Source organism: Anopheles marshallii, chromosome X (genome assembly GCF_943734725.1).
Source record: "Anopheles marshallii chromosome X, idAnoMarsDA_429_01, whole genome shotgun sequence".
In the NCBI taxonomy this organism is placed as follows: Eukaryota; Metazoa; Arthropoda; class Insecta; order Diptera; family Culicidae; genus Anopheles; species Anopheles marshallii.
In genome coordinates this window covers 9,821,973-10,033,978 of record NC_071325.1, presented here as the reverse complement: position 1 = coordinate 10,033,978, position 212,006 = coordinate 9,821,973, and the positions used below count along the sequence as shown (strand labels likewise).

At 45.3% G+C, this 212,006-nt stretch overlaps 16 protein-coding genes across 16 annotated transcripts; 10 read left to right on the top strand and 6 right to left on the bottom strand.

The window, feature by feature from the left end:
• Window positions 1-17,183: 17,183 nt before the first annotated feature.
• Window positions 17,184-19,908, top strand: LOC128708651 (atrophin-1). The gene is made up of 2 exons (XM_053803633.1): window positions 17,184-17,293; window positions 17,364-19,908. The coding sequence occupies exons 1-2, from the start codon at window positions 17,184-17,186 to the stop codon at window positions 19,906-19,908; spliced, it is 2,655 nt and encodes an 884-aa protein (XP_053659608.1).
• A 773-nt stretch (window positions 19,909-20,681) lies between these two features.
• LOC128711821 (ionotropic receptor 93a) lies at window positions 20,682-24,873 on the bottom strand. The gene is given in 18 exon segments (XM_053806744.1): window positions 20,682-21,200; window positions 21,282-21,442; window positions 21,508-21,567; window positions 21,637-21,799; window positions 21,867-21,912; window positions 22,282-22,391; window positions 22,463-22,534; window positions 22,598-22,768; window positions 22,844-22,992; window positions 23,056-23,155; window positions 23,220-23,387; window positions 23,466-23,621; window positions 23,698-23,759; window positions 23,831-23,989; window positions 24,066-24,186; window positions 24,249-24,385; window positions 24,457-24,678; window positions 24,717-24,873. Coding segments are annotated over 18 exon segments (2,733 nt in total).
• A 1,819-nt stretch (window positions 24,874-26,692) lies between these two features.
• Window positions 26,693-28,122, bottom strand: LOC128708260 (beta-1,3-galactosyltransferase 5-like). Its single transcript, XM_053803224.1, has 2 exons — window positions 27,045-28,122; window positions 26,693-26,964 (listed from the first exon to the last, which is right to left on the bottom strand). The coding sequence occupies exons 1-2, from the start codon at window positions 28,120-28,122 to the stop codon at window positions 26,693-26,695; spliced, it is 1,350 nt and encodes a 449-aa protein (XP_053659199.1).
• Window positions 28,123-30,206: 2,084 nt separating this feature from the next.
• LOC128719186 (protein stunted-like) lies at window positions 30,207-31,300 on the top strand. Its single transcript, XM_053812812.1, has 3 exons — window positions 30,207-30,235; window positions 30,328-30,458; window positions 31,284-31,300. The coding sequence occupies exons 1-3, from the start codon at window positions 30,207-30,209 to the stop codon at window positions 31,298-31,300; spliced, it is 177 nt and encodes a 58-aa protein (XP_053668787.1).
• A 1,136-nt stretch (window positions 31,301-32,436) lies between these two features.
• LOC128719164 (putative leucine-rich repeat-containing protein DDB_G0290503) lies at window positions 32,437-39,709 on the bottom strand. Its single transcript, XM_053812790.1, has 7 exons — window positions 39,647-39,709; window positions 35,695-39,525; window positions 34,604-34,687; window positions 34,352-34,523; window positions 34,067-34,287; window positions 33,622-33,951; window positions 32,437-33,297 (listed from the first exon to the last, which is right to left on the bottom strand). The coding sequence occupies exons 1-7, from the start codon at window positions 39,707-39,709 to the stop codon at window positions 32,437-32,439; spliced, it is 5,562 nt and encodes a 1,853-aa protein (XP_053668765.1).
• Window positions 39,710-40,730: 1,021 nt separating this feature from the next.
• Window positions 40,731-41,936, bottom strand: LOC128709185 (sin3 histone deacetylase corepressor complex component SDS3-like). Its single transcript, XM_053804172.1, has 3 exons — window positions 41,843-41,936; window positions 41,063-41,772; window positions 40,731-40,997 (listed from the first exon to the last, which is right to left on the bottom strand). The coding sequence occupies exons 1-3, from the start codon at window positions 41,934-41,936 to the stop codon at window positions 40,731-40,733; spliced, it is 1,071 nt and encodes a 356-aa protein (XP_053660147.1).
• A 1,816-nt stretch (window positions 41,937-43,752) lies between these two features.
• Window positions 43,753-45,921, top strand: LOC128709087 (protein deltex). Its single transcript, XM_053804074.1, has 3 exons — window positions 43,753-45,330; window positions 45,411-45,553; window positions 45,621-45,921. The coding sequence occupies exons 1-3, from the start codon at window positions 43,753-43,755 to the stop codon at window positions 45,919-45,921; spliced, it is 2,022 nt and encodes a 673-aa protein (XP_053660049.1).
• Window positions 45,922-55,793: 9,872 nt separating this feature from the next.
• LOC128719153 (uncharacterized) lies at window positions 55,794-89,910 on the top strand. Its single transcript, XM_053812779.1, has 9 exons — window positions 55,794-55,859; window positions 67,853-68,103; window positions 68,197-68,653; window positions 68,705-74,546; window positions 74,638-74,795; window positions 83,068-83,211; window positions 83,366-83,441; window positions 85,562-86,256; window positions 86,323-89,910. Exons 1-9 carry the CDS (start codon window positions 55,794-55,796, stop codon window positions 89,908-89,910), a joined length of 11,277 nt encoding a protein of 3,758 aa, XP_053668754.1.
• A 10,838-nt stretch (window positions 89,911-100,748) lies between these two features.
• LOC128708414 (uncharacterized) lies at window positions 100,749-102,585 on the top strand. Its single transcript, XM_053803396.1, has 2 exons — window positions 100,749-101,320; window positions 101,490-102,585. Exons 1-2 carry the CDS (start codon window positions 100,749-100,751, stop codon window positions 102,583-102,585), a joined length of 1,668 nt encoding a protein of 555 aa, XP_053659371.1.
• Window positions 102,586-103,945: 1,360 nt separating this feature from the next.
• LOC128709420 (dynactin subunit 4) lies at window positions 103,946-105,990 on the bottom strand. The gene is made up of 3 exons (XM_053804418.1): window positions 105,862-105,990; window positions 104,508-105,763; window positions 103,946-104,222 (listed from the first exon to the last, which is right to left on the bottom strand). The coding sequence occupies exons 1-3, from the start codon at window positions 105,988-105,990 to the stop codon at window positions 103,946-103,948; spliced, it is 1,662 nt and encodes a 553-aa protein (XP_053660393.1).
• A 1,049-nt stretch (window positions 105,991-107,039) lies between these two features.
• On the top strand, window positions 107,040-109,821 carry LOC128719007 (endoplasmic reticulum resident protein 44). Its single transcript, XM_053812664.1, has 7 exons — window positions 107,040-107,081; window positions 107,556-107,631; window positions 108,079-108,170; window positions 108,448-108,841; window positions 109,046-109,312; window positions 109,397-109,595; window positions 109,674-109,821. The coding sequence occupies exons 1-7, from the start codon at window positions 107,040-107,042 to the stop codon at window positions 109,819-109,821; spliced, it is 1,218 nt and encodes a 405-aa protein (XP_053668639.1).
• Window positions 109,822-111,761: 1,940 nt separating this feature from the next.
• On the top strand, window positions 111,762-112,842 carry LOC128719121 (uncharacterized). The gene is made up of 2 exons (XM_053812746.1): window positions 111,762-111,805; window positions 111,876-112,842. The coding sequence occupies exons 1-2, from the start codon at window positions 111,762-111,764 to the stop codon at window positions 112,840-112,842; spliced, it is 1,011 nt and encodes a 336-aa protein (XP_053668721.1).
• An 831-nt stretch (window positions 112,843-113,673) lies between these two features.
• Window positions 113,674-117,231, top strand: LOC128709802 (sorting nexin-25). Its single transcript, XM_053804824.1, has 3 exons — window positions 113,674-113,794; window positions 113,871-113,979; window positions 114,075-117,231. The coding sequence occupies exons 1-3, from the start codon at window positions 113,674-113,676 to the stop codon at window positions 117,229-117,231; spliced, it is 3,387 nt and encodes a 1,128-aa protein (XP_053660799.1).
• Window positions 117,232-119,819: 2,588 nt separating this feature from the next.
• On the top strand, window positions 119,820-122,112 carry LOC128707379 (protein GPR107). The gene is made up of 8 exons (XM_053802335.1): window positions 119,820-119,921; window positions 119,990-120,100; window positions 120,168-120,313; window positions 120,393-120,669; window positions 120,742-121,130; window positions 121,248-121,638; window positions 121,715-121,881; window positions 121,956-122,112. The coding sequence occupies exons 1-8, from the start codon at window positions 119,820-119,822 to the stop codon at window positions 122,110-122,112; spliced, it is 1,740 nt and encodes a 579-aa protein (XP_053658310.1).
• Window positions 122,113-124,908: 2,796 nt separating this feature from the next.
• On the bottom strand, window positions 124,909-200,771 carry LOC128708706 (ras guanine nucleotide exchange factor L). Its single transcript, XM_053803689.1, has 4 exons — window positions 200,666-200,771; window positions 169,441-170,031; window positions 133,464-133,551; window positions 124,909-125,107 (listed from the first exon to the last, which is right to left on the bottom strand). The coding sequence occupies exons 1-4, from the start codon at window positions 200,769-200,771 to the stop codon at window positions 124,909-124,911; spliced, it is 984 nt and encodes a 327-aa protein (XP_053659664.1).
• Window positions 200,772-210,560: 9,789 nt separating this feature from the next.
• On the top strand, window positions 210,561-211,565 carry LOC128719077 (uncharacterized). The gene is made up of 3 exons (XM_053812701.1): window positions 210,561-210,585; window positions 210,648-211,475; window positions 211,543-211,565. The coding sequence occupies exons 1-3, from the start codon at window positions 210,561-210,563 to the stop codon at window positions 211,563-211,565; spliced, it is 876 nt and encodes a 291-aa protein (XP_053668676.1).
• The last annotated feature ends 441 nt before the right edge of the window (window positions 211,566-212,006 follow it).

Here is a 212,006-nt window from a genome sequence, read left to right as displayed (position 1 = left end):
TGACGTTTCGATCATTGACGCATATGGGGAAAGCAGAACAAATAACATCACAGTTGAAGCATTATCCATACAAACCTTCAATGCTATCTCTACCAGCGTGTAACTTACTTAAAGCATTTCATGCCATGTGGCAATGCGAATGTTTGAGCATGCAAATAAGCTATTATTTTTTAATGTCGAAACAAATTTATCAACATCGTGGTACAGTGCAGCTACACAGCTAAACGTAAACAGCTGTCAGTTCAGGTAGAGTCACTTCACATCGCCATGCGTGCTTTGACGATTCTGGGAAAACGTCAATAAAATGTAAACAACTCCTGACAGTGGGTTGTTTTGATACGGGTTTGATACGTGCGTTGGAGTAACTCGAACAGTGTCGTATATTGTAGAGCCGCCGGAGCAAAATGCATAACGTACAGTGCTGCTTTCTCAACCATAGTTTTAACTTACTCATATCAAGGATTGAATATACTGCTAGGTGATACATGTAAGTTCAAGATCGGTGGCATCATGACTAAGAAGAAATGGTACATAACCTTACGGATACTTTATTTGCCCGTTCCTGCATATCCGGTAACTTGTTAAAATCGTTAGCGATTGCATCTTTAAGCTAATTAATTTCTTTATCTCATTACAGCACGTTTGACTGGAATACGAAACATGGGTTTCCTTTTGAGTAAGTAAATTTTAACACATTCGCGCCTTTATAATACTCACTATTATATTTTTTCAGAATTCAGCTATTACCTGAGTTTTTCAAAAAACGGTATGTTATTTGAATCGTTAAAATGTGTTTTAAGTTATGTTTAGAACACTCAGTTGGACTGGTGAAAATTGAGGACACATAGAGATATATTATTTATGTTATTTCTCATCTAAAATTCCACCTTATCACATATAATTTATCTTTTTCCTGGTGTTCTGTATATAAATATATTTTTGATTTTGGAAATATGATTTGGATTTATTATATAAAAAAGGGTCGAATATATACATATCCATATTGAAATGTGCCTTCAACATTCTACAACCAATATGAACTAATGTCTTTTTTTGCATAGCGGTTTGCAAAAAAAAGCTTTCCTTAATACTAATGACACTCATCATCACAAGAAGGGAAAGCAGCTGATCAGATGTTTTGCAATCACCCTTTGCTCAATTTTGATTAATTTTTAAAGACACCCATCACGCTATGGCCACCCACTTACTGTATGCCTTTCTATTTTCCAACCTCCTTGCCCCCCCTCACAGTCAAACACGACTGCATGGTCGTAATCGACTCCAAAAAATGCATTCCATCGCGTCGTGCGGTGTGTGACTTTTCTCGGATTATGGCTTACCTAGGCTTAATTAACTGCAGTGGTTTTAATTACGTTTAGTACTGTGCCCCTCTTATGACTAGATGATGCTGACTTCTCGCACGAACAGCGAAAGACCTTAAGCGGTGCGATGTGTGGTGGAAAAACTGTCCATTTCTGTTTGTTCTGGACGTTTAGACGAGTATTAAGCATACGGCTTAATACGATTGTTGGGGTTTTTTTTGTGGAAGTCAACTATCTTCAAGGGAGAAATCTTATAGATTTCTAAGAAAGAAATAGATTTCATTTCTTTAGTCAATTATTTTACTGTTGGAACTTTGGAGAGGCATTTAATTGGACGATGAGACATAACGACTTAACATGCTTCCTTACTCATCTAGAATTCTATTGCAATTCTTCTCCCCGATTGACAACAGATGTAATACGAACTTGAACACTTCCGAGCAAATCTATTGCTATCCCGAATAAGATATTACTCTTGAAACACCTTGCCTCACCACCCTATGCTCCCAAGCACCTACGATTCTGTAACAGCAACAACCTTGCCTCACCTAAATCGGGAGTAGCTTTAACCGCAACACAACAATGTCCGCACGGTTGCAAATGTTTGGAACCGCAATAGAAATCGTCTCGCGATAACTCTAGTGTGTGGTGCAGGCGGGCGCTGGTGTGCATCGCAGTGATCAGGTCCCCGGTCCAGCTAAAGGAATCGCTTTGATCGGGGTTTTGTCGGTGTGGTTGGCGTGATACACAGCAGCCATCGTTCGTGTGGCGCCCCCGCTGGAAGGGGGAACTAGTTTGTGCTCTCCCCGTCGTACATCGTTCTCATGTGCACGGCCGTTTTCGTGGCCTTTTGCCACTCCATCCGAAACCCCCCCCCCCCCCCCCCCCCTTCCCTCTCTTTTCCCGCGCCTTCTCCTAACACTGTCCTATCCAGTTCCCACTCTCATGCGCGTCGGTGTGTGAGTCAACGTGTGCGCTCGGGAGGTTCGCGGGCACGAAATTCCACGAACCCTGCTCAGTACGTATCGGCCGGTTGACGAGATAAAGTAGAGTCCGAGTAGTAATCGCGATCGCGGCGATCGGTCTCTGGGTAACAATATCCGTAGGAGTTAGGGCTAGGAGTTAGTACATGAAACTTCAGAAGGATGCTCCAACAGGAGCGAATGGACTGTCAATTCCAGGCCTCCAGCCTCCAGTAAGAAAGAAGTCGGTGTCGTTACATGTTTGTTGTCTATGATATCCTACCGAATGTGTACGGGTTGTGCATATGTGCGAGGTGATTGTGTGCGCATTAGTGTAATCGGTTCGCTAATGAGTCTATTCCAATGTTGGCCTATCAGTCCTAAATTGCAAATCAGTGCGGGAGGTACCTGCGGTACAACAGTGATCGTTTAAGCTGAAGTTCTGTCGAATAGTTTGCTTCAATTTTTATCGTCTGTTTCAAGAATAGTGATAAAGATCGATTCATTAAGGGGGTTTCTTTCCAAAGAACTCACATTTGATTAGTATAAGGCACGTCAGGAATTTGGAGTGGTAGACTTCGGTGCGGGAGTTGTAATGTTTGGTATCTTAAGTCTAGTGTCTTGTCCAAAACAGTATCTTCAGTGTTGTGTCTGTAATCAACACATGTTGATGAGGTTGTCTGTTTGAATTGATCTATGAGATACCTGATCTAGATGTAGATGTGAAGTTTTGGACGAATGGGCACCTTTAGGTTCGTAGAAAAAGGGTTATTAAGAATATTTCCAGCACCTTTCCCATTCTAGTGGTTGATTAGAGAAGCGGAGAGCAGTCGTCATCTCTCAAAGACTCGCCAGATGAGGATACGCCTGCTAAGAGACTAGCGATATAATAGTGCAAGACAAACTACCTTCATACAGCAGAGTAGCATTAGGGTATCGAAGTGCATTGAGTAGTGCCAGCAAAGAGCGGCCCTAGGATCGATGGTCCCAGCCCGGGCCCAACACGGCACCGATACGCAATGAGCGGCTGTCGCCGATCGGTTTTGCGCTCGAATCTGCGCTGTGTGTTTCGCAGCCGAACCAGCTGTTACTAGGGCGTACACACCTAGGTGACAACTCAGACGCCGGGCACTCCGGGGCTCGGGTCGGCGCCAGCTCAACCGGACTGCGGACACCCTGGTTGTGTGTTCCTTCGTTTTTTTTTCCCCCCCGCCTACACCTATCAAACCTCCCAACATCGTACCACACGGGCGGCAGAATCTCGGGAGTCGTAGCAGTAGGGAAGCCTGGAGTCTTCCTCATCTATCAAGCACACCTTCTTCATCTCTGTTTGGATTAGCACGATCAACAAGGGTTAGTACATTTTACATTCGCCGGCACTACGTTTGGCCGTTCGGAAGGTGGAATCCTTCAGGAAATGCACTTACTAATCTCATTATACTAAGCGACGAGCGTATGTGGCGTACCATTTTCATAACACTAGATTTCAGCAACCACCGCGCACCGGGAGAGTTGGCGGTGGTGATCTTGCACACCGGGAGAAAGTGGGTGGTGGGGTGTGGGTGGCACGGGTTCACATGAAGGTCTGAGCAAGTTGCGAACGGTTTTGCTCGGCCCGATAGTAGACGACAGCCGTCCCGCGCACAAACAGCAGGTTGCATAATCGTCAAAGGCGGGGGGGGTTTTCTGTTTTATATTCTCTGCCGCACGTCACATGCCGCACTCGCTTGCGTTTTCTGGTCGACAGTTTCTTACCGTGGACTGCTTTTACTGATGCTTGGTTCCTTTGCCTCGATCTACCTGGTTTTTTTTTTGCAGCAGTAGCATTAAAATCCTTTGCAGCAAAATCCTACCGCACCGTTATACTTCTCTCCCACATCACCACAGCAAGTGCTTTGCATCTTTCTTCCTTTCGCGTTGCACTGTTTTGCTGTTCGCTTTCAATTCGTTCGACGTGGTCCACCATTTTCGGTGCGTTTTCTTCCCCTTCTTTCTCACACAGCCTTTCGGGTATTTTGTGTATTTTGTTTTGCTTCTCGGTTTGCTTGGTTTTTTTTTTTCTTTTAATCGCAGACCGCCTGTCAAAGTTTCCTTTTCATTGACCGAGCGGCACGAAAAATTATATCATCGCATGTTATACTCCCCACCCGAAAAACCGGCTTCACCATACATTATTGACTGTGTGTGCTTTTGCACGACGCAGGCACAAAGTGGAGAAAGCACAAAACACCAAACAGCGGAACGGCTGGAAAGGGTTTGTTGTTTTGTGTTTTTTTTCCCCCCCGTTGCTTCGTTGCGGTTAAAAAAAAAAAAAAGGGTTACAACCGAATGGGTGGCGCGCACAGGGAGGTGGAGTCGTTGGCGACCGAATGGAGCGGAAAATGAAACGGTTTATGCTGCCCACTTCGCCGCACGTTTCACTTTCGCTCTCGGTTGCTGGCGTAAAAGAGGCCGAGAGCGGGCGGCGAAAAAAAAAAAGTCGAGCGCCCCTGACTTGGCTGGGCCGCAACGACATAGGGACGCTAAACCACAACGAAACCTTCAAGCTGTCCATGGAGGTGTGTGGCGTCCATCGATGGAATTATGATTCGAGGCTGATGTCTTCTGCGTGACCGGTATCGTGCCACCCAAAAAACCCTGCACCTTCCGTCCTCAACCTTTACGTCCAAATCAATCTTTGTTCAAGCTCCACCCCAACAAAAAAAAAATCAAAACCACGCGCAAGATTCTTACGTTCTGGTTGTTAGATATCGTAAAGCAGGGGTTTGTTGGGTTGGTTTTTTTTTTTTTATTTCCCTTCTGCCACCACGCGAACGTCACCGTTCGGTCGGGCGGTAAATTATGGTGCGCGAAAGAAAAAGTTGCGCTTGTGTGTGCCGATCGCGCATTGCCAAGGGGCCGCTTTCGCTCGGTTTTGCACCCAACCCGTTGCAACAATGCAGCAGCAAAACGCAAACGGTGTGCAATGTTGTTGCATGTGGGTTTATGCTTCGGTGTGTGAACTGCGTGGTTCTATAATTGCTGCAACTGCTTCGGCTTTAAAACAAAAAAAGAAAAACCAAACGTTTCAAAACATTCGACCGTATACCAAACATGTGCTGGGCATTCAGGGCGTTGGTGAAGCGTGAAAATTGTACCTTTTAAATCGTGGCCGCATCGTGGCGACCCGCTCCGTGGCAGACGGATGAGAAAATTGGGATCAGAAATTCATGTCTGCACGGTCTTGCACGCTGTAAATCTGCTCAGTCTGCGCCCTCCCGTCCCACCGGGGACCCAGTAAGACCCCCCCCCCCTCTCACATCTCACATCTGTGGTACTTGTTTCGAACGAAACAAAAAAAAAAGCGTAAGTGACTAATAAAACATAGGACAATTTTTGCGGGCTCCTGCGCAACGATTGCAGAGGCGGGCTCTCTGCAGGCGTACAGCAGCTGTTTACTTTAGCCACTTGTTTAACCCTTCAAGCCTCGCTCGCATCGAGCAAAACCTTCCTCCGATGAGGGTGCTTTAAAGTTTACGGCGGTGGCATTTAATCATCAGCACGGTGGCATGCACTAGAAATAGCCGTACAAAGGCTCTTGCTGACTCTTGGCGTACTCTGACTCAAACAGCTGTGAAAATGTACCGCAAGAAGGTGCATTTTTGTTGAGTACCGAAGATAACCTAGTTTTTGGATGGATAACGTCAAATATTAATATGTAGCTGGAAATATATGAATAGTCGCCAAAAACTTCTCGTCTAAGAATCCCAAAGAAACACAACTCTTTAAAGTTTTGCTTTTCAACTTCTGGGGAGTTTTGTTGAATTACTTGTTGGAAGATTTCCTCTTTCTTCTTATTGAGATATCCTGGTTAAACTTGAGCAATCGTCTAAGAATCCTCAAGACACCCATTTTTTTATAATATTTAACTGTCCAGTTTTTGGAACTTTAGATAAGATAAAATCCTGATCAAAATTACTTCTTTCTGCTTATTTGGGGATCCTAAAATATATGAGAAGTCGCCAAACATTTCTCGTTCAAGAATCCCCAATAAACACATCTCTTCAAATGTTTCATTTCTCAACTTATGAGGAGTTATGTGGGTTACTTGTTGGAAGATTTCCTCTTTCTTCTTATTGGGATATCCTGGGTAAACTTGAGCAATCGTCTGAGAATCCTCAAGAAACCCATTCTTTTATAGTATTTAACTGTCCAGTTTTTGGGGAGGTTAGATGAGCAGTTGTCTAAGGATCTCCAAGAAACCCATGTTTTTATAGTCTTACATTATCTAGTTTTTGGAGTTAGATATCCTATTCACCTTATCAAGATTACCTCTTTCATCTAATTTAGAGATCCTGGATATGCATCAGCAGTCGTCTAAGAATCCTCAAGAACCTCATTCTTTTATAATATTTAATTGTTCCGTTTTTGGGAAGTTTAGATTAGATATAATCACCTGATTCACACCACAATAATCACATGATCAACATCACGTCTTTCTGTTTATCGAAAGATCCTAAAATATATGAGTAGTCGTCTAAGAATCTCCAAGAAACCCATTCTTTTATAGTTTTTAACTGTCCAGTTTTGGCGAGTTTTAATTAGATAGCTATATCATCTTATCAAGATTACCTTTCTCTTCTGTTTGAGAGATGCTGGATATACACGTGCAGTCGTCTAAGAATCCTCAAGAACCTCATTCTTTTATAATATTTAATTGTTCCGTTTTTGGGAAGTTTAGATTAGATATAATCACCTGATTCACACCACAATAATCACATGATCAACATCACGTCTTTCTGTTTATCGAGAGATCCTAAAATATATGAGTAGTCGTCTAAGAATCTCCAAGAAACCCATTCTTTTATAGTCTTTAACTGTCCAGTTTTGGGGAGTTTTAATTAGATAGCTATATCGTCTTATCAAGATTATCTTTTCTCTTCTTTTTGAGAGATACTGGATATACACATGCAGTCGTCTAAGAATCCTCAAGAAACCCATTCTCTTGAAGCATGAAATGTACCAATTTTATCTGAAGGGTTTGAAAGTAATTATTGTAGCTGCCGGGGGGGCGCTACAGATGAATGTAGTAGCTTGATTGAAACCAAAAAACCAAGCGACCCCAGCAAGAACAACCTTTCTTCCCCACCTTCTCGGACTGGGCTGGAACTCTGCACGGGATCGTTATCTCACATCGGAGTTACTGCAGTGATTTCGCTGCCCGTTGTGTGTCGAGCCAACAATTGTGGGAAAAAGTGTCCCCAGTACGGCACCACTGCAACTGCATCACCCCAACCCCCCTCCCCGTTACCCTCCGACCGGCCCCTTTCTCTCCCTGCAATTTCTTGCTTCTAAGCCATTGCACAGACACGCACACAGACACACCGCTGGGGGTGCAACGGTATTGTTTTGCCAACGGTTTGATACTGCTGGGTTCATAATGTCTCGCCGCTCCAGTACAGCATTCCAGCGCCCGTGTCTATGTTGCATGTACCACTGCAAGGTGCGAACTGTGTGGGGTGAGGCTGCTTGCTGCGTGGTGTATTAGGGGAGGATGCTGGCAGGGCGGCGGGGGGGCATTTGGCATTCACATTTAGCAACCATTCTCGTTCGAGGTTGCGAGGCTTAAACCTACTTGTTTGCCTGCCCGCGTACCTTTACTTCACGGGGGGGTGGGGGGTGGAGGAGTGTTTGGGTGTGTTCCATTTTCCCTCCCCATGACGCTCACTCACTCACTCTCCTTGAGTCTTTCTTTTTCTTTCGTTTCCTTCACATTCCACATCACACACCGAGATGTGAATTTGCTCTCTTTTCCCGATCGAAATGGTTCAGCACCCAGTCAGTACCTTCGGTGTCGCGGTGCTGTGGGGGGGTGCGCGATCGCGAGGGTGAGTTTGGCCTTCTGGCGTACGGCGTACCCGTGGCCCGGCGGTGGGTGCGAGTGGGAGCGGTGGTAAGGGTGTAGTGCCCAACCCTATTTACCGAGTGGCGCAGCATATTCGCTCGCGGGTAACTAGCGAACCAGTTACCGGGCCCACAGCCACGAACTCTGGGCGCTGCCTCGTACGAGCGCGATGGAGGCTGTGCTGGGGAGGGTTTGGGCTCCAGATACGCTGCCATCGCAGCAGCAGTTGTGCATGGCAAAGATGTCGTTTTTCAAACGGAGCTCTGTGGACGCTGGGGTGGCTGCAGTCGCCTCCGTCTCCCCGTGCAGCCGCGTGTGTCGTGCTTCCGTTGTCTGTACCGTACCAGGCGCGGTACTTGGGTGGTATACGGCCACTAACAGGGTGGCAAAAATACCGTTCCACCCAAAAAAAAAACACACAGCCCTTCCACTCTTCCGTTTCCTTCCCCTTTCAGCCGGTGATCCTCTCTCACTCTCTCTGCGGACAAAGGCGCGTTTCCTTTTTGGGGCGAGTAAAAGAACCTTGGTGATGGTGCCGTTCCTTTCGAGCGCTGGGCGCAGCCCACCGTCCTGCATCTATCTAGGTAGAACCAAAACCTAAGGTGACCGTTCACTCCCCCTAACCGTGCGGTGAAAAGAATGCCAGCAATTGGTAGCAAACAACAACAACGCCAGTCGTCGATCGAACGAAAAGGGTGTGACGAAATAATTGGATCAAGTTGGGTCCTGCACGCCCCAGTCGGTAACACTCGCGGCACAGGCAGCGTGGTAGAGTTTTCGGTGTTGATAGTTTCGCCTGTTTTTCTTGCTCCCTTCGTCGGGCCACAAAGAGATTAAGGGAAAAAAAAACAAGAGCGTTCACCGGATAGCCTTCGTTAGGGTGCGCGGTGTGATTACGCAAATTGGTCAGACAAAATCTCGCAGCGCAGAGCAACGGAAGGTTCTGTTGGGGTTTTGGGGCAACCCCAAACAGTGTGCGGTTGTCGAAGCTTACCCTGATTGCGTCGTACCCGTGGACGGTGCCGGGTTTGGTCGTTCCGCTGGCAGTATCCGTTGTTAGTCGGCTGGGCATGCTTTAGACCAGAAATCCTTGAGCATTTTTACAATTTGGATGTACCAGATGTAAGAGATGTAATTTTAAAGTCTTCAGATGATGAGATACACAATATACGTTGAGCTCGCACAGAACCAACCTCAGAGGGGAATTCGCTTGAGGAATTCTAATTGCTGAGGTATTGGAAAACGTGCCGCGATATGATCGGCAACTTGAGCGATGTTGATCGAGTGGACTCTCATCAAACATCCAAACACTGTTGTATCCGGGAACTGTAGGCACTCCGGCAGTCTAAGGCGCTCCCGTACCGCAGCAACCCGTTACGAATGTGGAGCGTGATTCAACCGTCACCCATTCCGTAGCGAATCCGGTTTGAAGGCAGTAAGGTTGGTCCGAGCGCGAACCCACTGGAGCCGTTCGAAGCGGTGACATGAAGGTGAAGCAAATCCTTCACCGCGTTGCAGGAAGCGAACTAGAAGTGAACATCCAGTCAAAACATTCGTTCTGTAGCGTGAACGCAATGGTTCGGTTGTACCCAGTGTCCCCAGAACGGATTGGGAGCTGCTCCCGAGCGGAGCTAGCAAACGGACTTGCTTTTGCGGCGTAAAGATGTAAAGATTGGAGGGCAACAAAGGCCCTCTAGCCAAACCCGAACACGGAAGCTCATTGAAAGCACGGTCAAAGCAAAGCCTAGCCGCTACGGTGAACTCCCCCTTCCAAACCTGTCCGACACGCGGAGCTTGAGCACAATTTAATAGCAAAATCGCAGGATGTAAAGGTGTTCAATTCGATCCAGCATTCAGGGTTTTTTTGTTTGTTTGTTGGACGATTTCGATGCCCGAACGTCCTCATGCGGACGAGAAGCTCTAAATGCTAAGCGTAACGGGGATTTAGCTTCACTTTGAGCGTGTTTGCCGCTATATTCACCCGTAGGCGGTAATTATAATACTTTGAACCGAATGTGCCTTCGGGCAAGATGCATATATATACATTTTTTTTTTACAACTTCAACCAACCGATCCATCAGGTCGATCAGCGAGCGTCGCTTCCGAGAGCAAATTAATAATCCCGGTACGGTACGGGTGATTTCCTTGTCAAGGTTGGCTGACTAGCTGACTTCCTGTTTGGTTTGTTCGGCTGTTGCGAATTGTGCGCTTAAATCGATTGTTTTGCTTTGGTGCCCCAGCAGGCAACCGGGGGTTGATAGAGGTTGTAGAGAGGTGTTGGGACATTTAAATGTTCAGCTCGATGACTTTCAACATAGTTTCTTAGAATGCGTTGAGAGTTGAGTCATGATTCGGAGGACTCTGCACAGAAGATCATTATCAATGACTCGTCACAAGAGATTAATGGAGCTGAAGACTAGTAATTTCCAGCCAAATTCCACACAAATCTTTCATCAAATCTATTTCAATATCTGTCAATTTCAATGAGACACTTTGCATGTTGTTAGGCATTTTTTACTTCTAGCAGAGACACTATGTTTAAGAATTTCTATCATTGGTATCAGTTATCACTTTTTTATTGGTTAAAACTAACTGATCTGAAGTTCTTGGGTAATTTGGCGTCTTCAATGGTCTTGCGCATATAGAGATCTCAGATATAGCATAAGATATAGCCTGATATTGTATTATACAGGAATATCCGATCCTTGAAGCTCCGTGGAAGGAATCTGTAGTAAGAATAGACCAATTGGACCTTCCTCAATGTGTCGTGCTTAGACAAGCGCATCTTTGATTTGGCGATTCCAAGGGTCTTGCGCATATAGAATTCTCAGATATAGCATTGCCTGATATTGTGTTATACTGGAATATCAGATCCTTGAAGCTCCGTGGAAGGAATCTGTAGTAAGAACAGACCTATTGGACCTCCCTTTATAAGACGTGCTTAGACAAGCGCTTCTGTAATTTGGCGAAGGGTCTTGTGCATATATAGTAATCCCAGAGACAGGATTACCTGATATTGTATTATACTGGAATATCAGATCCTTGAAGCTCCGTGGAAGGGATCTGTAGTAAGAATAGACCAATTGGACCTTCCTCAATGTGTCGTGCTTAGACAAGCGCATCTTTGATTTGGCGATTCCAAGGGTCTTGAACATATTGGAATCTCAGATGTTGGATTATATTGGAATACTTGGTACTTGGTAATACTAATACTTGGTATCACTTATCACTTTTTTATTGGTTAAAACTAACTGATTTGAAGTTCTTGGGTAATTTGGCGTCTTCAATGGTCTTGCGCATATTGAAATCTCAGATATAACATTGCCTGATATTGTATTATACTGGAATATCAGATCCTTGAAGCTCCGTGGAAGGAATCTGTAGTAAGAATGGACCAATTGGACCTCCCTTTATGAGTCGTGCTTAGACAAGCGCATCTGTGAATTGGCGGTTCCAAGGGTCTTGCGCATATAGAATTCTCAGATATAGCATTACCTGATATTGTATTATACTGGAATATCAAATCCTTGAAGCTCCGTGGAAGGAATCTGTAGTAAGAATAGACCAGTTGGACCTTCCTCAATGTGTCGTGCTTAGACAAACGCATCTGTAATTTGGCGATTCTAAGGGTCTTGCGCATATTGGAATCTCAGATATTGGATTATATTGGAATACTAGATCCATGGAGGTTCCTCTGACTGACTCTGTCCGGCTGTGCCGTGGTAGACATAATTCTAGTTAACCTGTTAATGATGTCAAACTGATTGGGCCTCCCATTAATGAGTCGTACTAAGGCAACGGCTTAGACGACTTCCTACGGGGGGTACTTAAAATTTGTTAATACTGTCGTTTTCCTTTCTTCCCCTCTAAGCTGCTCTCTACCGGATGCAGCTAACGTGTGACTGCTTCGTTTCCCCCTTAAAAAAAAACGAATGGAAGCGGACGCATCTTCCGCTCTATAGCCGCAGGTTTCCCATCACTAGCCGTTCGGCCTACCTTGTGGAGAGTTGCGAAAATAAAGCTCCCTCCATCTCTTCGTTCCCCCCACACCCCGACACTCTCCCATCTTACCACTCTGCTCCTAACTCCATAGCAGGTGTCACGACCTAACCGTTACGCCGCGCCCCGTCACCCAAAAAAAAAAAAATAGCTGACCGGGCGGCAGCCAACCGATTGCGGTCAAGGTGAGACCGCGCACTGGTGTGCCGTTACTGGTTTTGGTGTCTAATGATGCAGATCGAGCGGGCGAGATACGATCGCCTCGTGTCGTTGTCCCAAAAGTGTTGGTGCGTGCGTTAAGCTTCAGGGTCTGCGTTAGTAAGGGAGCGAGAGAGAGAGCGCCTGGGATGTGGAAGCGACCGCACGCACACCACATTTTAATGCGGGCGGCACACAAATTTCATTTTTGCGCTCGTACGCCGAACCACCGGGACGCGCCAGTTGCCGATTTTATTCGGGATGTGTGATCGTACGGAGTGCGAGGGCCCTGCTACTGCAGTGGCGCAGGCGCGGCAGATGTAAGCGGATGACGGTAATAATGTGAAACTTGTTTGATATTAAATAACAGTTTATTACCGAAAAATGAGCGTCTGAGGCCTTTTCCTTTACACGGCTCGCAGCATCTCGCATACATTTTCGGTGCAGTCAGGTGTACGTGTGTGTGTGGTTGTTGGTAATCTTGTCGTAATATTGTCCGCTGTCGGTAGCGAAAGACTGATGCAAGCAGTACACGCACACACCGCACACCGCTTGGAATGCAGGCGCGCGGGTTAGCTAAGGAGGGAAGAGATACATTTCACACTCGCTTGCATTTGACAGTTTTGTAGCGCTTAATGAGCGATCGGGCACATCACTATCGGAGGTCTCCGAACTTGTGTCGTTTCCACTCGCACCACCACCACCTCCCCCCTTCATGGCCTCCACCGCGAACATATCGCTGCTAATAATCTGATGCGATGATTGGAATTTCACTGGTGAAACGAGCTCCATTTCATTAAATAAAATGTGGCGCATTTCGAACGTAAGCTGTTGGGCCTCTCCCCACCCCTCCCCACCACACATACACACACGGTTGCGATTGCCGGGTGGAGCTTAAATTAATTCATAATTAAACTTACTGCTACACCCAGTCCCGAAAATTGGCACCCCTTTTGGGAGGGGGGGGGGGGGGTTTTCAAGTTTTTCCCCGTTCCACCCGTCCCGTGTTCGACGCTAATTTTTGCCATCAACAACCCGCTCGGCCGGTTATGTCGTCGATGAGCAGAGGCTGTTTTTTTTTTTTATTTGGCGCGCACCTTTCGCACCTTTATACTGTGGCTAATTTTTCCGTTTCGCCGTAACTCGTTGGCCCGGGGTGTTGCTCTAAATAGTGAAGTAGAAGCCTTACACCACTTACATCCATAACATCTTCTCCTTCCAGGGTTTTCTTTTTCCTCTCCCATATAAAGACACACGGGCAAATTAAGACAAACTTCTTTCAATCTTCCTTTTTCCCAACCCACATATGTTGTGGGAAAACTGCATCTCTCGCCCACCGTTGCGAGGCAAAATTGCGGATGCCATTTCATTCAACGGCAAGGGGACCATCCACATGTGGTTGTGTTTGTGTGTGTGTGTGTGTGTGGTAGGTCGTGAGCCTTTGGGTGAGTTCCCGACCGGAGATCGGTAGCCGGTTGATCGGCAGCCCGGTTCGATTATGATGCAAACGGTCTGACGTAAGGATCGGCATCAAGCATTTGCATAACATCCGAGGCGAACGAAAGCGGCCGTATGCGGCGAGTCGGCGCGCGGTGTATGTTGTTTTAGTTTTCGGGGTGCCTCTACCCGTGCTTCACCACGTTACGCGTGCGGAGCCGAAGAGCTTACAGCCGAATTTTATCTTCATCTGCAAACTCCCCGAAGAGTCAATCCACCGATGGGTATCGATGGTGTTTTGTGGGGCCACCGATGGAAAAAAGGGTTAGTTCTCCATTGTGCAATCGGTTCGAGACTGTTATCTGGCCGAGATGGGGCACACTTTGCCGAAATTGATGCCGTCGCTACACTGCATCGCTGTCAAATGGGCGTCAGTATACCGAGAATGATTTAGTTTTTGACACTAACGTATCTGGAGTAATCTTCAATGAAGATCACAATCTTCAACTTGAAGTTTTTAAAAGCTAAATGTAGCAAGAAGACTTAAGGAATTATTTGGTTTTCATAAAGACTTCAACATAGCTGGATTAATCTTTAATTTGCCTAGAAGATCGCAACTTGAAGTCTTCAAAAGCTAGATAAACAAAGACGGATTTGGGTTAAAGGTTATATGATCTTAAGTATTTAGGGTTTAGGCTTTAAAAGACTTCAACATCTTCAATATGCAATGGAGATCGCAATCTTCAACTTAAAGTCTTCAAAGGTTAAATGTAGCTAGAAGATTGTTGGAATTCTATAGTTTTTGAAAGACTTCAACATATCTGGAATAATCTTCAATTTACAATGAAGATTGCAATCTTCAACTTGAAGTCTTCAAAAGTTAAATAAAACAAGATGACTTTAGGAATTATTTAGTTTGTTTGAAAAACTACAACACATCTGAAATAATCTTCAATTTGCCTTGAAGATCGCAACTTGAAGTTTTCAAAAGCTAACCGAAAACCTGACGAATTTGGATTAAAAGTTAAAGACTTTAAGTAATATTTGGCGTGTGAAAGACTTCAACATATCTGGAGTAGTCTTCAATTTGCAATGACGATCGTAATCTTCAACTTGAAGTAATCAAATTTAAATTTAAATTAATCAAATAATTAAATGTAGCAAGAAAACCTTAGGAATTATTTTAAAAAAATAAAAATTTAAAAGGAAAGGCTCCATCATGTCTGGAGTAACCATCAATTTGCAATGAAGATCGCAACTTGAAGTCTACAAACGCTAAATAAAACCAGACGAATTTGGATTGAAGGTTACAGACATTAAAAATTATTTGGTTTTTGAAAGACTCCAACATATCCGGAGTAATCTTCAATGTGCAATGAAGATCGCAATATTCAACTTGAAGTCTTCAAAAGCTAAATGTAGCAAGAAGACTTTAGGAATTGTTTAGTTTTTTGAAAGACTCCAACATATCTGGAGTAATCTTTAATATACAATGAAGATCGCAACTTGAGGTCTTCAAAACCTAAAAAAATAAGACGAATTTGAGTTGAAGACTTTAAGTATTATATGGGATTTGAAAGACTTCAACATATCTGGAGCAATCTTTAATATGCAATGACGATCGCAATCTTCAACTTGTAGTCTTCAAAAGTTAAGTGTAACAAGAAGATCTTAAGAATTATTTAGTTTGTTTGAAAAACTCCAACATATCTGGAATAATCTTCAATTTACAGTGAGGATTGCAATCTTTATCTTGCAGTCTTGAAAAGTTATATAAACCAAGACGACTTTATGTTGAAATAAATCTTTCAAATGAGGTCTGCTGAGGCATGACCCTTCATAAAAGTTTAATAAAAGGCTCATGTACAAGCTGTGGGTCTTTAATAGGTTAAGTTAGGTAGCAAAAACCTGTGTGACGATATCAACCAAATTATGAAAGAGTTGTTGAACAATTCTTTGAAATCCAGCTATATCATTCTGAAATAGTTCCAAGGATTCGAGTCAAGAACATGAAGATATATCTCCAAGATGTCAAGCATAATTCTGAACAGTTTGAGATCAATATTTGAATATCTGTAAGTTTGGTGACATATTGGTACCTTACTGTAGCTCTTTATGTCTCACAAACTTCTTGTCCATTTCGAAGTGTTGCAGATATTGTTAAACTTAATATTAATAATGGCCCTGTCAAACACTGCCGGAGAATAGTTATTATGAATGGTTTACTCATCGTCGGGGTATAATTCGGCACTACGCATGATTACAACTTTTACTCGCGCTCTTTTGCTTTGAATGAAAGGGAAAATGACTCGTTTCGGTCTCTGCTAAGTGGAACAGGCACGCGTTTAGGGTTGTTTTTTTTTTTTGTTTTGGCAGACATGTGTCCACACTTCGGAATCACATCCAAACGCCCATTCACCCCACCGATCAAAGCAACCTTCAGGGTTGAAACATGTCACCGTTGTGAGACTTCAGATTGCGAGATCTCCGGTTCGGGAGATGCGATCGTCTCCTTTCGTACAAAGTACGACGGCCACCACCATGCACGTGCAAACAGTGACACCGCGAGCGCAAAAAACCGAACTATGCGAGGTGCGAGCTCGTTACTTTTCGCCCATCACCCAGCCACGAAACGTCGATCCGGCAGATTAATCTGTCACGTTTCTTGTGCCGGGACCGCCGGACCTGAACGCACCGCTTGAAGTCAAACAAACAAACACAAATGACAACGCGCCTAACGATCGCCAGACCGGAAAGCCCTCGAGCGTGTTGGAAAAACCAGTTCCCGAGCTGCAGGCGGGCGCGGCCGGCCGGACGGGCGGCACTGACATCCATCAAATGTTGCTCATCTTCACCTCATCCGCGACGGGACAGGAAGCCTGCGCAATGTGAGGCAAAAACAAAAAAATAATACACATGAACACCATTTAGCCAACGGCTGCTTACGTTCCCTAATCAGGTTGAGGGGGTTTTATTGCGGCTTTTTGATTTGTTTTCAGCTTGCCACGACGAGCTCGTTTTCGGGTGGTTCGAACGAAAGATTGGAAGGCTTGGGATTGCTCAAGAGCTGGCAATGTAATGTTCCTCCATTCGGCTACTGTTGCTTGAAATGGTAAAGAGGAGACATGGTGCTGGTGTTTGCATACGAGGTGCAGTTGACTCATCCAGCAGGGGAGTCGCATTGCTACAGTTGAAGAATTCACCCATCAGCAGTGTGCGTCATATCGCACCTCAGCAATCAAACGAAAGATCCCGGAGGAAAGTCCACTCCACTCACCGAATTCGTCCAAGAATGTGCTGCCAGAGTCGATAGCGCACAGAGTACTCTCGAGAAAATATATTAAAGTTCTTGCTTATCTTCCTTTACCACACAACTTTTAGATGTCGCGTAGCAGCAGTGCCCAGGCTCTTCTTCTCCTTGGCTGTTCATTGTATCTGGTCATCTATCTGCACACCGCCGATGGATCCGTTTTGGCAGGTGGAATCGATCGGTAAGTACTGAGCCGCACTCCCCTCCCGACACGTTCTGATGTGTTTTTCGTTTCGCTCTTCGCGTAACAGTGGCAACAGGCAACATCGAGCAATGCGGCGATCGGACGGCGGATTGGAACAGGTAGAGGACCGCACCAACGCTATAGATCAACCGCTGGATCAGGCACTGCAGCTCAAGTACTACGATGTCGTGCAGGTGGACTTGGTGCACAGCCTGCCAGCGCAGCCCGACTCCGACGCGGTTTCGCTGGTGGCGGCTGGTGCTGGTGAGGGGCAGAGCACCGACCAGCCGGCCCCATCGTCGACACCGACCGCCAGCACCGGCAAGAGCGAGTCGGCCAAGACGCTCGCGGACCAGGTGGCGGAGGGCAAGTACGGGCTGATCCATCGCGAGCTGTTCCAGCGTCGGCCGCAGCGGCTCGGCGTGCTGAACTACCGCCGGAACGAGGAGGTCCCGCTGGACGACGAGCGCAACTACGGCGGCTTACGGCCGGACGAGATCTGGCTGGCGGAGGACCACCTGCTCGTGCTGAAGGGCGGTTCGATCAGCTTCGGCAGCAACCGATCCGGCGCGGATGCCGGCGGTCCCTGGCAGCCGATCGACGACTACCGGGCACCGGACCGGCAGGTCCAGATACCGGCCAACCCCGCCGTCCCGCCACCCTTTCCCGTGCAGCTCCGCGAGAACGGACCAATTGAGTTTATCCGTGGTCGTCAGGTGCCGGCATTTAATCCGTTTACTAACGAGTCGGCGTTCCTCTTCACCAACAAAGCGTTCCCGGTCATACGGCCGGAAGATTTCGGTGGGCAAAATATACTTGCCGGGCCAGCGGCGCACAATGCTACTGGCCAGCACCACACCGGACTCCAGTATCCGCCCCCGGTCAACCCGCCGCCCGTCAGTGACAATCGCACGTACTCGAACCCGTTCCTGAAGCTGCCACCGCCGGGACCACCGTTCGGGCCGCCGGTCGGCGGCGGTTCGCTGGACGACGTGCGCAACCGTACCGGTCCGTACCCGGTGCCGCCCGGCGATGAGGACGACCCGTCCCTCTACTACCCACCGCCGTACACGTTCGAGTACCGCGGCAACTACACCAACCCGGTACCGCCCGGACCGCTCGTGCCGGGCATTATACTGCCGCCACCGCCCAACTTCTTCATACTGAAGCCGGCCCCGGGGGCGAACGGTACGGACGGGCCGGTGCCGGCGGCCGACCGGCCAAAGGTCACCAAACCGCCGAAACACTACGCCAGTGTGCGGCCCCACCCGACCACAACGGTGCCGCCCGCATCCGCCAACGGTGTGGCACCGCCGAAAATTGCACCGTCCCGCGTGGAGATCCAGAAGGCGGTGCTGAAAACGTTCGTGCCTGTGCTGGAGGTGTACGGTGCGCCGAAATCGCCCTCGAAACCCGCCTCGAAACGACCGCGCCCGAAACCGACCGGCGCACCGCCGACGGTGAGCACCGTTGCCGCCACGACGCCCCTCCTAACGCCTTCGACCAAGTTGCACAAAATTCCACCGGAGGTCGGTGTGGCCCGGCCACCACCACCGGCCCAGGCCGCCCATCCGATCTACGCCGAGTACTTCGACATACGCACCTCGACCAGCCCGCCCGGATGGAACGATGTGGGGTCGTCGCCCGTGACGCCCCATCTGCCAGCCCGCACCTATCTGCCGGTGGTGGGCACGAAACACCGGCCGGAACCGGCGCGTCCGATCGCACCGGCCACCCCGGACTACCTGGCCGGCACGTACGGCTACAGCCCGATCGAGCAGTTCCACCGCGAGGTGCAAACCATCCGCCAGACGCTGCAGATCTACGAGAAGGCGAACAAGCTCACCAAGGCGGGCCGCACGTCCAAGGCACACCAGCCGGCCCCGACGCTCACCAATCTGTCGCTCTCGTTCGACGGCAACGTCTATCGCACGCTCTTCCCGGAGGAGGTGCCGCAACCGCTACACGTCGGTGGTTTGCCGACCTATCAGCAACCCGCCTACAAGCCGCCGTACGACCCCTCGCCGGCCTACGTGTACCGCGCCGGGTCGAACAGCGTGGTGGCGCCGAATCTACCGACCGGCTACTACGTCACCACCACCGACTACGGGCGGCACGCGACGGGCTACGGTGGTGACCACCGGCCGCAGTACTACCAACCATCCGCACAGCCGCCACCGCCGGCCCAGCCCGACCTGTCCTACATTGCGCCCGTCATCCTGAACAACGGGGCGAGCGGCTACAACCGCCGTCCCGAGTTTGACCCGAGCGCGCCGGGCACCACCACCAAATCCTACCTCATCCTGGACCACCGGCTGCCCGGTGCGACCCGGTTGCGCCCGGACCGCCAACGGCAACCGCTCACCGACGTGCCGTACCTGTACCGCGGCGGTGGCGCACCGTCGGTCGACCAGGGTGCGGGACCCGTCCGCAACCGGTACCTGGAGAGCGACATACTCGTCAACTACAAGCATCCCCTGCCGGTGCTGAACCCGGACAGCGAGTTTCTGCCGTACCATCATCGGCTGAAGGTGCGCAAGCGGCAGAATGTGCGCGGTGCCGGCGAACAGAAACCGCGCTATCTCGGCCAGCCGCTCTACAACCACCGGTAGTGTGGGGATGTGCCTCGTTGCGAAGTAACTCCTCGCGTGGGAAGTAATTCTTGAGCAGTTAATGGCGAGGATGGTAGGAAATTGAAGAAAGAAAGGGATAGGGGGAGGGATTTGAGGTTAGAATGCTCACAGAGAAGACTTTTCTTTGGTTTTTTGTATATAGCAGATATAATTGGTTTGCGTCATTCAGCGTACCCAGCAGCAGTAGGAATCGATAGTTTGAAACAAACGAAACAAGAAACAAAACAGTGGCCGCCCAGCGCAACCTTCGCTGTGTGCGGTTCGGCAAAAAGGCAACGAACTAGGAAATACTCATGTGTAATTATTTGTTGTTTGTAATTTGTTGAACGCTTATAGAAATGTTGGGTGGCATGGGCAGACGGATGCTCTGTGCTTCCCGGTGGTGCGGTTGCAGGTTAGGGTCTTTGCCATAGACTGTAGAACAAGAACAACAACAAAAAAATGTAATAAAACAAAATCACTATGAATATAACACGTACCGACGCAATGCGATGCTCAACAGCCACCCAATATACGTGCAGATGATGAATACCCGCATCGTACCCCACTCTAACAGTAGTGAGTCGCTGGACGCGAGGTCTAGACGACCAGGCTGATAGGCTACCATCGATTGCCATTATGTAGAGGCCGAATGCGCGTACTGTACTTTCCCGCTTTATTGCTTGATGAATACAACTCTATGCATCTGAACAACTTAACACTACCACTACTACCAAAGTCCAAACAATGCAACGCTTCTTTTTCAAAATGGCCTAGTCCTGGTACGCAACGAGCGCCGCCTTAGACGCCCGATGCTGACGGTACCTGCTGACGGCAAACTCGCACAAGAAGATAAACATCCCGCCGGCGAACCCCAGCAGCAGAATCCAGTACGAACCGGCCATATCCGAACTGTTAACCGTGTGGTTCTGGACATCCATCACCCGGCCGGTGCCGCTGCATTTATCCTTCGTTGGCAGGTACTGCGCCACCCACCGCTGAATGAACCCAAACTGATGCATGCGCCTGATCTCTTGGTTCACCAGCTCGAGATAGGGGCTGTCCTTCGGCATCACCAGCGCGATCTGCTCGTCCAGAAACTCGTCCGTGCTGAGCGCGAAGTCGCACCGGTCCGTCCGCAGGAACTGGCGCTTCATCAGGTAGCGCAGGTTGTTGCGCCAGTCGATGTGCACGTGCCTGCCAGCCTCGATGCGCTCGACCAGCTCATCCGTCACCTCGGTTATGATCTGACTGCCCTTGTACAGCTGCACGTACTTCGGTTCGGTAGAGTCCTGTACGGGGGAGGGTTTGGAAACATTAGCCAATGATGCCTTTTTTTTTTAATTTGTTCCTCGGTTGAGAACACTCCCTACTATAAGGATCTCCTCCAGGAATGTACCGCGTCGGATGCTCCAGGTCATGCCACGATCGTTGCGCAACAGCTGCATCACTCGATTGACCGGTATGTCGATCTTTGGGAATGTTAAAAATGCGACCAAATTTCCGCAGTAGGTGGTGACGATTACCAGCACAACTGTGCAGACGAGACGGCATGCGTTAGTGGTAACCCTACCGCAAAACCCATGCTTGTGTACATACCCAACCACCAGGTGCCGATTATTATTCGTCCACTATCCGCATACGGCAGGTACAGGCCACCTGCGATAGACAAAGGGGAAGTTCAAGATGAGTTGTTCGGTGGGGCACATCACTGGATCAATACCAAACCTTGCTGTAGCAGCGCGCCATAGATGTACCAGAAACAGTTGTTCATCTTTCCCAGTCCAATGTCGGTGGGTTTGTTGTGTACTTCGTAGTATGGGCTGAGCTTGTTGATGATGCATAGTATCGGTCCCATCAAGGCAACAGCTGCAGCAAGGCATAGCCACGTCTGAAATGTTAAGCCAAAATCAACTGTTCGCACATCTTCTCAGATATCTTTCGCTTGGCATCCTTACGTCTGGGCCAAAGGGTGACAGAAAGAGCAGCACTCGACTCAGCTCACTGCAGATGCGAATATCAAGAAAGAGCTCGTTACGGCAATTGCAACAGACTGCACTAGTACTGTGCTTGTGCTTGTGTCCAAGGCCTCCAAGAGGCATGATCTTCCACTGTTCTGAAGACTTCATGAATCTTTTGAGAAGAGTCATCCGTGTGAATCTTTAGCGAAGAGTCATTTTAAGCAGGAATGAACTCTCAAAAGATTCATGAATGCTTAAAACAGTGGAAGATCATGCCTCTTGGAGGCCTTGGACATACATCTTGGATGATTAATGAATCTGCGAGGTTTCATGACACTTTGAAATAGAAATTCAGAATCATGAATCTGAAGCTGATTCGCTCAACACTAGACTACACACGCTACACTATTACCGTGGACGGGAGATTATGAAGCTGTACGTCTGGATGCTGATGGGGTCAGTGAAGCTGACAAACTTTTTTTGCTTTTCGTTCACAGTTGAACCTATTGCCGCTAGGAGTATCTGTAGATGAGAGACTTGCTGTGTATTGTTTTTTATATCGTTGGGCTAAGAAACCCCCATTAGAAGCCTACCTTGTTGCTGACTAGTGTGCTGAATATCTCTTGTGGAATATCGGACGAAATGGTCTTCAAGTCATAGATGGACTAAACGGGGGAAGAGAAATTCCTTCAAACACAGCCTGTTAAAACTGTAATTCCGTACCGTACCGTTGTGTTTCCCTCGATGAGCGAACTATTAATCTCGGCTGGCTGTGAAATCACCATTGTGTAGGTGAAGTTCAGCTTACGGGACAGTTCGGTGAGTACGTCGAAAACAACACCGCTTGAAATGATTGGAGCACCCGATTCGTTGTAAGACACAAACTGCCACGGAGGGTTCTGGCATTACGAAGCAAAGAGAAATATATGGCTGTAGTGTGTGTTTTGTCCGAAACCCGACCGAAGCCTAGTTACATGATAGCTGTAAAAGACTAGCTGCACACCACGAAACCCGTACTGCGCGTGCGGAAACAGTGCGTCCGATAGCATAAACCCGTCCTGCGGTGACCAGTAGCCGATGTCGAGTATGGTGAATTTGCGGCGTTCCTGCACATCGTTCAGGTCTGTTCAAATGTACACAATCGCTTGGGTAGTTGGTATTCTTGGCACACTAGACCTCGTCTTACCTGGTATAAAATCTGCCCTGTACACGTAACCCCACGTTTCTGCGGATTGTACCTTCCACTGGGAGCATTTGTTGCACTCATCCTTGGACGTAATAGCAGTCTGCAATAACATAGCGACCAAAAGTTTGATTGTCTGCTCTATTGCTTGGATGGATGCGCTGTACCTTGATCATGTTTAAAAACTTTGTCTTCCGCTCCTGCTTGCTCGGGCGAATAATTTCCCATTCCTCGTCCGAGATCTGTCCGAACACGATCTGCTCCTCGCGGATCAACTTCGAGAGACTACGAATGAAATGAAGCAGATAGGACTCCATGTAACACAGCACACTGACCTGAAAAAGGTGCGAAACGTTAAACTGCCACTCTGCGAAGGTAATATGGAGGTCTCACGGGCTCTCACTCTCACTTACGGTGCAGTTGCTAGTCTTGTTTGCGTTGTTGTACACGAACGCCACGTTATCGCCTTCGTTGATGATGGTAGAGTGGGCGAAAAAGTCACTGTTGGTGCGTTCTGTATTTGGTAACAAGTATAGCCACTGCGAGAACGGATTCACCATTTTGAGATCCTGTGGTAGGTAAAGAACATAGAAACAGCGAAACAGCTGAAGTCGTTGCAGCAGTGTGAGAGTAGTGTCAACGCACCTTGGAAATCTCCATCAACAGGGTCAGTGTGGCTATATTTACAATGGCGATGAAATTTCTACCTGTAAAGTAGTGTGCAGAAGAAGGTAGATAAAGGCGAAATCGGAAAGATCCGAGAAGCAGTAAGCTTCACCTGTGTAAGCGGTCGGTATGCCGAGCAGCGTTTTACGGATCTCTTTTCGTTTTTCCCAGCTGTGCGTCGGTGCATTGATTTTGAACTCAGTGAGTGTGAGCGGTTTAATGCCTTCCCGATCCTCAAGTAACGACAGTATACAGCGACTAATTTCGGTATCTGGAAGAGGATGTGGTGTGTGATTGTGGCGTAGTCTGATTAGAATATGTTGCTGAGACTAAAGCTACTACAATACCGTAAGCCTGATCGTATAGTAGCGTGGCCGTATTCCAATTGATGGCGCGGGAACTCTTCATGTCAAGAATGATCTGTGATACCTCATCAAACGAGTTACCGGACCCATCGCTACGAGGAATCTGCAAAATAGCGTAACGCACTGTGACATTCGTTCCGCAAGTTGCCGCCACCATTTACCAACCATGATGGCATTGCTGCTTGGCAGTCGTGGACAATCTGGATCGGTAATGCTCAACATCACCAGTCGCTCACGCACGGCTTCTTGGTAAATGTCCCAGGTGTTTTTGCAGCTCGAAACCGACAGTACAGCGGAGAAATCTTCAAACAGAAGGGACGAGTTTTAATGAGCTGAGATCGTGCCGCGGTTCCCATTCCAGGGCCGCACCTACCTCGCTTCAGATTAATGCTCGTCCAGGAGTAGTACTTCACGATCAGGCCACCGTTTTTCAGATGTTCTCGGATCAACTTTTCCACGATGTTTTTCGTTTCCTCCAGCGTTTTCTCGTACTCGGGACCCAGATATTCGCGGTCCAGAATGATCGCTGTTTGGAATACGCAAACGAAAACATTTGGATTCGTACAAAATCTTCCCAAAGTTCGCACAGCAAATGCTATCAGAATTCGTGCGGTTGGTAGGACTTTTGCCTGCAGCCAAAGAGATCTTCACTACACGGAGAAGCCACACGTTAAAAGGTTCGGGTTGAGTGAGGAAAGCGACACGATAGTGGGGACAATTTGATTGCGATTCTTCAATACTGGAGACTTGCCCATGGACGCGTTTGTGGATAGTAGCGACGGGAAATCATCACCGGCAACCTGAGCTGATTGTAGCACTAGCACCAGCAGTGGCACCCACACGCCGTAAAACCGGAGCACCATCACGTCGACTACCACAGTTCACTTCCACGACTGCCGTGCACGGGGCTCAACACGTCGGGTTTTGTTCGCATCGGACAGAAAGGTCAGCAGCATGCCGGTCAGCCTGCGGGACACCTGCGCATCCATAATTGAGAACCAATTTCACTCGCTGGAACGCACACGTCCGGTGGGACCGTAACGTGTCTGGTGTGGTGAAGTGGCACATTTGTAAGCCTTCTTAATGTATTATAGAATCAGCAACAACCTAACGAGCTTGTGTGTAACTTTCTTAGCTCTGCGTAAACTCTAGCCAATGGCCGTTAGGTTGTCAAATATTCAACACTCAGCAGTACGAAAGTGTGGCACCGGGGTGTCACTCACACGTCTATTATCCTTAGTGGTATCTTTATACGACTCGGTTGCTCCTGGTGAAACTCACTTAAAGTAAATTAATTCTTAAGGTTAATAATTAATTATTGATTTCTCTGTCGGATGTACTGCTCCTGCCTAACAATCCAGTTGCACCGGAGACAGTACAGAGTGCAACAGATATCTCAACACAAGCAGTGCATCCACTGTCTATCTTCTCTATTTAAAAAAAACCATACAAACAGGGTTCTACCGCCGACCGTAATAAGGGTAACCGATGAGAATCATTTTATTCATCGCACAAATCAGTTGCTAACACTATTCGTACAACCGAGATAAATAACGTAAATTTCGCGAACAAATGTTAAACGAAACCTACAATCACAGCGAAAAGAAAACGTTAGGACGCTACAGTGTTTTCGCTTACATGTCCACTTGTCTCCGCCCGAACGCCGAGCGAGAACGGCTCGATCGGATCGTATCAGATTCGTCTCTGTCTGTCCGCACGGTTGCGGATGCAACTTATATTTACAGCCTTAAAACGTATGAGAATTGCTATATAAAATATGCTTTGCTTTTATACAATCATGCTGACTTCAAGCCCCTTCCCCCCCCCGGTTTTGGAACACGGCCTCTAGCTATTGGTGCGGTAGTGGAGTGATACATGTTCTTTAGAAATATGGGTTTTACATATATACGTGTATATAAATATATCTTTTTTTTTATGTACGCTTTTCGTCTTCAGTTTTTCCGTGTATGTTTTTTCCCCCATTCCCTAAAACAAAAAGATTCTTTAACACAGTGGATGTGGTTGAAGGAATGGGAAGTATGGAGAAGGGGGTTAAAATCCATTTCAGCCTCAAGACAATCCCGACCCAATTCTAATCACGCGATGCTTACTTAACTAGCACACAAAAAAAACTTACTCGATTTACTCAGAAGAGACGCATACGCGCATAACTATACAGTTTCACACGCTTGAAGATGGGTATACGTTTTACAAACACAAACACACCTCAAAGCGACGGAATGTATTAATTCACATGGTTTTTTTTAAAGGCATGCTCGTACGCTTTGTGTGTGTGCGTTTTTTTTTGTTTTAGTTGCTTATCAAGCAAATCTCTAGAGAAAACAAACAGGATCTTTAAAAGGTATTTAGAAATAACATTTACAAAGAGGTTTCAATTTATTATCGTACTATTTTTTTTGTTCGTGATTGCTTCCTCTTTACGTTCTTCTTTGCAGAACGGTATAGTGCGCTGAACGCTGTCTTTTATGTTTTGGGGTTTTGTTTTTTTTTTTTTGCAGGGAAATTGCAGGGTAGGAAAAACTAAAGGGCTTAGGGAACGATGTAAAAACGCGAGCAATAAAAATTATAATAAGAATAAAACAATACTTCTACGTGCATGACACGCTGGTGTCCACCTGCTTCTTCCATAGGTCAAGCTGTTCGTTGTTCTTGACCATGTGGATACTGATCGCCTTCTTGATGTTGCATTGGTTGAACGCTATCCGGCGGTTGAGAAATTCCTTCACGTTGATCCGATGAATGTTTAGCAACTGCGCGACAATGCCGGTCGTGTAGACGTCCTCTAGCTTGAGGTACGTTTGGCTGAGCGATTTGTCGAACATTTCATTGATGATGTCCGCAGTCAGCAGATACGCCGGCCCTATCATTGGTAAAGCAGCAAAACAAGAACGAAAAATGAGTGGGTGTGAATAGGGTGTTGGTGTTGGAAGGCAAACCAACCAGTGGTGAATGGTGGAAATACGGGTGGATAGTACTGTTCCGGGCTGACGTAGTATTTAGACTTTTTGTTACGTATCGGTTTCCACTTTTTTGCCAACCGGCCGAAAATCGTACGCCGCTGGTTACCGTGCGCTTCCATGAACTGCAACAGCTTCGGCACATTAATGAACATATCGTCGTCCGTTTTCAGCAGAAAGGACGCGTTCGGACAGTGCAGCTTCGTCCATTCGAGCAGCGAAATGGTTTTGAGCGTTAGGTTGCGGTAGCTGTCAATAAAGTTGCCCCGTATCAGATCACTGTACATGTAACTTTCGGCCGCGAGCTGATCCTCGATGCGTGCGTCATCCGTTTGGCCCACGATGAACCCGATCGAAATGTCACGCCGACTGCCGTAGTGGCCCCAGGACTGCCGTATGGCAAGCCGCTGTTCCCGGTGCGTTGGCGCGGACGTGACGAGTATCAGCAGCGTCACGTCGGTACCGTTTCGTGGGCAGAGATTTGCTACACACGCACTGTCCGGCAGATGGCCGGAATGGTATAGGTCGCGTGTTTTGATCACCTTCTCACCGTCCGCTTCCGGTGCTGTCGGTTGCGGTGCCGGTGCCAGCGAGGACGAGGAAGAGGAGGATCCTTGAACCGCGGCCGACATCTTCACCGCGGAAGGATTTGGTATTCGCTGGATGTTGTTCACCTGCTCGGGAGCTGTTTCCTGCTCCGATTGATCGTGCTGCTGCTGCTGCTGTTGTTGTTGTGTGTGTTGAAGCTGCGTTTGATTCCTTTCCTGCTGCTGCGCGCGATCGAGCGTGTTGGTAAGCATGTTACCGCCGCAGCCTTGCACGACCATCAGTAACATATTGCACTTTGGGGGTTCGAGACCCGGTGGTAACGCCTTGTCAGCGGCCGTAGCCGCCAGTGTTCGATTCGGCAGGGGGCTAGGATCGTTCTTGCGGTGGTTTGCATAACGGCGCGGCTCGAGTATAAAATGCCGGCCATTGAGCGACGAATAGAACACTATCGTTAGCAGTATGACGATCACAAATATCACGTGCGAAACCTTCAATCCCGGGCAGTGCATCATACGCGGCTAGTGCAGCTATTAATGCTCGCGTTGGTGTTGAATGTGCGAAAACGAATCCTGCTTGCTTTGGCACTTGAAGTAACGGTTCTGTGGGCGTTCCAAAACACATCAAGGAAGTATGTTTACTGCAACAACAGAAATAAATCATTCGAAACAATTATTTAATGATCTCAGAATACAACATTCTAAGTTAGTGTCACTCTTGAGCCGTTTCAACAGTCTTTAAACAAAAAATAACCAAAACAACAACATTCGTAAGAAAAAGTGAGCGGGTTTCTCATCGCTGGCAAGGTCGTCTAGGGAATGTTTAGCACAACCGTCTTTGCAAGAGATCTCGAGTCTTCGCAGTGAGAAAAAAAAGGTCATTGACGTTGACCGCGACTTGCTGTGTATCATCATTCCATGAACAAACAAACCAACGGCAAGCAAATGGCCAGGAAGCACACATATAGCCCTTGAAATTGTTGATGCAACCGTTCTCAATCTTCCTCCCGTCGTTTATGCTTGACCCTGCGAGGATGGTTTCGTGACGCGCTGGCAGCAGAAACCGGTTCATCCCTTCTACATCGCATTCGCAGGTAGATCGTACATTGGGACCTTGACAATTGTTGAAATACATTCGTGGGTCAGTCTTTTATTCAACGGCTGAGCCACTACGGAAGACAACTCGATCTTCACTGTATGTGTATGGCTAGAGTTGAATAGAATAGAGACACATTATATTTATAATAATCAAATTGCATTGCATTTCCCTGCCTCGTCCAAGTTGGGCAATATGTAACCACACGGTTTCATACAGATAATTTCCTACAAATGAATGAATCTAACCAACCGTATCGTTGTTGTTCAAATTGCTATAGCTCTGCCCCTTCCAACATCCACTCGACCGCTCGTTGGGGCTCCGATGGACAACTCACCTTTTGCTACGAAATGCGTCCTATTCAGGTAAAACACCACAGATACCGGACCGTCTTGATGAAGATGATGATGGTGAGTGTTGCGTCTTGCTGTAGAATCCCGGTCCCGCAGAATCGCTGACTCTGCAACACGACAACAAAACGATAAGGATTGGTGGAAAACGCTAACAATGGTATTCACTTCCGATCATGTTGTCATCCGCCTGATGATGATTTGCGCTAGGGGATAAACCCTTCTGTTTTATCTTCTGTTCCTTCTCTTACGTACACAACACGCACACCGTCGTCAGCTTTCGATGGGCTTCTATTTAATGGGTGGTATTGTTGCAAGCAGCTCAACTTCGCGTACGCACAAACAAAATAATTACAAAACTAACACGTCGGTTTCCACTGCTTGGACGGGAAGGTGTTCCCCAGGCGGTACGAATGTCGCGTATGGTTGCGATTCCCAATATTTGTCATTCCGCGTGATTGTTTGGCTCAGATCAGTGATCCAACCGCGGAAAACCAGCTAGAGCGTACAAAATTACATCCGAACTTATTATGATGATGACAAACTTTCGGGGGTTTCTCGGGAAACGACGTCGACGATGTTTCTGCAGGGTAGACGTCAAAGCGCTCAGGTTCAGAAGAGATGCCAACAAACAATCTTTTTTCGGAGCATTTTGGGGGTAGCTGTCAAAAGCAAAGGGATGTTTTCATCCCATTGTGTTATTTGCTGGTCACACTGCAAGAATTATTTTTTTAATAAAAGGAATACTTCAACAAGACGTCTTTATTTTAGGCTCTTTGTCATGCTAAATAATTGTTCGTCACAATGACTTTCTAGTTTGTGGTAAATTGAAGCACGCACAAATTTTCTTTTTTTTTAAACTTGTTGCGAGATTTCCCTAGCAACCTTGATACCGATCTGTCAGTTTATTATATTGCGAACTTCTCCTGTCAATTCCCATACCGTCAAAAAAGTCAACATTGTCCAAACTTGTCTAGCCATCACACATTGCGCAAAGACAACTTCCCTATACTTTCCGCAATTTGATAACAGCGGTAAGTTCTTGTTTTCACGAACCGATTCTTTCACATTACCAGGAGCGCTCTTGCATTTTTGGCTAATTTTGTGACCATCTCTCGTTTGCAGACTGCGAGTCCATCCCTTACAGCACCAAAATGGCCGCATGGAGAGCTGCTGGATTGAAGTGAGTTGCCGAGAGGGTAGTCAGGCGTAATCAGTGTTTGTGTAGGCATTATATAACCAAATAAATTTGATCGGTACAATTTGTTCTTTTAGCTACATCAACTATTCCAACATTGCCGCTCGTTTGCTGCGAAAGGCGCTAAAGCCGGAACTGAGGGCTCAAGCCGCTCGGCGTGATGATTCGCATATTAAGTTCACTAAATGGCAGGGCGGCAAGCCGGAGAGTAAGTAATAGCTTCATTTTCGATATGGGCCATCCATAACTGATGGATTGAACAGTACGAATGGCAGCGTACGTAGAAAATTCCAGTAGATTTCTTGGTTTATTCATTGCCAACGGGTCTTCTCGTTGCATCATATATTTTATTAAGCGGGGTTTCTATTAATAGCCACATTTTGCCCGTTCGATATTCATGAAAACGGCACAGAATTCTTGTGTGGCTTGACCCTCAATGTAAATCAATATCTTGAATCATGTGGCAGGTACTTACGTGCAAACAAGTATTCTCTATACCATTTGATAAGGTCTGAATTGAATTTGTAAAATAATTTGTTCTAGTATTGTCTTATATTAGCTAAATATTGTGGATATGAACAAATGTTCTCTACATAATTCTGTTTTGCTTTAAACTTGATTATTGATGAACAAGGGATTGCATTAATTACTAATATAAACAAGAGATTGCCGATCGAAGTCGAAAACGACGGCAGTACGTACTTTACTCAACCCTTCATTAATGGCTTTTGTTGTTATTACAGATGAAAAGTGATCAGATAATTCATTTTTCACTCTAGTGAGCAGTCGTAAGTTTCTGACTTTCCAGTTGAATGAGTTTTCCAGTTTGGTTTGCATAGTAGGGAACATTTTTAACCAACCAAGCAGGCGTGTGACATTTAATGCAAAATTCAAAAACCATAAATATTTCGATTGGATATTTTTGCAACTAATCAAATCTGAATGCGTTTGTTGTGGCATGTTGATAGTAGATGGCGTTTGGGTGCATTTTTATCGAATTAATATGTTTTTTCGCTACTTTATTTATTTGCAGAGGTTATCAATGAGTAAACAAAAGGTATGGTCGGCCAAAAAGACGCGGAAAGATCACCTTTATTGCTGCTAGTGAACGAAATAAATCATGTGAACACATCAAGTTGCTGATCAAACCTATCAACTACTTTATGATTATTTCTACGGAAAGAAATGGTCGAATTCAAAACCAAACGCATCAAATCTCGTTATCATCAACTTATGCATACGACAGTCAGTCTCGTAAGGTCTATGAGACCGACATATGATTTCTGTCGAATTCTAATCATAGGGGAACGGTAGAGAGGAAAAAACGCACAAAGGAAAAGTAATTTCGGATGATTTAAATTGACGAAAACTATAAATCAGCACTATAAAACTACCATACACTGATTGCAGCAAATCGATCGAACGGAAGAAAAAGAGCAAATGTCAACATATTTAAAGAAAAGGTTTAGAGTAATTCAAAATAAACTTTGTTCTAATCGAATAGGGAGGTTACGACCCATCCTCGCCTGTGTATCATACCGATATCAAAACTTTTGATACAGAATCACTTATCGCATTGCTGACCCGTCGTTGGGAAAGTTGCGCCATTTATTAATGATAAAAAAAATACAATTAAAAATATCATAACCGTCTGGGTGTATAAAAGCAATGGGTGTAGTATGTATATGAGACGGGTCAAGTGAATTTAAATAGTTTAGCAGCCTAAACGCTGCACCAACTGTCTGTACAAACGAATCACGAGCCCAACAGGTTGGTTGCGTCGTACAAGATATCCCTGCTTGTTCGCCAGCTGGTTGGATGGCGGTTGTGACTCAAATTTGGATGATTATACCAAGTAGAAATTGCACCGGGGTTGTGGGGCGAGACCACGCGCCACTAATACTTTTTGCCCTTGTTAAACCAGCTGAGCCGTCGCCGCGGTGAGGTGTTCTGGAAAATCGTAAATCGAAACAGATTGGTTGACGGCGAATGTACGGACAATGCGACTAACGACGGATTTATTTGGCGGTATCAAGAAAAAACCACTCCTTTACTAACGTGCATACATAAGGCTAAGAATATACGAAAACCTAAATTCTATCACTAGAGGAATTACTATGGGCTAAAACTAAATAAATTATGGCTTTGTATTCCCGCCAAGAGTACGAGTTGGTGCAAACGATTCGCTAGGTTTGACCGTCGTGCGGTCGATGCATCGTAGCCGAACAGTTCCCGAGACAGAACAAAATCTGTGCAAAAAACCCAACGTAAGCCAATAGAAGAAGTAAGCGTAGCGTGCCGGTGTCAGGCTCACCCGCTGATATGGGGCCCGGGGTGGAAATGGGACAGGCCGAGTACTGGGGCAGCGGTAGATTGTAGCTGTCGTCTATGTCGTTTGTAAAACTGTGATACACAGTGATGTCGCTGGTAGAGTCTAGATCGTGTTCGTCCCTGTGATAACCCGTAACGCCAACGGCAGGAGATCCAATAGACACGGGCGCTATGCCTTTCGGTGCAACTTTGCGCGTTTCATCGTACAGCTGGCGACGTTTCTCGCGGCTTTGTGCTTGCATCCGAAGGATATTATGCCGATTACTGCCATACGGATGCTTAAAGCTGTAGTCGCTTGCGGCGAGAGCAGTCACGAGCTCCATATGAGTGGTTGTCACGTGCGTCGCTGTAATGGTCGTAGTAGTCGTATTGTCCGTCAAGGTGGTTGTCGTCCTGGTCATTGCCAACGGAGCCGTGGTAACGGGTGCTATCGGTTTCACCACGCTCACGGTACGACTCTGGACGGAATCCTCCTCCAGAGACTTCTTTTTGGAAATTGGACATTCCAAGATGGTACCCAACGGTAGACGGGTTTCATCCCTTGCCACAGCACAATCTTGATTGGCCAGACACCGATTGGAATCGAACAACATTTTGCGCTGGAAGCGTTTGTGTTTGGCAACGGCCTTTAAGCTGATGGGCCTATTTGATGGCATGTCCTGGGTGTTATCCGTTACGCGTCTAGCAGTAGCGTTGGGCATCGCCGAAGTGTGGCCCTTAATTATTCAAAAATAGTGGAAAACAGCTAAAATAAAATAAATACAGCATTCGAAAAAGGACGCCATTTAGGGTCATTACAGGGGGAGCACAAGTAGGTTTAGTACAGCTGGACATGCAACGAACTTTGAACAACAGATATTGTGAATTACCACAACAGAGACTATGATTACCACACGAAGAAAAAAAAGGTTGTACTCCAACTACTGTTACACTCATACTAGGGATTGATTAATCTGATTATGTATGTGCCTGTGTATCTTTCAACCCTCAGTGGTTTCACTGATTTAGATATAATATGGAAAAAATGTTTTCTTATTTACCTCATCTCGCTGAAAATTGTTCAGCAGGCTGGATGAACTGATCATCTGCTTGAACTTGCCGGGCGTTTTCGTTCGCCCGGCACGTGTAGTGCCGGTCGGTTCCGCACCGGAACCGGTCCCCCCCGTGGCAGCATTCACGTTTGTGTCACGCAGCGCATCCTTGTACTGTATCTCGCCCCCATTACCTGCCAGACCTCCGTTCAGTGAGAGCCGGCCGGCACGCTTGCTCGGTGTGGGTGGCCCAGGACGTTTGTAAGACGTGATACCGCTCACCTTACGGCGCGTAATCAACCCGGTAGAGCTATCGTCGAATGTGGTTGACATAGTATCCTATAAAAAAAAGAGCGCAACTTGGTACAGCAAACATTCATCGCAAACATCTCGCAACTGCAGCGTTAAAGATTAAAAATTAAAAGCCCCGATAGGCTCTAAAACCAATCCTTACCCGGGTGTCATCGTGTGATGGTGGTTCACAGTCGGGTGCGAGTGCGACATAGTTGGTGCGCAAGTGTGGCAGACGTTTCGAATTGCGCTGGGAAAGTTCAGAGTACCGATCCAAACCACCGTTTGTTGGTCCCGGCGATACACAGCGCCCACTCTTCAAATCTGCCAGGTACATATTGTTGAACAGCTCACCCTCCTCGTCCTCCATTCTTAGGTTACTTCCTGCAAGGGTAACGTTTCCTTTTAATCGAACTATTTAACTTTCCATTCAATTGCCAATACTTACGCAAACTGGCCTGGGATGGTAACATTAATGACTTGCGATCATGACTAAACTCTTCCAGCGTTTTTAGCTTTATATGCAAATGTTGGTTCTCCTTTCGCACTTCCAGATTGCGTTCGTTCATTTCGGCAAGCTGTTTCTGTAGTTTGCTACACCGTATTTCAAGATTGTCAACCTAAGTCAGTGAAGAGGCAAAAAGTGGCAATGGGTTAGTATGCCAATGAGGACCACATTTGTTTCTGCATCACTACTTACTTTCCTTTTGTAGCCATCGGCTGTTAATGCCAAACCTTGATTGTCGCATTCTAGCTTTGTTTTAACTTCTTTATGCAGCTCTTTCTAAAACGGTTCAAACAGTTTATTACCGATCAGTCAACGAAGAATGTAAGCAAGATGCGGATTGTTCTGCAATAGGAAGATGTACCATGTGTTTTCTTTCTAGGTGCATTTCTAGCTGAGCGTCTAATTGTCTGTACGCAGTAAAACGCCGCCATTGTATTTCATGCACTGGATAATAGAATCTATATAACTATGCATGCAACGTTAAGACAATAATAGTCTTAACCAAAAAAAATAAATAAAATAAGTAACCTCACAAATTCAACCCCGTAAACCGCGCGAAATTACCTTTCTAAAATCTCCAACAGAACGATATAAAATGACCATAAAGATGATATAGATTCAATGATCTGTTTTGTGCAATAAATACACCAACCCAACTGGTGACAGAGACATTATGTCGTACCTCGAACATTTTCTAGGCTCCTGATTTTATTTAAATTGTCAAAACAATCGCAATAGCATAAGTATTTCCACGCGAATATAACCATTGTCGGCATATTCACAACAACCGCTGAAATTCCGCTCCGCAGTACAGCCCCCTTTCAGGTCCTTAAACCACTATATAACGTCCTACCAATTTTTGCTTCGATAAGCGAATGATACGTCTTCATCTCTTCTAATAGAACGGTGGCTTTGCATACGCCGGTATGATTTTGAATTGATCCGAGAGTGAGCGTACGATCGCAGCCAGGCAAATGCCTAGTATAAAGATGGCACAGCCCATACTCTTCCAGGATGGACCTGAACGCTGCAATTAGACAAGAGGAGTGCCAGTCAGCGTACGCCAAAAGTCAGGATTCGTGATAATCCATGCAATTTGCTAGCTATGAGAGAATGGGTCGGTTCTAAATGAGCGTACGTTAACGTCCTGTCACTGTATATGTTCACCATCAACGACGAGTGCTGTGTATCGATATGAATGTATGACTTGGCAGCCCTATCAAGTCAGCGTCAGCTATGCTAAGATAACGTAACAAACAAATTGTAATACGAATGCTACTCACCATCCGCTCCTTCATCTTTTCCATCGTGCTATCAAACTCGACCCTGGCATCGCGCAACTTCTCTTCCATAGCTGTCTTCATGTCCTGTTGTGCTTTTGTCCATGCGTCCTCCTTCTCTTTCAGTGCCGAGCGCGCCTTGTACAGCTTCACCGAGAGTATTTCGTTATCTTGATAACTCTTTTCGTACAGCGCATTCAGTTCCTGCATTTTCGCTTCCTTGCCGGCAAGATCCTTCTGAAGATTGGACATTTCAGTCCGTTCATCGGACATCTTCTGCATCAGCTTTGTACACTGCATACCAAGATCATCCGCATACTTTTTGACCTGGATATATTGACAATTGATTTCTTCCGATTTTTCCTTCTCCCGCTCTAAGTTCAGTTGCAGCGCCGAAATCTTCTCGAGCATTTCCGTTCGCAGACTGGTTGTGAAGGCTTCATTAGACTTCAAACGGTTTAGTTCGTCTACGAGAAGTGATTTATCATTCTCTGCATTAGTTAATGCTTGTCGCATTTCTGCATTTTTCTGCTGTATTTCAGCTTGCAAACGCTCCTGTTCTTCCATTTGCTGTTTCTTTTGCGAATTCAACTGGCAAATCAAATCTTCTCTCTCAGTTTTACGCTCCTCGAGCTCGCTTGCGAGTTTTGATTTGTCCTTCTCTGCCTGTCGCACATCAGCTATTTTTGCCTTCATCTCGACCTGCACCTGTTCACGTTCTTGCATCTGTAGCTGTTTTAGCAATTCCAGCTGATTAATCAAATCTTCTACCTTAGATTGATTCTTTTGGAGGTCACGAATTAGCTGCGGTTTGTACTTCTCTGCATTAGCTAACGATTGTCTAAGCTTTGCAATTTGCTTATTCATGTCAGCCTGCAGGTTGTGTTGAATGACGAGCTCCCGATCCAAATCCTCTTTCTTTGCCTGTTCCTTCTTGAGTTCGCCTGCCAAACACGTTTTGCTTTCCTCTGCCGCGTCTAAACACTGTTGAAGCTCTGCACTTTTCACGTTCATATCAGCTTGCAAACGCTCACTTTCCTCGATCTGTATTTTCTTCTGTGACTCTAGCTGACATATCAGATCGTCTATATTTGCATTACGCTTTTCAAGATCGTCTGTAAGATAAATGTTGCTCTTTTCTGCATCATCTAAACGTCGTTGCAGCTCTGAAGTTTTCTCGTTCATCTCGTCCTGCAGTCGTTCAATTTCTTCAGTTTGTTGCTGCTTCAAGTACTTCAATTGTTCAACTAAATCTTGCCTTTCAACTTTAACCTGCTCGAGATTGATGGCGATTTGTAACTGGTTCGTCTCTGCGTCGGCTAATGCTTGTCGGAGCGCTATAGTTTCCTCATCCATATCCGCCAGCAGATTTTGTTGCCTATTAAGTTCACGATTGAGATCGTAAGTCTTTGTCTGTTCCTTCTTTAGTTCGTCTACCAACCACGTTTTACTTTTCTTTGCCATGTCCAAACACCGTTGAAGCTCTGTAGTTTTCACATTCATCTCAGCCTGCAAACGCTCACATTCCTCGATTTGTACTTTCTTCTGCGATTCCAACTGGGCAATTAAATCTGCTATCTTAGCTTCACTCTTCTTGAGATCGCCTTCAAGTTGTAATCTGTCGTTTGCGGCATCTGCTACTTTTTGCCGGAGTTCTGCCATTTGCTCATTCATTCCATTGAGTTCATTATGCAGATCTTGCTTAATTGCCTGCGCTTTTTTGAGCTCGTTTTCAATGTGCGTTTTACTTTCTTCTGCTTCATCTAAACGTCGTTGCAGCTCTGTAGTTTTCTCATTCATCTCGATCTGCAGTCGTTCAGTTTCCTCAATCTGTAGCTGCTTCAAGGACTTACATTGTCCTACTAAATCTTCTTTTTCAGCTTTAACCTGCTCGAGATTTATGACAATTTTCTTCTCTGCGTCTGCTAATGTTTGTCGAAGGGATGTATTTTGTTCAGTCCAGTTAGTTTGCTGATTTTTTTGCAGAGCAAGTTCACGATTCAGATCCTGTGTCTTTGCCTCTTCCTTCTTGAGTTTGTCAGCCAGACAAATTTTGCTTTCCTCTGCCGCGTCTAAACACCGTTGAAGCTCTGTAGTTTTCACATTCATCTCAGCCTGCAATCGTTCATGTTCCTCGATGTGTATTTTTTTCTGCGACTCTAACTGGGCAATCAAATCTGCTATCTTTGCTTTACCCTTCTCGAGATTGCTTGTGAGTTGTAATCTGTCGTTTGCGGCATCTGCTACTTTATGCCGGAGTTCTGCCATTTGCTCATTCATTCCATTGAGTTCATTATGCAGATCTTGCTTAATTGCCTGCGCTTTTTTGAGCTCGTTTTCAATGTGCGTTTTGCTTTCTTCTGCTTCATCTAAACGTCGTTGCAGCTCTGTAGTTTTCTCCTTCATCTCGATCTGCAGTCGTTCAGTTTCCTCAATCTGTAGCTCTTTCAAGAACTTCAACTGTCCAATCAAATCTTCTTTATCTATTTTATACTTGTCGAGATCGCGTGTGAGTAGCGTTTTCAATTCCTCTGACTCAGTCAACGATCGTTGAATTTCGATAATCTTTGCGTTTGATACTGTTTGCTGTTGCTCGAGCATTTCATTGTGCGATCGTTGCATATCTTGAATTTTATCTTCCATTTCTTGTATTTTCTTTGTAAGCTCTTCATTTTCATGCTCTTTCTCTTTCAATTTGATATCTATCACTGTGGATGCCAGGTTCTCCGAGTCGCAGTATTGACTATCGTCAGATGTCAAATTTTTAAAAGACTTGTCCAAATAGTCAAATGAACTATCTAGTGGTTCCATCAATGCTGCGCCTCCAATATGATTCTCCCGAATAAAGCGTCGCAAATCGTTAACAGATTCAGTGAGATTTTGATTGATGTTATCCCTTAAGATAAGCTCCTCTTTTAAATCTTCTGCCGACATCTTCAATCGCTGATTATCTTCTTGGGCCGTTGCGTATTGTTTTTTTATTGCCATGTATCGCTCCATTGTTGTGTTCGCAATTTCCTTTGTCTGGTTAATTTCTTCCTGCAGTTCCTCTATGATCTTGTTATTAATTTCAATTTGTTTTTGCAATTGTTCCGTCGCTCTGTTAGTAGGATGTGAGAGCTCCGTTGAATTACTCGTACACGCACATGTTTCTTTCAGCTGCAAAGCGCTTATTTTCGACTGGTACTTTTTCTTATCTCCTTGTAGTTCCTTAACATTTTGCAACAATTGCTCGATTTGTCTTTCCTGGGCAATGTTTTCCGTTCTGGCAGATTCTAGCATTGCGTGGAGATTTTTTACCTTCCATTCAAGCGCTACGCTTTTCGGTGTCGGTGGTGACGGTTTTTTCATTTCGAGCTTTCCGATTGGTGTGCTTGTGAGCATCTGTACGCTGTATTGGTTATGATCTCGTCTATTACATGAATCTTCACTCAATGCGGTAGCTGATCGCTTGGCGTTTTGAAAGGCGTTATTCATGAATGCACGGTTAATGATGATCTTATTGTCATTTTCCGGAACGAATGAGTTCAGAAACGCTTTTATGCTGTGCTGGTATGCGACATCCAACTGCTGGCATATGTTTTGAAAATACGGTATCGAGTGCCGAACGCAGGAGAAGTAGAGCATCAACGAAAACACGTAAATATCATCGCTTTCCGGTATTTCATTTGCCTTCTCTAGTTGCAGCTCAAAGTGCGGAAACTTTGCGCGCAGAAACTCCACTACTGTGGTTTCCTGCAAATCATGATGCTCTTTGATTTTGCGTCGGAAATTGTAGTAGCATGTAGTTAGATCGTGGTTACCAAGGCCGGTGTTCAGCTGAGCACAAGAAACCTTCGAAATAACGATAAGGTGAAACAAACGCAAAGTTAATCAGTAACGAGGTAAGAAAACAGGTTAAGTTAAAACAGAATGGCGTCGAACAGAAAGAAACTTTTTCGACGCGTTCATTTACCCAGCTCAGCACTAGCCGACGCCAATACGGTTCCTCCTGGTTGATTGATTGATTTTCTGCCATTGCTTGTTTGTACTGGGCACAAAACACAACTTGCACTGCAACGATTAATTCGCTACACTTTATACATTCGAAGCAAATGAATGATGATGTGAAGATTTTCACTCTCAAGCCACTTACAAGCCGATGCTTCCTCGCTATACAACTAGGAATGGCCGTTAAAAGATTGATAATCAAACGAAAACCAACCAAACGTCATACCAATTCGAGCTGCTGGTCGAATGTCAACCTAAATTTTGTAAAACTGCTCGAGAAAGCTGAGATTGCTAAATTATTGCATTTTAGCTCGTACAGCGAGAGAATATCATATAATTTAAATTAATAAATACGTTAGTTATATTTATTCATTCCAAAAGCAAAAGGTTTTACTTGACAAGCAAGAGAAAACCAGATATTAATGTTCAATGTGAACAAATATCACAACCAATGTGATCTAATTTAGCTAGCGGTTTTAGAAATGTCAAAAGCGTTCAAATGTCAAGTTTTTTTTCTTGTTGTTCGCGGAATTATTGACATTGTTTGTGGCCGGCTTTGTTTATTCAAAAATGGATATACTTCAGCTGACTATCTTAATTTCTCAATGCTGCTTTTACGATGGAACGACTTTCAGATGAATATTGGAGCCGACATGAAGAGTTTCAATCAATTATACCATCTACTCCCCAGACAGATCATTAATCAATCTTCATGTATTGAAAACGAAAATATGCTATCCGGAATGTAATTTGTACGTAAAATTGTTTTCTTTTCAAATGATAGTCATGCTGTTTCAACATACTACTCGTTGTTTGAACGTAGTGAAGGAGAATGTGAGCACTTGGAGCAAATATAGAAGAATTTATTCATATCGAATTTACATCGTTTTAATGGCGTTTTGCCATTCTGTCTTGAAATAAGTGTGGTAAGCTAGAAATGGAAGGTTACGCAAAGAAGAAAATAATAGCTTACAGCTCATATGTATATGAACACGGAGCTCAGCATAGAAATAAATGAAATGCATAAGTCTTTAAAAGTAAAAAAAACACTAATTTGCACGACGCTTGATTGAGACTTTACCCCGGCGCAAATGCGATAGACAGATCCGTACCTTCTGTCCGTCGGATGTCTTTTTCACACATATCGCTTCAATTCCGATCGCAGAAATGTTGGCAGAAAAGCGTGAAATGTCTCGACCTTCTACGTGCACCGGTTGCCCGCGATGAAACCACCGCCGCTCATACCACAGCTTACCGTCCTCGATACGCGTTTCCGCCAACGGTTGCTGACTTGATTGACCGCTGGTTATATGGCCCTAAAGAATACGGGTGTAAGAGCGATAAAACAATAACCAAAACACTTACGATTAGCCATACTTACAGTGGAAGTCGTTCCGGTTCCGTACGCCTCCGCCGGGGTACCATTCTGTTCGGTTGCCTTCGAAACGGAATTGATCTTGTGACTGTGAGAGGTGGCTGTGGAATTACTGGCATTACTTCCACTAGCGCCTTCGTTTATTGTTTGATGAGAGGCACGGCTAGCTGAGATTGGTTTGCTGCGAGAGATTAGCTTCAAGTCATGCTCAATCTCCTTGTCGTCTAGTAAAAACGTGAGCTGATTTGTAGGCGGTTTCCGCCGTTTCTCCGGTACAGGCAATGGTTCATTCGGACGACGGCGTAGCTTACGTGTAATTTTTGGCTTCACGTCGACCGAATCACCGGTCAGCTCCATCGTAGCGAACTCCTGTTCTATTGTCTTCTTTTGATCCTCCAGATCCGCAATCAAGTTCTCGATCAGTTCGGCTTTCTTTTCCTCGTACTCCTTTTCTGCGGCCGCTTTCTCCAGGATACATTCTCGTTCCGCACAGGCTAGCAGGTAATCACGCTCCACCTCGTTCAGCAGCAAACGATCATTCAGCTCATTCTGCAGCCGTTCCACAATCTTTAAATATTCCGAATGCTTGCGCTGTTTGCACAGCTCCAGCTGTCCGAACAGATTAGCACGCTTTTCCTGATACATTTGCTCACGAATTTCCGTACGCTGGTCAACGCTGGGTTGATTATACTCCGTTTCGCTTGCATCTTCCGTGTCTGTGTGGGAGAAAAAAATACACAATCGGATCCCAAGACAATCTATCTTACTAATGTTTGAATTGTTTACCTTCACCATTGTTGACGTCGTTGTCAGAGTCAATATCCATGTTCTGCCGTCCATCTATTACTACAAACGGTGAAATATTGCGATTCGCTGCCATGATGCGTCTTTATTGTGAGCTTGTTCTTCCAAAACTCTGGCAAGCTTCTGGTAACGCAGCTCTACAAGTAAGTCAGCTGAGAGGAAAAGCAAAACTATACTTTTATTATCTACAGCATGGTTTATTTCGATGGCACGAATAATTACTCACTTCTACAGAAGATTATTGAATATTAGAGAAATAAAATTTTGCCGGCAGATAACAAAACAAAACCAAAACAAAACAAAGCGTTCAGCGTCCGCGATAGCTGCTGTTTCGTTTTCGATCCACTTGTCAAACCAAAAAAGCGCATCGGAGAGGATTTTGGGAATTTCCCATGACCCAATCACTGATTTCTCCGACAAAAGATGTTTGGGTAAAAAGGATGAATAGAGGAAATTTGGGAAATTTCTAAATTTAATGATCTGTTTTTTTGAATAATAGCAAATATCATGATTACGATTAGATGTTTTGATGATGCATGTGATTTTTTAAATTCTTCTGGCATGCTATAGAATATAAAATAGGTTCCAAACATTGTTATGCCATTTGGTTAGTTTTATAAAAGCAGGTGACAAAGGAGGTAACCATATTCTCGAGATCACGCAATAGGTTTCAAACATAATAAATTATAATTGTATAAAATATTCGAAATCAGCGAAAACAATGTGTCATGTATTAGGACCATCAGCAAATTCAAGCAGTCTTTAGCTGTCAACGGATGAATATGGGTTATTCTAAAACTTCAACCCACCAAAATAAGGTGTTCATTTGTACTGTTTGTCGGTCGTGGGAAATTCATTTCTCCCCTCCTACAAATCTGTGCTTCTCTGGAATACACACAAGCAGCGTACACGGATATAGCATAAAAACTCATATCTAGTGTAGGCGCTGTGCAGGTTGTGTGCAGTATTTTAATTGCTGTATAAACTATTTTAAAGGTATGTTGCAAGTGTAATACATGATGCAGTAAATCCCGTTATGAAGTGGTGTTCCTTTACGTGCATGTGTTGGATTGCAGGAGTCACAGATATAAATCATAGTGAGCGATCGTATGCGCAGGAAGCTTAGAATTGCCAATTATAGAAACGCCATGTTTGGGCACTGTATTGTGAACATTGAGAATTTTAGATGCAGCATCATACATCTTTTACAAGCATATGGTGAGCATTTACGTTGAACGTAAAAGAGAGTATATGAACATCTTTGTACCCATGGCTGTGTTCCTCGCCCATTCATTTGATAAAATTAATAAAGAAATAAAGTATTGTTGAATTGTTGAAGTACAGTAGCACCTAGCGTAAAGCGAATCCGCATGCTCCTATTGTTTATCACCAGTGCCAGTAATAACTCGGGATGTTTGAAGAGAAAACCAATCAACGAAACGAATTGGAGAGCAATTGAAAAAAAATAAAGTCAATTGTTTATAAAAATTATGCTATTACTCTATATTGTTTTAATGATTTTAATCTATTTTGTGATTGAAACAATTATCTCTTACAGATAACTTCTAAAGATCGTGAACGGTTTGGTACACGCATGCAGCTATGTTGATCGAGGAACAGCAGCAGTATTATCCAAATTACAAAAAATATTGTTAAAACAATATAGGAAATCGATATTAACTACCTTAAACTGTCTGACGGCCGCCGTCCTTTTTTAAACCGTTGATTTCGTGCAAAGAATTAGCTTTTGCGGGCAGCTAAACTAAAGATTTGCAAAAGTGTACGATGTTGTGATGATCATACATCTTTGAGGAAAGAGCATATAGAGTACAACGGTGGATTCTTTATATGTAGCAGCAAACGCAGCGAATATTTAGGTTTGAGTTTCGAAAATGTCGACGCCACAGCACCGTGTGGTGGTTTGGGAGCATGAAATGTCTGACCGGTGCTCCTGGTTACCGTACAGTCCGTCCGTAACTCAACTGCTGGAGCGCGCCTATACCAAGAACCTTACGCGCGTGCTGCTAAAGGATGCCGATCCGACATTGGCTCTATATGAAGTAGACCTGGTTCAGATGGTGCAAACGCAGCACGGTACGGCTGGCTTGCGCAATGCAAGCGTCCGACGGTGTCTCTATCCACCGAATTCACCTGCTGCGATGGGTATCAAATGGGAATGGTACGGTGCTAATCCGAAGATTGCGTGGCATCGTTATCCCCTTGACATCCAGTCACTGATCGAGCAGGCATGGTCCAAGGGTGAAACATTGCTTGATCTGAACAACACGGCGCTGAAAAAACCATTCCTGATCGATTTGACCAGTATGAATCAAACCATGAGCGGACGGCGGAACCCTATAGTCAATCCGATACGGCGCAAAAACCAAGCACCGTATCCGTTGCTGAAGGTGGCAATACCGTCAGATACGATCGGTTTAATAGGAGCTGCCAGCGGTGTACAGGGTCAGAATACCGCACATGCGAGCAATTCTAGAACTGGCAATCCGCAGGGCGCTGTTAACGTGGGATCCTCCGGTAGTCAACAACATTCGGGCAAATTGACTCAGATACTGAACAACATATTTGGAAGCAAATCACATGCACCGGTGAATGACAGCGTGCATCAGCAGCAGGAGCAACAGCAGCCGCATTCGCAAGGCTCAAAGGTAATGGCTGGTCCATCGAGTTTAAATCAAATTACACAATCAAACAATGCTCAAAAGAACCAGAACGGCGCGCAACAATCAACTCAACGTAATCGATACGCGTTTGCTTCTGGACGTTCCTACCAGCATCAGTGTGTTGTACCGGAAACGCCAGAGTTAGCACGATTGCAACAAACGGAACAACAGAAGGCTTCCCACCGTCAACAGTTTGGTGAAGGCGGTGGTGGTAGCAGTGACGCAGCCAGCAGCCATAAAGCGCGTCGTCCGAGCGTGGACACTGTCTCGACCTATCTGAGCCATGAAAGCCAAACTAGCAGCCGACACCATCTCGACTCCTGGGAATTCGACATGCTGAACAGCTCGATTGGTAGTGATGAGGTGTTCATGCCCAGCACGTTTGGCTCATCTACGGACCAACAGTCCATACGCCGTCACGCCATTATAGCACCTGCAGAAGACATATCGTCGCATCCCGAAGATCTTTTGCCTCATAACAAACTGGAGGCTCGATATCAACTGCCAACGCCTGAATCATTTCCAGCACTGCTGTCGCTAATGAATGACCCTGCTAATGGTCTACAGGTAGTCGGTGTAACGCGTGAATCGAAGCCGATTGCAAAGTACGTACAAGTGGCCGATCCACCACGTTGGCCCCGTGCCCAGCCTTGTCCAATGTGTATGGAAGAGTTACGTCCCGGCAGTCAGAAGGTAAACGTGGCATTGTCTAGATGTAAGCATCAGATGCATCTGGATTGTCTTAATATGCTGCTGGTGAAGCAACGGCGTTCAGTCTCCTCACAAAAGGTACGTAGTTGAATTAGAGCAGGAGGTGTTAAATGATTGTCGCGATCTTTTATGTTTATTTTATCCTTATCCTTCCGTAGAACTACTACATCGAATGTCCAACCTGTATGTCGGTATATGGGGTGAAGATCGGAAATCAACCACCAGGAACGATGACTTACCAGCTGCTTTCGGGTGGGCTGCCCGGTTATCCGCCAACCGGCATATATGAAATCACTTACAAGTAAGAACTTTGTTAGGCATTTTTATTGCATATTTACTTCATAATAATCTTCCATATTCCCTTACAGTATCACCTCCGGCGTACAGGGACCGCACCATCCCAACCCGGGTGCAGCATTCTTTGCTGTGGGCTTTCCACGCCGATGCTACCTACCGAATACTCTGCTTGGTACCAAAATTTTGTACTATCTTGATGTGGCATTTCGACGCGGTTTACTCTTCACCATCGGTCGCTCGGTAACGACGGGCGTTGAGGATGTAGTGATGTGGACCAGCATAGAACACAAATCCCAGGTATCGATGTATCCAGATCCACTGTACCTTGATCGTTGTTTGCAACAACTCGTACATCTCGGTGTTACTGATTGAGCGTTCATCCTATCGTTGAAACGCTGTCTGCAAGCTTTGGCTGGGATCCATTCCAAAGCGGAAGTGACATTAGTGAGTATCAGAAGTTGGGAAGTTTTTTTTTATTGTTGCTATCTGTTGGTGTTCAGTATGAGTGGAGTCTTTTATTGTTTTTTTTTAAAGATCGCTAAGAGTAATTAGAAATCTTGTCGCTGTTGATAGTAGAAAACAAAAACAAACTCAAATATTTTGAGTTTCCTCTGGATAATCGGCAAGTGCAATTAGCATTTCATTTTGTAGAGTTTAAAGAACGAGAAGCACATTAATTCGATGCAGTTTTTGCATCCAGCTGAAGCTTTACGCATTAAGATACACACCACATGACAGTTGAATTGGTTTGAATGACTGATTGTACAAATGAATACATGGAAATGTAGTGTTGTCAATTTAATACAATCGACCCGATTAATGATTGTGCGATTAATACTCGCTTTAGTTAGTGTAGCGTGGAGATTATTTCAATGCTTTCTGCTAAAACTCATAATATTGTTAACGGGGGCATTTCTCACACAAGCCTTGTTTGTTATAATATGTATTTCAAAGTTAAAGAAGAGTATTATCCATTGTTTTTTTTTTAAATCCAACTCGATTTACGGACCGATCTAAACTATTTTTAAACTGAATTAAAACAATGGCATATATTTTACAACATGTAGCTACAAAAAATCCCCAGTATTCGATGCGGAATGATGTGATAACAGACCTATTCTTCATTATCGTCCACCAGCATATGTTTGATATTTGGTAGAGTAAATCTGTGCTTTAAGAACATAAAATGCCATGTAGCGTAATTGAAAATTGTATACTAAGACGATTTAAAGTGTGCTTCAAGAGAGGAGATCAATTTTCCAAACAGTAAACATGCATAACATCCATGTGACCATTACATGCAACATGCGTCTTCCTAGCTAATGTTTATGAATATAATATTCAATTTTAATTTATGTTCCTTTATAAAATAATATTTAAGTATTTTAAATGCAGCTCAACTTCAAATCGAACTTCCGTAGTATAGACATGTGTTTGTATTGGTAGGCGAATAACTTTGTCCACACACTCACCACAACTTTAAGCATTTTAATAGAATGGAACAAAGTACGTTCGTTGTATTAAATCGAAACATATCAGAACCTGCATGAAATTTCGGCAGATAAAGCCAAGATGAGATAATAGTGGTTAAGCATTCTAGCATTAATACATTTTTAAATACATAAAATCTGAATTGTAAGAAGCATACTGTAAGTGAGATTACTTTAGGAGATTGGAAACGATCAAATTATAGCGAAACAGGCAATAAAACGCATCGAGATTCATTGTACAGTAAAGCAAGCGACATATAATTTACATTTACTTATTTTTTTAGGGTGAATTAATAACGTCCTCAAAACTCCGAAAACTGTAAAACAAAGCTGTTTGTAGCAATATTAAGTGTAATACCTTGACGAAGGCCTAGACTAGATCTAGAAACGATCTAGAAACGAAAGATTCATGAATCGCAAAAAAAATTATGATTTTCCTTGCTGCTTAGCGAAGCTGCGCTGTTCGGTGGATGTTGAACAAAGAGGTAGAATGCCGCTGTTTACAATTTGCGATGAAACGCAAGCATTGTTTGCAATGCACTGACCACGACAAACCGCGCGCGGGTTTTTCGCAACCATCGAAGAAGTCGAACGGCATAACCGGCGGGGGCCGGGCACGGTTGGAAATTGGCAAGCATTGGTGAGATCAAGTTACAGATGGGCAGATCGTATGCGTCTTGCTGGAGGTGGTGGCCCAACGAGGAAAGTGAATCTATCCTAAGCGGCAACGAAAAGACCGTAAAACCGTTTAGTTGTCAACCAAGCGCGAGAAAGTGGGATGGCAATAAGCAGGGTGGGATGCAGGTGGGAGGATGGAAAAATAGGGCCGGTCGTGTGTTTCCGATGGGGGATTGGGTGGAAATGAGTGAATGAGACGGAGAGGGCAACAACAACAACAGCAAAAAAGGCCGTAGAATCAAGATGATGGGTGAAAACATGATCGAGAGCGAATCGTGCCTTTTTTGTCTCGCAGCAGAAAACCGTCCCCGACGTCGGTTTGCGTTTGAGCTCCGTAGGTCTGGAGGAATTCCACCCTCTATCAGTCGCACGACAGTCGTTTTCCATTGCTAAACACGGAAGAAAAAAAAAGAGCTACCGAGCTAACCACCCTTTTTCCTGGCTGATCGCGGCTTCCGGTAAAGTTTTGCGGAAATTTTTGATTAATGTTTATTTTTTTCTGTTTTTAACATGAGAGAGAGAGAGAGAGGGGGGAGAGAGAAACAGTCTTCAACGCAGGCAACTCCAATAGATCAATTAAGGTGGATCAGATGTTATAGAATGTGCGATAGGTAATGGGACGGTGGAAAAACGGAACGATAGTTTGAAGTGTAACAAAAAAAATGCGTGATAGTTCATGTTCTCGTCGACGTCTTGTATAATAGACTGCTCTGAATCTGCACAGTGCGCATTGTTGTGGTTCTTCTTCAACAAATGTAAAGTGCTTTTATTTAAATTAGGTGCATTGAATGTTCATCAAACTGTGTGTGATAGTGTTTATCTAAGCTTCTTTCAGTTGTGTACCGGATAATCTGCTGATTATTCTAACTCTTCCATCGACACAGGCGTTCAACAATCAAACAATTCTAACCACCTGTATGACCCTGTATGATGGTTTATTATTTTTTAAGACTCATGTTAATCTTATTTTTTTGGTTCAACCTCCCTCCAGCAACCTGATGTAGTGTGGTTATAATAGTAAACTTAACGAAAAACAAAACAATCATATTAAGAGTAGATCTTCGAACGAGTGTCTCCAGAGGGCCATTTTGTAGTAAGATGTGGAAGGAAAACGGTTCGTGTGAGCAGCAAAAGTTGCTCGGCCGCGCACAAACCGTAAGGTTAATATGATACATTGTTCCGCAGTAAGCTGATACTGAAACGCGCAAAGAACTGTTGTGGTTGGCTCAGAGCCAACGCTCGCGTAGTGCACCGTTGGCGAGGCGCGACCCATCATCACCGCCGGCGGTGGGCCGGGACGTGACAGGTGAGTGTTTCAGGGTTTTTGGGGTGCAGTGCGGGAACTTCAAAACCTTGCGTTTAATCGTATCATCACCTTGGCTGTAGGTATCGGCAGACGCGATGGGGAGAAGGAAACGATAGAACGAGCCCAGGCCTAGGTACTCTGGCCCGTATACCATGCCCAAACCCGTACGCTTGATGCGCGCTTGAAAGTGTCTAGCGGATTAAGTTACTCTAGCGCAAACTGTCACGACAATTGTATGGCAGTGCGCTGCGTTCCTCTTGCAAATATGTGCCCACATACACACACACACACACAAACACATTCAGCTGAGCTATCACGTCCGGCACGGTGTGTAACTATGCGTTAGCAAACAATGCTTTGTAGGATGGGCACGCATGCACGTTTAATACCTTACCATCGCAATAGCCGAAGAACCTCCACGAAGGAGTTGGGACGCAAAGTTGCTCAATTTGGGCGACCGGCCTGAAATTCGCAAGAGCACTAGAATAGAATAGGGCTATGCACAAGTAAATGCATAATGATATGATTGAGAATTAAGTTTGGGAAATTCTAATGTCTAATTCTAATGGCTAACATTGAGGTCTGCAAGTGGAGCTTCCAGCGTGTTATAAATGTTCCTTATGTGCCTGATTGTTTGCTTCTTTGTTGGCACTACATCCTCAAGAGCTACACAGGAGGGTCTTTGATTTTATTTATCCATGGCTGTATGCCCGTATGGGATTTTGGAAGACTTACAATGCGCGGCCATGTGCTAATGCCACGGTGAGAAGGTTTTTTGGTTGAATTCTAATTCTACCTCACATGCTTTTTATAGCCCAGACTTCCCACAACTCTACTATTCAGCAGAAAGAGGCCAACATATAAGTGAGACACGCACTAAGATAGTCATCCTTTAATGTTTGTAAGTGACAGTTGTCAAATGTATTTGATTATCCTGTTCTAGAGCTCAGTGCCTTGATTTCCGCTATTGAGACTTAGAGGAATTGGGCAGTTCGTGAGTAGTTAACCAGCTACTTGAAGCTCTGGCTTTACTAAAAGGGTGCTGAAAAAGAACTCGCATCTTTAATAAAAGGTTAATGTGGTACTACAAATGTGAGAGTTCTTGACTGTTCTTACATGTTCGCTTCGATATCACCACTTTTTGAATAAAAGAGCTGGAATTGTAAAATATCTCAACGGTACGAGGTGGGTCACCGTGATCATCATCTGAAATCTTGGGTTCAAAAAACGAGATCTTCTGTTTTGCTCTGGAATTCAACATTAGACGACAGAAGGGTTTAAGACGATGCAGTTTCTAACTGGTTTTCTATAATTTATATAACAAATTGTCACAAAACAAATCTAAAAAGTTTGGTGTCAAAACGCTGGAAAGGTGCTAGTTGTACACCCAATATACTTAAAGATTCAACATTGATCAATTATGTAGAATAACACTACCTTCTTAGGCAGGGTTAAACTAGTATACGAGGATCTTTTCTAAACTATGGGAATCTATTACCCAATCGCCCTGATTATACAGCGGCAAACATTTTCCCATGTATATCGATCTAATCCGAAACAAAAAATTGCATGTATGTCTTGCCTATGTCCCTTGCCCACCGCCTACTTCATACACCCTTCGGGGGCTCAGAAAGAGAGAGAGCGAGAGGGAAGCACTTGTAGCAGTGAAAAGGTAACAATTATTGTTTAATAACAATTTACCATTTTTGAACCGCGACCGTGCGGTCGAGTTGCGTTTGAGCCGTATTTTGACAAATGCATTATTCATCACGCCGACTACGACACTGGGGTGGCAGATGGTGGCAACACCGATCGGCCCCCGAGACACATCCCGGCGGTGCTGCCTGATGTCGATCGGCAAGGTGATTCAGCTTTTCCCGCTTCTGATGCTCGGTACTGTGGCGGTAACCATCCAAACAAGGAAAGACCCTTGAAAGGCAGTAAACGCTTCCCCGTTCTTCCAGTTCGCCGCAGCCGCTGGCCCTCGCGATGAGCACTGGTCGCTGTTTTTTTTTTATTTTGCGCAATATGAGGTTTTTTCTTCCTCTCATCACCAATCAGCGTCCCCTGTGTAGTGCTGTTTGTCTCTGCCGTAGGGTTATAAAATTGCATATAGATTTAGTTATTCCTACCTTCAGACATTCGAGGACGTATAGCAGGGTTATATCACCGTACAGCGAATGATGCTCCAATATATCTCAACGCAGTATCTCAGCTTTCTCAGCGCATTTTATTCCAGTGATTGCCTATTTTAGTTCCTATTGGGACAGGATTAACGCATGTATATTAGTCTTCTAACGGTTGCAGGTGTTGGAAGCAACGTCTAAAAGCAGTCAGCCATTTTATTTACCTGCAATAACAATGTATTGCTCTTGCTTGACCATCTGCCTGAGACTAACCGAGACTGCCGTCCAGGCCGGCTCTCCTCTCCTCGTCCCCTACGTGCCGCACGTGCCTGGTGATGACATTGTGTTGCACCACTTCATAGACAACTATTTGCGGTTTCGCTTTGTAGCGCTATTTGCATGTGGCGTGTGTGCGGTGTGGGTGTTGTGCTGCTGCTTGTCATTCCGGCGAATTGGTCCACTGAGCCATTTGCTCGGATGAAAATAAAGGTGTTATTAGGGAAAAAAACATTTTTGGTTTGAATTGAACAGGCATCTGGTCACTTGCTGTATCATCTACTCGAAACCCTTTTCTTTCCTAATTGACTTGACCAATTTTGTTGAGGTTATGATGAAGCTCATGCTAGGGCGGTGCGGAAAGAATCGCTTTCCGTTCCCCAGTTTATGTACCTAAGCACCCAAGGAAGTTCTTTGCGAATTGCAGCGGTCGGCACGTGAGTTCGAAGCACGTGCACTTCTTACACCGCACAGGCCCTGCGAAAGCGGTAATTGATGTGAATAATAGCAGACAGGCGGCAACGTGAGCATAGGAAGGTTGCAGAGCTGGTTATTTTAATGCGGCTCGTTTGAAGATCGCCCGGGAGATGGATCTCCAGTCTTGTCTGATAGGGAACATGGGGCCTCATCACACTCCAGGCAGAGCTCCAACAACAGGTCAGGTCGTTCCCGTTCACCTTGAGCATCGGTCGGGTGCAGACCCGGTTCAATGTCTGCCAGAACGCCAACTTCGCGTCGCGTATCTTCAAGGCTTCGGCAACGGAGATGTACATTGCATCGTGGTCGGACAAAAACTAGGTCACACGCATAATGCTATCCCTTTCCCATTCCGTTCAAGGATGAGGCAGCAGTGAAAGAAGATCCACAGATGTGCCGAAGATCGGACAGACAGATAAAGAGCACTGGTTAGACACAAAGATTGTCTCGGTCGCAAATGTAACGGACACCTCATAGCATAACACAGTCTACAAGCAAAATATTGCCCAACTTGTTTGCCGAACTTACAATAAAAAAAATCCCGTCTGCAATCGCTGGCAGGTATGGGAAGGCGACAAGCATTATTGACGTTTTGCCAAAAATGGACATAATCCATATTGTCTGACCCGCCATGGCGCTGCATATGCTATGCGTTTGCCTTGACATCTTAGCCCGAGCAGCAGCTCCGCATGGTGGAAATCGGAAGGGGCTACGGTTGAGTCAGTGCCGGTGAGAAACGGAAGCCGCTGTTGGTGTTACAGTACATCCTGGTGCTACAGCGCTCAGTTAGAAACAGCTCTCCTGCACCTTGTCCGTACGGGGCGGGGAAAAAAAAGGCCAAGCAAGTGCAATAATTGTACGCAGGTATTGGGAAGATTATACATTCACTAATTGAAGGGAATATCTCTTCCTTCTTAATCAGGTTGGACCCCGCTTGGAGGTTAAGAGGAGGGAAAAAAACTATTTTTTCTCGTGGAAGGCCGTCCGTCATCGTACTGCGGCGACCTTCGGTCGGGCATTTCCCTACCCGCGAACTCGATTAAGCTTTCAGTGCCATCGGGAATGATGTTGCCACAGCGTACAATCTTCCGGCTTCTTGCCCTGGGAGCAGACATCTGTGCGGTAGACCTTTACCTCTGCCTCTCCTCGCCAACTCGCGTTCAATTCTTGAGGAAGTCAGGAATTTTGCCTGCGGAGCAAAAATTGTGTCAACCGATTTGACGATTGGTTGGGGAAGTTGGTGGGAAGGACTCGCGTGTAAGAGGGATCACCCAATCGTTAGACAAGCCACGCTGGTAGTGGACTTGTACTGAGGCCGGGTGACCTCCGAATATCCGGCACGGGTGCAGAGTAGGGTCCACAACTCGGACGAGCGAGCTCCCTGTGCTGCTCTTCGGTGTCTCTTTTCGGCCACGAACACCCCCTCCCGACGGGCCGTGCTGTGGACGGTGCCCCAATGCCCAAACCAAAGGCAAATCAGAAGTGTCAGCAAGTCGTCGCATTGAGCGCGAAACCTCATTTACCCATATATGGCACGAATGCCTTAAAAGGGAAGCGGTTTGCCTGAATCGTAATCGGTCCGAAATCGGCGTTACTGCCCGTTTGCCGCTGCACTTCGCCCCACTGTGGCTGTGGTTTGTTGCTCTCGCTTTCACACGCCCTCGCGCATCAGGTTCCCCCCCACCCTGTGCGCGTCTCCCCGGTGTTGTCCGGCGAGATACCGGACCGTATGCACCATATGGATGTGCTGCGGTATGTACGTCTATATTACGGCGTGCCGGGTGGGCACCAATACCTTCTGTCGCTCACATCTTCGCTCCATCCCCTTCGAGGGGATGCTGTTTGGCGCCCGGGCTGAGGGTCGCCGGTTCGGATGGGGTATTATCCACGGTGTGTCAGTGCGCTGCCTCTGCCGCCCGACCGTGCACATGCGATCGGACGCATATTCCACTGTGTGGACTGTTGGATGGTACTTCCCAGTTTGGCGTTGCTTTTGAATGCTGCCCCGTTTTGTTTTATTTTTTTTGCTTGCCGTTTGCTTCCCATTAAGGAAGTCACCAAAGTCGGCGGCGCAGTCCGCTCGGAGGATACCGCGTACGGCGCTCGGGCAGAAAGGGATGACGAGCACTAGCACACACAAGCACGCACGGCCTCCAAGTATGGTGTGTTGCTCTTTGGCGCATGCAGTTCGACACTTGGCACAGAATCACGAGCGACCTTGTGTAAAATTGATTTCATTGATATCGCTCAGATATCCTTAAGGTGTTGCATTACTGAGGACTTCTGCTTGCTGTTCATATAAACCACACCTCGGAAAGGATGGAAAAGGGACATCGAAGATCTTGAAAACTATAGTTCTGATTACATTTGAAGATGATCCATTCGGATGTGGTCACATCTGCGAACAAGTCGCGCTATTAACCTACCGCTCCACTGCATCATATTATGCTCACTGATGCATTCCTTCGATATGGAAATGCTGCTGCACCTCGCATCGTATGTCGCTTTATTTTCTTACTTTGTTCGGGGTCATTTAAAAACCCTACACCAACGGGCCTCTGCGCCTTTACCGACATCCAGCCACATCATCCCCACCTTTCTTCCACGTACTCTCTCTCTCTCTCTCGTTCACGCGCTGCGCTTATCTGAGCGCAGCGATGGGATTGTTGTTTTTTTTGTTGTTGTTTTAAACCCCTGTTTATGGACCCTTTTTTTTACCACCGGTTTGGGCCGCTTGTTGTGCGTCGTTTTTGGGCAGCTCGACCGGCCCGAACCGGCGAGGTCGACCTCTCGTGGCGCTCTCGGTACCGCCGAAGGCTTTTCGTTTGGCGTCCGTGCGGCGAAGGCTCCCGCAAAAGGTACCAACCTGGCGGGCTCTAGTCCGTCGATCGCACCGACCGTACCCGGTCAGTATTGCATTCGCAGCCTTATCCGACGGACGATGAGCCACGAGCAGCAGCAAACCACTTTCGCTATCGTTTGCGTCGGATGCGCCTGAAGAGGAGCCCTCAAAGCGGTCGATTCGCAAACGTTAAGCCTGGCATGAACGGCACGCACAGGACTTAAACTACCGCGCGTTAAGCGAACACAATCAGCGGCACGTTTTATCACTGTTAAAGTGCAAAAGCCCACGGTAGGGTGTGAAGTGTCCGGTGCGCGAGTCTATTGAGCGTTTTTGTGACGTTTTTTTTTCGGGAACTCAATCGTTCAGTGTTTGTTCGGTTATTGCTATTTTATTCATGTTATTTAATAGTAATAAAAGTTTTTAATGTGCTTCAGTGACACATTAAGAAAGCAGAAGAAATTTACTCATTAAGGGACAAGTGTTGTTTTACACTCCGGAGTGATATTATTCCCGTACATGTGTAGTGTCGTTTAAGAAATTTACGGTGTTGCAGGGTTTTTAAACAAGTAAAATAAACAAGCAAAGTTTAAGTTATTTTAAATTAAACGAACATAATTTTAATCCGCACTCGCTGTATTATCTCGAGATTACATAAAGCAGAAAGGTAATTTTTTTCGTTTACCATTGAAAGCGTAATCGCTTGATGTTCCCTGATGATGGAACCCCTGTTAATTAATTGTCGCCGGGTTCTCTAGCTTCGTTTTATAAGGCTTTATTTTCACTTCGTTTTTCCTTTAGCGATTGGTGTAGAATTAATTCTTTTTAACTGCTTGCCCTCATTCACAGTGCTACCGACCCAGAACCGGAACGACGGCGACGATCAATACGACAAACGATCAACAATCAACAACATTCACAGAAGGCGCACGTTTCCAACGGAGCCGGCAACGGATAAATCGTGATTAAGTTTGCTGCCGGCATCGCCCAGCCCATTCATCCGTTCGGGAAAACCATACGACGAAAGCGATACCGACGCCCCTGCCGCCATGGAGGCTCAGTTTGTCTGCGCTGATCTGTCGGCGATAACGGATGAGGATCTGTTGCGCAAAATGGTATGTTGACGAATATTTTCGACTGTTTGTATTTGGGGCTGAACTTGGCGGTGGAATTATTAGAAATTCTTCTGCGTTTTTTAATGTTTTTTTTTTGTTTGTGATAGAAAAATATATCGTAGTGTTTTTTGAGACGAATCGTTGATTTGAATCTTCAGTTGTGATTCGTTCGATTCATGAGTCGACTCTATAAAGATTCATTTATCTTCAGGCGATGTTGAACTTATGTAAAAACTGAATGTCTAAAGATTCGTATGCCTATAATGAAGAATCCAATCTTTAGTAGCGATTCATTTGAATCACCTCTCAAAAGATTCATTATTCCTCTGAAGATCATGATGAAATTCTAGTCAAATGATAACACAAACAGCAACGTTACATTGTAACTAGTATTGTACTTGATGAATCTTTTGAGATGAAACGTTCTTTATTAAGAATCAACATTTAGGAATGATTTGAATCATAAGTCGACTCTCAAAAGATTAATTTATCCTCAGGCGATCTTGAATTTTTGAACAAAATGAATGTCTCAAGATTCTCGAATTTTTGAAGCTTCGTTTGTCTATGAATGGCAAAAGAATATCCGATATGCAGTCGGGATTCATTCAAATCAGCTCTCAAACGATTCATTATTCCTCTGAAGATCATGATGAAATTCTAGTCAAATGATAACATAAATATAACATTGTTTTTGATGAATCTTTTGAGATGAAACGTTCTTCATTAATAACCTTCTTTTAGGATTGATTTGAATCGTGAGTTCACTCTCAAAAGAGTCATTAGTTTCTAGAGAAGAGAGATTCTTCTCTGAAGATTCTTTAATGTCTAAACATTCGAAAATATCTGAAGATTAGTAAGTCTACTAGTAAATCTCCAATGCTGGATGATTTTACGCCATTTTATTTGACTTCTGAACTCTTCTCTAGAATGCTAGAACAAATGGAAATGTAAAAAAAACATCCAAGATTTGACGGCAGCTTTAAGAATCTTAATGCAGGGTCAATCAATCAGTTTAAAAATTCATTTAACTACATGACTCTAAAGCTGATTTACCTTACTGTAGTTGTATTTGTATAACAACTAGTACATGGATAATACTATGCGCAATTTTATATTCACTTATTTAAACACTTGTTGCAAATACTCTCCCATCTGCAACCTTCGAGAGTGGCAGTACAGTGAAGGAACAAAAAAAAAGCCTAGTGCGAATGTCATTCAGATGCCGTTTTTTTTTGCTTCCCTCGAGTCATTCTATTCAATAGGCAATTCGTGAGGCAAAATGAAAAAACAACGCCCAAATAAGGCAGACGCGAGGCCGAGCCGTAGAAATTATGCTGAAGTCAAGTTGTGTCTGAGTCGGACGGCGCTTGTTCGCCGCTTGTCTTTTTTTTTCTCGCTCCTTCCCCCGTTTCGTAGCAGACGTGGAGCTCTAGTGCCATACACCCTTCCGAGCCGGGGTGCGTCATGGCTCGGATCAATGAGATGCGGTTTAGTGGTCGGTTTTCGCTGTCGGTTTATGTGTGCCAGCCACAGCCGCCTCACTCATTGCCTTCCCCGTGTTCCACCCCGTATGCAGCATGATTTACATGATGCAAGAGCCCAGTATGGCACGGAACTGTAACGGTTAGATTGTTCAAGGTTGTGTCTTAAACTTATCCGATTACGCTAACACAAATTTCTCTCCAATGATATTAGTCATAAATTATAATGGTGGAAATTTTATCATTGAAAAACGAATTTGTGGTAGAAGCAGTCGTTGTTTATAAAGAAACGGGAGGTCCATCAAGCAGATAATAACAAATTCATTGCAAAACAGTGCCCTAAATGTCACACATAGCGTATATCTCCTTCCTTAAATTGATCGCAATTTGCTGCTAGTGCCCCGCAACCGTTCGCTCTGCCTTCTAGACGCGACAAATAAGACCGCATTGCAAGAAGACGACCGTGAGCCCCGAAGGAAGCTCGGAAGTAGCATTTCCTTTTACGGAAACGGAGTTAACCTTCCAGTCAATTAATGCGACATACAAAAGGATGTGTGCATGACCGGTAGGAACGGGGCGATACAGGAGAAACAGGGGTAAAAGCTGAAGGTTACCTTTGGCGTATACAGAGCAATATGCGCTGGGTGCGGGAACAAAACAGAAACAAAACAGCGCGAATGCCGCTCATTGCAGATTCATCGATCCGACGTGGATGCTGCGATGCGATAACAACCGTGCTGGCACATGCGAGTTTGACATTGAACATCATTGTGTTGCAAACGACTATTTACTTTCTTAAGCACATTTTGCAGGGGTTGACCTCTGGCGTGCGGAATTATAAATATATTGAACGTTTTATCGTAAATATATATCTGTATTGGTGCAGTTCTACTTTAATATGTATGTTTAACACGGGAAAAAGTGACAGATATTTTGAAGTTTGGTTCTGAAATCGTTAATGCATTCGTATTATACAGACTGTAATATAATTGGAGGATCGATTTTTTTTAGAATATTTTTAGAAAACTGCATATACATTAAGGTTATAATCTTTCATAAATGGAGTGTAAAAAATATTTTATTCATATTTAACAATCCACGAAAAAAAAATAATAAGACCACTTGTCGTCTTATAATTATGCAATGGACTGTATAAATATCCTGTTGATGTTATTAAAGATTATAGTTTTGAGCTATATTCAGATTATCAGCTATGTATACATTAGCCTGAAATTAAAACGGTGCAATAAATCATGATTGCCCGTTTCCAGTTCGGAATTTAGATGATTTGGAATGATTTTATTATCCACCCACTCCAAGCGGGATAGATGAGGTGCCGACTGTTTCTGGCCCCTGTTTGGAAGTTTCCCATTCCATACTGGTGAGTCTTTTATAATTTTTTATCTATTTTTTCGCAACAGTTTGAGGTTGTTTTGAGCCGAAAAAAACGATCTACAAAAAATAAGAGATAAACAAATCAAAGCGGGTTCATCGCTTGCTTGGATGTTGAAGTCTTTCGTTCAGTTTTCGGTTGAATTATTAGGTTATTTACAAATGCAGTGATTTCTATCCGGTTTCAAGATGAAACATTGTTACTATGTGATGTATTGCGCTTGTTAGTGTAACTATCTAGATGATATATTGTTTATGACCCAACGCGTCCATGGCAAGCAGTTGGGTTTGATAATTGATGTCATTGTAAAGTGTTGTTCGTACACGTTCTTGAACGCCCACCGCCGGTTAGATACACTCACCTGCACGGCCAACAACAATGCGGACAGACGAGTGACTTCATTGCCGGCGGTTCGGCAAGGTAGTTCCGGGCCCCGGATTGCAACCACGAAAAAACGGCAGCTGGCTGGACGATGTCTGCCGCCAGTAACGCTTGCCATCCTGCGGGGTGTACGGTTTATTTTCAACCGCATGGCGTCATACGCAACGTTCTCGTTGGTGGCTGTGTGTGGCGAAGGGAAACACATCTGCACTGAGCAGGCCGTCACGGGGGACACAATTCCACGTCGGTGTACATGGTGGCCCACGCTGTTTTCAGTCACTTCCCCCCCATCAAAAACCAAAAGCATTAACACGCGTGAAAGTCGTACGCGTTTTGGGATCTTGGTTGGGCATTGTTTCGAGGGTTTGTGTGTTTGTGGTTGCTGTTCGGATTCTTGCAGTAAAAGTCGCGGTTCATTGTATTGTATGCGTTGCTTCTGCTGCGACCCATCCGCACATCTGGGGGAGAGGTTCTTGAGAAACCAAACAGCATTACTTTAACATGCGAATGACACGTTTGTATCGTATTTCAAGCGTTGGTGGGTCTGAACTTCCAGCTGTCTGAAATTAGTTGGAAGTTTAGAGTGTTTCAAACAATATTCTGGTATGAATAAAAATACGAGTTCTCTTATAAATTCCTTCCCTATTTCACGATGCCTTCTCATCCGAATGTTGAAGATATTTGTCATTTATTCGTCTGTCTCCTTTTTAGTGTTCTATCCATGATTAACTGCATGCACGCACATTGCCCGGCGCACATTAATCAGGCCGGATGAATCATGCTGCAACCACGCAGGATTATCGTTAAATGTCTCCGCACCGTGTTTGGTGCCCCTCGTATCGTATCGGTGACGTCTTTTTATGACCATTTAGTACCGGTATCCACTATCACACCGCCGAAAACCCCTGAAAACCAAAACAAACATACCTACCGCGTAGGATAAGGCACGGCAAATGATTTACGAACACAAACACAGGAAAGATCAAACCACGAAAGCCCCCGTTCGTTGGTGCGCTGTGTATTCAGAAATTCCACCGTGCCCTTGTGCCAAGATCAAGGCGGTGTTGCACATGGGAGGAATCGGAGCGCATCGTACGAGCAGGCGCTCATCGGGGGAGAAGACCATCGCAACGCAGCGGATGGTGCGATAAAACGGAACCAGAAAGCATAAGTAAGAAATTCTTTCCCTACCCCACCAGTGACCGGTTCGGATTATGCTTTGCCTTTGGTTTCCACCTTTTCCTTATCCTTTTGGGGTTTTAAAGCTCGAAACTAGTTTCCAGGCTTGCGTGCGGTACCTTAATGTAATTGAATCCACAATCAATGAGAGTGAAACCCGAATAGTGTTCACGGGTTTGAAGAAATGTTTGTTTAAAATCAGATATTTATAGCAGAATTACTCGAATTGCTTGTAATTCTACTGCTCTACTTTATTAAAAATACGAAATCAATTTCAGCACCTTCGATTCTAGCGCCTACAAGAGTTCAAGCGACGGCTCTGCAGACCCAAAAAAGGGGTGACTTTTGGGGATATTTTCAAAGATAGCTACAAATGTATGACACGGTTGGAATACGTTTGTTAATTCTTAAGATGTCTTGGTGGAAAAAATAAATTTCTGCAACTTCTTCGGTTCGCTGTCACTGTCCCAACACCTCCAATAGCAACTTGCTAGTTTAGTGGACATTATAAAGGCCGGACAATATAAGCCATTATAACGTCTTGAAGAAAATTAATATCAGATGATCAGATATCTGATATCAACATCAGTGAATGGCGTTAGACATTTTGCAGACCACTGCTTCGGTTTTACGGTCTGTAGTTTTGGAACGGGTTGTCTCATAAACTTTGGATAAAGTTCCTGTATTTCCTTTCATTCTGAGTATATCATGAACTTCGGATAAAATACTATGAAGTTTGGATAAAGTACCTATATTGCCCTTAATTCTGAGTGTCTCACTAGGTTCTTCTGATAAAGTACTTTAATCTCCCTTAATTCTGAGTGTTTCATGAGGTTTTGATAAAGTTCTATAAAGTTTGGATAAAGTACCCTAACCTCTCTAAATTCTGAGTGTCTCATGAACTTTGGATAAAGTATTATGAAGTTTGGATAAAGTACTTCAACTTCTTTTAATTCTGAGTGTCTCGTAATCTTTGGATAAAGTTCCATAAAGCAAAACTTCCCTTAATTCTGGCTGAAACCTCAGGAAATCTTCCGGTTGCTCAGCAAGTGGTCGAGCGTATTCAATGAAATAATAAATTAATTAATTAATAATAATTAATAATTATAGCAAAATGACTAAAGACTTATGTTTGTGGGTGGGATTTCCACAAGCGATTGTTACTGTTTTGTTTAGCTGTAATATCCACATGCAACTCCTGCCATCGTTTCGATCGTACAGCTGGTTGGGAGAAAGTATCATGAGCTAAGACGACGGATGAAGGGTACGTGGGGCGAGGGATGTGAGTGGGGGGGGGGGGGGGGGAATATAGTCCAAAAATGACAAGACAAACCAATCAAACCGTTTGGTTTGCATTTATGGTCAGATGATCAGCGAGCGGTTTGTGTGGGAGCGATGACGGTGTCTGTCAGACTTGGCGAGTGGAGGCGTTTGCTGGAGTTAATTTGTTGTTCAATTTCTTTCACCTCATTGCCACCCCACCCCCTCCCGCTCGCCGACCGTGTGATCCCCTTTTATTAATTACGCGTCAACGTTCAACACCCCTGGTTGGTTTTGAATGCCGCCGAACCACGGCTACAGAACGCTCAGACTGTTCAGTGTGCCGGGTGGTCGCCGCTACCCATTATTCGTTGGGAACTCAGCTAAGCCCAGCCGCGGCACAAGATCGTTCTACGGCGCTCACTGCTCTGGAAATGCGTGCACAGAATCTGAGCGCCCCGTATCCCCCAAGGCGGTAACTCAGGTTGCAACCGCAAAAAGAGGGGGGAGGATGGGTTTTTTTTGTTGTTGTCGTCGTTGCCAGCTCCACAACTACGAAGACAAACGCACCGAGGGAGGTTGAGTATGGGCTGGAAAAAGCACAGCCAGAGAAACCACACGTCAACCCCACACACGAACTAGGATCCAACACCCACACGGTGTGGCGTCCTCTCGCGATCGTTGCGCACAACTGCCGTCTCGCATCCCGGCCGCACGGCCTTTCGCTGTGTGCGTGCGCATGTGGGCAAGCAGAGCAAACACGGCCAGCCACCCATGCTCATCCGCCGTGGCTCGAAATGGGCAAAAGGCATCGCGTCGCGGTGCAAGAACTTTAGTTCGCCCGAAGACGCAACGAAAGCTGAACGGTGATCGATCCGCACCTCTGTCGCGTGCGCGCAAACGGTTCGCATTGTGAAGTTGTTGTTGTTGCCGGTTTGCTGGCATATGTACGATGCAAACCCGGAGCTAGTTAGTTACATCGAGATTAGCATATTGAGCGTGAAACCAAGCGTTGGTAGAAACATCGACGATCAATCGTCAAAGGACGGTGGAGAAAGAAAAAAAAGTGCACGCTCCATGTGGAGGAGCGAGTGTTTAAGAGTTTTTACTGTGGTGGAACTGCAAGAATTTCTCGTCCAAACAGGGAGAATAAGTGTTGTCGTGTGGTGAAGATAGGCAGCAGAAGTGATATTCTAAAGAAACAAAAACAAACCCATCCATCTGTTTCCGATCAGCAATCTCAGCATTCAATCACACACAAAAAAAACCCCTGAACGATCCACGATCCACAAATATTCCATCGATGTGAAGCAAACATAAAAATAAACTATTACAGACAGCAAAACAACAGCAGAAAAAGACGATATTTCAAAAAAATATCGAACAAAAGCGCATAGCACAAAACCATCAATGAAAGCACCGGTTTTAGACGCATACGCCTAAAACGAAGATTGTACCATAAAGTGAAGTGAGTGCGGGTTGGTTGGGTGAGTTCTCCCCGAAAAAAAAAAACCCCCGAGCGAGCGTTACGAAGCCCCGAACGCGGGTAAGTGTCAAAACCATTTGGCGGTACGGTGCGGTGTGGCGGTGGGCCGGTTGGTGTCGGGTGGTGGTTTCGGCGACCGGTTTTCGTTCTGGCGGCCGGCACTCACTGGCCCTGCAGTGGCACGTTTGTTGAACTTCCCGCAGCGGGTGAAGAAAGTACATTTTGACATGCCAATTTTTTGTTTCATTCTGTGAGCGTAAAACGTTATCCTCCGGCAGCACAGAATCGGAGTGTAACCATCTTTTTCCGCATCGTTTGTACTTGGCAGTGATGTGAAACGGCGTTTGATGCGTTCCATTTCAATGGCGGTATTATTCGGTGTAGAATTATCAAGATCGGCCTTTCAGAGCCTTTAATAAGTTTCGCTTGTCCTAGTTTTATTCTGCAAATAAATTAGCATTGCTCTTTCGCGGCACTTCGCGGTGAACATTATGCAAAAAATCTCTTGCAATAAAACATCAGCAGTCTTTTTGGAATGGTATATTAACTTTTCCCGGCGCCTGGAAAAGAGCGTCAATCAAAATAAAGCTAGAGAACCCTTCGAGAAGCCACTGCTAAGCGCCACAACATAATTATACAGCTCACTGCAAAGTGCTCATTGTTTTGCGAAAAAAAAACACACACCCGGAATGCCTAATGAGAAGGCATAAAATGGCATAAATGTGCTGCTTCTCAAACAAAACAAAACAAAAAAAATCAATGGCAAGGTTAGCTGTGTGTGAAAATAACGAAATTAAAACCCAACTGTTCTGTAAAGCAATTTGTACGAATCCCCAAAAACCCGGAAGCAACACCTGAGTGGCCCTTCGGAAGGGGAATTTAAGGCAGTCGAATGCCGGGCTACACAAATTGCTATATTTTCGCTACGTTTTATTACCCCCTTGCCGCCATGCTTCGGGTGTGTTGAGTGCGGGAAGGGGTTGCGCAACGGCAAAGGGTATTCGCTTCAGCAAATTCAGAATGCATCGGGGTGCCTAACGGGAACGGTAGCCGCGGATGCGCGATCACGATCAGTTCGTATTGGTACATTATTCCGGCCACCGCCACCGCCTATTTTCATCCTGCAAAAAACCCGGTGAAGCAGTAATCCGTGCGCGAGTGATAAGGTACCAGATGGTGGAAGCATCGCCCGGTAGAATTTCCCTCGCTGGGAAGGCAAACACGGTGCGTCATGTAGCATTATTTAACAATTATGTTGATTCAGCACAACGCCGCATCGGCCTGTTGGGCAGGGTAAGGGGGGCCGGGGGAAAGGTGGCGGAAGATGTCTGAGGGGTGCTGGGCCGGAGAATGCTCAATTTATTGCACCTTCAGCCAGACGGAACTGGTGCGATTACTCCACCGTGTTTGACGGTGGTATCTTACAGATACCGTAACAAGAGCGGAAGATGCCGTAAAACACACAAACCCTGAGTCAGAACGTTACGGTACGCTCCAGTAAGCGTCGGTGGCGATTGGTCAGCGCCCTCTCCCTCCTACCCCCCTCCCCCCACGGGCAGCGGTACAAAGATCTGGCGCCCACGGTATTACACATGACTCGCGGCTCATTTCGCCGACACTGGTCGCGGTGGCCTATCATCTGGAAAGTAAAACCGCTTGTTTCTTGGTTCCGTAAGGGAAAGTTTGACGGGCTCGTGGCAAAACACACCAACCATGTTCGGTGGTTACAGCAGCTCGGTTTGCTTCCATCAGCACAAATACCAGAGAAATTGCAAATGCAAGATGTAATCAGCTAGTCTGGAGTCCATTTTGTCTGGATGTCTGAAGAGGCATTTATTTAACAACAGCAAGATGTTGTTCTCAATGTTGTTTATCTTGCCCTTAATGTAAGCTACTACTAAGCCGTCATCGCAGTAGGTTGTTGTATGTTTACTTGACCCCAAATAATTGGAGGGTACTGTGGAGAAGATGGCGTGCGTGTGGACGACTAGTATATCTTCACAACCAGCTGCTCCTCCAATGTCCGTTCACACATGCAAGAAATCCAGAAATCCTGCTGACGATACTTTTCGTCAGAGATGGACAAAATGCATGTCTCGGACATGTACACAATAGTTCCAATTTAGACGGTCACGACAGGTGTTTCGAGTAGACAAGTGTCCTCCAACTATAGAATAGCCAGTAGATTGCCAACACTCTAGCGCGTACTTCAACATCAAAGTTGTCTTTGGCGTGTTATTGAGGTTTTTGTACGACTGTCAAGAGTGCGTTCACCTATCAGTAAATCACTCTTGCGTAGGTCGGTAGGATCACTAGAGGTGCTTAGTTAATCATCATCAATCCATGATCCATCGCTAATGGATCATCTTGTTGCTTATAGACATAAAGTAATGACTTTCAATGTCCATATCATCAGGGTTTGCCAGGATCTGGATCGATTTATTGAAGTTGGTCCTCGAGGTGTAGACCTCTGAGTGTCGGATATCCCTCTTTAGTGCTGGACATAGTATCGCATTACTCAGGAACTCTTAGTGGTCCATTGTGATTTATTAGACATTGAGCTCTCAGGGTATATTGAGATATCATCAAGGTTGCAGATCCAGGCATCTGGATCGACTTATAGATCCAGATCTGATCCTCCAGATGTAGTTCTCCGAATGTCGGATATCCCTCTTTAGTGCTGGACATAGTTTCGCATTACTCAGGAACACTTAGTGGTCCATTGTGATTTATTAGACATTGAGCACTCAGGGTATATTGAGATATCATCAGGGTTCCAGATCCAGGCATCTGGATCGACTTATAGATCCAGATCTGATCCCCGAGATGTAGTTCTCCGAGTATCGGAAATCCCTCTTCAGTGCTGGACATAGTATCTCCTTGCTCAGGAACTCTTAGTGGTCCATTGTGATTTATTAGACATTGAGCTCTCAGGGTATATTGAGATATCATCAGGGTTCCAGATCCAGGCATCTGGATCGACTTATAGTTCCAGATCTGTTCCTCCAGATGAAGTTCTCCGAATGTCAGATATCCTTCTTTAGTGCTGGCCATAGTATCGCATTACTCAGGAACTCTTAGTGGTCCATTGTGATTTATTAGACATTGAACTCTGATGACATTACGCCCACTTTCAACATGTGCGATTCTTCGTGATGCACGAATAGAATCAATAACTACGGATGACTCATCGTCCCGTAGTCAGTGTTTGGTCTATTGATTTCGAACGACCAGTCGTATTGCTGTTCTGTAGCCTAGTAACAATGGTTAATATTGTGCTTATCGGCTACTTTAGACTACTTCTGAACAATATAGTTGTCACTGTTCCAAAACACCGTTGGTGAATGAAGCCACCAAAACGGGATATAACCGACCGGCACCAACCGGTGCCATTTGGTATTTTAAAGTTATTCTCTATATAATTTATAGTGTGTGCCATATTAGGGTAATGTGAAGTCTCCGGACCCCCATTTTCGGAGTGTACCATTTTTGGTACTGGCGAAGGCGGCTGAATTGACCCACACGGTGTTAGTATACGTTTGCTTGTTTTTTTTCTTCTTCTGTTCGCTGTTTGTTGCAAACGCGGCTACACCTACGAAAAAAAAAACCCAACCTGATTTTAAGCAAAAAGGTTGCTGTGACCGGGATTCGTAGACTGTGGATGATATCATTGGCACTGTTGGTGATCACGTTTCAAGCGTTGAACGGAAGTACAGCGAGTTGTTTCGCCCGGTAATACACCTTTCCTTTGTGTGACAAGGTCCAGTGTCTATTGACTGCTTAGTTCGTGATCTATTTTAATCAACTTTTAACACGTTTTGTATGAATGGAATAAAAATATACGGCTGTTTATCGATCTAAATAAGGCGAATAGAATTATAATTTAATAAAAGATATCAAATTTAATACAGTGGTAAGAATATTTACACATCACCACAACAATTCACGTTCCAGCTGGGACAATTGCAAACAGTACGGACAGATTCGTGCTGAAAACCAGCCGGCAGTTGCCTGTAATTAATAGAGTGAACGTAATGCTTTCAATCAACTGTGGTACAAATTACCGTACCGATCTATCTGAGCAACGCCCCATCGCTGTGGGCAAGCTTCTATTTCGAAAGCGAAACCACACACCTTATAAGGCGTGCAAAAACCTTTGCCTTGCCCTCACCATCCACCGCTGCCCCTTCCACCCCACCCGGCAGAGACATCCTGCTGTGACGATGCTCTGGAAATGCAGCAAATGAGGCAATAAATTCCGGGCCCCTATTTGGTGTTAAGCGAAACCCCGCCCGGCAACCGGGGGTGACATGTGGTGCCGGGCTCATCGCGTCGTTCATTTCGATAAGCGGCATATCCTTTTTGGTCTGGTGGTCGATTTTTGGGAGCCTTTTGGAGCAAATCCGTCTGGTGCGCGTATGGGCGTAATGATGGTACCGCACCACTGCCACACGGTCTTCGCGCTCGCTAATGGAGTTGCAACCCGAAATTGTCATCACTTGTGGGTTGGCATTGCGCGGAATGCAACCGTTTGGGTTTTGTGCTTATTTGGACTGCCGGCGGTAACGGGCGATAAATGGTAACTCACCCTGTAGCTGTCTAAACCACACCCATCTGTCTCTATTTTGTCGCTTTAAAGTGTGTTTAATTATGATTTTGTTTATAAAAAAATTGCTTACAATAGTTAGTAAAGTTAAAGTCTTTATTTATTGTATTATTTTGATTCGTTTGTTCATTAATATCTAGTTATTGTTGCAACAACTAATTAACAACCTTGGGTTTTACTAATCTTCTGTTTTCTCCGTAACTCCAGTGGCAACAGGCGGAGGACTTTTCGCGCAAGAAAGAAATCCGGGCGTATATGTACAAGTTGCGCGAGCAACGGCTGAAAGATTTCTACGCCAGCAACGAAAGCAGTCCACCGTACTTCCTGATGGATAATGCGAGCGCAACATTCGGGCTGAAGAAGAGCACAGTCACGGGCAGCCATGGCGATTCCCTCGTCGACCAGAGCTTCGAGAGTTTCAAAACGAAGGAAATCCGTGACTCGGAAAGCCCAACCAGGTGAGCACTGCGCACTCCTTGATGTCTGCGGGTGTTGGACGATGTTTTTGCGTTGTTGAATTTAAATATGCCTTTGGCACTATCTGATTTCAGATTCGGCAGCATGGCCATACCGTCCGATAACAGCGGTTGGCAGATTCGAACATCCGAGGAAGTAAGCGAAGATGGCAAGACGCATACGGTGCGGACGTCCGCCACAACCGAAGGAGTGAAGGAGATTGACGGTGGTCGCACTGCGTTCGCTGGCAAGAACCTGGAATCACACAGCGAGCATTACGATGGTGATGATACCAACTTTGTACACAGCAAGGGTGACCGCTCCACCACCGTGCTGGTGGAGGATAGCATCACTGAGGACGCGAATGGGCGCAGCGTGACCGGATCGACCCATTCGACCACTACTTCCGTGAGCTCGACGCGCGTCGTCTATCAGCAGCAGAACGGCGATAGCGAGCGACCGAAACAACAGCTCGCTGATGCTACCGACCAAGCCACCGCGACGATGCTGGAGTTTGGCGATGATCACTGCAGTTCCTCGCAACAGCGTACCGTGACGAGTTCGTCCACGTCCAGCGTGCTACGGAACAGCACCGCTACCAAGACCAGTGCGTTGAGCGAACGGGAGGAACAACCGGGACCGAAGGAGCTGTCCAAGGATCCGGAGCGGGTGCGTGAAGCGTTTCGCCTGGCACAGGGCACCGGCAAGATCATCGAGCGCGAGGAAACGATGGTGAACGCGTCGACGAAAATGATAACCGAAACGAAGCGGTTGGATGATGGGACGACGGTGACGACAAGAACGTATGAAAAAATCGCTCACGAGCCGTCGTCGACGAGCGAGCACCTGGAGCAGCGAAACCTCTCGTCCGCACAACTGCAAACAGAAAGCGTGGGCCGCTCGGGACGCCCGACCGAACGCACGAATGCTGCGAGCGAATTCATCCGGCAGGAGAAGGCAAACCAGTCATCAACGTCAACGGCAAAGACCAGCACGCAGCGCATTCTGGTGGAGGTCGATGCGGCTCACGATTCCTTCGCACGCTCGTTGCGTTCCGTTTCGCCGACCGGCAGCATTCGCTCGGTGCGTTCGAACGTAACCCTGCCCGGCCGTTCGAGCGCCAGCCCGGAGAAGGCCCAACCGGACACCAAACCCGACTACATGCGCTCCACGTTCACATCGGAGCGCAAGGTGTCCGGATTTCAGGAGCAGCATACCGGGCCCACACAACGTTCGCCTAGCCCCCGCAAGGTTTCGGAAGCCTCGCTGCACGCTGGCTCGCGCAGCACCTCCCCGGCGAAGCAATCGGCTGCGAGCAGCAGCGCGCGGGAGTACGAATCGACCACCGACGGTCAGACGCGCGTTACGGAATCCGACCGGTCGAGCTGCCCGGAAGTGGACGGTGTTAAAGCGCGTGGCAGCACGAAACCGCCGCTGGTGCGCAGTGAAACATACGAGGAAAGATGCCGCAAGATACTCGGAATGCCGAACCGTCTGGCGGATGATGATGCTAAGGGTGAATCGAAGAGCATCTTCAGCACGTACGATAACACGGTGACGGTGCAGCAGTCGCGTTCCGAGCTGCGCGAGCAGCGCAAAAAAATCGAACAGGAGATTAAATCGATGGAGAGTAAAACAACGAACTCGCAGGCACGTCAAACGGCGGATGAGCAGGATAGCGTCGCTGGGAAGGAAGTGAACGCCAGCAGCAGTCGCAAGTCATCGACGGTGGCTAAGGAAACCTCACCGACACGCAAGCTCTCCGCTCAGCACACTTCTCCGACGCGTAAACTTTCTTCCACGCCGAAAGAAAGCTCACCCACGCGGAAGGGTTTGGCAGAAGAGAGTTCTGCACCGAAGGGTGCACCAGTGAAAGACTATTCGCCGAGCCGCAAAACACCTGCACGAGAAATTTCCCCAGTAATGGCCAAGGAAGTCTCGCCAACGCGCAAGCAATCGACACCGGTGGACGATGCGTTCGCACGCAAATCCCCGACGAAGGATGCATCTCCTACGCGCAAATCCCCGGCGAAGGATGCATCTCCTACGCGCAAATCCCCGACGAAGGATGCATCTCCAACAAGACACCAGCCGAATGTTGGGGACGTTTCGCCCACGCGCAAACCGTCGTCACAAACGGAGGCGTCTACGAAGCGCACGTCACCGGCAAAGGAAACTTCACCATCGCGAAAGCCGGAACGCGTTGAATCACCGGTGAAACTAACCTCAGAAACAACGACCAAAAGCAAGGCCACTATACTGGTGGAGCAAAAGAAGGAGGGTCGTAATATATCCGTGGCGGAAATAACCATCCTGCCCGTGATGGAGGTGTCGGAGAGTGTGCGCACGAGGACAACAACGGCGCGTACCCACGAAAAGATACTAACCAAGCAGTCGTCCGACTCCAAGTTTGAACGGCGCCCGGCCGGTACCTCCAACAGCCGGGTGATCACCAACAAAAGCTCGTCCGACTTTGACGTGAAACGGCGCGCGGCAGAGATGGCGGCACAGAGCAAGACCCGCTCATCGGCGACCAGCCCGGACAAGCGGCGCCCGGCAGCGGGCACGGACAAAACCATGCCCGTGAAGCAGAACCACATCACTGTGGCCAAAATCAAGATCGAATCGATGCGCAAACCGTCCGAGACAAAGGCAAGGCACGGTGCAACCGAGGAGGTAAGCACTGTTAAGAGCAGTATCAAACGTACCGGCGAGCAGGTGAAGCGACCAGTAGAGCCGGAAACCGATCCGGAATCGAGCAAGGATACCGGCATCTCCGATAACAGTGAGGTGGAGGAAACGGTCGAGAGTGTGATCGAGATGAGCGTTACCGGTACGTCGTGCTGCCGGCATACGGATCGCAAAGACTCGGCCCCGGTTTACCGCACGACGGGCGTGGCCCGCACGGGCAAAAACTACACACGCTCGTCGAGCGATAACCATCTCCGGGCGACGAACGCTTCGACCAGTCGGCAGACATCGGCCAACACCCACACGGTGGCTTCCAAATCGACCACCGCCGGTGGGCGAAAGGCCGAACGGCCGGTGAAGCATGTGGCTACGAAAACGATTAACCTTTCCACGAAGGCGGTCGGCGGTGCTGGTGCGCTCAACACCACCTGCTCGAGTACGCTCGGTTCGGACCATCTGGACAACGTGGTAATAGACATACAGCTGGCAAAATCGTCCCGCGAACCGACACCGAACAAGCTGATACCGATACCCGTGTCGCCGGACACGGAAGATACTGGCAAGCCGCGCTATCCGGACGCGGTGCAGGAGCCGGACGATGAGGCATCCGGTGGACGGCAAAATCGCACCCAGCGGGTTAGCAACATTCCGATCTTCGAGGAGGCCACCAACGAGTACGTGGGCTGCGAAATCACCGAGGTGGACGAGGGCACCTCGCAGCAGGCGACACGCATTACCAACCTGGACCGGGTGACCGAGGACGACGAGTCGCTGCTGAGCGTAACCGAGAAGGTGAACAAGTTTGCGCTGGAAGCGCGCCGACTGCAGGAACCATCTGGCAGCGGAACTGCTGAGGCCCGGCCACAGACAGCCAGATTCGCGGCCCGTCCCGAGTACGACGATATCGACGAGCATCTGAAGTCGGACGAATGTCTGCTGAGTGTGTCGGATAAGGTGACCAAGTTTATCTCGACCGCGGAGGAGGTGAAGAAGATCCGCACATCCGGACCGTTTGTGCCGGTGCAGGAGGATGTACCGGTGAAGGTGACGGAAGGGGACGAATGTTTGCTGAGCGTCAACGAGAAGGTGAACCGGTTCGCTAGCCGGATGCAACGCACGTCGGAAAGCCGTGAACAGGAACCGACCACGGTGGGTCGTACCGGAGGGCGTCCGCAACCGTCCGTCGGCAAAGATCCAGTTGAGCAGCAGGTGTCTGACGAGGAGGAGGATGAACAGGAGGAGGTGTATGAGCAGGGCGAGACAAAACACCGTACCGGCAGCGTGTCGGAATCGGTAAGCAGTAAGTTTGTGCCCCAAAAGTCACCGGAGCTGGTTAAAAACGCCATGCGTTCCACGGCGCGTCACATCGTGGAGGACGCGACGGCGGATGATTTGGTGCAATCGAGCGGGTCGAGCATTGCCAACCGCTATCGCACGACCACGATGAGTAAGCAGTACGAGAGGCAACCATCGGGCCCAGCGGCACCGTGCGCCAGCCCGATCACGCTGCGCAGCACCGAAGCCGTGAAGAAGGCGAAGGAAATCTTCGAGAAGGGCCAAACGGGGCAGGATGTGCGTCAGCGCGACATCCTGAACAGGCCGTCGATTTGGGAGGAGCGGCGTAACAAACAGCAGCAGGCGGAGCAGAAAACGGCCGATCTGAAGCTCGCCGACATTGGAGTGACCGAGCGCAAAACAACGCAAACGACGGTGCGCGAAGAAGGCAGGGCTGTGGATGGGCTGTCACAGCGGAAGGAATCCGTCACGAAGGTGGAGCGTGCGGCGGAACCGGATGCAGCGAAACCGGCACCCACCCACGGTCGGCGGGACAGTGGCAGTGGGGTACGACCTCCGACCTACGTTCGCGACACGGTGTCGGCGAAGAAGGATATGTTCGAGAAACGTATTTCCTCGTCCAAAATACAGGTCGAGTACACCACACAAACTTCGCAGGAGGGTGCGGAAATATCGAGCGCAACGTTAGCCAGAAGGCAATCGTTGAAGCAGCAAGCAGAGCCTAGCGCTGGTCGACCAGCGCACACGGTGGATCAATCGAAACCATCCTACATGAACCACACCGTTGCCTCGCTCGAGCACATTAACGCGAACCAGAGACGAGACTCGCTCGACCACGGAGTGCCGACGGTGCATAGCGAAGTAACAACCGCACGCACTACGACCAGCAGTACCAAGTTCGGGGTCGAGCTGAAGCGCTTGGATTCAGGCAACCGAGTGGTAGCAACCCCTGCCCCTGTCAGCTCCAAGCGCAAAACGAGTGCCGGAGACGCGCAGCCGGCTATGGCCGCTGCATCCTCCCAGGCAATTGAAGAGATCTTCGATTTGGAGCTGCTCGAGCGTATGCTGGAGTCGGTAACGGGTTACGAGCAGCGGCGCCGCATACGGGCACAAATTCGGGTGGTGAAGAAGCAGAAGGAACAGCAGACATCCGCGGTTGTCCAGCCAGGTAAGCAGACTAGTGTTACCTCCGCGAAGACGATCACCTCCACGCACAGCTCTAGTGTGACCAACGCGCGCGAAACAAGCGCCGGTAAACGAAAGGACAGCAGTCCGACGCGTTCTTCCACGCTGCCGGGGCGTAAGCAATCGTCCACGGCTCCGACGGACGGCACCGATGCTGGCACCGCGTGCCAGGCGAGCTTCGAGTCAGAGAAGATGCTCGAGCGGAACGGCAAACAGCGGCAGCAGGAACAGGAAAGCGCCCGCAATGCCGCAACGAGTGTTTCGACCACAACGAAAACGACGATGGTTACGGATCGGTTCGCTACCAAGACGGGAGCAGCCGATCGCCATCCACCGACTAAAGACGACCGGCCCATCTGGGCGACGAGCAACATCTTGAAGAAAGCGTCCGAAAACACGCGCACCTTTAAGAGCAGCAGTATGACGAGCTCGTCCACCACGACCGGTAGTTCCGCTGGCGGTAGAAAGGTAGTCAGTACGACGTCCAGCTACCAGCAGGTCAAGTCGTCAACCGATCCGAAAACAACGACTGACTGCATCACCTCTAGCTACGGTGTCGGTCCGACGGACGAGAATGGGTTGCCGCTGTTCGGGATACGTGCCTTGAAGAAGAAGGCTGCACCGGTACCGGCCACTGCGGAAGACACCAAGATCAGTGGGACGATCGTCACCGAGACGCTGTACGCAGAGAATGGTGGCCCGACGGTGGGCAAGCGCAGTACGACACACTACACGAACGAGCCGGGCACATTTGCCGAGTTCGTGAAGAGCAGCGACCGCAGTGATGCCGGACGTGAGGCAACGCTAGCCGATGAGGGTTTCCCATCCAGCAAGAAGTCCACCGGCAAGCTGATGGCAATCCGGAAGACGGAGACAATCGATGCTGGCGGTACGCACACCGAGGAGCTCGAGGTGATGGATGGTGCGGAGATGGCAGCCCGGCGAGACGCCAAGGTCGTGCGCAAGGGCTCGGTGAAGGAGTTAACCGAGCGTTTCATACACCGGGAGTCATCGGGATCGCTGACGCAGGAGTCGACGCGCACGTACCCGAAGGCCGGTCTAATTCTGCGCTCATCCGCGCAAAGCCAGTCGAGCCGTGCGTCGACACCGGCCACGGACGGTTGCTCCCTGCAGTCCGGATCGGTGGACGAGTTCGAGCAGGAGCAGATGGAGTCGGGCGTCACCGCGCGTCCGGTACGCTCGTTCCTGAACGACACCTCCAAGGTTGTCGACGTGCGCGATGTGCTGCAGCGTATGAGCAACGCGGACAACGGTGAGTGGCGTGGTGTTCGCCGCAGGTGAACCGGTCATCGGTTAACTAATCTCGTCCTGCCCTTACTACTTTTATATTCGCCCCAAAACAGTTACCGAGCAGGGCGATACCGCGGAGGATCAGGAGGCGCGAGCGCTGTTGAACAAATTTCTCGGGGCATCTGTTTTGATGAGTGGCGTGGAGTCGATGGTCTCGTCCACCGGCAGTATGCTGTCCGAGGCAGCGTCGCTGCCCACCGCCACTAAAAAGGTGAGTTTTGGTCGGACGTCAGCGTACCGGTGATGGTCCTAAGCACGTCACGTAAGTACACGCCGCTTGCCATAAATAGCAGGAAAAACGCACATCCGTGCGTGTGATTACTGCTCGCGAAAATAACACTGCGATGACCATGACCCTTGATGATGATGTTTGATTCGAGTGTTGCCGGATACTACAACTACTGCTCGCACAATGTCACTGCATTGCGCTTCTACGCGTTCGGCTGGAGGAGCAGAGCTATTTTTAAGCGCAAGTGATATCTTCCGGTTTTTTGGTAGTTATTCCCATACACACCACACAGAAATTGAACCGCGTCGGCGAATTCGATGTTGATTCTTTGCTACACTGTTCCTTCAAAAAACACGGGATGCAACCAGCACGGACTTATCGGTCTGCTTGACCCTTCGACGTTACCGTTTGGAGTTGTCGAGAAAATCGAAACACTTGTGCTATTTTTAGCAATCGCTTCTTGATGTACACACAATGAAGAAAGCGAATCGTCCGTCAACGTACAAAGTTTGTGTGCACTCTGAACCACTCGGCCTAGTCTCCGCTCCTAATGTGCGTGCCGGGGGGGGGGGAGATTGCTATTGCTTCACTATTATTTTCGTTATAGATATTGTAGCGCACCGTGGATCCATGGACACAATTGCAGTGTACGCGTTGTTTACCATTTTTCCAATTAGCATTCATACTTGAGCTGTCCATCAGCAGCTAGCGTATCCCCCGCATGGTACGCAAATTTTCACACTTCTACATTTAGTGACAGCTGTCAACCATCGATCACTAGAGCTCTTAATCTACAATGGCAACATGGCAGACCGGTTTTTATGTGTACGGCTCAAGAACGGTTAGAACAAGCGCAGTATTCTCACGAGCTTAATGTTCTGAAACATTTCAATCTTTGACCGCGCAAAAGAGCTGTACTAGACGTAGTAGCATTTTTTCTTTATTATCATATACAGCGTATAGTCTTAGTAGCTACACTCGGAATTCTTCGAAGAACCCTGTAAAGCGATTTGTCTTAATTGGATTGGGAAACGAATCTTTTTTTCTCATGTCCAGAACCAAGAATGGCGTTGTTGTTTACCACAGCTCCCCTTGATGACAGATCGGTTAAAACGCGGATGCCCCATGCATCGTCCGATCTGATCTATTTTCACGCTGTCCCTGTTCCGCTTGAATTGTGTGCCTCGGGCACATTTAAATCAGCAGCGAATGTACCATGGACAGGTCAAGAACAAAGATACATGTTCTTTTTGTTTTTTGTTTTTCTTCGAAGACGCGTCGGTCGGACGGATGGGAAGAAACCTTGTTGGACGTTGGCGTACGCCTGGATGTCATTGCGCAGTGAGCCGACAGCTCTGCGGAACGACCCCACGTGGACGTGTGTTGGAGTCGGTTGTCCGGCGTAGAACAATAAGCGCACACACGCCCGGTGCGTGGCCACCGGCCGCCCCGGAAGGACCCGGAAGCTGTGGGTTATTTTGTTAGGCGAGATGTACGTTTACTCGGAAATCGATGTTTTCAAATATAGCATCACCATTAGCCGAATTACGTACGCTTCTGCGAAACGATTGCGGGAGTTGTGCGGTGCCGTGCTGTCCGAGTTTGATGGATGTTTATTTTAATACCCTCCTACAAAGTTGGTCAGTGAACCGGGGTAGAATCCGAGCAGATATCAGATCAAACATTTCAATATGTCCATAAGAGCAGCAAGTCTTTTGTACTGCAACGATTTAATGCAGTTGGTGCACAGGCGTAGCAAGCTATCGTCCAAGCTCACGGTGTAGGAGTCTCTCTAAACCTTCGCCCAACGCTGCTGCGCGGGGGGTTTGGAACATATTTCGGATAGGCTCGGAACGTGCTGACAACCACGCCGTGATCTGGCTCGCACAGCCACCGCCACGGCGGCTACCCACGTGCTGTTGCTGCGAGGCAACGTAGTTGCCCGCCATATATGGTTATTTAAACCTCACGAGTGTTTTCGCGTTTGCGCGCCCGCACCCGCGTGGTAAGCGTGCTGTCCAGCCGTTCAACTATCGAGTCGTCATTAGGTTGCAAGTAAAAAAGCGTAAAATAGGAAGGGTTTTCGATCGAAGGTCGAAGCGTCATTGCTTGGTTGCCTGTCTTCTGCACTGCTACGGAGATGGTTCGGTGAGATCGTTTGGATATTGAGATATTTTGTTTAAAGTATCTTCTTGTACACACGATTATGCGTTATCAGTAGCATCTGTTGTCCAATACCTTGTAGAATTTTAATCTTCGAAGCCTCCACAGCCTTAAGAATTCCAGGAAGCTCCTTAAGCTTCCTTTATCCCCAATGTCCGGGGTGCTGTGACGGTTCTAGGCAGTGAGGAATCGTTTCAACCGCTCACCAAGGATGACATGATGCATTGGAAGTTGTTCTATGCTATCAAATAATATGAATTTGTGGTAAGATCATCAGCCACATAACATGGTGCCGATGAAACCCTATTTCCGTTTCTGCCACGCCACCCACTGTCAGCTTCATGGCATCCGGGAACGCATCACCTACGGTTGGATGAACGCGTTGGTTGGGCAGGCAGGGAGAACATCTCGCTCGGGATGAGCGATGTGGAACGCGAACGCACAGGGAAGCGAACAGGTGCTGGTGGGCAAACGAGTTGATGGCCACCGGGCGCATGCGCACCGAAAGACCACCGGACGCGTTTGAGCGTGGCGGAGCCGGCGCAGTAGCGCACCGTCGGCCGGCACGTCCAACTTGCACAGACAGACCGTCGTAACGATTTTCCGAAACAGTCGGAGTTCAGCAACGTTCCGTCATTTATCGGCGATCGTCGTGTAACGCACCTGTTACCGTGGGTTCGCGCATCCGTACCAACACCGGGCAAAGCGCCGGGTCGTAACCGGATACATTGCCGAAGGGTGGCGCACTGCCGTACAAATCGGGAAGTGAGCAAAACCAGGGAAAAGTGTGCAACAGAATTAACGCCGAAGTTTTGCCGTACAGTTCCTTGGAACGAAACAGCTGAAAGTGATATTGCAGCAGCAGAGCTCGGTTAATGGAGTGTAGCAACGGAATGCGTTAACTTGGTACAGCTTTAACACGAGTAATCTGCAACAGAGGAGTGATGTTATACTGCAGTTTCATTTCGTGTGCATCTTCGGACGTATTTTCGACAACTACCACAAAGCTCACCTGCGCAGTAGGTTAGTACTGCTTCGGAAGTCCGTTGTGATTTACAGCGCGTGGTTTATAGCTTGCGATTAAGTACGCACTCCAATCAACAACCAAAAGTAGTCGATTATCCTAACGTTGTTCGGTGATATTTACCTTACTTGCACACTACCGCCACAAATCTTTCTCCTAAACCAAAGTGTGCGCAAATCAGATATTCTGGGAGCCAACAGTTATATGCAGCTCCCACCTACAATCAACCGCTCGGGTGCAAAATTTATCTACAGCGAGGTTTAATATACATAAAACACACCAGTGCGACAAGGCGCCGATTACGATCTGGTGCGAGAGGTTAGCACCAACATCTAACTGGTGCAGGTGTTCACGATCCTTATCGCATTCGACGGTTCGTTATACTTCGAACCATTCACCTAATCAACCCGTTTGCCGTTGATCATTTCAGTCCGTGTGTATGTGTGTGTGGGTGTGTTTGTGTCTGTGCTGAGAGCGTATAGCGTCATCTGTCTTCTCTGGTTTGCCTGGTTTGTCAGCATGTTGGTAAAGTAAAGTATTCGTGCCATCCCGTGTCTCAGCAGGTCAGTGTATCTCCATGTGTGTGGTGCGGCACATGTAGTGCCGTAACCGCGTACCGTGTAGTGTTGGGCAATGGGAGCCGGATTGGATTCTGGGAGCTTTAGCCTAGGAACATCTGGGTCCCAAGTCCAGAGATGGGATCGGTATCGACACTAAGAGTACGAATTAGATTACTTCAGAAGTCGGAGTCAACAACAAGGGCTCTGAATTAGATTCTTCAGGATTCGGAACTATCATGACGGAAAGCCGGGATCTAGTGTAGAGCAAATCCTTTAATCTAGGATCGTTTAGATCTCAAGTTTGGATTTCCGATCGGGATCCAAACCAAGAGTCCGAATTGAATCCGTATCTGTCAAGACGGAAATCCAGACGGATCGGAAAAAGTCCGTTTCAAGAGTCGGCTTCTGCAGAATCCTAGGCTGTCATGAGGGAAATCCGGGATCGGAACCCAAAACAAGAGTTCGAATTCGGAGGATAATCCATGACGGGAATCCAGGATTGGCATACAGAGCAAGAATTCATATAGGTTCCAGATCTGCCATGATTGAAATGGAATTATTCTCTAACAATTCGGATATATCAAGGCTTTGTTATTTTAATATAAATCAAATAACAAAACACGGTAACATAAAACAGATGTATCTTCATATATTATGTTGTGTTTTAAGACAATTTAGAAAGAATTGATACATAATTTAAGAAGTATCACATCTATTTTTGGGATGTATATAAATATATTTTATATTAATATACACAAGTAGTTTCTTTTTTAATGTTTCCCTAGAGGGATTCAGATAGCATTGGAAGGATGGATCCCATAGCGGATCCGGATCAGTCGGATCAAATCTCGCATGGGAGCGATTTTTCCCATCACTAGTACCGTGTTACATCCAATGCGATCGAGTCGTCGCCAGGCGAAAAATCCCAAACTCACAACCAACACACACGCGTGCTTTACGCAAGCCGGTATTCTAGTGGATTCTCGCCATACATACCTACGACACCTTGGATTTATTTTCTGTTACGAAAATCTGTGGATGGGCGAGACTGAGCGTGCAAGACAAATGAGGATAAAAAACCATCCGTACCTGCTGCTCTAGTGGGTTCAGTTGTTGTTGTTGTTGGTGTACCGAGTGGTGTCGGTCTGGTTCCGGGGAGGGGGGGAAGGAGGGGCACTGTTCAATATAGCTGTGCGGAATGTGCATGGGAAGTTTGTCCCGTGCCGCCCAATGAGCAACGCCACGTATCAGTTCCACGAGCGGTAGCAACGAAAATCGTAGCGTATTTTCAGCTCACGGAGTTCTCTGTTAAGTCAGGATCGTGTTTGTGTTTGTGTATCCTGCCCCAATTGTTTCGAACGTGTCCGGCGCGAATCTGTAACACACCGTGAAACGTGCTCCAAACCACATGGGAGACATTTGGGCCGAATAACCAGCAAGGACAAGAGGAGGGAAAGTAATTTACATAATGCTAACAACTTTACCTCGTGCATCGTACTGTTGAGCCGTGTGCACAAACATGCTGTTCCTGTTGATCGCTTGTACAGGTGCACACACACGCACACTTATAGATAGCAGCACTCCCTCGCGCCAATATTGGTGTCTGTAACAACACTTTGACCGGTTGTTCGGCCGTTGGCGCATAATTACAGTACGGTGCAGAACTAAAGCCAAAATAATATTTGTCTATCTCGCACGATGGCCAAACCACGCAGGGTTGTATGATTTCTGTTGCAATCGTTGTATTGATCTTGGTTTCTGTTTATCTCATGTGCTGTTTTTCATTTCCATAGGGATATTCGCCCATCAGTGGTTCACCCCAGCGGTAGCTGGAGCAGAAAGTTGTGGCCAATGCTAGGCAACACAGTCGTATTTTTAGTCCCACCATATCTCTGATGCGGGTAATTTACTAACCTTGGCAGAGGTTATGCTCACGGCTGCTGATCGAAAATATTCTCATCGCCCTGCAGTGCCGACGCTCACGGCATTGGTGGTACCGTTTCGGCACGATTGATTACAAAATCGCAACGCACGTTCTGCCAGCTCAACAACCATTGATCGGTGTTTAATTTCGACCAAAATTAGGTGAAGGATAATTCCTAACCCAAAAAAAAAAATGTACAAGACACGAAGTTCAGGGGTTCAGAAGAAGCGAACTTCTTCGCCCTCGAATGTACCCCCGAAAACCACATACACGCACAACTCTAGTTTTGTTATGCGTGCTAGGCTTTCAATACTTAATACCCACTGTACCACACCTAGACACACCGCAATGCATCCAAAGAATGAGAAAAATTCTTTGCACGAGAAAAAAAACAACAACCGGCATTTCAGTTTTTGTGCATTTTAAACGAGAACAAGCGCACCATCACGCTGACCACCCATCCACTTACGGCATGCCTTGCCGCAGTGTCCTGTACCTATTTTTACGATGGCCGACTCAACTGCCCACAGGAGGACTCACTTGAGTCACGGCTTTGTGGGCAAAAATTATTGTCTACCAACTCTTGCAAGTCTCCGACACATGGCACAGACCTACCGCCGGTGGGTTTTTTTTTTTAATGTTTTGCGCGTACTTTCGAAACAGCATGACCAACCGACCACGAAAAAAACACACAACCAGTCGCTCGATTTCCGCGTGGGAACACTTCGGGCCGCGGGACGTTTGTGTCAGCATGAGATATATGTTTGCTTTTCCGGTGAACTATGACGATACGGACAGAACTGTAAGTCTTCCGAATCGTTTGCATTGAGAAGAAAGGGTAAGCTGATGGGGAGTACATCTCAATCTTGGCAATAAAAACTCATTAGAACGAAGATGCGGTGCGCTGTACTTCAGCGTTGCAGCTGTAAGCATCCCATTTGGAATCTTAATTGAGCGTTGGTGTCGCTTCGATTGCGGTAAGGAATTATTGAATCGATTCCAAGCATCGAGCAGTGAAATACACGTTTGTTTTTTCGTGTGTTACATCTTTTATGATTTTCATGACACTATGATAATAATATAATGATATTGGTAATCAATATAATCTCTGGACAGATAAGATTTGGGGGCACCCCGTATTCAAATAACGCTATTGACAGGTTGAGAAAAAAAAGAAATTGTTTTCTCACACATTGTTTACATCCTGAGCAGTAGGTGTGTACATGCCCTTTGAGATGAAAGAGGTAAGGAATCAGTCCTTATAAACATAGGAATATAAAACCCTACCACCAAAGAAGAAGAAGAAGAAGAGATGAAAGAGAGAGAGAGAGAGAGAGAACGAGTGAGTGAAGGAAACTGCAACTGGTGTATATATTTGTGATTTACGACGCATCTTTACGATGCCGCCAACGCAACGGTTTATCTCACATTGGGGTTCTCCCGCCCCCCAACACACACACGTGCCAATGACATATTCGGTTTGCCGCACAGTCAGCTTCTGTAATCGGACCATATAGGGATATTTGGCTGCTATCCAATACAGCACGCCCCTATCTACTCAAAACCGTGCGAAATACAGGCACTGTCTGACACTTCACGCTGCCTAGTAGATGACGTTTTGGCTTGTTTAGTGTTTATGTGCTCACAATAGCTGAGCAATAAAGCCCATTAAGCTCACAATGGGTATCAGCAATGAAGTTGTTTGTCGTATGGTGGCTGTGTCTGTCATAAGAATCTTAAGTTACTACGATTCTAGGAATCTTTTCAGAATAATAACCGATCTTAATGCAGTTAACTTCTATGCTTTTTTAGTAACCCTTTAGTAACTGACTGTCTGAAATTACGCTGAAGGTGCACTTGTTGTGAATTGATCAGCACCGTAGCAGGCATCTGGTTTCTACCGATAGGAACAATTTAATTTCACCTCAGCAATTCTAGGCATCTCTATCTTGCTAACCCACTGTAACACAGAGTCCGTTGCAATTCACTGTGAACAGTACGGTACGGTAAAAATAGCTGCAACAGACAACGTTCGTATTAGTTGTGTGTACGCAAGCGTGCCCTGTATACACCTAACCCATGGCAAACGCAGATGGACACACGAACGGCTGATGCCGGTGTGGAGGACGTGTTAGTAACGAGACATGACGAAGGGTGCTCGGTACCATGCGCAATCATCGGAAGACAACCTATTGATGCTTCCTACACGCATGCAGCTTCGCCACACCACCACACACAATGACAGATAGTACGGCTGTATTCCGCCGAAACGGGGCTAAAAATATCGTACGTCAATGTAGATGCAGCCAACGTACCGTCACCAAAGTATGGGTTGGGGCAGTGGATCGTGCCGCTGATTACGCACAGCAGCGTGTAGATCTGCGTATCGTTGAAATGTTATTCGTTAGATAAAAATTATTGCTAAAACGTCCGAATCGTGCGGAGTTATTGATACTTTGTAGCGCACACTACTCCTGATGTCTTCACGCCGAGTCTGGTAGTGTCCTAACTTCGTAATCGTAATAGTGGTAGTAATTCTATCGATGTTATTCATTTGTATCCTCTTCATTGTGTTCGATACAGGTCTCCAAGGTAACTTCAACTACCAGCGCCACTAAGACGCAAACGGTGAAATCGTCCGGTGCCACTTCAACTACATCTTCGCACAAGCAGGCAACAGTCGAAAATCTCGACGACAATTGGGACGAAGCTGTTCTGAAGCAGTTGGTAAGATCCATACCATACTTTTCACATATTTTGTTGCGGATTATACGCATTTCTTTGACATTTTGCACACAATTTCAGCTCGTTATATTCAATTCTTACCAAGTTGTTTTTTTGTTGTGCTCTTTCAATCATTAAAAAAAACTCTACTTAACAGCTGGAATCAACCACAAACTACGACGATCGTCGCAAAATCCGGGCCCGCATCCGTCAAGTAATGGCTGAGAAAGAAGGTAGCACATCGATTGCATTACATTCACTTACCACCATTGCTATTTTCTACACAACTGTTCTCTCCTTACCTACAAGAGTCATTGTTTGCAGCGCAACAACACTCTAAACATCAGAACACACATCTATTCTTATTGACTTAGGAGTTATATAAAGCAAGCCTCACATAAACTTATGTCAGGACGCATCATTATTCGCAAGAGGGCAGATAAATTCACGAAGATTCAGAGCAAAGCATAAACAGGGCAAACCACTATTGTGATTCGTATGTCATGCCATATCTTCCGCTTCGGTTGTACGTTTCTCAACCAACGCAGCAGGTTGTTCTGCTTGGTGTGAGCGAACCCATCACACACCGTAAGGCGTAACACAGAGTTTCCTAGCAGCAGCATACGCAACAACAAAAAAAAAAACAAACCAACAAACAAAACACATAATTAAACTAAATTCAAGCGAAAGACCATACAGAGCACAATGGTCCGCTCGAAACAGATTTCCCTTCTGACGGATCTTATCGCAACGGCTTATGCAGAGAATTAATTTTCTTTTCCTGTTCTGTTTGATGTTCGATTGCGATTTTTTGAGGCCGTGCTCGCGTGTTTGATCGTTTTCTTACTTTCACACCTTTTGTTTTGCTCTATCTCTCTTTCTATCTGTCGTTTCTTACTGTTTCTTCGTTCTGTATTAGCTCGTTTCGTTGTTTTATTTTTGCGGAATGGTTTAGTTGTTACATCTTCTCTAGTTTTTTTCTCTCTTTATTTTCGTTGGTACTTGAAGTTGAATCGATTTTGTGTTTCCGTTACGGATTTGTACAACATCTTCTTGTATTATTTTATAATTGTTGGTCGGTTATTATTTTCGATGTCTTGTTTTTTTTTTTTACTCAATACTTTTTAATGCTCTTATATCCTCACTGCGTGTGACCATTCATAGTGATTTATTACTGTTTTGCTATTCTTCGTGCAAGTTGGAATTACGTGCATGACAAACTGTCAAGTCCTGGTGCGTACTATTTCTAGCAGTGAAACCATTTGCATTTAGAACCATTTCCCGAGTTACGCGACTGATAGTTCGTGTAATTTTGTTTGTGGAACTAATTATTTTATTTGTCAAATTTTAAAATTTTCTCAACAATAAGTTACATTTTAATATTATAAACAATAATTTTTGCTAAAAATTTACTCTAATTGTCGAACTAATCGTAAAATTATCGATTTATAATGTGCTTCGTAACAAGAAGAAATCGCTCACTGAATACTAAATATAAACGATATTATAAAGGGAGTTTGAGTTACGCGAATTTCTCTCGCACACATTATTCGCGTAACTCGGGAAAAGACTATAATAACGTTGTTTCACACTTTACAGTAATTGTGCTGCATATTTGTTTAGCTGCTAAGTAGTGTTCATTACGAAGCAGTTCATGTCCAGCGAAAAGCACACGCGAACACTTCAAGAAACTCTTTTCAACAGACAACACGGTACACTCTGGTCGTATACTGGTCGTGTTTCTCGGGTTGAGTTAGCCTCTCAACCTACAGCGGTGCAGTAAACACTTTCTGGATCTTTCGAGCAGGATCCGTTGCTGATTGAGATTCCCTGGCTGTAAGCAGCAGGGTTTTTTATGCAGTTGAGATATTTTTCTAATCTAATCGATTGATTGCTCTCTTCTCTCCCCTGGCCCTTTTCCGTATCCCCCAAAACTTTCCCTATCCTTCATATTTAATCCTTATTATTGCTGTTTTCTTATTCTCTTTCAATAATTCCTGCTGTAACCAATTCCTGGTCCGTTCATACTTGTCCGTACGACATTACTACAATCTATTCCCTTTTGTGTAATAATGGTTCAATAAAAAAAACACATTAATCTTCAATTTTGTGCCCGCTTCATCTCGGTTCTGAGATCAATTTGCTCCGTTCAATCATTATATCTCTTCTCTCTCTCTTTCTCTCTTTCTCTATCATGCTCCTAATCCACCTCACCGTGTGTGAATGTTTATCATCGTACTCGTTTGTTTTGACAATTTAAAACAACAACCAAAAAAAAAAACAAAAAACACCTCCCCTCCGACACTTTTACGCTAACAAAACAAAAACTCCTTCCGACACCCGGTTTATGCAGCGTGCGCGGATATTGTCGCCATCGTGACAGCCGATCTACAGCGCGAGCGCCATCTACAGCAACAATCGACGGCGGCGACGGCTAGCGCTGGTGGTATGTCCGAACGCCAAAGTGCAACGACGGCCCCGGCTGCCAATGGTTTATCGCAGGGTGAGTCACTGCTGTTACCCTTGCTGCAGGGCCTGTTGTTGAGCAATGCGGCCGCATTCGGGTACAAGGGTAATACCTTCGCCGGAAATGCCACCGAAGGGGCGGGTGTTGGTAGTGGTGGTAGTGGTAGTAGCGGTAATGGTGGTAGCGATGGTTGTGGTGGTAGTCACCTTAATAGTAGCGTCAATGGTAGGAGCGGCGTCGCCGCGATGGCCGTATCGAAGATTCCACCTGTTGAAGATTCGGGCACGGAGTCGGGCGAAGATTTGCGCTTGCTGGCAGCCGCCGGGCTGCATGACATCGGCGGTGCGCCGACTACCGGCAGCGGTGCGACCGTCAACGGTAGTGGCGGTGGCGCGGTCAGTGTCGAGCACGGGCTGCCGGGCATACTGAGCGAGGTGGCGTCTGCGCTCGAGCGGCTGCAGTCGAGCCTGCAGGGTGATCCGACCGGTCAGCCAAAGGTGATGCAGATCGATGCGGAACAGCGTAGGGCACTGTTGGCCCTGATCGCACGGCTACAGCAGGGTTTGCAGCAGCCGGATCGGGTCGCCGATCTGGGCTTTGGCGGCGGTACGGCGGTGGATGCGTGCGACGGCAGGCGGCAACCGCAGCAGGGGCGCGAACTGGCGACCGGTGGCGGGCTGCCCGATGCGGGTGACGGTAGTGCCGGCGGGTTGGACCCGTGCCAGAACCGGACCCGGGCCGGAAGTTCAAGGTTCAGCTCGAAGCGACGTACCACTCGTAACAATCGCCACACGGTGGGCGTCAGTCGTGAGGAGCTTGCCGACGCGAGAAGATTCATCGAGGAGATGGTGATGATGGACAACAGACACCAGTCGGACCAGTCCGTGACGTCACCGGAGAAGGCGTACCTGCTGCAAAAGCAGCAATCGCTCGGCACGGTGCTGGGTGCAGAGCCGGAAGCGGTAAACACCGGTGGGGCCGTACAAACGGGGCTGCCGCTGCTGAACGGTGGACCGGCACCCGCGACCGCCTTCGCCATGAAGCGTCCGAGCCAGTTCGTGCCGAAAGAGATGCAGAACGTACAGGCATCGCTGGATAAGTTGGTTCTGCCGGGAACGGGCGGGAAGCCGGCAACTGCGCCGACCCACCCATCGCCCGGGGCCTCTCAGGTGCGTACCAAGCCGTTCAAGGAAAAGCTGCTGATCCGGCAATCCATCAGCGTTGATCAAGATCTGCCGCCCGCCGTGATCGACAAGCAGGAGTCTGTTAGTGCAAAACCGATCGACCTTCACAAACACAAGACGGCGGAGCGTATTGCCAAACACCACCATCAGCAGCAGCAGCAGCAGCAACCAGAGTTACCTTTCAAGAAACCCACGCAAACCGTTGCCCAACGCGCACTGGTGAAAAAGTACTCCTTCAACGATGGTTCCAGCTCGGACGAGGACGTCGCGCGACGTGCACAGCGCAAGACGGACGAAACGTCGAAAACGGCGGAACAGATGGTGTTGCGCAACAAGATCACACCGGCCGAACAACCCGGCCCCGCCAGCACCGTCGTGATCAACACCGTGCAGAAAATCGTAAGCCGCGAGACGAAACCGACCGGCGGGGAGAAGGGTCCGTGCGTCACGCGCCGGCCGCAGCATCTCAACGGTAGCCGCACGCCCGAATCGCACAAGGACGATGCGCGACCGCTCAACAAGTACGCCAGCAAGAAGCTGCGCATGAAGCGTGCCAACACGATCGATCTGCCGAAAAGTCTGCCGCAGCAGCTGGCGAGCGACGACGGTGCCGGGGACGACGATGACGGCAGGCACGACCCGCAGCCGGAACGGTCCCACGGTCACAGCACCCGTCCGGCAGCGGCGCACCAGCCGGGAGCGTCCGGCGGCAAATATTTGCCAGCGGCCGGGCCGGCCGTGCCGCCGGTCGATGTGCCCGACTTTAAGCCGCGCACCGAGAACGACCTCAAGTTTATGGCGTTTCTGCAGCGGCAGAACCAGCAGTCGCGCCAGGTGTGGAGCAAACCGGTGCGGGAACACGTCGGTTCGAACAACTGGACGCACAAGTTCGACCATCTGAAGAGCAACTTCGAGCAGGCGGAGCGGCGCGACCGGTCCGAACTGCCGCCCAAGTACGGCGCGGCACCGAAGACGTCGGCGATGAGCTTCTGGCGGCAGGCGGAAAGCGGCTCATTCGACGAAGGTGCCAAGGTGGGCCCGGTTAAGCAGCACGCCAAATCGGTCACACCGAATCAAACGGCCGGCTTCCGGGGGGCCGGTGGTAGGGTTGCATCAGCGGGCCCGAGTGCGTCGGCATCGCCGCGAACGACGCAGTCGGGCGGTAAGTATGGTCCGACGACGTCGCACACCTTCCACCCCGAAACCTCCCCGGGCAGCCCGATCGTGGAGGGGAAGCTGGTGCTGCCGAAGGCGGTGCCGGCCGGCAGCTTGGTGAACCATTTTTCCCACGCACCCGCATCGGCGTTTAAGCCGATCCCGAAGAAGATACCGCCGGCCAGCATGGAGTTCAAGCCCATCCAGCACGAGCTGGACGTTGTGAAGCCGATACCGGCCCGTATATCGAACGCAACGGGGCTGGTGAAGCAGCTCGTCGCGACCGGGTTTAAGGAAACGCCCGAGGTCAAACCCGAACCGATGCACGTGCAGCTGGGGCTGGTACGGTCGCTGGCGGCCCAGGGATATCAGGAGACACCGTACGTGCCGCTGCCGAAGCTGGAACGCACACCCACGCACAACGTGCTGAACTACAAGCCCCGACCCGACGGGTCGAGCGTTGCCGAGCCGGCACCGCCTGCCCCGTGGGTGGGCAAGCGATCGAGCGAGGTGACGGGACCTGCTGGGAGCCGCGTGGCTAGTATCGCTGCCACCAAGTTCACCGCGAACTCCTTCGGGCACAACAAACCGTCTCTGCCGACGCAGCAACCGCTGACCTACCAAGGCTCGCTGAAGTACGCCGAGAAGCCGCTCTCCTACCAGCAGATGGCTGGCGGTGGGTCACTGCCCTACGAGAAGCGCGCCTCGTTACCGGACGTCTCGGTGGCACATCTCGGCACATTCACCTTCACCGACTACACGCAGCCGGAAGCGGTGTCCACGTTCACGCTGAATCGCAGCGACTCGCTCACCAATCCGGAAAATGCGCCGCTCGTGCTGACGAGCACGAACTCCGTCTTCAGCCCGACGGCCGCACCGGTAACGCCCAACCAGCAGCATCCACAGCAGATCAACTATCTCACCGTGAACGTCGAACGGCAGCAGGGACCTGCCGGGGTGTCCCCGCACTCCTCGGCGAACGATGAAGACGACTACGATTGTGACGATCTGGAGTCGGTCGACTCGCAGGAGATGCGTGTGGTGACCCGGGTGATGCAGGCCCCGCTGGGCCGGCAGGCCACGTACACGGCCGCTATGCGGCCGACCCACCTGACCGGGGGCACCTACGACACCAGCGGCCGGGGATCATTGATTGCGCAGCACCTGCAATCGTCGCTGAAGAAGATCAAAGACAAAAGCCCAACACCGCCGAAACCGCGCCAGCCGAGTCTGGCCGGTGCTGGCGAGCCGAACCGGCGCCCGATCGTGGCGCCGCAGGTGGAGGTTACGCTGCCCACTCCGGACCAAACGCAACCGCCGGTACCGGCGCACGCCATCTACAACAACGTGCAGCCCCATCCGATGCATCGGTTCGCGGAGCAGTCCCTGGCACGGACCAAGTCCAGCCACTCCCTCGCGGTGCCGAGCACGGTGCAGCAGTCGCGCCCGATCAGTGCCGAAAAGCAGCGCACCGTCGAGGCGTACTTCACCGGACAACCAGCGGGCCAGCCCGCCGGCTACCTGATGGCCCGGACCGCTTCCAACCACAATCTGGTGCTGCGCGACAAGTCGTCCCTGGCCGCACCGCACGGCACCGTCCGGCCCGTGTCCTACGCCATGGGTCACAACGCGGGCTACTACGGCGGCGGTGGCACCCAGCAGGGGCAGCAACAGTCACACCCGAGCTACGCACCGCACGCCTCGCTACACGCCCAGAAGCGACACGGGCCGAGCTACCTGGGTGACGCACCGCCGTACCATCCGCAGCCGCACGGTGGAGGACTGCTGCGTAGTCGCACGATGCCTCACATACCGCTCGGCAGCCTGGCGCTGCTCGACGAGAACAACGTGGAGGACGCGTTCGAGGAGCTGATGAACCAATCGTTCGCAGTCTAGACGGGGGCTGCGGATGTGTGAACCACACGCAGAAGAGCACTCCCTATCCGTGTGGCAGCAGTTGCGTGCGATGTACTGTTCGGACATCCCGTACGATGCCGCCATCTACCGGGTTGCGATGGCACCGTGCCACTTGCTAAGCATTCCAGACTCCTTCCGCAATCGCATGCGATACATCTTACGGGGCAGAGTATTACTAAGTAGCCCTTCCGCTGTTCGAACACGTTGTTGAAGCTTTGGATGTTGGTTTTTTTTTTATTATTTCGTGTCGGTGTGATCATCTGCAGCGCTCCGGAAAGAAAACCTCACCGACGTATACTACTAGCGGTAGCCTGTCCGAATCTACCCGCGCGTGCAGTCGTGAGTGAAGCATTAGATTTAGCATGTCGCACATTCGCCCCCTCCACATGTAGTTAAATATTGCGGCGCTGTGCACTATAAACCGCACCAGTGCAGGCTGCATTTGAAGTTCTCACCGAAGTACGCTTTAAGCTATGATTAGTGTGATCACGTCTGCTGTATCTCTTACTACGCCTCGCTGATCTCAACAGTATATGAGCATTTGTCGACTAGTGATAGTGAAAATGCTGTAAGCATTTTCAACCCATTGGAAGCTGGCCCCGGTCAGTTGGTGTACCTACCACGACACGCCAAACCCCGTGAGAGCCTTGCTGCTACTACCGCTACTTACACGATTCTTCAGGCCACTCAGTGCCGAACCACTGGCGATGCACACCGGCAGCGGGAAGATATATCCCACCATCGTCGCCATGACTCGCTAGCGAATTCCTCGCACCTCGGGGTCGGATGTTCGTTTGGGTCAACCTCCCCCACCCACCCCCCCGACATCCCACCCTCCCCCGATTCATCCCACCAAGAAGAAGACCTTGCCCACAGTTCCCGCAGTCTGCCTAGCTAATGGCGGACCCAACATGCGTGGGCGGGTGAGGGGGAGGGGTGGTGGTGGTCTTAGTAAACTGTCAGCAGGGAAAAATGCAACCAAAACATTAAAAAAAAAAAAGAAAAACCCCACAACTTCCACCTTTCAACGCTAAACGAACGTATCGCACCCCTTCTTCTCTTACATACCAGTGCAAATTACACCCCACTCAGTGAGTTTCGAACGATTATATGCCATTTTTTTTTGTCTGTCGTTTTTCGTTTTGTTTTTGCGTGTTTGTGGTTTTTTTTTACTCTCTCTCTCTCTCTCTCTCTCTCTCTCTCTCTCTCTCCTTCATTATCGTTCCTTTTACGATCATTTTGATTATCGTTTCCGGTTTTGCCCCTTACCCCTCACAAATCGTTGCTCATACCCGCCCCCCCTCCACACTATATTCAGTAGGGTTTGATAATCTAAAATCCGCTAACATCCATGCTAGCGATCTCCCCTTTCCGACATTGGGTTTTGTGGGCAAAACAAATGTGACCGATGGTCTGCAGCCTGCCAGCAGCCCCTTCCAAATTACCCACATAACACAAGCTATTTGTATACTGCAGTGTCGTGTCTAATGAATCTTTTGAATAGTGCCATTGAATCTTTCCGTGTAGCGCCATTTTAAATCACGAGTCGACTCTCCAAGCATTCATGAGCTCTCATAGAACTTCCGAATCCACCACGATTCATGCACGATGCGCGTATCGTCTGTGAGGAGTCATGAAACTGCAGCACAGAGACTCAGAGTCATTCATTCCGCCAAAAGATTCATTTAGAATTGAATCTTTCCGTGTAGCGCCATTTTAAATCACGAGTCGACTCTCCAGGCGTTCATGAGCTCTCATAGAACTTCCGAATCCACCACGATTCATGCACGATGCGCGCATCGTCTGTGAGGAGTCATGAAACTGCAGAACAGACACTCAGAGTCATTCATTCCGCCGAAAGATTCATTTAGAATTAAATCTTTCCGTGTAGCGCCATTTTAAATCACGAGTCGACTCTCCAGGCGTTCATGAGCTCTCATAGAACTTCCGAATCCACCACGATTCATGCACGATGCGCGCATCGTCTGTGAGGAGTCATGAAACTGCAGAACAGACACTCAGAGTCATTCATTCCGCCGAAAGATTCATTTAGAATTAAATCTTTCCGTGTAGCGCCATTTTAAATCACGAGTCGACTCTCCAGGCGTTCATGAGCTCTCATAGAACTTCCGAATCCACCACGATTCATGCACGATGCGCGTATCGTCTGTGAGGAGTCATGAAACTGCAGAACAGACACTCAGAGTCATTCATTCCGCCGAAAGATTCATTTAGACTCAAGAATCGGAATCCGATTCACCCCAACACTAGTATACTGCGTGCGTAGTGGCGTAAAAAAAAGCTCGACGCTTCCGTTGCTTGTCCGCTGTCGTGTACAAATTGTGTATTGCCCCCCCCCCGAGTCTTGTGCTTTTCTCACCGCACAGCAGCATGGTCACGCCGTAGGCAAACCAACCTGCCGTTGCTCCAAAGGCAAGTTGCGGGACATACTTTGCACCAAAAACGTCAGTCTCAAATAGCATCCATACGGTACAGTCAGCACACTCCGTCTTGGTGTCCAGGTCGGAGGAAAGCGACATCAGCTTATCCAATGCATCTTGGGAGCTTGAAGAGTGATGCGCAATTGGTGTGCCAAATTTTAACTTTCCTCTCCTTTTTATGTTTGGAATAACGGATGTGCAAAGTATGTACAATATGTCGTCTTCGGTCCTTTCCACGTTACTAGACATTACTAATGTACACGCCATTTCAATTCCAAATTCTTCACCATTGTACCATTCTGCGGAGTTTCTTATAATGCAGAATGGGTCTTGCTCAACTCTCGGCCATTATCGCTCCATCTCATACGCTGTGTCGTCATCGATTGTTTGCTACATATATATGTTTGTGTGTGTATGTGTTTGTATTCGTAGTGTGCTGTAGTGGCAAATGTGTGTGTGTGTGTGTAACATCCGTTTGCATATAGATCAACAGTAGTTGAGTTGACTGGACTCCTCAGTGAAGCCAACCCAAGTAACCGAGCAGCGTTACAGGTTGATTGATTGAGGCTGATCAGGTGACCCGACTTTACGCATGTACGGCTGCAATGTTTGCTGAGTTGCTAAATAGTGTTGCTCTGCTTTATTCGTGTCGTCGTTGCGTGTTGTACTTTGTCCAAGATCCTGTTTGCTCCAAGATGTAATTAGATGTGGCTTGCATTCGTTTAGTTTACTACTTTGACTACCCTACATCCTAGTATCGTACTAGCAAAGCTGACTAATAGGCTCGCTGCCCAAGTCCCCTGACCCGTGTACTACCCTTATCGCTAACAAAACGTTACTCTTTCTCTCTTCTCTGCGTTCTCTTTTCATTCCGATCCGTTCTCTTTCGGCGTCCTAGCAGTCCAACAAACAACCACCCGTACTATCGCTAACACGAAAATGGAATCACAGGATGGCTCGGCTGTTACAACAAGGACAACGGGTAAGATATCCGGCGGTTTCAACAAGTAGCAACTGCGCACCGACCGCTCTAACGTCTCCGCTTACTATCTCTTTCAGTTACGACCAAGACCGTTGCCTCCAGCGCTCCGAAGCCACTGTCACCTTTCGCCAAGTTCCGACAGCTCGATAAGCAAAATTCCCTCTCATCGCAATCACCTCCTAAGTGAGTAGATGGTCTAGCAATTTACCTCCGCTAACAAAAGATTACCCCCCCCCCCCCCCCCCCCCCTTTTACGAATAGAAGTCGCATTATGAACGATGCAAGACAATGTCTAAGTTGTTTCTTCACGTCATACCGCATTACACCGCAAACCACATTGATTGGACACGAAAAAGGCATTCCAACTATTGCGAACCATATTCGTAAAATAAGTAACTTTCAAATTCCCTTGTCGAACCATTTTTAGAAACATTGTTCGGATATCCCTCCCCCCTCTCATACCCATTCACATAGATTAATATCTTCTAACAGTTTCATTCTATGAAAGGTTTCATTGTGCATCCCCTTGGTAGTAGACATCCCGGCCATAATCATTTCCCGTTGACCGTGCATTTACTGACAACTTCATGCGTCCGTTTCGGGGGCTAACTTGACTAGTTGGGCATGTTTGGACATCTCATTGGGTTGAGTCTAAGATGTCACCATAAGGGCGGGATAGAGTAGATGAAGTTAAACCAATCGTATGAAGAAGTATCGTTGAAATTCTTGCAAAAGTATGCTAGTGCACTGTAAGTTGGTTTGCCCTGAAAGTAGAATTAATTCTTAGACGTTGGACATCACGGTTATGCGTAGTACTCCAGGAAGCTTCGTAACTAATCCGGGTCGTATCTAAGTGCTCAAGAAGTTTTGTTCCTAAACGCCACAGCTAACATCATCATTCAGTTTCACCATGCCTCATCGATCACACGGACGGCAAGCATCCAACGGAACCTCCAACCAAATTATGTCCTACACCGTGAGTCTTCCCCTTGACTGAGGCGAACGCATTTATTTCACTATCGTTCCGTCACCATCCCTCCAAAGAGATCCAACCCAAGATCAGAGCATTGAGTGTCATGATCAACTTTTCACAACAAGTAATGCCATAATCATTAGGGTTTTTGTATTGCTTTCCCCGACATTGTTTGGTTCACTGATATTTCTTTGGGCTCTCCAACCGAACCCTCTTCTACCACGATATTATCATCTTGAAATGAACGAGCTCGAACTTAAAACTGATACTAAATATTTTTTTCTTCCACACACCAATACATTCTCTCTTTCTCTCTTTTTATCTCTCTTTCTCTCTCTCCTGCTTTCATGTCATTCGCAAACTTCATGACCTTTTCCTATTCAATTATTTCCTGCGATGCCCTCCCCAAACTGAACATCCACGTCAATTGCCACACGTGCTACTGCTTTGATTTTTAAACCGTGCAACTTCGATTACCATACTGCTGTATCCCGTTTCCTGCTTTGTTCTGTTTACCCCCCCACCCACCGCCCCACACTTTTACCGTTCTGTTGTTTTCCCATTCGCTTTTCGCGGCAAAACGTATGCTCCTCCGTGCATCTCTTTTTGGGTACGCCGTGTCGCATTGATGGTCGTGCCGATACCGCACGTACCAACACACTAGCTCCCCTAAGACACCAACACCGACGACACCGTCCGCCGCGATGGGTCCCATGTTTAAGTTTACCGATCCCGCATTGAATCGTCGCGCCGCAACTGTTAAGGATCAATTGTTGCAGTGGTGCCAGATGAAGACGAAGGAATATGAGGTACAGCCATTTTGTTTGCTCTATCCCAAAACCAGCGTCCCCAAAAACCCCAACGCCCTTCTCCCCGCCACCTGCAGCTTCCGATCAATACTTCCTCAAAAACTGTTGTTCCCTTACGCTGCCGGGGCGTATTCCGGGGAACGATATGCTCGATGGTTTTGTTTTCCTTTATCACTTTTTGCTGCCTAGCTCCCACGCTTTTGAACGTCATTTTGTTACTTGTGCCTGTCTTGTGCAATCTTTGAATTGAAGTCCCTTCCCCTCCTTCCTACCCCACACTGTCAGGCATGGCGATCAGTTTCATCTTGTAACATGGATAGGTTTGGGTTTTGTTTTGTTTATGTTGGGTCTGGCTGTTAATTTGAAGAATCCGCACGTCATACTCACTGGACCATGTTGTAAACAACAATTATGATGCGTGTGTGTGTGTGGGTGTTTTTTTTTTTATTCTTAGTGTCTGCTTGCTCCATCTTTCCGCTCACATCTGTCTTCTCTTACTCTTTGCCAACAGCACCTTGCAGGCATTGCTGGCCGGTGCGCACGAACAATTTCTCGAACGAATTTCTTTGTGGTTGTGCGTAGATCAAAATTAGTACTCGACATCTTCCACCACTACTGACCCATTCCCTGCGCGTGCTTTTGCAAACAGCTTCCCTTAACCTGTATGCTTCTGCTTGTTTCAATGTTCACGCCGAGTGTACAGCATGCCCTGACGCACACCAAAACCAACGGCAGAGTCTTTGCGTTGTTCGCCAGTGCCTGCATCTTCATGGTTTTGCTATGTTAACTATTAAGCACTGTTATTTACTGCACGTTTTTCACCAGTCAAAATTAGCTTCCGACCAGATGTTAGGGCTACCTGTATAGTTGCGTTTGTATATCTTGTATTCCTAAACATTCGTCACAGATAAGGTAAACGTACAGTCACGACATGGCATGAGAAGAGATAATGTCTTGAAAATATTCAGATATGCATTGCGATACAACTAAGATGCTTGTAAGTATTGTCCCAATAAGGTACACAATGGAAAGAAATGTACAGAAATTCAGCTCCTCGTTAAACTCTGTACCCTAGGTATTGCTTGTTTATTTAAGGTTCGTTGCATATTTACTTTTACTACATGTTTACTATTCAAGTAGAAGAACTTTAAGAACCTGCTAAAGTAAAATAAAATACCAGAAAAATCTAACTTCACCAACGATTGACAGGTTGTGCAATTTATCGCAGTTTTTCGAGTATCGTATTCATCTTCAAAAATGAAGTGATTGCAAATGGCAATGAAAAAAATATAAAGATAGTTGAATGCTATAAAGTTCACTAGAATTTTATGGGTAATACTTTACAGAAATGTGGGAATGTTTAACTTCTTGGAGGAGGCCGTAAAGCATCCATGACTTCTGAGCCTGTCTTTGTTATTCAGAGTTAAGTAGATCTCTTTTTCCAACAAGACCCTGCAGGTGCCTACTGCTCAGATGTGGATGGGCTCGACTACCAGTGTCGTATAACAAAGTCCATCTTGTTCAAGAGTATGTTTTCCTCGTTTAGACGACCACTCTGATCTTCCAAGCGAACGATGAGGTCACTTTGTCTTGGTTTTCAACTTCATCAGCTCTTGCCGCAGATTCCCCATATAATATCTCTGATTGTCATTAGCGGATATCTACAAAAGGTGAAGGCTTAGGAGTTAGGGAACTCTTTTCAATAATCGCAAAATGTAATAAGTTATAAAAAAAAGACATGCGTTGTATATACATCCGAGATATACCGAGTATTAAAGGATAAATTTCTTTCGGATGACGTTTGGTTGTGTGAAATGCATGAATACTAACAACTAACATATTTCCCTGAATGTTTGATTAGTTATTGGTGGACTGTAGAGTGGCTTTCTGGAATGTGCTGGTTTATGTTTGATTACGCATTGACAACAAACGCCAAATAATTGCAAGCATTTAGCTAGAATTTGTATATTTTGCTGCACCCTTGCCATCTACTCCATTTATCTTTTTATCTGTCCAATGAACTTAAAAGAAGACGCTATCGCTGACGTATTTGTGTTTGGTAACCTCGTTTAAACCTTATTACGTTTTTCTTCGTCTTCCCACTTGCCGCCACCGTCCTGTGCCGCCAGAACGTTAAGATAGAAAACTTCTCCACCAGCTGGTCAGATGGAATGGCATTCTGTGCGCTGATTCACCATTTCTTGCCGGACGCTTTTGATTTTAGCAAACTAACACCACAACAGCGTCGCCATAACTTCACTCTCGCCTTCCGAGTGGCTGAGTAAGTACCCTTGACGCCGCAGATAATGGCCGACCGACCCACTAACGTCCGTTATAACGTCTATTTTTAGTGAAAAAGCCGGGATCGCGCCCCTACTGGATGTGGATGATATGGTTGCAATGCGAAAGCCTGACTGGAAATGTGTCTTCACCTACGTGCAGTCCATTTATCGACGCTTCAAAAATGAAATCTAAGCAAAACATGTTGCAATAGGAAGAGCAAGTACGGCTAGTAATCATTATTGCGGCGGTGCGGCAAAAGGCCAAAAGTGTGTTATTAGTTGTTACAGTGTTAAATGTTCCGGGGGGATAAAAAAAAAACTTTTGCTTTTGCCGCCGCCGCGTAGCCATCCTTCCGGGGAAGTTAGAAACATACGTGCGCGATATTCCTTCTGCCCAACACATTACACACCTAACACAGATTGTCCTGTAGTGCAAACAAGCAACTCTAATGGATCAATCACTTTTCGCTTGGAAGGGAAATTGCGAGCGTTTCCCATCATTTCGTAGCTAATTTTTGTGTTGCGGCCCAACATGGAACGATTCCTTTGCTTCTTTTCGACGAAGTTAAACCGAATCAGACACCTTATCCTTAAAGAGTGAAGATTCCATCTGAATCCACGGTAGAAGTTTCTTATGTTTAGGGAGAAGCACGTCCTCTCTGGGAGGGATATTTGTTTTGGAACTTTTATATTTTTTATTGTTATTCTTTTAAGCTTGCCAAAATCTGCCAACTTTGCTATATACCGCTCCGACTATCAACGCACAATTAGCTGTTATTTAACAAAAGAAAAGGTTCGATAATTATCTTCCCATGCTTCCATGTTCTATTCTGCCTACCGATCGTACGAATATAACGAATCGAAGAAAACAAAACAAAAAAAAAACACTTAACAACGAATTGCAATTTGCAACCAAGCAGGCAAAGCATGCGGTTATACAAAGGTATAATTTTGTTTGTTTAAATAACTGTGTCCTGCGTAGCAGTCTGGCGAACAAGATTTAACAAATGAAACATGAACGAGTTAAAAAAACAAACAAACATACAAAGGGATTATTGCGAAGGGAGGAATGTTTTGGGGTATTTATCCTTATAAAAGATGATATATAATTGTTTTTTCGTGTTTATCATATTATGCTCTCGTAATTAATTCTAGTAAGCAACACTGTTGTTGTTCAGAAACAATTAGTAAGAACAACGCGTTTGTTCCATTCAATCATTATATGTACGAAGAAATACATGTTTTAATCACGCTTCCACGTTTCATGTTTAGTGTGTGTTCTTGTCTGTTTGGTAAGGGAGAGTTTTACTAACTTGGAAAGAAAATTATTTAAGAGGGAAAAACATTATAAAAACATTATATAACATTATATCTATGTTTGGTGTTATAGTGTTATGTATTTCTACACTTTATCCAAACATACCGATCCGAAGAAGTCCGTTGTGTAGGAAAGAATACAACAGTATAACAGTAGGAGTAGAACAGTGCAAAAAATTAAAGGAAAATATAGTTGAGAAAAAGCTTACCAATAGGAGAAAGAGCTATGGTTCGCAATAGCAGAATGTCTAGAAGGCAAGGAAAGAAGAGTGAGCTTGAGAGATAGATCGCAGTAGGCGTATACGAATCAGACCAAGCATCTTCTAGACCCTGTTAATACAATTCTTCACGTGGAGTTAAAAAACAACCTGAAGGTCAAACACTCCAACAGGAAAGAAAATCATTTTGAAGAATAGAACACTCAGTGTGGGAAAAGAAAGTAAGAGATATTGTCAGGTCATCTGCATGTAGAAGATGATCTAATTCTAGAAGGATGCGACTCACATGTATCACAGAGAAATTGTCTAAGAACGCTACCCTGGCAAACTCCGGAAGTAACTCCGGAAAATATTTTTTCGAGATGAGTTCTGAGAGAGGAGTGGTAAAACTGCAATAACGAAGTCGATACGAAGATGTTTTTCAGAAATCATAGATACACTATGATGTATGGAATAAATGACTTTGTTAACTTAAGAAAATTTAAAGTATTTTTAATAAAGTCTAACCGATTTGAGCTCGTTATTCTTCATTCTGGATGTCGTTTAACCCAAGCATTTTATCACAATCAGATATCAATCGATATATTTATTTACACCATGCCCATTGCTCATACCGATACTGTATGTGCGGAGCAATAATCTGTTGTGTTTTAAATCTTAAGCATTGTGATAATGGTATTTACATTTTCGAAACGAGATACATGTCATAAACATGACGTACCGAGCTGGACAAACAGTGCAAGAATAACGTACGATAAGGTCCGACTGTAAATTACTCAACCATGTGCCAGAAGTGGGCTTGTTCTCGGATGGGCTGCTTGCCCGTGCCTACCGTGGGCTTAATGACCGGCTCAAAGGTCGTAGTGCTGTGGCGTGATGATAGCGATGTACGGCTCACGGTTCTTTAGTGAAAATATGCACAATTGCTCAGCAATTACCGTACTTGTCGAGGCGCGTTGTAGCTCTCAGGAAATTCGCGAGGTGCAAAATAAAGATAGTTAAGGTTAGCCATTAAAAAATCTGTCAAAAAAGAGCACCCATGAGGCATTAGAATGGGCTAATAGCTGTATATCATCGTACGAAATACATCCATAAATGTCTCTGATGTGTGACCCCCCCCCCCCCCCTTTTCTTACGTTAAATAGGTATAATTCTGTTCTCGTTAATCACTGCATCGTGACAAGCATGCGATCAGCCTACGGTCATCAAGATTTAACATGTTTCAGCAATTACCTTGTTTGGACATAGACACACAATAGCAAACATCTTATAAAAAAGACGCTTAACAGGTATAAGATCTAAAGAAGATTATACGGAGCAGGAGATAGCATTAAATTGGAACAGGTTTATCAAGGATTAGCTTATGCCGAGCATACATACTCATCATATCCATGCATCCACACAGTGGACTGTGGACTTGGAGAATAATCTTTATTCTCTCGTGAAACTGCTGTATCATTACAATGCTATCATCTCTTTTTCTCTCTTTACCATCAATCCTTCTCGACCTTTTCCTCCATCTGTCTTCTTCAGTTCTTTCCTTTCGTTTCTGGCTTTCCTGGTTCGTTCATCTTGAAGTTGTTTGTTTGCCATTCACTAGCACAATTATCTGCCAGTTGCGTGGCATCGTTTGCGTGTACTCCGGCAGTAGCACTAAACAGGGTCTAGGTTACTTTAACGACCAAGCGCACGACACAATTGTCAGTTCGTTAAAGAGTGTTGCCCTGTTCACACGCTACAATCGGAGCACAAATCAAACGCTGTGGAGACAAATTCGCCAATCATCGGAAGTGTAATGGCGGACAAACAGCTGAAGCGAGGTCACAACTGCTACTACAACCCATTAACACATATATGGAGCGGTTTATCTACACCGCCACTGTTCAATGTGAATCAGAGTGTTGGGCAGCTTATACTCAAAACGCTGCAGCGATGTGACCCAGAGCAGGTTACACAAATCAGCGCTGACATCGATCAAGGTCGTCCAGTAACCTGTCGGGAGATGTATCTCCGAACGGTCCGCATCGCGGAACACCTGTCCCAGCTCGGGTACGGCAAGCACACGCCGATGGCAGCCCTGGCATCCCGCAATGGCGAACACGTAGCGCCGGTGATGTTCGCTTGTTTCGCATTAGGCATCCCCGTCAATACGCTGGATGTAACGTTCAACGTTAGCGATTTCGCGCATATGTTCAGCGTCATGCGCCCGGTGCTCGTGTTTGTTGAGAGTAACATCTTGAGCGTGGTTCGTGATGCTGCTAAACGGGCCATGATTGATCCCCAGTATATACTGTTCGAAGAACCGATCAACGGCTATCGTCACGTGATGGATCTGTTAGAGCCAACTGCTACCGAAGATTCATTTGAGTGAGTATTGAGAATCAACGGTAATAAGCAGATGGTCTAGGCCGTAAATCTCCCAATTGCAGCATTCTATGACACTTTAGTTTTGTTAGCCATTCAAACTGCACTTGTACGGGGTCTTTTATCTGTTACACCCTAATGCTCATACACACTTCTCTTTCAACTTGTATAGACCCACCATGATAGACGATCCTTCTTCACACCTGGCAGCAGTTCTCTGCTCCTCTGGGACGACCGGATTGCCTAAAGGTGTTAGCTACTCTCACTCGTTCTGCATCGCAAATCTACCGACCGTATGGCGCATGGCTCCGTCGGATTGCCTACTCGCCTACAGCTCACTGTACTGGCTGTCCGGTTTTGCCTCGCTAATAATCGGTACGGTGGCACAGGCAACGCGCGTCATTACCCGGGAACCGTTCACCCCACAGCAAGCCCTTGACACGATGGAGCAACATCGTGTGACGATCGCCTTCTTCCCGCCCTATCAAGCAAACCTTCTGGTACACGAGCCACAGCTCGCAAAGAAATGCTTGCCTGCACTGCGGCTATTACTCTGTGGGGGTGCACGCGTCTCGAAGCAGCTGTACGCTTCGTTGCGAAACTGCCTGCCATCACATACGCTTGTCCAAATCGGTTACGGTATGTCCGAGTCCTGCCTCATCTCAATGACGGACGGTGAGAGTTACCGGGACGATTGTGTCGGTACGCTGCAAGCACGTGCCGAGGCACGGATCCTGGACGACGAGACCGGCCAGCGGGGTCTTCCGCCTGGTGAGCCGGGTGAAATTTTGCTCCGCGTACAGATACCCTTTTCCGGGTACTATGGAAACAAGGCTGCTACAGACGACATCATGAGCACGGATGGTTGGATACGTACCGGCGACATTGGGCATTTCGACACGGATGGTCATCTGTACGTAATTGACCGTAAGAAGGACATCATTAAGTATGCAAACTATCAGATATCTCCAACAGAGCTGGAAACACTGATCAAACAATTACCGGGAGTGCTTGAGTGTTGCGTTGTTGGTCTACCGGACGAAGGAACCGATCTACCCGCAGCGCTTGTTATTCGCTCCCCAGGCGTGGTCGGGGATGCGCTTTCGGCTGAACAGGTGCAGCAGTATGTGGATGACCATGTAACCAATTATAAACGGCTCCGGGGAGGAGTTTACTTTACCACAGAGATACCTCTAACGCCTTCGGGAAAAATAGTGCGCCGGAAGTGCCTTGAAGTAGTACAAAATATTCGTGAGGGTAAACAATGAAGCGAGGCTTTACTCAGATGAAGAGTGAGTCCCGTTCATAAACGACGAAACAAAAACTGTAGTTAAGCTAGAAAAAAAGCTATCAAATTTCAATAAAACGGTTAAGGAAGTTTGTTTGTTATAATGTATTATAATATTATTCATCGCTTTCCTTGCGTTGAAGTCTCCTTCTCCGTGCCTCTACAGGTATTCGTTAAACTTATTAAGTAATTATCCTCCAAAAAGCAAAGGATTTCCACAGTTGGTGAAAGAGTTTGCATCTCTTTACAGCCAATTACACTCTAAAACATATTAACGATATAAAGGTAAATGTGGAATATTCACGAAACTGATTGGTGACTGAATGAATAAGATGACTTTCTTGAAAGAAGGAGCGCTCTATAATGGCTCTGAAAAAAAAACACATTATATCCTATTTTTGCTACCACATTAACAGTTTTTATTAACATAAGACAAAGCTATCCTTGGAACATAACTTTGCGAACGGAATCTTGATTTTGTGTAACATAAATATTGTTAAATACGTTTAATAATTTAATAAGTTTTGAAATAAAGTTCTTATCAAATTAATACATTTAGGATGATTTTTCGAAATGTACGGTGTGGATCCTTGTACACCCAATACCCGAGATACGCAGCTCTCGACTTACGCGGATTTAAAAAATTGAAATTTTGCGGATTTTTGTACAGAATTCAAATTTTACTTTGCAAATTTCAAATAATCTCAAAAATACGTTTCAATTACGGGTTAGATTTACAGGATATATACGAAAAATTATATATAATGTAATGCATGTACACTTTAAAAGCCCTGAATGCTTAGACGTATATGTGTTTAACAATTCAATCAGATCCTAATTTTGTTCATTCCGTTCACCTACTTACCTTTCCTAGATTTACATATAAGCGCGTCTTTAATGCATGCCATGCTGTTCTTTATATGAATTTGGTAGAAAATGTAACGAGGAAATAAGTATTCGATCCCTTAATACGACATATAAACGATGTTTTAAAGGAATCTCGTGAAACGCGGCTTTCCCTGGAACGCATTATCCGCGTATCTCGGGTATCGGCTGTATTGCAATCAGTTCAAATAAGCGAGCTCCATACTATGTTACGATGAGCTAAAGCGAAATAAACTGGTCCGATGTTAATTCTCGTAACTTATGGTTCGTGCACTTGCCTAACGTTAGCTCAATGTGATTGTTTTCTTCGGCAAGGGTTCAAACGAGGACAGTACCTCTACACAATTACGGTTTGGGTTTACAGGTTATATGTGAAAAATTATGTATAATGTAAAACATGCATACTTTAAAAGCCCTAAATGCTTACACGCGTATGTATTCAATTCAATCAGATCCTAATTTTGTTCATTCCGTTCACCTACGCTGCGTACCTTTCCTAGATTTACATATATGCGCGTGTTTAATGCATGCCATTTCTGTTCTTTGTTTGATCCAGATAGCGTTGTTGATGTTGTTGACGATGATGAGGCAACGCTCTTTTCTGCAACGGTATTAAAATAAGTATATTGCAGAGAAAACCCAACCACTACGTCCTCGTCTGACGTTGCGTCCGCTTTGGGTTGCACGCCAAGTCGAATAATAACGTGATTTGCTTTGCGCCAAACTATGAACCTGTAAAAATTGTAAACAAAAAGTGTTTGCTCAACAATTTTGTTTCTTGGCAGCAGAGGATAAAGGACGAAGGGGGTACAGTGCGAAATCGTATAATGAGGCTTATGTTGGACAAGCGAGAGTCGGGATAGCGTTCGAGTAGAGATGGTGCGCCAAAAAGTAGTACCCATAATAGTTGAATAATACGAAACGAAATGGCTTTAAATAGTAATAAATATTTTCAACGCTAACATATCCAACAATACATCCAAAATTATTCGAAGAATTCGCGAAAGATCAACTTACTTGGGTTCATCCTGGTGTCCTTGCATGACCTCATCGAATTCGGCCGAATCATCACGCTGATTGACAACAAAGCTGCTGTCAGGTAGTTTGAGCTTTCCGTTAACGGCACGACCAATCAATCTTGGTTCTTCCATTAGGGTACCTTGACGCACAAAGCCTGGGCTTAAGCTGGACAGTGATGTTTGGTGCGAAACACCAGCAGTTACGGAAGGCGTGGCGCTACTTTCCAATGCTAGTGCTTTGAGTTCTTGAATCATCAACTGCTCCTCTTCGACCGTAGGCAACTCCATAATAGTGATAACCATTTCGTTGATTGTGGGGTTCGTGATGCGTAAGAGCAGTGCCGCTTCCAAACCATCGACTCGCAACGGTTCACAGCTCACTAGGCGCACATCCGGTACGTGATAGGCGGCGAATAGCGCAATGCGATATTTGATCGAAGATGGATTATACTCAGACTTGATCACGTTGTGGTCGCACTGTCGACAGCGCAGTGAGCGTTTGATTGAGAGCAGCTTGTGCTGCGGATAGAGTTGACTGACCGAAGCCGACTGCTTTGCGGGCTGTGCCAAGCGTTGTGCTAGCGTTGTGACTGTCTTCAAATTCACCTCGGTGTGAAATAACTCTTCCGGTAGTTCATCCACCTCCTCGCATGGAACCGACTCCTTGATCGAGGTCGGCGTCGTTTTGAGTTGCACCTTCCCGTCCGACCATCCCATCTGGCGGCGCATCATCGACACAGTCAACCCCGTACGATCCGTCAAGCTGGGAAATTGACTTTTCTTCGGTGTCTTTCTACGCCACAGCTCTTGCCGCTCCTGTTTATCATGTAACACCACCGACTGGTAATGTTCCAGCAATAGCGCGAAGCGGGTCGCGTTTGGATACTCCGGTTCCGGCCACTGACCTGTGGCGGCAGTCTGATCCGGAATGCCGATATCATGGGAGTTCCAACGACATGTCAAGCAGGCCAAATAATACATTTTCTTCGTGACTTGCTTCTGACCGGCGCTTGGTGTAGCGTTTCCAGCTGCAGGTGTTGCATCCTGCTTTGCCTTCAGAGGATCTTCCACTGCCGGTGAACTTTCTTTTGAGTCTGAACCGGGAGCCAAAGGCACGGTCGCAATGGATGCACGCACCGATAGTGTATGCTGGCAACTGGGACAGTTGAAGCATGTGTTGCAGCGATTTTTGCGTATCTTCGTCTCGGACGACGGTATATTCTCTAGACAGTTGGAACAAAAATTTGAATCAACCTGAAATAGGAAACAAGTTAGCCCGTTTCTTAGCATACAGACCACGTATGTCGGTGACATCATTTATGTTGGAAACTTTTTCGTTTTTGCTTTCGTACCTCATGACAAACACAGAAACCGCAGCGCAGTTTCATGCAATGACGACAAAAGTAAAGCTTAGTAAGAGGGTTTAGCAGACCGCAGATACACGCGTATTCTACCCGATTTAACAAATTAAAGAACTCCATTCGTAACGGACGCTATTTTCGGGGTACTACAATCAGAAAGTTAACACTGAGCTCCGTTTTCTTATTACAAAATATAAGCCGACTTTTCCAACGCACTGGAAAAAGAAGAGCAAATTGCACCTCACTTGAAGAAGGCAAACGGAGGTTGTCAGTTTTGACAGCAAAGAATAACACGCCCGTAAAACTGGTTGGTTGGGGAGAACCGAACAACAATTTTTGTTTTGACTGTATTAGAAAAAAGGTAATGGCAAACAGGAAAGTAAATATAATCCCATTACTAAGAAAGCAACAATTTGTGAATTTGTTATTCGCAATTTTCTGTAATAATTAATAACTTTCCGTCGAACGTTCATGTCATGAGATCTAATGTCAAATAAGCTGTTTTTTTGTCCCACCTGGCCTCAGCCAAATATTTTGTTCTAGAGCTTTTCACGACAGCTGTCAGCTCGATCCGGGAAAGGTGTACGTGTCTCTGGGGCAAACCAACGCAATAGTGTGTATGTGTGTGTGTATTTTCCTCACTCGGAACCGCCATCCAGGCAATTAGGAGCAGTTTTTCTGCTGCTTTTGCTACCCCCTTTTTCCAACAGAATCGCGTTAAACTTTACCAGACGCTTCTGTTTTTCAGTGGTGGTGTAGTCGTACCCTTAAGAAATTGGTTTGTGCGAGGAAAACCAATCCAAGAAGGGAAGCCTCGATTAGCGCTTGCCGTAGTGGTATCGTTTGTGCGTGATTTCAAAATTTATTCGGCCTGCGCCGGGTGAATTGTCCTGCTTCACGCCAGCGATCGGATCGACCAGCATTGAAGCCGGTACAATATTTCCACACTTGATCCGGCGTGTTTCATCTCTCTCATCGAGGGAAAGCGGTGGAAATTTGTCATCAGCATTGTCATCGCTTTTCCATCCATACCATCCCCCGCCCCTTCCTTCTCCTTAACCAGTCTGTAGTTAACCGGGTGTGATTTTAGCTAGCCAGATTCGTGGATGGTACACACCTCATCCATACCAGTTTTAGGTACATCGGAGAATAACAACAACAAAAGCAACATGGCTACCAGTTTAAAATTTGTGTTATTTCAATATTTAATGGTAAGTCAAAATAATGCGAAAACATTTTCGTACTGTTCGCAAGGAAAGGTTCATTTGCCCATTCCGCATTTTAGTATGCTAACCGTATGCATTTCTTATTGTAATTCGTCTGCAATTATAACAGCTCATCGTTACATTATATTACATTACAGCTTATCCATACAAGTCAAATTATCATTTATCCATGTAGCCAAATCAGTTCAATGTTGTTTTTAAAGAATGCAGTGCGATGTATTACTCGGTATTTCAATACAAAATTGTCTATCGGGCGTAATCAAATGACTAATAAGCAAAATTAGCATAGTTGTAATATAGAACGTGGTACTGTTGCCCCATCCGATAATATATTAACATCACAATTGTTTACAATTACTTCGTTTGCTTTCATCGATGTTGTTGATATCAACAACATTAGCCAGAGAGGCACACTTCATTTACTTTCTGAATCATAATTATATTCATTGCTTGTTGCAGGTTGTGTACATGTTCTACAACCCCACGAATAGCGGAGCAGTTCAGCTAAACAGTGAAAATATCGACATGACCCTCGGTACGTATATCACAACCCAACTCCTTTGAACGTTCCATTATCGCGTCTCTGTTGCAGTCGAAAACGATGTAACTTTCATGTATCAGAAAGCGGTTATCTGCGCTATCATTTCTTCATAAATTGACAATGACGACGACTGAAGATGTGTACAATTCATACTTCTTTATCAGTCGCTATCCCGCAGAACGAGTTTTAAATGAATGCTGTTGCGAAAAATAAAAAATACGGCCAGGACGGAAGTAACAAAGCACAACTACGAAGAATCGGTTTTAAAGTCGTAATGTTCTTCGCGGTCTTCTTAATAACATTTTTTTCTTCATGTTTACACAACTGTTGGAAATACGATCATGCAGAATTGAAAGATGTTATTGGGGCGAACCCTGTGCACAATGCATTTGAGCAAATTTTCAATGTTTAACATTAATTTTCTTTTATTTTCTGCTTCAGCGTCTAACGAATTAGTTTTGATCAACTTCTATGCTGATTGGTGCCGATTCAGTAACATACTACAGCCCATCTTCGATGAGGCAGCTGAAAAGGTAAGTAAACAAACACACCCTTCTACCCATTTCGTAGAGTCTTCACCATAACATCCGAAACCATGCAAAATTCATCGATGAGCACAGTAAGAGGTATTGTGTCAACAATAAACCGTTCAAAATTGCTACAATCAACTTCGAGTTATAAGCTAGTAGTATAGTTGACGTATAGTTTTAATGATTCTTATTTCGCTCGCATAAAAAAAATCTTGAATTTATCATTATGTAAGAGCAGTTGCAAATAAGCCAATTCTTTCCATTTAAATGTCATTGGCAGGTCCAGGCAGCATTCCCTGAATCGGGGAAGGTTGTAATGGGTAAAGTGGATTGCGATCGTGAATCCTCCGTGGCGTCACGTTTCCACATAACCAAATATCCGACGCTAAAGGTGCTGCGCAACGGACAGCCGACCAAGCGCGAATATCGTGGAGCGCGCACCGTCGAGGCGTTCACAGAGTTTATTCGCAAGCAGCTAGAAGATCCGATACGGGAGTTCCAGAACATAAAGGACTTGGAGCAGCTTGATTCGAAGAAGCGCATCGTGGTTGGATATTTCGATCGCCGTGACATGCCCGAGTACAACACGTTTCGACGGGTCGCAACGAACCTGAAGGAAGATTGTCAATTCCATGTTGGGTTCGGAGATGTAGTACAGGCATTGCATCCTCCAGGTATAAAACAGTCAATATTTCCCTTTTTATAAATCACATATTTACAAGATCTGTTGTTAGAAACAAATATTACAATGCCTTATGCCTTTCCTCTCCCTCTTGTGCAATTGATGGAAGTAAAGGATATTCAGCAAGTACTGATTCATTGTACCGCAGCAAATTTAAAAATCGGTGATTATATACAATGTTCCGTTATGTTTTCAGGCCACCCCATCATTGTGTTCCGGCCAGATGTCGCCATGTCGAACGAGAACGACGAAACGTATATGGGCGATTTGCGCAGTTTTGACGAGCTTAACATCTGGGTACAGGAGAAGTGTGTACCGTTGGTTCGTGAAATCACGTTCGAAAATGCGGAAGAGTTGACCGAAGAAGGTCTGCCGTTCTTAATACTGTTCTACGCACCGGGTGATCTTGAATCGATCAAGGACTATAAAGCTATCGTGCAGTTGGATCTTATATCTGAGAAACGTAAGAATCATAATCTTCGGTTTAGTTTATTATTTGTATATGTTACGCTTAAATGAAACTATTGTTCTACTTGATTTATGATAGAAAATGTAAACTTCCTGACCGCTGACGGTAAACGTTTTGCCCATCCGCTACATCATCTCGGTAAAACACAGGCCGATTTGCCATTGATTGCAATAGACTCCTTCCGCCACATGTACTTATTCCCGAACTTTAAGGATATTTATGTACCGGGAAAACTTAAGCAATTCCTGAACGATCTCTACAGTGGCAAACTACACCGGTAAGTGTTTAAAGCGAGTCCTTGCTCTCGATGCATAATACACGGTGCATCATTATTGTTATTTTATACCTGTTCTAGTGAGTTCCATTACGGCCCAGAAAAGGACACGGTGGCTGATACGAACGCGATCGACGATGGCAAAAAGCCAACGACGCCGCCGGAATCGACGTTCAAAAAGTTGGGACCTTCGAAAAATCGATACACTTTGCTGCGTGATGAGCTTTAAGGTTTGGACGTAACAGTTCAAGTAGCAGACCACTAACAAAAGGGGAAATGTTAGCTGGAACGAGGGAATTTCGAACCTACCTTTCCACGACTATGAGAAGAAGTAATCCCATTTCCTGAATTGCACATACAGCTGATGGAGGCATGAATTTGGCGGAAAAAATAGATCCAGCCAGAGGATGAGACAGAAATCGATAATGATGTAGGCGAAAGGGTTAAAAGTACGCTTGCTCGGTTGCGACTAGCATCTTTAAGGTGAGACTAAAATGAACAATTTCTAATCTTTCCTATTCAACGCTATATTCGTTCATCAACAAACAAGAAGAGTTCAAGAAAATGTTTTGGCCCGCCCCGATGATTTGCCAAAATTACATTTGGCACAATAAGCACTGAAGTACGAATCGTAAAGTAGCTACAACTTATAGGTTGCGTTGTTTGTTATTTGAACTTTGTCTTATACTTTCACCTCCTGCAATCGTGGCGCATCTAGTACCAGCAACATATGCTTAACCCAAAACAGTCAATAGTGTACCATGTGTAAGATGATTCTAAAAGTTTATTTTTGTTAGTTTTTGTTTCTGTGTGTAGGTGAAAATGCTAAGTAAAATTGAATGAATGGCTTAGGAAGAAAATATACAAAAAAAACTAAGTACGTACGGTGCAAAGCTGCAAATATGATAAAACTCTTAAAAGACACGTTCGTTTGAATAAAAAAATAATCTTGCAGCTATAATGTGGCAAACTCTCAGTGAGAGACAGATAGAGAGGATTCAAGAATTCATATTTTAATTTGTTTTATGTTCTCAGTTTTTCGAAATGCAGTCATTCTGTATCGAGTTAGTCAATTTTTACAGTTAAACAAGTGATTCGTTTAATCCACAGTGTTGTGTTTGATTAATCAATCGTTACTACAAAACATAAACCTGCCCTACAGAATTTTTCGTCCTTTAGCTTGAAAGCTCTGTCAAATTTTTCTCATTACCTAAGTATGATGGATACCTTCTCCTGTTCTCCAGGATTATTTTTACTACTTCAATCATGTAAAAGTTAATGATTCCGGTATATTGCTAACAAATAGCAATGCTTGAAGTGAAGCAAAAAAGCTGACAGGTTGTTATCTGGATTTAATTGAATCTAAACCTACACGGATGTAGCGTAACGTCTTTTCATAAGGCCATTAGCAAACCTATTAATAAGAAGACCATTAAAATCATAATCCATATTGTGGTTTTGTTTATATCCTATAACAGATGATATATGGACGCTACAATCATGAAAGAAAGCTAAGTTAACTGAAATTATTTGCTACTTTTATTTTGTCGTCTATCTTAAATACACTTCCAACCTTCGTCGAAAATAGTTCAAGAATCTTAAGCTAGTAGTAGTTTCGTTGCTGATTGTGATCCAACGCAAATGAACAATTCTGTTCATTGCTAACGAAAAATTGAATGCATTGTAGCAGCAAAGACCTCAAAGAGCACCTCATTTGGAGTGACAGAATAAAAGTTGATAAGTTACTTAACAATGCCTTCGCTAATACAACGGATAAAAATGTTCTTTCAAATTGAGTAAAATTATTTTTGGCTAGACTTTATTTTGACAACCACTGTATGATGAATGCAGTTGTTTACCACTGTCAAAGTTGTTTATCACATTCAAAATGTTTGCCTAAAAATTAAAGCAGTCTGTTATGCACTGGGAAATACAATAAACGCTCTCAAAACGTGCGTGGCTTATATCTCCAGAACTCGATAACTGCGTATTTCGAGCGGGGGCTGTACATTGTTCCTTTGTCATTCTGCCATACCCAAGGTGTACCTCACATGCATACATCTTGAACGATGAAGCGAACGTTCTGACAAGAAGAAACAACGAAGAGTTTAGATAAACAAACCTTCCAGGCGTGCGTGTTAGTCATAAGCACCATTATCTCTCATAACAATGGCGAAGTTCAAAGCAATAGTGATTTGTTTGGTGATTTCCTGGTAAGAAAACGGTGCTTAAAACTGTTCCATGCTTTTTGTCTCTTCCATTTGTCATTTTCTTCCATTTTAGCGCCTGCTCGGCAATTGTGGCAGAAAAAGCATGCGACGATATTCATGCATTCCTTAAACACACAGCAATACTTATGAAAATGCTCCCATTTCACACGTATCCAGTGTTCAATCTATGCACCAACCAAACCGCTCAGCACGAATATGGGAACGCAATCATGTTGTATCGAAACATGACCAACACACCCGAATGTAAGAAATATTTGGAAAATAACCATATGACGGTTTATGAAAACATTTACGTGCAACTGACCGGGCTATGGGATGCAGCAAACTGTGACGCCTGTGCCAGTGCGGTAAATGAAACCGCCACGTTTATGAATCTATCGACAAACCTCGATAATTGTTTCGCCACTACGAAAACACCATGCGAAAGTTGCGACACCGATTATCAGAATGTGCAACAGTTTTACGCTAGCATTGAAAAGCGGCAGCACGGTTCCGGAATGTGCTTTGACATCAAAGATCGGATGAATCAAACGCGACGGGTTTGGTCTGGTCAGTACAATTGTTGCAAAGACAAGCGACGTTCGATGGTAATCTTTGCCTCGATTGCATCTGTTGTTTGCGTGCTTCCTTTCGCATTCTACTTGTTGATGCACGCAGTCACAGTACGACAGGAAAGACGTCGCATCAGCTTGTTGAGCGCTACGAGCGTGAACGATGAGTCAACCCCAGCGTCATGCTCTCGGCCCAACAACGGTACGCTGCGGAATTCAGAAATGGAACGCATTGAGGAGACAGACGGTAACGAGAACAACGACGATGATGAAAGCGATTACGATGGTGAAAGCATTCCCACGCAGACAGCAACATTCCAGTCGTTGTCCAAACTAAACAATCTCGATGTAGTGGAAGGCAATTTAATAGATATATCGGTGCAAACATCGCAGATGCATCCGGTGCTGAAGCCACTTGGTCATAACCATGAGGAGGAGGAATCTGAAGATGTGAACATGCTGAAGTAACATTCACAAACGTAGTTAGAAGTTGATACACATTTTGATCATAATGTTATCAAACATTTGAATCCATTTCTATTCAATGTGTTTCAGGTTAGCAATTAATGATATTAAATTGGCAATTGAAATTACATGGAAAATAAATCGCGTAGATGGAGAAATCAGTTCCCACTGTCTGAATACAAGCAGAGCCTACTGTTGTTGAGTTGTAACCGGCATTTAGCTGGGGTTTTGTGTTCGGTATGAATAAAAGGTAAACCGTCAACCCGTGAGCTTTCTTGTTCGTGTTTGACAGCTGCTATTTGTTTGCATCCCAGTCTGCCTGACATCACGGGCTGATTATCCATCAATAACAATCTACGCCCTATCCTCAAAAGTTTACCACATCCAGGGATAAATCCTTATCCGTTCGACGTAAGATATTGCCCACCTACTACCAAAAACTGAAAACGTTTTTTTCCAGAAGTTCCACTGCCAAGCGAATGGTTACAAGTACAGTTGGCGCTGCCATTTGATAGTCAAAGGGTGTATGCGTGTGTATTAAGCATACGGTCAAATTAACAACGCCAGAATACTGGGCTGTTCGGTCAATGTGCATCGTTGGACAATGATGAGACAAAGGGCACCCCCATAAATTCACCCGACAATGAGGCGTTTTATGTGTGCTGTGATTGCAAAGTTCGTTATTAACAGACGACACAAGTTTGTCGGAAAGCAGGGTTGAATACAGGAGCTGCACACGGTGTGGGGGCGGTGACGCAGTGAGGAAACCAGCGTACCATATTTTTTGGTAAAAACCAATTGCAAAGCCAGTGTTAAACGGACGTAACTTCCGGCATGAAGGTACAATACTGGATCGGTGTGATAGCAGCTATTTTATGTGCCGTGTGTGTGTATTCGCCCATTTTCTTGTACTTCCTTCTGTTCGTCATCTACTCGCTGGTACTGATTACTGTCGGTAAGTATCGGCTACAACTCTCACACATCACAATGCAGTTAAGGTTGAATAATTTCTTCTAAAATCCCTTTCGTAGCGGTGTTTGGTACCATATATGTGCATTACAAACTGACGAACCGTGAATCAGTCACCTACGTCAGCCAAGGTCAAGACGATCAAACAAACGTCCTTTACAATGCCACCAGGTACGTGTTCTTCAGTTTGGAATTAGCATGTAAATACTTTGATTGTTACGATTAAATCAATCGGCAAATTTATTTATCTTCATTTCACTTTCAAGATCATCGCTGTTTGGACAAGGTTCTCCCGGAGCATCTCCAACGTCACGTGCATTTGGTGGACGTGGTTCGACCGGTAGTGGAAGCACCAGCACTGCTCCGGTCAGTACCGGTCAGTTGCCAATCATTTTTGGCCGCACGGTTGACGGATTGCTACAACAGATCATCGACAACACGATGCGGGATCTGGTAGGACCGGCACTAGAGACAGTGGTGGCGAACCCACGCCGCATCGTGGAGTTGCTTCGCGAGGACATTTGGCTCGGTATAGAGAAGCTGCATGAACGAGCTGCCCGCATCGATGCACCGAAGCTGATAGCCTGTGATTTTGTGCAGAAAGTAACGATGCATTTGCAAAAGATTCGCCGGTCGGGGAAGGTTGAAACAACACCGGAAGTGTTTGCTAATGGTACACACGAATCGATTTTGACCGCATCCTACCTGGCTACGGCAGAGAAAGAGCTTGACTTTTTAAAAAAGATTAGTGAAATACTGATTATATTTCTTCTGCCGCGAGGGTACTCCCTTTCGCCCGTCAAGGATTTGCTCAGCGAAGTGATCGCCTATCGTGTGCTTCATCCAGCGATACGTTACCTGACGGCACCGGACTTTATCAACCAACAGATCGTGGAGTGTATCGAGACGCGGCTGGTGGCGGTTGCAATACAAAAGCGTAGCCACGAATATGCCGCCAACTTTGAGGATTTTTTACGCATCATCGACATGACGCAAACGACCGACGAGCTGCATTCGATACGGGCAAGCATTGTGAGTGACATTCGACAGGCGTCGACCATGCAGGCGATGCAGCGGGCCCGCGGTGGGTTTGCAATGCCACCAGTTGATTCATCCAGCACATCCAACGCATCCGGTACGGCTGAAAACGGGGGGCTCAGCGATGGTGAACCAGCGGCAACGCTCCGGCTAAAGCGTTACATCCAGCAACTGTCGTTTGCTAAGAGCCAGTGCGAAAAATGTCTGACACGGCTTGGTTGGGAGGGATGCGTGAGCAATGATGTAGATCTGGCCCTTGCAGACATCCTATCGACGGTGGCAGGTCGACGTGCTTTAACCGCGTTTCTGGAGCCGATGAATGCTGCCAGTCTGGTTGGGTACTATACAACCGTGGAGGAACTGCGCCGTGCCGCTCGTTCCGCATGGCATCAGCTCGGGGCGGAGATTTTCTACACGTACATCCGGGCCCCTAGCTCGGAGATTCCGCTGGATAAAGTGACGCGCAAGCGTATGGAAGCGTTTCTGGTCGGTGACGTCGGCGGCCCGGACGTGTTCTACGAGGTGCAGCGCGAGTGTTTGGCACTGTTGGAGCAAAAGTATTATCAACCGTTCCTGCTGAGCGATGAGTATGTGCGGCTGAAAAGCTCGCTGACGCAGGATGAGTTTAAGGAGATCATTACATCGTGCGGTGGTAATCCGGCGGGCAGCATGGATGTGGGTGGTGAATTGAGTGGTTCACTGCAGCACGCCAGCCACGATAGTCAGGAAAGTCAGGAGAGTGGTGGTAGTGTGGTGAATGGTGCCGATGGTGCCACCGACCCAGCGCTAGCAGACCTCAGCAACCATTCGCAGTACGCGCGCAACAAGCTGGATCGTTTGGACGAGAAGCTGGCGAACAAGCAGCAAGCGCTGGAAGCGTTAAAGCAATCGCTAAAACCGGACTCAAAGCTGTTGCTGATGTTGGAACGGGAGATTGAATGGTTACGGGGCGAACGACGTCAGCTCGAATCACACTTGCTGCGCACGGCTGTTTGGGGTGAGTATCTCGGCAGCTGGCGCGCTATAGTGGAAAGTGTGGACTTTTCAGATGACCGCGAACCGCCACAGTTTATGATCGTGGTGCAGGTGGATGAGATGAACGACTACGGTAGTGGGACGCGCGATGATACTGTGGTCATGACCGCCCTAGAGGCTACCGACACCATCTCGACCGGGTGGGTAGTGGTACGTTCGCTGGCCCAGTTCCACACCCTGCATCGGAAGTTGCGCCCAATGTGCGCGGAGCTGCGCCAGCTCGATCTACCCTCGAACAATGCGTTCAAGCTGTTCCTGCTCAAGAATGATCGCGCATTGTTGGAAAAAGCGAAGGCACAGGTGCAACGCTACCTTAGCTTCATTTTAGAGGATGACCACCTGAACCAAAGTGAGGTAGTGTACGAATTTCTAAGTCCCAGCTCCGACCGCTTGAAGCAGGGCGTAGTAGCGAACAATCCGTCACCGTCGAAGAAACCATCTTCCAAATTTTCGCTAGCGACTATATTCCGCAGCAACAGTGACAAGCTAGAGCAGCTGTGGAATGTCGGCGGAACGGAACGTCCGTTTGTTGGTGACCATGACGCTTTTACGCCGGAGGATGCCGATCAGGTATCGCTGTACCTGGAAGGTGTACCGGCCAGCGGAGCATCATCTACCGCCTCCCCATCGATTGACGGTGCGCCGGTGGAGGCACGTGACTCGATCGCCGAACCACTGTACGCTCTGCTCGGGGAGATATTCGATCTCGGCGGTGTCTTTCGTTGGTTGCGCAAGAGTCTGATTTCGTTCGTGCAGATTACGTACGGGCAGACAATAAACCGCCAGCTGCGCGAATCAATCACTGCTCTGTTCGATGAGCCAATGCTGCACGCGTACGCCAGTGCTGTACTGCGAAGTCTGTGGCCAGGTGGTGCATCACTGCAGACAGGCAACGGTGTTGGGGGGGTGCGATTACTGGCACCGGAACGCACCGAGGACGAACGTGAGATGATCATGAACGCCGCCCGGTCACTATTGCAGGACAACATACCGGAGTTGCTTTGCAGCCTGATCGGGGCACAGAATGCACGGCAGGGTGCACTCAAGCTGTTTGAAGTGTTGCAGAATCCGCTCTACAACAAGCAGCTGTTTTATGATCTGCTCGAAACGCTTATGCTAGAACTGTTTCCAGAGATACGACAGCTTAAGCCTGCTGCAAACAGCAACACTAGCATCAATCCGATCGTTACTGCCAGCAGTGGTGATAGCAGCAGCAGCGCTAGCGCACAGCCGCGAGAATATTATCATCAACCATCCGGAGCGCCGTTGTCTTCACCAACGTCATCACCCCCAACACCGATGGGTGGGGTCGGTTCCGCTTCCGGTACACCCATTAGGAGCATATCATAAGACACGCAATCGAATTTGATCTTTAAACTGCTGTGCGGAACTGTAATTAGTGGATCATCAATGGGAATTGGTTCGTTGTTTTGTTTTTCTTTCTTCACAGTTGGTGCAATTGTTTTAGTTCTATTTTATGTTAAGTTAGCATTATTCGGTATATTTCCGGGAGCATAAGATTATTTACATTCCCTTTTATTAGTTGCGTTATTTTACGCTGTAAGATTTATATTGCTAACACCCTTATTGGTATTCGACTATTGTGATTGAACTATGGCTATGAACGATTACACAGAGGCTTATTGAGGCGTGAACTAATTTTGCACAAATATTTACAGTATTTCGACAGTACTTTCCGTTGCAGCGTTAAGTGTAACGAGTTCGGTTAAATTGCAGCAATAATTGCCATCTATCGTAAGACAGATAGAAGATACCACACACGGGGTTGGTGCTGGTTATGGTGCGTTCGGTATCTTAACAAACTAGTCCAAACAGAACGAAATGGTTTTAAAAAGACATACAAAAATATGTATTTAGTACGCATTATTGTTATTTTGAAGTAGGTAATTGGGGGGTTCTTTTTCTGTTGAATATTAATTAGACTATTTCACTAGTTCAGTGTACATTTAATGAAATGATTTTTGAGGTTCTACTCGAATGCCAACAGTATCGAAATCATACATTCCTTTCGACTCAAGCGGTCAAGCATTTAAAGATGTATACATGCATCCGGATGTAATTTGAACTGTGAAAAGAGTTGACCTGCGATCAAATGTTGAGCTACGCACCTTTCGCAGTGCGCTAATGCCTGGATAATGAACGTGCTGTATTATTTACATGGATATTGTACACAACTTAACGTATTTGCTAATTACGGTAACGGGGCCTTTTGCTCGTTGCATATGTTTAGGGAATTGAAAAAAAAAACAACCTGGAAACTGAATGTCTGAATGGCTTTTCCTCTCTATCCCACCCCCCTTCGTGTAATGTTGCGGAAAACATTAAGATGCAGGGTTTTTATATTCACTCTCTTCTATTTCGCGCATTTTGATACCGCAGGAACGCGATACAGCTAATGTATGTGGTCGTTGCAAAATCCCAATGTGATTGTCAAGTGATTAATGACCAGGCGAGTTAATGTGCGAAAAGAAGGAAAAAAAGGAAACTTAAAAAGACAAACTAAAGCAACAATGTATAATAAAGCAAGCACTTCGAGGATATACCCTTCCATTATGCTTTTAAATGTGCTGTGAGTGAATCAAACTACAACCGTGTGCAAGATTTATGAGCTGATAGAAAACGAAAACAATGATAATAATAAAGATGTAATCACAAATCACAATAGAGCGACACGAAATCGTTATCTTATCGTTTAACGTTGGTTTAACATTCAGAGGACTACAGGAGCACGTGCCCCATGATTGGAAAAAAGTGAAACTAAGCCTGTCGGAGATTGGATGATGTGGACGAGAGCAGCACGGAACCGGCATGCTGGAGACGAATTGGCGACCTGGTCTTACCAACTCATCTGTGTATGGTCCAACCAGACGAAGGTAGTGGCGGACCAACCTCCTTGAAGGTCCGGGGCGGAATGATAGTTGGGGCCCCTAATTGAAAAAAATAGTTTTTTCGGGGTGGAAGGTGGTCATGATGAATTTAAAAAAAATGACTGACCTAAGGGCGGGTGGGCTTCTCCTACTACACAGCTTTTTCCGAGACCCCCTACACGGCGGGGCCCTAGGCGGTCGCCTTCTCCGCCGATCGTTAGATCCGCCACTGGACGAAGGTCTTTTGGACGGCATGCATGTATCTCCTTAATTTCCACATTGCCATTCGCAACCGCCAACACCCAAAAAAAACGTTATCATGTTCAAATTGGGATACAGTATGACGTACAGTATGCGAACAGAAACTACAAGATGAGTTGCGCCATGACAGACGAGTGAGAAGGAATGCACGAGAAGTGAGATAAACAGCGTTCGCAGTGAACAACTGTGAAAACAAATAAATTATACACGTTTTCTTTTTTAATTAAGCGGAAACAAACATTGCTGAATGATTTTAATAGCAATTCAATAAACAGCATCGATTGAGGCTAACTGGTAAAGGATTTTTTTTGGTAACAGTACTGTTTTGTACATTTGGCATTCTCACCTGAGTGAAATCGATCAACACGGGCACAAAAGTTGGTTGGCATCGAGATGTAACGAAACGTCAACGCAATGATTTTCACTGTTTAGATGTGTTTATGCTGTGTTCCTAGTGAAAACTGAGATATTTTATTATATTTTGCTATTGTTTTTTTTCCAAACCCCGGGAACAATTGTGTGGCGGAGCAAAACTGCTGTTCTGGTCATCATTGCTGAATAGGCAAGTTACAATTTACGATATGTCGTGGCTTGACGCCAGGGAACCTCTTTCCTTTTGCACCTCGATGTTTTTCATTCAGTCATGATTGAGAAGTGCGGAAAGTGTAAAATTTACTCTGTTAACTTTACCCTTATTACAGTGGGTATGCATATTTACGTATAAGCGATTGATTCGGGCTTCTTGCAACAGTGGATTGGTACGTATTGCAACAACGTAATTCAGGAAAGATGAGCCGGAGATGGACCGGCCTACTGATGACCGTGGCGGTTCTGATCGTCGCATTGCTCGTGACGGTAACGGTGGCACGGCGACATCACTTGGAAGTTCGGGTAAATATGCATACAAATAGACGATAATAGAACGTAACTGTTTAAAACTAACACTCCCCTGCTCTCAGGATGATTTCCGACGGTACATTTTGCTCAGTACGTTTGGATTTTATGCTGGTGGCGTACTGGATGTGCGGGTGTCACACTTTCGTGTAGATCCCGGTACAGAAGAAAACATGGTATGAAGTTGATACAGAGAACTATTACACGCTATTCATTCGGATTATTTGTCTATGCTTCAAACAGTTTGGTCTTTCGCTCGATAAAACAATGTCTGATTCGATGAACCCGTATTTGGATTCGCATCAGGACAAGTGCATTCTCACCGAACCAGTCGCTGTACAAAGCAATGGACCTATTGTGTTCTTTAAGATGGATCTGAAACAGAATGTGTGAGTACGAGGCTGAATGCACGGGAAAAGAAAACACGCAAATTGATTATTTTTCTTTATTTCCACCCACTCATTACAGTGTGCATGTTAGTTGCTCCAAGGACTGGCAGAATATTCACCTGTACAAAGACCGCAGCGGTGTGCCAGCACTTCGCTCGAAGCGTCAGTCATTCGCGCAAGCCAGCGATTCTAAGATGGTGTATATGCAACGACGTCGCCGGGCCGTATATCATGTACCAGAGTCCAATGATTTTGCCCCAGCAGTGGAAACTGCCGATGTGGCAACGGTCTGCAGTAAGCTAACACTGCCGCTAGAGGTGAAAAAAGACGACATGTTCAAGTACTACAGCTTTAATGTGAGTGGAAATTAGATCATATTCACATTCGCAACATAATGCGACGTTTTACACCTTTTATTTCAATTACAGTTTGCCATATACGTTGCTACGAAGAACGAGGAAGGACTGTACAATCTATATTTTCACAGTTGCCCAAACTACTCGCCGAACAGTCTGTACGAGCTGAATTTTAACGTCGATATTGAGGAGAATAATAGTGGCAACTATCTATCGGCTGGTGAGATGCCGTTGCCGGCACTGTACTTCATGATGTCCGTACTGTTTTTCCTCTCCGGACTGTTTTGGGTGTTTATACTGCGTAAAAGTAAACATCCGCTGTTCAAAATACACTACCTAATGGGTGTGCTGGTGTTCCTCAAGTCGCTGTCGTTGATGTTCCACGCGATTAACTACCATTTTATAGAAGTGCAGGGTGAACACGTCGAAGCTTGGGCTATTCTATACTACATCACGCATCTGTAAGTGTTGATATATTGTTTCTTGTACATGTGTGTTTGTTTAATATCCTGATATATCATATCCTGGTTAACGATTAATCGATATAATACTCTCTTGTTTTACACTCTCCTCTACAGGCTCAAGGGTGCGGTGTTGATCATCACCATAGTACTCATTGGCACCGGGTGGACATTCATCAAGCACATATTGGCGGACAAGGATAAGAAGCTTTTCATGATCGTCATACCGTTGCAAGTGCTGGCCAATGTGGCAGAGATTATTATCGCCGAAAGCGATGAGGGTGACAAGGAGTATAGCACCTGGCGGGATATATTCATGCTAGTCGATTTGCTGTGCTGCGGTGCGATCCTGTTTCCCGTCGTATGGTCCATCCGGCATCTGCAAGAAGCGGCCGGTACGGACGGTAAAGCGGCTATCAATCTGCGCAAGCTCAAACTGTTCCGCCAGTTTTACATCATGATCGTATGCTACATATACTTCACGCGCATTATAGTAATCTTGCTGAAGGTATTTATTTTTGGCGGAGCATATGTGTTGGAGAATACTGTACGCAAACTAGCTATTGCTTTCGTTGCAATTGTAGATAACCGTCGCATTCCAGTACGCTTGGCTGGATGAAATGTTTAAGGAGATGGCCACTTACGTGTTCTTCGTGCTGACCGGGTACAAATTCCGACCCGTTTCGCAGCATCCCTACTTTTCCGTGCATGGTGAGGATCTCGACGATGAGGACGATGATGGTGAAGTCATGTAAGTAGACGCAATAATTTTGAAAAAGTAATTTTCTTCACCTTTCATTGCATTTTTGTTTGATTTTCACACAGCTTCACACAATCAGGGTTGAGTGATGGCATCAGCAAGATTACCAATCGATCCCAACCATCGTCCACTATTGCGTCTGGTGCAACGCTGGTAGAATCGCACGAAGAGGAACGTGAGAATTTGATTAGCAAGCGGGAATCATCCCACGAGTACGATTAGGAGGCTTATCCGTCGAAAAGATGCAAAATGAAATGAACCGTACCGAGGGCAGTAGATAGAGTGGACACATCTGCAACTGTACGCGTAGCAAATTTTTCTTCCGCATATTAGGTTTTTAGCAGCCGCAAGTCCTCACACTCGTTTCATCGCTGTAGACAAACGTAGGACAATTTTGAGCTTCGTACGATTGGATTACATCTGCGATATGTGATGTGTGGCTGATTGGTCACGCATCGGCAATACTTATCAAAGAAAATTAGCAGGCAAAACATAGATTCTCGTATAGGAAACACGCGCTCTAAGGAAAAACCAACGAACGTCACAATTTCCACACATTATTATTTTCCTCCGTACGCAGGACTGACTGTCTAGCTATGAGTAAATTAATCGTCAAAGAATGCCAGAAATGGCCGACCCCCTTAAGGTTGCTACAGAAGAAGAATATTTACGCAAATTGAGCTAAAATTCCAAAACCGATAAAAGTTTATACAGTTTGTAGTATTTCTAGGCCGAGTGCGTGGCCAGCAAGTTTGCGCCTGTTGGAAACATACGCCTAGACGTACCTATCGCGTTCGATTGCAATACAAGCGGTGATAATGATGCAGCTATTTCGCTACTAAAGATAGATATTACCTTTTTTCCAATGATGAAACATGCGAACGCATTCAAACGTGGGGCGTGGTAGCAATAGTTGTATCATCTGTTTACTGTATCCTCAAACTGAAAAAAAAAACAACTAAACTTTCCAAATAAACACTCTCCGTGAATGAATCCGTGCTGTGATCTGGCGCCCTCGTCACTGTTTGCTGGCGCGCTTGAATGTGGTAGCAGCGCAGTTTAGGATGATTTGGTGTAGATTTTAAAAGGACCACAACATATTAAATGATAATTTAACGTAACAATGAACCGCATACCGGTAGGATGGTATATAACGCTGCACTCTTAGAAGGTTACAATCGCAACCCGTACAACGGCGGAAGGACAAATATAAATGAAACCTAGACATACATACATACATGTAAGCTAAATAAACCACCATAAATGATAAATATAGTATAAGTAATTCCGATTACGAACCATTCGTTGTGCTTCTTCATCCCCTGTTAATTTCAGCTGTAGTTGAGCATTGAACATTATTTACTGCTCTGGGTGTATCTCTCATGCAGTGTTTGAAAGTTTGGTTATAATTTTACCCAACGATCCACACAAATCGTGTGACTTGAGTTATTAGACATATTGCGCGTATTTTGGGGGTTGGAATAAAATTTGATTTTTTTTCCATTTCCTATAATTTATTTTGTGTGTTTTTTTTATTATTTTTGCTTACACTCGTCATTCACAACATTAAGGTTCAATATACGTGTTTTACATGTCAGTAGTTATACATGCTACTTGATTATTAGCCATAGAAACACAGCTCCGCTGTTGCAGTACATCCGCTTTCAGTAAGGGAGTTGTGTTGTTTTCCTTTTTTAAATTCATGTTGCCTTAGTTTAAGTAGCGGGTTTCTACTATTCTTTGTTTTTAGTAAGTGTGATATAGGTTCAAAGCTACTCGTTTCCATTTTTTTGTCACCGTTTGAAATGTCTATCCCTTTCAAATCCTGCAGCCTCTGTTAGACGTGTCTGTGATATGAATATTTTAATAGAATTTGGTTCCACCTTAAAGTCGGCCATCGCGAATATGCATGCAAAGGGTCGGATGCGACGGGACGATTGCGTTTGCTTGATTCGGTATCTTCACCTTGCTCCGCTCATCAATACTGAGTGTGTTTACATACATGGAGATGTGTTGCGGTTTGTTTGTTCGCTAGATTGCTAGTAAATATATTGGGACCTTGGTTTAACATTGTCTTCGGGTTCGACTACAAATGGTTCTCTTTGTGTTACGTTCTAACATGATAGCATTTAGGATTGTTTTTGCGCACAAATGTTTGCTGCCAAACTGCATCTCCTTATCATACGTACGTCCTCACCAGCACCCACCGGCTGGAAACGGTTATTCTCGTTCACGTGTAATACATCTCATAACAACAGTTGCATGCTCTCTGGCACAATTACTTCGATAAACAATCGTAATGGGAAAGCTCCTCAGGAATGCTACATTGGTGTAAACGCTTAATGTGGCTGGTAATTGCATGTCAGGACAGGTTACATGTTACATTGCAGTCCATCTTCAAAATGAACTATTACGTAGTGTACATCGAGCATGGTACCGACTGTAATCGCAAATATATAGTGGCATGATAAGCGTTGTACCATAGTCATCATCTAACACCCTAAAGTCTCGTAATGATTGAGTTCCTGATCTTATGTTTCCTATGGAAATGATGGCCTTAGGGACGATATATTCAACAATGAATACACTTTATGTAACCATGGGGGTTATTTCACCCTACGATCTTTAGTGATCCGGGAACCTGATCTCTACCGTGAGTGGTATTTGATTGATGCTATGCATTTGTATAAATATTCCCCCAGACGGTAATGCGTGTGTTGGAGCAGTAGCTTGCCTATAACAACTCGTCAAAATGCAACCTTGTCCATCGCGTTGGTAGCACACACACACACACATATACATTGAAGGGCAAACTCTATGAGCGGGCGCTGTAACACCTGGAGGTAACAATCATGAAAACATCACCGCTTTTTGCTACAATACTAATCTCCAAAATATACAGCGTGCACGCGCACCGCTGAAAAGTAATAAAACTAATCCTCTAACAAGCGTCGTTTCGGTCGCCATCAGGTCCTGGGGAGGGGAGAGGGGAGATGGGCAGGATTTGGCACCCGCCGCTTAAAGCAACCGTTCCAGATCTTCACTCTCCGCGTCGCTGGTGCCCGATTCGGTATCGGTATAGTCATCCTCGTCGCGCCGGTTGCGCCGACAACACGGTAGCCGCCTGTCATCTTCGTAATCACTCCAGTGCTCGAACTCTTCCTTGTGATGTTCCAACAGCATCAGCGACGAGAACAGGCTATCGCAGCCACTGCAACTGCAACGACACCGGGAGGAAAGTGGGGTTATTAGTAACTCTTGAACATGTCATTTCATAGACCAAATTAGATACAATTTAAATATCGAGTCATTCGAGTTGAGCTGGCAAAGTTGGAGGCATATCCGATCCGGACTTGGTAGAATTCTCGCCGAGAAATAGTACGCATCTTTCCTCTAACTCTTACCTTAACACGCATCTCTTGGCCGAAGAATTTGGGAATTTCGACCAAGAATTTTTCAAATTTTAGACCAGAAATTCGGATTATTGGCAGAACGATGGCTCAAAGTGGATAATAAGGAGTTATTCTGAGAAACCTATTATTTCAAATAAAACTACCATCACTATACTAAATCACTCCAAAAGGATGTTACTTACTTGCGTACCTAACATCTTCAGTGTGTCTGAGTCTTCTAGACGATAAACTCCAGAGCCACCTCAATACATTCTGATTCAACTGGAGCCCCAACTCTCCCAGTTGCTCTCGTGAACTCTGGTATTTTAGACGAGGATATTAGCCCAGATCAGATTTGAACTTCAGGAATACTGGTATGTACTGGTTTGAAGTTGATTACTTATTACCATTTTCTCAATATGCGGACAATACCGAGTAAAACCGAGGTCTGGGTCTGCATTAGTGGCTCGTGTGCAACATATATTCCACACACGGGACGCTGCGTTCTCAGTTTCAATTGCACATCAAAATCTGCTAACGTTGCGGCTAGCTGCATGTGACAACCTTGCAGCGGGGGTTTTATTTAACGCTGCATGTTGACGACCTCCTGCTCAGTGCTTTCATCCCGCATCTATACGTTTGTACCGAGTGTTGCGTGTGAGGTACAGCGAGGTTCGGGAGTGTGAGCTAATTCAAATAACCGTTTGTGACATTACGTTTCGCAAGCATAAGTGGGTTTTTGTACGTTATCCGCAGTAAGCTAAAGTAAAGTAGTTCGTTGTGCAGAACAACACACTCCTGCTATGCGCACAACGGTATGGGTAGCAATTTAGCCAACATTTATCCTTTTTTTTTAACACAAACTGTATTTGTAAAGTTTGCAGCGGAGTAGAAGAACCCGTCTCCCCACGTGCCGAGCAGCTCGGTGCCGTATTTCTCATCAGCGAAGCGAATGCATTCACGTTTCAACTATTTCCAACGGCGAAACCGTAGCAAATATCTAGCGGCTTTGGGCGAAGGCGCGTGTTCGTTTGTTTGTGTTGCCATTCCTGGTTTTTTCTTCCACCAACCGGCAGGATGTTCTAGAAGGTGCTCACGTCGCGCGGACCAACAACCACCTCGCATACCGCGCCGAGCAAACAGGATGCAGGATGAGTGTTGCGAAGCTAGAACTGTTAAACCATACACTCTAACCCGCGCTATGTCCACACCCGGGCGTCTTCCCACGCTTCCTAGCACGCCCCGCGCAGTGACTTTCACTCTGCTGCTGCGTTCTGCTCAAGTGATCTCTCGTCTGAGTGCAAGGCGGTTCCACTTTGATCGTGTGGCAGGGGGAAAAATTTTTACACGCTCGAGCAGCATCCGGAATTCAGCCAACCGCTGAAAGTTGATTCGCCGGTGCGTATCCGACGGGAAAGGCGCAATGCCGTGGCAGGATATTTTGCAAACAGGCGGCTGCGTGGCTAGCGGGTGGAAGGGTACGGTGGCCTTCCGCACGCCCAGATCTTCCGCCGGAGTCGGCGAAGCGTTAAATGATACTTCGATTGGTTTGCTTCATCCGAGTTTCGCGCTCATTCGCTTTCGCGTGTTTTAGCGCATTTGTCGGAGCATCGTCTGCTAATGCTCCGGTCAAACCATCCACAAAATATCGATTATATGTTTTACCGACATTAGCAAACTGATAAATTGCCACCATTGGAAAATAAGTGGCCGCTGTGTTACTGGCAGTTTCTTAAGGCAGTGGCGTGCTGGAAGTAACATAATCCTTGCGAAGCTACAAATTTTACCCCGTGAATGATGTATTTGCATCAGACATAATTATTATAATAGATTATTTATCCTCCTTTGGGTTTGTTGGACAACAACTGTGCATCCTCTCCAACAGTAGTGGGGCAAATTCTTCTCCAGGAGTTTAAATAGTATTTTTTATGCGAAAAGCGCAGTGTTCGCCATTTTAGCATTGAGAACGCTCGCGAATTTTCGATTGAGATTGATGTACGGGCATTGTGGAAGCCTTCCAAGCTCTTAGTTTCAACAGGATCTGAAGAATTCTTCAGTCTGGGAAGTTGTCCTGTTGTAATACGAACTCTCGTCTCCTAGAAACCTGGAGTCCAGGAGAAATCCTTCAGCAATCCTTCTTCGAGCATATTGATGAAGAATTTCTGCTATCGTTATACTGTCGAAGTACATGACACCTACAACTCGTCTTCACGAAAGAAGCTCCTAATTTCGATTTGCATCAAACATCTTACTTACTTATCCGGAGCTACAACCGCTTCGCGGTCTTGGCCTGCTGTAGCCTTCGTCTGTTAATCCATTACCCCAACCTTTGTGGTGGACGCATCCATGCCATCACTCCATCACAATTTGGGCCTACCACGCATCCTCTGGCCATGTGGACGATCTAAAAGGACTTTACGGGCTTGGTCGTTCGGTGTTATTCTCATGACGTGACCAGCCGTACTGCTCATAGAGTCATTGTAGTGACTCCTCCATTGTCCTTCCACTAGATAAGCAAGCCCATCTCCTTGGCGGAGACCCTTGGTAGTAGCAAAGGAGTCCTGAGAATTTTCTATCCACCATCATCTGGCATCTGACGTTGGTCATTATCATTCGTACTAGTCTGTTAAGTTTGGCCGGGATTCCAAAATAGCTCATTGCGTCGTAAAGTTTAACCCTGGGCTATGCTGTCGTATACGGACTTGAAGTCGATGAAGAGATGTAAGGAATGTAGCTGCTGCTTCGTCATCTTTTCCAAGATCTGTCGCATGGTGAAGATCTGATCAGTGGTTAATTTTCCGTTTCGGAATCCCCTGTGATAGTTTCCTACCTTTTTCAACGAATGGGACAAGATGATCTTTTAGTATAAAGGAGAATGTTTTGTTGGCGGTATTCAACACCGTAATACCCCTGTAATCTCCCTTCTTGCATAGCATCCAACAGCAACTCTGTATTTTCAGAGTAACTACAGGAATTTTGACTCATACTTCCAGAGAACAGTTATGCAACATTTTATTAGTTTATCATCAAACCACGCAGTAAACTTAAGCCGTGTGAACATGTTTACCTTGTTAAACATTGCTATTTATTGAACATTGCATTGCGCTACAAATGGCAACCGAATAGTTCGATAAGAGACTGTTAACTGTGGGGAAATTTAGATATTGTGAATACTTTTTGATTGATATCTTCCTGACTTTAGGCGTAATGTTGGTATGTTAGAAGCAGTGACAGATCAATCTCTTTGGAGGCCCTGAGCGGAACGATAGTTGGGATTCACTACCGCCATCTTCATCGAACCACCACTATTGCCGAAGTTATATCGAACCACCACGAACCACCACGCCGTTATCGAACCACCACAACCATCCACATCAACTCTCAGACAATGACAAGATCAATAGCCCAACCGAGCAAGGCCGGGTTAATATAAAAAAAAAAGGAATTACTGTATTGTCGTCATTTAGCAATTACGTTCAGTGTGTCTTCATCGATGGAATAGATCCAAACTGTAAAAAGATGAGCTAGAACAGCTGAAAGTGTAACACAATTATAACACCACAGATTAAAACAAGCTTATCCGTCCGGTTGGTCAACGCTTTCTGATCTGATTGTGCCGAGCTCTTACTACTACAATGGTAGTGTGTAACTGTCATTAAGAGTAGCAGCGTTACAACACAGGGTGGTTCCCAACAGGGAATAAACTATAAAGTATTGTTTTATATAAAACAAATTAGATGTCAGTAATCCAAGTACAGACAGTCCCCGAGATACGCGGTTTTTGGAAATTAGGACAGCTGATTTAGTTTATAGCACAAAACTTAAGTAAAAAGGTGTAAAATTGGTCTATTATTCTTTGGTCTTTGGTGTAAAATTGGTCTATAATTTCTTTGTAATATAAAAGATTTGTTTTTAGTTTATTTTTATTGAATACATAAAGTAGCCTGTTTGGCTGAATAAATTAAGTGCCGAGTGAGTAGTCATCTATCTAACTTTGAAGTATAAACGATTTTACTACCGGATTCGACTTACGCGGAAATTCGAGATACGCAGATTTTTCCCGGGTTATTGCGGTCAGCAATAATAGCGTATCTCGAGGACTGCCTATAGTTTGAAAGAATTATGGCTGATAGCAGTGAGGTATTCATATACTCTAAAGCAGAACATCTCCATGGTAATATGCGACAAAAGGAATGAATGAATGAAAGACAAGAATGACGTTGCGTTACCTCTGCTTCCCAAGTGCCAACTTCTGGTGTCGGAATTTGTTTCCTGAACTCACGAACCACCTGCAAAAGCCTGTGCTCATTCAACTCCCAACCACGTGAGCCTATTTAGACAGAACGCTTTCATCTGGCATTGTTATAGAAATTGGTGCACTCACAATGTGTATGGCCCTGCCCCCCCCCCCGCCCAGCACGATTGTCAGTCACAACATAACGACACCCAGGGCGGTGCGATAACTTTTAGGATGGCTGGCTGCACCTCATTCATCGATTGGCAATAAGCACCGAAAAGCGATGACTCGGTGCGTGTAACATGTTACCATGGTTATCAAGCGCCATTCCTCATTATTCAGTGCGGTGCTGTTGTTGTTTTGCTCAAACACCACGGTCGCCCAGGACATGCAACACCCGGGCACCTTTTTCGCCGGATGCGGGGAAACAAAAAAAAAAAACAATGCCACAGATGGGGTCCTGTGCACGTAGCAGAGTGTGCAACATTTTACGTCAGCCATCTCATAAACTCGCTCGATTGGTTTGCGCTGTTGGTTGTTTTTGGGAAGACTTTGTGCCGAGACACACTGTAAAGCTCGGGGTTGGGTTGGAGCCGGCAGTTGAAGCGCAACAGTGCGCCCCAGTAGGAGAAGATAAAAAAAGGGAGGAACTGGCGTAACAGCGTGTGTCTGTCGTGGATAAATAATGCTCGATTTACTCGACTTCCATCAGTCCGGGTCGAAGGGTTGTGAAACGGCGGTACCTTTGGTGGGGTCGGTCCCGGGTGCTGCATCCAAGTGCCGAACACAGGGCCCCGGTGCTCTGGGCGGGCGTCCACCGTTTGCGACCATGCATCGCGCAGTAATAACGTACACGTCTGTGGTGGGATCGTTTGGTACTGACGTTTTGGTAACCGCTCCCCGGAGATTAGGTAGTAATGTGCGAACGTCCATGGAGATTCCGTCCGTACGGTGAACACGCCCGGACGGCGCCAACTAATCACTTGACACGGTCCTTACTCACGCTGGACAGGGGTTGTTTTTCGGACAGCGCTCGGTATGTGACCGATGCAAAAGGAGCAGCAGTGAGTGACCGAACCACACGGGCCGCAGTGTGTACCGATTCTAACAATTTCTTCTCGGTGGGTTTTGTTCCATCCCGACGCATCGCTGCCAAACCGAGGTGGGGTGCTGGTAAGAGTGTTTGGCCTGCCACAATAACTGTTTATCCTCCATCAGCAAACCTCCATCGCTAACCTTCTCCGCGTTTGGCAGCATGTTCGGAACCGAACGATCCTTCTGGGGGGGCTCTATTCGACGGCCCAGAAATAGTTTCATCCAACGCGTCGATGGCCTAAAAGGCAATTATCTACTACGTGTGTTTGCGCTTACGCTGTCCAGCCCTGCACCGTGTCGACGCATCGGAAAACGGTGGAACCTTTTAACCTGTTACTAAAGGCCGGGGCATTGAATCACAACCGCTAGGCCGGACTAAATGAGACGTAATGTGCGTGAGTGCGATAAAGGTAATCGCGTATGGAAATAGCACATTTTGGCACCGGCCATTAACCTGCTCACCGTTACACTCTGTCCGGAACCGGGTTCTGTTCCCTGTGGTCCGGTGGGAAATCACTTTATGCCTGTAAGAATGTTACGAAACTCAACCAGCTGCCATTTGCAAACGGAAGGAAGCGAACAGTGTTGCACGGTTTCGCATAAACGGTGTAGTACATTTACATAATGGATGGGAATAAAAACCACTGATAAGGGAGGAAAATATCCAACCAGCGGACTTTGATCATCGTCAACAACTTCATCATCATTATCATCTTCATCAGCGCATCAAGGATTAAATTCTGTGTTACAGGTCGTGTTTCTTTTTCGCTATTTTTTTTTTTTGTTTTAATAAAAGAAAGCAAAACCGGTGGTAGCTTGGGAGGAAAATTATGTATTCCGATATGCCACCTGCCACCATTCACTTTGATGTACGTTACAGGTACTGCACCAGCCGGGAACACATCCGCGTACACCTGTAAAGCTGCCAGGGTGTACAATTAACAGCACACGAAAGGAGCAGCGGTGTTGCGGAAGATGCAACACCTAGGCACTAGCACCGTACCTCTCCGAGCATTCTTTTGAAGTTGAATTTAATCAGTGGGTTTTTGCAGTAACGGTGCTCCGTGGGATGTCCATGGTGGTAAAGTGGACGCAGCGGGTGGAAGGGTCCGCCGGCAGGTTGCGCGTTGATGAGTTACTACGTGGACATGCTGGGGATGGTGTCTCGTTCTGGGTTGCCTCTGTTTACTTATGCAGTGCAATAATTTATAACGCTTTATAATGCGTTATCACTGCTAAGTGGCATCCCTGCTTCGTTAATGCAATTCTTATCGAGCAGTATGCTTAGATGTTAATATAAATTAACAGGTAAAACATTAGCCCAGATTCGTCACGTGGAACTTCAATATAATTAAGGAATTCCCTACTGTTAGTAACCACCCTGTATTGTAACGCTGTCACTCTCAATGACAGTAACGCACTATCATTGTAGTAGTAAGAGTGCGGCACAACTCAGGACGTAGATCAGAGAGCATTGATCGACCGGACGGATAAGAGCGTTTCAATCTGTTGTATTGTAATTGTGTTTTATGTTACTAAAACAGAACTGAACCAAAGATCACAAAATAGACGAATTCGTGGGGGAACTTTTGTATAGTCTATATCAGGGGTCTCCAAACTTTTTAGCTCGCGGGCCGTATTGGTTGAAACTACGATAGCGTGGGGGCCACTAACACATAATCTTGCGAATAATTTACACAGATGTTGCGCTCCTGATGACTGTTTTTTACAATTTCTGGTATTTAATGTTACTTACTATTACAGTAATTAATATTTAAACAGTTAAAGAAAAATCACAACTTTTTATAATTAGATAATTTCCTAAAAAGGTAACAACAGCGATAACGTCGCGGGCCGCACTGGAGACTTTCGAGGGTCGTAGTTTGGAGACCCCTGGTCTATATCGACCCGTAATAATTAGCCGGCAACTGCTTAAATTCTCAATATAACATCTATAATAAAGCGATTGGAGGCCAACAAGCCTTAGAAGATCTTGGTAAGGTGGTAAAGGAAGCAGACGAATGGCGTGACAGGAGAGTCTGCATTGGATAGACTCTAACATATTCGTTAAACCCCTCATATGTAGTCACCTCTATATAAAAGAACATTCAAGTAGTGAGCGGACGACTCTGCAGTACATGAACTTTAATGAGATTTAGGCTTTAAAGTCCTTAGACATGCGTATATAGCGTAGCCTACTGCAATATCTTAAAGACTTTCGCACCTGTACAGGGAGATGTAATACCCGTGTAGTTTGTAACCTGGTTTTTGTGATGGGATCAATCAAAAAGCACTTCAAAACCGAAGGGAAGTCACCGAGATGTAATGAGTAGTTGTACAATTTTATCAAAATAGGCACTAATGACTCATAAAATCGGCTAATATATACATGAGGTCCAGGTTTAGCGGTTGGTTTCAATGTTTTAAGAGCTTTCTGTAGGGCTTCTTTAGCTTAATGCAGATAGGATGGAGTCGACTACTTTTTGTAATGATAATGTTCTAATATAGCGACTAGATACATTTAATAATTAGTAATTTCAATAGGTTTAATATACGTCACAACGAAGTACTACGTGCGATGTCTCTGGAATGTTTCGATACCATAGAAAATGGTCGATGACAGTGAAACGAGTACACGCTTCACTGTCAGCGAAATTTTTTTGTATAGTAATGAAGCATTCCAGCAAGACATACGGGCAGGTTTCAAAGGCATCCAGAGCATTCGGTAGACCCTCCCGCCTGGCTGCCGGGTTTTGCGAGGGATTCGCAGAACAACAACAAGAATGTCGATCACAGTGTGCCCAGCAACTGGGGCTGTTCGAACGCAATAACCAGTACGGAGAACTTACCCAAAGTGACGCTTCTTCTGCTGATGGGACGCCAACTGACGGCGGCAGCGGAATGCCCGATCGCACACATTGCAGGTCAGTGACTCATCTGTTGGGGGAAGAGAGTGGAAGAGAGAAAGGCGAAAAGGTTTGAGCATAACGTCACAAGTTAATGGAAGGTATGATATGATTGGATCTTGTTAACCGTTGCCTCGGGAGAAATCAAAGTAAGCAACATCATCGTGCCACGGTGTTGGAGGATGCCGTGCCGACGCCGAGATCGAATGGCGACATGGACGCCAGCGGTAATGAAATGAATGCAAATCGATGAAAAGTGTAATCGCTTCGAAAGGAAAATACTGACGCAGCATTATAATGTTGTCGGGTTTATGATTTCCATCCCCATCCCAACCAGACCTATCAACCCATCAACCTATCAATGTCCTATTGTGGTAGGTAGGTTTTGTGAAAATTATCCGCAATTCACCGACAGCAAGTGGAAAAGCAGAACCAAAATAGCCTTCCCCGCCCCACTCTCGTCCAGCGCGCCGTGGAAGGTCCACCTTCCGGGCCCGTTTATCCCGGCGGGGGACATTCCAAGGAGCGTCAGGCAAGTTTTCGAGCGAAATGTATTATTCATGGTGCATTCATCCTTGGCAGAATGCTGCCGGTTCTGCTGTCCTTTGCATCGGCGCTTTCGAATATCGCGTCGCGTGAGAGTAGGTTTCGCTTTACGATCCAGGTCAAGTCCAGGATTGCCAGTCCACCGCTTTGGGATGCGTTCCGTTTAACCTAATGGTAAACCGCACTGACAGGGGTATTACATTTTACACGCTTCCCAGCGCGTAGATTCGCAGTTCTTCCCGGAGCGCTGTGTTTCGAAAACAATGCACGTGTCGTCGGGTTTTTGCTATGGCTTTATTTTTAATAGCATTGTTTGAGAAAATTACATCTTCCTGTTTGGAGCATCTTTTATTTTTTACTCGAGAAGGTACTGGAAGATGTATTCTACAACTCCAAAACAGGTCAGAGCACTATCTAACATTTTAAAATATTGCTAATTTTGTTCGAGAACTGAGTTTCAATGAGTGTCAGATACAAGTTAAATAACGCACAATAATCCATCTCATGGCATACAAACTGACTTCAATAAAAAGGCAGTCGTATAATACATTTTCACTTTAACGTCGGTTTTTATAGACATTTTTGGAAGATTTTTCCCAATCCAACAATTTGGAAGAAATGTCATCCCTCGTCAAAAGGGCCTTCACTATTACCATGTCGCTCTCCTCTGTATCTGATTTGTATTTGTTTTGTATTTGATTCCTTGTATGGTTTGTTGTCCAAAGCTTCTCAATTTGTGTAGCGTATACGGAAGAAGGTTGATAACAGTTTGGAACAGGTTGTTGTCAAACAAGGTTGCAGACTCCTATATCCTGACTTTTCTGGTGAAAGTATCAATATCATCACTCCATCTCTGTTTGGGCCTTAAACCCCCCTCCTCTGTCCATGTAGCTGGCATGAAAGGATTTTAAGGGGCTGGGTTGTTTGGTGTCATTCTAATGACATGACTAGCCCACCAGAACCTAGCTCAGGGAACTCATTATTGAACACCTTGTCGAGAGTTCGTCATTGTAGCGACTCCTCTATTGTCCTACATTAAAAACTCCTTCTGGGCATCTTCCTCTCGAACGTGATTAAGAAGGTTGGGAGGACAAACTCCCGGTTTTGGACTAGCTCTATGTCTCAGATTCGTATGATGCTGTTGTAGGTGAACTCATTGAACACCTTGTCGAGAGATCTTAATTATAGCGACTCCTCTATTGCCATATATTAAAGAATCCTTCTGTGTTTAGGCCAAACTCCCAATTTTGGACAAGATAAATGTTTCAGATTCGTATGTAACTACCGGCACTAGATAAATTCTTTACAGACCCAGCTTCGATTCGTCAGCCATTATCCCAGTGCCTATCTCAACATTGATGATGTTGTCGGTGAACTCATTGAACATCTTGTCGAGGGCTCTTCATTATAGCGACTGCTCTATTGCCCAACATTAAAAAATACTTCTGGACATCTTGATTAAGAGGGTTGGGAGGACAAACTCCCTGTTTTGGACAAGCAGAGTCTCAGATTCGTTTCGTCAGCCATTATCCTGGTGCCTATCTCAACATTGATGCTGTTATCGGTGCAGACCTCTTACCCAATACAGGCGAAGTTTTTAGAGGAACATCTCGACCTCTCGTTTCTGATATTCCAGCAACATTATCCAAGCTATTGTGATCCGGTGATGCAGTTAACCAGCTCATTGTGTTGATTTCCGATGGATGTACGTCGAGTTTCCCTGCTGGCGTAAACGAACGCGTTATCCTAGTGGAAAATAATCACTTTTTCTGTCAGCTCGAATGAAAAACTGAAGGTAATTTAGATGCGAACCTAATATGTTCCGTTCCGGTGGTGTAGCACAGTAAAGTAAAAAATAATTACTAGACTACCCGTTGTCGAAGTGCTAAAGAAGTCCTAGCGACCAACATCCTTACGACGCTCTTCGCTAGAACTTTCCTCATCATCACAGCGTTGTGCGCGCAGGGTTTCAATCAATAGCAGCCCGGCCCCGGCAGATGAATTGATGAGCGATGGGATGGTGCTAAATCTTGCAACCATCCCTTAACCCCGGCTGCTGCTAATTGAGAATAATGAACATTATATTATAAAGTGGCGGATCGATGTAATAGCAGTTGCCGAAAAGCGTGCTGCGATGCGAACACCCCCCGAATCGCTGTGCAGCACGAGAACGGTGCCGTAGCAATTGAGATATCGTGATGGATTTCCGGCGTAGACGATTATGTGGCGCGTAATGAAGCATCATCCATTTTTTTTTTGGTGTTACTCATTTATTGCTTCATTTTTCTCATCCACCAACAGGCGGCGAGCGGGCGATTCTCCGGGCTCGTGCCGGGGTTCTGGGTGTTGACGGGTGCGGGGGTTCAAGAACGATAGACTCGAGCCGACCGGCTATCGATTATTTTATCGCTAAAAGCATCGGTATTTTGTCGAAGGGTGCACACCCGGATAGAAAAGTTGACCGTGATTGGAGCGAAACCGTATGTTCGGAAGTCGTTTCACACTGTACGCCCGTTAAGTATGTTGACGGGCGGAGACAGTTTTTGGGAGCGGGGGAGGGGGGCTGCTTTTTTTTGTGCTGACGCAAGGAAACGCAGGACATCTTAAGGTAGTAACTTTTATAGCAAACGACCCGACCAGTGGAGTAGCCGGTACAGAACTCCCATCACCCCATCAGATATGCCGGTTGTGCGATAAATAATTTTGGGGCCAACTCATAAACTGGTCGAAGCCCCCTGTGCCGGGGGTTTTTTTTTTCGCCCCGAAAGATTTACTCGCCGCTAGGAAGATGAAGCGATGACGGGCGCAAGAACTCGCTTACTACAAATGGTAACAAATCAGCGATCGCATCAGTGAAATCGTGGCATAAGCCGTGGGCATGCCCCGAGGGAGGCCGATAGCGATGGTCACGCCAGTAGATTTGTACCGCAACCGGAGATGGCAAAGCAAAAAAATATATACACATTTTCATATAAAAAAAAGGCGATAATGGGGGTCGGTTAGATTTCGAGAGTAAACGATGGTGCGCGTGCTGCGTGAAAAGCAAAAGATAAAGCAAAAGGCGTTGGCGTAAGCATCCCACGGGTTTTCGGGCATCAATGCCCACCAGGCATGGGTGGCCCATGGGAGGTTTTCCTCTGGTCACCCGGAAAAAAAGGAAGCCAAAGCACCCGGGATGGGTACAAAATGAAAAGCAAACACACACACACACACCCACAAAGAAAAAGATGGAAAAATAATAATTTCGAAGTAAAGCACGATTTAGAGAGGATTTTCCGAAACGTTAGCGATTGTAAAACCGGTCGATACATTCGATTCACGTTTCGTAGATGAGCTCGCCCAGGCTATGATTTTCTCTGCATGGATGGAGGGGGTCACCACAGCTGGACGGGGCTGTGGCGCGGTACAAAAAAAAAATAAATAAAACAGGACGGAACGGCGGAAGATGGTGAAGACATTCATCACTTTTATGGCTCCCATTGCGTCAAAGATAAGCCCGGGTTAAGCTACTCCGGGGACGGTTGCCCAAACGCTGTTTTGCTTGGTGAAATGTGAACGAACGCACAGTACTGGGGTGGCGCACAGGATTTGATGGGTCCACGGATGCTGCCATCGCTGGTGTGCGATTCATCAAAGAAATCGTCTTCTTTTAATCAAACTTGTATTAATAAACCCCTCTGTATAAGTAACTTAGCAATTTCAAAGGGAAGAGTCCTGGAATGTTTCATAATCTGGAATGTGTAGCCATGTTGTTACTGATCACAGAGTTCACAACTTGATGAATCTTTCATGAAGATTACACACATAAAAGATTTCCAATTTTATACTAGGGATGTGCGACAATCTGAGATATCAGAACAAGCAGATCTCATGCGATTCTCGTGGACACTTTCTCTAAACATAGACAAGAAAACGAAGAATCTCAAGATATTATTTCTATCCTTAAAATCTTGCAGAGATAACCTGCTGCGCATACAGATCGTGTAACTCCTTGGTTGTCTGCTCCAGAGACTGTTCCTTGGACGAGTTCGTAGACATCTATCTTATCCAACTCCAGATCCAAGGATTTTTCAGAGAAACAAACAATCTCTTCAATTCTTCAAGAAGGCATTTGAACTACAACATTAGAATGAGGTTAAACAAGTTCTTGAGTTCCAGGCGAAGATGTGAGAAGTCATCTCCTTCAAGAATTTATCCACTCCACAAACAATCTAATTGTGTAGTACGAAGTCTGGTTATGGTAGAGGCATTAAACCTCAGCAACTTAACTCACAGAGCATCTGGCAGGGAGACCACAGAAGACTTATGTGGGGCCTGGTGTTGTCATGATGGAGCACCTTTTCTGTTGATTAATTCTAGTCGTTTCAGGGTAACTTCTAACATCAAGCAGATGTCTGAGTTTGACCACACGGAAGGAACTCCTTACCAGTCTCACCGAACACAGAGTACAAATTACAGCCTCTCTGGCCATCAGTCCTGGGTTTGGAGCTCAACATTGTTATGTTTGATCCAATTCTCAACTGTCTCATGACATTCTGTGTATAATATTCCCTAAAAAAAAGGAACACTTGAGTAGGGTTCCATTTTGCAACACTGTTTATAATTGCATTAAAACATAAATTTCGGTGGACGAAATTGCATGTACAAAAAGAGTTGCAGGTAGAGGGCACCCATGTGTCAAGTAACGAAACCATAAACAACCCAATTAACTGCCGCTCAACGCCGACGCACTTGGGCGCTGGATTGCTGGTAGCGGGTGTGTGGAAAAACACCCAACAGCCATCGATAGCCAACCAAGTCACGGCCGACGGTACTATAATTGATTGACAAACGCCTAATGGAGTGAGAGGATTAACTTCGCTGGCGCAAAAGGCTTTCACTAATTCCGCGGGCTGTGGCCACAATCGGGGGACGGGATTCGCAAACATCGAGAGATCCAGCAATCATAACAAGATGGAACACGGTGACTCCGTACGCGGCCAAAGTGAGAGATTAATGCTAATGAAATTGATAGTGCTCGTTTTACGCCGGATGGCCGCACCATGGCTGTGGTTTGTTTTTTGGGTTAGGAATTGTTTACCCCGTTCCGGGAAACTTTTCTTCCGTCTGTGGTTGCGGGCTGGAGAGCCTGCCCATTGATGTTGTTGTGTACAAAACAGGATACGCACAAACGTACAGGGAAGCACAGCCGGTTGGAAATGGTTGGGGTTTGGAGAGGAGTTCTTCTTCGTCGGCACAACAACCTCAGGAGGTCTTAAGGCCTGCCATTTCTGGCTTTCTTGGACTTTATTTATCAGTAACTGGATAGCCAGTCCTGCATTGGTCCGGATGGGATTTTGGAGCAGTCCCGTCGTGTGACGTCCGATACACTACCGAGTTGCCTCTAAAGGAGAGAACTACTCAGACATAGTTGTTTTCTTTTCGACTCGTCTGTTACTATGCGGACACAGCAAACTCCCACCCCTTCAAAGTATTGGGGAAACTAATTTAATAACACTAACCCACCGGATAGAAGTTTGCAAGGTTGCTCCATGCACGATAAATGAGTTAACGAATGAAGGTAATCAGCATGCATGAGCAAGAGTTCATCAAACACCATGCATGGCGAGGGAAACTCGTGACGAGCAAATTTATACCACACGGCACCGTAGAAGAAGCACCGTTCTGGAGAATCAGGTGTCAAGCGATGTGTTAACCGGTACGCGAAGATCAGACCCCGCGTTTACAGGTATTGGAAATTTCATCCCAAATTTTGTTATTTTTTTTGTTCATTTGAAACGAAAAGCACGCAGTTTTATTTCCATCGAGCCATAGCCCCGAAGCCGCGCTTGTCGTGCGGCAGGACACAATTTTGCTCACTCACCCAAATATCGTGCCCATCTCGCCCTAGTGTACCCGCCGGCCACGAGGAAGTATAAGAATGTAAAACCATCACCCAACGGAATGCGCCACGACGGTGTGGAAAGGCGTCACACACCGGGTTTGGGTAACGTTTCATCGTTCTTCGACATCGGAAAGTTATTGCATGTTCGGTGTGCCATCCCTTTACCCCTTTTTTTCCCCCCTCACACCGATACAACGAATGCCCCACAGAGTGTCTGATATTGCGGTAGCTAGAAATATATTGAAGTGTGTGTGTGTGTGGGTCACACGGGAAAGATTAAAGCAAAAAGTTATTCGGGCCGAAGTTTGAGCTTAAGATTAGTTATGGAGTTTTTTTTTGTTGTTGTTGCCTTCTTTGCCGACTGCTTACACCACCTTAAGCTTGCTTAATAAACTTTACCACAATGCAATTTCATGTAGCTGATACTGGGAAGAAACCAACCCCTGTGGAGAAAGGAGAAATGAGATAATGAGGGGAAAAGGTGGAGAAGGAGAGAGAAATTTCCATGGACTTTCGTTTTAGTCGATTACAGCAACTTATTATACGATTCACTATATCCGCACTTTCTAGGAATGGTGAAGGACTTTCTTTTGTCGACGTGATAGCGCTAATCGGCGGGATTGCACTTGTCCTGCATTGTTTCACGATGGTGTTTGGTACTTTTTGGATTGAAATTGGAGTGCTGCTGATATCGTTTAGTTTAACAATTTCTAGCACTGTTAAGAGCACTGATAAGAGTGAGTTATTACACTATATAATATATTCCATGTTGTATATACGGACTTTTGTTGAGTAGATATACAATAACCTAAGTATTCCTATAGGCAATCTAGCTCTAGTAATTATCTACGAAATGTTAAGCTAGAAAAGTTAATGAAAACCGAACTGTTTCTGCTAAAAGTGCAAGAATCTCTGAGGATTCCTCAAAAATCCTTGAAGATTTATTAATCATTGTAGTTCAACAAATCGTCAGAGAGTTAGAATAGAAGTTCCGGGATTTTTGGATTATAAGAGACTCAAATCTAATAAACTCAATCTTACATTTAAACATAATCCAGGCACCAATAATCCAGACCGATGCCAAGTCTGGGAGTGGGAGTAGCACAGGAGACAATCGTTGGGATTTGGTTAAACATTTCAATGTGATGTCGAGTGATATGCTGCGGATATTCGGTCAGCAGTTCTAAGGTTTGCCGAAATAATCCAATCTGATGTTCAGATGTTTTGACAATGAATATTGGGAAGGTTACAGGTCTTGTTTGATGTTCAAATACCAGAGGTCCAGATTGCGAAATTAGGTAATTCTGTACTTGTGTTTCAATTCAAATTGACCCAGTGCCCCAATCAAGACATACATTAAGTTTAAGATTTAACCTTCGGAATCGTGCACACATCGCCCCATCGCCGTCTGGCCATGTTATACAACCAAGCAATAAACATATAAAAGATGGAAAAGGATAGTGGTAAAGTTGGGTTAAGAAGAGAAGCACCTGAAAGGCAATTAAACGGTACCGCGAAGATGCAAGCCGGGCACAGAAAGACTGGCCTTTTTTTTTACTCACAGTCCCCAAAGAGATCAGCCGATGCGGTGTGGCGCATGTTTGACACGGCGAAGTGCTGCAAAACAGAGAACCGTCAGCAATAAACCGCATGCAACTGGTGGGAGTGCCCCAGGAAGGTGTGCGAGAAGGGAGTGTGCGGTAAAGTTGTAAAGATGCGCAGTCAGAGAAGCAATGGGATGGGGAATGAGCTTTGGAGATGATCCGCCAAAAGCCAATGACCAGCGACAGGATGGATTGAACTGTTGTCAATAACGAACAGGAGACATAACGGAGTGGCCCTGAACATTACCCAGAGGGACATCATAAAATCAACGGTCACTGGCCGATTTCTTTTTTCTATCGTGCTGCACTCTTTTCTTTATCGGCACAACAACTTCAATAGGTGTAGGGTCTGTCATTTTTGACATTCGTTGACTTTATTTAACCGTAGCTGGATGGTGGTCGTAGCGTACGGAGGATTGCTCCGGATGGGATTTCGGACCGGTACTGTCGTGTGAAGACCTTCACACTAGACCAGCGTAATCTTCACATGATCGGAAGATATCCCGTACTTCAAAAGGTTCCCGTCCCGTCTAGCAATTCCGAAGGTTAAATCTGAATCCTCTCATACGATTGACAGTGTCACATCCAGGAGCCCAGGGCAGGGGTCTCCCAACTATTCTTAACAGTTCAGAAAGGGCTGATTTTTATAGCTGATATATTATGAAAACAGACGAGCTACTACTTCCAAAGATTAGATCGTACGGCAGGGCGTCTTACCAAAGTGGAGAAGTTAGACATGGTTAGGCATTTTAGATTCGTCAGATATAGCTGCTCAGTAACCTAGCGAAAGATCTTTGTTAAACAGTAGTCCTGCTCTGATTACCCAACAACAAACTTGAACGTAAATTGCAAAAGAATCTCAAGATGAAGAGCAACATCTGATAATAGTTCGGAATACCTAAGACCCTGTAGGTTGAAACAATACGACAAATAGCCTAGAAGGATCTGAACTTGACGTTCTGGTGCTAAAATAATTGAGGGATTAGGATAACGTTTGCCGTAGACGACCAACACTTCTAATAATATACAACCAACTCACTCCTTCCAACTATGCTCAAGGTCTCCCATGAGCTAAAGCTGCCACTGTTGTTGTAGTCGTTATGTGCAAGTAGTCGATTTAGTGTCCAGGAATTGTAGTCGCCCATTCTACCGTCTGCGCTTCCAATGATTTACGACCGTCTACGTCAGAGGCTTTACTGCTATTGGCAATGGGTCAAGTAACCTCACTGCTCCCAACTATGAGGGTCCCCAACTCTGCTCAAGGTCTCCAATAAGCTAAACCCGCCACTGGACACTTCGATAGTTATTATGTGCAAGTAGTCGATTTAGTGTCCAGGAATTGTAGTCGCGTATCCTACCGTCTGGGCTTCCAATGATTTACGACCGTCTACGTCAGAGGCTTTACTGCTATTGGCAATGGGTCAAGTAACCTCACTGCTCCCAACTATGAGGGTCCCCAACTCTGCTCAAGGTCTCCAATAAGCTAAACCCGCCACTGGACACTTCGATAGTTATTATGTGCAAGTAGTCGATTTAGTGTCCAGGAATTGTAGTCGCGTATCCTACCGTCTGGGTTTCCAATGATTTACGACCGTCTACGTCAGAGGCTGTGCCGCTATTGACAATGGATCAAGTGAAGGGAGTGAAAGGATGGTCCGTTGACTACAAATCTGACGGTAAAGGCATGACATGTTTCACAACCAACTCAAGTACATATTAAACTGGAAGCTCGGCGATGTAAAACTGTGTGAAAGTTTAAGATTACTGACCGTTTCGAATCTTCAACTCCACTCGTATTGGTATATTTATTAAAGATGTTGCGCTATCCGCTTACAAACGTGAAAAAAAAGAAAGCTCAGCAGACATAGCACTGTGTTGTTACAAATGTTGACCCTTTCTTGCATTGTTTCCGAGTCGTCACAGTAAGCGGAAGTGATGATGCCGTCCTTGAAATAACGAAATTTCCATTCAAAGGTGCCCTCGCATTACTCGGCAGAAATAACGATCACACACATACAAAAAAAACCACCAGCAATACTACCACCGAGTTCAATTCCCCGGCACGTGCTCAACAGTGATTGTACCTCAGCTGCACCGCACACACCGGGTGGACTTACAAAACATCGATTCCGCCCAGCAACCCTGCACCGATGTTTCTGCCGCTTTCACCACGCCCGTGGTACAACCGGTCGGTCTCGTAAGGCTCGTAAAAAATAATGAACGGTGTGTACCACACACCGAGTGACGCTATCCTGCCGCCGGTACCGGTAGCGGTGGTACTATAAAATTAGTTCCACGTCATCGTTCGGATGTGAGGCAGCGGCCACGGTGCACGGCACTGCTCGGCACGGAACCAATGCACGAGAATGCGAATCTTTTTCCTATTAAAATACCGTCGAAAGCAGAAGGGAAAGCCGTACACAATCGGTGAGAATGGCTAAAATTAGGTTGTCGGTTGCTTGCGCTGCCTTGGTTGGGAGCTTGCGACGGTTGCTTGGGTTTGCCAGAAGAGGCCATTTACGAGCTGTGCTCGTACCAATTGTGCTGCCTCTGCTGCTGCTCGGAGAAAGGTGGCTACACACCGGCCGCTGGAGACGACAGGCTCGGGTGGGCGCGAGGGTGAAGCGCCATTGCCGTTCTTTCCCTGGACTCTGCATGATTTACACCCATCGGTCCGAGACATTCTCGCCACCTCGCACACCACACCGCTCCGCAACCATAATTTTATTTCTATGAATAATTTTAATTTTCCAAGCCACATATTACGAGGCACTGTCTACTTGTAAGGAAGGATGAAAGTGAAGGCCACCCCAACGTCTTCGGTTCGTGGAACGCACGGAGCGAAATTTGCACACACAAAATAGCTCCCGTTCGTACTGCACCCGGTGTCCGGTTTTGCTTGTCGTCATTTGCATAAACGAGACCCCGAAAAAGCTCACTCATCTACCAGCCCAAAACGGGGAGTGTTGACGGGTGGTGGTAGAGGAGGTGGGGGAAGTGGTAGGCTTTCCGTATAGGGTTGCTTCCTTTCGGCAGAAAACTTCAACTCTACGGAAGCACTGCTAATACCTGGTTAACAGTTTGGTGAAGCGAGCGGGAACTGCACAGGTGGAGTGAAGCTAAATTTGGAAAACTTTTGACTTTGGGCTTGCGGTGAAGGTGACCAGGTGCCTGAGAGCCTCTGTCAGGGCACGGGCGGTCCCTGCATTGGACAACGGAAATGAACTGAAGTGCGTTTTGTATCCCTTGTCCCGTGAGCGGTTGTAATGTTTGGCACTATCGCTATCATCCAGAGCAGGAACAGCCGCTCTTGATAATCCTCTTTTTCAATTGAGTCTACTCATTTGATACACCTTCATCTGAGGCCGCCCCCGGGTTGCCCGTGGTCCGGCTACCCAAACAATGGTAAACGTAATGAACGGACGCTCCGAAGCCGAAAATAGCTTCGCTAGCTAAACGAAAGGGATCAACCAACCATCGGGATCTGGCCGAAAATCCTGGAAGTTGTAAGCCGACGAACGCTTGCCGAACCATGGTGCACGTAATCCATTAGTTTAAGGTAACCTGCACGTCAAGCACACGATCCACCCCGCGCAGGTTCCTCAGCATCAGCTCCATTTTCGGATAGAGGTACCATCCGCAAAACCAAGTGGGGTTACTACCTTGGATATCGTCCAGTTTTTTTTGTTGTTTCTCATTGTCAGATCTCATTCCTTTCCAGTGCACTTTATCTGTAGCATGTCGAGGCGTGGTCTCTTATCACACGGTATCCGGGTGGAGTCTCTGCGCTCCAACCGTGATAAAGCAAAGTTTGCTCTGGACGCCATTAACCTTTCGCAACGCATGTGTCTGTGATGGGAGATGCCTTCGAATAGCCGAACGAGTAACCGATGGCCGGAGGCCCAATCAAGCACCAATTTATTTAGCCACTGTTTCGTAACACTCGTGCACCATCTCGTGGGAAAACTAATTCTCTCGATTACAGGTAGCCTTCAGCATAGAGTCGAGTACTTGCCGTGTCTTTAACGAACAAATTATGTGCTTGAACTCTTGCCACTTTGCAGTACTGGTGTGTTGACTTATGGCACTAAAAATATACGTAAGCAGAGTAGTTTATACGTGAGTGGTACAATAAATTATTCTTTGCTTTGTTTTATGCCGATCCAAAAGAAGCGGAAAGTGTCTTTGTGATGCATGTTTCAACAGGACAAATACAGCCCAAATACACTTTTAGAATAGAATTAATGCTTTGCGGTGGTCAGAGGGTGTCGTCGGATCTAACTCCTGGTGGAGATATATTAAATATGCCTGATTCTGAGACTGACCCTACAAAGTTAAGGGAGGTTACTCAGAATTCCTGGAAGACCACAGCAGAATTTTGGTGTCAGGGTACTGTCCTCTCTATTCCGAAGTGATGTGCTGTAGTGAAGCAAAATGAAAGTTTCATATCACTCTATGAACATCGAAGTTTGTTTTGAAATTCTTCCTCTCAAACGAATAAACTGAATTACTTTCAAACGAATTAATATATTATCGTTGAAATTTATTTCTTGAATTTTGAGGTTCGTGTCCTAAGATTGCACGAAACCAAGCGAACGCAAGCTTAATTCAACTTTCTGTACAACGAAGTACATTTTGTACTACAGTGTGGTCCATAAAAAAATGCGAAAATTGGACAACGTGTTTGATTGAAGAAAATAAAAAAATTAGTTAATGGAGATGTTTATTCAACCATTCTACTCTATATTATTCGATATGGCCACCGTTATTGTCCAATACTTTCTCCAGGTGTTCACCTTCAAAATGTATAAACCATACAACGAGTTCCATACTTTTGTAATAGAGTCTTTCAAAGCATCGACACTGGGGTGAAATTCTTCGCAGGCCTTTACATGAACATCCGACCATTCGGAGTAATCGAAGGGGTTCAAGTCTGGAATGCTAGGAGGCCAGACATCGTTAGATAAAAACAACCATAATATCTAACAGCCACTCTTGAATTCTTTTCTTTTCGAGGTATAATATGGTGCTCCGTCTAGTAGAAAGAGACCTGCTGGTGCACATCAAAGTTCTCTTTTCTTTTCTGGAACATCCTCCATCATCTGCGACGAAATAAACCTGACCGTGCGCGAATTCCATTGCAGAATCGATGGTGAATAGTATCTGGCCGGAGAACCTGACGACTGGATGCTTTTTTCTGAATACGTCCAACAAAATTTTCGATCGTTCAAACCGTAGCGCACTGATTTGGTCCGTTATTAAGTGACATTTTACTCATGACCTGGACTTTGAGATTAAGTCATCTTAGACCAATCGCTTCATTAAAGTTTTGGAGATATTGAGGACTTCCGTCAATGGTCGGAAGGCTTGAAGCATGAAGGGCAAGCCGTTGATGTTTATCATCTCAGAGGATACTTTTAATGTGTTATACAGTGGCCAGATGGCACCTCCGACATCCTCCGCAATTTGTTTTGCGAGTTTGCCCGCGTGGAGCAAACTAAATACGACTTCCTTCGAGGAAACTGTATACAACTTCGTTTCTAAATATCATTGGTTTTCTTAACATCTCATGACAGTTTGAATCCTAGAGGAGTGATCTGATATGAGGGAAAATATTTATATTTATTTATAAATATATAAATAAATTATAAATAATAAATAATAAAAATAAATTCATAAAACTATACATTTTAAATGTTTCATATATTTATATATGAAGGAAGCTGTTATATAACCAAAGCTAAGTTTCAAAATTTTCGCATTTTATTTTATGGGCCATACTGTAGGTGTCCCCATAAGGCTTTATTGGTATTGTTACATTTGGTGGCCATTTGTGTAAGTAACCCTTTCTTTACAGCCCCCTGTTCAGAAAAAAAAACCACTCGAAGAGTTTAAATAGGTTCCAATGATCTCTATCTCTCTCTCTTTCTCTCTCGTTGGCCTGCTCATGATGGAACACGTCGTCGTACCATGCCCCGGTCAACAATTATTAGGTTATATGGATTATATAAATATATATGGCCATTAGGGTTGGATTATATAAACCATACAAAGCCACAACAATAAAACTTGAAGATATCACACCAAGAGGTATTGATTGGCAGTTGTAAATATACGAGCGGAAATATCCTATACTGGCATTCAATTTAACTGCGCAAAGGTTTCTCACAGTTCATACTTAGATAAATTCCTCTAAATATAATGTTATCACAAAACATTTGTTGGGAACGACCTCCATTATGCACGGGCAGTCTTTAAAATGTTCACCTTGCCGCACAATCAATTAAGCCGGTGCATAAGAAAAGTTTCGAACATTTGAAGCGTCGCATCCACAATGTAACACACGTTTACAGACAGCAAAACGCAACGCACGCTTCTTTGCCATGCCTTCACCACGTAGAAGAAAGAAACTTGGCCGTGCAATATTCGTTCGGCTTTTATACCTTCGGTGGTACAGCGTTCAAAAAGTTAGCTGGTTTCGTAGCGGCAGGACCATTAAAAAGGCGTTTGAAGTAGTGCTTTGCTTTGCTGTTTCACATTTTTGGTCCCGCCCGGTATAAGGTTTGGGGCTCGGTTTTGGGAGGGGAGGTGCCTGCGATGCTGTTTGGCATAAGACGACCACGATTAGAAAATGTATATTAATGAACATTGTTCAACTTTAATTTGCAATGTGCCAACTTTACCCATGGCAGGATGAAATTATATGTGCTCTAACGTCTCAATTTCGGGGCGACCCGGTGGCATAATGTTAGCGGCGCCGGCTTCACACGGCCGGACCGGTCCAAAATCCCATCCGGGCAAATTTCCCGTGCGCAGGACTGACCATCCAGTTACGGGTAAATAAAGTCACGGAAAGCCAGAAATGGCAGGCCCAGTCCTCTTGAGGTTGTTGTGCCAATAAAAATGAAGAATAACGTCTCAATTAAATACTATCGTAAAAACCATAACAACGTAAAGTTATATATTGGATAGGAGCAACTGGGTTTGAATACTTTGAGCCTTATCGTCGCGAAATCGCACGATGACGCACTTCAGCAATTCAAGGCTTTCGTGTGCTCATCATAATTTGTGAGGTGTAATGCTAGTCCAATTGTCTCGCTTGCGCTACTGCGGCCGTCCGTCATTTGCAAATGCCCGCAACAAAGCTTGTAGCCATGCAAAGCCCGACATGAACTCAATTAATCTATTCACAAATACTCGCTGCTCCGCAAAGCAGTTGGCATTGCCCAGCCGGGTTGCCAAGATTGACAGTTGGACGTGCTGTTTGCGACCGGTAACGGATGACTTACTGCGGCTTCCTGCCGTTGGAAGCAGCAGCCGATGCTGATGTCTCCCGCTTCCGGTCCGTTTCCGTTACGGGTGCAACAAATTTTGACACATTACCGGAGCCGGACGAGGGGTGCCGAAACGCGAAAGGGAATAATGCCGACGGTTGAGGATTTAATATCCCGTGGTCCAGCACGCTGGAGAGCTTTTACACCTCGCCGCGCATGGTGCGGGGACCGATCAAAGCAAAACGATCGGCACAGCCACAGACAAGCCGCACCCTCTCCCATCATGGAAATGGCGGAAAATGTGCAAAATACATCGCATTAAAATGCTGTCCATCCCTCGCTTTTTTGTGTTGCGAATGGGGGAGGGGGGAGGGGTGAGCATCGGTCACCGTTTTCGGGGGGAGTAAACCCCGAGCAAGCACACCGAAGCTTTCCATTTTATCGTCATCGTTATTAATGTACCGAGGCACCACCAACCATCTCACCCAACTACACCCCCTCCCCCATCTTTTCACGTTCGCTCGGTAGACATTTTTGGAGCTTGCCAAAGTAAGACACCCCCCCCCCCCCCCCCCCCCTTCCGCCTAAATCACCGGGCCGAGCACAGAATCAATGGTTGTAATAATATTCATTAAAACTTCACCCTCCGTTGCAGTACGTGACTGTACAGCACTTGACCCACCTTACTGGTGTGGAGTGTGCTGAAGCTTTTATAATTTTATTTTTTAATATACCCCCCTCCCCCCCCCCTCCACACGCCTACCGTCCATTCACCAGCCGGCGCTCAATACCGTCGGGCGCACAACGGCAAGTCACTTTGCAAATGGTCATTTATTAATTTCAGATGAATCAGAGCAAACCTCCGAGGAGAAGGTCCTTTGGCCGAAAACGCTGTGGTGTGTGTGTGTGCTTGTGGAATGCTTCTCTGAAGAAGCTGGTGGATGGCAAAGCACATTACGTCCATTTCCATATTTACCTTGGTACATCCGGCAGGGCCGCCGGCCATCGACGGTATCGGACGCTACGCGTCTATAGAGAGGTGCCGGTTTAGAAGGTTTTTTTTTCTCTGGTTGCCGTTGTTGAACCAAATATAACCTCGCAAGCAAGTGGAAGCTACTTGACATCTTTGGGTATATTTGATATACCCCACAAAAAATAATGGCGCCCCGGGTGGTTGGGATGGGGTCCTCCAGGAGCATATTTTATATGCTTCCGTCCGTTTTTTTTTTCGTGTGCTTCGTCCATTTATTCATTAGTTTTGAGGTACTTATTTTCTTCCGCAGCTAACTTACTTTGCAATTCACCCATATTTGCATAGGACTTGTGTCGACTCGTGCACAATGAGCTTAGATGTGCTTATTTGATTACAATTTCTGTCGTTTGGCAGTGGCGGGTTTCTGTGTAGACATTTTCCTGGAGCAAGAGCATTCGAAATCAGCAAGGATTTCAGACAATGGTTTGGCCTTAATTTCCCATGTATCACAATGGTTTTGTTTTAGAAAAATGACCAAATTTAACACTACATAATTGATCATTTCATGTTGATTGGATGATGTTTTTTAATAAATTATCTATATCCTTCAAATTTGACATCTGTCAAAGTTCATTTCCTCCTCAAGAAAGAAATTGTAAGAAATCATGAGTTCCGGAGAAAAGAGATGATCATGATAGTATTTTCAAGTGTCTAAATCTGGAGATAAGACCAAGCAACTGTGTCGGAAAATAGGAAAAGAATATTGGTCTTACACCAAGAATGCTTTTTTCATTGTAGCTTCAAGTTGGTATTTAAAATTTTTTGAATAGAAATCATTTAACCATGAGATTAGACCATGAGACTCAATTTGCTCAGAAGAGGCTGCAATCTCTGCTAAAAAGGTTGCTAAAACAGTGACGATCCAGACATCTCACTAGAAAGGTTACGTTAAACGGCATTATATTGTCCCCACTGCTATATTGTCAAAAGGAAAGAGATATCTTAAGGCAAGTTGCGTCCTAGAAATTGGAGTATTCGGTTGAATCAGAATGAATTCCTTCCTTCCTTCATTGGCACAACAACTTCCATAGGTCTATGTCTGCCATTTCTGGCTTTCTTAGACTTAATTTACCCCTAGATAGTCAGTTCTGCATACGGAGAATTGATCCGAATAGGATTTTGGACTGGTCCTGTCGTGTGAAGACCGACGTTGCTACCAATACACCTTCGAGCCGCCTCTATCACAGAAACTAGCAATGCCTATTGTTGACGTATTCAGAAGTCTTCTTACAATGGACGTGGCAGAATGGTTGCTAGAATTAAACTATTCTATTCTTGAACTATTCTTGAAGTCATTCCAAAACTATTCTTGAAGTCATTCAAAGTGGTCTAATTAGTGAATTTCTGGTTGGGAGCTTAAATGAGAGGTTCTGATGAGAATGACGATGACGATGCCTATCCTATTACTAGAACCTTAGGATATTGGTCATTGTCCTAATACTAGAACCTCAGGATATTGGCTTAATTCTAGAATCTCCGGATATAGATCGTTGTTCTAATACTAAAACCTCAGGATATGAGCTGTCATCATATTAGAATATTGTAATACTAGAACCTCACGAGATGGAGTCGTAGTTTTGGGGTAATGCAGTTCAACACCTACAAGTTGGGAAGGTCTTATCAACCTCTGTTACCTTATCGATTTAGTGAGTCTTGTACGTCTAACGGAGGACGAGCTTTCTAAGTCCAGAAAGCTTACTAGATGACTCAACCACCAAAGTCTTTTCAGGTCTTTCACATCCCTTTCTGCAGCTGTTTAAAGTCACTTGCAATAGGATCCGTACATGTTTGTTGTAATATTAAATACCAATCTTCGATAGCGCAAACGCGTCTTCACCTTCGAAATGTTACCACCAGGAGGGTTTTTTTTTTCTCATCTGCGAATCACTGCGTACAGGCGAAATATTGCTCTTTGCCAAACCTTTTAGAACCCCTGCCACGTAACGCTACAACCCGGTACGGAGCAGGGTGGAGTGCCAGCAAAGTATTTGAAAGAATTCCCGCACGACACTTTTGCACTTTACACATCGTGGCTGACACTAGCCTGCCCGGGGTGGTATCGTGTCGTGCGCGTCGGCGACACACGTGTACCGTGTTGCCATACGCCCGAAACTGAATCGCACCAGCAATGGAAACCAAAATCCGAATGTTTCGCTCTTTCTTGCTATCTTTTCATTCATCGTGGACGAAATGTTTCCTGGAAAAGTTCGGTATCGTTGCCGGGATTACTCGCCTTCCCGCGAACGGGGTTTTATGCGATTTGCAATGGCGGTGGGTAGGCTGCTTTTTTTTTGTCGGTTTATTTTTCCAATTCTTTACTTTTCCCTCCTGACGCACCTCGCCCAAAACAAACCCCCAACGAGATATGTATACAGCTATAATTTTGCAGCGCATAGCAAAACCAAAAATCGAGCGCCTTTGAGTGGTTGTAAATTCGAGTGTGCCCTTGCAGCGATCGCCGTAGCCCCGAATCGGTGGAGTCTCATTTCTTCCCAACCCTGCAGTAGAGCTTCAACCGACTGCAGTACCGAGAGTTCATGTACCACTAAGCCACCATCGAAATAGGCCGTAAAAACACCCGATTTAAAAGCATCATTTTAGGTAACTGGCTATCGAAACACCATTACGACATGCGTCCTGCAACTTGCGGGGCTTTTGCTGATAAGATTTCATTGCCCTGGCCTCCCCCCTTAGGTTGGCAGCAATCGTTCTTGGGGCTATTTGTAGCAGAGTAAAAATTGAACCGAAAATCCAATTCGCTGAACGACCCACCTGGTCCGTTTGATGTCTGGCGGCTTTTTCATCGCTGGTCGGCCTCCGTTCCGTGTGTCCTTATTTGCCTCACTTGCCAACCTGACGACTCAATCAGGCACACTGGTTCGGGTTCTGGTGATCTTTAACGTACGCGTTGCTCCGCAAGATCTGAAAGTCATGCAGTCAGAATATTGCCTCAAACAAAAAACACCACCCCTCCTCCCCACCCCTCCCAAATTTTCCCTCCGCTGGGAGAAAAGCTGAAGTAACGGCTATCCTTTTTATTTCGCCCCTTTTGCTCGTTTTTATCGCAACAGCATTGTTGTGTGGGGGGGGGGGGGGGGGGAGGGTGGCTTTTGCTGGGTGTGGAAGGAAAAACAATAAGCTTCTCGGCAATCGAAATCCACGCACACTCACACACATCAAAGCAACAACAACAGAAAAAAAAAATCAAACAAACCATCACGATACCTTTGCAGCTTTTCCAACCATCCCCGGGCGGCCGAAGCTTCTCAAGTATTCGCTGATTGGCTTCGTTAGAGATACATCACTCCGGCCCTTCCCGGTGTTGTGGTTCCTGGCTCGAATGTTTCGCTGTTACTCATTATTAACGACACCTATAAACATTGCGCCCCGAAAAAACCGTAACCATGCGTTGGTTTCGTGAAAACGACGCCACTGCGTGGGGCGGGTTTTTTTTTTGACGCTACTCTCACTACGGCACTACATCACATTCGCGATGTGAGGCGAAGCTTCCAAAGCCCGGCATTAAAGTCGGATGTAAATGTACTCGTGCGTTCTTGCCGATTTCCGGCGCTCGCTCGCTGATGGTGTTGGCGGGTATGTGCGGCGTGCTTAAAGCTTCCCAAATGTACCACTTTTGAAAAACATTGTTGCCGGTGTATCTTTAAAATGCCATTTGAAGCAATATGTGTGCAATCACACCAAACTTGACACCCATCACCCGAAAACCACCACCCACCATACATTGTTCAACGCCCCCAACCTCACGCTGTAAATGAAACATCAAAACCGAACTGTTTTGCCTTTCGTTACCCCACCGCAATGAAAAAAATCCCCACGTGCTATGGTTGAGGGGGAGGGGGAGGTGGGGGGGAGGGGGTGCGAGTTGCTTTGTGCTGCAGTTTAAAATATCTGCACCCGCAATCTTTCGGAAGCACACATTTCACAGCACCGGCACAAACCACCGACTTCCGCTGACTGTTGGACGATTTTAATGAAACCGGAAATTGAATCCAAGGGCTGGCCTAGTTTTGCGAACGGTAACCCCCTCCCGTAATCGTGACACATCCACTAGCGTTGCGCCTCTGCCGGTGAAATGCTGGCAGGGAGCCTCGCAGTGGCAAATAGGCTAGTGCGAATGATGGTTTTGTTTCAGCGATGTCAAACCTACTCCCCCGGTTAAGCAACCGATAAAGCATGGTCTTATCAACACCGTTATCCGGCGGTCTGTTAATTGGTCTAATGGAAGATTCAAAGCGACCAGAATCATCGAATTTGGATTAATTTTTTTCGAAGCCTCTTTCGATTTAATGTAAACTTTCATAAAGAAGAACGATGAATGAATTCGTGAACGAGGGTAAAAACCCAATAGAAACTGTGGGAAAACTAATATAAAACCGATAGAACAGAGGTCGGCACACCTTTGACGAACAGGGCCGGACAGTAGAAACAATTCTGAAGCTGTGGGCCAGACACTCCAACACGAGATTTTAGACAAATGAAGTAAGTACTTTCATACAACCTTCGCTAACATTTTCTGATGAATTAACCAACCGTATTGGTTCTGCTAGGGAGCGTGTAGGGCATATTGTTTTAAATTATGGTTGTAAATGTTTTATACTTTTTCCACACTACCTTTTTGCTAGGAACAACTCGTATACGAAATTGCCTCCATTACCGTATGCGGTATTGGACTTCACATTGAAGCAACCTTAGTAAGCTTTCACCGACCGACCAAGAAATGATTAGTTGGAAAAAGACGACGAAATCATAAATTTTGTTGAAAATGGTGGACAAATATGACAAATTTCATGTTCGATGATGTTTCACAGACATGTTTGGTCAGTGTCGTGGTGAGGTAAAATTTTTTGACGGGCCGAATTTGGTCTATAAGACTAAAGAACTAATAAAAATTGTCCGTCCTTTAGCTAAACATCTCATAGAACTTTATGGATGGATAGGAAGCTGAGGCTTTGCTAGTAAAAAGAAAAGTTTCATGTAAAGTACCTCCGAGAAACTTAGAAAAAACCATATGGAAAGGAAAATTCCCATGTTCTAACTGTAGAAAAAAGACTAAAAATTCGAAGACAATGTCTCAAAAACTTGTCAGCTCGTTGATAAGCTATGGAAAGATTTACAGGAAAACTATTAGAAACCCTCCAAAACTCCTAAGAAATCCCATAAACTGTTTGAATCCACGTGGAACACTTTAGTAACGTGATTGTTAGACAAAATATTGTGCTATCGTCAAAAATGTAAAACTGCGTTCGAATTAAACAAACCAATTTTCGAATTGTTTTAAGTCGAATTAAAGTAGTTAAAGTGTTAAATTACCAATATGAATGTTAATAGTATATAATAATAATAATTAAATAATACCTTCTTTATGGTGTTTGACACTCCAGATTGGTTTGATTTTCTTCTCTTTTCCCCTGTGCCGTTTGCCGTATAATCACAATCAGCACTGGTTGGATGGCCCTTTTTCATCCACCCAGCTCTAGTCCACTTGCACACACTGGTTGCTATACGGTCCTCACAAATCTTCACCCCCATTGGCACAAAACTTCGTGAGAACAGGTGCAGGGGCTTACATTCCATCAAGAAAGGTGGAAGATAAAGTAAATAAACAGACAGACGTACGATTGAACGTTTCCCGAACCACTCGCGATGCTTGCGATAATGCCTACATAATGTCCCATTGTCGAAAGTTATATATTGCTCTAGTGCCCGCTCTTAACCGGCTGTCGGGCAAGGAAGGCAAGTGCCCGCGATCTGTAAGGTACCACACAACGTCAACCTTGCGACGCGGCGTGATCACATTATTGATATACATCAAAAGAGGTGAGGAATTTAATTTCACTCCGCTAAGTGATTTCCACCCCTACAGCCGAACGCACCGACTGACAAACACACCTAGCGGCGTCCTTGCACCGCCACGATAGAGCAGCACACATTGCAATTTGCAAATGTGTCAGTTTAAGCGGTTCGATTCGCGGTCGAGCAATAAACGGCCCCGCACGGTACCGATGGATGTGTGTAGTGGTGCCGGGCTGATGCGTTGATGACATGTTTATCGGCATCATCGAGCCATAACTCGACCTCGTCTGCGGTTTTGAATATTTTCGATAAGATGGCGAATTTGCTCTCCGGTCATGCACGTCTACTCTTCGGTGGAGCCTTTTTTGGGCAGGAGTTGGCGATGGTGCCGTGAGCTGTGCTGGATGCCAACCCGCAATATTATGCGGTGCCGCACTGTGGGATGAGATGATGGAAATATTTAAGTGGCAACCAGGGACAATCATTGCTTGTACTTTCAATAACTTACCGACTGTTGAGGGTATCTTAATCTTTTTATAAAATCTTATAGATTTCAAAACCATTTCGAAGCCAAAGTCAAAGTGTTTAATGAATTATTTTGAATAATCCTACTAGCGCTTAGAAGATTTCTTTGTCCAACCTAATCCGTTCACTATGCCCAGGTTTTCCACTACAAAAATCCATCTGCCAATGGGGCGCCCGAAGAAAGGATCGAACCGCCAAACAGGTGGGAGAAAAAATCGCACCCTTCATCGTATTCAGCCCTCGCCGGATGCCCACAACGATCCCTTTTCGCAGACGTGCGGTGAATATAGATGCTCTCGCTGCTTTTCGGCATCCATGTCCTTCGGCGTTATTTTTGTGTTTAGCCGTGTAATCTTCCAGCGCCATGAACGGGGCAGGTGCACAAAAGTGTATGTAGATGCACGGGGTATGCCAGCTCGATGTATGCCGGGGACCACGCAGCATAAAGGTGTGGGTGGGACGGGGGGAAAATATTGTCACGTGTGAAAAGTATTATGGGACAAATCTATTCGCCAGCGCTCGCAGCCTTCACCACCAATTTTCCTTCCCTGCCACACTTACTTCATCTTTGGCACCTCTGCTCCCTGCTGCTCGTCCTTTCTGCGGTGGTGCGGCGTAACTGGTTTGTTTGTGGGGTTGTTTTATTTTATTTTTTTATTCCAACCCCAACCCCATAGTACCGGGTATTATTTACACTCTCAAAGCGATATTGATGCTGAAATTATGCGTTTTTTTATTTCATCGTGGCATTATTGAGCGCAATGCGTGGGCTACAATTTAACGAGGCCAGCATCCGTATTTAACCATCATTAGGTTGATTAGTGTCATTCCAAGTATCGACCACTCTTTTATGTGCGATAGAAATTCGAGTGATACAAAATTGATTTCTGCGCAAACGGCCCCCGAGCACGATTGTCCTGAAAGTTTATGAGATCGAAATATTCGTCGACAACCAGTCGGCAGCGATAAATATGGAGTTCATAAAACAACACGGCAATTACGTCCAATTACATGTTGGACGATATTTGAAGCATTATGCTCCATGGGATGGTTTAGGGCGCAGTAAAAGTAACAGAAAGACCCAACTATTTGTCGCTTGTTAAGAGCGGAACACAGATAATAATAATAGCAAAACTGTGGAAGTTGATGAATCCTGGACGCGAGCCTTACATTGCGGAACATTTCAATTGATATTTTGTCCGAAAGGTGGCTCAAGATATTCACAGTAACACTGTGCTCAAAAGGAAATGTATTCTATTTTGAAACTCGGAATTATGTAAAGCTGATTATAACCTCAAAAGACCACTGGGAATTTCTAATGTAAATTCCAATGCTGTGTGGGACTGGCTGGAAATTATAGGAGATGAGTTGCTGGACACAACCAATGAATCCTTGGCCGCACGACGGCCGTCAACCCTTGTGAGTGAATCGAATTTTTCCTGGCGCATATGGATTCAATCCTTCATAGTACCGGTGCCAAAGAAAGTAAATTTATGTTTGAAGCGTTCCGACCGGTTGGTGAACATTGTTTGAAGAGGCTAAGTGGGAACATGAACATGGCAAACAAACAAATCATTCCATTGCTATATTGTTGGATTTTAAAGAATCTTTATCGTTTTGTGCTTCATTAGTCTTTTGAGTAGATTCATCCAAGTGTTTCTTTAGTCTTTAGTCCTCAATCTTTGATAATTAATCTCTCTCATTTTCGTTTTCCATTTCTCTCATCCATGATGCTTTGAAGATTTAGATATCTCTTAGGATTTAAGAATTATTTAAGGCTCAAGAATCATTGAAAATTTATGAATCTCTGAGGATTCTGAGGATCCATGAATCTTTGAGGATGAATGAAACTTTGAGGATTTATTTATTTTTTTCTCTGGATATTTATGAAGATTTGCAGGTGCAACAATCATTCAGGATTTGTGAATCTCAGAGGATTCTGACGATGCATGAATCTCTGAGGATTTATGAACCTCGGATGATTCTGAGGATCCATGAATCTCTGAGGATTCGGAGGATCCTTGAATCTGTGTGGAATCATAAATCTATCATTCACGTATTCACGAATCTTTGGACTAAAGATTTTAAAGATTAATTCGTTCCCCAAGCAACGCAGCTGTTAGTCAGCATAAACGATGCTGATAGAATTTGTGATGCAGATAGCATATTGGTTATGCCTTTACAATCTTCTCGTCCCTTTCTTCCACCCTGTCAAAGCTGATATAAAGGTCCGGGCTACACGGAAAAGCAATAAGTAGCTCGGTTATCAGTAAGTACCGATTGCAGGAAAGTTCCAATGAAGCAGAACTAGAAATCCTTTGTAATACTTTAGACGAACGCCGAACATTGGACAGTAGTGTAATTAATAAAACTGATCAAACACTCCACATGGACGGTTCCGGGGAAAGTAGCTGGCATCGTACCAGCATACCATTCCTAGTAGAAAGCCTTCATCCCCCGGTCCCCCTTTGGGTCGAGAGCGGTTTTGCGGTTTTTCGGGTTGATGGTGCTCTCAGTGCGGCCAATTTTCCCAATGTGTCTCCGGGGCGGTCAGATGCGTTCTGTGGTGCGGATCTGTCGAGTTGATGCTTTTAATGGATTTCGCTGATTTTAGATGTGCACCAGATACACAGCAATTGTCAGCTACTGTTTCGTAAAATTCTTCGAACGCTGGCGGCACTTTTCTATTTGGCAGTGAGCACTTTACACCTTTCCGGATTAGAAGTGCGTTAGTGCCAGATTGCTGGGCAATGGAAATGTCAGAGCATTCGGCAATCGGGCGTAATGAGAAAACGTAAGCAAAACACTATTGTTTCCGATCAGCGAATGTCATATATCACCGGGCACGAAAATAAAACCTCCCCCCTTTTATTAGATCTGTGTATGATTTTCCAATTTTTGTCTCCATTTTACAGCATTACATTGGAAATGGGATGACTTTGTACGGGTAAGCATGATGGTCGTAAAATGTTTTTTTTATGAAATGTTCCTTTTTTGTCCCCGTGAGGTGCTTATGGTGTTTCGACTTCTTTAACTTCTAGACGCTGAAGCGATAAAAATTGATGCCTCTCCGGTCAGATTTCCTATCAGTCATGTGAGCCTTCGCACCCCGTGGGATCGAAAGAAGCAAAAAGAACACCCCCCCCCCCCATCACTTCCAGACCCCGACCCAACGTCACAGCCATATCCGTACGTAAGTATTGAGCGCATTTTCCGTGCTGACACTAGAGCACTGGTGAGCCGTTTTGTGCATTTCATGTTCACATTACTTTCATTCCAGCATCCTTACCGCGACCGAAGACATAACTTTCGCACGTCATCTTCAAAACATTTCCATTTTCCGGGGGGACGCAAGATGAAACACCGGTGAGAACCGGCCGGATTGACAGGGGGAGGTGCGTTGGGTCCGGGTTTGCGAGTTATTTATCAACCGTCGAGGTAATCATTCCGCATGGCCCTCTTTGCAGGCTGGTTAGATGGCATGGTCGCCTCCCGTCACCGAAAAAGGTTTCGCCATGCCAAGCGATGCGGTGTTCCGTTGAGGCTGTGCGAAAATTTAAGCTGTCTCATCCCGTACTGCTCCAACCGCAAACTCCTCGGTTCCAATTCTAGGAGTTGTGTCCAATCAGTTACCGTCAACCCGACGGTACCAACCGGTACCAAGGAAGAACCATCCTCAGTACGATGTGTGTGTGTCTTACTGGTGCCCTTGTGTAACCGTCGAGGCATAGTACGCCTGGGCTTAATCAATCTTAATTATCCGGTAAACTGAAAGTTTAATGGAATTAAGTTGGATTTGCACAACGGCTTGTGGGTGGTGTTCATCACACAAGTAGGCACAAAGCGTGGAAGCATCAAGGCTCCTGACGTACACACACGCACACACTGACAGGTGGCTTATGAAAGCGTGCAGGTGTGTGTGTGTGTGTGTGTGTTTGAATAAGTGAGCATCGCTGGCGTATAATTAGCTATCACAAGACGGGTCTCACGTCTGTGGATGCTAAATTCTGCAGAAAATAGGCATAAACGCTTAGGGCGACAGAGCAGCACATGTGAGGATACGCGCACCGTCAACTAGAGTGTCACCCTGGTGAACCTCGACTACGGGCAGTGGTTGACAGGTTGAAATAATCACTAATATTACACCACGGCAGGTGACTGGTTTACCTTAGGGCAGAGTATGAAGTATGACATGTCAATGGCTGGGAACCGGGGAATGACTTAGTGGCAATGACAGTGTCCTAAGGGGACACTGTGGAATACAAAAATTACTCCCATTGGTTTTGCACAGGCGTGATCAACCGTAGACCGCCGAGGGCAATTAATAGTTCATAGATAAGATAGCGCACATCCAATCTTGTTAATATTATCGTTTTGATCTAATATTCACAATGTCCTGCAACTGTGTCTTATGTGAATGGAGCACATTCTATCAAACTTTCTACCCTATCCGTGTGAAACACTGCCATCGCACAGTGTGACAAGGTCCACGTTGCCAACGCTGGCGACAATGTCCGAGTGGTGGAATTTCGATGCCGGTCGTGGCATTTCCCGCTGCTCTCGACGCACGTCCCCCCAACTCGACAGCGGGCCTTGAGAAAGGTTCTTCAACATTAATATCACGCTGGAGGGGTTTGGTGCGTGTGCGATCCTTGTCGCCCAGAAGGCTAAGGGGTTACCGGCAATAAGCAATTCGTCGAAAATACAAATTTTGTTAAAGAAGTCCCCCTTCATCATTTCACCGTTCTTCACCGCTAATCCCCCACACTCCTAACCCCATTTTTCTACCTGAATACACATCGCACCGCATCACGCACGCACGGAACTATGGTACGAAGCTTGTGAAAATTGATCTTCATCTTGCTGTATCCCCTGCCCATTCGTAAACCCCATGCGACCTCTCGACGTGTGTACGCGGGTGTCGTCTTTACCCACAGCGCCATACCACGTCCGCCAGAGCCTTCGCCGAGACGAACAAATTTTCCGTTTCGTTTGAACCCTATTTTACGCTTACGACTCCTAAACACACATTCCCACAACCGTCCCCAACCGTACAGTTTGCTAGCTTTGTACCGATGGTGGGAGAAACGGAAATCTTCGTGAAATTGATTGACTTGATTTGATTTGCGTCCGATCCCGGTGCCGTACCGATGATACGCCTCACGTTCGCAGTTTTGCCCGATGCCAGCGCACGGGAAGTTTGTTAGTCCGACACCGTTACAAATATCCTTCCAACCTGTGCCTAGCGCGCTGATTTAGCTCTGGGGTTTGAGAAGCAAGAAGAAGAAAAACAAACAAACCGTGCTTTGGCACTGACTAATACGGTGTTGTTTTTAGACAAACTTCCGACAAACCTTCACCAAGTGCTCGGGAAGATGTTAAGATGTTAAAAGAAGCACCTACTGATGCGGTTTGGCTTATCGACATTTCAATATGTTTTTTTTGTTTTGTTTTCAAGATTGCACAAATAGGGGCCAAAACTATCCCACATTATCCATATGGCTGGGACTGCGATGGGTGTGCCCCATTCGCTCGCCGATCGTACAAGATACGCTGCCGTGGAGCATTAGAAAGTAATCAATGAGATTAACGTTGGCAGTGGGATGTTAATAACCAGCGCCATCGAATGTTTGCCGACGCGTGTCGTCAACGGGTATCAAACGCGCAAACGGACAGCCAAATCTAATTATCGATTCGATCCACCGAGTGCCGTACGGTACACGGTGGCTGCGTAATACTCTGCTGCATACTCTCCCCCAAGGTTCGCTGGGTAAGTGGATTTGCACCGGTGTGCCACGACACTACACAGCTTAGCACCCGAAATGTGCTGCTCTCACCGGATAGCCTATTAATCCTGTCCAACGGATCCAGTCTCTCGGACAACGGAGACGGGGGCTCTGTTGTTTTGTTTTTTCGGCTGCAGTGTGCATATTTTAACAGCAATTAGGTACACTCCGAGTGAGTGATGCTGGCACAAGGAGTTTGCATCACTCTTGGTTTCTACACTCGTATCTAATCCGATTACGGTACACACGCACCACCGGGTCTCGGCGGGTTTTCATTCAGAACCATATTGGCTTGGGAACGATCCAATATCGCTGATTTGGTGCTGTTGTGATGCATTACAGTATGAGCAGTGCTGAGATTTCCGGCAATTAGTTAAATGTTACTTGATGCTGAATGTGATGGATGGAGCGTTCGAGTCAGATGGGACGATCTATCGATTAGAAAGCAGTGCTGGATTTGGGGCCTGCTGTTGATGATGCATCTTCACACACGTGGCAATTTGCATGATGGATGAATGATTAGAAAGCTATGACGAGTCTTGCAATATGAGCAGACTTTCTAATCGGCAATGTACGATAATAGCTCCGTCGCGGAAATTTTTCGAAGTGAAAGAGCAGCGAGCAACTGTGGACACTGAGTGTGTCTTTGTTCATTATTCAATACAGTGTTTTGATGCACTTCTATCTTGTTCTGTTTCCCTGTGCCGTGTACTCGCTTCGTCCTAGATTATGCTGATGACGCGCTCCTACTCTTCATAGTGTTTACCGGACGATTTGCGGTCGCGATCTTTAGTTTGTCAGCAATACATATATGTTTTGCCGTGTTTGCCTATTTTGATTATTCCGTTACGGGTTTCCGTTGTTGATCGAACAATTCTTGTTTATTTATTTTTTGAAATGCGAAGTGCGTCAACCACATACACATCAAGCGGTTGGATCCATGTTTAACTTCGATTCAGCATCTCCAATATCAGCTCGGCCGCGTCACATGAAATAGAGAAAACGTGCGTAAGTAGTCGTATCAGAAGTTTGGATGAAATTTAATCGGTCCGTGTCAGCGGTTCTTGTTTTACGACACTGCCTTCAGCAAACGTTACTGAGATGAGCGAGTTTGCCCACAGCTCGTCACACATTCGATCCCCTAATAGTTGGCAGTGTGTAAAAGTAAGCAAGTGACGTCACCTTGCGTAGATTCCTACGATCGCGACCCTTCGTGATATCGAGGGTTTGGGTATCTTTGCGTAATATGGTTGCATCTGCAATTTGACTCTTTCATGCTATACGGATGTGGATGTCTAGACGTTCTTTTGTAAACAAACAAACAAAAAACACCGATGAAAGATTGCCTTTGTCTTTCAAACTCTCTAGGCATGTTATTATAATTTATTCTTAGCTTAGCTTAGACATAAGTTCAGAAAATCAAAATCAAAGAATCTCGCCAAATGTAGATGAAAGATATATAGTACCATGCAGCAGAAACGGAATCACGTATTGTTTTCGTTCTTAGTATAAAAAATACAGGGCCCAAATGAAGGACTTAGGACCACAATTGTCACAACAAACGAGTAAATAATAATAATAATAATCGCACAAGGTAAAGAAAAGGGATCGATTGAATTAATAGGAACGATCGGTCGCAATATTTCCTCAAACATCTGAACATTTCGCACCATCTAGCTGTCTAGTAACTCTGCCCTTTGACTATTTGGGATGTCGCAATCGCTACAGGATACAAAAACTTCAGCTGCCCGATTCTACAGCCCTGGGAAGCTTTTTCTTTTGAGCAAATGCTGGTGCGCAGCGCTCTTTTTGCGCAAAGATAAGAGAGGATGAGCGTACACTGTGAGTAAGTGAGATACACGGAGCAGAAGTGCGAGAGAGAAAAATGTGAGTGTGGTCGTGAACGGATTTGACACTTGCGCCACTTGTCGTGCAGCACGACTACTTAATGACGTAATACATACACCTCAAACCGCAATTTTTTTTTAATAATAAATTACCCACTCATTTACACGGTGTATGTGGCGAAAAAACGAATGTTGTATCGATACGGTCCGGGTTTGGGCATCCGATGTCTATTACTAGAAAACAATTCTACTACTCACACATGCATGCCTAGAGCAAAAAACAAAAGGGGAGAGCAATCACAGATTTACTTCTCCCTGCGCTCCGTTGAAAACGCGGACGGTTTGCATGTGTGCGAGCGCACGATTTGCTCAGTGCAGCGCGTTCTACAATCATTCACTCTCAGTAAGCGGTGGACGGGATTTGTGCATGAGCGTTCGCGGATCATTTGTTGATATCCAGTGCCGGTGTCTAGTCCTGTGCCCGTGTGTGTTGCGTTGCTATTTTTTTCAACCCGAAAAAACGTTAAAATATTATAAACTATTATCGGCAAAGTGAAACCTGTGCGTTAGTTATATTAAACTATATATATAACAACTAACCGGCGTTTTTTTTCTATTGAGTGCTGCGTGTATCCATGAACTTGTGCGATGCAGATCCAAGTAGGCAGTGCATTAGGCTTTGCGCGTGAACGTTCTGCACAGTGCTAGTTGGTTCGGTGCGAAATCATTTGCTGTCAAGCAACCCGGTTACAAGCTTTGTCGCCGTGTGCGTCCGTCGTGTGCCCTCCGTGCCGATTTATTAGCAACCAATAAAGGTAAGAAACGGTGAATTATTACCGGAAAAGATTTTGTGTGTTGTGAACGTTTAATGAACAGGTAGTTACGTTGCGTTTTGTGGTCAATAAGTTGAATTAAGCTGTGACAACAGCCACGGTAACTGTTTCGAGTTTTGACCTGGCGTTGAATGTGGAACGCTGCAAAGCAATCAATTTATAGTGCAAACTAGTGAACAGTGCTGGATCAATCCCCTTGGGGGCCCTCGGCGGAATGATAGTTGGGGCCCCGTGTAAAAAAAAGTTATTCCGCGGGGTGGGGGGTTGGTTCTGTGCATATTTTATAGCTAAACAGTTTTTCCGGGGCCCCTTGCATGGCGGGGCCCTTGGCGGCCGCCTGCTTCGCTCACCGTTAGATCCGCCACTGCCAGTGAAGAAATTTTAACTGGGGGGATGGGGAGGCATTAGTTTACGTGTCGTTGTGCTACAATCATCGGTTGTTGTTGAAAGTGATATGCGGATACACTTAGAACAGTGACATTCCAACCACAAAACAATCAGGAATGTCATTCTAGCTACTTTGCTCGGCCGGAATAAATGTGCTTGTTTCAGGAACTTTACTCCGCGCAGCTTAGCCCAACACATGCTGTGCTGACAGATGTGCTGTGCAGATATAAGATTTGCATGGTTGTTGGAAAAATGCCGATGACACGGATTATACACCATATTTGTGCAATTATTTCCATCGATATCGTGGTTTGGGTTGGGGGAATCATAAGTTAACAATGCCAGAGTTTATATGTGATACGGTCTGTCGTCATGTGCAAAATGTTAATATGTATTGAGACGTGCACACGGATATGATTACAATCACTTTATTATAACTATTCAAACGCACTGCCGGATACAGGGTGTTCTCTGGATTGTTCCTGGTAATCTCGATCCTGACGCTGCGGGAAAATTCACCATACTTTCTCGCTCTGCCTTACTAACAATCAAATCTGTAAAAGCAAGATAGGATGATGGATTTGTTCCGCAGGGGGACACCCTCAGCATCTCACGGTATGCAGGTACTCATGATGTGAGAGGCGTAGTGAAAGTTCCAGATTGGATCATTGTATTTGTAACACCATAACAATATGAATCCCTTTTTTTAAAATTAACGATTATCTTATCTCTTCCACGTAGCGCTCATACCATTCGCTGTTTGTAAGCGGACACATCGCTAGCAAAGAAACGTCAGGGATTGAATTTTTTCATTGTTCCGAGGGACCATGGAGTCTAACATAGAGAACTATGGTAAGCTGATTTTTTGATGTTGAGAACATATTCCTAACCGTTCCGCATGAAAGCTGTGTTCATGCTGTGTGTGCAGCGTGAAATGTTCTATTACGTACAACGTATACAACGATATTGTAATTTTTATTCCAGAACAACTCGTCCGAAATGCAGTCGAAGTTGTCTCGGATCATTCAGATTGGAAACTGTTTCTGGAAAAAGTGTTTTCGGCAATCGGTCCCAACCATAAGAACGATTTTGACAATATCGATCTCAACTTAATCGACAAATGTGATCTCTTTAACCCTGATGAAATACAATCTGATGACGAGCAATCTGCATTAATCATGACCCCTAACACCAATTTTGCGAATCAAACAACAATATCGGTAAAATACTCGCTTGACGGAGAAATTGCGCCCCAGTCCCAACCTGTGGTAGTTGTTGCAAATGGAACGACATTAATGGACGGCGATATTGAACCGGAGAACACCATCCAGCTGTTGTGTAATGAAAATAACAATGCATCTTGGGAGGTGAAGGATTTCACATACAATCAATCAGTTATTGAAGCAAAAGCATTGGAAGTGGTGGATTTTCAACGTCATATTACTTTCGAAGAATATCAGCAACCAGAGGTAGCGAAGGAAATGCATTATTGGCAGTATGCTTTTGAAGAAATCCAGCAACCAGAGGACATGTTCAAAACGGACAACGAGCAAAACACTGTACCAGCAATCCTGCAACCCGGCATAGTGCAGGAAATGTACGATGAACAGAGATATGATCTTGCTACCGCCAACGATCAAGGCGAAATTGAAGTGGAAACAATGTACACCTATGGTTACCTAAATGTGGTGGATAGTTTCTTTAACGTAAATCAGCTCAACCAACCCATCAAGTCAAACTCAAAGAAAGAAATGAAAACAAACAAACCCGTAAAGGCAAACACAGAGAAGGAAAACAAGAAGCGACCAAATAATAGCGAGCCAAAACAGAAGCCGATAAATAATTTTAAAACAAAGAAAAGCATGGGTATTGAAATGATGGCGATGCCGATACAGCCGACTATCGGTAAAAACAAGAAGCGACAAAATAATAGCAAGCCCAAACAGAAACCGATAAATATTTGTAAAACAAAGAAAAGCATGGGTATTGAAATGATGGCGATGCCGATACAGCCGACTATCGGTAAAAACAAGAAGCAACCGACAAATAATTATAAAACAAAGAAAAGCATGGGTATTGAAATGATGGCGATGCCGATACAGCCGACTATCGGAAAGCCAAACGTCCAACATTTGGAAGTGAAAAAAGGGCATGATGAGCAGAAAATGGATCCTGCTACCACCAATGGTACGATGAAAACCAACGGCCAGGATGTGGTGGATGGTGGGGGTCAGCGCAAGAGCAAGCCAAAAAAGACACCGAAACAGACAAACTATCGTGAAACACGAAAAAGCATGCGAATTGAAATGATGATGATGTCGAAAGACCATCTTTCGGAAGTGCAGGAAACACACGTTAAGCAGAGCACTGTTGAAGACATTCAGCAACCAGAGAAAGTGAAGGAGATGTACGAAGAGCAGAAATATGATCTTGCCAATAACAACGACCAAGGTGAAATGGCTAAGGTGAACACCAATGGCCATGATGTGGTGGATACGTTCGATGGAAAGTCAAAGAATACTCAACCACCATCTTCTGAACGCAACGTGAACACCAACGGCCATGATGTGGTGGATTCGATCGATGGAAACTCAAAGAATACTCAACCACCATCGTCTAAGCGCAATCCAAAATATCAAAAATCTAGAAAGAGTATGCGAATTGAAAAGATGCTAATGCCGACACAGTCGACTTAATTTTGAGCAGCTTAATATTACGAATTTTTACATTGATTGATTCTAACCAGGAAGGAATTAGGAACGAAACGCTAGACTGCAAACGAACGATTCCTAATAGCGTTATACAGAAACACTTGGTGGATGGTAAGAATACAATTATGTTTTAGCGATGCATACAGCAATGCAGAAGATAGATTATGGGACGAGAATATTTAGCAGGGAATTAGATGAGGTTTTTTAGAAGAGATCACAGGTGCCTTAACCGTCAAAACACAGTAGAAAGCGATCTGTGTTCGGTAAACTGCATAGTGAGGTTTTGGTTTGGTTCCTGATAAATTAACAGCTGTTAATTGACACTTAATACGCATGATATGATAGCCGTAACAATATTTTCTAGCGCATCGATTACTAATCGTTCCGACAGGAAGCGTCAAGCGCTCATTGTACTGGCACACGGAAAAGGCTTATTTCCAATTATTGATTCCACTGTAATGATATGATATATCAAATGGGTTAAATGGTTAAATGGTTAAAATCATCCTTTCAATATGGATTCAGCCTTTAGGTTGCATTTTTTTTTTTTACAGGAACATTGACCATTTATTCGAAGACATCATTTGCGTACGTGCCAGGATGCGTACAGTGGTACCAGTGTAGCTATACAATATAGCACAAACAATCGACACTGATTAGAAGTAGTATAAAAGCAACAAACGGGAGGAACTGCTTGGCTTCAAGTTTCTTTGAAAATTCGGTTTTTCCCCTAGTACGGTGACCTTTTGCAAAGAAAAGTCACCTCCTCGCAAGCTTGTTTTTCGCCGTTCCAATTCAGCATACCGGAGATCATGAAATCAAATGGTGTGCGTTTTAATTGAAATTTAGTGTCGGAGTGTCGCGTACGGATGAGGTTGAGCTTGATTTGTGTGTAAATTACTGCATTCCCCGTTTTTCCTTCTCCCTCACTTTAAGGGGCCGGAAGCGAAGCTTTGAGAAAAATTTCGGCAACACTACGCCGCATCTTCATTAAAACCCCCATTTCTCTTTTCCGGTGTTGACGAAAAGGTGGCGACGATGATGGTTTCCGTGCGGTCGAACACTTTTGCCATTCATTCCGTCGTTTCGTCACCGTGCCACCGGTTTTCAACGGGGTTATTTTGTTGGTTTTTGTTTAGCTGCCTAAAGATTGGTGGTAGGTACCAGAACGGCAACGCTTGCGGGCTCTGTTGGCGAATTTCAATTTGAACAATGTTGTTTGCTTTCTTTTACCTTAGGGAAAATAAACGGATTGTTTCTGCGAAAGTTTGCGCAACAGTTTGTCTGGGACAACTTCAATCAAAAGGAAATAGTTTTAATATTCAATTAAGCGTGTATAGAATTTGCTGCAACAGCAATACCGTTACGAACCGTTTTTTATCAATAAAAAAAAATCCCAATATGCAGAACACTTGTGTTTATAATCGTGCGATTCCACTACAGATATATTAACAGGAGCCTGGCCATAGTGCAAAACTAACCATCTCAACAGAAAGAGATTTGATTTGGTAGAGATTTAGCATTATTAGCATATTATTGTCTGGCGATCAAATTTGACTTCTCCCAAGCTGCGCGTATGTGCAATTATGCATATTGAATTTAGGTGACATCCTTGCCTGGGACATGAAGCCAGCTATTGGCTACGTGACTATGTGTACGTGTGCCGATTTACTTACCGTAGTCGTCATCGTCGGACAGCGCAATCGCGTGCAGCCGGGCAAGGGCTTGCTCCTCCAGACGCTGCTCCTTGATCTTCCCGTCCAGTTCGAGTTCCGAGTCTGTTTCGTTATAGTTCGAGTGATTCCGGTTAACGTCTTCCTCTTCGTCCGTGTCGTCGAAAGGGCCATCATCCATTGCCATGCTGCCGGTCGGCATGCACGGGCCTGCCCCATTCGGCAGTGGCTGTGGACCCATTGCTTCGAGCCAATCGTTACCGTTCGTTTGATTGTTGCTTTCGTGATTGTTGTTGATCATGTTGCTGTTGTGATTGTTGTTTTTGTTGTTGTTGTTGTAACCGTACCCATTGCAGCAGAGTCCGTTCCCGTTCACTTGCTCGTCGCATCTGTAACCGGTGGATGATGGTCCGTTCGGACTGGCAAGGTTTGGTTCTGCCGTGTTGCCCGCGAAGTCTATCAGCTTGCCGCTGTAGCCCTGGGCAGGTGAAGGTGTCGTCACATCGTACCGCGGGCGTTGGACCGACTGAGCATCATCGGATTCACCGCTCAGCCGTCCGTAGGCTTTGCGCGGCGGACGAGGGTTACTCCTTTCTGCAAACCGAACGGAAACAAGAAACGTGTTAGTTCGTTAAATTAGGCATGGGATGCCGCGATATTCACAGATGTTAACTCGCAATGCTAAATCTCTACCAAATCAAATCTGTTGTTTAGAGCTGGGCCAGACATTGCCTGTTGAGATCAGCTGTTCGATCGTTGGAATTAATCATGACCAGCAACGGAATGAGCTCTTACTTAGGCCATCTCGAGAGAGCACTCGAAGAGAGCACGGTAAGAACGACGCGTCTCAATATGGTACGGCCGTTCAACGACGTAATCGCGTTGGGTAACGCGATCATCTCATAACGAAATTCTATGGAAATGCAGGTGGCAATATTGATTCGACGGCGATCGCTATAAACAATCAGTCACAGTTTTTTATTAGTTTATTGCCGGTATTAAAAAAGACACATCCGGAGCATGCGCGACATTTGAACCGGTTGATTCAGGTGTGAGCTATGTAGTTTGGATGCGCTGTTGAATTGAGGGTTGGTGATAGTGATCCACTGTGGTTGGCTGGATTGAACGTGTTTACGCCAAGTTGCGGAGTGCGCATGGAATAACGTACTTCAGTGAGGCAGAATTTATGTCTCTTTTTTATGTTTGTACAGAGAGAGATATCGCTTGTGGTCAGGTGTTGTACGCATGACTAACTTGCCGCGGAGAGACGAAAATATATCAGACCTGTTTTCTCTAGTACGAACGGTGGCGGTTGGAATTTGTGCGTGCGTGACCATATGGAAGATCGCGTAAGTTGGGGAATGGGCCGCATGTGAACGTGTTCGATGAATGAAACGGCGTGTTAGAGACATTATATGGTGGAAATTAATGTGTGGGGGAGTCAAATTGCTTACGTTCGGAGAACGGCAATAAAACAAGGGCAATAAAATACAAGGGGGCACACAGGCCAGTGGATGTGGCGCTATAGTTTAGAGTTTGCTGTTTACAGAAACATGCTGTTGATAATAACAGAAACATGACGACGCTTATAATTTTGTTTTTTTTTTTAAGATTCTCGGCGTTTTAATGAAGTTGTTTGTTTACGTTTAAGTGTTTATAACATAATAGTAGAACCGACATAGGCAGATGATATTGACTGATTTATTTTGTAAATTGTTTAAAATAGTGACACAGCTTGAGCGTCGGGTGCGTGACACGGATTATGCTGATCCAAACTCTATTTTGATGACGATAAGAATTGAATTTCTTTTTTAAGGTACAGCAATGACCCACACGACAAAGAAATATTATAGTTTATTTACGACTTTCAATTATTTTGCTGACACCATGCAAACATTTCAATTATAAGCAGCTGTATGATGAAGTGTATAACGTCATCATTTGGAAATCGAGACTGAGAACTAACTACTAATAAATAACTTTAAACTAATGCTATGTCAGCCGACGCTGGGAATGGAACACTAACTGTAACTGAAATATTTGAGCTATTCTCGTTGTTCCAAATTTCATCTACAGAGCAATTACGTCACTGTATTACTACGCGGAACAATTGCCACTGCTCCGATGCAATCAAAAAATAAACCGGCAAACAAAACGCACATCAAGCGGCTAATAGGTATTGCAACAGGTGTCATGTAGCAAGCACCCGCACAGGATTTGCTGTAGGCTCGAATTCGTTTTTATGAGTAACCGGCTTGTTCAAAAGCTTTCTTTCGTTGTGGTGGTTTTTTCTTCGCACGAGCTTTCGACGGAAATGGCAGGCCAACATCTCTTGAGGATGTTGTTGTGCCGATGAAGAATAAACACTTTCAACACACTCACTTACTAAAGGTACACACTCCTATTCTTGTGAAGGAATAATATTGGCCAACATCGCAATCCCAGAGCCACTCCGCTTAAATTTACACTGCACTGAAGCCAATTGCGCAAAATGAATCGGCAAAAACAACACATACACAGATGATCATACGACTTTGAACACATTAAACACTTGTCGCGGAACATTTGCCACTGCTCCGATGCAATCAAAAAATAAACCGGTATACAAAACGCACATCAAGCGGGTAATACGTATTGCAACAGGTGTCATGTAGCAAGCACCCGCACAGGATTTGTTGTAGGCTCCACATTTCAATGTTGGTTGCGCGCACGATAGCTCGCGATTCGTTTTTATGAGTAACCGGTTTGTTCAAAAGCTTCCTTTCGTCGTGGGGGTTCCTTCTCCGCAAGAGCTTTCGACGGAACAATCTAAAATAGATAGCATATTAGGGTTGGCTGAAATGACCCACACCACTATGACCATCGCTGCGCATCAACTCTGGAGGAGTCGTTCAAATGATTTAGGAAAGCTGGAAGGGAATATGAACATCAAAGTTTCATACTCATCCGAACAGCGACGATGCGAACCATTCCACAAACCCGATCGTCACATAACCTACAAGATATGCAAAACTTTTACACGCGGTCTGGTTGCAACAACAGCATGCACACTGGAAGGTTTTTGAGGATAACGCATGTGTCCTTGATTTGGCCTCTTGCACGGTCCTAACAGCCGTATGATCGTGGTTTTCGTGATCCCGGAGCAGCAAAAAAGATTAACAACGAGCCTAATAACGAAATAATTCAACCCACCAGCGGGAACCGATAGCGAAAAAGCGTGCCGACAAACAGCTTATCTTATCTATTATGACAGCTGATAATGGGGAAACGGATGTAAGCGCACTGATTACACTTTTTTTAATGCTACGAAAAGCTCCGACAAGCGAATTGACGGAAGTAGTGTTGTGACCAACTACCTCATTTTAATGAGCAGAGCTGAGCAAAATACTCAATTAAATGAGCTGAGAAAAAGAGGGCCCTCTTTTGCTCATTGAGTGAGGTGGTATCATGAGCTCTTGAGGCTCTTTCGTGAGTCCTCTTTTTTAGTATTACTCAGAGCACTAACACAAGGGCAAATTTGTCTACTGGTTTACGAGTACACCATACCAAGTCGTGCGTTGGTTGTCGATCACTTGCTAGCTAGAAGCTTTGTTCTAATAATCTTTATTATCTAGCGTTAACAAATGTGAACAGCTTGACTATTTTCGGCATAAAAATATGACTTTAAAGAGGTACCTCATCCAACAGCGAGAGAAATGCTCACTCACTAACACAGAAGAGCAGAGTGAGTGAGATCCTCAGCTCATTGCCCAACACTAAATACGATCAATACGTGTTTTACAATTCGTTCTGTATGTGTAAGCTAAAACGCAAAAGCTGCATCGGCAAAGTATTACACACACGTACGTTAATGTTAGGCGCTACAGTACTGAAAGTATATTATCTGCTAAGGCTGCTTAACGGTGTGCAGAATCTTTCTTTCAGTTATTTTCAGTTTCAGTTATTGTCTACTTTGAGCGCCTCTTAGATGGAGCTTGGAGGAGTTGAAAAAGTAAACAAAATAACATTGAACGTTACACCTAAAAGCTTTTCACCTTGCGACCAAAGTTTATGAAAACTTAAAATGAAAATAGACGTTTTTTTTATAACCACTTATTAAATAAAACTCAATTTGATTTGTTTACATTGAACATGTTTTTCTTGTAGGCTGTGAATTATAACGATTTGATTCTGTAATGACAAAAGGTCAAGCACGATAGCATCCCGTGCAATGTTATTTCTTCATCTTTAAAGCAACAGAATAGTTTTTACTTCCTTGCGCAACGGATTTCATGCCTCGTTATGCTCTCCGGGCAAGCAGAAGGAATGATTTCGTGCGAAGATCCATCAATCACTATTTAATCTCGTGCTTGAGTGTGTTGATTTTGTGAATCGTTCTCCATCCGTGGTGGATGCATCGATTGACTGAGCCCAGCCCCGGGCGACGGTACAATTATTTTCCGCGTACTAAATCGAAGATCCAGCTACACCTGCTGCAAAGGGGACGAGAACGTTTCTTATTTTTTTGCGAAAGAAATTCTGAAAAAAAAAACACTTGAAGCCCGAACACGCGCCGAAGGTCCTTTGCATACTTTGTAATCGTCCCCCAATCACCATTCGATCTGCTCCTCCGATATCAATAACACTTCACATTTTAACGGTTAGCAGATTGTTGTGGGTGGCCTCATCCTTCTGCAAACAGCATTCCCGTTCTCGACCGACAACTCTTGCCGGACGTTTTATTTGATGAACTTCTGTCTATTGACAGGTCCAGCCAGCCCAGTGTGACCTCCAAGGTGCGGCCGAGTACCATCAAAACTCTTCATCATACCGGTGGGATGCGAATGCTGAGCTGTCCCCCCCCGGACAGACTGGTGGCACGGGGCCCGGTACGCGAACCATCCAGAAGGGACACCGCCAGCAGCATGTGCTATGTCAATCAAAATCTAATTACAACTACTTCCATCCGCCGCGTGGTGCTCCTGTTAAACGTCATTCTTCCCCCCGGTGGTATCGCACCCCCGGTTTCACTGGAGTCGTAACTGCAATGGAATGTGATTCTTTGTTTTCCTCTCCTTTTGCTCGCCTAGCTCAGCGCAGCGATTGCCTAAAACTGGGTCGTTTACGTGGCTTTTCTGCAGGTTGTGCTTGGAGGTCGGTGGAAGGCGAAATAAAAGAAAAAAAAAACCCCTTAACTTAAACGGCAATTCTTTTTCACGCCGCGCTAGCACAAGGGAATTTACTCTAGGGAATAAAACGTTCCAAACTTTAGCTAAAACGAGGAGAGGAAGAAAAAAAACCCCGCCTGACAAGCGTGGAAGCGTTGCGAACATGTCGGAATGGCAAACCCGAAGAATGTCACCGTTGGCAGGTTGGAAAGAGAAGGTACTACACACACACACTGTTTTGGACACGTAGAGCGCGGCACACAAAGGAAAGAATCATCTGCGCTGCTGGGAAGCGGTAAGCGTGCAGGGCACCGCCTGGTGATTATCTTTTGTGCCTTCGTTTACTACCCGGCTGATAAGCTACTGCGGCCCGGTTTGTCAGCGTACGTTGACGTTTCGGCGACGTTCCCGACGCTTCTTGACTGCTGGCAGACGTGAGTGTAGCGTCAGCGTTCCTGCTGGTGTTATACTTATTCCCACAGGATTCACCTTCTGCGAATGTCTTGTAACGCAGTGCCGTATCCAACGCACATGCAGCCATACACACAAGCGCAAATAAAATATACACTCAAATGCTTCCCGAAACGACTTGAGCACGTAAAAGTGCTTCGCGCGAGTACACTCCAATACACGCTAGTGACCATTCGCCGTCCAGCATTGGTAGCGAGTGGGGGGGTTTTATCCGTTTTCCTTTCTTTTCCATCCAAAGACGGTTGCGAGGGGTTTTAAATTAAGCAGCGAGCATCAGACGTACCTTCACTTGTTTTTACACTTGGGTTGATTGATTAGGTACCTCACCGTTGCGAGTGGATCGCGACGAGTGCAAAAGACTCTACATTATGGGTTGAATTCGGTAAAGAACTTGCATCACCACCAGTTTCGGGGTGTATCCGATTCATCAGATCACGCAGCTTTTTATTAAATCTCTATTCGGAAGAACCAGAATTTCTAGAAGCTTAATGAATCTTCAACCTTAATGATTTATTAATCCGCAAAGAACTTCTCGCGAATCTCTGAAGTTTCGTAAATTCTCAAAGATTCAGGTTAATACAGCAGAGGTGGATCTTCCTATAAGAGGACTGAGGTTGCTTTTTTGACAACTTTTTGACAGGAAACACTCCAGGGTGGGTTGAATCTTGGTGTTTTTCCCTTATTTACTTCTAATATTCATTATATATGAAGCTCCTACCCAAATAATGTTCATATTAGCATATATTTTACTTCTTTCTGCTTCAGATAAGTAGTAAATATGAACCTGAGAGTGGCTGGACCAAACATTACATTATTAGCATTAAAGTTTTTTGCCTTAACATCTATAATAGAAATATTTTTCAAATAACTATTCTGGAAACAAAACTTATCGTATTGAGGCCACAAAATAATGAGCTACTGAAACCTTAAGAAGAATGTATTGAACAAGTTGAAACTATTCCTCTTTTGAGCTTAACGCACTTTACTAACTTAGAATACTAAAGAATACAGTTGTTATTTAAGTAAAATAACAATATATTATTAAAATAGCAATTTTTATGCAACATTATAGGATGAGATCAATAAACCTAATTATACTTCCAAAGAAATACGCGAAAATCTCCATTTTCAGCTCAGATAACACGAAGCACCATCGTAGCTTCTAAGAGTTCTGATGGGAAGTTTTGCAATTATAATCTATTACAGATATATTAGAGCCTGCTCCAGCCGCACAGGCAGTGCACAGGATCAATCCCCTTGGAGGCCCTGGGCGGAATAATAGCTGCTTGCCTGAGACTTAAACAAAAATTTAATTAAAAAAATATTGACTTTCAAATGCTCGAAAAAAAAATGGTAAAAACTCTTATTTAATAAGCTAATAACATAAAAAAAGGCTTAATATGAGAATTTTTTAATGATTTCTTCGATTAGTGATAATTCTTCAAGGATTTTTGACTATTAATCTAAGAGGATTCATCCAAAATTATGAGAATCGACTCATGATTGGAATGATTTTTTTCTGTCTCTCTCTCTCTCCTTCTAAAACATCGCATAAATACCCTGAGGTCAAGCGAGTTTGGGAAATAGGTAGGAAAACATTTACCTTAGGTTTTGAACTACGGGAAATGTTAGACCAAAAAAAAAAAAAAACAAACGCATCAAACCTACTATGCTCGTTTGAACTTTGTCATAGTCATTCTTGCTCCGGGTGAGATGGTTTCGCTTTCTACTGTGAACCACCCGTACCCCCATACCGTCCGTTCCCCCTCTACAGCAAGCGCTACGTCCAGCAAGCAGCAAGCAGAGAACATCAAAGGACCGGTTCCAGGCCCGGGCGTACCATCACGAGGCCACGGGCCATGCAAATATCTTCTTAAAAAAAGCGGCAAGACCCGGCCCGATAGGTAACCAAAGCGAATTAACGGGCAGGCAAATACAGTTACAGTTCTGCGTAAATACATTTTGGATATTTGATAAATGGTGCTTCCGCAAGCACCGCACACACACACACACACATCTCGCCCGTTTCGTTGGTTTTCGTTAAGCTGTGTTGCAGAAATGTGATGATTTTCGACCAAAAAGCATCGGAAGCGGAAATACGAGAACAGCAACTGTATTCCACACCGGGCAAACGTAATCGAAAATAAACAAACGAATCTGTGCAACGGGGTGGCGGTTCGTGTCGCATCGACCGGTCTCCACCGTACCGCCCCGTCCAAGCAGACGGGCCGGTGGGCGGTCAGGTTGCTTCTTTGCAGCGAACAATTGCCGGCCAAATACTAACACTACAAAACATACTTGCGCGCGTAATGAAAACTGTAAACGGTGGCGGTTTCGCTGCGGGCATTCGTTGCAAGGATGCGGTAGGAAATAATTCCACGAACACGGTTCAGGTTTCCCGCGACCGGCCGTCCCGTGGGGCATCCGCGATAAGGTCAAGTGGTTTCGGTACATCTTTTCTCTTTGTTGCTGGGCGTGTTCATTGGTGTGCCTCGTTAGCTACAACTTCCTTCAAGAATGTGCCCCCGTCAGTGAAATGGTGGCTCCCGGAAGGTTTCGGGACGATTGCAAGGAATGTTTTCGAATTATCTGCATGCGAAATTATTGGATCGTAGAGGAGGAGGGCGAAAATTATACCACTGAGTGGGAAAAGAATTTAATAAAGGTAAAACGCGATAGATGGGGACCTTCTCTTTGAATTTGTGCGTATTTTTTTTTTCACAACATCCCGATTGTAATTGAAAATTTTATTGCATTCGCTCAGTGGGTGACGATGGAGGCGCCCAGTTGTTTATGATTATATGTCCGGTACGGGGTTGTGTGCAATGCAGTAAACAAGCGTTTCCATCTGCAACACAATGGTCGGTTTGAGCAACACAACAGTAAACGATTTGAGCAACAAACTTGGTCGTGCAAGATAAAGTGTCCATTTCAATGCAGCTGTCGATCTTTTTTTTTTTATTTGTTAGTCGTCATGGAGAAGGTACTTTTCAATATTTTATTATCAATTTCAATTGCAGTATATATGTGTACCACAAACGGTTGAACAAAGAACAAAGGAACTTATCTGAAATGAATATTATCAGTCCTATCCTATTACAACAAAAACAAAACAGCCCTATCGAAGGGAAAAGGAAGCACGAAAAAACCATAAACGATAAGGGGATATGCGGGATAAAAAAGAGATTAAGGGGAGGTGAAGGTTATAAGATTGGGTAGAGGAGTTAAAGGCTTGGACAGAGGGTCATTAGAGGGTCTCTACAGTCTATTGCCGTGCGTCGCGAAGGTAACAGCAAAGTAGAACGAGTACGGCAGGAGCGGGAGGGACCACAAAACGGAATTGAGGAGAGCAACGCAGGGGCATCGTTACAGTCGAGGAAGAGGGGGGGGAGCGGAAAAAGAGGGTTGAGCGATGGAACGGACATTTTACGAGGGACACTAGCCCGTGCAGCTGACATCTGTCCTCGTAACAGGGGAGCGCGGTGGAGTACTGAAGTAGAGTTTTACAGATTGCAAACCTAGTGAAGGACCTCCAAGGACCGAACAATATTCAAGAAACGATCTGACCAGTGCGAGAAATAATGGTTTGAGACACATTGGGCTGGTGAAGTTACTGGCAACACGCTTAACCAGACCAAACATCCTCTGAGCTCCTATGAAGATCGACAATGGAGTCGATACGATGCGAAAAGGTGAGGCCCTGGTCAAGCCAAATGCCCAAGTCCTTAATAACAAAAACGCAGGTTAACTTGAACCTTTCAAAGTGGGTAGGTATGGAAGATGGGAGAACGGGAACGAGTAAACTCGAATTTCGACTATGTAGAAATTTATGGCAATAATGTTAATGTAGACTGAGAAACCCTGCTTTTTCCTGCAAGTAAGACATACAGGTGCGTTATTAGATTATTAATTTATAAAAAATGGATTACATTTTAATAAATAGTTACTAAAAAGTCTCTGATTTCCACGTTATTAAAACAGAGCTGGATTGCGTGTTAGACGCGTAAGTAATTCCACTGAAAAGGATATGGTAAAGGCTAGACCCATGCACGTGGTACAAGTGCAAAACAAAGCCATATATGTTCGGTATCGATACGCGAAGGAAAGCTAACAAGTACGGCGAACCAAGCGACAAACAACAAACAAGTAGATGCGGCCCGGTTTTGCAGTGCAGTTTGTTTGTTTCAAAGCAAGCGGTCCGTGAAAATAGTTGCTCATGAATCGTTATAATATTTCTGCTTCCATCGGTCGTGCATGACGCCCTTCCTGCAATGTGCAGTTCATTTGATGGCGCATCTTGTATTGCAAGCTGCCGTCGTCGTTTTTCCCATTGCCCACGGAACCGCACGTCGATCGTCAAGGTTGCTTCTTCCTTGAATGCTGTTATGTTATTTTGTTACCGAAATCACAACCAAGGATTAATGGTGCAAAACCCAACTGCCGATGGGAGGGAAGAAAACCGGACAAAAGGGAAATAAAAAAAAAAAATTGACTGACAATGCCACGAACATGGCAATGGCTGGTGCAGCTGGAAAGTTCCCGGCGGCTGTACAGGTGCCCCAGCAAAAGGCTGCTTCATGCATCGGAAATCTGATGATGCCTCATAATGCCGGCTGTCAAAGAGTACAATCAGCCGTGCATTCGGGTGGGCGAAGCTGCGCTAAACAAGGGCAAATGGAACGGTGCAGAAGAGCGTATAGACAAGGAGCTTCTTGTGCATTTGCTGGGGGGAAATTAATAATAGTTGAATGTTAGCTTTTTCACCACCACCAAGCCACCAGCTTAACTCGCATGCATGTCTAGCTGGTAGTGGTTTAGTGCAGGACATTATAAGACAAAAAAAAAAACGCAATGAAACATACAGGCCTCGGTTCGCAATACGTTGCTAGTCGCAGGCCTCTCGAATGCCTTGCCAACTCCTTGGCGACCATCGGCTACATCGGTGTTGCACCGCGGCGCAGCTTCATTTTTTGCACACCCGAATAGTGAGTCAGTAACGAGAAAAATTGCAACCCTAACGTCAGTCTATACATACTTCAATCAAACGGATCAGATATCAAATTTCCTTGCGGCAGTCCATGTGGAAGGAATGGTTCTGTTTGTCTGTGTGGTTAATTGATGTGGAGAAAACGAATTGGATGGTTTGATTATGAGCTTTGTCCTGCAGTTCTGTATGACAGTTCCTATTGAAAATCATCTATAACAATAGCTATTCACCTTCCTAGAATGTCCATCAGCATTAGATTCCCAAGCTAACATCTATATTTCTTCTCCTCACAGTCGAGAGCCGTCGTACGGAGAACGTATCGACGTCATCATTCCACCTCAATTCGGGCCTACCATGCCTCCTCTATCCCTGTGGAACCCCCAAAAAAGACTTTGTTTGAGTTGGGTAGTCCGGTGTTTTTCTAATGACATGACCAACCCACCGGTACCTCTACCCTCTGATACGTGCAGACTCTTCGTTGGCCATTTTGCAAGTGTCTTTGTCGATCCCAGGAGTGGTCCAGAACACGTCGCTTACACACCGTCGAATGTACTTCCATGGTATGATGCAAAAACCTATCAAAACTCGATCCGGGTCCCGGTGGAATTGTGGCGTTTATTCAAGTGATCCCCTCAAGGTCCCTTCTGGATCCCTGCTCACAAGAAGGGTGATCGAGCCTTATGAGTTAATTATCGTGGCGAGTCGATTCTATGCTTTCCTTCCAAAGTCCTAGAAACTATTGTTTCTTTCTTTCGTCCTGTCTCGTGTGTTAAATTTTCAGAACCTCAGAATATCATCTTGACTTAATGCCAAGGCGCTCTCCCACAAACAATATTTTTTGCCTTGTTCCGTCTGCCTTTAAAAACATGTCCTCTACAGATAAATACAGATTTCCGGACAGCCTTTGATTGTACCTAGAGATGTGCCAAAAAGAATCACAACTGTGAACATCTTGCGATTCTTCGAAAAGAACGAACGATCTTGGTTCGTCAAAAAAGAACGGACGGTTCCTTTTTTTTGTTTAAAAACATGCGACTGATATTGCTATGCAAAAAAAAAAATACTGAGAAAATATCGAACTAGTTCGCAAGTGCTTTTTTCCACACGAAAAAAGAGAAAGATCCGAGCAAGTACTCTCTGAGCACCGTTTCTGTTTGGTAGATGGCAAGACGTCCCACTGGAACGGCGCAGTGCCGAAGCCGCTCGAAGTCATTCAAAACGCGTTATCTATTTTAACTTGATAAGGAAAATAAATTGATATTAATTTAAAAAATATTGAATAATAATTTGCACAAATTGTTTAATCGTATTTTTTTCGTAAAAACGTGCATGCTGTAAACTTTATGTTCCGTTCCGATGCGTATTGAACATCATAAAAAAATATAGATCGTAGATCCAAGTATAAAGTAAATAAACAAATAACAACTCGGAACTGTGAATAATATTTTGTTAATGCTCAACATTAATATAAAAAATACATACATTATTATTAGAAATAAATGTAAAAACTGCTACTCAAAACCTCCAGGCGTTTAGGCACGATCAAATTACAATCGGAGTAAAGAGTGCGGCGTGAGCCGTATGAACACTGTCGAGCCGGAGAATTGTTTCAACTAAAAAAAAATACTTCGATAAATTGTATCTAGCTCGGTATTTCTTCTTTGTTTGCCTCTTCTACTCACTGCGATGCTTTGCAAATGTTCTATTTTTAGTAACAAGTTTGAACGTGCAAACTAAGGGCATAACGTCAAGCGATGCAAAATTGTGCTTAACACACGAAAAAAAAGGCTAAACTAGCTAAATGGCCCGATTACAGGGCTACGCAAAAAATAATCCAGATCATACACAAACTCAAGGGTGTTCACGTCCAATTAGAGTTCAACCAACGCCTGGACTATTTTCCCCTTGTGTAATGCACACAATTTTACCATTCCACACTTAGCTAAATTTCAAATGTTTTTCCAAATGTTTTCAACGTGTGCCGCGTTTATATGGTTACATTCATTACTTTGTGAGCAGCAAAGATTCGCAATAATAGTTCTGTTGGCACGTTCGCCCAACCGTGACCGATGACAACCCTTTGTTACGATCGCCAGTTGTCACCGGTCCATAAATAAACAATCGATCACGGATCATCGGCATGCGGGTCCACTATCGTACGTTAGATGGCGCTACGGTTTTCCCCACACCCAGGACGCCCCAAAAACGAAGAGAGAAATCCGAGAACGAGAGCGAGAGAACTAGCGAGGAGTTTGGCGCAGGTCAGGGACAAATGAAAGGTCAAGCGAGGTCAACAGCGAGCATCGAGCGCGCCACGAAAGAGGACGCCAATTTGCAACTTTTGTTCCAAGTTAACATATGTTAATAATTAATATTTATAATAATTATTCCTCCGGACGTTTATTACGGAATCATCAGAATTAAAACGCCAGATATGGAAGATTTATATTTTTTATTTCATTCTTCTTCATCTTTATCGGCTCAACAACTTCAAGAGGTCTAGACGTTAGTTATCCGTTGCTGAAAGGTCAGTCCTGCTGGTTGCAGATGCCTTCAATGGTCAGCAGATGCTTGCAAAACTGTATTGCCGGATTGCACATTTTACCTTTTGGGATTGATTCGCATCGTCATCATCGTGACTTGCCGCCACAAAATCCTGCGTCCCCAGACACCTGGTTGCCCGGATGTGGTATAATGTTCTCAACATGAACAGACAACACTGGTAGTCCGTGAAAAACTGCTCCTTAAACACTTCAACACCTTCAACACCAATTCTTGGACTTGGAATGACTTGGAATGTAAGACTTGGACTCCTTGTCTATTGATCTTGTGAATGTTCTTTGGGAAAAAGAAAAAAACTTTATGAGTTCATCAACCATTTCATTCCATTCACTGTCGAGTTGCCCGTGGTTTAAGCTGTGGATCTCCCTGTTAAATCAAGTCTACCTCCCCTCGGCATCTGCATTATTGGCGAGAGCATCATAGAAGGCGAAGGAAGCAGACATGTGAAGAAGAGTAGGATGATATCCAGAAGAAAATATTAGACAATCAGTCTAAAACGGTTCGAGCTATCAGTGAGTTCGTACAAACCAATGTTGCTCATTATTTTCATAGAGACTTTGAGCTGGGCATTCGCCTCTTTCGTAAAAACCAAGCTTAGCAGAAGTATCTTTTGAACAAACTTGTCTTAACTCCCTCCATATCTGTACGTCTGGGTCACTGATGGTGTCACCCTCAATTTATTCAGAAATAGGGTAGAAGCTGCGACTTCTTGAAGACCTTACAGACTCGCCTACGCAACTCCTATTCCATCAACTCCTCGTCGTATGGAGTGAAAACATCTGTCACCGTCACCACCTGGTGAGGAAGATGATGAATATCCGGAGGACTTCCAGAGGCTAAAGCAGGCTCTCACGAAGCGTTCCAATTGGATCTCAGGGACTCTTGAGGGCCTCAAGTACTTTCGGAAAGCCTCAACCTGGAAAGTTGTCTTACAATTCTACTCAACTATTAGACAAGCGATGACAATGTCGCATATAATTGTAAATCTACGAAGAATTCAAATTCTTCGGAGGCCCCAATTGAAACAGATCCTTCCTGTATTTTCCTCATGATATCACTCCATGATCGAGTCGCTAGAAGTAACAGCACCAGATAACATCACGACGCCTTTCTCCGGCCTCCGTGCAAGATGGTGCGGCATAGATAATTACTTGCAACTGTTATCTCCCCCCCTTTCTACCACACGCAAAATCATAAACGACCACCGGCGTCTATCGCTTACCGCCCTTCACCACGCAAAAAACAGTCGAGCAAAAACAACATTTTTTAATTGAATTTGCCGATGTGGTGTGCGCGCCGGTCCAACGTACAATTTCATTTGTCACGCAATCCGACCACCGGTGTCGATTCGTTCCGCAAACTTTTCTGCCAGGCAGGCCTTTTAGCTGCGGCTGGATGCAAAACGGTTGCGGCACGGTTTCGCTGCCGGGTGGTTGTGGGCAAGTTTTGTTTGGTGAAGTGGAAGAAAAGAAGAGTGCCACAAATGTTGTGAAACATTCACCGGGACGTTGAAGATGGTTCCGGGGACAGGCAGCGAAAGGGCTCAGACAATAAACCACTTCAATCGCACAACTATAAAAGAAAAACGAAATTTAGTACGGGACATCTTGGCGATTATTGTTGTGCAGATTGATAGCTGGAGATGCATGAATGAATGGTGAAAGATTTCAATTAATAGTTACTTTCAACGTTACGGTTCATCTTGCATGTTGTTGGACACAAAGGGAACTTTCTAATTCACCACTGCTACTTTCTGATTTCTCTTCCATTACTAAAGCTATTTGTTTATAACCATACGTAGCATGTTTATATGTGATAATTGGCTAGTGTTAGTGAAAATCCAATCATTTGAAGCCAACGAGACACCTCCATGTCAGTTAACATCACATTGAAATGAGTCATACTGACAGCTGATCCGCTCGAGAATTTGCTTTCTAACAAATATTTCTGCTAGGTTGGGGTTATCACACATGCCATCACCAGCAACTCGAGCGGCGATAACAATTCTTCGCCAACGGTTGAAAATGCCAAAAGTGCAGAATTCCGCTTCAGGCTGCCGATAGCGAAGCTGCAATTCGATACACCTTTTCCGTCACCGCAGTAAGATGACTCACTCACCGAGACCGTTTTCAACCGCCGTCGATGCTAATAACCAAACCCCCCCCCCCCCCCACACTCCCCCCATGGTCAATCATGCTTCCGTTTATGGGTCTATGCGTCTCGGGACGTACGAGATCAGTCCAGCCAATAGGAAGAGATCCCTTCGGCCGGTGGCTGTCTGGAAGGTATGAATGAGTTAAAACGCACAACAACCCCCCTCCCCCCCCCCCTCCCCCCTTGCATCAGCTGCGCATGCTCATTTTTACGACCGTGGCGAAAGTGTGCCGTCGCCGTCTGCGCGAAGCACAAGCGCAAATACCGACCGTCGGACCGGCCCCGCCGTGTCGTAAAATCGTGCACAAAGGAAACACGCACACACGCGCGTGGAAACATGTTGCACGCAGCTGCAACAACGCGCAGTTGCGTTTGTGAGTTCGCAGCTTGGAAGCTTCGGGACGTCCAACCGCCAGCCAGACGGACGGATTGCCGCCGGTGGCAATCTGGGTTAGAGTCGGCCGCCAGTTGAACTGCGACGTAACCTTCAACATACGGTCGGATCGCTGGCTGCTAAGACCTTGGAAGACCAATGAGAAAGCGTCTGATGCGCTTTGCATCAGACACGAAAACTCCTTACGCATGACTCACATCAATGAATAACTGTTCGACCTATGACACTTTTTTTTAGGTTTGGGCGAATCATTGGTTCCCTGCGAGGAAGATCTTCCAGTTTTGTCCAACGCTCAAGAAATTGAGGAATTCGGGTACAGTTACGTCAAAAATACAGTCCGTTTGTGTGCCTATTTCTTTTTTTACTTGCCCTCTGAAGCTTCCCTGTGCTATCGCCTCCATCTACCAGCCACATGTCACATTCTGCACCGCTGAGATCGCACATGTAGCATGCGGGAGCGGCGAATTGGTAACACGCTTGCTCGACCCTCTGCATGCTCCGGCGGCCATTGCTCTCGGTACGCGGCGGCCATGCTTGCGCATTCCTTCCTTATCGCGTCCCGTTCACTTGCAGCGGCAGCGACGTTCCGTCTCTATTTTTCCTAATTAACTTTCTATGGTCCATTCGATCCGCCGTTCGGCTGTTGTTCGAACCCCTTTCGCTGTTTTAACGCGGCGCGACCTGCCACTTTCAGCCGGCCGCACTTTCCACGCACGCAACGGGCAGGCTGTACTGTTATGCTTTTCCCCCCCCATCACCCTTTTTTGCACCCTTAAAGGGGGTCATTGATCGAACATTCACCACTCCTTCGGTTGTTTTCGGTGATTAGGTTAGGGCTGGTAATGTTGCACATTAGTCACGACAGTGCAATCTAAAATTGGGTTTTCCGTACTGCACTGTTACGGCATGGGAATGCACTCCATCTGCAGCGCATTAAAACCTCCAGCATGTTGCTATTAAACGTAACAACCGTGGCAAAACTCGATATAGGAAGTATTGAACATCCGGTGACTTCAAAGAGCTCGCAATCTCTTGAAGTCTTTCGGAGGGGTTTTATGTTTGTAAGTGCGGACTGCCTCATGCCGTCACCTTCCTCCGGCATCGAAAATCGATGGTGGCCGAACGATCGCAACTGTGTTCTTGCACTTTCAAAGATAAACCCGCTGCATTTGATAAACCTTTGATCTGCGTTCTCGTGCAGCGGCAGATTATCAACACAGCCACAGAGAACCGCGCGGTGATCATGACTTTCGATGCAAGCTAGGTCCCGGGTTTGAATCTCTTGAATCGCTTTGAAGAATCATAGAACAATAAACAACACAACAAAGCATTAACAATAAAGCGTTAGGAAAATACGTTCTTTGTGTAGCATTCTTGACGGCTTCGCATAGAACCAATTGAGATAAAACCAGGAAGATGAAAATTCGGATTCGCCAACAACATGGTCGTCATCTGGAAGTTTCATCTGTGAGCCTTTTTTTCTTTGAGACTGTCGGAGGAGAGACTCTTCCTAGGGGACCCACTTCCAAGCCCAGGGAACTGCCCGATTCTCCAAAGTGCCTACGGACTAACAACTCCTCAAGCGTCAGAATCTAAGCCGGAATAGAATGTTTACGTCAGCAGTAAGCCTTCTGGGTGCATTTATCCTTACTAAGCAGCTGACAAAACCCCCCAAGGTGCCCAAGGCGATGATCATTGGTGAGATGTCAGGTGTTCGAGATGATCACGACGTCCAGAAAGACAGTTACCGTAGGCATTGATACCTGCCTCAGTGAACTCTTCTCACTCGCCGGCAAGGTATGATCCGCGTATAGAGTAGAGATTGAAGGTGGCTAAGAGTCAGAAGAGAGTCAAAGTCACCTTTCAACACACCGGCCACACGAGTCTGCTGCTGCCTATAGCGACGATGTCTTCCAACCTAAGTCTAAGGAGCTGAAGACGACCGAGAGTCGGTTTGCGCGAGTAGCGGACCAACAGTTTATCGGTTTTATTTATGTATTATTTATCGATCTGTACCCCTGGCACAGAACACCCAGCAGTCAACTACCACTTTTAGATGTTGCCCTTCCCGAGATGGGACAAACGTCATCCCCGGACCGGTCTCCGTCCAGGGGTGAGACCATTCGTCACACAGATGTTAGCTGAAAGTCATAATTACTGACAAACATTTGAATAGCATTCCCCCAATCGTATGGTTGCCGAGCGTGCCAAACATGCACAAATTAGTTTGGGCCCCTAATAAGAAAAAAAGTGTAAGCGGGGGGTGGGTGGACATGATTAAATTCCAGCATTAACCGGGTGGTTGTTGCGAGACCGAAGCGAAACTCACAGTCAAATCGGACCACACAACTGTCTCACTTGCTATAGGTTGAACGGTGGTGTGCGGAGGGAAGAAAAGGGAGGGGGGGGGGAGGGGGGGGGGGTAATAAACTTCTCCAGAGCCCCCTTACACTTCGGAGTCCTCTCTAGCATGCGGACATGGTTTAAGCCACGTTTTTCGGACCTTTAGATCCGCCACTGGTGGGTCACCATGTCCGCCGTTGCTTTGTCCGCTAACCGTTAAACCCGCCACTGATTTGAGCTGGGGTTGTCATGAAGAATTTTAAGAATTTAAAGACCAAGCATTCGCCCTGGCATGTTCGGAGATGAGACATGTGTTTGCCGTCTGGGTGTCACTAGTGCCGGAACGCGTGATTAAACAAACATACAATACACACCGGTGGCGTCATCTGACTTCCAAGCGAAGCGAGCCCTTTTGCGTACTGCTGAGCGCTGTTCACTGCTAACACCGGCAACCCAGGTGTTGGGGGCGACTTACGGTGGACGCTTGGATCAACGGGGGGAAAAATGGTTCCAAACGCATCGCCGGCACTCCATTTTGGCCCCCGTATATCAAACACTACATCGATTGATCCTTCCCGCAATAAACCCCCTCCCCTCACCCCCTATTAGTGCATCCCACTTGTTTGCAAACAGTGAACTTCAAAAACACAACAACAAACAAGCGGTTGTGGGCGTGGTGGGGTGCTCTTCATAAAGGATTTCGCCATACACGTGTCAAAAGAAGGGCTAAGCTTTGGCTCGTTTCTCTTGGTACAAACCAAAAAACCCCCATCCCCCCCCCCACCCCCTCAAATCCCCGGTCCCAAACCCTTAAATCCCGATGATCCTTTTTGGGGAGCAAACAAACAAAAAAAAAACGCTCCCCACGAAACCCATGTCGGGCCAAGGAATTTCGCCCTGCCGTATGTAGATGTGGGCCTAAGCATGGACCGGCCCTGGTAGCTGCCGGTGCTGCCGTGCATGAACCGTGCACCGAACGAACCCTTCTCTACTCCGGTTGATCCTATTTTATTTCCGGTCCCTTTATCGTTTCCCCCACCGCTTCCGTCCCCTGTTTCGCCGGGTAGTGCTGCCCCGCAGTTGCGTAAGTGTACAGCGGGGCTTCCGCCCATTGCTGGCGCCCGCTATCGCAACGCACACATAAAGTCCACACTCACTGTCTCTATTTTTTTCCCTGCGGATCGAGTGGTCGTTACAGCTAACGGAGATACGAAAACCGGGCATCCTAATGGCACCTTAAGCTCTGCCCCCCCACCAAGATAAAGGCGAGATGTTCGCATCGGTCCGCAGCGTTTTCTTGCAGCTCTGCTTTGAACCTTACGTCAACTTTGGTCCCAATGCTCAGGTCACACCAGTGATCTTACAAAACCTTGACTCACCGGTCAAAGGTTCTCGATGGCAGCACACAAAAAGGAAAACGGGAAATTGTTTGAAGTAACGTTCTTTCGGCCACTTCTTCAAGGCTCGCTGGTTATGCTGACCTTCTCCATAGCAACAAGAATAAAAATTCTAAGAAAATAACACACACACACACCCACCTACACACATCGAGCAGCACTTAGGATGGTAGGAAAAGTTTTCCAGCCAAGATGGCAGTGGACATTGGAATGGTATTGTTAGTGAATGCAGCATCGATTTGGAGCATTGATTTCGAACCGTGTGGGAAATGGACCCAAAGGTGAATGTGCCTTCGAGGTAAGACTGTGCGTTAACTAACGCAAGGTGCTTCGCTTCGCATGTACCGGAAGCCGGGTACCAATGCCGGCAGTTTTTTTTTTAACCCCGCCGTCACATGCATGCCCCTTTTGGGAGCGAAAAGGGGGGGAGGAAGAACCTGATGGGAAAAAAAATCCCCAACTGCAACATACTGCATAACCTTTAGCGGAGTGAAAACGTTGATTGATTTTGGACGTTGTGTGAAGGTCAAAATACGCACCGAATGGTATGCAACGCTACACTGAGCGGTGATTGAAACTGGGACTGGCAGTGCCTTTTTACGTCCACCCTTTGCAAATTGGGCAGGAACAGCTTGACATCAAAGCGGCTAGTGGGCTGTGATGCGGGATATTAATGCGGAAAACAATACTTTTGAATGGAATCTTTTTGGCCGAATAATAAGCAAACGTTGCAGGAAGCATTTGTGTGATTTCTCGCACGGATGTTTGGAGCACCTGACTGCGCCGTTTCATTTTGCTCAAGAGCCTCACAAGTTAGCAATAAAACAGAAACAAAAGACGAAATCATTACACCATTTCGCACGATTCTTTCCCGGTGATTTGAAGATGTTGGAGGTGCGGGGGGGGGGGGGGGGGGGGGAGGGGAGGGGGGGGGGTAAAGGCAAGACACAGAAAATAAAGAACCCAACCCGATACCCCGAACGGCGTTGGTGCACTTCAGCCATTTCACTGGTGCAAAAGGTTTGACGAGGCCAGCCCGGGCCCAAGTGTTATGCGAAGCGAAATAAGACCGTAATCCCACTTGATCACGTACCCAACCTTCCCTTAACGCCACGAGCACGAGTGTGTACCTATTCGTTCTAGGGGGCAGCGAAACGAACGACACAAAGAAGAAATACACAACTACGTGCTGGATAGTCAGGCCCGCCCGGGGGGATGTTAATCTGCGCAGGTTAACTCGTTTTTTTTTCTACAGTTTATAAACAAACAAAAAACCACCCTCAACCAATGCGGTACGGCATGGTGTTATGTTTTACAGGGAACGTGTTCAAAAAAAGATATCAAATGGAATCCCTTCCGGGAAGTGGCGGGACGATTTTTCCTGGAGAATTCTTTGCGCGCTGGGGTGGCGAAAAGTGATAGTTTTGGAACGAAATCCGCACCATCGGGCAGTTTTCATTGCTTCCCACAACGTACTCATCACGTACAGATTTAATACCTTATTCCGCGTGACATATTTTGGTGGAAAGTTTTAATATCCCAATGCCACTCCAACTTCATCTGCGAGTAAAACTGAGAGTTTGGAGCGACTATCGTAGCGCTTTGTTGTGGAAATAATGGATTGGTTGTCTTCCTCTCCGTACTGCGGGTGAAATGTTCTTGACAGACAGGCTTTAAATGTTCTAAAACGGATCAAGATGTCTAATTTTTTTTAAACAAATTCAAACCTCTTCCTTTCGAGGAATTGCAACGGGACGACCGTTTCGTGACGCTGCAACGCCGCATATGATGTATGCTTTGCAAGTCAGGCAATGTGGTTGTTATTGATTAAATTTGTGAAAAATTGCAAACTCCCCGCCGCTTACATTTCCAATCGGCCATTAATTATTCGGGACCAACGTCAGCGCAACACAACACCGGAACTCCCCCCCCCAATCTCCGTTTCTTCCCGCCATTACCATGCACCGCACGGTTGACTCTTGCCTTCATTTATCTTCACTCGTGTATTGGCACCTGAGCCAGCGAGTCCCGGGCTCGGACAACCGAAACGAGAGTCTTCCAACCCTCCCACCCCCCAGACGTCCGTCCAGCGTTGGGTTGATTAATTATTGAAATCGCAACTGGAGCCCATGGGGCTGGGGCTTGGGCCGAACACCTGTCACCCAAGAACATGCGAGTACGCCGGCAAATTATCATGTCGCTATTAACGTTATTATCATTACAGCATCGATTCAGGTAGGCCCTGCGCTGCTGGGACGCCTGTTTGTAATTCATTTTGGTTGGGAACATGCGCCGGTTTGCGGATGAAAATCTGTCAACCTGCTCTTTTTTTTCTGTGTGGAGATTATTCATTAATTGCAGCCGAAGGGATGTAATGTAGTTAGATGTTTTCATTAAAAAGAGAATGTTTTACACAGATTTTATACAAAATTGGGGACGTCATTAGTTATGCTATTTCATTTTCTATCCTCTTCTTACCCTGATTACTCTACATCACTTTGATCCTGTGATAGTTTGTGTATACGATGATTTAAAACGTTCTGTGACCTTTTTGCATAAGATGTTTTACTAATCTAAGTGTCTTCTTCTTCTTCTTTTTTATTCTTCTTCTTCTTCTTCTTTATCGACACAACAACTGCAAGAGGTCTAGAAGACCTGCCATCTATGGCTTTCTGTGGCTTTATTTAGCCGTAGCTGGATATAGTCCTGACGTATAGAGGATTGGTCCGGATGGGATTTTGGTCCGGTCCGTTCGTGTGAAGACCGGTGGCGCTACCATAATGCCATCTGTGTGTGCTACTGATTGAGGGTGTAGAACCTCATATGAATTATACGTTGACGCATGTGAAAAGATCTTCAATAAATACATCGTTTTACATGCTGCCAGAGCAGTTTATATTTGTTAATTCAACTTTAACACAAACAGCCAGATTGTATGAAGAAACTGATCTACAAATCATCTGCGACAGTTATTGCCTGGGCATAATGTTAACCAAGTCGGAAAAGCTGGGTCTGTGGGATATAATTCAATTCCGGTGATAAGAAATTGAGGAATCCTCAAGAGGACACCATGTTCCCCGACTTACTGCAGTTAATCAGGCCAAAAGGCGAAAGCGATGTATCAAGGTTGAGTTGAGAGCTGACCCAGGGCAATTAATCTGGTTGATGAATCTCCGAAGGTCACTTTGCACAGCTGACCTTAGCGAGTTCCATCATTACGGTAGGTAAAGCGACAATATTAATCATGTAAATGTTTGTATGACTCCACGGATTTGAGGCTTCTTAATTATGTATGTAGTTGTTAATCCCGCACAACTACGTACAGACGAATAATGAACAGTGCGGAATGTAATTGAACCCGCATTGAAGTGTCTTTCATTCTTTGCTTTTGTATTTCAAGCGCAGCGGGCAAGACACTGGTTTCGCAGACACAGACTGAAGGTCAGCTTAAAGCTTCATAAACACCCGACCGTGCATCAGGGTTTGTGACCGGAAAATGATCCGGGAAATGTTGTTATTGTTTCTTTTTTTTTGTTTTGTTCCGTTGCACCATCGTCTTATCCACCGGCCGGTAGAACCGGACGGTTTTTAGCTATGAGCTATTTCCTTCGTTTTCATGCAGCATCCTTCCACTGTGCGCCGTGAACGAAGGAGGGACGAAGCAGTGTTATTTACCAACGTTAGTGTTGCAGATATTCGCTGGATTTGTGGAGCGTTCGAATGCGGATTTAAGTTCGATTGGGTGAATAATTCTTGCAACATCCATTTTGCGCCGAATACAACGGGCGCTCGGTGAGATTTGTGTTGTGTTGGAGTGAAGAATAAATTATTGGAAAACCAGTCCTGACTCACAGCTCTGTGATAGAAACATCCGATAAAGAGATAGCTACGTTCCGCCCGCAGCTTTCCGTGCGCTTTATAATGGTTCGCAAAAAATCTTTAACTGACATCTCGATAATTGAAAAAGCGTTTACCAAATTGAAATTATCATAAAAAAAAAATAAACATTTCCGGACTGGACGCTGACGGCTGCTCGTCACGAGCGTAGCGAGACAACGCATTCGGTCCAAACGACAAGATAATGTTGATTTGATTGCAAGTTTCCAACGCATCCATCAAACAAATCTGGGTCGTATATATCTGAAACGTGCCTGATAAAAAAACAATCCCAGTTCGCACAAGAATGCAACGCACTGTCGTTTGAAGATGTTTCGTGCACCGAGCCATCAAACTGCACCAGTGCGCCCCTTCGCTGGTGTTCTGCGCACAGACGAATGAGGGAGAGACGGTTGACCGAAACGATTCGCAAATTAATTTTATGTGCAGCGGTGCGAACCAGTTACTCTCGAGAGGATTACCAGCAGTGTATGCCGTTGCCGGGCACGAAGCATCCCGACGAAACCCCACTGTCAGCAACTGCTTGTCGGGACTGCGAGTAGTTAGTCACTCCATCCACCGTGCTGCTGTCCAACGTCACGGACGACACCCGCGACCACCGTACATGTGTTGCGAGTCTTTCGAAACCCAGCTCCATCTATCCTTGGACTGGGAAGATCCGCCAGGATCTTCAGTCTTCGTCCCTTCCGTGCGTCGCATCCCCATAACAAACCCAACCCCAGCCAGCAGTTTTCTTTTAACTTTTTTATTGACCCTACCACCGTCTTAAGGTGTATTTTTTTTATACATGTATGCGATGCATCCGCCTAGACTCCCACCCCCGAGCAGTAGAAAACCGGTCGTCTCAGCGGCACAACCAGAATGCCAGAACAGCAGAAAAACCCTCCGCTTGGGCGTTTGCTAACTTCCTAACCTCCCCCCTCCGGCGTATAGGTTTCAACTCGACATCACCCGCAGGGTCGTCCAAGTGACTTTTCCCGAGCCCGCTTGCTGGTCATGAAGGTTTCCCCTTCGTTTTTTTTGTTGTTGTTTTCTTTCACATAATTTTCCCAACAAGCCCTTTCCGAATACGATGGACTTTCGGATGGTTTGGTGGTGTTTATTTTTATCTGGTTTATTTCTTTTCCATCTCCACAAACGTACACCGAAACGGTCACCCTTTTCTGTAGCCGCAGCAAGCATCGGCAAGAACAAATGGAAAACAAACCACTGCCCCACCGTCTCGCACATGCCGGGGACTTTCCGGGGTTGCTTTAGACGGGATGGAATGCCCTTGACCTATTGGCAAAAAAATAGTGCTGAGGTTGAGGCTCGCTACACCGGCGATGCCATAAACTAAAAACGTTGCTATAATTATAAAATTATTCTTTTCGCTTTCTTTTCGCTAGTGTTATAAATTTGGCTTGAGAATATTCTCCGCAATGATCTACTTCTAGGTTAGGAAAATGACTCTTAATTTTGTTTGCGGCACAAGCACGTCAGCAAAAATGCCAACTGCAAAGGCTAATTATAACGAATAAAAGCAACAACAAAACAAAAAATCGGTTAAAATTCATGACTAACTGATTATGATCCTTGTCGGCGCTCGTCCTTTTTTAAGGTACGCGCCCTGGTGTTTAAACATAGATGGACGAATGAATGTGTATAGAACGTACCAGTGTAAAGAACACACCGAAAGCGTGGCGAGCAAAAACATTTTTATGCTTATTTTGTTTTCGTTTTTGTTTAAATTTTCATTTCCAACCGGAACCGAACGGAAAAGGCGCCGCCAGCAGCGCATTTACTGCCACACGCCGAGTCCCTAATTATGACTAAGATGGATGGAAATAATTGAAAAACTTTCGCTCAAACTAACGCGCTCTCCCTGCCGGGGCGCCCTCAACTGTCTAACGACTGGATTATGCGGTTTGGCTTCTACGGCTGGCGAACGGCGAACAACGATTAGCAGTTATTTTCCGCTTAGTCGGCACGGTTTGCCGTGTCGGTGGTACACCTAGCTGCTGCGACTGCACGCGGCAAGCGGTTTGCTATCAGCTGCAAAACGCATCGCATCCAGTCAATTTCGCGCGCAGCGATGCGGGTGAACGGAAGCGGTACTCATGCCGAACAGTATAAACGATTGTGACGGTCGTGCTGTGTTTAATGGTTCGAATTTGTTCGCACATTATTTTGCTAATCAAACATATCAATGAAAGTTGCATTTGTCGGTAAGTAGTACGAGGGCTGCTACATATACTCATTCTCATGACGTAACCAGCACATCGAAGACAGGAGAGTCTAATCTGCTGTACGACAATTCGCCGTACAGTTCATAGAGCTCATCATTGTGGCGACTCCTCCACTCACATACGGGGCCAAAAAATCCTACTGAGCATCTTCCTCTCGAAGAATGCGGCTAAGAGGGTTTTGTCAAGTTTGGACAAAGTCCATGTCTCAGAGGCGTATGTGAGTACTAGAACTAAAAAGGTTCTATACTGTCCCAGATTCGTTCGTCGTGACAGGTTTTTTGAGTGAAAAAGACCTCCTCTGTCCATGTGGATGATCTAAAAGCACTTTACGGGTTGGGTTGTCCGGTGTCATTCTCATGACGTGACCAGCCCACCGGAGCCAGGAGAGTCTAAACCGCTGTACGACAGTAAGTTCGCCGTAAAACTCATAGAGCTCGTTATTGCAGCGGCTCCTCCATTCAAATACGGGGCCAAAAATCCTTCTGAGCATCTTCTTCTCCAACACAACCAAGAGACTTTCGTCAGTTTTGGACAAAGTCTGTGTCTAGGGGGCGTATGTGAGTACTGAAACTTATACTTAAGCGAATGCAAAAGTGTATAAATCAGGCTGGAGACTACTTCGAGAAACAATAAGGTAAGTTTTGATGAGAAATATTTGCATTTTCATTATTAGGCCAGAAATATATAGAGCGACGTACGTATCATTCTGTACATCCGAATATTATCAAACAGTAGATCAAAGTGATTGGAGCATTCATTACTTTGACGAATAGTTCTCATTCACTAGAATTTTAATTTACATAATTGAGCGGCTTTTAATAATCCCTTCGTATTGCAATGTCAGTATTTTTACTTCATTTTCATTTAAGTTTCCCTCTCTTTACTATCGATATTAATCATATAATGTATGCACATTCGGAGCTTTGCTTAATCTGGCTTAGCATTATATGGCCAACGTATGTAAACTGGGTGTGATTTATAATTTATTCATTAAATACATGAAACTTTTGTAAACTATTCGTCATGAAAAAACTTATTTCATCTGCAGCAGGTGATGTCGTTCTGCGAACGATGCTGGCAACATCACACAATAAAGCGAGGTGAGGTATGTTAAAGCAGCTAGCACCGATTTCTTGTATCTGCTTGCATGAAGCAATCTCAAAACAAATAGCATTCCAGGCAAAGGATCCACCCCTGGTACCGTCCGAGGCAGACAAGCTTTTACGCTTTTTATTTTCTACTACCAAAAAGTTATGTTTTTAAAGTGTTTTTGACTACAGCCAACGTGGCACAGTGGGAATTTTAGTACCAATATCAGGATAAAACTCGGCCGAGATTGTTCCACTCAATCGCGCCACGGTTCAGATTAGCTTATTTTAATGGAAATCCAATGAGAGAATATTGTAACCAAAATAAAAAAAACGACCTTTTGCTGTTATTTATATTAATTTAAGTACTATAAAGTTATCAGGCAAATCAGTCATCTCAGTCAGCCTGAACAGTCGAACCAAGAGGTACTTTATTTGACATAATTTATTTTGATTAATTTAATTTATTTCCTAATTCCACAATTAATCTAAAAAATTCGCAGAAAATAATATGAGTTTTTTGTTTAATACCGTAACTTAAAATATGTCTGATAGTTTTTTTATGACATAAAACAAAAAACAGTCAAATACGATTTGCCAAATGAAGCAAAATGAGCAAAAATTGAAAGGAAAATAAACACAAATACATGCTCAAATGATATTTGCAGGAGTGATTGAGGTTAATAGTAACTACATAAAGCTTGACGTTTGTTCGAAGTATCGTTAGGATGGCACAATAAAATATTATTTTTAGCAGCAACAGAGCAGGAAGTTAAACACAGCTGTCTTCACAATACAACGTTAAAGCGGAAGAATGGAGTCGCCCAGTAGTTTGTAGCGGAAAAAGCTTTCCCAAACTTTAGGAATAAGAGCTTTAAGAACTTTAAGCGCAAAAAATGCTCCTTTTAAGTGATTGGAGTTTATAAACTTTAGGGGTAAAATTAATTCTAATACTTTATAGTCTGTAACGTACAGCAAATTATGGGACACTGTTATGAAGATTCAAAATGGCACCATTGTCCAAAGCAAATGTGTAATAAATCGGTCGTTATAAGAAGTCTTTTCAGAGTTGTAATGATGCCTAACATACTAAAAAGTTATAAAGAAAACTTTTCAATAAAAAAAAGCTGAAATCACCACTGCTTCAATGGTGACAATTTATAATTAGAAAGCGTGTAAGGTAAGTATCGTTTAAAAATAAAGTCTTAGCTGTATCTCCCAGACCCGGTTTATGAGCTTTCGGGTAGCTTCATCCCGAATGGTGCCCACGGTACGTACCGGTCTGTAGCTACAATTGTGAAAGAAAATGGACACCCGCATTGTACTGCATCTCGAGCACAGCTCGTTAGGTGTTAATAGTGCTCGACATTTTATTGCTTGTAGTTATTTTCGGACTGGCTTTGCGAGCAACAGTGGAGTAATTTCGCCTTTAGCGAAACTGACCCAACTGATTTTGCCGTCAGGAGGTCGGGATTTTGTGATGCCATAGCACTATTGGCTGCATCAGAGGGTAGAAAAATCAATTCTTTATGTTTAGCCCAACGAAAAGATGATATAAGAGCAGGAAAATATACGAAAAAAATGGAACAAATGCTGCTATACGTTAAAGCTACTTTAATGCAATGGAGTCTGCCAACAGACCGTCCTTTATACGTGCGTAATTACAGAAAGACTATTAAACTGTTTCGAAGCGTAAGCGACGGAGATAGCGATTGAATAATTTAAAACATTCAAGCAGTTTTTCATCTAATCGGGCAACCGAAACATGCAAAGGGTTGAACGACACCCCTGCAGCCCCATCTGCGCAGAATGTAAAATATATTACCCGGCTGGGGAGGAATAATTATAGCTCAGCGTTCGACATATGCTTCCCACCGGTTCAGTCGAACGTTTTATTTGCATACCGGACCGTGCCACAACAAGACTGCATAAATATTAATCATCGTACTATTTACTATTTTAGCAACAACCAGGAGAGATAACATCCACTTAATAAAGAGATGATATCCTCCACCGACTGAACGAAACAATTGCTTTGCGATCGCACGCAAAGAAGCTGCGAAACGAAGCGAGAAGTCAGCGGTGAGTTGGATTTTTAGCACAACACTGTTGCTTCCCGGTTGCCAACCGCAGAGGTTCGGTGTGGTTCGTTGGACAAGGGAAGGTCACAACCCAGTGGTGCAGTGTCCTTTATACCCGAAAACACGCCACCAGCAGCTCACGACACCCCGGGGGGTAATAAGGTAATAAAAAGGGGCCCGTTACCAAGAGGTGATGGCAGGTGCCACCGCACGGAACGGGCAGCCGGTGGGACCCTTTTTTTATTTGTTGGGCTGCTTCGAGTTGTCGACGTGCTGGAAGAAATTGTTATCGTTGGAAAAGTTTGCGGCAGAAATGAAGTGATGGTTACGGCTTAGGAGATTCGGTGTAGTATCATTGGTTTTTGCAGCATTCTCAGTACGATTGTTAGCTTTGCGTTAAAAAAACACTGTACATTCAGTTGTTTCACGTCTACAAACTCGTGTAGTATTGTACTAAAATCATTCATATAACCTTTGCGTACAAATAAAACTCATCATGCAGTTATGTAATTACTGTACGGCCGTTCGAAAAATATTGCCCCCTAAAACATTTCGCCACAACCACATTAAGCGCAACGCATTTGCTCCAGAAAAACCTTTCCACTTTCGTCTATCGCTAGCCAGCACTAAAATGTGGCACTGCCCACGGTCACTCGCTTGCTAAAAAGCCCAAAAACCATTGACTGACAGGTGAAAATTGCCCCGTTGGTGGTGGTGCATTCTGTCCCATGCCAAAAGTGTTTTGCGTGGCGCATATCAAACCAACTCAAACAATGTGCTAAAACATGCATGGGGCGGGATGGTTCGGGTATGGTACCACAGCACCGTATCGATGTGAGTTTAACAGGTTACTATGAGGACGCTTGGTAATTACATTTCGCAAAGAGATATTGGGAAATATTAAAAAACTTTCAGCAAGGTTTTCTGTGAGGAATTTGTGGAACTGAGCCTGAGCTGTAAGCCTGTATGTTAGTTCTTGAGTTATTAAGTGCACATGGAACTAGCAACTCTTGGGGCCCCTTAGAAGAGGTAATTGGAAGGTAATTGACTCTCGTCTATAAACTCGTAATGGTAGTTTTTTGTGGATGTACAACGGGTAACTCCAAGCACAGGCTATACCTATTGACCACTTTTACGATACCCGAAGGTGTTTTCGGCTACATCTCAAATTTATTGTCCCAAATAGTTTGTCGAAGTAGTACAGCAAGCAAATTGTACCTCGGTAACCTCTGGTACTTCTGATTAATCGGCACAACAACCTCAAAAGTCTCTCCAACAAACCTTCTTTGACTTTATTTTCCCGTACCGGGATAGTCAAGTTCTGCGTGTGGGGGTTTGGTCCGGGATGGGATGGGATTTTGGCCGGGTCGGTCGTGTGAAGACCGGCGCCGATACCAATACACCACCGAGCTGTCCCTCTGGAACACTCGTAGAAGTTTATTAGGTTCTCCCGATTCTTTCATCTTCGAACGATTGTTATCTTCCCTTACGAAGACTTTCATCGGCGACTAAGACTGTTGTTTTTTATTGTTTTTATAGAGACTTTGAGCTGGGCAGCTTCATTCGCCTCTTAAACTAAGATACTTTTCCCATTTATTTATGCGTATAAGATACCGTACGACTCACTTTTAAGACTCAAAGTAAGACTTCTCGCAAATGGTGATTCTTGGACATGAAAGCTCTCATATTGAAGAACTCCTCAGAATTCGAGGCAGTAAGTGTTTTTTCGGTAGAATGCCATCTTCCCCTAGCAAAAACAAATCAAAAGAGTCCTTATTTCATTGCGGACCTAATAGCAGGTTGAAGGCTTTCCAGTTGGTCGAGTTAATTTTTGTGAGCCTACTATTCTACCTTAGTCAATAACTAATCAGCAACAACGCACGCTTTTAAAACACTTGCTAGCACCAGCGGTAATCAACAGCTTTAGGACACATCAGCCGGGTGACTAACACCGCTCGCACACGCCCTGCGGTACGCTGACAATGACATGACACACTGCCGTACTGCGGCAAAGCAGCACGTGCACGTGGTTTTAAAATATCGCCTAAAATTCACACCAGGCAGTTGCGGACCATGCACACCGTAAAACGAAGCGTTCGCCCCAAATCTGTTCCCACACGTCCGTAATCATGTGTCATAAAAGATGGTTCGAATGTTATTCGCTTTATGGGTGTAGAAGCTTGCAACACCTTTACCTATCACCGCAGATCTAGTCTCGATTGGGATGAGCAAACCTTTTCTATAAACCAGTCACCAACATGCCATTTTGCTGGTTTCGTACCGAAACGTTTAATCGATATTTGGCGGAACAATGTGACACTAACAAAGAGTACATAATTGAGTGATATTGTGGTGGCGGGGCGTAATAATCACGCTACGCGTTAGTGGTGGTAGAAGTTTTTTTTAAAAAAAAAGGCAGCATGGTTGGCAATTCTATAACAACAGCAGTGAGTAGATGATTCAATAATGTGTAGCTTACCCGAGTTGTTACTGCTGTTGTTGGACCCCGTTTTGGCTGCGTTACCGTTGCCGTTGATGGAGTTGAACAAGTTGACCGCGCCGGTACGCCTCAGGATCCAGAACATCGTTGCCACAATGGCGGATGAAGAACCGGATGGGGGATGGACCAGTTTTGGGGTTGTTTTTTTTTTTTTTGTTAAACAAACACAAGTCAATGGGGTCGCGTTGCACTTGTCAAGCTAACCATACACACTAGAGCACGCATAAGCTCACACAGACACACCTACACACATTAACGCTTCGACTGACGATGCGTTTGTTTTTTTTCTTTAGGCTCTGCGCCTATTGCAATGAATGGGTGTTATTGTTTTTTAGCGTTCCGTACGTACGATCGTGCCCTTAACGCAACTGGCCGGCCAATAGTGGACCGAGACATTAATGAACGAAAAATAAAGATGGACCCGCCGTTCGTTTGGCTGGTTGTTTGATCGGTTGGTTCGCGAAACGGCAATAGGTCGCTTGCAGTTGATTGAGCACCAGTACGGATTTGTGTGAGTTGTAGGAGCTTAATGGAAAAAAAAATTCGTAAACTAAAACGTTCCCGTTCTGCAACAGAGAGTTGTCGCCGGGATGCGTTAAAAAACTTGCGTTACTTTGGCGATCACTTGGTCAATATCCACTTACGCTAACACCTGCACTTCTCTCACCAAACCGTAAGCTCGGAGCTATGTATCGTAAAAGCTTCCCCACAACTGGAAACACCACCGGTTTCTATCGCACCACATGCGTAGCTGCCGCGTCGGTTGATTGTATATGGCCGTCGGTGGTGCAGGGCGGACAATCGAGGACGAGACTTCCGGCCCGGCTGGTGCAGTTCCGCACACGCTCGCGGCCAAACTGAGCAGCGCCGTACGTTTGTGCAATGCTGGCAGTCGTAGCGTTCAAAGTTCACTGCCGCCGATCCTTAGCGATGGTTCGGACGGTATCGATGCCGTTCCTGCCAGGCGCTGGTTTCGTCCGATGAACACGGCAAATGAACGCGTCGGCACCGCACGACCGCTAGCGTTACGGTTTGTGGCGCTTCGCCAAAAAAAAATCTAATGGAACATTGCCGAATCTGAGCCGAACATGCCCGAAAGCTATTTGATTACTACCAACAACAAAAAACCATCTAATCAAGCCGGAACAAAAAGAAATGTGAACATAATTAGCAATAGCATGGTATTGTTTTATTGTTGCTTTAAGTTAGTAAAGTTAAACAAAAAAACTGGTTAGAAAAATATTTATCCCGCACGAGACAAACTTCGATGTCGGAAAGTGGATAGAGCCATAGTGAGGAGTTCATGCAATGAAAAAGGACATACAGGGTGTGGAAAAATATAATACAAAAAAGGTAAAAATTTTCATATTAGAACAACCTAGGCCAATAACGATTCATTTCGGCTAAAAAAAACTATTTCGTTAATGTTTAAGTACTATTTTTTTTTCTATTGCACAATTACTACTAGCCCAAGAGAGCATTTCGCGACACTAGAGGATATTGGTGGTGCGAGTATGATGCCGTTTGGCTACAGATTAAGAGCTAGAATAAGAAATATAGCTGAAGTTTCAAGCCAAATACTCGCCAAATGTTACTATACTTGTCCTGATTACGCCCGTTTTGGTGGAAAACGACACTTGTTTTCGTTGAGGCTGGTGCTAACAATCTATCCTTTGCTCTCTTTCCGTTCCCGCGTCATGTCTAGCTCTTCCTAGTGTGTCTCGTCTTTGTTATTGTGTTTTTTTATTTTGTTTTTTTTTCTTCTTTCTGACCCTATTGTACAGTCCTCGAGGCAAACAATATTGTTTTTTAAATAAATAAAAAATTCAATTTTTTTATTGAATTTTATTTAAATAAAAAATTTTAAAAAATAAAAAAAAATCGTTGTCCTCCTGCAGGATGTTGCGCGTTAAACCTTAGCCTTGAGCCACTTGCACCTGGCTGGTCGGATTCGATGCGTCATTTGATATGCAATAGCTAGGGTCATCAAAAAAAAAAATGAGACAAACAAGCACCGGAAACACAAACCAGCGGAATAACTGATGAAAGCTCAGGAAACTTAATTTCCTAAACATATCGTGAGATGACTCACAGAGTAGTAGCGGTAGAAGAAGGAGAAAAAAAAGAAAAAAAGAAGAAGTAAAAGAAAACGCAGAAGAAGAAGATAGTGAAGAAGATCCCTGAATAACTCCTCAGGGATGGCCTCTGAGGTTCTTGATATCGGAGATATCATTACAGAAGATATTATAACGGTGTCATCTTGTAAAACGAAACGATCAAAATGAGGACAAATGGTGAAAAATTCATTCAAATGACCTATCAAAATTAATCAAATACGAACACATTGATATTCTCTCGAGTCGTTGGGGTATCTCTGAATGATGCGTTTTTTTTCCTGCCACACCCTGTACATCCTGTCGTACAACGATGCCGTACGCCGTACATCATCAGCCGCTGATTGGCGCGAGGCGCGTGAACCGATCGGCAGCGTGGTCATGCCGTATCAGATTCGTTTGTGTGTTTTAGATAAATCTCTTATGCACGGCGCACGCAATCGTAAAGAACCGAGTGTGAAGCTGTGTGAATATTCGTCTAACCCTTTCCACTCCACTACTTACCTCCGCAACAGCTGTTTGGCAACCAGTTCGGGTAGTATTCATTTGGCAATGGTGAACGCCAACATTCGCTTCTCACCCTGCGCAATGTCGATAGCGGCATACGTGGAGTTCACCTGTTCACACGCGTCACAGTTCATTTAATGTTGCTACAAATCGGGGATATATTTGATTAACTATCGTGCAGCAAAGTCCGCCAAAGGAAACCACTCGGCTACAACATGGAACTACAACATCCTTGAGATACCATACACCATAACTTACCATCTATCTGCAACGTAAAAATGGCAGATCTGCAGCTGTGCAGAAGGGAAAACTGTAGACCATCCGTGAGAGAAGCCAACCAATTTCAATGCTATCAAACCAACAATCGGGACGACAAGCGAAATAGCGAAATAGTTTCTTTCCGTTGTAAAAAAACCCCATTTAACACGACATTTTGTGCCATTTTGAAGAATGCTTTATTACAATTCATACCATTTTCTGTGTTACAAAATGAAAAACAATTTGATTTTCTTATTTTTCCAAAGATATTACCTAAACAGTTTGAGATGTTACGCTTCATTTAGACGATAGGTAACTAGTTTCCGAAACATTGCGTTATCGACTTTCAATACTCAATACTTTTAACTCCGATTTCAATACTCTTTCAAGGTTTTACGTTATTCTCCGAAATCATAAAGTATTCATTCTTGGCATTTTTGTTTGTTTTATGTCCTGTATATTATATTATGAACACATTTATTGTGTTTATGGTATTGTGTAGCTCTGTAAACTGTATATTTTATAAGGGTTCTTCAAAAAATCATTCAATTCTGTATGCAAAAATTAATGCACATGATTGTGCTGCTTACTTATATGCGCCTTCATATACGCAATTGTTCAAAGAAAATATTTGTGTAATATAAGTTTTACATTGTGTTTATCATGTTGTTTAACTACTGGATATCAGTTATATCTCTTAAATACTATCTTTTTTGATTGATTCGTTCCTTGTGGAGCTCCTGTGTGAAAAAATCAAATAACAGGGTTCTTCAATAAATCGTTACATTTTTCACACAAAAAAAAAATAATGCACATGATTGTGCTGCTTATTTCTATGCTCCTTCATATACGCAATTGTTCAAAGAAAATATTTGTGTAATATAAGTTTTACATTGTGTTTATGATATTATTTAAGTACTGCATGTCAGTTATATCTCTTAAATACTATTATTGTTGATTGATTCGTTCCTTGTGGAGCTCCTGTGTGAAAAAATCAAATAACAGGGTTCTTCAATAAATCGTTACATTTTTCACACAAAAAAATAATGCACATGATTGTGCTGCTTACTTATATGCGCCTTCATATACGCAATTGTTCAAAGAATACATTTGTTTAATATAATTTTTACATTGTGTTTATGATGTTGTTTAAGTACTGGATATCAGTAATATCTCTTAAATACTATCTTTTTTGATTGATTCGTTCCTTTTGGAGCTCCTGTGTGAAAAAATCAAATAACAGGGTTCTTCAATAAATCGTTACATTTTTCACACAAAAAAAAAATAATGCACATGATTGTGCTGCTTATTTCTATGCTCCTTCATATACGCAATTGTTCAAAGAAAATATTTGTGTAATATAAGTTTTACATTGTGTTTATGATATTATTTAAGTACTGCATGTCAGTTATATCTCTTAAATACTATTATTGTTGATTGATTCGTTCCTTGTGGAGCTCCTGTGTGAAAAAATCAAATAACAGGGTTCTTCAATAAATCGTTACATTTTTCACACAAAAAAATAATGCACATGATTGTGCTGCTTACTTATATGCGCCTTCATATACGCAATTGTTCAAAGAAAATATTTGTATAATATAAGTTTTACATTGTGTTTATGATGTTATTTAAGTACTGGATATCAGTAATATCTCTTAAATACTATCTTTTTTGATTGATTCGTTCCTTTTGGAGCTCCTGTGTGAAAAAATCAAATAACAGGGTTCTTCAATAAATCGTTACATTTTTCACACAAAAAAATAATGCACATGATTGTGCTACTTACTTCTATGCGGCTTCATCGTGAGCGTGATCTACCCCATTATTAAATTCACTTACAAATAGAGGTCCGCAAAGTCCTCCAGCACCATCAAAGCGGGAAACAGCAGGCCGGGTGTTGCGATGCTGCGATCTTGTTGTTGCTCCTGATCAACAGCCTCCTCCCCATTGTCCTCGATGACGGTCGGTTGTTGCTCCTGATCAACAGCCTCCTCCTCATTGTCCTCGATGACGGTCGGTTGTTGATAATAACCAGCAGCTTCCATCTCGTCAGATTCCTCGTCGGTATCCGACTCCTCCGAGTGCGTTGCCTCATCTCTATACATATACAGCCCTTTGGAGACGTATATGTGTTGTTCTTGATCATCACACAATATGTTGTAGTGCGGCAGATTTCCTTCATTCTCCTCGGGCTCACATTCGGCTCCATCGTAGTCCTCACCACTAGATTCTGATTCGACAGTTTCCTGATCGATATCCGAGTCCTCTTCGTCATCCTCCTCGCAGAGCGATTCCTCTACGTACGGCACTTCTTCACCATCGTCGTAGTCGTCTTCGTGTTGTTCTTCATCATCATACATCAGATTTCCTGCATCCTCCTCGAGGTCTTCGAAATAGTGCCCTTCGTAATCGTCATCACCAGATACTATTTCAACGGTTTCCTGATCGGTATCAGAGTCCTCTTCGTCATCCTCCTCGCAGAGCGATTCCTCTACATACGGCACTTCTTCACCATCGTCGTAGTCGTCTTCGTGTTGTTCTTCATCATCATACATAAGATTTCCTGCAGCCTCCTCGAAATAGTCCCCTTCGTAATCGTCATCACCAGATACTATTTCGACGGTTTCCTGATCGGTATCAGAGTCCTCTTCGTCATCCTCCTCGCAGAGCGATTCCTCTACATACGGCACTTCTTCACCAGCCCCATAGACATATCCGTGGTGTCCTTGATCATCATAAAATACGGTGAAGCACGACAGATTTCTTGCATCCTCCTCGAAGTGCTCGGAATCGTCTCCATCGTGATCCTCGCCATCTGTTGCTATTTCGCCAGTTTCCTGGTCGATACTCAATGGATCTCTATGATAATTATGGTCACAGTGAGGTGCCACCATATAAAGCCCTCCATCATCATCATCGGAGACGTATTCGCGTTGTTCTTCATTGATATAAATAGCGGCTATGTTCGGCAGATCTTCGGCATCCACCTCGACGCCTCGGACATCGTTTCCATCCTGCTGATCATTCCAACCATCTTCAATCTCGTCAGTTTCCTCGTCGATATTCGAGTACTTTCCATGACGATCGCCGGTTGCCTCCTCATACAGCTCTTCTTCACCATCCTTGGAAACATCGCAATGTTCCTCACGACCGCCTTCGGTTGTCTCCATGCGGTTCAGATCTCCGGCATCCACCTTAACGTCTTCGTCATCGTTTCCTTCCTGCTGATCTTTCCAACCAGCTCCCATTTCGTCAGCTTTCTCGTCGATATTCGAGTCTTCTCCATGACGATCGTGATCACCGCCGGTTGCCTCCTCAAACAGCTCTTCTTCAGCATTCTTGAAAACATCGCAATGTTCCTCACGACCGACTTCGGTTGTCTCCATGCGGTTCAGATCTCCGGCATCCACCTGAACGTCTTCGACACCATTTCCGTTCTGTTGGTCCTCTCCATCACGTCCGTGATCACCGCCGGTTGCCTCCTCAAACAGCTCTTCTTCATCGTCCTTGGAAACATCGCAATGTTCCTCACGGTCACCTTCTGTTGTTCCCATGCGGTTCAGATCTCCGGCATCCTCCTCGACGTCTTCGACATCGTTTCCATCCTGCTGATCTTTCAAACCAGCTCCCATTTCGTCAGCTTTCTCGTCGATATTCGAGTCCTCTCCATGACGATCGCCGGTTGCCTCCTCATACAGCTCTTCTTCAGCATCCTTGGAAACATCGCAATGTTCCTCACGACCGACTTCGGTTGTCTCCATGCGGTTCAGATCTCCATCATCCACCTGAACGTCTTCGACACCATCTGCATCGTGTTGTTTACTTCCACCAGCTTCCATTTCGTTAACTGTCATGCCGACGTTTGAGTTCTCTCCTTCATTGTCATGACCGGCGCACGCTGTCTCCACATGTTTCCCTTCACCGTCACCGCCCTCCACCGATTTCTTCTGTTGTTTTTCCGTCTTGTCGTCCATGGGATCATGTTCCGCATAGTTCAATGGTATGGAGACAAACAAATCTCCAAAATCACAACCGTCCAGTTCCTTTTCCGGTGTCCAAGCCATGACGTTTCACCTCTACACTGCGCGTCTGCAACTGCACTGAACGGCGGTACACTTCACTTGTGGCACACTCTACCTCAAAGTTTCTTGGCTCAGCAAAGTCACAGACAGTTTCACCTCTGCACTGCGCGTCTGCAACTGCACGGAACGATTGTACACTTCACCGGTGTCACAGTTCACACTTCCACACACTTCCTAGTCTCTTTGCTTTGTAAAGTTACAAGCAGTTTCACTTCTATACTGCACGGAACAATTGTACACTCCACCGGTGTCACACTTCACCTCCACGCCACTTTGCTTTACGCTTTTTGCACAGTTCACAATTTTCAGCTGTCACTTTAGGAAGTAGTCTTCCTGCTGAATTGGTCGAATGGCGACTGCTATTTCCGCTAATTCACCGATTTCACACTTCACTTCAAAGTCTTGTTGCTTTACGCTTTGCACTGTTCACAGATTAGTTTTCAGCTACGGTTTGATGCTTATCGCTCGAAGATCGGATGGCAACTGGTGTTACGCGCGCAGCATCGGCCTTAATTTATAGACGGCTGGATCGCACATGTTGCTGCAGCAGTATGTGTGACAAAGCTTCCATTTTACAAGAAAGGGTTGCAAACACAACTACACACAGCACGCTATGACTCATTCGTCTGGAACGCCGAAGAAGGACCACTGATTTTACGAGGGAAATACGTGCCTTCGAACAAAGAGCAAAGATGTCTTGCGTTCGATCGTGCTCCCAACACGCGCGATTTTGAAATATCCCTCCCCCCCCTTTTTTTCTCTTAACTCCCCTGCACGGGTATTTTGTCAATTGTTCTATAATTCTTCACACTCTCGCATACCGTCTCATTCGTTCCGGCTATGCTACACGCAAGTACAAGGCAAGCCGCGCATGCGATTTAAAACCACTGACGACAAACTATTTGGACAATTTTTTTTTGGCAGGAGCGTTCTTGACTGCGTGATGTAGAAATATTAAGCAGCGTCCAGACTGTACACCAAAACTGTTATACATAACCGAATTTTGTTGTGTATAACTCGGTACGCGCAACAAATTCCTTACCATATATTGTGCTCGAATTTCGCATATTCGAGTCGTTTTGCAACGGAAATAATTTAAAATTTTTTTTTGGGTACTCATCTTAGCACCGCAACAAATCTTTTCTTACACGGTCTGGGTGCAGAAAAAATATATTTTAATAAAAAATAAAATATAAACATGTTACGCTTTGCAAGAGCATTTGCGTCCACGCTTGTTTGCGGTTCCGTTCAGTGTTGCCAAAACTAACAACAACAAAAAATGCAATTTATTACCCAATTAGTTGCCAAAAATGCCGAATTTCTGCTCGAAAACCTATCGAGCATATGTTGTGGTTACAGTCTAGACGCTCCTTTAAGCATTAGCTTAACTTGGTGGGGGACAACATAGTTCCGCAACAGGTTGCTGACCTAGATAGATAGATTTACTATTTTCCACGGCACTATTATACAGTCATTTTCCGATTTACGCAACACTCGAGTTAGGCGAATTTCAAAATTGTGACAGTTCGTATAATGTTGTTGGTGGAATTAATTTTGTTTTATGTCAAATTTAAAATTTTCCAAAAAAAATACGTTAAATTTTAAAATGAAAATAATTAATTTTTGGCAAAAAATTACCCCAATTGTCGAAATAATAGTAAAAATATCGATCAGCAATGTGCTTCGTAGCGCGAAAAGAACAAATCGATCTCTGAATACTAAATATAAACGATGTTGTAAAGGGAATTCGTGCAACGCGTATTTCCCCGGGCACGCATTATTCGCGTAACTCGGGAAAAAACTGTACAGTGGAGCGCCGATTATCCGGGTGCCATTGAACTGTAATCGGTATCGGCTCCACTGTATTTGTAAATATGCAACACACCGACAAGCGTCGTACGCGCCAAACCAAGTTGAACAAAAAAAATGTTGCCGATGGTATGAGAGAAAAAAAAAACAACAAAAAAATGACGTATGGGGAGGGGGGTGGTTTCACTTCATCACTTTTTCATCGGTTCGGGCTCGACGAAAGGCTGAACAGTGGATTATGCGTTAGTTTATTTAATTAGTTTTAATTAATTTGTTAGTTATTAGTTATTTTTTATTTATCTGAAGAACGGCCAGGCCGATAATCTTAGATAGTTAATATTAAAATTAAACAAAAAAAAAACTCCATTTTTCATCGTTCCATTTTCATTAGAAAGGGGACCCTGGGGACCTTCCGTCACCTTTCCACATTTTCACTTCAATAAATAAGAAATGAAAAAAAAAAACCAAACCAAGCATACATATCGACAGTTGCACCGTGTAGTCAGGCATTAACAGCGTTGTTGACATATTGCTCGAAAAGGGAGGCTGTTTGAAGGAAGGGCTGCCGGTACGGTAGTGCAAGAAACTTCCCAGCTGTACATCTTCTGCAAAAACGATCTTTAGCCGGTTAATTGACTGTTAGAAGTGCTGTTTTGAGCAGTAGAGCAAATAAAAAAATAAAAACGCCAATTCGGTGTTGATTGATGACGAAAAATTGGTTACATTTAGAGCAATGAATTAAGAGGTAAGTAACACAAAATTCTAGAGAAAGAGAATTACTGACACAACCATTGTTCCTAAACATAATCAGTTTGGCTAACAGGGTGGTTGGCAACCCGAGGTGTTGGTATGATAAATCGCAAAACCCTATGCGAAGAGAAGGTAGAAGGGTGAAAGGAAGAGAAAATTCCATTCCAGTGATACTGTTCCGTTCTGTTCTCTACTCGATCATTACCAGCGGTGCAAATCACATTTCAGGATTGCGTCATACCCACCCCCATCGCCTAGTGCGCGTTTAGCTCAAAGTGTGCGTGTCTAGTAGTGCGTGCTTGTGTGCAAACAGCGCAGAGCGCGCTTCGTCCGGACGAACTTGGAAAACGCAAAATGGATGTGGAGACATTTTTACACGGTAAGAAACGCGTGCCAATGACTAGTGTTTTGTGCATCACAAAGTGTATTTCGTTCCTCCAGTGCCGACACCCCCGTTGCTGCAGTATGGACGATGCACCGTTTACGTTGGCAACCTGCACTGCCGGCTGCAGTGGGTAGATATTTTCCGGCTGTTTCGGAAATACGGATGCATCACGAGATTGTACTACCCGCGCAACGCGAACGGAACAGGTATGGGTTACGCCCTGATCACCTACTCGAACGACCATTACGAAACAACCGCACCGTCGCGCATCAACGGCAAAATCAATTGCGACAGGCTGCTGTGCGCCGTCGGGACCATCGCAAGCGACCGCGACATCCTAACCACCACGACGGTGCACATAGCGAACTTCAGCGATTTCGTGAACGAATCCATCCTGAAGGACGTCTTCGGCATGCAAGGCACGGTGCGCAACGTTACCATCCGCTGGTGCGTGTTCGGGTACCGGTACGCCCACGTCGAGTTCGAGTCCGCGCTCTGCACGGAGCAGGTGGTGGCGCAATGCCACGGTATGGATCTCGGCGACGGATTCAAGCTGCAGGTCAGGCATGCGCACGACCGCGACACCAACGGTCCGCTGCTGCCGTCCCAATTCCGCAAGCTGCAAACCATGCGCAGGAAGGACAACTATGCGCTGCTCTCCGGTGTGCCCGCCACCGCGACCGAACGTCAGCTGTTCCACTTGGTCAACAAGTACGCCAACGTGAAGGAGGTAATTGTGCTGCGCGCCTTCGGACGCTCGACGAACTACGCCGTGGTTCAGTTCAAAACGACCGCCCATGCGAAGTTGGCGGTTTGCAATGCTGCTAACGTGGCGGAACATACACTGAAGCGCGTAAGCGTTGTCTGGCGTCCGTTTGATTTGCGTGAGTATTCCCTGTTGTGGACCACCTAGCCGGTTGTTAGCTTAACCTTACACTGCTTCACCTACAGCGCATCATCACGAGGTGATCTAAAAACTCCACCATCTCATATTACTAATCCGTTCTTTGGGTGTGCGACAACAATTATCATTCTTCAATTTTCTAAAATTATATCGTCCAGAGGAAGTGTGCAGTGACGGTATTTATATATAAACCACCCAAAACAAATATCTTTTTTTCCGTATGTTTTTTTATTTATTACAAACTAATTGTTACATTTCATATAAATCACTCGGGCCGTGGCCGCAGTGTTCGTGGATGAAATAAAATAAAGGGATGAAAATAATAATCTCAATGGCTGCGAATAATCATACTGATACTTACAATTATGACGACAAACGCCTTATATCTATATAAAGAGGATGGTAAGGTGGTTAAAGGGCTGGCGGAGCTTCGAATATTGATCACACTTAGCAGAATAGTCTTAGCCCTACGTGTGACAGTTACGGTCCAGTCGAGATTTGAACCCAGACC

Coding starts and splice junctions, on each gene's coding strand:
- LOC128708651 (XM_053803633.1), top strand. CDS start 17,184: ATGTCGCGTAGCAGCAGTGCCCAGGCTCTTCTTCTCCTTGGCTGTTCA. Junction 17,294..17,363: donor TTGGCAGGTGGAATCGATCG/GTAAGTACTGAG, acceptor TTCGCGTAACAG/TGGCAACAGGCAACATCGAG.
- LOC128708260 (XM_053803224.1), bottom strand. CDS start 28,122: ATGATGCACTGCCCGGGATTGAAGGTTTCGCACGTGATATTTGTGATC. Junction 26,965..27,044: donor ATTTCCACCATTCACCACTG/GTTGGTTTGCCT, acceptor TACCAATGATAG/GGCCGGCGTATCTGCTGACT.
- LOC128719186 (XM_053812812.1), top strand. CDS start 30,207: ATGGCCGCATGGAGAGCTGCTGGATTGAA. Junction 30,236..30,327: donor TGGAGAGCTGCTGGATTGAA/GTGAGTTGCCGA, acceptor TTGTTCTTTTAG/CTACATCAACTATTCCAACA.
- LOC128719164 (XM_053812790.1), bottom strand. CDS start 39,709: ATGGCAGAAAATCAATCAATCAACCAGGAGGAACCGTATTGGCGTCGG. Junction 33,952..34,066: donor CATCACACGATGACACCCGG/GTAAGGATTGGT, acceptor TTTTTTTTATAG/GATACTATGTCAACCACATT. Junction 33,298..33,621: donor ACAATTTTCAGCGAGATGAG/GTAAATAAGAAA, acceptor TGAATAATTAAG/GGCCACACTTCGGCGATGCC.
- LOC128709185 (XM_053804172.1), bottom strand. CDS start 41,936: ATGGCAGCGAATCGCAATATTTCACCGTTTGTAGTAATAGATGGACGG. Junction 41,773..41,842: donor CGACGTCAACAATGGTGAAG/GTAAACAATTCA, acceptor TCTCCCACACAG/ACACGGAAGATGCAAGCGAA. Junction 40,998..41,062: donor GAACCGGAACGACTTCCACT/GTAAGTATGGCT, acceptor CGTATTCTTTAG/GGCCATATAACCAGCGGTCA.
- LOC128709087 (XM_053804074.1), top strand. CDS start 43,753: ATGTCGACGCCACAGCACCGTGTGGTGGTTTGGGAGCATGAAATGTCT. Junction 45,331..45,410: donor GTTCAGTCTCCTCACAAAAG/GTACGTAGTTGA, acceptor ATCCTTCCGTAG/AACTACTACATCGAATGTCC. Junction 45,554..45,620: donor ATATATGAAATCACTTACAA/GTAAGAACTTTG, acceptor ATTCCCTTACAG/TATCACCTCCGGCGTACAGG.
- LOC128719153 (XM_053812779.1), top strand. CDS start 55,794: ATGGAGGCTCAGTTTGTCTGCGCTGATCTGTCGGCGATAACGGATGAG. Junction 68,104..68,196: donor GACTCGGAAAGCCCAACCAG/GTGAGCACTGCG, acceptor ATCTGATTTCAG/ATTCGGCAGCATGGCCATAC. Junction 83,442..85,561: donor AGTAATGGCTGAGAAAGAAG/GTAGCACATCGA, acceptor CGGTTTATGCAG/CGTGCGCGGATATTGTCGCC.
- LOC128708414 (XM_053803396.1), top strand. CDS start 100,749: ATGGCGGACAAACAGCTGAAGCGAGGTCACAACTGCTACTACAACCCA. Junction 101,321..101,489: donor GCTACCGAAGATTCATTTGA/GTGAGTATTGAG, acceptor CAACTTGTATAG/ACCCACCATGATAGACGATC.
- LOC128709420 (XM_053804418.1), bottom strand. CDS start 105,990: ATGGAGTTCTTTAATTTGTTAAATCGGGTAGAATACGCGTGTATCTGC. Junction 105,764..105,861: donor GTTTCTGTGTTTGTCATGAG/GTACGAAAGCAA, acceptor TTCCTATTTCAG/GTTGATTCAAATTTTTGTTC. Junction 104,223..104,507: donor GGACACCAGGATGAACCCAA/GTAAGTTGATCT, acceptor CAATTTTTACAG/GTTCATAGTTTGGCGCAAAG.
- LOC128719007 (XM_053812664.1), top strand. CDS start 107,040: ATGGCTACCAGTTTAAAATTTGTGTTATTTCAATATTTAATG. Junction 108,842..109,045: donor ACAGGCATTGCATCCTCCAG/GTATAAAACAGT, acceptor TTATGTTTTCAG/GCCACCCCATCATTGTGTTC. Junction 109,596..109,673: donor TACAGTGGCAAACTACACCG/GTAAGTGTTTAA, acceptor TACCTGTTCTAG/TGAGTTCCATTACGGCCCAG.
- LOC128719121 (XM_053812746.1), top strand. CDS start 111,762: ATGGCGAAGTTCAAAGCAATAGTGATTTGTTTGGTGATTTCCTG. Junction 111,806..111,875: donor ATTTGTTTGGTGATTTCCTG/GTAAGAAAACGG, acceptor CTTCCATTTTAG/CGCCTGCTCGGCAATTGTGG.
- LOC128709802 (XM_053804824.1), top strand. CDS start 113,674: ATGAAGGTACAATACTGGATCGGTGTGATAGCAGCTATTTTATGTGCC. Junction 113,795..113,870: donor GCTGGTACTGATTACTGTCG/GTAAGTATCGGC, acceptor TCCCTTTCGTAG/CGGTGTTTGGTACCATATAT. Junction 113,980..114,074: donor GTCCTTTACAATGCCACCAG/GTACGTGTTCTT, acceptor TTCACTTTCAAG/ATCATCGCTGTTTGGACAAG.
- LOC128707379 (XM_053802335.1), top strand. CDS start 119,820: ATGAGCCGGAGATGGACCGGCCTACTGATGACCGTGGCGGTTCTGATC. Junction 119,922..119,989: donor GACATCACTTGGAAGTTCGG/GTAAATATGCAT, acceptor CCCTGCTCTCAG/GATGATTTCCGACGGTACAT. Junction 121,131..121,247: donor CTATACTACATCACGCATCT/GTAAGTGTTGAT, acceptor TCTCCTCTACAG/GCTCAAGGGTGCGGTGTTGA.
- LOC128708706 (XM_053803689.1), bottom strand. CDS start 200,771: ATGTTCTGGATCCTGAGGCGTACCGGCGCGGTCAACTTGTTCAACTCC. Junction 170,032..200,665: donor CAACAGCAGTAACAACTCGG/GTAAGCTACACA, acceptor TTCGGTTTGCAG/AAAGGAGTAACCCTCGTCCG. Junction 133,552..169,440: donor GTCCGACGATGACGACTACG/GTAAGTAAATCG, acceptor TTCCCCCAACAG/ATGAGTCACTGACCTGCAAT.
- LOC128719077 (XM_053812701.1), top strand. CDS start 210,561: ATGGATGTGGAGACATTTTTACACG. Junction 210,586..210,647: donor TGTGGAGACATTTTTACACG/GTAAGAAACGCG, acceptor TCGTTCCTCCAG/TGCCGACACCCCCGTTGCTG. Junction 211,476..211,542: donor CTGGCGTCCGTTTGATTTGC/GTGAGTATTCCC, acceptor CTTCACCTACAG/CGCATCATCACGAGGTGATC.